The sequence below is a fragment of the Mesoplodon mirus genome (assembly GCF_964341445.2).
Source record: "Mesoplodon mirus genome assembly, chromosome: 15".
NCBI lineage: Eukaryota > Metazoa > Chordata > Mammalia > Artiodactyla > Ziphiidae > Mesoplodon > Mesoplodon mirus.
This window is the reverse complement of record NC_138991.1, coordinates 15788281-16041044: the sequence shown is the minus strand read 5'-3', so window position 1 is coordinate 16041044 and position 252764 is coordinate 15788281. Positions and strand designations below refer to the sequence as shown.

The window sequence follows — 252764 nt, the reverse complement described above, 5'->3', positions numbered from 1 at the left end:
AGGCGTGCAGGCTTCAGTACTTGTGGCACGCGGGCTCAGTACTTGTAGTGCACGGGCTTAGTTGCTCCGCGGCATGTGGGATCTCCCCGGACCAGGGCTCGAACACATGTCCCCTGCATTGGCAGGCGGATTCTTAACCACTGTGCCACCAGGGAAGCCCCCATCCCTCCCTCCAGGGGTGTTGTCAGGATGGACTTGAATGAGATCATAGCAGCTACGAGAGCTGCTGTGTATATGAGGTGCACAGAGAGTGCCCACCCCAGGGGGCTTTGTGAGTGTGGACTCTTCACCGCCCCCCCGACTAGTGAGAAGCTAACCATTGAGATTTCCAGCCTCAGAGGCACCCATTCGCTGCCTGCCTGATCCCGGGGGCCATTCCCACCATCCCCTGTGCCTTCCCTCCACTCCCGAGCACCAGGAAATAATCTCTATAATATTGCAACAGAAGCCTCGTCCATGCCGCTGCCAGCATGGACATGGGGTGGGGGCCAGAGGAGGCTATTGCAGTCCTAGAGTGTGCTTAATAAATCCATATCAAAACCATAAACCTTGGGCTGCCATAAATTCCTCTGGCCTTGGCTCTCCACCTCATCAGCCTTTTGCCCCAGTTAATCTCAGATCTCTGCGTGGGCGGCCAGAGCTGCAAGTCTGCTTTCCATTTCAGCTGCAGAACAACATCAGCTCAGATGACACACAGCACATCCCATTATCCCTATTTTAGAGACCATGAAACTGAGGTTCAGAGAGGTGAAGAATCTTGTCCAAGGCACAAAGCCAGTGAGCGGCTGAGCCAGGACACAAATACCATGCTTCTTCTACCAACCCATGCGGCCCCCCTGAGAACTGGGAATGCACCTCCCCGCCTACAAAGGTTGCTTCCCCAGCCATGACACTGGAGGCTTTTATCCCTTTATCCCAAATGGAGCCCCCATTGCTCAATAAACGGGAAGGAGAAGTGGGAGGGACTCTGGGTGACAGGCTGTGTGAGGATCCAAAGGAATTTTCATGCAGCGTGAATGAGCTGTCATCACCAATTGGTGGGGTCACTCTACTTCCTCTTTTGTGGAACCCAGATCACTTGTGATCTACATTTCTCGAATCATGTGTCATCTGTAAATTCCAAGGCATGATCTAAGAGACATGAGTCGCAGGATCCCATGCAGCTCTCTGGTGATGGAGGAGCTACAACCACATCCTGTCTCCAAGGCCCACATTTATTGACCTCTTCCTCTCTGCCAGACATTGCTGGACATAATTTAATCCCCACGACAACGCCCTGAGTCAGATATTCTTGTTGTATTTGACAAACGAGGAAGGGACTCGTCCAACGTTCAGAGCTGACCCAAGAGCTGAGGTTCAAACGCCCATTGTATGACCCCAGGGGCCACCATAATGGGACCAGGGAGGATGCTGATGACTCAGTCACTGCGTGGTGAGCTCAGAAGTAGTGCAAACAGTGGAAAGTTCAGTTTGACAAATATTGATGGGCGGAGCCCTGTGCCAGAGCATCCTGGGGGTTATGGAGAAGTGGTGCCACAAGGTGCTTCCCTCTTAGGGTTTACAGTTTTCACTTGTAGAGGGAAAAATTACAGGCAGTTGAATATTAAGAGCCAAAGGAGTAAGAGTGACAGCTGGGAGATGGTAGTTTGAGGGGGAGATGACGGCAGTCTGGGAAAGTCTCACTTGCTGGAGGATTCAGAGGCAATGGTGAGACAGAGAAAAGACAGAAGTGCGTTCAAGGTTGAGAGAGAGATGGAGCAGCAAGTCACGGCAGGCAGCAGGAAGCACAGCCCATGGATGGGAGGGGGAATAGAGACCAGCGTTCCCAGCCAGCGGTCACTGTACATGCCACCTGATCCTCTCTACACCCGCGTACCACTGTGCTTTCCCTTACTTACTATTTTTCTTTAAATCAATTCATAAGCATTCTCCTTCCACCGATCACTGACGTAAATGGAAGACCAGTATCACTTGCCACGTAAATAGAAGGTGATTGCAAAATTAGAGTGAAAAGAAAACAGTATTTTTAAGGTGGAGCCAGATAGGATTGCCCAGGGAAAGTTCTACACTTTCTTCTTCAAACGGGAAATTGACAAGTACTTAGAGGTGAAAGGCATATGTTTCCAATGGAGACTTTCTCCGTAAAGTTTTCGGAAGGAAGGAAGAGACTTGTAAAGAGACAGGCTTTGGCGACAATCTCACTGAATACCATCTCTGTGTGTCCCTAAAATCACTCAGCATGCCACTGAAGTCCTCAACCCACACCTGGAAGCACACCATGGCGGCTGGTCTGGGCCAGGTGGGGAGGGCCTCAAACACTGGGCAACCGGAATTTCTTTGGGGGAAATAGGAAATCACTGGAGATTGGAGATCAGGGGAAGGCTGTGGCCAGATCCGTGTTTTGAAAGGCTCATTCTGGCAGCTTTGTGGAGGATGGATTGGACAGGGTGCAACTGTAAACAGGGAGACCAGTGAAGATGCTCACGTGCTGGACCAGGTGAGAGATGGTGAGGCCTGTGCCCGATGGAGGCAATAGAGATGTAGAGGAGGGACCAGTTCAAGAGACATATGTTCATTCATTCACTCACTCAACAAATGTCTATTGGGCGCCCATTATGTGCTGTGCCCTTGTCTAGGCACCAGGGTACACAGGTGAGCAAGACAGATAGAGTCCCTGACTTCCTGAGGTTTACCTCCTAGAGAAAGCACTCAGACAACGTTTGAGGGAATAAATTTAAAAAGGTAATGTGGGGCTTCCCTGGTGGCGCAGTGGTTGAGAGTCCGCCTGCCGATGCAGGGGACACGGGTTCGTGCCCCGGACTGGGAAGATCCCACATGCTGCGGGAGAGGCCACAACAGTGAGAGGCCCGCATACCACACACAAAAAAAAAGTAATGTGAAACAGTCAAGTGCTCTCAGACTGTAAACGGTCAAGTTCTTTGAAAGTAAAACAAGGGGACTTCCCTGGTGGCGCAGTGGTTAAGAATCCACCTGCCGATGCAGGGGACACGGGTTCAAGCCCTGCTCTGGGAAGATCCCACATGCTGCGGAGCAACTAAGCCCGTGCACCACAACTACTGAGCCTGCACTCTAAAGCCCGCGAGCCACAACTACCGAAGCCCGTGCACCTACAGCCCGTGCTCCAGAACAAGAGAAGTCACTGCAATGAGAAGCCCCACACCGCAATGAAGAGTAGCCCCTGCTCACCACAACTAGAGAAAGCCCACGTGCAGCAAAGAAGACCCAACACAGCCAAAGATAAATAAATAAAAATTTTTTTAAAAAAGAAAGAAAGCCAGTAAAGCAAGGTATGGTGACTGTGAATATGAAATAAAAACAACAAATAGATTAATTTGAAAGTGTTGAGGTTGGAATAACATCAGATCGTGGGGTCAGGGAGGGCCTCCCCGAGGATGCAAGTCTGGGCTGAGCTCCGGAGGTTGAGAAGGGGTCAGCCCCGCAGAGCTCTGGGGGAAAGGCAGGAACCACAAGTGTAAAAGCCCTGTGGTGGGAGCCAGCTGAGCCTCTTGGAGGCTGAACACAGTGGTCCGTGTGGCTGGAGCAATGTGGGAGGAGATGGAGTCTGGCAGGTGGACAGGGCCAGGACGGTGGCGGGGGCGGGGGGGACGGGCCTTCTAGGTGATGAGAAAGGTCGTAGATTTCATTTTTGGTGCAATGGGAAACTCTTGGAGGTTTTTCAACAGGGAAATGATGTGATCTGATTCATATTCTAAAAAGGTCACTCTCTGCTGTGTAGAGAAGGGACTCCATGGAACAGAGTGAAAGCAGAAAAGCCCAGAGGTGGTCTGTGCAGCAGTTCAGAGGAGAGACAATGGCAGCTTAGACTAGAGTGGTGTGGTAGGCAGAATTTTAAGGTGACCCCAAGACTCCTGCCCCCTGGTCTAGACACATCTTCTCTATATTATTCAATGAGACACAAATCTAGATGTGAAGGGATTCTGCAGATATAATGAAGGTCTCAAACCAGTGATTTTGTGATATAGAGATTATCACTGACGGGCCTTCCCTAATCAGTTGAGTCCTTGGGGTGGGGGGCTGGGCTCTTTCTGGCATATAAAAGTAGAAGCAGGAGAGGGATTTGACGTGAGGGAGGCTCTCTGTGGCTGGCTTTGAAGATGGAGGTGGCCACGTGGCAAGGAATGTGGGTGGTCTCTAGAAGTTGAGAGTAACCCTCCCCAGTGGACAGCCAGCTGGGAAATGGTGACCTCAATCCCGCAACAATGAGGAACTGAATTCAGGCAACAACCTAAATGAGCCTGGAGGTGGCTCTTTCCCCAGAGCCGTCTGGTAGGAATACAGCCCTTGACTTCAGCTGTAAGACCCTGGGCAGAGAACCCCATTATGCCATGCCTGGACATCTGACCAGACACTGTGAGATAACAAATGGGCATCTTTTTAAGCCACTGAGTTTGAGGTAATTTGTTACACAGCATTGAAAACTAACACAGGTGGTGGTGGGGAATGGTGGTGAGGTTGAGATGTTTTGGAAGCCACACCGCCAAGACCATGCTAATGGATTGGATGTGTGAAGGAAAGAGAAGTAACCATGGGGCTGGTGGCGCTGATTACTGAAATGAGGAAGGCTAGAGCAGCTCTAGATTTGGGTTAGGAAGCAGAGTTCTGTTGGGGATGCCAATTCGAGATGCCAATTAAGCATCCAAGGAATTACTGGATATACAAGCCTAGAGCTCAGGGAAAAGTTGGGCTGCAGAGGAAAAGTCCAAGCCACAAGTACAGATCTGATTTAAAAGCCAAATGAAAATACTGCTCAGCAAGAGAAAGCAGTGGACTACTGATCAAGCAAGATGGGTCTCAAATGCATCATTCTGAGTGCAAGAGGTCGGACCCCCGGGACTTCCCTGGTGGTCCAGTGGCTAAGACTCCTTGCTCCCAATGCAGGGAGCACAGGTTCAATCCCTGGTCAGGGAACTAGATCCCACATGCCGCAACTAAGAGTTTGCATGCCACAACTAAAAGATCCAGCATGTGGCAACGAAGATCCCTCTTGCCACAAGTAAGACCTGGCACAGCCAACTAAATACATATTTTAAAAAAGAAAAGAAAAGAAGTCAGAGCCCCAAAGCTACATGCGATATGACTTCCTCTATAGGATATTCTGGAAAAGGCAACACTCTAGGGACACAGGCTGTGGTTGCCAGGGGCTAAGGATGGGGTAGAGTGTTTGAACACAAAGGGGCATAGAGGGGTCTTGGGGAGATGGCAATGTTCTGTATCTTGACTGTGGTAGGGGTTACATCACCATATACATTTGCCAAAACTTGCAGAGCCATAACATCAAAAAGGGTGAGTTTTAGGGCTTCCCTGGTGGCGCAGTGGTTGAGAGTCCGCCTGCCGATGCAGGGGACACGGGTTCGTGCCCCGGTCCGGGAAGATCCCACATGCCGTGGAGCGGCTGGGCCAGTGAGCCATGGCCGCAGAGCCTGTGTGTCCGGAGCCTGTGCTCCGCAACAGGAGAGGCCACAACACTGAGGGGCCCGCGTATGGCAAAAAAAAAAAAAAAAAAAAGGGTGAGTTTTAGAATATGGAAATTATACCTTAACTTTTTTTTAAATGAAAGAAAAAAAGCCAAATAGCTGCTTGAGCTCATTTCAAAAAGGGAGTGTAAGCAGCGGAGAGCTGTAGGGGAAGACTTCACTTGGGGTTCCTCCACCATCCTGGTCGGAAAGAGGAAAAGGGACCAAGAACAGGAGAGATGGATGTCAAAGGTGAGGGAAGGGGATTCAGGCAACGTTGGTTGCGGGCCTACTATGTGCTAAGGGCGCTGCCACACTCCTTGTCTTGTGTAGCTCGCTCAGTGAGCTGGGAGGCAGGTTAAATGAACTGTCCTTGTTTCACAGACGAGAGGAAGTGACTTGCCCTTGGTCCGCACAGACCATCACAGTGGTGTGCCCTGCACTCTATTTGTTTGTTGAATGAGTGAATGAACAAATGAATGACCGAATGAATGAATGTCACTGTGCTCCAGGTGCTGAGGTGTCGCCAGCAGGTTCAAACTGAGGATACGAGAACATGGTCTTCTTTGAGAAGTCGGGGCCATAAAACCTGTTCTGTTTCCTGACTTGTGCAATGCCAGCCCCTCCTCCTGCGGCTCTGAAATTGCTCCCTGGCCTTGAGAAGGGCTCCCCGAGCTTATCTCAGGGGGAGAGTGAAACTGTAAAAACCTTTATGGCTTTGAGATCATGTCTGGCAGTGGCAGCGATTGTCGCCATAAACCTGAGCAGCCCTGCGAGGGAGGGCGATGCCTGGGGCCAGGAGAGTCAGGGGACAGTTGAGCACTGCCCAGGGGCGGCCCCATGCAGAGCCCATCGCACACTTCCCATACTTCACCCCTGCATAAACCCTAAGAGGCAGCAGTGGCTGTGATATTTTTTAAAAATTCTTCAACTCACCTTTCTTTCCCATTACATTTCTGACGTTAGGATGTGTCTTTAAATCAATCGCAGCCGACAATCACTGTTGGTTAAATTGGGTGGTGGTCAGACCTCGTTGGTTCTGGTCATTATTTCCGGGGCCCTAACTGGTCAACTGCGCCCCCTGTGTATTTCCTCACAAATGATTGATTTAAGGACCATCTGAGGGAGGGACACGGGTCCTGGTTGCTTCCTGAAAACCTTCCGTTGACACCTGGTAAGAGCAAGAAAGCGCCAGGGTCAAACCTGCAGAATCAGAGTAAGCAGGTAGGAAGAAAGTCCTGGAGACTGTAGTGGAACATTCTTTCAAGAAATGGTGGGTGGCCAAATATTTTAACAGTAATGGAGGACAATACTGCGTGAAAAAAATATGGACAAGGAAGGTCCTGCGTGGAAAAGTTATCTAGATGATCTGGATGCTGACTAGGAAGAAGTTTTAGGAGTTCCTTAACTAACTTATTTCACTTATATTTTCCTTTATATCTATGTGCAAGGGTATTGTATGATTTTAAAGACAAGGTCTAAATACGTCTCAGAGTTCTTTAATAAAAATAAAATAAAAATTCTAAGTAACAAGAAAGCATTATGTCATAACTTAATTGTCAGTGTGTTTTCTTTCTTAATGGTACACAAAATGTTAGTGCCTCTTACAATTGAAACATCTTAGGTTGGATTCTACCCATTTCATAGATGAGAAAACTAAGGACACAAGAGGGCACGGGGCTAATAAACAATAGGGTCGGGGTTCTCTCTGATAACAGATCCTGTGGTCTTTCTAATACCCAAAGCTGACTTGTACACAGACACTGATTTCCCATCTCCCTCAAAGATCTTGCCCCCAGGCAAAGTCTGCCATCCCAAGGGTCTCTGGGAGGCAGCAAGCTTCCCTGTTGTTCAAAATTTAAGCAGGAGAGGGCTTTCAGGAAGCCTTTTGCCCCATGAACCTACGGCCCCTATTACCCCTCACCAAGTCAGCAACCCCAGCCTGGCCAAGCCCACCCCAGTCTGTACCATCACACGTCCTTTGGGCTCTTCCTAAGACTGTGGTGCATGTGTCCAACACAACCCCACCCTTAATCACCTGTCTTGCCCTGAGCAGACCCGACTCTCACCTTATTTTACAGATGAGGAAACTGAGGCCCAGAGTGGTTGCCTGGTTCTCTCACGGTCACAGGTGCGTCAGTGTCAGGGAAGACTGGAATCCAGGGCTCAAAATCCAATGCCCTTTCCAACTTCACAGATTTCCTAGATCCAGAAGAGACAGGCTGGGATGAGTGCAGGGACTCCAAGTGGGTCAAAAGAAAGGACTTTCTGGCCAGAGGGATTGCTGAGTCCTGAACATGTAGTCAGGCAGTAATGCCAAAGTCTTTACCTGCGTCTTCTAAGACCAACAAGTTCTGGGACAGCTGTGCTTACAGGGGAAGCAGAGGCACTGTCTTATCCAGAGGATGGGGCCAAACTACACTTGTCATCTTTCCCATCCACGTCGGATCCTACCTCTCTCTCTTAAAACCCTCTAATGGCTTCCCATCATTTCTAGAACAAAATTCAATCCCCTCACCAGGGCCCCAAGAGCCTATATAAAGTGACTCCTGACCACTGCTCCGAGGTCCTCTCCTACCACTCTGCCCGTTGTTCACTCCATTCCAGCCCCTTGGCCTCCCCTCTGTTCCTCAACACACCAAAGCTGTTCTCATGTCACAGCTTCACAGCCTTCACCCTGATGTTCCCTTTTTCTGGAACATTCTTTTCCTGGCTCTTCCCATGGCCACTTCCTTTTAACCATTCAGGTCTCTGCTCAAATGTTGCCTCTTAGAGTGGCCTTCCCTGACCAACTTAGCTAAATAGATGAGGCTTTGCAGGCTATATAGTTTCTGTTGCAACTACTTAAATGTGCCGTTAGAGCGCGAAGGCAGCTATGAACAATATGTAAGTGAATGGCATGGCTGAGTTCCAATAAAACTTTATTTATAAAAGCAGGCAGGAGGCCAGATTTGGCCAATGACCATAGTTTGCTGACCCTTGCTCTAAATTATAGTCTTGTTTGATTTTCATCATTGTACTTACAACTATCTGAGACTTTTTTTTTAAATATCGATTTATTGTCTTCCCCTACCCTTCCCCCCTAGACTGTCAACTCTAGCCTGCTGGCTGTCAGTCTTGTTCCACACTGTTGTAGTAGCCAGGCTCCAAGAAGGCCCCCAGTGAGCCCCACTTCCTGGTATTCACACCATTGTGTCATCCTCTCCCAAACTGGATAAGACTGTCCTGTGTGATCACTAGGATATTGTGGAAATTTAAAAGTGTGACTTTCAAGGCTAGGTTATAAAAGACTTTGTGGTTTTCATTTTGTTGTGTTGGATCATTTGCTCTGAGGAAGGCAGCAGCCATGTTGTAAGGACACTCAAGGAGCCTTGTGGTGGGGTCCACATGTAGAGGAGCTGAGGTCTCCTGTCAACCGCTAGCCATGTGAATGAGCCATCTTGGAAGTGGACCTTCCAGCCACAGTCAAGTCCTGGCCGACACTTTAATTGCAACCTCATGGGAGACCCTAAGCCAGACCATCCAGCTAAGCCACTCCTGAAGTCCTATCACACAAAAACCGTGACGTAAGAAATGTTTGCTGTTTCCCATTAGGATAATTTGTTATGCAGCCATAGATAAAATACAGTTGCCCAGCACAATGTCTGGCACATAGTACGTGCTCAATAAATATTGGTTAATAAATATGTTAGGTGCTCAATAAATATTATAGAAGGGCACACATTATAGAAATAAATATTTGAAAGGTATAAATGTAATGCTACATAAATATATGTAAAAATATAAACTGAATAATATGGAAGGGCACAATTGAGACTTTCTTAATCCACTAACAGTCCTTGGACAAGGTACCTATGCAAGAATTCTTCCATACTCTCTAAGTTGATGATTATATGACTCTGAGATTTTAGGTTTCTGTTTCACCAAGTCCATGATTCTATGACTTTGTGACTCTGTGATTCTGACGTATTGTGATTCATTTATCAATACATATCTTTGTCCAGAAACTCTTCTCTGCCAGGCACAATGTCAGGAGCTAGGGGCTCAGTAGAGAAAAGACAAGCTCTGTTTCTGCCCTCCCGTGGCTCATGAGCTGAGGGGGACACAGGCAAGCACATGGGCATATATGACCCACAGTGAGTGTCATGCAGGTAGGCACAGGCACTGTGAGTGGGAGGTCGGGGTGGGGAAGGAGGCACCAACCCAGCCTCCTGGGGACGGGTGTGAGCAGAAATGGCTTCCCAGAGGAGCCAGGAAGAGAGAGAGAGAGAGTATTCCAACCACAGGAAGGGAGCACTGGTGTACACTGTGTTCCAAATGAGGGAAACAACAAGTGCAAAGGTCCAGGGTTTAGGGAGAGAGAGACTACGAGGCATATCCAGTAAATTAAACCGAGGTTCGTCTGAGTTGGTGTAGAGTTAGGGGCCGGGGGCGTGCCGGAGAGAGGTAAAGTGGCAAGAGACTAGGGCCAGATGACAGAGGACCTAGTAAACCATGTGAAGGAGTTTGAATTTTATCCTGAGGGCAAAGGGGAGCCAATGAAGCATTTTAAGAGGAAGAGTGACACAGTCTGCTTAGAGAAAAATGCCTCTGGCTGCTGTTGCAGGTTTGGAAAGAGGAGAGACCAAGGAGGAGGCCGAACAAGACCCCAGGTGAGAGAAGAAGAGGCCTGAATGCATGGGAGATGGGCCCAAGAGAGGCATTTCATCTGCGGTGTGGTGAACAGGTGGGGCGTGTGGATTATACTGGTAACCTGTGAATCCAGGACTCCTGGACTCCATGATTCTGAGATTCTCTGAGTCTGTGCTCAAAACTCCATAATTCTTCAACACAAAATGCCTGTTGATATCAGTATATGTTTACAGTCCCCAACCTCACACTGCCCTGCATCTCTCCTTTCTGAGCCTCAGTTTTCCTTGTTTGAAAAGTGAGGATCATCAATACCTTCCTTGCAGAGTAGCCAGGAGGTGAGAGCTGCCGTGTGGTCAGCACCGAAAGCAAGGTGGGTGGTCCATCCATGGTAGGCATCTTTGCCCTAAGTGCTGGACATTCAGACATTGTCAGGAAAGAACTGAGTCTTAAGATGACAAGAGAGATCAGAATGGAAGAGCAGACGTAAGGAATAGCCCTGTTCTCATCTGCTTCTGGTGACCTGGGTTGCTTTGGTTTCTGGGCTTCTAGCTGGGCATCTGGTGCCAGATTTGCTTGTTTGCTTCCAGGTACCAGCAGGTTTACCAGCTGGCCATCGGGCTCCCTTTATCTGTAGCTTGATGGCCCTCTCAGCTCTTCCTTCTGGTCTTAAGCTCCCCCAAGGGCTGCAGACACCAGCTGGGGGGAGCCAGGCAGGGCCTGGTATTTCTTGGGCAAGTCTGAGCCACATCAAGTATCACCCAGTTGGTTGGAGCCGACCAGCTTCCAAGCCAGTCCACTCTCAAGGTTAGAGTATAGGCACTCTCTTCTTAGACAATGATTCTGTTGGCTCAGACCAGAACACGTCTTTGGAGACAGAAACCTCACTCATCTCCCCCAGATGACAATACACGGGCCCGAGAGGGACCCAAGGCTTATGTGTCCTCCTTTTTTACAATTTGCTTCTTGCCAGTGGTTCAGCTTTAATTCCATTTAATCCTCAAAACATCAGTTGAACAACACAACTGTGGGCAAACCCCACAGAATGGGCAGGCCACTTAGAGACTCACTCCTTTCTTGGACGAGGAAATGGGAAGCTGAGAGAGATGTGCCTAAAACTACCCGGTGTTTAGTGAAGGGTTGGGCTTAGAGTTCAAGGCCAGAGCTCTCCACCCATTTCTCTGCACACAGTAGGGGCTCCACAACTTCAGTGAAATTAAGTCAAATTAGGAGTTTAAGTGACACACATCATATACATTACCTGCTAGCATTTGCACTGGCTATTTCTAGAGGTGAGAGGAGACTGGAGAGAAAGGTGGCTTCTGGGAGGTGAGTTGGGCAGCTGGGGTCAGGGGTGGGAGGAAGACCTACTTTTAATTTTATGCCCTTTTGTACCTTTTGAATGTTTTAGAACAGAGTCAATCAATCAAACAAACAATCATGATTAAATAAACAATTAAGTGAGCCAGGCTCTTTTGTAACTCCATTCCTATGTACATGCTGTTCCCTCTGGATGAAATACCCTTTCCCAGTTTGTTCTACCTGGAAAACTCCTACGCAAGTTACAAGACTGAACTCAAATGTCCAGTGTCTGAGGGCTGTTGCTGCCTCCCTGTGATGGTTACTCTCTGTTCGTTCACCACCTCCACACACCATCATCTGCCCTGCTCTGTGTCCCAGGAGGCACCCAGGCCTCCTGACTTCTCATTGGATTCCGCCAAAGAGAGGCATCAGCTGGAGATTCAAAGGCAGGATGAGGGAGAAGTGGGGGTGTTTATCCCATTCGCCTCCTGCCTGTTTTGCTTTATTCTTGGCAGAGGCTGCATTTCTCCATGGCCTCACTTCCACGGTTCCAGCTATTTCCAGGAGCAGTAACACCGTTCCCTCTCTCACCCCTTTAGGTCTGGGGGTGATAATGGCTCCCCACATTTCTAGTCCCTGGGTACCTCACTATTCCTTGAAGATTCCCTTAGCCTGCCCACAGCTCTGTAAATACTCCATCCATTAAATTTGCTTCAATGAAGCCGATGGTTCTCTACCTGGAGATTTTGCTTCTCAGGGGACATTTGGCAATGTCTGAAGACATTTTTTGTTGTCATAACTGGTACGGGAGTGCTACTGGCACCTAGTGGGTGGAGGCCAGGGATGCTGCTCAACAACCTACAATGCACAAGGCACCTCCCCTCTCCAACAGAGAATTATTCAGCCCCAAATGTTAATGGTGCTGAAATGGAGAAACCCTGATTTTTTTTTTCTTTTTTTGGCCGTGCCACACAGCTTGCGGGATCTTAGGACCAGGGATGGAACCTGTGCCCCCAGCAGTGGAAGCACAGAGTCCTAACACTGGACCGCCAGGGAAGTCCTAGAGAAACCCTTATTTAAACATTTGAGATGCCAGCTGTTCCCTGCCTGGATGCTGGCAGTTCATGGCTGGGGGTTCTGGACACCTGCTGCCTTCTCTGTACTGTGGTATGATCTACTCCTTTACATGCTTGTTGCTGGCTTCATCTTAATGGCAAAATGATGGAAATTCCCAGTCTTTGCACTCACATCATCCACAGTACAGTAGGGAGGGACCCTGGTGAGCTGGGTGCCCCACCAGACTTGAGTCTTTGAGGGCAGGGTCTCTGTGTCATTCACCACATAGCTCCAGGAGGAGGAGGTCAGCAGACATTTGCTGACTGAGCCAAGAAATCCTTCAACAATGTTTTAAAACAGGCTGCAGACAACACAGGACTAGACTCAGTGGCTAAACAGGACCCAGAGAACCTGGGTGATTTTCCCTGTGACATAAATTCCAAGGAAACCACCGTTAGGCAAATATATACAGAATGAATGAATAATGAATGAGTGATAGTCCTGGGATAGGAGTGGGTGGGCAGGATAGAAGGCAAGAAGGGGCTTCCCTGGTGGCGCAGTGGTTGAGAGTCCGCCTGCCGATGCAGGGGACACGGGTTCGTGCCCCGGTCCGGGAAGATCCCACATGCTGCAGAGCGGCTGGGCCCGTGAGCCATGGCCACTGAGCCTGCGCATCCGGAGCCTGTGCTCCGCAACGGGAGAGGCCACAACAGTGAGAGGCCCGCGTACCACACACAAAAAAAAAAGGCAAGAAGAAGGTGTCTCATCTTTCAAATGGGTATCATAGTAGAACCCATCTCCTAAGATTATTACTTTTTAAAATAAATTTATTTATTTATTTATTTTTGGCTGTGTTGGGCCTTTGTACGGTGCGTGGGCTCCTCACTGCAGTGGCTTCTCTTGTTGCACGGGCTCTAGGCGCACAGGCTTCAGTAGTTGCAGCACGTGGGCTCAGTAGTTGTGCCTTGTGGGCTCTAGAGCGCAGGCTCAGGAGTTGTGACGCACTGACTTACTTGCTCCGTGGCATGTGGGATCTTCGCGGACCAGGGCTTGAACCCGTGTCCCCTGCATTGGGAGGGGGATTCTTAACCACTGCACCACCACGGAAGTTCCACCCACCTCCTAAGATTACTGTGAGAATAAAATTAGTGGAAAGCACAGTGTGTTACCTAGTACCTGGTTATCACAAAAGAAACAGTATCCATCTGCTACCTGGAGGAAGTGATGGAGGAGAACCATAAAAGTGGGGGCTGGGGAACAGCTCTGCCATGAACAGGGGCTGCTTTTCATCCCTGGGCCTCAGTTTCCCCATCTACAAAATGGGCAAAATGTAGGCAAGATTAGTGCTTTGCAGAAACTATATCATAAAGGATACTTTTAGGGGTTCCACAACATGTGATTCAAATACTGCTTTCAAAATCAAATCTATAATTTAATAAAAGTAAGCAGCCCAGTGTGTTAAGTTACTGACAGTGAGGATCACTCTCAGGCAAACCGAGGGTGACCAGCTCATCCCATTTTGCCCAGGACTTTTCCAGTTTTAGCAGTGAAAGTCCCATGTCCTAAAAACCCCCTCAGTTTTGGGCAAACTGAGATGATTGGTCACCCTAGCAGGTCAGATGATCAGCCTGCCCACAAAATTTAAAAAACAATAAATAGCTAACATTATGTTGAATATACAGTAATAATGATAATAACTTTTTTTGCGGGGGGGGCCGTGCTGCGTGGCATGCGGGATCTTAGCTCCCGGACCAGGGATCGAACCCACGCCCCCTGCAACGGAAACACAGAGTCTTAACCACTGGACTGCCAGGGAAGTCCCAATAATAAATTTTTTGAGCATTCAAATATGCACTCGAAAATCTAAACCAGTGGAGACAACTTATATTCTAACTTGAGCTGCCAGATCTATCTGTTGTGGTGTAGACCACAGAATAAAGCATTTTGGGGCCACCTCTGCTGAATTAAAGCTGGAGTGGAAGATGTAAATGTTTATAGGGCCAAACAACTAGGTTCTACTGTATAGCATAGGGAACTATATTCAGTATCTTGTGATAAACCATAATGGAAAAGAATATGAAAAAGAATATATATACATATATATGTGTATATATATATATATATATATATATATATATATATATATATAAATCACTTTGCTGTATAGTAGAAATTACCACAACATTGTAAACCAACTATACTTCAACCAAATAAATTTAAAAAATAAATAAAGGCCATGTGTAACTAGTAAAAAAAAAAAAAATGTTGGGGCTTCCCTGGTGGCGCAGTGGTTGAGAGTCTGCCTGCCGATGCAGGGGATGCGGGTTCGTGCCCCGGTCCGGGAAGATCCCACATGCCGCGGAGCGGCTGGGCCCGTGAGCCATGGCCGCTGAGCCTGCGCGTCCGGAGCCTGTGCTCCGCAACGGGAGAGGCCACAACAGTGAGAGGCCCGCGTACCGGGAAAAAAAAAAAAAAAAGTTAACAGGGCCAAGTGGGCGATATTGGTGAGTGAGGTGGGCCTGTGCAACAGGGGGTGGTGGCAACAGTGGCAAAATGGGAATGGAACACATTGCTGAGCAGAGGCAGCCAGCACTCAGCTCCAGGCACCTGAGACCAGGGGCCCAGCAATGGCAGATCTTCCAAGAGAAGCCAGCTGTTTAACAGCAACCAATTCAGTGAAAACAAAACAAAACAAAATACTACGTGTGTGAAACAAAACCTATCTGTGAGTCAAACCCAGTCCCTGCCTGCTAACCCCCCAGTGAGCTGCTTTTAAAAAATCACTATTTAAAATTGTGATATATTCATACAATGGAACGCTATATGGCAAAGAGAATGAATCAACTCTAGCTATAAAAAATATGGATGAATCTCACAGAAGTAAGCCAGACACAAACAAATACAGACTATATTCCATGTCTATAAAGTTCAACCACAGACCAAAATAATCTAGGGTGTTAGGAGGCAAGATCATGGTTACTCTTTTTTTTTTTTTTTGCAGTATGCGGGCGTCTCACTGTTGTGGCCTCTCCTGTTGCGGAGCACAGGCTCTGGACGCGCAGGCTCAGCGGCCATGACTCACGGACCCAGCCACTCCGCGGCATGTGGGATCTTCCTGGACCGGGGCACGAACCCGTGTCCCCTGCATTGGCAGGCGGACTCTCAACCACTACGCCACCAGGGACGCCCCCTGGTTACTCTTGAGAGGGGTGTGACTGGAAGAGGCACAAGGAAGGCTTCTATGGACTGGCCGGGATCCCTGTCTTCTTCTGGGTAGGGACATGGTGGTGTGCTCTTTGTGATGATTACTGAGCTGTCCACTTAGGCTTGGTGCATTTTTTAAAATGTATGTTGTATATTTTTAATTATATAAAAAATTTGAAACATACATACACACAGAGTTTTACTCTTTGGAAATATTTCTCTGGATGAAGCAGGACTGTGTTTGGATACAAACGAAATCAAATGTTGGAATAATTGGCTCCGGAGGCTGGTTTTCCTGCAAGAAGCATCTGATGGCTCTTTGTTGGATAAATGAAAAGAACACATTTGTCAGGAATGCCCTGATTTAACATTGTGTCATTTAATAAAACAGCCTCGTTTTTCTCATTGATCATTTTGTGTGCTAATATCTATGTTGAGAATCCTGTCTGTTTTGTTCATTTCTTTTACCCAAGTTCTTGGGTGCTTGAAATTATAAAATAACTTTCTATACCTTTTATATCAGGCTTTCATGGGAAAAGGGTTTCACGGCTAAGAAAATACGAGAACTTTAAGGGTGAGGTTCTAAAATTCTGCCTATCAGAAGTCTCCAAAGGGCAGGATGGCTATGGGGGTGATTCATGGGCAGGGATGGTGGGAGGAGAGTGCCCATGCAAGGAGTTGGGTGGGGGTGGGGGGGAGAGGGAAGGCTGCAGCCATTTCTCAAAGGGCGTGTTTCCATTTACAAAGGGCCTTTTTATCCGTTAGTCATCTCTTCAGCAAACACATCCCAAGCGCCCACTCCGTGCCAGGTTACAAGGTTGCAAATTAATCCAATAATCACAAAGACCGGACTACTAACGGTGGCAAAGTATCATCAGAGCCTATGGCTGGGACCCTCGCTGGTCTCCGCCCACTTCCCAAACAACCCAAATCGACGCCCCCCCCCCCCCTTCACCGACGCCGCTCCTCCAACCTGGTACTGATCCTTACCATCCCGACTCCATAGTCGCCACCTCACTGAACTCCCTGCCCCTCTCAGGCCTCTAAATCAATTCTCCCCGGAGTGTTTTTATAAAATACAAGTCAGAAGATGGCCACTCCTACCCTACGTCAACTCAAAAGTTATACCCGGGGGCTTCCCTGGTGGCGCAGTGGTTGAGAGTCCGCCTGCCGATGCAGGGGAAACGGGTTCGTGCCCCGGTCCGGGAAGATCCCACGTGCCGCGGAGCAGCTGGGCCCGTGAGCCATGGCCGCTGAGCCTGCGCGTCCGGAGCCTGTGCTCCGCAACGGGAGGGGCCACAACAGTGAGAGGCCCGCATACAGCCAAAAAAAAAAAAAAAAAGTTATACCCGGGCCACAGAGAGTAACATCCGAATTCCACATTGATCACCTCTGCTCTCCTCTCTCCAGTAACGCTGGTCCAGCTCAGGGCCTTTGCTCTTGCCCTTCCCTCTGCCTGGACTCCCCTTCTCTCATCTCTTCAATTGGCTGCTGATGTCACCACAAATGTCACCCACTCTCAAGAAACTGCCAACACAGGGGCCTCTCTGGGGGAGGACTGCAAAACTGGGGATGGGAAGATGGCAGGGAGAAGCGCTTTGGGCTGGGTGACGTTGTGTACTGCTTGAATTTTGTACCATGTGCATATTCAAATAGATTATTAATTTAAACGGAAGTGTCTCCTTGGAGAGGCCTCTCTGGAAAGTGACCTTTCCCAGTTACTTCCTCTTACGGTGCTCTAATCCTCCTTTATGAAGTGTTTAATATAGTTTGTCATTGCCTTGGTTTTTGTTTTGGTTTGGTTTGATTCTCTTTTTAGTTTATTGTCTATCTTCCCTTCATGAAGACAGGGACTTTGCCTGTCTTCTAGCACAGTCCTGGCACATAGTAGGTGCTCAATAAATATTTATTGAATAAGTAAAGAAAAGAAGGGAGGGAGGGAAGGAAGGATGTCTGGGATGTTAATGGAGAGTTACCCAAGCAAAGCTGGGGCTGGGAGGGTTGGGCTCAGTTCCAAGCAGAGGGAACGGTTGGCTGTTTGAGGACCTGAGGAAGGCCAGGCTGATGGGACTGGAGATGCGAGAGCCAAGGTGTGAGGCAAGCAAGATAATGTCCATTTTACAGACGAGGAATCTGAGGCTCCGAGAGGACAAGGGACTTGCCCAAGTCAACCAGGAAGCCAGGGTCTCAATTTAAAATCTAGGTCCCAACTCAGGATCAAATAGAATCTCACAGTGTTTGAGCACTTAAATGTATTAACTTAGGAGTTGGGTATTTTTATTATTTCCTCATTTGACTGATGAAGAAACTGAGGCACAGGGAAGTTGAGTGACTTGCCCTGGTCACACAGCCAAGAAGTAGCCAAGCCTGAAGCCTTTCCCTGGCTCCCGATGGGTCCCAGTTTCCACCTCCCAATTCTCCCAAACTTCTGGCCTCACACAAAGCCCCAGCTCAGCCCCTGAGTGGGTGAGTTCAAACCCTGACCCACTCTAGAGTTTTGGGCAAAGCCAGGAAATTCCCTGACACCCTCCGGGGGCTGTGTTTCCCCCAACTCCAAACCGAAAGAGAGCAAAACTAGCCCTGCTTGCAAGTCTGCTGTGAGAAAAAAGTGATAAAAAATAAGTATAGGACTCGTAAGTGATAAAAATAATTGTAGGGCTCCTGGCAAACAGCCTGAGCTGTAGAGATACTGTCTAATGATAGCAGGAATTTATGGCTCTGTGGGCCCACCCTTTTTGAGGCTGGGGTGATAGGAGTTGGGGTCATGAGTGAGGTCACGGGCAGAAAACTCCCAACAACCCCTTCCTGGGGTGAGGCTTGAGCCCTTCCCCTACCAGCCTGGGCAGTGATTTCTGGGGCTCTTGGATGGCCACGCCCCCCAGCCCATGGGCCCCTGTTAGTCATCCATCTGGCTGTGGCTTGTGTCTCTTGCCACTTGCGTTTTAAAAAACCTATAAACTATTAGCACTTTATAGTGACGTGGTTCATTCACTAATTCTCGGGGCCCTGGGGGAAGGCAGGGAGCGGATTTGGGAGGTGGAAGGAGATCCAGAGGGTACAGTGACCGGCTCCTCCTGTAGCAGGGGACACTTACTCTGTGTCCCTACTCTGTGCTACAAGCCTTGTCGGAGGAACGTGGTGACTAGACATCGTGACTTGCCCAGGGTCACAGAGTGCCCTGGAGTGGGGGGACATCAGGGCTGGGCTGTGAGTCCCCAACTCCAAGGACTGCAGTCTCCCCATCACAAAAAAGACTGGGAGTGGCTTGTCCCTACAAGCATTCACAGCTAATTCTTAAAGACAGCAAAAACCCACTTTAGAACCCTAGTGTATTGTTTTGTTTCATAAAAAACAAAATCTACATAGCGTAAAAGCTCAAATAATGCAGAGAAGAACAAAGAAGAAAGTTCAAAACACTGAAGTTTTACTACCCAGAGAAAAAACCACCAGTAGCAGAGTTAGCAGAGCTAAGGTTTCAAGGGCACAGCCTTCGAGGCCAAAGTGTCATGGCCTGGGTGGCAGCTCCAAGCTACCCAGGCAGCCTTGAGAGTGTTAACTCTCCCCTGCCTCAGTTTCTCCACCTGCACAACTGTCTAAGACAGCACCTGCCACACAGGGCTGTTAGGAGCGCTAAAGGAAGAAACTACTTCCAGAGCACCTAGGACAGAACCCACACAGAATAAGTGCTGCTACCTAAGTGATTGTTCAGTGAATCCTCCATACATAGGAGTTACACCAGCTTGTGGTTTTCAAACCGGATTTTAAAATATACTCAATAAGATATTCTAGGCATCTTTCCATGTGTTTAAGCTCATTTATGTAAGGAAGGTTTCTGGTTTTTGTTTTTGTTTTTTTACAGTAATCAGAAGTTTATTTATTTATTGGCTGCACCACGTGGCATGTGGATCTTAGTTCCCCGACCAGGGGTCAAACCCGTGCTCTCTGCAGTGGAAGCACAGAGTCCTAACCACTGGACTGCCAGGGAATTCCCTGTAAGGAAGGTTTTTGATTTAAGGGTTGAGCAGCTTACTCATTCAAAAGCCCCCTCCTGACGCTAGATCTCCCCTAGCGTGTTTGTTCTCTGCCTGTACCTGCCCCAAGAGCTTTCTGTAGATCCCCAAGGCAATCCTGTGTAGAGGTGTGGAAACTAGGGCTCACAGACAGCAAATAACTTGCCTGGAGTCACAAAGCTGGGACTTGAACCTCTAACATCTGCACTCCAGAGCAGAGCTCAAGACAGAAAAACAAGCATTGAGAACCAAGGAGGGTTTGGGAGTCAGGTGGAAATGATGTTGAATTCCTGTTCTGCCAGTACTAGCTGTGTCACCTCAAGCCAGTCCCATAGCCTCCCCAAGCATCAGTTTTCTCATCTGTAAAATGGGGCTGCTGAGCCCATCACACACTGTTGCCATAGAGATTGCTACTATCTGGCTAATAGCTGTTGTTTCTGGAACAGTAATGCCTGTGGGGCTCCATGCTAAGTGCCTTTCAGACATTATTTCAAGTAACTAATGAGAAGCCCAGGTAAAGCGCATAGCAGGGAAACAGCAACGTGAGCACCCAGAGAATGTATATTTTATAATGGCAGGGGCGTTGGCTGTTTTGCTCGCTGTGTCACTTCAAGGCTTTAAACAGTGCCCGGTGCATAGCAGGTGCTCAAAAAAAAAAAAAATGTTGAGTGAATGACTTTAATTTAGCCAATATTGATGACAAAAGGGCTCCATGACTTACCAGATATGTGACTTTCAGCAAGTCTCTTAATGCCTCTGAACTTCAATTTTGTCCTAGGTCTAATGGGTACGATGACACTGGCAACATTCATCAGGTGCTGACTCTGTACCGAGCCCTATTCTAAGAGACATATATGTAATATCTCCTTTAAACCTTACAACAACCTTCAAGGTACTATTATTAGCCCACATTAAAGTCAGACCAGCTGAAGCACAGGGAGATTAAGTCACTTGGCTAAGGTCTCACAAGTAGGAAGAGGTGGAGCTAGGATTCAAGTCCCTCAGGCACCTGATGCCAGTGTGCACTGCTTAGCACTATCTAGGCTGCCTTTCTAAGAGTAACCCTCCCTTCCCCTCAACAGTACAAAGAATAAATATATCGCGATATAGTCATGGAATGGAATACTACACAGCAGCGAAAAAGAGTAAGTTACCAATAACCAAACAACGTGGGTGAATCTCACAACGATGTTAAAAGGAACCAGGCACAAAAGACTACTAGAGTAGCCTGATAAAATATAGGATGTTCAGTTAAATTTGAATTTCAGATAAAGAATTTTTTTAGCATAAATATGTCCCACAGGAAATTCAAATTTAACTGATGTCCTGGATTTTTATGTGTTAGACCTGGCAACTCAAAACATTGCATATATATGATTTGATTTACACGACATTCAAAAACAAGGAAAATGAATAAATGGTGATAGAAGTCAGGATAGCGGTTGCCTTGGGTGAGAGTGGGGGTGAATGGAAAGGGTGTTAGAAAGGTTTTATATCTTGATGTGTGTGTGGGTCACCTGTGTGTGTACGCTTTCAACAATTTATCAAGCTGTACACTTAGTGTTTGTGCAGTTTATAAAAGTTGTGAATTGTGACTCCATAAAAATATTTTTTAAATTCTAAAGAGCAATACACCCTAACTTTAAAATCTTTGGTAATAGTATCTAACTGATAGGGTGCTTGGAAGGATAAAATGAGATAAAGTTTGTGAGTCTCTTAGCACATTTTAAGAGCTCGTAGTAAGAACTCAGTAAACAGAAGCTACTGTTAAATGTAACAGCTGCATTATTATCACCCCCTTCTGTAATTTTCTCTTTTGTAGATTGGTTGGAGCGCCCTCAAGTGTCTATACATTGTCATAGCACCTCAGTTCCTGCACAGAACAACCTTTATCCAAGCTTGGAGTCTCAATTCCAAAGGGCAATGCTTTGCTTTTCTTTTGCTCCAGGACCACATAAGGAAGTACCAGAATCCACAGGAGACCAATGTGTCTCAAGTCCAACTCCAGCTCTGCCCACGATAGCCCCCTGAACTGCATCAGAAGGAGGGCAGAAGGGAATGCACAGGCTTGTCTCTCTGACTCATTGTCAAAGCGCAATGACAAACATCATCTTGTTTTACAGGAACTCACGTGATAATATTTGAAAGTAGTACTGGACAAGCTACAGAAATGCTTTCACATTAATAATCACAGCTAGCTAGGAGCAAGATGGAGGGGATATGGGCATATGGGTATACATATAGCTGATTCACTTTGTTATACAGCAGAAACTAACACAACTTTTTTTTTTTTTTTTTTTTTTTTTTGCTTTGGGTCTTTGTTGCTGCGCGAGGGCTTTCTCTAGTTATGAGCGGGGGCTACTCTTTGTTGCGGCGCGCGGGCTTCTCATCACGGTAGCTTCTCTTGTTGTGGAGCACGGGCTCTAGGCACATGGGGTTCAGTAGTTGTGGCTCATGGGCTCTAGAGCGCAGGCTCAGGAGTTGTGGCACACAGGCTTAGTCGCTCTGCGGCATGTGGGATCTTCCCAGACCAGAGCTCGAACCAGTGTCCCCTGCATTGGCAGGAGGATTCTTAACCACTGCACCAACAGGAAAGCCCAGAAATTAACACAACATTGTAAAGCAATTATACTCCAATAAAGATGTTAAATAATAATAATAATAATCACAGCTAGCTTTCAGTGGGCCCTTCACATGTGCAGGCACTGTGCTAAGAGATGTATGTCCATTTTTTCCCTTTAATCTTTAAAATGACCTGTGAGGCATATATTGTTGTATAGCCTGCTTTTTTCCTCTCAAAAGTATGCTTCGGGCATCTTTCCATGTCGATAAATATAGCTGAGGCGGTAAGTACTTGATTCAAAGCCTGAGAAACTTAAACAGTCAGCAGCCACTGCCCAGGTGAAGATCAATAATAGTTAACATTTATTGAGTGCTTTATTACACACCAGGCCCTACAATAATTGTTTAACATGAACTATCTCTCATTTGATCCTTGAGGCACTCTTGAAGTAGCTTCTATTATTATTCAGATGAGGAAGCTGAAGGTCAAAGAGGTAAGGAACTATCCAAGGTCAGACAGTGGGTGTAAATGGCTGAGCTGGGATTCAAACCCCGGTCCATCTGATTCTGGCGCAGGGCTCTCAACCAGGAGGCTGATATGGGGTAGGACACAAGGGAAGGTTCCCACGTGGAGAAACGAGCCCCTGACAAATCCTGAAGGCAGGTAAGAGGGCAGTGTGGGCTGAGGCCACAGGGGATGTGGTTTCCAAAAGGCCACAGTTCTCCTTAGAGGGGACAGGAAGGCTTCCTGGAGGTGGTACCATTTGGACTGGTTCTATGTCTCCAGCCCAGAAAGGAGGACTTTTACTGGCTTATCAGCTCAAGTGATTTCACATCAGACACACAAGTCCTAATTGTGTCACTCTCTAGATTTTTTTTAAAACAGCATTATTGAAGTATAATTGATATACAATAAATGACACCTATTTAAATTGTATAATTTGATGAATTTTGATATCTGTACATACCCATGAACTCATCCACCACAATCAAGATGATGAATGTTTCCATCACCCCAAAATTTTCTCCAAAGGCCCCTTTATAAGCCATCCCCTCCTCATCGCATCCCCATTCACCGGCAACCATGGTCACCATAGATTACTTTCTTTCACTATAGATTACTTTAAATTTTCTGGAATTTTCTAGAAATGACATCATACAATTCGTACTTTTTTTGTCTGGCTTTTTTCATTCTATTTTGAGATTCGTCCATATTGCTCACATAACAATAGTTTGTTCTTTTTTTATTGCTAAATTATATATATACGTATATATTCTGTGAGATATATATATATATATATATATATATATATATATATAGTAATACATATATCACAGTTTGTTTATCTCATTCCCCTGTGGATGGACATTTTTTCCCCAGTATTTTGGGCTACTATAAAAGAAGCTGCTAAGAACATTCAGGTACATGTCTTTGAGTACACAAATATTTTCATTACTCTTGGGTAAATACCTAGGAGTATGATTGCTGGGTCATATAAGTGTATGTTTAACTTTTTAAGAAACTGCTGCAAACTATTTTCCAAAGTAGTGCAAGATAGTACAACAAAGTAGTTGTACTATCTTGTATTTCCACCAGCAGTGTATGAGAGTTCTAGTTGCTACAGTTAGTCTTTTCAGTTTTAGCCATTCTAGATGCATTAGTTTTTATTTTTAATCTGTGGACCCCATAAACAGTTTCTTAGACTTCCTGAGCCTCTGTTTTCTCATGTATAAAATGGAGATAATCATGTCAGCTTTGAAAGGTAGTGAAGATACAGTGAACTAGGACATATGGAGACTAGGACACAGTAAGTGCTTCATTAAAGGTGGCTATTTTATTATAACTGAACCCCAGCCATCCCATGGTCTGGCAACTTATCCCAGGACACAGCATCCTCAACTAGATGGTAAAGGCTGCCTCCTTTGCATGGGGTCAGTGCTGCTAGCCTGGAGGAATAATAATAGAGACATTGATGGTGCCAGGCACTATGCTTGGTGCTTGTGTATGTTTGATCCTTATAAAGCTGTGTGAGGTGGTGCTTGTTTTTTTCCATTTTACAGATGAGGAAAACTAAGGTGTAGTAACCAGACATTGGCCAAGGTCACACAGCAGTTAAGTGATTGCGCTGGGTTTTGAACCTAGGTCAGTCCAATCTGGGGTCCAGAAGTCTTGCTAATGGAGGACCTGGCTCAGAACTAGTAAGATGGCCCTATCACAAAAGCATGTCCTGGACTTCCCTGGTGGTCCAGTGGTTAAGATTCCATGCTTCCACTTCTGGGGGCACGGGTTGATCCCTGGTTGGGGAACTAAGATCCTGCATGCCGCAGCGAGGCAAAAAAGGGCATGTCCTGAGGCTCTGGCTGTCTTCAGGCAGGTTCCCTGGAAGTGGAGCCTGAGGCAGGGTTGGGTACTTGTGGTGTATTAAGGAAGGAACCTGTAAGGGAGGGAGGGAAGCGGATAGGGAGGGAAGGGAGCAAGGATGTGGTCTCAGGTGAAGTCTTGTGAGGGGGCTGGTCTTTCGTTCCTGTCCCTCGGTACCAGCTGGTCATTGGTTGTGAGTTACTCTGTGGGTGAGGTGACCCCTGACACAGTTCTCAGGAGAAGAAGAAACAGTAGGCCATTAGAAGCCAACAACTGAAGCATCTGGGGGGGATGGGCACGCTGACCCCATAAAGGACCCAAGAGGCTCCCAGAAGCACTCACACTTCTTGCCTGCCTAACGAACCAAGCTCTAGGGCATTCTGTAACATTCACTTCTCAGGCTTGTTTTGGATAATTCTCCATCTTGCTGCGACCACTATGTTGAACAAACCTTACCTGTGGCATGATCAAAACACACTTTTATTTTTGCCTTCCAGTGTCCCTTTTAAAATGTATTCAGTGGAGAGACTTTTCCCCACCACTAGGTGAAAACCCATCCCCATTACTTTTCTGCTCATTCTCTAGAAACAGACGGTGCTATGGTCACTTTAGGTCACAAACACAATATGAATTTAGCAATCAGAATGTCCAGTCAGGGCTTCCCTGGTGGCGCAGTGATTGAGAGTCCGCCTGCCGATGCAGGGGACACGGGTTCGGGCCCCAGTCCGGGAAGGTCCCACATGCCGCGGAGCGGCTGGGCCCGTGAGCCATGGCCGCTGAGCCTGCGCATCTGGAGCCTGTGCTCCGCAACGGGGGAGGCCACAACAGTGAGAGGCCCACTATCGCAAAAAAAAAAAAAAAAAAAAAGTTGCATACTTAAAAAGAAATTATTGTTTGTATGAAATTCAAATTTAACTGAGTCTTCTGTACTTTATCCTAGAAGTGATAGAGGCAGAGCTGGAGTGAAACCCAGGATCCTCCACCACCACCCCCAGCCCATCTAACATCTGGCAGAAACTGCCATGTTCTTCTGGCCCACCTATGTCAGTTCCCATCTCCCTGCAACTCCTCTTGCCCCAAGGGTAGGGAAAGGAACAGATTGTTTAGGGTCATCTCCTGGATACTCCTTTGGGCTGTTGAGTCCTCCTGGACCACACAATTTCTCTCTAGAAATGGTTTGGTGTCTTTACCAAGACATTAGTATTACTCTGCTTGAAAGAGGGGCCTCAAGATCGTCTCAAAGTTGTAGCTGCACAAAATATATGGGCGGGGCGGGACAGGGGTTGTGCTGGGGATTTTAATGGACTGGAGGCGGGCGCTAGTAAAGCCTTTTTCAAACTACCACTTTCTGAAAAGGACTTCATGAACCTCAAAGCAGGAAACAATTATTGAATCAATATTCCAGAGCAAGAATCATGTTACAGATGAGGAAACTGAGGCCCAAGGAGGAATGGGGACTTGCTCAAAGTCACTTAGCTAAAGACAGACAGACAGACGTCCACTGAATTGGAATCTTACCCTTTGGAACAGCCAGTCCTGGTGGCAGCTCTGGTGGGGAGAATCCTGGAATGCTAATCCCAAGGTCTAGGTTTGAAACTCTATACTTCATTGATTGCGTTTCCCTTTCATTAAATAGTAGGATTCCATTTGAGGATTTAATGAGATGATGGATGTAAAACACCAGGTACATAGTTAATATGTTCTCGGAAAACGGCAGTTTCTTCCTTTCCTTCTCTGGGCCTCAGCTTCCTCATCTTTACCAGCTCAACCTGGTCGTGCTCCCTATGCCTCCCAGCCACCCTCTTCCCAGGCTCAGGTCCCACCGCTCCATCCTGGCCGCCAGGTGGGGACCGAAGGCCGGCACTTCGAGGAGATGTCGCACATGCGCACTCGCGGGCGGCGCCCCGCCTTCCCACGCTCTGTGTACGTCACTTCCGGCGCGAGCGGCCGGGCCGGCCGGGTGGGAGTGCGGGTCGGTTCTGTGCGCGCTGCCGGACGAGGCTCCCGCCGCCGATTGACCCGCGCTCCGCCCCGTAGCCGGGCCGGTGAGTGCCCGCGAGCCGGTGTGCCCCGGGGGTCAGAGAAAGGGACCCTTGAGAGGGAGGGACGACCGGAAGTGGGGCATCCGAGTAAAGAGAGACCCCAGGAAATGGGGACACCTGGGGAAGGGGTGGCAGCCGGAAGTGGGGGCCTCGGAAGGCTGTCGACAGGACGTGGGGTCTCTGGGGCTTCAGGAATGGTGATTCCTGACCTCTTCTTGGGGTAGGAGGGGAAGGAAGGTGATGCTCGAAAAATGATAGGCTCCGGGGGTGGGGGAAGATTCCCGGCTTGACCCTAACAAATGGTGTTTGCACCCATCTGTATGCCCACCCATCAATTCATTTACCAGACTGTGACTGGGTCCTGCTCTGTGCTTGATACTGCCAAGGCCCTGGAGATTAAACAGGAAGCTCTAGGTGCAGCGTAGAGCCCAGTGTGGGGCTAGATACATCCTTGTTCTGCCTCACTAGGTGTGTACCCTTGGGCCCTTAACCTCACATCATCCGCTAGTATTTACAGAGTACCATCATGGGCCAGGCACTGGGGATAGCAGGGAACGCGGCAGGCAAGTTGTCTGCCCCCATGGAATTTACATTCTAGTGGGCAGTTTCCCCCTTTGTAAAATAGGAACAGTATTAGTGCTCTCACCAAATATTGTGAAGATTAAACAAGAGATGGATGTAAAGTGCTTATCACAGTACTTGATACATGGTAAAATGCTCAAGTACATATTATCTCTTTTCATCATTCCACTATGAGTTAAATTTCATAAGGCAAAGAATTATATTGTTCGTTGTTGTGTGCCCAGCACCTGTAAGCACAGTGCCTGCCACAGGTGACCAGTAATTCTTTGATAAATGAATGGATGGGTAAAACTGGCTTGGAGGAGTTTCAGGTAAACACACAAGACACTGGCCTGCATTTTCTGAAAGAGAAGTAGAAACCCAGTGCTGTGGAAAACGGGAGAGAGTCACCCGGGGGGAGTCAAGGAGGGCTTCATAGAGGAGGTGACATTGAAGCTGGGCCTGGAAGGTGATGAGTTGTCTGGTTGAGAACAAATGAGGCAAGGAAATTCCAGGCAGAGGTATCAGAAATGCATGAGGTGTTCCAAGAATGGTGGATCGTTAGTTTGCTTTGGCTGACATTTAATGTGCATTGAGAGGGGGAAAGGTGGGAGACAGGCTGGAGAGGGACTTGGAGGCTAGGCCTGTAGTCCGTGGATGCTACAGTCTGTCTTCTGGCTAATTACTCGACTGGGATTACAGACATCTGTTGGTGACTGCCAGGAAAACAGAGCCCAGGGTGGGTCCTGTGAACCATGACTGCTGATCTATTCCTCACTCAGCATACCTCCGCCAAGCAGATTAAACTCATTCAACAAATATTTGTGGAGCACAGACTATGTGTCTGACACCCTGTTGAGTGCTGGGTGGGTATAGGTGATGAACAAGACAGATGTGGATGTTGTGCACAAATTGCCTACAGTTGCAACAGTGAGAGAAGCGCTGTGCGGAAGAGCTCCTGCAGGGGTGAGGGGAGCTCCTAACCTGGCCCGGAGTCAGAGAAGGCTTCCCGCTTTAAGCACCATCATCCCTCACCTGGATTATTGCAGTAGCCTCTAAATGGTCTCTTTGCCTCTGTTCTCATCCTCTTACAGTCCATTCTCAAGATAGCCCAGTGATCTTTTTGAAATCTAAATCCGATCATGTCAGTCTACTCAAAACCCTCCTTGGCTCCCACTGAAGTCAGAGTAACTATGCTCTTACTGGCCTACAAAGCCCAGTACCAACTGGGTCCCCAGTTCCTCTCTAAATTCATCTGCCAATATTCTCCACCTTGCGCATTTGGCTCTTGCCATACTGGCCTCCTCCCTGTTCCTTGAAAAAGCCAGGCATGGTCCTGCCTCAGGCTCTGCACTTTTTCTTCCCCCAGAATGGCTTGCTCCCTCACCTTCATCTTCTCACACATGTCACTTGGGTGAGGACTTCCCTGATCACCCTACTTAAAATTGCAAGTCCTATCCCCAGGTACATGCAACCCCCTTGCCTCTTTTGTTTCTCTCCATAGCATTTATTATCTTCTAGTAGTTGCCCCCAGTGCCTGGATGAGGGCCTGGTACCTACCAAGTGCTCAATATTTGTTGAATAAATGAAGTAGCATCTAATGGGGACCGAAGGGTGAATTGATATTGGTCATGAGCATGCTAGTCAGAGGAAACAGGATGTGCAGAGGATAAGAAAAGCACCTCTGGGAGGAAGTGAAAGAAGCTGGGTGAGGCTGGAGGTTAGAACACAAGGAACAGAGTGTGCAGACCTAAGATTTAGAGGGGGTGACCTGGTCACTGTGGCTGCCGTGGCCTGGGGGGAGACCTGCTATGTTCAGAGACCCCAAGATGGTTCCTGCCTTCCTTGTTGAGTTCCGTGTGGGAGACCAGTGACAGCGCATGGACAAGAGCTTGGGCTTTGGAACTGGGCAGCCCTACTGCAACCTTATTCCTGAAATATCTAAGGCAGCTGTGTTATTTTGTTTTGTTTGTTTTGTTTTTCCCTTTAATAGGCGTGTTAGTTCAGATCTTCCAAGAAGCAGACACTAGGATGAGATTAGACATGCAAGAAATTTAATGGCAGCAACACATAAAAGGGAGGGGAACTGGAGAAATCAGAGAGAGCTTCCGATAGCGATTTGAGGCCAGTCCCTGTGCAGGAGGTTTGAGCAGGAAGTCTTGGACTGCATTGTGGTTCCACAAAAGATTCGGCCAGGCTGATAGGGAGTACTTGAGATGAAGTTGCCTGTTCAAGGAGTCCTACGTTTCACTCAGTCATTGGCCAGGGACAATCTGTGGAAAGTGTGCATCCACTGGATGGTGGATCCGGAGGGACAGCAACTGGGGACACCCATCAGTTATGCTCCACCCCGACAGGAGATCTGATCAGTTTCACAGCCGCCATGCTAAGTCACTTGTGGATATGGTAAAAAATTTAACAGTACAGTAGAGTCTCTTTCTCCTTAAATGTCCAGTGTCTAGTTCTGTTCCCTAGAGGGAGCCATGGTTAACAGTTTTCTTGTACTTCTTCCAGAAATTTTAGGTGCATTCACAAGTATATATGCATATATTTTAAAAATGTAAATGCAAGTGTTTTTCTTTTAATTGGGGTATAGTTGCTTTACAATGTTGTGTTAGTTTCTGCTGTACAGTGAAGTGAATCAGCTATATGTATACATATATCCCCTCTTTTTTGGATTTCCTTCCCATTTAGGTCACCACAGAGCATTGAGTAGAGTTCCCTGTGCTATACAGCAAGTTGTCATTAGTTATCTGTTTTATGCATATTAGTATATATATGTCAATCCCAATATTCCAATTCATCCCACCCCCCCTTTCCCCCCTTGGTGTCCATATGTTTGTTCTCTATGTCTGTGTCGCTATTTCTGCCTTGTAAACAGGTTCATCTGTGCCATTTTTCTAGATTCCACATATATGCATTAAGAAACGATATTTGATTTTCTCTTTCTGACTTCTTTCTGTATGACAGTCTCTAGGTCCATCCACGTCTCTACAAACGACCCAATTTCGTTCCTTTTTATGGCTGAGTAATATTCCATTGTATATATTTACCACATCTCCTTTATCCATTCATTTGTCGATGGGCATTTAGGTTGCTTCCATGACCTGGCTATTGTAAATAGTGCTGCAATGAACATTGGGGTGCATGCGTCTTTTTGAATTATGGTTTTCTCAGGGTATGTACCCAACAGTGGGATTGCTGGGTCATATGGTAATTCTATTTTTAGGTCTTTTAAGGAACCTCCATACTGTTCTCCATAGTGGCTGTATCAATTTACATTCCCACCAACAGTGCAAGAGGGTTCCCTTTTCTCCACACCCTCTCCAGCATTTATTGTTTTTTGTAGATTTTTTGATGATGGCCATTCTGACTGGTATGAGGTGATACTTCATTGTAGTTTTGATTTGCATTTCTCTAATAATTAGTGATGTTGAGCATCTTCTCATGTGCCTCTTCGCCATCTGTGTGTCATCTTTGGAGAAATGTCTATTTCTGCCCATTTTTTGATTGGGTTGTTTGTTCTTTTGATATTGAGCTGCATGAGCTGTTTGTATATTTTGGAGATTAATCCCTTGTCCATTGCTTCATTTGCAAATAGTTTCTCCCATTTTGAGGGTTGTCTTTTCGTCTTGTTTATGGTTTCTTTTAAATGCAGGTCTTTTTTTCACACTTTTCTGCAACTGCTTTCTTTTTCCTTAATGTGTCAATTCATAAAGATCTGCCTAATTCCTTTTCACCACTGAATAGTATTCCACTTGTATGGTAATATTGTTTAACCAGTCTCCAACTGGGTGATGTAGGTAGTATTTCCAGTCTTTTGCCATTATAATCAATACTTGTAACAATCATCCTGGTGTGCATATTTTGCACACACATACAGGTACGTGTCCTAGAAATGGAATGCTGGGCCAAAGGGTATGTGTTGTTTTTTGTGTTTTTTTTAACTGAAGTATAGTTGATTTACAATGTTTCAGGTTTACAGCAAAGTGATTCAGTTATACATATATATCTATTCTTTTTCAGATTCTTTTCCATTAACAGAGTATTATAAGATACTGAATATAGTTCCCTGTGTAGGTCCTTGTTGTTTATCTATATTATAAACAGTAGCGTGTATCTGTTAATCCCAAATTCCTAATTTATCCCTCCCCCTCTTCCCCCTTTGGTAACCATAAGTTTGTTTTCTGTCTGTGAGTCTATTTCTGTTTTGTAAATAAGTTCATCTGTATCACTTTTTTAGATTCCACATACAAGTGATATCTTATGATACTTGTAAGGGTATGTGGTTTGAAATCTTTGTAGATATTGACAAACTGCCCTAAAGAGGCTATGTCAATTTATTCTCCCACCAACAGCAAGCATATCAGAGTGCCTGTTTTGCATTTTTGCTAATCTGAATTTCAAAGGTGTTGTAGTTTGCATTTCTTTAATTACAAGTAAGGTTGACCACCCGTTCATACCTCTGTGCGCAAGGCCAGTGTGTTTGATGAGGGGTGTGTGCATCCTGCTCTAGCTGCCTGGGTGCCTCTGCAGAGATTCTTCCTTCATGCCGTCTGGGTTTGGGCTTGGGCACGTGGTTCAGATACTCCTCCAGTCGAGAACCACTGCTCTGAGGTTCTTGGCTTGACAAAAAACGTCTCTGCCCCCCTCCCTCGTGCTGCTCTCTGATTTGGAATGAGCGGTGCTGGGCTTTCTTCACATCATGCAGGGCTTCTGTTTTTGCAGGGATCCTGGGATCTAATGTCAGAAGAAAGTGACTCTCTGAGAACCAGCCCTTCCGCGGCCTCACTTTCGGAAAGTGAGCTGCCGCCGCCCCCCGCACCCACTGGCTATGTGTGCTCGCTGACCGAGGACCTGGTGGCCAAGGCCAGGGAGGAACTGCAGGAGAAGCCAGAATGGAGGCTCCGCGATGTCCAGGCCCTCCGGGACATGGTGCACAAGGAGTACCCGAACCTGAGCACCTCCCTCGAGGACGCCTTCCTTCTGCGCTTCCTCCGAGCCCGCAAGTTTGACTACGACCGGGCCCTCCAGCTCCTGATCAACTACCACAGCTGCCGGAGAAGCTGGCCTGAAGTCTTCAACAACCTGCGGCCCTCGGCCTTGAAAGAGGTCCTGGCTTCCGGATTCCTCACTGTACTGCCCCACACCGACCCCAGGGGCTGCCACATCCTCTGCCTCCGTCCAGGTACCACCCTCACCGTCTCTGGGGGCGGGGCGTGGGTACAGCTTGGGATGCGTCTGCTCAGCACCCTCTCTCTCTTTCTTATTCCCTTTTGTCCCCTCCTTGCCTTAGTCAGGGCTCTTGTATATATAGATAGATAGATAGATACACACGTATATATATTTATTAGGTTGCGCCAGGTCTTAGTTGCAGTGCAGGCTCCTTAGTTGTGGCATGCAAACTCTTATTTGCGTCATGCATGTGGGATCTAGTTCCCTGACCAGGGATCGAACCCAGGCCCCCTGCATCGGGAGCATGGAGTCTTATCCACTGAGCCACCAGGGCAGTCCCAGTCAAGGCTCTTTTGATCGCAAGAGAACAAAACCCTGCTCTACTGGCTTAAGACAAAAGGGAGGATTTAGTCTAAGGAGATGGAAGCACAGCACCGGAGATCTGAAGGAACACGGCCCAGGAGCCAAGACCCAGAATCCAGTTCATTCCCCCATCAGGAACTAAGCCCGCCATTCTCCCTGTCTCTGCTTCTGACTGTCTGTCAGTCTGTGTGTCTCTCTGGGCCACATCTCTGCTGCCCTTTGCACATCTTCTTCACACTTCTGTCCGTGGACTGGCTTCTGCTCCCTTGGCACACTCCTCATCTCCCAGGTTTACCTGGCCACCCAACTAAGTTCTTTCAATGCAAATTCCAGATTTCTAGGGCTGGGAATCTGGTGGGCTGAGAAAGCGACCCTGGTCATTGCGTACAAGCGGGGCTGCCAGGACACCCCCCTCCCCCAGCTCCCACCCTTTCACTCCTTAGTGAGCATGTGAGATACAGATATCAGTGAAAGGGCCTGGGCCGGGCAGATGCCTGGAAAGGTATCTGCCTACCATGTGCCTCCTCTGTCCTCTCTCCCCTCCCTCTGCTTTGTTAAGCCCTTGGAAGTATTCACTTTAGATTCACTTTCAGATCTCAGGGACACCTGACATTTCTCTGGCACAGTAGTTTTCAATGGAGGCACCTCCCCCTGCCCAAAAGCATTTAGAAATGTGTGGGAACATTTTTTTGGTTGACACGACGACCGAGGGGTCCTGGAACTCAGGCCTTCTGATTCTTCCTCCTCTTCTCTTCCCTGACACCAAATGCATTGTAAACTCTGGAGAGTTGTCCACTCCGCCCCCAACCTCAACATTTTCCATCAGAGCAGAACTGAAAAAAAAAAAAAAGTGAAAGTAAGATTGCTGTGTTCTGCTTCCCAAGCACGCTGGGAACATGAGAACCTGCTGACTGCCCTTTCTGCTCATGCATACAAATGCCTCTTGAAACTGATGCGGAGTGGAAGTGGCAGGGCACCTCCCTCTGCCTGCAGGCCCCACGTTACCATTTCCTTTAGTCCTTTACCAAACCCTCTCGGTAGACTAAACCACATTCTCTTGAGCCTTTACTGTGTACCAGGCACAGTGTTAACTGCTTTACCTGCCGTTTTAGGTGCTTTCCAAAATGAGGGGCGTTCATTGTAAAATAAGCAATGCGGTGGAGATGTCAGGGCACCAAGAAACCTAGAAACCAGTCAACGAGAGTTTCTGCTCCTCCTCTGTGCTCACCTCCTACGAATATACGAAAACAGTCAGATATTACCACACTGGTTTCACCCCTTTGCTTGTGTGGTTTGAACTCTTTACTCGTGTTATGGCTTTTTTTCCCCACATGACTGCAGCAGATCTGGATCCTTCCCCACTGACTCAACATTTTAGCAGGAGGCAGATACAGATTTTATTCTAAACTAGGTATTGGCTTTGCCTTTTTATAAGCTCTTTTGAGACATATGTGATTGAAAAGGATGATAGCCAGTTATGTAGAGGCAGGTTCAATTGGCAGCAACATCAGACAACAAGCTGGCATAATTTTTGGACAAAGGTTTTTTCATAGGAATTTTGCACATATCACAAATCCCATTGGTGGCAATCCTGTGGAGTTTTTTTCTTCTTTCAATATTTATTTATTTGGTTGCACTGGGTCTTAGTTGTGGCATGTGAACTCTTAGTTGCGGCATGCATGTGGGATCTAGTTCCCTGACAAAGGATCGAACCTGGGCCCCCTGCACTGGGAGCGCAGAGTCTTAACCACTGCGCCACCAGGGAAGTCCCCCTGTGGAGTTTCACCTTTGTAAGAAAGAGACACCGAGATGTTAGTGGGATTTTCTTGAGAATAGTGGTTAACACTCAATAGTGGTCATTTTCATCTTTTCCCCAAAGAGAGAAAGACTCCTCGATCATATGGAGAACATTAAAGGAGCATCCAGCCTGGAAAGGGGGATTTGCTCAGACTACCGCATTGGAGGGCCATCTCCACCTCTGCTGTCCTCAGTCTGGGCTTCATTCTCAGACCAGCTCTTGCCTCATGGGGTCCCTGAGTCTCAGGCTCCCAGTCTCACCACTACAAGAAAGAAGAGAGATCTTCTCTTTCCAAAGGGCCAAGGTCCCAGAACTGAGTCCCCATGGTTCTGTTTGACCTGGCTTGGATCACATGCTTGTGGCCAGGAGGTTATAATACCCGTATTGGCCAAGCCCACCTCAGGACCCAGGAGTGAAATCCGTTTACCCAAACTGTATGGCTAGCATGGGAAGGGGTAGTTCCCCAGGGAAAACCAGGGTGGTCTCATGAGGATAAGGGGACTTGTGATGGCAGAAAGTGCAGATGTCCATGAAGCCAGTATTGTTATCCTATTCTATGTATGGGATAATATGTAGGCCCATGGTGAGAAGGTAACTTGCCCAAGGTCACACAACTAGTAAGATTCAAACCCCCACATGTGTCTGACTTCAGAACTCACTATTTCATCTTCACCACTTAATTGCATTTCCATTTCAGAATGTGCTGCTATGTTTGGAGTTGAGAAACATCAGCTACAACTTAGGGATCTAAGTAGCCATGCCAGTAGAATTCTGTCTTTTCCATTTTTAAACAATAGTTTTAGGAAGGAGATAAATCATAGCCTGTGTGATTACTTGTTTGTGTTCATTTCTGTAACATATTGTCCATCTCTTATGACCTTAGACAGATGGATCCCGAGCAACTATCCAATTACCGAAAACATCCGAGCCATATACCTGACATTAGAAAAACTCATTCAGTCTGAAGAAACCCAGGTGAATGGAATTGTAATTCTTGCAGACTACAAAGGAGTGAGCTTATCAAAGGCATCTCATTTTGGCCCTTTTATAGCCAAAAAGGTGATTGGCATCCTTCAGGTATGGCCCCTGTGTGTCGTGTGCCTGTTCTGTGGCTGTTTGGTTTCCCCAGGGCCCTGTCCACTTACCTCTAATTCCACCTGAGACACAAACCCCACCTCCTCTCCACAGTCAGAACAATAGAAAAGCATTATGGGAAGAAATGTAAAAGTCCAATTCACCACTCATTCTCATCAGGGTCTCCAGTAGTTTCTGGGCAAGATCAGTTTTAGGGCAAGAGTCCAAAAAACAGATAAATGCTTTCTGCTTTTTTTTTTTTTTTTGGTACAGAAGGCAGAGAAATTCTCAACAAACGAAACTGAGAAGGTTTCTGCTGAAGTGATGGAACCTCTCCTCCTTTCTGTGGGACCTGGGCATTGGAAGCCCTGTTGGGCTGTTTTGGTCAGATGCTTTCACACCTCATGTTCTGTGTTTCAGAACTCAAGTCTCTGGGAACCATAAAGTTCCTTACACACCAGTAGTGCATGAAATGGTTTGCACATGCAAAGCACTTTTTTTAAAATTGAAGTATAGTTGATTTACAATATTATGTTAGTTTAAGGTGTACAGCATAATGATTCAGTAGTTTTATAGATTACACTCCATTAAAAGTTATTACAAAATAATGGCTGTAATTCTCTGTGCTGTGCAGTATATCCTCGTTGCTGCAAAGCACACTTACAGTCTTTATAACCCATTCAGTCCTTCAAGGAATCCTCTGAGATAGACAAGGCAAGAATTATCTTTCCTTGTTGAAAGGAAACCGAGACCTTCAGGATGTAGCCTGGCCCGCGCCTCCCAGCTCTGGCAGGTTGGAGCTTTGTTCTGACCCGGCCCGTGGGGTGCCGTCTCCCATGAGCTCTGCAACACCACAATTCTCCTCAGTGGTGTGTTTGAGCCACTACTGCACACCAGGCTGATTATTTAAGCATTTAAATGTCACCTCTGGTCATTATCAGAAATGTGAATCCTGGCTTTGAGACAATACTTTGGCTTTCCTTAGCTTCCACTCTTCTTTGCAGATTCAGGTGTAAGGATAATGCATTTGGATCAGTGGTTTTCTAGTCCTGTATGATGATCTGGGGGACAAAAAAAAGTTCCCAGGCTGTGGTAATGGACAGTTTCCAGATGCTCCACAGGTTCTAACACCCCCTTCCCTTCCCCCACAGGATGGTTTCCCCATTCGGATAAAAGCAGTCCATGTAGTGAACGAACCTCGAATATTTAAAGGCATTTTTGCCATCATAAAACCGTTTCTGAAGGAGAAAATAGCAAACAGAGTAAGTGATGATCCTATCGACTTAAGATACTTCAATTGTTTTTTTAATGCTGCCTTTTTTGTGACATCTAAAATTTATTGTGATGACAGTAAACTTAGCATATTATTCTGCCCTGGGACTACTAATTTGGAAAGTGCAAGGTTACAGATAAAATAAATGAACACTCCTTTTTGTGAGGGGGAGATGAAATTAATGAGAATATAATATTTGCCAGTGGAGAGAGCAGAACCAGGATTGTTATCATGGGAACGTCCCTGCTCTGCGGTCATTTAGACTTTTTAATATCCTGGCCTGGGCATTGTGAACCAACATTGTGTTTTATGTGTAAGAGGACATGGCGAAGGGTAGTTACTGGGCAGGTAGTTAAAAGAGTCATGGCAATTTCTTTCTTTTTTAAAAAAATAAATTCATTTATTTATTTTTGGCTGCGTTGGGTCTTCGTTGCTGTGCGCGGGCTCCTCATTGTGGTGGCTTCTCTTGTTGCGGAGCACGGGCTTCAGTAGTTGTGGCATGCGGGCTCAGTAGTTGTGGCACACAGGCTTAGTTGCTCCACGCCATGTGGGATCTTCCCGGACCAGGGCTCGAACCCACGTCTCCTGCATTGGCAGGCGGATTCTTAACCACTGCACCACCAGGGAAGCCCGGCAATTTCTTACTACAACTCCTTGGGCTTTAAAAATGCTATTTAAGCCTTTCCACTTACCTAATTTGTGGTCTTGCTTGTAGTGTGTGGAGTAATTCAAGGTTTATGAGATCTGTGAGTTTTTAGTTTAATTCTTATTTAAGAAAGGATAGATGTCACTTTCAAAGACAGTCTTCCTCTCTGACCCTGAAGAGCCACTTCTCTTTTAACTTTTCCCAGGATCACAATTGAAATGTGGTGGGTGGTGTTTTTCTCCTTCTTTCCTAGGCCTGGGAAAGTGGTTCTGGTCACTCAAATATTCTTGAATTTTGTTCTCTTTTTCAAAGAGGAAACAGAGAGAATCTCAAGTGTGTAAGCGAGGGAACTTAAAATCCAGATCGATTCTCAGGCCCTTTCCCTGAAGATTTTAACTCATCAGTTCGGGGGTGGAGCCCAGGAATCTATGCTTTTAAAATCTCCTTAGGTGATTCTGATACATGGTTAGGTTTGAGAACCTCTGATTTAGTGGCCTCCCTACCTGGGTTTGAACCCATGTTGGTTCCCGGAGCTCCCGTTTGGAACCTGCTTTTACCAAAGCAGCCTTTGGAAGAGGTCTTTTACATCTGTGAAATGACCTTACTGGTGGCCCACAGTATTGTTCACTTGGTCCTTCGTGTGTTCGTTCATTCACTCAAAAATAGGTTTTTTGTTGTTGTTGTTGTTGTTGTTGTTGTTGTTGTTGTACGCGGGCCTCTCACTGCTGTGGCCTCTCCCGTTGCGGAGCACAGGCTCTGGACACACAGGCCCCGCAGCCATGGCTCGCGGGCCCAGCCGCTCCGCGGCATGTGGGATCTTCCGGGATCGGGGCACGAACCCGCGTCCCCTGCATCGGCAGGCGGACTCTCAACCACTGCGCCACCAGGGAAGCCCCAAAAATAGGTTTTGATCAACTACTCTGTGCAAGTATGTTCTCGATGAACAAAACAGACCAAAATCTCTGCCCCCAAAATCCCTCTCATTCTAGAAAGAGACACAGACAATGGATTACATATGGTATCTAGGATAAGGATGTGCTAAGTGCTATGGAGAAAAATAAAGCAGAGAACGGAGACAGCGGGTGCTGGAAGCGGGGAAGGGGTTGTAGTATTCAATGGGGTAGTCGGAAGTGGTGTCACTGAGAAGCTGGCGTTTGAGCAAAGACTTGAAAGCAAATGAGGGAGTGAACCTTACAGTGATCTGGGGGACCCTGAGATAGGAGTGGCCTGGGGGAGCAGCAGGGGCAGGTGGTAGGAGTGGGAGGCAGAGGGGTAACAGGGCCCAGGTCGTGTGGGCCATCGTAGGGAGTCCGGCTTTTAGTCTGCGTGACGTGGGAGCATGGGAAGCTTGTACATATTAGAGGAGTGACTTGATCCGACGCATGTTGAAAAGCGCTTAGATTGTGGTGGGACAAGGGTGTGAACACAGAGACGAGTGAGGAAGCTGTTGTAGGAATCCAGGTCAGAAGGGATGGTGGCCTGGTACCATTACGGTGGCAGGGAAGGGCTAGAATTCCGGATGCATTTCCTTATACTCCTTACCAGCCAACAGGATATGGGGTATAAGGAAAAGAGGATTAAGGATCCTCAAGCTTTTCGAGGAACTGGGTAGACTTGGCATCAACTGTTCCTTTATTCATTCAACAGACATTTGTTTGAGCACCTCCTGAGTTACTGATTAACCTAAGGACGTGTGTGCTTCCCTTTCATCCTCTGTAGTTTTTCCTTCATGGGTCTGACCTGAACTCTCTCCATTCAAACCTTCCAAGAAACATTCTCCCCAGGGAGTACGGGGGCACGGCCGGAGAGCTGGACATCACCGCCTGGAACGCGGCACTGCTGGCCTCGGAGGAGGACTTCGTGAGGGAGTTCTGCCAACCTGGCCCTCCCTGCGACAGCCTCCTGGGCCAGGCCTTGCCGCCCGAGGGGCTGAGCTCAGAGGCGCCGTGTGATGACTCCATGCGGGCTGTGAAATCACAGCTGTACTCCTGCTACTAGCCAGTCCCCTGGGAATGTCACCATCTTTAAAACCTTTTCTTCTTTCTTTGGAGAGGTCCAAGGAGAATTTGAGGTGCCATGGATTGTCTTGCTCCTTGTAACGGAACTGCAGCGTGGAGGAAAAGCCTGTAGGGCTCTGAGGTATGCCGCGGGGTGAGGCTTTGGTTACTTGAATGACTCCTGTGGAAAACATGGAGAAAACTCCCCCAGCGATTCCAAACGTTTGGAATCCCAGTGTGCAGCCCTTCATCTGAAGCCGTATCCGGTTTTGACACAGCTCAAAGCAAGAAAAATCAGGACCAAAGTCACTTTGATCCCACATTCTAAGAGAAAACAACCTGATTGGCCAGTCAGCACACACCTATGAAACAGTTTGATGGAGGCTGCAAAGTGGCCACACGTGAGACAATGGGAGTTTGTGTTCTTCACATGAACCCTAACTGCAGACCTCTGTGCTCATCAAGAAACTTCAAGTGTTAGTCCATCACTGGGTCTGGAAAGCACCTTCACTGAATCATGCAAGCACTCAGACAGAAGCAGCACCTCCTGATCAAATTCGGGAGCCAGGGACCTCACGTACCTCTGGGATTCGTGGGTTGAATCTTGCAATAGAAACTTAAAGTTTTCCCAAACCCATAAAGCCTTAGGCCTGGTTCTCAATGGAATCATACATGATCCTAGATGTACGTGATTTTACTCAACCTAAAAGACTGGATGCCAGGCCTGTGTAGCTAAAAGAATTCTGGGGGCTTCCCTGGTGGCGCAGTGGTTAAGAATCCGCCGGCCAATGCAGGGGACACGGGTTCAAGCCCTGGTCCAGGAAGATCCCACATGCCGCGGAGCAACTAAGCCCGTGCACCACAGGTACTGAGCCTGCGCTCAAGACCCTGCGAGCCACAACTGCTGAGCCCGCGTGCCACAACTACTGAAGCGCACATGCCTAGAGCCTGTGCTCTGCAACAAGAGAAGCCACCGCAATGAGAAGCCCGTGCACCGCAATGAAGAGTAGCCCCTGCTCGCCACAACTAGAGAAAGCCCGCGTGTGGCAACGAAGACCCAACGCAGCAAAAAATAAATAAATAAATAAATAAATTTATTAAAAAATAAAATAAAAGAATTCTGGCCTAAGAATTAAGAGACCTGGGCCTCAGCTTTCTCATCTGTAAAATGAGGCTGAATGAAGTGATCCTGAGGGCCCTTTTGGCTACTACCGAGGTTCTGGGATTTGGTTTAGTGATTCATTGAACGTTAGACGTTGGTTTTCTGCCTAGAAGGAGGACTCTCTAGATACCAGTGGTTGGATCCTGTTTTTCGTAGTACGCCTGGGCCTTTCCAAGAGGGATGCGTCATTTTTTGGCTCTGCCTTTAAAGAAACAATGGACTGAGCAATCCCCATTTTCTTTTCATGGTGAGGGTTAAACTTGAAAAGGATGGCCTTTGTGAGGGCAGGTGAGATGCCCAGAATCTTGGATGAATTCCTTCCATTCCTGAGACTCGGGGTGTATTTTAAACCTGGCAATGGTGAATGGTTAACGTCCTTGGGATTCTTAGATTTTGGCTTCTGGAAATGAACGCAAGGGCAAGTTATTCTGGGACCTCCACCCTCACCCCTGCCACCCCAGCCCACTTGAGTTTCTCTCTCTCATGTTCGGCCAGACTGAATGTTAGTTCTGCATTTCAGCACTTTAGACCCTTTCTGTCAAGAATTTAGCCTTAGCCCACGCATCAAATTAAGTGGTTCATCTGATGGCTTTTGACCTATTTCCCTTCATATCCCTTCATATTCATTCCATGCAAATGGTGGTGTTAAGAAGTGACAAGTGGGACTTCCCCTTCCCCGGCGGTCCAGTGGTTAAGACTCTGCGCTTCCAGTGCAGGGGGCGCTGGTTTGATCCCTAGTTGGGGACCTAAGATCCCATATGCTGCGTGGTGTGACCAAAAAAAAAAAAAAAGTGACAAGTACCACGCGTTGTGTGTGTACCTTCTCCGTGCATTTGTTAGAGCAGCAGGCAAGGTGGATGGCTCAGTTAGGATTAGAACAGTCTTCTGAAATTCAAAGGCCAGTCAGGTGTTCATAAGCTGTTCATCTCTGTAGCACTTTTAAAAATGTTTGGAGGGCCTCCCTGGTGGCGCAGTGGTTGAGAGTCCGCCTGCCGATGCAGGGGATACGGGTTCGTGCCCCGGTCTGGGAGGATCCCATATGCCGCGGAGCGGCTGGGCCCGTGAGCCATGGCCGCTGGGCCTGCGCGTCCGGAGCCTGTGCTCCGCAACGGGAGAGGCCACAACAGTGAGAGGCCCGCATACCGCAAAAAGAAAAAAAAAAAAAAAAAAATGTTTGGAGAAGTTGGTGGTGGAAATGACTTACCTCATTAGTGCCAGTTCTAGGGAGAATTCTTTTCACCATAGATGCTAACCCTGGATGTTCTAGGGACCTGGCTGAGCAGGAAATGTCAAAATGCATACCCCTGGCTGCCTCTAGTCCCATGTGACAATGATATTGTGACCAGCATTGCTGGAAAGGTCTAAATAGGACAAGTGGGATGGCTGTAGTAGAGGGTTCAGAACTCAACTGCCTGGATGGGAGAGTTGGTTAGAGGCTTTCTTAGGTCCCAAAGAGGACAGAGTGATTAAAAAACAAAACAAAAAGGTTAGACATGAATCGTTCAAGTTTCCAAGGTTTAAACTGTGCATTGCATTGCTGGCCAATTGCCTTTGTCTACATGTCTTAACATAGGGGTGACCAAGCTCACCTAGAGAAATTTCTCAAACACCAGGAAGGATGTTGCCCTTTTCCCAGGCCTTCCCAGTTGGATCAGGGAGCTGTTTCATTCAGCTTCTGAAAGGAGTCAGAGCCAAGGGTTATCTACCTTCTGGAGCTGCTGTGTTTTATGTAGGCTCCAGAGAGATCAAATGGTTTTGGCACCTCAGGAGGTTTGAACCAAGCTGTGAAACAAGGACCTCCCTGGGTGGAGAACAGGGCGGTCTCTGGTCTCCGCCTGGCAGGCGTCTGTGTGAAGTTGCCCCAGGCAGGGCAGGGGAATGACCACAGGAGCACACTGGGAGCTTCACTCAGCAGTGAGGGCACAGTGATGGAGCAAGGAGTTGAACACCTGGAGAACTGCGAGTGTTTTCCTTCAGGGAAAAGTTCTGGTCCATTTCACAAACACCTGAAAATGAACTTTTCCCACAATTCCAGGCAGCATGGCGTAGGTAAGGGAAAGGAATAGTAAACCAGTAGTAATAATAGTAAACCCGAGTTCCAGCTTTACTTTGCCACGTGGCCTCAGATAAGCCACCAAACATCCCTGAATCATCACACGATAAAGGGGGTCTACACTCGGAGCTCTGAACCCTCTGTTCCTGGCATAAGAGGCTTTGTTCTTTTTTTCCCTGCATCTGGGTGATTCTTTAGGAAATTTAGGTCTGAATGAACTGACACCTAAAGCTTCCAAATGAATCTGTAAGCTTGAGAAAGGTGGGGGGCGGGGGCGGGCGGGGTGTGTTCTTCCTCTCTTCTACACAGAATTCTGGAAAATTGTACCTCTTCCTGGAATCCTGTTCTACCTTCGCGGCCAGAGACTGGAAGAAATCTACAGAAATAGCCATAAGTGCAACCCTGGCTTCCCCTCTTGAGTTTCTTATTTGCTCTTGGCAAAGGTGGCTTCAGCTCCCTAGTACTTCATCCCGCTTTCACAAGGAGCCGCCTGTCCTTAGAGGTTTACAAACACTTCAGTTCGCAAGATAGTACATTTTTGCCAGAAATAGAGTCAGGTTAATAAGAGAGATTTTCCCGGAATTCCTATGAGATATTGAGCCTTTCAGAATTCTTCCTGGGTGGGCAGCTGCTTTAAATGCCATCTGATTCTCAGATCAGTCATGGGATTGCTTTTTCATTTGGGTAGACCGCATTTTAAGGTGTTCCTTTGAAACCTCTTCCTTCATTTAGGAAGTAAAATGTTTGCTAAGGTAATGATGTAAGTATGGCTGTCCCATGGCATGAGGTGTGGAGATAGCAAACAGAAATATATCAACTGTTCAGGAAAGATGTCAGTTCTGGTCATCCTTTTCGGTTTGGGGATCTGTGAATTTTGTTAATCTCAAGTAAATTCCCTTCTGCTCTCCTGACTCAGAAATGCTTTGCTTGAAATACAAGTATTAAACAACATCAGAGTCAAATATTCTTCCTTTAAAAGAGCTTGCTCCATGGGAAGGCCCAGGGTGATTTGTGGATGGAGATGCTAGTAACCTTTTATCCTCTTTGCCAATTAGCTGCTTTTCCTTTCATTTCACAGGGTGCCATGTTTAGTTGGGCAGTTAAGTAGCTGCCATTGGGATTCTTGTGGATATGCCTTGGCCTCTTGGTATATCAGGTGGGAACCTGTTACAAGTGAAATACTTGAAAATTCTCTGGGGCCAAGAGCCTCTGACACCACTCTGAAGGGGTGAGAGGTGGACTAATTTTGTGACCAGATTGGGGCACCATTTCGGCCACTGGTCGCATTCCTCGCTTCAAACTGAAATTCAGTTTGGCTTCAAGTATAGGGACACATGGTGGTGGATACATCTACTTCAGTGTTTGTTTTGATCAAAAGTTTATTTTTCTAGTGCATTTTCTAAGTCAAAATGGTGAAAACGTAATTTCAGTATGCATGACTGGGTCTTAAATAAAAATCTCTGTAAGGTTGAGTGTGTGTGGAGTTCTTTTGTGACAATGGCAGTTTGGGTAAAGGTTCTGAGGGTTTATTATTCACGGTACACAGTGGCCTGGGCAGAGCCTCTTTCCTGGGGAGGCCGGCAGGGGCGCTGTGGCAGCATGTGCATTCTCTAGACCGTGGGCTGGCTGCCTCTGAAGATCATGTGCAGTGAGAAGACACCAGTATGAAGAAAGGAGGTGGAGCTAGATGCCCACAGTGATAGATATGCAAACTTTTCGTTTCACAAGGCCCAGGTATGCTTCCCAGACTGGCCTTGAACCCTGACAGCTAACGATTCCCGAGTGTGGGCTGTGTTAAGCGCTTCACATACAAAATCTCATTTAATCTCCAAGCACCCTTAATGAAATAGTATTATTGCCCCTGTGGGGAAAGTGAGGCACAGAAAAGTTAAGCTAGCTTGCCCAAGGACACACAGCTAGTTAAGTAGCGTTGGGATTCAAGGTCAGGCAGTCTGACTGCAGCTCACAATTTCCTCCCGATGGCGGGAGCCAGGCTGTGCAGTTAGTTAGCCCACAGACAGACCACAGAAAGAAGGGAGGTATTTTATAGTGAGAAAGTGTCAGTGTAAAAACTGGCTTGTTTTCTGGCTTCTTAGAAAATATAAAGCAGAAGTTCTTAACCTCTGAGACCCAAGTTGTAACCGAACATTTTATTCTGGAAGCACCTGTAAGTAAACCCAGATTCCTTGAGGGGTGACTAGGCTGTGGCTTCATCATCTCTGGTCCCATGCTGCTTAGCTGTTTCTCTAAGCTAATGGCTTCTCTGCCCCCTATTCATCTCCCCAGAGGAGACAAGCTAGGTCCCCATCTGTGTTGGGTCTGGTGTGTTGATGATGGGTCAGTTGAGAAATACTCAGGATATCCATACACTTACTGTTGGCTTTTGACGAGGCAACAGTAGGTACTTACTTATACTGCAACATACCAGCTCTTCAGGTCAGCGTTCTCTAAGGAACTTAGTCTGTTTCTCACATCTGGAAAAATGGAGCTAATGGCTCCAATCCTTTTTACCTCACAACAGTGTTAAAAGGATCAATTTAGGTACTTTACAAGCCACAGGAGTGGTTTTCCATGTTATGAGTCAGCACTTCTGGTTTCTCTTGTAAAATACCTTAGTTTTCCCAGCACCCACTCCTAACAGTACTGGTTCAGCACTTCTGTATAATCAGTGGCCCCAGATGTTTCATGTTATTGCATTTAAAGCTGGTGAGTAGGGGCTTCCCTGGTGGCGCAGCGGTTGAGAGTCTGCCTGCTAGTGCAGGGGACACGGGTTCGGGCCCTGGTCTGGGAGGATCCCACATGCCGCGGAGCAACTAGGCCCGTGAGCCACAGCTACTGAGCCTGCGCGTCTGGAGCCTGTGCTCCTGCAACGGGAGGGGCCGCAATAGTGAGAGGCCTGCGCACCGCGATGAGGAGTGGCCCCCACTTGCCACAACTAGAGAAAGCCCTCGCACAGAAACGAAGACCCAACACAGCAAAAATAAATAAATAAATTAATAAACTCCTACCAACACCACCTTCAAAAATAAATAAATAAATAAATAAATAAAGCTGGTGAGTAATAAAATCCTTTAGGGCACTACTTTTCTGGAAAAAAAATTTTTTTAACCAAATGTTCACTCTCTAATCTGATAAGGTGCCAGTACCTTGGGATACAGTGACCCAGTAAGATAGCAGTTATTGCCTTCAGGCAGCTACTAACTTTCCTTCATTAGTGATGCGTTTAGAGAGCCAGCTGGCTCCCCTACATGTCTCTAGGCAGTCTCTAGTTTATCTTGTCTTCTACATCCTTATGGGCCAAGGGAAATTGGGGTCTAATTGGAAAAAATCAAGCCCTGGGTTTGCTTCTCTGCTTTGCCTCTTACTAAGTACCTGTGGGCAAGACACTAACTTCTCTAGACCTTGGTTTGATCTATAAAAGGGGGAGAACTGGGCTTCCCTGGTGGCGCAGTGGTTGGGAGTCCACCTGCCGATGCAGGGGACGCGGGTTTGTGCCCCGGTCCGGGAGGATCCCACATGCCGCGGAGCGGCTAGGCCCGTGAGCCATGGCCGCTGAGCCTGCGTGTACAGAGCGTGTGCTCCGCAACGGGAGAGGCCACAACAGTGAGAGGCCCGCGTACTGCAAAAAGAAAAGAAAAAGGGGGAGAACCATCACCACCTTACAGGGCTGTAGATAATGTCTGTTCATTGCTTGGTACATGTTGCTGTTTTGGGGTAGCTCTCATTTTTCTTCACCTGAGGCTACAGGCATCACGTGGCTTGAGTCATTCAGCGGTAATTAGGAGACCACAGTAGGCTGCCTGATTTGGGCTCCTAGGTAACAGGATGGATAGACAAACACACAAGTGTAAAGAGATGAACAGCAGCTCCCATTAATAAGCATAAGCCTGGCACCTGCCATCAATCCACAGAGAACAAATGCATGACTCACATTACTGAATACTCACTTTAGCTTGACTGTGTAAAAAGAAAAATATAATCAAGCAGGGACTTGGAATGGACGAAAAAGCTCTCCTGGTTTAAATTAGGCGTCAGTCGTGGTTTGGTCCAGAACATCAAAAAGCACTGAAAACCAGGTCTATGGCCATTTTTTGGGAGTATCTTTGGTTGTCAAGAGTTTTATTTCCCATCCAACTGAGTACCTAGCAAGAGCAACCCAGACAGGGAAATCCAACAAGGGCTTACCTTATAAGCTTTCTCCCAGCTCTAAGCATGTAATTGGCAGCCACGGATGTTGCCTTTGATGAGTTCCTAGAGCACACTGCTGACCTCAAAGCCAGGGACCCCAATCTGCAATAGTGGGGGACAGAGAGGACTGTTCATGGTGATAAGACACCAGGTGACTCTTCTGGAATGGGATAACACCATGAGGTCTGAGGACTCAATACTCCCTTGCTTTATAGTATAATCCTGGGCTTACCGAAAATACTGACATTTTTTATGCATGTGTATAATTCAGCACTCAACGTGTGTAAAATTCACTTGAGTCTTGAGTAAACTACTGGGTGTCCTATCAACAGGCCAACTTTAACTTATTCTTAGGGTGTAACCAAGCAAAGCAGGGACACTGCCCTCTCGTTTTTAAAGAGAATTTGTTATTTCAAATTAATATCAAAGTTATCGTCATGAGAAAAAAATAAAACCTTTATTGGACTTTGTTACATTTACTTTACAGTTTAGTATTGCTTTTACCTTAAAGGACATAAGGTGGGGGATGGTACACGGTAATGTTCTGGAAGTTCAGGACCTTTAAAAGTCTTAATCTGGCTGGCCCTGCTTTAAGGAAAATGAGGTGATTGCTTTTCAATGGCAAAGTAAGGGGCTACACCTCCCCGAACTGCCCCCCAAATCCCTGGCAACTTTATCTCTGAACCACGGCATAAGGTACTGGTTTAAATGGTGGCGGTTCCAACACTTCATATCAAGCCCTGTTTCCTGACCCCTCACCTACAGCTCAACTGAGACTGTCCCCTCTACATCCCATCTGTTTAATTCTGTAAGAACACCTCAAATCTAACCTCCACCAGATTATGGCTGAATATCTCTGACCTTTGACTATTGTCCAGTCTCATATTAGCCCACATGGAGATTAGCAGCTACCACCAGATGGTGCTTAAAATGGGTTAAGCACTCTGCAAAGTAGTTTTACTCCCTAAACAATCTTGTACTAAGATAAACTTTCAAACAAAGGAAACACTGAGGCTCAGACAGCTTGTCATTTGCCCAAGGTCATAAAGCATAGTATATACTCAGTAAGTATTAACTGACCAGTCTGACTGGTAGAAAATGACAAAGCTTGTTTGCAAACCTGAACAGTCTGACTCTTAGCCATCTTGAGGGACCACCTCCCATCTTTCTTCTAGCGCAAATTGTTCCTCCCCTTCCGGTTTTTCTCACCATACAAACAGAACCACCATACACTCAGGTGATTAAACCAGCATCACTCAGGAATCTACCTCTCCCCCATAGCTAATCAATTGCCGAGTTAAAATTTTTAATTACTCAGTAGCTCTCAGCTGTCAGTTTCTCTCCATCCTCACTTTGACTTCTTTGTTTCAGATCTTATTATATGGACTGCCCCTGGCCTCATGTCCCTAAATCCATTCTCCATATATCAGCCACAGTGACTGAAGACATCATTCGTCCACGTCACTCGGAATATGTGAATATGTTCCCAGTTGCCCTCGCATGAGGTCCAAACTCTTCAGTGTGGTTTACAAAGCCCTTCGTGACCTAGTCCCTGCCCACTTCTCCCCTTTACAGCTTCACTGAACTTTTTTTTTTTTATCTCCCTACCCTTAACATACCGTTTAGGCTACGCTTCAGCAATGCCATTCCCCTTCCCCATTTCTCTTTTATTAGCTAACTCCTAACATTTCTTGGCTTAGACAACACTTTTTCCAAGAAGCCTACCATGACAGACACCCCAACCTAGCACCTCTACTTTGAGTTCTCTGCAATTCCTAAATCACAACACTAATCACAACACGTTGTACTACCTGTCAGCTCATTATACCCTACTCGAAACTCTAAGTCCAAGATGGCAGAGCCGCTGTCTGTCACGTTTCAAGGTGCATCCCAGAACCTGACGGGGCCTGGTACAGAACGCTCAGTAAATCTTCCCTGAGTGAACTGTCCTGTTCTACCGCCCTGTGTGCTACCTCTCCCGAAGAAGTTTCCCGACAGCGCTTACCTTCTCTCTCGTCTACCCAAGTGTCTTGCCCAGAAAAGATATTTAGTACCATTTCCAGATGAGTCCAAGACTTTACTCACCAGCCAGACCTTAAGTTTTAGAAGGAACAGGAGCATTCTGCAAGATGATTTATAAACCTGACTGTCCATATGTCCAAAAAAAATGAAAAACATAGAATGGCTGCTAACTGATAAAAGCTGTTAAAGAAAGGGCCTTAAAAGCTTGTCTTTCTATTTTAATCAAATACCTTTATAGTGCAAATATAATAAATTCACATGCATTATACTTTTACATACTCATAGCAAGATAATTACATAGACTAAAGTTGCACGGTTTTCCCAAGTGAATCTTCAGTTTAACCAAACCTACAAAGCATTTAATTGAAATTAACATTTCTGGCAAAGCCACAGGCTTAAATCAAGCAGCATCAAGGCTGTAGTATAAAACAAAGTAAATGAAAAAACTCAAGATACAGAAACAGTAGCCATACCAGCAACCCCTCTTCTGGGGCAAGACCCATGTACTCCTCTCCCCAAGCACTATGAGTTTAAGCACTGAACAAAGGGCTTGTTTCACACAAGACTTTCATAGAAGAAAACTGTCATAGAAATGCATTGTTATAATTATTACAATTACTATGCTTTTTAAAGATTTTGCAATAGAAATATATTAACGACGGCCTCAAATATCCAACATTTTTCTGTCTTACACGTTAAATCAAAGTTGTAGGAACCTACAAGTCTTAATAAAGAACTCTCTTCACAGCACAGCTGTAGTTCACTTTAAAAGGCCAAACGTTCCCTTTACTCTATATCCTTACAAATAAACATAATATAAACTAAAAGTTCTGATCCTGCATCAAGCATCATTCACTCTTGCCCTCTGATATAAACCTGGATATAGTCTTATTTGCAGAGAGTTTGCTTAATATATTAGTTGAAGCAAAAGTAAAAGGGATGTGAGCTTTCAGCAAAGGAGACCTTTATGAATTTCAGTGGTGTCCTTGGCACTCAAAGCTTCAGCTGAAGTCTCGACCAGTGAGGACGAGCGGAGCCACAAGGGTCCAGACGTAGAGGAGGAGGCAGACCCAGCTGGAACTGATCTTGACCCACACAGCTGGCCACTTGCTGGTCATGGTCTGGAAGTTTGCATCAGGGCTAAGAAAACAGCAGAGAGGTAGGTAAAGGAGCCTAATATCAGCATTCAGCAGCCCCTCAGCAAAAGCTAAGAAATGCTCCAGTGAAATTCGACTGACACGACTCCCTAGTAAGTTTCTAGAAGAGACTTGAGAAAGCTGTGATTTTTAGTTTTTATGAACAGGGGACTCTGCCTCTCAAAACAGCTTTTATCTTCTTGCTTCTTCATGAAGAACCGTGACTATTCCTTGCAAAAAGTTCTTCAGGAACATCTGGCTCTTCTACATATTGGTCAAAGTCTAGATTGAAATGACCTCCCTGAAACTCTCCTTCCTTACCACATGATTACTTTGATCAGAATACTCTATACGGACATCTCTAGACAGAGAAAAATCAGGGAACAAAGACAAGTCAGCTCACTTAATGTCATGATTTTCTCTCTCAAGTAACTCAAGTTTGGAAGGGCTTCCCATGATTTTCACTGTAAGAATTCCAACTGGATTTCAAATGCAAGAGGAGAAAAAGTCAAAAGTATTTCAGAAAAGAGCACTGAACACAACTTCATTATAAGGGTAAAGAAAGGGGATTCTGAAGTCAGGGCAATGGATAGAGACTCTATAGGCAACCCCAAGGGGCTAAGTGTTTTTCCCTCGATTCTCTCTCTCTCTGCCTCCTACCTGTACCAGTTGGTCAGGGTCATCATGATGTACAAGGAAGCCGAGCAGAGCATGAGGTGGAATATGGAGTAGTTGTACTGCACGCCCTCTCGCTCGTTGTCCACAGCCCGCCGAGGCCGTCCATCGTCCTCATCGCTGGCGCCGTTGGCAGTCGTATCACGGAGGATCACGCTGTCACTTCCTGACAGGGTCAGCTTACTTACTTGGCTATTGCTGGCATTGCGGATGCTGGAGAGTGACCCCAAGAAGGTAAGTCAGAAAGGGGCCATTGGGCTTCCCTGGTGGCGCAGTGGTTGAGAATCCGCCTGCCGATGCAGGGGACACGGGTTCATGCCCCGGTCCGGGAAGATCCCACATGCCACGGAGCGGCTGGGTCCGTGAGCCATGGCCGCTGAGCCTGCGCGTCCGGAGCCTGTGCTCCGCAACGGGAGGGGCCACAGCAGTGAGAGGCCCGCGTACCGCAAAAAAAAAAAAAAAAAGAAAGGGGCCATGAAGACGAAATGCTGTCACTGGCCTACACACATGAAGGTTATTTCTGAACTGCTCCTGCTTTGGGGACCGAAGGGCTTCTGAAGGGTTTGCTTAAAGTTGTGAACTGCTGCCTGTCATCACAAGACAGAGACAGTACTCTCATCAGTTACAATTTGAGGGTTTAACTGCCTAGGAGTTTCCCCAAACATACTATGCTCTCAATGTCTGTTTCCAGGACTTCACAAGTACCTCTCTCCTTTGCTTGGAATGCACTGCCCACCTTCCCCCAGCTAACTTAATCACCCTTTAAATTCTCTGATCATGCTGTGCCCTCTAGGAGGTCTTCCCTGGCATCGCCCTATCACTAGGCTGGATTAAATTCCCACAGCTCCTTACTCGTCACTTACTGTTCCTGTCTTCCTTGCTATTCATAGAACTTTTTGACAACAATGACCTTAGTCATCTATGCATTTCTAGTACACAGCAGATACTCACTAAAAGTTTGTTAAATGACTGAATAAAAAAGTACATACAAATAAAGGTCAAAACCCACATGAACATCTCAACAGACATTGAAAAAGCATTTGACAAAAATCTAGATATTTTTTTCATGATAAAAACTCCAAACAGAAATAGAGAAAAACTTCCTCAAACTGATAAAGGGCATCTATCAAAAAGTCAGGGTTAACATCATACTTAATAGTGAAAGACTAAAAGCTTTGTCCCCAAGATCAAGAATCAAAGGAAAACAAAAACAGTCACAGACAGTATGAAAACAAATGAACATAGCTGTATGCCAATAAAACTTTATTTACAAAAACAGGAAGCCAGCCTAGGGGCTTCCCTGGTGGCGCAGTGGTTGAAAGTCCGCCTGCCGATGCAGGGGACACGGGTTTGTGCCCCGGTCCGGGAGGATCCCACATGCCACGGAGCGGCTGGGCCCGTGAGCCATGGCCGCTGGGCCTGCGCGTCCGGAGCCTGTGCTCCGCAACGGGAGAGACCACAACAGTGAAAGGCCCGCGTACCGCAAAAAAAAAAGAGGAAGCCAGCCCAAAGGGCTGTTATTTGCCAACCCATATTTTAAGCAATCATTAAAAAAAGAAAAAAGAGGCTTCCCTGGTGGCGCACTGGTTGAGAGTCCACCTGCCGATGCAGAGGACACGGGTTCGTGCCCCGGTCCGGGAAGATCCCACATGCCGCGGAGTGGCTGGGCCCGTGAGCCATGGCTGCTGAGCCTGCGCGTCCGGAGCCTGTGCTCCACAACGGGAGAGGCCACAACAGTGAGAGGCCCATGTACCACAAAAAAAAAAAAAAAAAAAAAAAGAGAAAAAAGGATAAATCTACACATTATGTACAAAGCTATCCAAATTATGACAAATTCATAGGTATTTCAGAACAGTATATATACTGTTCTATAGAATGCTCCCAATTTATTTATTTATTTTTGCGGTACGCGGGCCTCTCACCATTGTGGCCTCTCCCGTTGCGGAGCACAGGCTCCGGACGTGCAGGCTCAGCGGCCATGGCTCATGGGCCCAGCCGCTCCGTGGCATGTGGGATCTTCCCGAACCGGGGCACGAACCCGTGTCCCTTGCATCAGCAGGCGGACTCTCAACCACTGTGCCACCAGGGAAGCCTGCTCCCAATTTATTTTTTAAAAATTAGATATCAAGTGATATAAATAAAATTATGTATGTAACTATTTATAAAAATATGCATAATTACATACATACAGATAGGTCAATAGACAGTAAGTATAAGCAAAGGAAAAAAGCCTGAAATAATATGTAGCAAAATGTTAATCATAGAAGAGGTAAATTTAGAGGAAGGACCATTTTATTTCCTACTGTTCTCACTTAAGCTATTAATTTATATAAATATATCCTTGCCCATTTTTATTATTTCATATTTTAAAATTATTAAAGTAACATACACTTACACAGACAATATCAATAAAAATGGGTGGGAGAATGAGTGAACGCTGCTAACATAGGTTATATCTGGTGTCCTGGATTAACTACAGACTAACATTTCATGTATAAAATTCTGTAGTTGTTTAAATGTTATTTACAGTGATCAGAAAATAAAGATTGTTTTAAGAAAAAATAAGCCAACCAATTTTCAGAGCCACTATTCTAGCTAATCTAGGGTCAGGTAAGGGCTTTATCCTCCTATACAAAGGAGAACTGTATCTCTTAGTAAGCCTGGGAGGAATTATTTGATGAGAGGATTTACTGAACTCAAAGAATGTACACAGCAGGGTAACTGAAGCAAGTCAATGACTTTAATAAGAAAGAGTTAAATTTTTGTAATTCTTCTCACTGTTTTTTGAAAGCAAAATAGCTTCTTCACTCTATTACTAACGTTCATAAGAATCTTGTCCTAAGTACTTTTTAACTTACCTAGAATACAAAAGGGAGAGAACAAAGACGACCAGCCCAATAAAGTTCTCTTTATTCAGAGAAGGCCCACTCTGCGATGGTGCAGCCGGAGTAGGGACAAGAGCAGTTGCTTTTGCAGGAGCCAAGGTTGGTGAGGTCATGTGCATAATGATGCTCAATAGGCCAGGGTTGCAGGAATGATCTGAAAATGAGAAATTGTTTATATCTTTCGGTATAAGTCATCTTGGTCCAAAAGGATTTGAGGGGTGTGCTAGACATCACTCATTTGTGATTTAAAACATGGGAATGCTACACTTCAAAGAACCTGCAGCTGGGCAGTCAGTAACGCATCTGTGTTGCAACCAGAGACTTAGTTTTAGAAAAAAAGAAATGAAACTACAACAACAAAGTATTGTCAAATATCATAAATGTCAATCTTGATTTCACTGGGTTTGAAATTTAACTGGCAAGTCTTTTTGGCTCTATAGTTGTGCTTAAAGCACAAGGAGTTTACACAGACTTAGAGAACAAACTTATGGTTACCAGGGGGGAGGGGTGGGGGGAAGGGATAGTTAGGGAGGTTGGGACTGACATGTACATACTGCTATATTTAAAATGGATAACCAACAATGACCTACTGTACGGCACAGGACACTCTGCTCAATATTATATAACAACCTAAATGGGAAAATGTATAACTGAATCACTTTGCTATACACCTGAAACTATCACAACCCTGTTAATCAACTATACTCCAATATAAAATAAAAAGTTAAAAAAAAGACTAATTTGTTTGCAAAATAAGGTTAGATTCAATAAACTTGGCCTGGTTAGCCAAAAAAAAAAAAAAAAAAAAGCACAAGGAGTTTATCCCTAGTTTTGTTTCTACATAGTTACACAGGAATACAATAAAAATAAGTTGAGTCATCACTGAATGGTCTGAAATAATGGTTTTCCTTGAAAAGGAGTCCATAAAATACCCCCACTGAGAAACAATCCCATAAGATCAACAAAAGGAGATTTCCTGCAGCTGTTTCTTCTAGAGCCTGTACCACCAAAGTAACACTCAATTAAAGTAATTCTACAAAGGGCCAAAACAATGTTGCCTTGTTCAGCTCTTAACTAGTTTGACTTAGTCCAGGGAAAAGCCTGGACTATATAAAGGACTGTGGTCCTTTAGGCTGTCAGCTCTGAATAGCTATGAATAGACATGGAGAATAAAACCTGAAAGGTAAATACTGTGGACACTGTACATTTAAGTGAAGTTTTTTGTCTGTTCATTTGTTTGTCTGACATTTGCTCCAGCTCTAGTTTCTGCGCCCACCAAAGGAGTAATTTCTTACTTTCTTTTTTCTTTTTCTTTTTTTTCGGTCTGCGTGGCGCGCCTTGTGGGATCTTAGCTTGCCGACCAGGGATCAAACCCAGACCCACAGAAGTGAAAGCATGGAGTCCTAACCACTGGACTTCCAGGGAAATTCTCATTTCTTACTTTCTTTTCATCAAATGAATGCGTTATTAAAACTCCCTTACCAGGTTCATTGGACATGGCTGACCATGTGAGGTACATGGTGTAGAGGGTGATGACAGAGGACTGCAGGAGGCCAGAACGAGGCTGGTGTTCCTACAGAATCAAAAAGAAAACAATGCCATAGGAATTGCAAGGGCTGAATTTCTAAAACCCAGCATACTTCCTGGGACCCACTGAATTGTTATTAACTGAGAACCTTTCAATTCTGCTTGACAGTTGAGAGATGACAAGTAACCTTTCAGTTTTGAGTTAGCTTGAAAAAGAACCAAGAAAGAGGAGGCATGTACTACTGGTTCTCAGGCATTTCATAATCCTGGAAATTCCTGTATATCATACAAAGGCTTAGATTTACTACTAGTTCCTTGGTATAGTGAAATCTAAGCTAAGCTTTGCCACTGGCTAGCTTGGTGACCCATCACCTCTCTGGAACTTCGGTTTTCTCACTCTTAAAAGGAGAGGTGGGCTTCCCTGGTGGCGCAGTGGTTAAGAATCTGCCTGCCAATGCAGGGGACACGGGTTCGAGCCCTGGTCCGGGAAGATCCCACATGCCGCGGAGCAACTAAGCCCGTGCGCCACAACTACTGAGCCTGCACTCTAGAGCCCGCGAGCCACAACGACTGAAGCCCACATGCCTAGAGCCGGTGCTCCGCAACAAGAGAAGCCACCGCAATGAGAAGTCTGCGCACCACAACGAAGAGTAGCCCCCTGCTCGCTGCAACTAGAGAAAGCCCGCGCCCAGCGACAAAGACCCAATGCAGCCATAAATAAATAATTTTTTTTTTTTAAAAAAGGAGAGGTGATGTCTAGATGTTCTTTTCATACCTAAATTCACATCTGAATTTTAAAAATATTGTATTTAAATGAGGAAACTCAGGAGCATGAGCTGTGTTTTAAATATTAAAATCAATTATTTTTTCTAGTTGAATTCCCCTAAAATATCTTTGCTAAAGATTCCTAAGAATCATTCTCATGATATAAACAATTTTATAAGAATGATAAATTCTCAAGTTACATAGTTCTTTTCCTTAAATAATAGGGAAATTATTCATTTACTGGCCCTCAATGGCACATTTTAGAGTGATTAAGTTATAATTAAGAAGACTTTATCGTGTTGAAGTAGAAAAATGTTTAAGTAGATAAACTTGGACATAAATTCGTACAATAGGTTACCTAGGTTTCAAGTTTAGCGTTAATTAAAAATCCTTCACAGGAGGAAGAAGCAGAAATCACAACCATACCTGAATTTTTGGATGGATTGACATAATAGAAACCACAATGCAAAGGATCAGATTAAAACTGATGAAGAACTTGTTTTCTGTGCAGCCATCTGGTTTGGTGTAGTATGTGTAGAGCAATACGACAGAGATGATTGACAGGATATAAAACATGCTTGTGACAGACAGTAAAGCTAGAAAAAAGAAAACAAACATGAATGCCCACAATCATAACAAACTCTTATACTAACGAGGACCAATTTTCACCCTATTTAACGTAGCATAATGCAGTATGGCTCTCACAGGGGTTTAGATACCTACCCGCATACCAGCACCTTGGGTTCCCCTCTTCCATTCGATTTACCCATGATTCATTCCAAGAGTGAGCAAAGTCCACCAACAGCACCAGCTGGATGAGGATGAAGAAGGCAGCCCCCACCATGCCAATAAAAAACCAGGCTACAAACCAAAAGCACAGTTACTCTTCACCAAAGGAGCAACATTTCAGAATGTTACTGTCCAACATTCTAAAAAGATTTCAATTCAAGTAATAGAGAGGTAATAAAGACATTGTCTCCAGCAGTACAGCAAGATTATTGCAATTCCAAAGTCAAAGGCATTCTCTGAGAAGTGTTCTGTTGGGTTTCAGACCTTTTAAAACTTGTTCTAGCTTGTGCCAAGGGGAGCCTAGGGCCTGACATTCCAAATGGAAAAGATATAAGCCTTTCCCTTTACTTACAGGGATAAACATCACAGTGGAAATCCATAGATGTCACGATAAGGAAGCAGCTTAAGACAGGAATAGTGGAACACATGGTTACAAGTCCTTACGTTGACAAGCTCTCCCAATTAACTTGGTATTGCCAAGTGAGAAGAGAAACTATTGGCAAACGAACATATGGTTCCAGAACAGCTGAGAAGTGGGCTGAATGCCTCCCAGCTTTAATCAATCAATTAATATCTTAATATTAGTACCAAGTCATGGTAATTGGACACCATCTCATTTAATTACCAGTTCTTCAAAAATCAGTAATGAAAATGTAGCTTTAACACAATCATTTGTAGAGTTTGTATATATTATAATTGACCCCCCTAATAGTGAACCATACCTGTGGTGAAGTGGCCCCCAGGGATATAGAAAGATCCAACCATGATACCAACAATGGCAGCAATTTTGAAGAACCAAAACCTATTAAAATATAAAAGCGCATTTATGAAATGCTAATTTTTGCCCTTACACTGAGAAAAATGAATTTCTAACATGCAAAAATAAAGCACTAGCCACTTCCAACATGATTAGGCTTATTTCTTCATTTGACATGAAACTACTTCATACAATTTAAGGACAAACGTTAGCACAAAGACCAAATCATGCACATTCACAAGAAAGAAACATGTTATTTAGTATTTCCCTACTTTTAGCACTTAAAGATAGGAAGTTTTCTAGAATTCTGGAGCATAAACTAACAATGTTAGCTAAATATAAAGCAATCAACTTAGATCTGGGGGAAAGTGAATCACCGAATCCTTCTTTTACAACATGGTAAAACCATGCCCCATAGTGTTAAAAAACTCATCCTGAAACCGTGCCCCATAGTTAACAGACACTGGTGCCTAACAGAAATTCTTGAGCTTGCCTTACAGAACGGTGCTAAGGGAACAGCTGGTTAAAGAACCGCCCCCGCTTGCAGCCTTGCCTTCAAAAGGCTCATCGTAATTTTTTTTTTCAAATTTCATACTCTCCAACCTTCATATAGCCTAGATAATATACCACAAGACTCTTTTTTAACTACCCCTATAGATAACGTGCCTCTGACTTATGGGTCACTATAGTAACGGGGGCTTAAGCTGTTTTTCAGAAACTGGGAGTTAGTTTTTGTCCAGTTCAAGCTGCCTAAGACTGGTTGGGACCACTGACCCTAAAACAGGGCCTGCACAGATGTGCAATGAATAACGCTTTTGATGTCAGTGCCAAAAATGAATGATCCTTTTGATGTCCTTGGTCCTTGTCCAATTCCCTTTCCCCAAACCTAAGACTACTCTGCTCCTCTATCCCATAAATATCTAAAGCCTCTCGCCTTCGGGGAGGCGGATCTGAGGTCTGTCTTCCCGTCTCTGCTGCAAACCTCAGCATCTCAGGTTGGCTTGCTGCACGTCAGGCGATTGGACATAAATGCCTTGCCCACAATCACACAGTTCGTCACTGGGAAAGCCAGGAGCAAACCTGACTTTCAGTCAATCTTTAAAGACTGCCTTGTATGGCAGAGTGTAAAGAAAGCAGCTTTGGAGCTGGACAGACTTGAGTTTCAATCCTAGCTCCAACCCTCACTAGCTGAGACATCTCAGGCAATTTATTTAACCTCTCTGTAAAGGGGAACCGGGGATCAGGAATGGGAAGCGACAGAATACGTGAATCAGTGGCCCAAATATATTCACTATTTATCTTTCTGTATACTGTTTAAATATATCAGGTAAATGTTTCTCTTTTAACAATAGAAAGAAAAAATGTGTGTGTGTGTGTAGTGCTTAGTACAATGCTTGAACTGTTTCATAGGTGTTCCATAAAAATCTAGGCACTTTAAGCAAAGGTATTTTTTAAAAATACAGGAAAAAGACAAGATTCTCCTTGTCCACTGTACCTCTTCCATGCTGCAGGGCTCTAACTGAAAATGACGTTGAAACAACTTCCCATGTATGGTAGGTCGGAAATACATCTGGGCCACTGATTTACATACTCTACTGCTTTCATCAAAATGGCAACATTAACTGCTGAGGATGCACATCATAACATAACAAGTTAATAATAAATAATTCCTACAAACCCATTGTGTATCGCTGCTCTGGGATCTTTACTCGTTTTCACTTTTAACATGAGCAGAAAGAAGGCAAAGAAAAAGATGGCCAAGGCAAAGTTGATACGATATACGGCTTTATAACGAACCAGCACATCACAATCTTTATCCATGATTGTATCAGCCACCTTGGTTTTAAGTCCTTCATCACAGAATCCAGGAATCTGGAAAAAGCAATTTTAATGTTATGGGAATATCCACATTTAAAGAGAGATTCTATTCCACAATAGGAAAGGAAAGCCTGGATTTTTAAAACTGACCACTTAAACAACTGCAAGACTCTCCTGCGGGACTTTTCTCTTTGCCTTCCAATTCACTTACAATCTTATCACCAAATAGTATAAACAAGTTGCATTTTGAAAATAAAAGGCAAGTGCTCTCTTTCTCTTTTGTTTTCAATATTTTATTTATTGGCTGCGCTGGCTCTTAGTTGCAGCACACGGGATCTTTCATTGCAGCGTGCGGGCTCTTTGTTGCAGCCCGCGGGCTTAGTTGCTCCACTGGCATGTGGGATCTTACTTCCCCGACCAGGGATCAAACCCGCGTCCCCTGCATTGGAAGGCGGATTCTTAACCACTGGACCACCAGGGAAGTCCTGAGTGCTCTCTTTTTGGCCCTTATCTGTGGATGAGGTTATCTCCCATTTTCCTATGAGTTTTCATGCTACAACCCACTCCTTCCGAAGGTGAAGGGCTAGTCTAGTTTAAATGTTTAAAACTAAACATACAAGAAAAGATAAAGTTTTAGGGCCACTCTTTTAATAGCTTTTCCAAAGCTATTAGACTAAAGATGTTCATTCTGACTACCTTTACTCTGGGAAAAGACTGATACCTTTATATTCTGTGTCTTGACTATAACCAAAATTTAAAATCCCAACAAATCCAACAAACTTGACTTTCACAACAGTGAAGAAATAAATACTAATTACAACTAAAACTCTGCAAAATATAAAAATAATAAAAACCACTACGTTAAATAAGGTTACGGTTACTTCTACTTACCTTCTTCAGCTGAGTTTCCATCCCTTCGTGAAACATGATACAACATACAATAGTGCCCAGGAAGAGGATGAAAGCATAGATGAGGCGAGTCACAGTGGAATTCTTACTGTTGGGACAGCAACTACACAGCAAACATGACGCACCACCGCAAAGGCATGGAACCTGTAATAAGCACATCATCACCACTTGAGACCTCCTTCAGTGGACTCCTTTGTGACATCCAGAACAGAAGATGAGGCAAACCAGGCTTTGAGAGTTTTAACTGAGAACTACAGCTGGGAGGAAGTGGTTAAAAGCATGGGCTCTGGATCTGATATTATTTCTGCCACTTTACCTCAACAAGTTACATAATGTCAGCTTATTTCTCCATCTGTAAATTAAACTCAATAACAGAATCTTCCTCCCTCAGACATTGCTATATTAAATGAGCACTCAACACAGTGCCTAAAACATAGTAAAAGCCCAATAAATGTTGGTTATGTTCTCACAGACAGCATATTTTATTTAAAAACAATATATCTTAATACTAAGAAAAATAGAAACTAACTCCACTTGCTGTTTTCTGGGAATCCTAGCTACCAAATCTGATATTACAGCATAAGGCAACATTACATGGAAACCCTTATAAATAATGAAAGCAAGAGGCACTCAACTCCATTCAAGAGTAACCTGGAGTTCAAGCCTTGGTCTGGGAAGATCCCACATGCTGCGGAGCAACTAAGCCCATGCGCCACAACTGCTGAGCCTGCGCTCTAGAGCCCACAAGCCACAACTACTGAGCCCACCTGCCACAACTACTGAAGCCCATGTGCCTAGAGCCCATGCTCTACATGAGCCACAATGAGCCACAACTACTGAGCCTGCACGTCTGGAGCCTGTGCCCTGCAACAAGAGAGGCCACGACAGATGAAGAGTGGCCCCCGCTTGCCACAACTAGAGAAAGCCCTTGCACAGAAACGAAAACCCAACACAGCCAAAAATAAATAAATTAATAAAAATAGGCCAACTTAAAAAAAAAAGAGTAGCCACAACTACTGAGCCCACGTGCCACAGTTACTGAAGCCCATGTGCCTAGAGCCCGTGCTCTACACCAAGAGAAGCCACTGCAATGAGAAGCCCGCGCACAACGAAGAGTAGCCCTGCTCACCGCAACTAAAGAAAGCCCACGCACAGCAACGAAGACCCAACACAGCCAAAAATAAATAAATTAAAAAAAAAAAAAAAAAAAAGAGTAACCTGGAGATTCCTCAAAGTCAAACATAGAATTATCATATGGCCCAGTAACTCCACTCTTACATATACACCCAAAAAAACTCAAACAGGTATTCAAACAAAAACTTGTATATGAATGTTCAAAGCAGCACCATCTACAATTGTCAAAAGGCAGAAACAACCCAAATGTCCATCAACTGATGAATGGATAAGTAAAATGTGGTATACCCACAAAATGGAATGTTATTTGGCCATAAAAATGAAGTACCGATAGCTGGTACAACATAGGTGAACCTAGAAAACATCATGCTAAGTGAAAGAAGCCAGACACAAAAGGTCACATATTGTATGATTTCATTCATATGAAATATCCAGAATAGGTAAATCCAGAGATAGAAAGCAGATTAGTGGTTTCCAGAGGCTGGAGGGAGTAGAGAGAAGAGAGTAGACTGCTAAACAGAAATCGAGTTTGTCTTTGGGGTGATGAAAATGTTCTGGAATCAGACAGGTGTGATGATAGCCCAACACTGTGAATATACTAAATGTCACTGAATGTCACTTTAAAATAGTTAATTTTATGTAATGTGAATTTTACCTCAATTAAAAAAAAAAACGTAACCTCGATCTTTGGTCGGCTAAATTCTCCTAATGAGCATTCCAGATGAGAGGACATACTTTGAGTCATTCTTCTATATGCTTGATTAGGAAACCACCTGAATTGCTTTGATAGGTGACGTTATGAAGTCACATTACAAGGATAGGCTAGTTCAGAATCATCAGCAGAAGCAGCAAATGCAACGCTGGGGGATTCTGGTTTTACAGTATGGTCCCAGTAATAATCTTTTATGAGATAATGTCAGGAATACATAGCACCTAGCACAATGCCTTTCATAGCAGGGGCTCCGTATATCAAGGTAACCGTTAATATCCATAATCAAAACAGCCATGGGGAATTGACCACCCAGCCTCATCCCCAATTCTTAACTACAATCTGGGTCAAAAGACTGTAATAGAAGTCTGTATCTGGTCGCAGACAGAAATACAGACATTTTACACCTGAAAACAATGACACTAATTGCTTTGGGTTTATTTTGTCTGTACTCTCACACTCCTGACTCCCTTTAGCTATTTTTCCCCCCAGCCAATTAAATAAACTAATGATAGTTGCCTACTGTTTGCTATAGGTTGAATTGTGTCCTCCAAAATTCGTATGTTTAAGTCCTAATCCCCAGTACCTCAGCATGTGACCTTGTTTGGAAACAGGGTTGCTGCAGATGTAATTAGGTAAAATGATGTTATACTGGAGAAGAATGGGCCCCTAATCAAACATGGCTGATGTCATAAAAAGGAGAAATCTGGACACAGACATGCATCACAGGGAGAACACCATGTGAAGATGAAGGCAGAGACTGATAAAGCAAGGAACACCAAATATTGCTACCAAACCCCCAGGAACTAGGGAAGAGGCCTGGAACAGAGTCTACCTCACCACCCTCAGAGGGAACCAACCCTGCTGACACCTTAATCTCAGACTTCTAGCCTCTAAAACCATGAGACAATAAATTTCTGTAATTTAAGTCACCCATTCTGTGGTACTTTGTTATGAGGCCCTGGCAAACCAATACACCTACTTACTTGTTTATATCTTGTACCTTGAGGGGGGCCCACCTAGTGTTATATCTCTTGCACCTTTACACAGTAGGTACTCAATCTGTGGAATAAGCTTGTCCTACTATATGTTATGTCACTTCCCCCTCTCAGTAAACAACTCTATTTGAGATAGGCTGGAACCTGGGACCCTTTACCTGAGTGCTTGCACCTGGACTAACCCTTGAGCAACAGAACACAAAGAAACTATAAGGGACTCAAAATAACTGCACACATGAACGATAAGATACAAAAAAGCCACAAACCAACTGCCACTTCTGAGGTGCGCAGAGCAATAGCAGGGTACTGTGCATCATCCCTGCACAGAGCCCCACCAAGGGGGAGAGCAGATTACCTAAGCCACACCTCTTGCTCAACCCACTGATTCGCCCCTACCCATATCCCATTTAAGGAACCAGTTCCCCCATCTGTTACTTGTTTTTTCTCCCCCTTGCTTGGCTGAAATTCTCCTCTGGCCTCTCATCAATTTCAATTGATTAAAGAGTCCAAGGACCCAGGTGAGTCACATACTCTTCCTGTTGCCAAAGGGAGAGTATGTGACTGTTGCCTGTTGCCATGCTCTGTTGCCATACTCTTCCTCCAAGGCCAAAAACCTTGGAGTCATCCTCCATGCCTTCTCTTTTTCCAAAACCGTCATTCCATTTGTCAGCACATCAGCTCTTTCCTCAAAATGTATCCAGAATCTGGCCACTTTCATAGCATCCTCAGCTATCACACTGGTCCAAGCCACTACTATCATCCCTCACCTGGATTAAATGCAATAGCTCCTGTCTCGCTGCTACAGCAACCCATTCAGAACCCTTAGTATAAAAATTATTTTCAGATGAAGACATGTGAGACTCAAAAGAAGCAGAAAAAAATGCCTTCTCAGAGCTTCTCTCATCTGACCGAAAGCAGCAACTGCCATAAATTCTCTCTCTCCAAGGAAGCTTTATGGCCATGAAGAAGATAAAAAGACCTCTGCACCCACAGAAACAAGTACTATCACAAATTTTCTTATCTCCTGTTTGTTCTCCTAAAAACCCATTTGTCTTTCCTAAAGAAACCTATTTGTTATTCCCATGGAAGCCCTTTTCTGCCCCACCCAATCCTAACCCTAACCCCAATTAAGTTAGGCATATAATAAGCCCTATATTCTAACCACCCCTTTGAGTTATTCATCACTAAGAACCCCTGCATGTATGTGGGTTGCACAAGTACATGAACTCTTTTTTTCTCTTGCTGATTTGTCTTTTCTCAGTTTAATTCACAGGCCCCAACCACTAACCCATTGAGAATGGAAGTTTTTCCTCCCCTACACTGCTTTACCCTTTCTTTTCTAACATCTGTTCTCCACACAGCAACCTTGTTAAAACACTGGTCAGATCACATCATTCCTCTTTTCTGTAATGGATCCCCATAATCACATAAGAGTAAAAGCCAACGTCCTTAAATTGGCCAATGGGTATCTACGTGATTTGGCTCCCTTTACTTTTCTGACTTCATTTTCTATTATTCTTCCCCTCACTCATTCTATTCTCTGGTACACCGAATCCCTTGCTGTTCCTCTTGAACAAAAGGAATCAATAAAATATAGAAGTGATTTATAGGTAGAAATGCTTTGATGGCATCAATTCAAATCTCAGCTTTACATTAAAGCCAAAATGTGTTTCCAGTTTCAAGCTACCAATTCACGCCCTAATTAATTTCCTTCTTAACTATTTTTTTTCTAAATTTATTTTGTAAACAGTGAGTTTGACCCACTAGTAAAGTGTAAAAAAAAAAAAAGAAAAGAAAGAAAATCAACTGACCAGGATTTTTTTTTAATGTGATAGAAAAGAAAAATTGTACAGCAGAGGGCAAAGGTAAGAATTATTTCACGAAACGTGTGTCTAAATGGGTGTATTAAATCAAGCACGTAAAATTTATTTCTTACTTTGGGTCAAGGTTGAAAAACTGGAAAGCCACTACAATCTAGGCCCTTAAAAGACCAACTGCCCTTTTCATTTAAGATCAACAACCTTAAAGGATGGAAAATACATTCTGTCCCTAAGAAAAAGTAGTGGCATTAGCTGAGATAGAGTCCTTGGTCATTTAAGTCAGCTGGGGAATTAGGAAACAAGGAAATAATGTTAAGGAATCAGGCTCCTCGGAAGCGAGTGTATGAGTGAACTCATCATATTCTCTTCCATAGATCCCAAAATTCCTTTTTTAAAATACGGCGTTTACAATCTACAAAGTGATTCAACCTATTTATTCACTTCATCCTCACAACAGCTCTTGAGGCGAGGAATGCTGGGGTGATTGTCCTCATCTTAAGGTAAGCCAGAAAGAAATGACTTGTACAGGGTCCCAAAATGTTCAGGCCATGACTTCCAATTCTGAATAATAATCCACAAGGCCGTCTTTCCATTGCGCCAGAACCGCAGACAGGCCTCGGTTAAAATCTCACCTCTGCCACAGACTCTAGCTTTGGCAAATCCTGTGCTAGCGGATAAAAATATTATTCAAGCCCCACCCACCCCCGCTCAAATAAATGACGCCACCTTAAGAAGGTGCTTGGAAATGAACCAGAGAGCCCGGGCCCCGGGAGCCGAGCTCAGTCCCCTTTCCCATTCCAGCTCCGGAGGAACCCAGAGGCCGGACGGCTCGCGGGGGCGGGGCAATCAAAATTGTAAACAATAGAGGGCTGGCCTCTTACGTTCCTCCACTATCACAGAAGGCGAACCGCCTGATCCTCATTGCAGGGCATCGCGGATTTTATCCTGGACCCCCGGATACCCTCTGCAGCCCAGGGCAGGACCCCCAAACCCCGGGCCCCGGGCGCCAGGCCCGTCGGGGTCTGCGCTTGGGGAGCCCTTATCGCCCTCCCCCAAACCATAGGACCGACGCAGACACCAGACCCCGAACTCACCCAGCTGGCGAGGGAGAAGACGCCCAGCACAGCTCCCATGGTGATGCCGGTGATGGAGGTGGCCGATGCGGAAGCTCCTAGCGCGGTAGTAACTGCTGGTTGAGGCGTCTCCTCAGAAACGCGATGGTTTCTCACGCCAGAAACGTGCGGCCTGCGTCATGCGTGGCCCCGCCCACCGCCCTCGGCGGGCCTGGGGTGAGGAGGCGGGGCTAAACCGGCTGCAGGAACAGAGCCGGGTTTATTCCTTCATCTCGTTTGCATTCCCTGGGAGTCCACTGTGTCAAGATGTGGGGTACAGAAGTGCACAAGAATTTACGGCCAAGTTAAGAAGAGACTGACAATGGACAGAAACGCACCATGGCATATTGTGATGATTACTATGAAAAAGTATTACGAGGAAATATTCTTTCAGTAAAAGTGTATTTAATGCCTACTATGTAAGGAGAAGGTAATCAGTTAGGGAGTAGTCCTGGAAGGACTTTATATTTAATCTGAGGTATTTATATTAAGTCTAAGAACTGAAGGATGAGCTCAAGTTAAGCAGAAAAGATGGGCACTGTTTCCTAAAACTGTGGGATATATAAACCATTTGGGGTGACCGAAAGGATCTAAGGATGCACGTATATATAGGACATTAAGTAACACTGAAAGGCAGAGTGAGAAAGTCTTGTTTCAAACTAAAGAGAAAGTGTGTTTGCGACTGGTATGTATTTAACATTTTTCTAACATTTGCTTATCTCCCTTTTTAGCAGAGCAAAGGCTTCTAAATCTCATCAGAAGGTAACAACATCTACAGTTAAATAACATTATTTTAGGGTTTGTGTATATGTGTGTTTGTAGAAATTCTTCCACTTCTACCAAGCAATACTTGATTTCCCTTTAAGTAGTGGTGTAAATTTTCCTTTGTAAATTTAAGTAAAAACTGAGTCCATTTAAAGAAAAAATTTTGAAAAATTATTTACTTACATAACAGAACAGGTGGTATGTAGATATGGCAACAATGATGACAGTGTTCTACAAATAACTGGTGTAGGGGAACATTTACCTGGGAGTGTGAGAACCTGTAGAGTTTGGATCCTAGAATAGGTAGGTTGGGGCTTCCCTGTTGGCACAGTGGTTAAGAATCCGCCTGCCAATGCAGGGGACACGGGTTTGAGCCCTGGTCCGGGAAGATCCCACATGCCGCGGAGCAACTGAGCCCGTGCGCCACAACTACTGAGCCCGCGGGCCACAACTACTGAAGCCTGTGCACCTAGAGCCTGTGCTCCGCAACAAGAGAAGCCACCACAGTGAGAAGCCCATGCACCGCAACAAAGAGTAGCCCCCGCTCGCCGCAACTAGAAGAAAGCCCGTGCACAGAAATGAAGACCCAACTCAGCCAAAAATAAAAAAAAAATAAAAAAATAAAAAGTTAGGTTGGAAGACGCCTTAGAAATAGATTCAAATCTTTTCTTGTACAGAAATGGAAAAAGACCCAAAGTGAGATGGTTTGCCTAAAGCCACAGAAAGGGTTGATGGCTAAGGAAGAAGAATTATTCAAGCTTTCCTAATTCCCTTCTCTCTTCTGCCCCCCAAACTACTTGCCCAAGTCAGGTTGTTTCAGGACCACTGAACCTTCCAGGTAGCCCTTAAAATCCTTGCTTCTCCCTGTCTGGGTATTGTTGGACTGGGCAGAATAAAGCTAAGACTGTGATAAAGCCCAAGATCAAATTCTACCAGGAACATGCCCACAGTCAAAATGAATTAGAGTTATTTAGCTTGTTTGTTAAGGGAGAATGCATTAAGAGAAACCATGAGGTATCTTGGTAAGAGGGAGTCGGGAAGAGCTTATTGTAGGATCTGGGTCTGTGCTGGGTACCTCGAAGAGGGGTTTGAAGAAGTGGGGAACAGTTTTGAATTGGACACAGTCAAGAAGCAGAGACAATTCAATAACTATCTTAATTTTTATCCAGAAGGTAGGAGAATTAAAGCAGGGCCAGAGTTGTCACTGAAAAAGAACCAGGACCCACTCATGTTAGCCAGAAGAGGAGGATGTTGAGTCATATCTTGGTTCCTGAGTGGCCTTGTCTATTTCTTGTTCCAAATACAGGGTGACCTTGTTTGATATTTGTTTATATTCTGTGAGCACTTGTTTATGTTCCGTGAGGAACAGTGGGTCTAGCCGGCGGCTGAAGGGTTTTTCGCTTTCTGACCTGCAAGCATGAGTCCTCCCAGACGTGGGACCCTGCGCTTCTCTCAGTGTTTCTGACCCTAAGTGGTTAAGTGTGCCTTGTCTAGGTGGCAGAGGTGGGGGAGAGCGGATCTTTGAGATCCTCTTTTCCAATTTCCCACCTCCTCCTGTAAGAATCCCTCAGCAACATCTGTTCTGGGAGCACGGGGGGCCGGGAGGGCGGAGCTCACTGTCACACAGAGCAGCCCCGCCCATATTCATACCGTCAAAACTAGGTTGTTTTCCCCCCTGGAGGGAAGGAAAAATTTCCCCCGCACCTCTTAGGTTTAGTGATTGGGCCAGCTAGGCATGGAGGCTTTTATACCATTCTGACAAAGAGTGATACAATTTAAATTTGTAGAGAAGTGATAAGACAAAGGAAAGGGGTTTATGGCTCTTAGGGGGCAGCCTGTAGGAAGGTAGATATATGGGAGAAACTAATGGAAGATAAGGGTTGTTTTAGGAAGGTTTGTTTTGTAGATTCCTCTCACCGATGAGAGTCTATCTAGAGTTGTCTCCTGTGATTCACTTTTGCCCCTCCTGGTAGAGAGGAGATGGGGGACACCGTCACAGAGGGAAATTTATAGGCGAAGGGCAGAGACCTTTTCTGTGTCTACTTCTCAGGTGTCTTCAGCTGGAGGTAATCCTTATGCCAAAGTGGCATATTTGGGGGTGGAATGATCTGATCACTTACACTCCTATATATTGTTTCAAAAGGTAACCCATGTACTTGATTTTGTTTTTAAGTTACTGTGTTAATTTCTATTTCGGTTTTATTGAGGTATAATTGACATATAAATCTTAAGATATTTAAAATATACATCATGATGATTTGATGTCTATATATTGTGAAAGGATTCCTCCGATCTAGTTAATTAACAGATATCTCAACTCACATTTATCTTTTTTGTTGTTGTTGTTCAGAACATTTAAGCTCTGTTCTCGTAGCAATTTTCAATTACACAATACAGTGTGATAGACTATAGTCACCATGTTTTCATTAGATACTCAGACTTTTTCTTCTTATAGCTGAAAGTGTGTATGCATTAACCAACCACTCCCTAATTCCTTCATCCTCCAGCCCACATCTGACTCTGTTTCTATTTGTTTGACCTTTTTTTTTTTTAGATGCCACATAGAAATGATACCATTCATTATTTGTCTATCTTTGTCTGGCTTATTTCACTTAGCATAGTATCCTCAAGGTCCATCCAAGTTGTTGAAAGTGGCAAGATTTCCTTCTTTCTTATAGCTGAACAGTATTTCATTATATGTATGTATGCCACATCTTCTTTATCCATTCATCCCTTCAGAGAAACTTAGGTTGTTTTCATAATTTGGCTACTGTGAATAATGCTGCAATGAACTTGGGAATGAAGATATATCTTCAATACCCTATTTTTATTTCCTTAGGATATGTATCCATAGTGGGGTTGCTGGAACATATGATAGCTTTATTTCCTTTTCTCCACATCCTTGCCAGCGCTTGTTATCACTTGTCTGCATGATAGCCACTCTGAAAGGTGAGGTGAGATCTCATTTTGGTTTTGATTTGTGTTCTCCTGATGATTGAGCACTTTTTAATGTAACTGTTAATTATTTTTCTGTCTACTTTGGAAAACTGTTCAGTTTCTCTGCCCATTTTAAACTGGATTCTCAGGGAAGGGATGTGGGAACAGATGTATATGTATGACTGATTCACTTTGTTATAAAGCAGAAACTAATAAAAAAAAAAAAAGAAAAGACTAGCTACAACAAAAGAAAAAAAAACTGGATTCTCTATTTCTTTTTCAACTTCTTTATTGGAGTATAATTGCTTTACAATGTTGTGTTAGTTTCTGCTGTATAACAAAGTAAATCAGCTGTGTGCATATGTATATCCCCATATCCCCTCCCTCTTGTGTCTCCTTCCCACCCTCCCTATCCCACCCCTCTAGGTGGTCGCAAAGCACTGAGCTGATCTCCCTGCGCTATGCTGCTGCTTCCCACTAGCTATCTATTTTACATTTGGTAGTGTGCATATGTCAGTGCCACTCTCTCACTTCGTCCCAGCTTACCCTTCCCCTCCCTGTGTCCTCGAGTCCATTTAGAGGTGATCTTTTAAAATTTAATTTTCTATTTGTAGCTGGTATATAGAAATATAATTGAGTTTGTATATTGACTTAGTATTCAGCAAACTTGCAAAGCTTACATTAACTTTAATAACGTGTATATAGAATTTTTTGTAATTTCTATATAAACAATCTTGTCATCTATAAACAATAAGTTATTCTTTTTTCTAATACTTAAACATTTCATTTTTCTTGTCTCATTGCAATTACTAGAACTTGATTTTTTAAAATACTGCATAAAAGAATGTCGACTGAAAAAATAATTACACAACCTAAAAGTTGAGAGTTATGTTTTATTCGGCAGACATTCTCAGGACTTAAAGCCCAGGAGACAGCATCTCAGATAAAGGCGGAGAAAACTGTTCCAAAGAGGAAAGGGGGAAGCCAGGACAGATAGGAGTTTTTGCAACACCACCAAGGCTACTCTTAGTAAGAGAAAACTAGATATCTCAAGTTAAGGAATTTAGCACTTTCTATGTATGGGAAGATGCAAAAGTCTGGGCTCACTGAAATCATTCCTTTGATATGCACCTCAGCTATCTGGGTGCATATCCTGTGTTTTCTCATCCTGAGATTCCTCAAGCTGCACCGCTGGGAGTGGCTGCAGTCTGATGACTACTAGATGGCAGGCATTCCTTGTTTCCTTCCTGAGTTCCCTCAGGGTTCACTGTCATACGGGAGGCTGTAATGTAGTAGCTAGATCCTTTGTTTACTGATATGGCAGGCAGTATTTTATTTCTCAAGTACATACAGTGGAAATGTATTAGCTTACTCCCCCCGCCCCCCCGCCATCTCCCAAATCTCTTTCCAGAGTTCTTGTATGCATATGCCAGCTGTGTAGGTATTACCTACCACTCCCCTTTTACCTGTTGTAGCGTTCCAACCACGTGGTGTTGTACATTGCTTATATCACGTAACTTATTCATTCACTCAAGAAATATTTACCAAGCTCTTACTATGTGCCAGGCACTGTTTCCAGTGATGAGAGAACAGCAGGGAACAGCGAAATGCTTGCCCTTAAAAGAGTTTATGCTGTAGTGAAAATGTTAGAGCAGGCAGGTAGCTAGGTATGAGCAAAGAAATAGGGGCAGGGGCCAGGTGGGAGGAAGTCACGCATCTTGTAAACAGCAGGAGTCCATGGTCAGACAGAGAAAAGCAGGAACCTCCAGACTAACAGGAAACCACACATTTTGGGTGATAAGTGTCCTGGAAGCAGACAAAGAAAGGTGAGGAAAGGCAGGAATCTCCTGCGTCCGAATGTAACCTGTTGCTCATTATGCTCTCATTACAATAACAATTAGCCTTATTAAATTAGCAGATTAGAAGTACCCATGATGCACCAACGCCATGACACTTCTGATCTAAACTAAATAAGGACAAAAATCCCTCCTCCCCTCGGGAAGATGGAGTTGGGATGAAAATCAGGGAATATGACCCCCAAACTCCTCTTACCCCAGTGACTATTTCGCCCCCTCATTTGTATGCCATAACCGGCTTGCCAAAGAAGCCCAGGGCAGCAGCTCCTCACCTGTCTGCCCTCTCCCTCTGAGAGTGGATTCTTGCTTAAATAAATTCTCACTTTACTTTCTTAACCTCCCTGCTTTGTCTCCAAATTCTTTCACGACGAGCGAGGCAAGAACCTTAAACTCACTGGGAACAAAAAGAGACAGGCAACAGATAAATGTATAAAATTACATCAGATACTGACAGGAGATGCAAAGAAAAATAAACCAGGAGAAGAGAAGACAGAGTTGGTGGGGTCTGCTATTTTAAATAGTCAGGGCAGGTCTTTTTGAAGACCTGACATTTGAGCAGAGATTTGAAGGAAGTGAGGAAGTCATGGGGCTATCTGGAGGAAGAGTGGTCCCAATGTGGAACAGCAAGAGGAAAGGCCCTGAGATAGAAGTATGCTTAACTTAAAAACCACAAAGCCAGGGTGGCTGGAGCCTGGACAAGAGGGAAAATGGTGAGAGATGGGATTGGACAGCTATCCAGGGAGGTAGTTCACTTGGAGGCGGGCGGGGTCTGTTGATCATGGTAACTCTAGATTTTGTTCAGCACACTTAAAGGTTTTGAGCAGGGGAAGGATGTGATCATGTTCACATTTTAAAAGGATCGTTTTGGTTGCGGGGTGGAGAAGAGACTGGGGCAGGGTTGGAAGTTAGAGTAGAAGCAAAGACAGGGCTACTTAGGAGACTATCGCTGTGTGAAGTGAAAATGTTGCCTGCTATATGTCGACTGAAAAAAAATGCACAATGTGAGAGTTGTGAGTTAAGTTTTATTTGGGGCAAAATGAGGACTATAGCCCGGGAGACAGCATTTCAGATAGCTCTGAGAAACAGCTCCAAAGAGGTAGGGAGGAAGGTCACTGTATATGTGATTTTGGTGAAGGGGGAGTACATGCAATCAAGCACACATTTTTGCAGAAGGTTGCTGCTAGTCACGAGAAGCAGACATCACCGTGAAAGATTTTAGTGCTTTTCTAGATAAGAGGAAATGTAAGAATTGGGCTCATAAAATCTTCTCTTAAAAATATCTTGGGGGCTTCCCTGGTGGCGCAGTGGTTGAGAGTCCACCTGCCGATGCGGGGGATACGGGTTAGTGCCCCGGTCCGGGAAGATCCCACATGCCGCGGAGCGGCTGAGCCTGCGTGTCCAGAGCCTGTGCTCCGCAACGGGAGAGGCCACAACAGTGAGAGGCCCGCGTACCGGAAAAAAAAAAAAAAATCTAACCATCTCTAGACCTGTTCTGCCAGTTTTTCCTAGAGCACAGAGTGCCTCCTTCCTGATCTCCACCCTGAACTTTCACTGGGTGTTGAAGGTCAGCAGCTGCAGCAACTCATAACTTAATCCTTGTAGAGGCAGGTGGCAAGTGCCAATTTGTAGGTAACACATAACAGTGAACAAAGGATGCTGCAGCCATCAAACCACTACAGACACCCCAGATAGCGAGGCCTGAAGGAACTCAGGATGGAGACCAACGGGCTGCCAAACCTCAGCCACTGCAGTCACCCCCAGCTGTGCACCCTGGGGGATTCAGGATGGAGAGAAGCAGGATACTGGCCCTAGATAGTTAAGGTGCATATCAAAGGAATGATTTCAGTGAGCCCAGACTCTTGCATCTTCCCATACACAGAAAAGTGCTAAATCCCTCAACTTGAGATATGTTTTTCTTTAATTAACAGTAATCTTTGTTGCAAAAACTCAAATATATTCTGACTCCTCCCTCGTTTCTTTGGAGCAGTCTCTCAGAGCTGTCTGAGCGGCTGTGTCCAGCCAAATAAAACATAATTCTCAACTTTTAGGTTGTGCTTTTTTTCTTTTTCCAGTCAACAGCTATATGCATAGCTTGAAGCTAGGTCTATATGGAAACTGTATCTGTATCTACCTCAGTCCCTCTTAATTCTTTCTCTGGTAATCCATTTTACGGATGTACCATAATTAATCCGTTACTGATGGACGTTTAGACTGGTCTCAGCCCTTTTGCTGTTACAAACAATGGAGCAATGAATATTCTTTATGCTCATGTTCCAAGATTATCTGCAGGATTATTCCAGGAAGTATAACTGCTAGTCACAAGTTAAAGTACATTATTTCTCATATTGAAATTAAATCTGGTGATTGCATTCTCACCATGAGCCCAAAGAAACAAGTTTTTTTGTTTCTTGTTCTGGTTTTTTTTAAAAAAATTCTTTGTCCCACCACCGTTTTGGAAATTAAAGAGGGAGAGGCATGTGCCACCCTTCCCACATCAGTTTTCACGTCTTTAAATATTCCCAGTCTAGCAAGCTTCCGCCTGCGGCTCCGTCATCTCCCGGAATACTCTCCATCTCAGGTGACAGAGAGAGAAACTGAGGCACAGGCAGGATATGAAGCCCAAGTTCTCCCCCGGCCTGGCTGTCCCCCTTTTCCCCAAAGGTTCCTTCCTTCTCCCGTTCCTTCGGGCCAACTTTGAGGCTGCAAACCCCTACCCTAGTCCCCCTCCGCTCCGGACCCGGACTTCCGCCCGCTTTCCCCTCCTCCGCCCGCTTTTCCCTCCTCCGCCCGCTTTTCCCTCCTCCGCCCGCTAGGGGGCTGCAGAAGGGGCCGCAAGGCCTCCTGGTCCCTTCCGAGCCGCCGTAGCGCGAGCCGCGGGAGTTCGGCAGCTCCTGTCACCAAGGCAACAGGCTTCGCTGCGCTCGGCGGGCGCCAGGCAGCCCGGGGGAGGCGCTGCGGGCCAGCGGCCCGTGCTCGGCTGGCGGCGGGACGGCAGGTGAGCAGGGGCCGGGCGGGCAGTCGCGGTCCTTATGCGCGGTTCCCGGCGTCGACTCGTCTCAGCGGGCGAGGGGCTGGGCCGCTGGGGACTCCCGGGAAGGAGACGGGGCCTGACCTTTATCCGCTCCCCCCACCCTTGGCGCCGGGGCTGCGCCCCCTCTTGCCCTTTAACCCCGTCCTGCGCTTTGGTCTGTTTCTTATATTTGGGGGCCATTGGCGTGATACGAAAGTTTTTTTTTTAAAGCTCTTCTTATTTGGGGCCGAGGAATAACTCAGAATTGCAGAAAATGTGCGTCTGTGCGACTCTTCTGGGGCCAGAGAGGATTCACTTCTTTGTCCATCAGTTTTCCCATCTGCAGAATGGGGATAATGATAGCACCTATCTTAGAAGCTTATTACAAAGCATATAATATATTTCAAATCCTTGCAGGTAAGCCTTGGGAGCTTTCGTTGTTACTACTACTCCAAGGAGGTCCATCATTGAGCATGTGTTGTGTATCAGGGCCTGGGCTAATTGCCAGGGGTAAAAAAGTGAATGAGACATCTTGTCCTCGGGGAACTCCACAGGTTTAAGGTATAAATAGGAACTCATTGTGATTCCAGCTATGATTTTGGACATACAGGGGACTGTGAATGCACAGAGAAGGCAGTTAACCCAGATTTCCGGAGATGAGGTTGGGGAGGATGGTCAAAGAGAGTTTCCAAAAGAAGATGACTTCCAAAATGAGACATGAAGGCTGCCTCTGTATTGGCCGGAAGATGAAGCTGGTGGAGTGCATAGTGTTCTAGGCAGAGAGAACGGCCAGTGCAAGGTCTTGGGGAGAGAGTGCAGGCTTCTTGGGCATCTGCAGGGATTTCATAGCTGTTTGGAGACAGATTCCGGGAAGTGGAAGTGATCTGGCTCGGTGTGTTTGAGAGATAAGCAGGTGCTCTTCATATAGGAGAAAGACTTTACTTGTATCTCCTCCTGAGTTTGGACTTTGTCATGGGCGTTAGTGGGGAGCACCAAAGGATTTAAGTCAGGCAGTGAGTGTGTGTTGTGTGATCAGAGGTATGGTTTTCAAAAGGTCAGGACTTTTTTTGTTCTTTCTTGGTCTCATCACTTCTCCAGTCTGTTTTTCACATTGCAGTTATTCATTTATGGGGATTCAAAAAAATATTAACTGAGCACCTGTTATGAGCCAGGCACTGTGTAAGTAGTAAGGAATCAGGTTCTTGCCCCCATGGCATGTATTCCAGACATTAAAGGTACATTCATGGAGACAAAAGCAGTCCCGTACAACTGGAACTGAATCAGTATTGGAAGAGACCCATTCAGAGAGTTTTTTCTTTTTTCTTTTGAAGGCCCAGGTCATTCAGGGCCACTATCTTGTACACTCTAGGCAGAACCATTCACTTAGAACTACACCAAGAAGAAATGGCCAGAGAAGTGGGAGGAAAACTAGGAGAGTGTAGTAACGAAAGCCCAAGGAAGAGGTCCACTTTGCTGGATGCTGCTGAGATTTCAAGTAAAAGAAGTTAAACGTTAAAAATGTGCCTTTTGCATAAGTAAATATAGAGGTCACTGAAGACCCAGTTGAGCAGATTTGGTGAAATGATGGGGGTGGAATCTATAATATCGGCAGGTTCCAAAGGTTCAATGTAATATGTCAGTGGGATGAGGAGAGAGTGGGATGTGAGAAAGTAAAGGCAAAGTGTAGGCAGCTCCAAGAAGTTTGGCTGTGAAGAGAAGCAAGAAGGCTGGAGAGCAATTGGGGAATCAGGTGAAGTCGTTTTAAGCAGGAGAGAGACAACAAGCAGATTTAAATGCTGATGGCAAACAGCCAGTAGTGAGGGAGAGACTGAGAAAATACAGGAGATGAAGGGGACAATCAATGGCACAGCTTTCCAGCGAATGTGAGAGTGGATGCGGTCCACAGCGCAGATCCTTTACAAAGAGTCTGATGACGGCGTTTTTGTTTTGTTTTGTTTAGTTTTGGAGACGTGGGAAGCAAGGTAATTGCCGAAAAGGAGCACACCTGTGTAATGCAACCAGAAGAAATAAATAAAAGATGTAAGCATGGAGAGAAAGTTCTATTTTCTTTCTCAACAGATAGGAGACATTTATTGAACTAACATTGTGTTAAGCACTCTCCATGAAGTCTCAGTTGAAAACGTGATCTTTACATCAACCCTGGGAGATAGCCTCTAGTGTAATTCCCAGCTGATGGATGAGGAAATGGAGGTAAAAAAATGCTTAGCCAAGGTCACACAGGATTTGAATCCGGGCCTGCCTGAGCCAGAGCTTTTGCTCTTAATCGCTACCTAAGTGATACAATTGTCTGCCTATGATATGATTATCTGCTGAGAAAATTCAAGAGAATTGAGTTAAAAATAAGCAAGCTACAAGAGAGACAAAAAGCAATAGTAAGAAAATGGAATTGTAGGTGAAATGACAATAGCAACATGAAAAATAAATACCTAGAAATAAACTTTAAAATAAATGTGCCTAGCTAGTCAGATAGAATAAGAATTGGCTGGAGGTTTGGAGGTATGGGTCAGGATGGGTGCTTGTGTGAAGAGGAGGTATTTTTGCCTTGGGAAAATCAGGGTATGGATACCAGAAAAAAAGGCATGTAAAAAAACCAGATGTCTGTTATGGACATGATGAGAAAATATGCAAAGGTGTTGACTGTGATGTTTTTATAATACTGAAAAACTGAAAACCGACTGGTTAAATCATGATGCAGTTATATGATGGGTACTATCAGCTGTTAAAAAAGGAGGTGGGAGCCATATATATGAGAAGATGTTTACCATATGGTTAGGTGTGAAGAACAAATTACAGTATGTTTCTATTTTTGTTTTCTTTAAGTGTATACATACATATTTATAGGAAAAATGTCTAGAAAGATGAGTTGTTTAAAACAATTTTTTATTTTTAATTGTGGTCAAATACCCATAAATTTATCATAACCGTTTTTAAGTGTTAAGGATATTCACAGCGTTGTGCAGTCAACCTCCAGAACTTTTTCATTTGCGGAACTGAAACTTTATACCCATTAAAACAACTCCACGTTTCCCCCTCCCCCTAGCTCCTGGCAACCGCCATTCTACTTTCTGTTTCTATGGATTTGGCTACTCTGGATACTTCATATAAATGGAATCATACAATATTTGTCTTTTTGCGATTGGCTTTTTTCACTTAACATCATGTCCTCAGGGTTTGTGTATGTTGTAGCATGTGTCAGAATTTCCTTCCTTTTTAAGGCTAAATAATATTCCATGTGTGGATATACACATTTTGTACCTACATTGTATTTATGAACACATTTTGTTTATCCATTCCATAGATGGACATTTGGGTTGCTTCCCCCTTTTGGCTATTTTGAATAATGCTGCTACATGAACATGAATGTGCCAGAAAGATAAGTTCTTTATGTCTGTGTCGTGAGATCATGGGGAGACTTTTATTCCTTTCTTTATTGCCTTATTTTTCTTTTTTATGAGCATGAATGGCTTTCATAATTGGAAAAAGCAATAAGGATATATCCTATTTGGGGAGATGGGGGAGTAAACGTTAAAAAAAAAAAAAGGGCCTGGTCTAGGGCAGTGGCAGCAGGAATGCAATGGAGTGGGCAGATTTGAGAGACGTTTCAGGAGAATCAATAGGACTTGACAACTAAGAGGTAAGGGAGAAAGGAGTGGAGGATGAAGCCTTGGGGGCCTGTGGGGAGAAGGGGCTTAGACTAGGGGAGGAGGGAGGAAATAAGGCTGGAGAGCCACCTGAGCCTTTTTGTTCAGGAGTTTGGACTCTTGCCTAAAAGCAGAGGGAAACCATTGAAAGGAAGGGAAATGGCTTAATCAGATTCGCATTATAGAAAGATCACCCTGGCTCCCACCAACCCATTCTGCAAGCTGAAGCCAGATAGTGACAGATTTCTCTTTGTGTTACTTAGACTTGAACTTTTGTTAATTTCCTTTTATTTGAGATGAAGCATTAATGCTGGAAGATGCAAATCTATTCTTCTCAAAGCACCTGGAATATTTTAAACAAAGTCCTATTTAGATTACCTTTATTCCTAATTGCATTCAGTTTTATCTTAACACAGTCTGCTGAAAATTACTTTCTACCTTTAGCAGGGGAAATATAATTGGGAAAGTAAACAAGAAATATAAACAACTGAAGTTAGAGACTTTCAGTTTCTTTTAATAGATTTTATTTATTTATTTTTGGCTGCGTTGGGTCTTCGGTGCTGTGTGTAGCCTTTCTCTAGTTGCGGCGAGCGGGGGCTAGTCTTCATTGCAGTGCGAGGGCTTCTCATTGCAATGGCTTCTCTTGTTGCAGAGCACAGGCTCTAGGCGCACAAGCTTCAGTAGTTGCGGCAGGTGGGCTTCAGTACTTGTGGCTCGCGGGCTCTAGAGCGCAGGCTCGGTAGTTGTGGCACCCGGGCTTAGTTACTCCGCGGCATGTGGGGTCTTCCCGGACCAGGGCTCGAACCCATGTCTCCTACGTTGGCAGGTGGATTCTTAACCACTGTGCCACCAGGGAAGCCGCAAGACCTGCAATTGATTGCAATATCTTTGACACTCTCCTTTGGGGAGAAAGGGGCCAGTGAAGTAAACAGTGTCTTATTAAAGGGTTACTACAAAACAAAAATTGTTGAGAGTTCAGATGGATTCAGCTTATTACCTATCTCTATTTCCACAAACCTGTAATGTGTCTCTGCTTCCAGAGCATTGCAGAGAGGGAATTAACTATCATGCTGATGTTCTTAAGCGTTTTGCAGTTTGAGAGCTGCATGTCCAAAAGATGTGAACCCATGATCTCATTTCATTCCTCCCAGTAACTCTTAAATAGGGATTATCATTTCTGTTTTCAGATGAGGAAATTGAAGATCAAAGGGTTTAAGAAACCTCCCAGCTCCTACATCTAATGAATTCTGGAGTTTGGATCCAGGTTTTCTGATTTTCTTTTTATATTATAGCTTCTTATTATGGAAAGTTTTAAACATATACAAAAGTACAAAAGATGGTATAATACCTTATACCCCAGCTTCAACAGATACCAACATATGGTCAGTTTTATTTGATCTATAGCCCCCACTCCCTCCCCACCTTAGGTTATATTAAAGCAAATCTTAAACATCATATCATTTCATCTATAAATACTTTAATACACATCTAAGAGGTAAGGATTTTTTTCACCCCCTTTTTCCCCCTATAATCACACCTAAGAAAATGAACATAGTAATTCCTAAATATTACCTAGTATCCGTTTGGTATTCAGTTTCCTCAGTTATCTCATAAATGTCTTTTTACAGTTGGTTTGTTTGAATTGGGATCCAAACAAGGACCACCTATTACATCTGGGTGATAGTCTCGTAAATCTTTGAATCTCTAGCAATTTCGTCTGTTCTTCCCCCCCGCCCTTGCCTTTTATTTGTTGAAAAATCAGGTCATTTGTCCTGTACAACCACTCTGGATTTGGTTGGTTATATCCCTTTAATGTGTTCCTCCATTTCCTTTATTTTTTTGTCCATTGCTTTATGGGTGGTGCTGTGTATCATATCAGCAGGCAGTAAAGGCTGGCTCTCACCTTGTGTGATATTAAGATTGATCATTGGGTTCTGGTGTTTGTTGGCACGACCCCTTCATTGTAAGTTTCTCATTAGCCTTTCACAGAATGGTTTTAGCAGCTGTTAATTATCATTGCCAAGATCTATTTCATTAGGGGTTGCAAAATGAATACAGGTTTTCTGATGCCAAGTCATGTGCTCTGTTAAATCCCACTGTCTCCTGATTAAAGGAAACCTTTGCACAGCTGTCATGTATTTTCCCCTCTGGTAGGTGGGGAAAATTCCCTCAATTAATAATTCAGCTTAATATATATTTTTTCAGAAAACAGAGCCTGTATGTTCTGTCCAATACTGGTTACTTGCAACATTGCTTTCCTGGGTTGGTCTTATGTGCTGGCAAAACCACACTGTGAAGGGCTGCTTGTACCAGTGCTTTTCAAACCGTAGGGTGTTACCTACAGTAGGTTGGGAATTAGTAGGTAGAGGAATTATTTGGGAGAGGAGTTCCAGCATTTTTTTTTTTTAAGTGGGAAAAAAACCCCAATAGAACAGAAAAAAGATTATATCTCATATATTAAGAATAAGCTTTCTTTTGTAAAACTTTTTTTCAGCCCTTTTTATGTATGTGTAAGCCAGTGGTATAAAGTGTATTCCACATTGCAGTCATGCTCAAAACATATTGTTCCAGTGTTCAGATGACCACCCTGAGATGTAGCAAATTTCTCAGCCAAGGATTCAATTATGTTCAAATCTACTACTTACAAAATAGTGCAGTACATTGATCCATTTTAGAATGTCATTTAAAAGACTTTTTGGGTGACCGCCAGTTAACCAAAATTACATTACCCCCAATAACCTAATCCTCTGCTATTCCAGTTGGATTGAATACATGGAGAAATGTGAACTCTCCAGGGATTTTCATATGTAGATACTTTCGATTCTCTGTTACCCTTGAGGTGGGGTAGATGATTTCAGCCAGCACTGACATCATTGACAGCATGCTGGAGTCTCATCAGTTGAGTCTCAACTCAGTGAGTTGGTTGGGAAGAGGAGAGAAGTCAGGACTGGGCGGGTGGAGAAACTGACTCAGCCTCTTGGCTGGCTTCTGGGGCATGGGAGTGGGGTGAGGGCAGCCATTCCTCCCAGGCTCACAGTGGTAACAGAAGAAGTCCTAATATTGTTCCTGCCCTGATTCGGATTGGCTAGGACATGAGTGGGTGGGGTATTTAGTGACACCAGCCACAAAGGCCTAGGAAATGCAGATGTTGCACTATGGCATGCAGTTAACATTTTAAAGCTATGGAGACTGGAATCAGAGAGTGTCTGTTGCTCAGAATCAACCAGTAAATGCGGGAGCAAAGGTTCAAGGCTTTACCATATTCTGAATATTGTAACATTCTGAATAAATGTATGGCGTTGAGTAAGTTCTTTAATAATAGTACCTACTGCATACAGTTGTTCTAAGGATTGACTATGTAGTTAAAGCACTTGAACATAGTGCCCGTTCATGGGAACCCTTCAGTAAATATTAGCTGCTATTATTATTTTTCTTCTTTTTTGATAATGAACTTAATTTATGTATATTTTTAACCTCTTATTGATTAAATGATTAAAACAGTATTAGAAGGATTTTTTAAATATGAGATATAATTGACATATAACATTGTATCAGTTTTAGGTGTGCAACATAATGATTTGATATATGTATGTATTATGAAACGATTAACCACAAGTTTAGTTAACAAGCATCACCGGACATAGTTACAATTTTTTTTGTTTTTCTTGTAATGAAAACTTTTAAGATTTACTCTCTTAGCAAATTTCAAATATACAAATACATTATTTTTACTAGTCACCGTGCTATACATTATATCCCCAGGACTTACTAGTCTTATAACTGGAAGTTTGTACCTTTTGATTACCTTCACCCATTTCACCTATCTACTCCTGCCCCGACCCCTGCCACCTGTCTCTGGCAACTGGCAACCACCAGTCTGTTCTCTGTATCTATGAGTTTGGTTTCCTTTTTGGATTCCACATATAAGTGAGATCATACAGTATTTGTCTTCTGTCTGACTTATTTCACTTAGCATAATGCCCTCAAGATTCATCCATGTTTTTTGTTTTGTTTTGTTTTTGTTTTTAGTTTCTGCTTTATAACAAAGTGAATCGGCTATACATATACATATATCCCCATATCTCCTCCCTCTTGCATCTCCCTCCCACCCTCCCTATCCCACCCCTGTAGGTGGTCACAAAGCACCGAGCTGATGAGTTGATCTCCCTGTGTTATGCAGCTGCTTCCCACTAGCTATCTATTTTACATTTGGTAGTGTATATATGTCCATGCCACAGTCTCACTTCTTCCCAGCTTACCCTTCCCCCTCCCGGTGTCTTCAAGTCCATTTTCTACATCTGCATCTTTATTCCTGTCCTGCTCTAGGCTCTTCAGAACCATTTTCTTTTTTTTTTTTTAGATTCCATATATATGTGTTAGCATACGGTATTTGTTTTTCTCTTTCTGACTTACTTCACTCTGTAATCCATGTTGTTTTAAATGACAGTATTTCCTTTTTATGGCTGACTAGTATTTCATTGTGTGTGTGTATATATATACACACACCATATTTTCTTTATCCGTTCATCTGTCGATGGACACTTAGGTTGTTTCCATGTCTTGGCTATTGTAAATAATGCTGCCGTGAACGTGGGGATGCAGATCATTTTCCAAGATAGAGACTTCATTTCCTTTGGGCAAATACCCAGAAGTGGAATTGCTGGGTCATATGGTAGTTCTGTTTTTAATTTTTTGAGAAACTTCCACGCTTCTTTCCATAGTGGCTACACCAATTTACATTCCCACCAACAGTGCCCAAGGGTTCCCATTTTTCCACGTCCTTGTCAGCACTTGTAATTCGTTGTCTTTTTGAGAAAAACCATCTTAACGAGTGTGAGGTGATATCACTGTGGTTTTGATTTGCATTTCCCTGATGATTAGTGATGTTGAGCACCTTTTCAGGTACCTATTGGCCATTTGTATGTCTTCTTTGGAAAAATGTCTATTCAAGTCCTCTGACCGTTTTTTAAGTCAGATTGTTTGTTTTTCTTTGCATTGCATGAGTTCTTTATATATCTTGGAAATTAACCCCTTATCAGGTATGTGATTTGCAAATATTTTCTCCCATTCTGTAGGTTGCCTTTTCATTTTTTTTGATGGTTTCCGTTGCTGTACAGAAGCTTTTCAGTGTGATGTAGTCCCACATGTTTATTTTTGCTTTTGTTGCCTTTGCATTTGGTGTCAGATCCAGTCTTTGCCAAGACTGATGTCAAGGAGGTTACCCACCCCCTTGTTTTCTTCTAGGAATTTTATGCTTTCAGGTCTTACGTTCAAGTCTTTAATCCATTTTGAGTTGATTTTCGTATATGGTGTAAGAAGTGGTCAAGGTTTATTCTTCTGCATGTGGCTGCCCAGTTTTCCCAACACTATGGAAGTCATGATCTTTTTCCTATTGTATATTCTTGACTCCTTTGAATAAAATTAATTGACCATATATGTGTGGGTTTATTTCTGGGCAGTTCAACTCAATTCTCTTCCGTTGATCTATGTGTCTATTATTTCTGAACTATGTTTCACAGTGTTGATTGGTTAAGCTTCCTGCTACCCCCTGCTCAGTTTCATTTTTCAGCTGCTGCCTTTGCTTCCATATGGACTGGTGGCACACCCCTCTTACTGAAAAAACGATTCCTTTGGTTTGAGACAGCTAATAGCTGCCAGTATTAGAGAGATTAGCACCTAGTTGAGTGGCTCTGAAAATGGTAGGATTTGGGGGAGATATATAGGCAGATGATACCTTGTAAACAAAGAAACAGAGCAAAATGTTTCCTTTTTGTTTTTAATTTAATTTTTACTTGTATCAGAGTAATTCTATGCTGTAACATTCTCTATTTGGGCATCTCAACTGCCTGGAGAATGAAGGTTTCATATACAAATGTCATTTAAAAATATAACTTCTAAGTTTTCATAAACAATTTATTATGAGACTGTTTAGTCGTATATGAGGCAGATTGGGGTGATTTTTTTTAAAAGTGATTCTCTGTAGCCAGTGTACTTCTAGGACTAGACTGTGTTTCTGTTTGAACTCTTGTACCAAAGCCTAGCATTCTACTGCTTACTGATTGTATTTTGCTGACTAAGAAAATAAATACTATATATATTATAAGTTAGTTTATCTGCAACATAATACCTGTTTCCTTGTGGGTTTTTTTTTTTTTTTTTTTGCGGTACGCGGGCCTCTCACTGTTGTGGCCTCTCCCGCTGCGGAGCACAGGCTCCGGACGCGCAGGCTCAGCGGCCATGGCTCACGGGCCCAGCCGCTCCGCGGCATGTGGGACCTTCCCGGACCGGGGCACGAACCCGTGTCCCCTGCATCGGCAGGCGGACTCTCAACCACTGCGCCACCAGGGAAGCCCTCCTTGTGGTTTTTTAAGTTAAAATCTGAGGCATTAGATCTTTTCAATTTAGGTTCTTTTCTTATGGATAATCTATTCAAGCTGAAGGCACTATGATTGAAAGTGCCTTCTGAAACTTAATTAAAATGATATTTCCAGAGAGGCTCCTAAAAATGGTGTAGCTTTCCTATGGCCTCAGAGCCATTGGTCTCTTTCAGGCATTATTTTGAAAATGCTAGAACTTGTAGGAATGCAGAGTTGTATAGCAGGAAGAACAAGACCTTGGATTTCAGGCAGATCAGGGTGACCTCGGTCAAGGTCTTGTAGTCTTGGTTTCCTCATCTGTGAAATATCTTATGAGGTCCTTTGAGAGTTAACCATTATAAAATGAGACCACTACAAGGGGCTTATTAAATGTGAGTTATCTTCTTTTCTCCCATTCCCAATTCCACAAGCCTACCTGCTATGTGCTTCTACTTACCACCAACAGGAAACTTGAAAAAGAAGAGTTGGTTATCTAATCCGAATTTGCAACATAAATTAAACATATGTAATTATATTGCTTTCTTGTGTGCATAGGGTTTAACATTCAATGGTTCTTGATAATCTCTGCTTGTTGTATGTGGTATGTATGGCGATCTTTTCCAAACCAAAAAGTTGGGACTTGTGTTCTGATGAGTATAGTATACTTAGAGGGTCAAGAGAACAGAATATTTTAAAAATAGTGCAGTCTCACGGAAATCATAGATGTGTTCTTATGTGTCCAAAGGAAGCAGTACAAAGGCATGGTTAGGAGGCATTGGAGTCCTTTGGACATGAGTTCAAATCTTGGCCCTTTCTACTTTCTTCTACAAGTTACTTAACCTTTCTTTCTTTTTTTAATGTTTGAAAAATGTTTTATTTTGCTTGATAACTGTAGAAGAGCCCTTATTGTGATTAGCATGTGAATAGGAGGATCATCTTTTTTTTAAATTTTAACTTTTAATTTTTTTATTGAATGAGTTTCTAAAAATTCTATAATGCTTTATAATTTTCAAAAGTTTCACAAACATTATTTTATATAATTTCATAATAAGCCTTTTCCCCCTACCCCTGTATTGCGCCTCCCCCTTCCCTCTCCCCACTGGTAACCACTAGTTTGTTCTCTGTATCTGTGAGTTTGCTTCGTTTTTTACTTAACCTTTCTTTCTAAGCTTCAGCATTTCCTCACTTGTAATATGGATGTAATGAGAGTTCCTCATCTCTTGTGAGGATTGCATGAGATAAAGGGCTCAGCACAGGGTCTGGCAGGTAGTAAGTACTTGACATTATCTGCCAACTGTTAGGATTATTATAAGACCTTTGAAACATGTGCACTTATTTAGTAACCTTCTTTGGAAAAGCCTGTAGAAGAACAAAAAGTTCTAAATAACTCAGTATTTGGTAACTTACTGTATAATAACTTCTTTATCAGGCCTGTATGGAAAAGGCACAGAAATATTAAAGACCCAGTGCCCAACTTTGCATGCCCCTTGGGAAGACCCCACTTATTTGCCTTTCTCACAACATTTGAATAACACTTAGCACCTAGTCGATTGCCTCTAAGATGATCTTTCTAGAGTGTGGATATTTTTTGGCTCACATAACTTGTACTTGCCCCAGAAGTAGGACAGAATTCAGCATTAACGTAATCCACTGTCTCAGGCTGCTTGCCCTGTGGATCTCTTGGTTGTGTCCTCCCTGGGGTGTTGGCTTCATCCTCAGGCCAGCAGCAAAATATGGGCAGCAGTTCTGGGCCCCAGATCCATGTACGGCACCTACCAAAGCAGTAGAAAGATTCTTACTTCCTCTGTTCTCCTAAGAATGAGAATTTTCTCAGAACCCCCCACCCCCCATACTAATCCTACAATGTCATTGGCCTGAATTGGGTCATGTGCCCATTCCTGAACCACTTCCTGTCACCAAGGCAACGCAGTGCCTTATTGGCTTCGGCCTGGTTCTTAAACAAGTTATTTACAAGGGGGATGAAATTATCTTTAGGCCAATCAGGAACAGAATTGCGTGTCTGTTAGGAAGAAAGTTTTTCTGTGACTAGGAGGAATGGACACTGAGTAGATTGGTCAGCTAGGATTTGCATTGGCTGCTGATAACAAGGCTTTAAGTAAGACGAGTTATTTATTTTTCTTTCAAAAAACATTAAGTCCGAAATAGGCAATCTGTTGCTGGCATGGCAGTGCCACAGTCTAGCCTTTTCTCTCTTTCTGCTTCACCATCCTTACCACGTGGCTGGCACTATCATGGTCACCTTGTGGTCACAAGTGGGCTTCTGGCTCTCTAACCAAACAGTCCTTCCTTGAAGCAGGAAGAAGTAGGAGAAGGGAGGGCAAAGGACACCCTTTCAAGTACCAGAAGTCCCAGCCAGCACATACAGTTTACATCTCATTATCCATTTATATCTGTGAAGGAGGCTGGTGAATGTAGTTTCTTCGCTGGACAAGTCGCTGTTCCCAGCAGCAGAGGAATTCTCTTGCTGTGGAAGAAAGAGAAAATGGCTATAGATCTGGCAACGTACAGTGCCCACCACGCAGCCAACCGTGTCTTCCATACCCTCCATTTGGAGGAAACCACAGTTTTGTATGTGTTTACTGTCTTTCGTTCATGGTTTTTTAATCCAATAATGAGACATACTTGATATAATGTTCTATAATTCATATTTTCCATTTAACCACATCGTGATATATATATATACATATATATATATATATATATCATGATGTGGCCAATATAATTGCAACTAGCCACATGTTACTGTTTAAATTTTAGTTAATTAAAGTTGAATTAAAAATCCAGTTTCTCAATCTCAGTAGCCACATGTGACTGGTGATTACTGACTTAAGCAGCCCAGGTATAAAACATTTCCATCATTGCAGAAAGTTCTGTTGGATGGCACTGCTCTAGAGCACCAGCGCACCGCAGCTCTCTTCCATTTGGTTTTAGGGAGTTTTAGTGGTCCGAGTCGCTAACTGAGAACCAGGCTGCCTGGGTTTGAATTCTCAGTCTGCCATTTACTAGTTGTAAGATCTCCAGCAAGTTACTTAACTTCCCTGTGCCTCAGTTTCCTTATTTGTAAAGTGATGGTCACAGTAGTACTTAGACTGTTATTGCGTAGTAAAGGACTTAATGTACGTAGAGTACTTAGAACAGTGGCTGGCACACACTAGACACATTATAAGTATTTGCCATGATGATGATGATGAGAATCAACAAGAGTCAGTTGGCTTTGCCCCCAAGCCTGTTTATCCCAGTTTTACTTGTTAGTGTAATTACAAAATAATTGTGAGGTAAACTAATGAGAAAAAATGAGGACAAAAAAAAAAGACATTGCTTTTGTGAAAAATAAGTTGAATGTTTAAAAGACCTGGTAAAAGTGAATGAGCATAAAAAAGTTTTTGTCAGTTTAGAGGTGGAAGAGACCTCTGAAAAGACTGAGAGAAAAAATTCATCAAAATGTAGGATTTTTGGGCCTCCCTGGTGGCGCAGTGGTTGAGAGTCCGCCTGCCGATGCAGGGGATACGGGTTCGTGCCCCGGTCTGGGAGGATCCCATATGCCGCGGAGCGGCTGGGCCCGTGAGCCATGGCCGCTGGGCCTGCGCGTCCGGAGCCTGTGCTCCGCAACGGGAGAGGCCACAACAGTGAGAGGCCCGCATACCGCAAAAAGAAAAAAAAAAAAAAAAAAAAAAAAAAAAAAAATGTAGGATTTTTGCCTTTGGACTACTTCACAAGTGGCTTTCCAGTAAAAACTGGAAATCATTTCCTGGGTGCGGTAATGCAGGAACTTTAATGGCTAGAACTTATTCTCAAAGAAAAAGCCTTGGTCCCTTATCAAGTATTTGGCAAGTGAACATACAGTTTCAGTGATTCCTCTGTTTGGCTGTTTTTGTTTTTAATGGATTCTACCATTATTAATCCTGATCCCATCAGGGTGAGAGCTTCTATTTTATTTCTTTTTAAATTGTTATGTAGGGATTACTGTGCATCAGTTGAAATGAATGATATCACCAAACCCTGTTGGTGGACATTTATATTATTTCTCAGTTTTTTTTGTGTTAGAGATGGTGCGCCGTTGAGCTTCTTTACAGCAAAACCTTCTCCAATCAGTATGTTTTAATCTAAGGACTTGGGAGGAATGCTAGCCCCTTTTTACTGAGAGGCCTGGATTTTGGTCTAGAAATCATTATAATCCCATAAAAGAGGGCATGTGGACATTCCAGTCCTAATTTTGCTTTTGGATTTAGCTCCATTTCTTTTTGTGGGCCACTCGCAGATTTTAGATAATGCTTAGTGTTTAATACACCAAAATGTTTGGACCGTCCTAGAAAAATCAGTGTAATGCAGTTTGTCCTGATGCGACTTCTTTTTCCAATTCACATAGCACTTCGTTTGAACTTTTCTTTTTATTACATTTATCACAAATAGTCCTCCCTTGTAATTACTTTTGCATTCGTTTTGTATCTGCTACTAAACCCTTAGCTTGTTGAGCACAGCAGTCCTTCATTGGACCTTTACATGTCCTAACATACAGGCCCTCAGTTTATGTTCATGGAATGAGTGAATGACTCTGTCACTTTCTATGATTACATAGCCATCTTTCATAATATTTCCTTTGAATTCATTGTTGGTAGATAGTGTTCTATCCTCGTCGATAGCTTAGATTCCATGTGAGAGCAAAAAAATGGTAAATGTTTATAAGGTGACTTTCAAACATAAAGGTAGAGAGAATGGTGTAAAGAAACCCCCATCACATGTCATCTAGCTTCAACAATTAACATTTTAGAGCTAATTTTTTGATTTGGGTAGAGAGAACATGTAGACTTTGTGGTGCCCATTTTGATTTTGTGGGGAAGGAAGCAGGGCATGTATGACGGGCAGCGTGGAGAAAGAGGAGGCTGGTGGCCCAGAGACAAACCTGCCTGCCTCCCTCACAGGGTTGTTGTGAGGGTTTCATGAGCTGACACATGAGCAGTGTCAAGAGCAATGCCCAGCACATGGTGAGTGCAACTCAGGTGCTGCCCCTGCTGCCGCCATGACTGCCATTGCCATTACTGTCACTGCTGTGTAGCTTGAGGGGGCTGAGTTTGGCGGCTGTGGCACTTAGTAACCTTGGACATCAGACTTTCTGAACTGAAGTTTCTTCATCTGAAAACTAGGAATGCTAATAGCATCCTACCACACAGGGCAGTGGAATCATGCATGTAAATGTGTTCTGGATTAATGAACATGAATGACAATTTTCTGGAGTGGTGTTCTGATCTGGAGGAACTGTGCTCTTTGGAGCTTTTTGGGAGTCAAGCCTGTCCCTCGTATGGACACTTGTTTGGAGACTTCCTGATATCAGTGGGCCCCAGAGTCATTTGTCAGCCTAGCAAATAAACATTATAGCACAATAAGCTTCATTTCCATTTGCAAAATGTTTGTTTCTAAAGCATGAAAACAATTTCGCTTTATATAGCTTGTCCGTATTTGCACTGGAAATGAAATACTTAACAACCAAGTTGATAAAGGGACAAAAATAGTTTTCCTAAGGAACGGTTTGCTGGGGATTAATGTTGGAAAAATTTTGTAGCAGAATCTGTTTCACCATCTTTGAAGTATAAACAGTATCTTCATTTGTCTATATTTTTCTTATAAAACTTTGCTCAACTCTTAATTTAAAATAGCTTTCCCAAAGCCAGAATTCCTCTAAAAAAATCAGTTTTCTTTTAAATGAAGACTATGTTTTAAACACTCTGCTCTCTCCTCAGTACTGCAAAGAATTCTAATTATGCAGAACATTCATCCAAACACCACACACACACACACACACACACACACACACACACACACACACACACACACACACACACACACACACACACACACACACACACACACATATCTGTCTGAGATAAGAATTAGTAGATACTGTGGGAAGAGAAATGGAATATCCCTGATGGTTATAATAAATTTCTGCAGTGTTTCGACAGGACAATTAACTGTCATGTCTCCTGGGTATGAGGGTTATATAAGTCCAGGTCAGAAAGTCAGTGCCCTAAACTTAAATTCTCAGGAAGACATTCCCTTTTCAAACTACCACTTGCCCTTAGGTTTAACTTTTAAAAAGTTTGATTTTTGTTCTTTCAATTAGTAAAAATTGGGCCTTCTTACCATTTGTAGTTTATAGCGTCTTGAACTTTTATAAACATCTTCATTCAAAGAAACTAACACCCCATTCTGTATCTCCAAATAACAGAAACAAATAAATACAAAATGCAGTTTTAGCTCAAAAAGAGCCAGACCTTAATTCCACTATTTGGCCCCAATGACATATGATCTCTTAGCTTTGTTTCCCATAGCCTGTTCTATTTAAATGTTTTATTACACAGGCTCTTTACTCGATTCTTTTTTCCTGGAATTCCAGTGTATTTTGGTGATACTTCTTTTCAAAAGATCCTGCACAAATCACCTCTGGTAGTCATCTAGCCAGTGTTGTATTAGAAGATATGTCACTTCTAATTTAAATTTTAATTTAAATCTAATTGAAACTTCTAGATTGAGAGGGTTGACAGTAAAAATTTAGGATTTTTATAATTGTGGGAATCCTTTACTTCACTGTGATACATGTTTATATGTTTCTTTGATTGAAAAGGACGTTAGAAAGGGGTCTAAATATACTGCTTGGTCCTCCTTGTTAATCATTGAAAAATGAAGTCGGGAGCTAGTTTTAACTTCTGAAGGAACTGGGAGATTTTATCCAGTATCTGAAATGTACCTTAGTTCTTTATGTACTGAAACTTTAGGATTGAATTTTTTTCTTTCATTTTTGACATATATTGAGCACCTACTGTGTGCTTAGCATTGTGTTGGGTGTCTTACACATATTAGCTCTTTTAATCTTACAGCAGCACTGGTAGGTAGATAGGACTCAAATACCCAGTTGCTTAGGCTGCAGACCTTCTTCCTTGATCTCTTCCACTGTCCTGGCCACACCAGATCCATTTGGTTACATTGCCGTAACAGCAAGTCACACACTGCTACGGCTGCAAACTGAACTGTGACAGTGGTGGCCTGCTTGCTGGTGTCTCTGATTCCCTTCTTGTCCCACTACAAGAGTTATGGTTGGACACGTAAAACTAATACAGTGTTATATGTCAGTTACATCTCAATAAAACTGGAGGGTGAGGAGCAAGTACAGAGAGAAAGGAGGGGGGAAGTTCAATGCTCATAATCAAAGACCTTCCATAGAACTCTGTAGTTGTGCCGTCTGATATGGTAGCTGTTAGCCATACGTGGCTATTCACCTGAAATGTGGCTGGTCCGACCTGAGATGTACGTAATGGACTTCAAAGACTTAGTACAAAGATCAAGAATATGTCATTAATGATTTTTATGTTGATTACGTGTTGAAATGATGATACTTTAAGAAATGCTGGGTTAAATAAAACAGATTATTAAAGTTATTGAAAAAGTTTCATGTATGTATACATATTATGTAGGTAAGTACACAGGAACTACATAGTAGCCAGGGTGATTTTTTTTCAGCTTTTTGAGATACTTGTAGATTCATACGCTGTTGTAAGAAATAATAGAGAGATCCCACGTACCCTTTACCCAATTTCCCTTAATAATAGATCTCAGCTCAAATGTCACCTCCTCAAGGCAGTCTTCCCCAATCCCTCGAATCTAGCCCACTGTATCCACTTTCATTCACCTGTCCTATTGCTCTGTTTAATTTTTTTCATAGAATTTGCTTCTGTTTGAAATTATTTTTTAATTTAATTGCCTTTGGTCCAGTAGAAGGTGAGCTAAAGAGAGTGGGAACCTTGTCTGTTCTATTCATTGCTTTATCTCCTGTGCCTAGAATAAGACACAAACGTAGTAGGCACTTGATAAATACTTCCTGGATGAGGAGGCAGAATTTCAAAGTAATTGAGTAGGTTGTCTGTGGTCACACAGTAGTAAGTAGTAGAACTGTGACTTGAAGCCACGGGAACAAAGGACCTAAAATAGAGTTGAGTTTGTCCTGTTCAGAGAACAGATAGGACCATGATGCTGGAGGATAGGCAATGAGAGGGAGAGTGGTACGGTTTCAGTAGTCAGGGCCCGGGTCACCTCAGGCTTTGCAGACCAAGATGAGTGTGGATCTCATTCTAAGTACAGTGGGAGGTACTGGAAGGTTCTAAGCAAGGGATACATATGAACAACATGGTCCAGCTTAGCTCACTGGAATTCTGCTCTGGTGCTGGGACCAAAGTCCTGGTCTGCAGTGATGCTTTTTTTCTCCCTTGCTTTGCCACCATGTGTGTGGTCTCTTGGAGACCACAGCAGGAAAAGGACTCTGGTCCTGTCACCTTCAGAGCATCACCTATTAATCACATTAGTCCTCCCAGTAGAGAATTCAGGCAGAATGATGGGTTTGCTGGGAGGAAAAAGAAGACACAGCTCATGCTAGGCTTTGGATATGTTCTGGGCGGGTACCAAGTGACACCCAATCAGTACTTCCGTGTGCCCTGGCGTCCGAATGCACAGACATGCAGCTTGGAAGTTTGGGGACCACCCTCTGCTTTATGTGAGCACGAAAGATATTGTCAAGTGAAGTGTTTTGTATGGGGCAAAGCCTTCGGATCATGTTTATATCTGAGGCTGCCTTAAAAGCAAGGGCAGGTTCTTCAGAGAGCAGATGCAGCAGCCTGGGTCGAAGAAAGATTTCATGGTGCATCCACTGCAAGGGGCTGTGAGAAGCCTAAGAAAATATATAGCAAAGAAAGGTGTAGCCCTTGTTCTCAAGGAGTTTAAAGTCTGTTTAGATTTACAAATTGAAAGGTAGTTGACACTTCAAGGCAGTCTTATGCTAAGTGTCTGGAAGAAGGACCCCAGAGGAGGACAGCCAAGTGATGGCTGAGCCTGGCAAAGCTCACAAAGGAGCTGGTGCCTGGCCTTAAATGTACACTATTTACTGTATGTTTGCAGATATTTACCTTTCAAGTTTTATTCTCCATGTCTATTCATAGCTGTTCAGAGCTAACTGCATAAAGGACCACAGTCCTGAAGGATGAGTAGGAATTAGGAGAGAGGAAGAAGAAAAGGCATTCAGGTGGGTTGGGGAGAGAATAAGGTCAAGAGATGTCAGAAGAAAAATGCACTGAGTGTCAGAGGCTAAGTAGTACCTATCTGGCTGGAGCTGATACAGAAATGGGGAGAGAGAGAAAGGATCTGATTGGAAGGAAATAGTGTGAAAATCACTCCTGGTCAAGAATTCCCAACCTTTCTGCTTGTACAAATAATCGGGATGGAGCGATCAGCAGGTGTGTGGGTGGGTGACTGTTCACTGTAGTAATAGCTGTAACTTCAGTAGTGCCTGCTCTGTTCCAGGCTCTGGTCGAAGCAGCTTCCATTTAACTTATTTAATCCTTTTTAACACCTCTGTGGGTAGGCACTATTATTATCGTCATGTTACAGATGGGGAAACTGAGGCACGAGTGGGAAAGCTCTAGAATCTGTGCTCCTTGCCTCTATTATGACCTCTGACTTAATGGGGGCTAGACAGATTTTCCCCAGCTTTTTATTAAGAAAAATTTCAAACATACAGAAAAAAATTTGAGTACAATGAACATCTGTATCAAATAACTAGATCAAACAGCGTTAACATTTTGCTGCATATGCTTTATCTGCATATGTGTGTGTTTTTCAATTTTTGCCGAACTATTTGAAAATATGGTACAGACATGGTAATTCACCCCTGAATACAAAGCAGAGCATCATCTTTTCACATGGTATTTACATCCTTCCTTCCTTGTGCATTCTTGGAAAATACATTGCCTCCATGTAAAATTACTTTGTTCCATGTGAAATGCAATTGAGTTCTAGGCTCAGATAACTATAAACAGTTTTTCCACTTACATGAATATCTTGGTATTTGAAAGGTAGGCAGGGTAAGGGCAATTTGTGTTCCTATAAGACTGTCTGCCAATTTGCTGGACTTTTAACTTCCTGGTCCTCACCTATTAAAATACCCATTTGAGTGAGGAAGCAATCAAATATTGTGACAGCCAAACATGCCCTCCCCTCCTCCCCCATTTCCAGAAGGCCCTGCAGTGATTGTGCCTGTTGAGAGTCATTGACCTAACTAATCCCCTCAGGAAAGAGCTGTAGGTCAAATGAAAAGAAAATGTGCACTTACAGAGCCCGTCCTGTGATAATTCAGTGTGGAGGGGATGGAGGTGGTCGAACGTATCTGTAGTGCTCTTTTTGTTATACAAGCACGTGTGTTCTAGATTTGTGTACCTGTATTCATTTATTCAGTTCTACCCCCATTACCCCACCACCACTTTCTTCCAGAAAGGCTGTATGATAATTCTTGATTTATTTAACTGTTAGGTATGTCTTCTCATGTATTGATCTGAATCAACTAGGAAGTATTTGTAATTCTTGTGCTTTTCCATAGAAAGGGACTTGAAGCAGACCCAGGGCCCTCTCAGTTCACCTTATTTCTCTCTGTTTTGCTGGTGCTGGAGGATATATCCCAACACTGCTGCTCCCCGTACTCCACTGATCTCTTTACTTTTCAGTGTTGCCTGTCAAACTCCATTTGTCAAACTTATCTCAAATGCCATGTTGTTTGTGGATCTTCCTTGGAGCCCTGCATCAAGATATACCCTAAACCCCCGTAACACATTCTTTCTCGTGACACTAGCCACAGACTGCCTCGTGTTATGTTTGATTTTGTGTTTCCCTTATCTCCCACATATATTTCAGTCATAATTACCTGGGCAACTCCTGTGTGATAGGCCTTGTTCAAGATTCTGGAAATAGAGATGAATCTTTCCTAGGCAGTCCCATTTTCTTCTTATTTTGCTTTCCTGATAATTGGAGTGACCTCTTGTTTCTTTGTACCCCCTGTGGTACCTGGTACAGTGCCTTTCATACGGTGCTTTGCATATATTTCTGAGTTGGGTCTGCGATCCAGGGAAATAAGCACTTCCAAATGAGATCTGCCACTATGCAACCCTGGGTAAATCACTTAACTTCTGCAAGCTCCAGGTTCCTTATCTAGAAAACATTGATAATAATACCCATCTTACAGGATTGTTGTAAGTTTAAAGATGAATTTTATGAAGTGCCAGGCACCATTTTCAGCACAGAGTAAGTGCTCGTTCAGTGGTAGTTATTATACGGGAAGCTCAGTCCTTCCTTTAGGTCATTTGAGCGAGCAGTAGGAGAATTTAGGATCTTAACTGTCTTAAGGAAAACACTTACTTTGTCTTGGGGCCTCTGCAAGAAGAAACAGGGCCTGGGGAAGGTCTGGCCCATCACTGATTAACTGTTCCTTTTTCAGAGTCAATGATCTGAGTCTCTGTTTTCGAACTACTTATATAATATATACCACCTGTTATTTGTGTATTTTTAGCAGTGGGAGCCGGGTAATCCTAATCCTGTCTGTAAAAGAGCAAACTGTTTACCAGAAGCAGAGTTTTTTTCTTAACACTGACTCACACTGACTCATCCTTCTCATTTTCCTTCCCACCTCTCATAACAACCTTGCAAGGGAGAGAATTTTTAGGGGATTTAGTCGGCTTACTTTTTTTTTCTTTACTTCCCAAAGTGGAAAGCTTAAAGCTGTCACATCCTTAATAGCATCTCAGGAAAGGCTAAAGTCACTGCTGCCCTGGAGTGGCCAGAATGACCAGTGCCATGTAGCCAGACATCTCGAGTAAAACCTTGTCTAGACAGACCAATTCTGTTGGCTGAGAGATTGGAGAAGTGCCTGAAATGTACACATTAATCTACTAAACACATGTTGTCAACTTAACTTCAGTTCTATTGAACGTAGAAAATGTCTTCTTCTGAGGTAGGAAACCTGAGCAGAATTAGAGCCAGAGCTATGATGCCTTAACAGTCAGATTTGAGATGACGGACACAGAACTCAGGCAGCACGTTAGAGTCAGTAAAATGGGGAAGGAAGGTTCTAGATCAGAATGACTAATACCTTATCCCTTCATTTGACATTCATTACGTGAATATTGACTGATCATTTCTGATCATTTGTGAGTGCCAGGTGCTAGGGCTACAACAGTGAATAATAAAAACACAGTGCCTGCTGTCATAGACCTTTCTTTCTTTCTTTCTTTTTTTAATACGTATTTTATTTATTTATTTATTTATTTATTTATTTATTTGGTTGTGCCGGGTCTTAATTTTGGCAGGCGGGCTCCTCAGTTGCAGCTCACTGGCTCCTTAGTTGCGGCATGTATGAAGGATCTAGTTCCCTGACCAGGGATCGAACCCAGGCCCCCTGCCTTGGGAGTGTGGAGTCCCAACCACTGCGCCACCAAGGAAGTCCCCATGGACCTTTCTTTCTGATGTGTGTTTGTAATAAATGCTGTGGTGGTGGAGGTAGAGGATGCTAAGGGAGCAGAGAAGTGCCTTGGCCTGCACATGTGAGCACGTACTAGTACCTGAAGATGAAGGGAGCAAGGAAGACTTCTTGGGGCAAAAAGGCACCCAAGCTGAGACTGGCTGGATGAGGAGGACTTAACTGGAAGAAAGGTGATAGGACGGGGCAGGATGGCTGCAGAGATTCCAGACAGACAGAGCCACGTCTGTGAAGGCCTTGAGGTGGGAAAGAGTTTGCTCATGGAGGAATTAAAATAAGTGTGACCAAAGGACAGTTGAGCGAGGGGGTAGTTTGGCACGAGCTAAATTTGGATAAGCCGGCAGAGCCAGATCGTGCAGAGCATTGTGGATCAATTTATTAATTAAAAACAATTTTTATTAACTGGGGCAAAATTTACATACAGTGAAATGTACATGACAAGTACATACACCATTGTAACCAACACCTCATTTTGTTTGTTTGTTTGTTTTTTTTTGGTACGCGGGCCTCTCACTGCTGTGGCCTCTCCCGTTGCGGAGCACAGGCTCCCGACGCGCAGGCTCAGCGGCCATGGCTCACGGGCCCAGCTGCTCCGCGGCATGTGGGATCTTCCCGGACCGGGGCACGAACCCGTGTCCCCTGCATCGGCAGGCGGACACTCAACCACTGCGCCACCAGGGAAGCCCCAACACCCCATTTTGAATAAGGACTTTTGATAACTAAGAGCAATGGGAGGGATGGGTGTTGGGCAGGGCCCAGACTTGATGCTAACTGCTTGCTAGTTTAGAACACCCTGAAGGTGGGGAGGGGCACCAGCAGGACAGGACTGGAATAGGTGGTGGTTTGCAGGTGGGCGGGGAACCCAGCTTGGGAATGGTCCAGGATCTCCGTTTTCCTAACATGATTTTAGCAGAGGACAAATCCCTACATGCTTCGTAGGATCTGAAGTGTCTACACAGAGTGCAGAAGACTGGTGTTTCAGGGTCTTCCTGGAAAGACTCTCAGGCCACCTACATTTTGAAGAAAACTTCCTGAAAGCATGCCTGGCTACCGAGGCATTGTTTCTCCCACCTTCACTGACGAAACACAGGAAAATATTCACCTTATTGATTTTTGTTGTTATCTACAGTACACGTGACATTTTCCTTTTCCTTTTCTAAGAGTAGGGTATTAAAAATATTGTTACAGTTTTGGGTTTTAGGGATTTACTGAGGCTTATATCATTTAAGTGTTCTATTTCAATATCTGGGTTTTTGACATGGTGCCAGAAACCATTGAATGTGTTACTATCCTCTGGCTGGGATTTCCAGTACTATGTGAAATAGACATGGCAAGAGTGCGGCACCCTCGTCTTGTTCCTGATCTTAGAGGAAAAGCTTTCAAGTTTTCACTGTTGAGTATGATGTTAGCTGTGGGCTTGTCATATACGACTTTATTATGTTGAGGTACATTTCTTTTATATCTAATTTGTTCAGAGTTTTTATCAGGAAAGGATGTTGATTTTTGTCAAATGCCTTTTCTGCATCTATTAAGACGATCATATGATTTTTATCCTTCATTTCTGTTAATGTGTATTGCATTTATTGATTTGCATATTGTGAACCATTCTTGCATCCCAGGGATAAATTCAACTTGATCACAGTGTATGATCTTTCAATGTGCTTTTTTTTTTTTTTTTTTTTTTTTTTTTTTTTTTGCTGTACGCGGGCCTCTCACTGCTGTGGCCTCTCCCGTTGCGGAGCACAGGCTCCGGACACACAGGCTCCGCGGCCATGGCTCGCGGGCCCAGCCGCTCCGCGGCATGTGGGATCTTCCGGGATCGGGGCACGAACCCGTGTCCCCTGCATCGGCAGGCGGACTCTCAACCACTGCGCCACCAGGGAAGCCCTCAATGTGCTTTTGAATTCAGTTTGCTAGTGTTTTGTTGAAGATTTTTGCATCTGTATTCAGCAGGAATATTGGCGTGTAATTTTTCTTTTCTTGTAGTGTTCTTGTCTGGCTTTGGTGTGACAGTACTGCTGACCTGGTAAATGATTTGGAAAATTTCCCTTCCCTTTAGTTTGTTTTCTTTTTTAAACAGTTTGAGAAAGACTGGTGTTAATTCTTCTTTAAATGTTTGTGGTGGAATTCACCAGTAAAGCCATCAAGTCCTGGGCTTTTCTTTGTTGAGAGGTTTTTGATTACTGATTTAATGTCCTTACTCAGTGTTGGTCTGTTCAGGTTTTCTATTTTTTCATGATTCAGTTGTGGTAAATTGGATATTTCTAGGAATCTATCCATTTCTTCTAGGTTATCCAAATTGTTGGCGTACTGTTGTTCAGAGTAGTCTTTTGTATTTCTATGATATCAGTTGTAATGACTCCTCTTTCGTTTCTGATTTTATTTATTTGGATCTTTCCTCTTTTTTCTTGATTAGTCTAGCTAAAGGTTTGTTAATTTTGTTTTTCTGGTCTCTATTTCATTTATTTATGCTCTGATCTTTGTTATTTCCCTCCTTCTGCTAACTTTGGGCTTAGTTGTTTGTTTGTTTGTTTTCTGGTTCCTTGAGGTGTAAAAATAGGTAATTTGAGATTTTTCTTTTTTCTTAATGTAGGCATTTATCACTTTGACTACATCATCCTGCTCTTTCCTGACCTGTAAGGTTTCTTCTGAGAAATCCACTGATAGCCTTATGGGGATTCCCTTGTATGTGAAGAATTTTTTTTCTCTTGCTGCTTTTAAAGTTCTTTGTCTCTGATTTTACAATTTTATCATAATGTAGCTTCAAGAAGATCTTTTTGTGTTAAATCTTTTTGGGGGCCTATGAGCTTCATGAACTTGGATGTCCAACATCTCTCCCCAGATTTGAGAAGTTCTCAGCCATTATTTCTTCAACTAAGCTTTCTGCTACTTTCTCCTTCTCATCTCCTTCTGGGACTTCAGTAATATGTAGATTTTTTTCTTGTTGGCATCCCATAATTCACATAGGTTTTCTTCATCCTTTTTCATTCTTTTTATCTTTCGTTTTCCTCTGAATGGATAGTTGCAAGTGATCTGTCTTTTAATAGATTGTTCTTTTGCTGTATCAAGTCTGCTGTAGATGCTTTCTGTATTAACTGCATTTTGCATGTCACTCATTGTATTTTTCAGCTCCAGAATTTTTGTTGGGTTCTTTTCATGCTTTCTCTCTCTTTATTGAACTTCTCATTTGGTTCATGTATTGTTTTCCTAATTTCATTGAATTGTCTTTCTGTGTTTTGTTTTCCCTTTCCCCCCTCTTTTATTAAATTGTGGTAAAATACACATAATATGAAATGTACCATTTTACCCATTTTCAGGTGTACAGTTCAGTGATATTAAGTACGTCCATATTGTTGTGCAGCCATCACCACCATGCATCTCTAGAACTCTTTTTTCATCTGGCAAACTGAAACTCTATACCTATTAAACAATAACTCCTCATTTCTCACTTCCTCTAACCTGTGGCAACCACCTTTCTACTTTCTGTCTCTATGAGTTTGACTAAGAACCACATATTAGTGGAATCAAACAATATTTGTCTTTTTGTGACTAGCTTTTTTTACCCACCATAATGTTCTCAAGGTTCATCTATATTGTAGGACATGTCAGAATTTCCTCCCTTTTTAAGGCCGAGTAGTATTTCTTTTCTCTCTTTTTTTAAAAAAATCAATGAATTAATTAATTTTTGGCTGCATTGGGTCTTCATTGCTGTGCGTGGGCTTTCTCTAGTTGTGAGCGGGGGCTACTTTTCGTTGCGGTGCCGACATGCGGGCTTCTCATTGTGGTGGCTTCTCTTGTTGCTGAGCACGGTCTCTAGGTGTGTGGGCTTCAGTAGTTGTGGCGTGAGGGCTCAGTAGCTGTGGCTCGCGGGCTCTAGAGCACAGGCTGAGAGTAGTTGTGGCGCACGGGCTTAGTTGCTCCCCGGCGTGTGGGATCTTCCCAGACCAGGGCTCAAACCTGTGTCCCCTGCATTGGCAGGTGGATTCTTAACCACTGTGCCATCAGGGAAGTCTTTGTATTTATCCACCACCCTTTGTTTATCTGTTCATTTGTTGTTGGATATATGGGTTGCTTCTGTCTCATGACTGTTGTGAATACTGCTGCTATGAACATGGATGTCTAAGTATCTCTTAAAGATGTTGTTTTAATTCTTTTGTACATATACCCAGAAGTGAAATTGCTGGATCATAAAGTGACTCTTTAATATTTTGAGGACGCTCCATACTGTTTTCCATAGCAGTTACAGTATTTACAGTTTCACTAACAGTGTGCAAGTGTTCCAATTTCTCTGCATCCTCTCCAACACTTTTTATTTTCTTTCTTTTTTTGTTTTTTGATATTAGCCATCCTGATTGATATGAGGTAGTATCTCACTGTAGTTTTGCTTTGCATTTCTCTGATGAGTAATGATTTTGAGCATTTTTTCATATGCTTATTGGCCATTTGTATGTCATATTTAAAGAAGTGTCTATTGAAGTCCCTTGCCCGTTTTTCAATTAACTTACTTGATTTTCTGTTGTTGTTGAGTTGTAGAAGTTCTTTATATATTCTGGATATTAACTGCTTGTTAGATACATTATTTGTAAATATATTCTCCCATTCTGTAGGTTGCCTTTATACTCTGTTAATTGTCTCCTTTGATGCACAGTTTTTAAGTTTGATGTAGCACATTTGTCTATTTTTGCTTTTTTTTCCCCCTGTTCTTTTAGTGCCAGAAATTATTGCCTAGTTCAGTGTCATGAAGATTTCTCCATGTTTTTTCCTAAGAGTTTTATAGTTTTAAGTCTTATGTTTAGAGCTTTAATCCATTTTGAGTTATTTTTTTGTGTATGATGTGAGATAAGCGTCCAACTTCATTGTTTTGGACCTGGATATCCATTTTTCCCAGCATCATTTGTTGAAGAAAATGTCCTTCTCCATTGAGTGGTCCTGGCACCCTTGTCTAAGATCATTTGATTATGTATTCAAGGGTTTATTTCTAGGCTCTCTGTATTTTTCCATTGGTTTATATGTCAAATTATGCCAGCACCATACCATTTTGATTACTGTACCTTTGTAATGTTTTGAAATCAAGAAGTGTGAGTCCTCCAATTTTGTTCTTCTTTTTCAAAAGTATTTTGGCTATTTGTGGTCCCTTGAGATTCCATATGAATTTTTGGATGAATTTTTCTACTTCTCCAAAAAATGCCATTGGGATTTTGATAGGGATTGGACTAAATGATCTTCGAGGTTCCTTGAGATATTAAAATAATTGAAATATAGTAATATGTGTGTCACTGAAGTAGAAGTTTAGCTGTGGGACTATTATTTGATGTTTTACCTACAGAAGAGGAAAATACACAATTATTCTGCACCTACCACATGCCAGACGTTATTGCAGCAATCCTGGGAGAGACACCTTAGTGTTCTTGTTAGGTTGACTTCTCCTGTTCTGCATGGAAAAGCCAGGATTCCAGCAGGGATGTGAGCCCACGTCTGTGTCCTTACAAAGCCTGTGCTTTCCTCACACTATCCAGGTTCCTCTTCCTCCATCTCCCAGTAGCTTCCTAAGAGTAGACAGAGTTTGTACCCATAACTGATGGATGTTTATCTTTTCATTGGCACCACAACATTTGTGGGGGTACCACCTCCTATTGTGTTTAGGGGGTTGTCACAGAATTTTTTTAAACTTAATTAATTAATTTGGCTGTGTTGGGTCTTTGTTGCTGCATGCGGGCTTTCTCTAGTTGCAGCGAGCAGTGGCTGCTCTTTGTTGCGGTGCACTGGCTCTAGGCACACGGGGGTCAGTAGCTGTGGCATGCGGGCTTCAGTAGCTGTGGCATGCGGGCTTCAGTAGTTGTGGCTTGCGGGCTCTAGAGTGTAGGCTCAGTAGTTGCGGCACACAGGCTTAGTTGCTCCGCAGCATGTGGGATCTTCCCGGATCGGGGCACGAACCCGTGTCTCCTGCATCGGCAGGTGGACTCTCAACCACTGTGCCACCGGGGAAGCCTGGCAGGCGGATTCTTAACCACTGTGCCACCAGGGAAGCCCTGTCACAGAATTTTAAATGAGCTGCTGTATATTTTAATATTTACAGTGTTGAATGAATGAACATACCTAAGGGAATCATGATGTTTGAGTTTAATTTTATTTTTTAATTGCATAAAGTCCCACCTGGTACTTCTTTCTTATTCCTTTGCACATGATCAGTTTTTTTTCTTCCAGTTTTATTGAGGTATAATTGACATATAGCACTGTGTAAGTTTAAGGTGTACAGCATAATGATTTGACTTACATACATCATAAAATGATGACCACAGTAAGTTTAGTGAACATTCATCATCTCATGTAGATAGTACATTAACAAAATAGAAAACAATATTTTTTCACGGTCGTGAGAACTCTTAGAATTTACTCTCAACAATTTTCATATATAACATACAGCAGTGTTGATTATAGTTATACATAGTTGTACATTACACCCCTACTACTAATTTATCTAATTTTTTATTGAGGTATAGTTGATTTATGGTATTATATTAGTTTCAGATGTACAACATAGTGATTCAAAATTTTTATAGATTATGCTCCATTTATAGTTATTAACAAATATTGACTATATTCCCTGTGCTGTACAACATATCTTTGTAGCTTATTTATTTTATACATAATAGTTTGCACCTCTTAAATCCCTACCCCTATCTTGCCCCTCCCCTCTTCTTTTTCCCCCTGGTAAGCATTAGTTCTCTATGAATCTGTTTCTTTTTTGTTATATTCACTCATTTGTTTTACTTTTTAGATTCCACATATAATTGATAATATATAGTATTTGTCTCTCTCTATCTGACTTATTTCACTAAGCATAATACCCTTCAGGTCTATCTATGTTGTTACCAATGGCAAAATTTTTTTCCTTTTTATGGCTGAGTAGTAGTCCTGTGTGTGTGTGTGTATCTCACATCTTCTTTATCCATTCAACTGTTTATGGACACTTAGGTTGCTTCCATATCTTGGCTGTTTTAAATAAAGCTGCTATGAACATTGAGTGCATGTATCTTTTCATTGGTGTTTTCATTTTCTTTGGATATATACCTGGGAGTGGAATTGTTGGATCATATGATAGTTCTGTTTTTAGTTGAGGAACCTCCATACTGTTTCCCACAGTGGCTGGACCAATTTACATTCCCACCAACAGTGTACAAGGGTTTCCTTTTCTCCACATCCTTGCCAACCTTTGTTATTTGTGGTCTTTTTGGTGATAACCATACTGAGAGTTGTGAGGTGATATTTCATTGTGGTTTTGATTTGCATTTCTCTAGTGATTAGCCATGTTGAGCATCTATTCATGTGCCTGATGGCCATCTGTGTGTCTTCTTTGGAAAAATGTCTATTCAGGCCTTCTGCCCATTTTTAAATTAGGTTGTTTGGTTTTTTGATATTGAGTTGCATGAGCTGTTTTATATGTCTTGGCTATTAACCCCTTATTGGTCATATCATTTACAAATATTTTCTCCAGTAGAAAATTCAGTAGGTTGTCTTTTTATTTTGTCGGTGGTTTCCTTTGTTGTGCAATAGCTTTTAAGTTTAATTAGGTCCCATTTGTTTATTTTTGCTTTTGTCTCTTTTGCCTTAGGAGATAGATCTTTAAAACTACTGCTATGACTTATGTCACAAAGAGTGTGCTGCCTATGTTTTCTTCTAGGAGTTTTTTGGTTTCCGGTCTTACATTTAGGTCTTTAATCCATTTTGTGTTTATTTTTGTATATATATGGTGGGAGAAAATGTTCTTATTTCATTCTTTTATATGTAGCTGTCCAGTTTTCCTTTCCCAGCACGACTTACTGAAGAGACTGTCTTTTCTCGATCATATATTCTTGTCTCCTTTGTCAGAGATTAATTGACCATAAGTGTGTGGGTTTATTTCTGGGCTCTGTATTCTGTTCCATTGATCTATGTATTTATTTTTGTGCGAGTATCATACTGTTTTGTTTTTTAATTTAATTAATTTATTTATTTTTGGCTGCATTGGGTCTTTGTTGCTGTGTGCAGGCTTTCTCTAGTTGCAGCAAATGGGGGCTACTCTTTGTTGCAGTGTGCAGGCTTCTCATTGCAGTGGCTTCTCTTGTTGTGGAGCACAGACTCTAGGCACATGGGCTCAGTAGTTGTGGCTCATGGGCTCTAGAGCACAGGCTCAGTAGTTGTGGTGCACGGGCTTAGTTGCTCCATGGCATGTGAGATCTTCCCGGACCAGGGCTCGAACCCGTGTCCCCTGCATTGGCAGGCGTATTCTTTTTTTTTTGCGGTACATGGGACTCTCACTGTTGTAGCCTCTCCTGCTGCAGAGCACAGGCTCCGGATGCGCAGGCTCAGTGGTCATGGCTCATGGGCCCAGCCGCTCTGCGGCATGTGGGATCTTCCCGGACTGGGGCACGAACCCGTGTCCCCTACATCGGCAGGTGGACTCTCAACCACTGAGCCACCAGGGAAGCCCTGGCAGGTGTATTCTTAACCACTGTGCCACCAGGGAAGGCCTATCATACTGTTTTGATTACTAAAGCTTTTAGTATAGCCTGAAGTCAGGAAGCATGATGCTTCCACCTGTGTTCTTCTTTCTCAACATTGTTTTGGCTATTCGGGGTCTTTCATGTTTTCATACAAATTTAAAAATTTTTTGTTTTAGTTATGTGAAAAATGCCTGTGGTATTTTGCTAGGGATTGCATTGAATCTGTAGATTGCCTTGGGTAGTACAGTCATTTTAACAATATTCTTCCATTCCATGAACATGGTATATATTGGGTTGGCCAAAACGTTCCTTTTGTTTTTAAGTAAAAATAAAAGGCACATATTTCATTTTCACCAAGAACTTTATTTTTTTTTATTTTTTATTTTTTTTGTGTGGTACGCGGGCCTCTCACTGTTGTGGCCTCTCCCATTGCGGAGCACAGGCTCCGGACGCACAGGCTCAGCGGCCATGGCTCACGGGCCCAGCCGCTCTGAGGCATGTGGGGTCCTCCCGGACTGGGGCACAAACCCACGTCCCCTGCATCGGCAGGCAGACTCTCAACCATTGTGCCACCAGGGAAGCCCACCAAGAACTTTATAGAACAATGTATTCACTGCTTTCTTCCACTACCTTCTGCCATTTTTCAGGCAACTTCCTAATTGCATCTTCCCAAAACTTTTAATCTTTTTGAGCAAAGAACTGTTCCAGGTGCCTTTTACAGTCTTCCAGGACATTGAAATTGTTTCCATTAAGATAATTTTGTAAAGACCAAAATAAATTCTGAAGGTGCAATGTCTGGTGAATACAGTGGATGAATCAGAACTTCCCAGCCAAGCTGTAACAGTTTTTGCCTGGTCATCAAAGAAACAGACAGTCTTGCATTATTCTGATGGAAGATTATGCGTTTTTTGTTGATAATCCCTGACGCTTTTCTTTGAATACTGCTTTCAGTTGGTCTAATTGGGAGCCGTATTCGTTGGAATTAATCGTTTGGTTTTCCAAAAAGAGCTCATAATAGAGGATTCCCTTCCAATCCCACCATATACTTATAACCTTCTTTGGATGAAGACTGGCCTTTGGTGTGATTGGTGCTGGTTAATTTCACTTGCCCCACGATCTCTTCCATTCCACATTATTGTACAGTATCCACTTTTCATCACCTGTCACAATTTGTTTTCAAAACGACCATTTTCATTACTTTTCAGTAGAGAATCGCATGTGGAAATAGGGTCAAGAAGGTTTTTTTTGCTCAACTTATGTGGAACCCAAACATCAAAGCAATGAACTTAACCAACCTGGTGCAAATGATTTTCAGTGCTTGGATATTGGATATTTTGAGTATGTTGGCCATCTCCTGCATGGTATAACGTTGATTGTTTTCAATTAATTTCTCAATTTGATTGCTGTCAACTTCAACTGGTCTACCTGACCATGGAGCATCATCCAGAGAGAAATCTCCAGCATGAAACTTTGCAAACCACTTTTGACACATTCGATCAGTCACAGCACCTTCTCCATACACTGCACACATCGTTTTTTTTTTCTGCGTTTCAGTTGCATTTTTACCTTTCTTGAAATAATAAAGCATAATATGCCGAAAATGTTGCTTTTTTTCTTCCATCTTCAATATTAAAATGGCGACACAAAAATTCACCAGTTTTGATTTTTTTTTTTAATGCATGCTGATATGACAGCTGTCAGAATACAATCTAACAAAATTGTTTCAAATGAAGTTAAAGACAACTAAGCACTACTAGAGACATCTTATGGAAAGAAATGAACAAATGTTTTGGCCAACCCAGTATATCCATCTGTTTGTGTCATCTTCAGTTCCTTTCTTCAGTGTCTTGTAGTTTTCCAAGTACAGTTCTTTTACCTCTTTAGGTTGGTTTATTTCTAGGTATTTTATTATTTTTGATATGATTGTAAATGGGGTTGTTTCCTTAATTTCTCTTTGTGATGGTTTGTTGTTAGTGTATAGAAATGCAACAGATTTATCTATATTAATTTTATATCCTGCAACTTTACTGAATTTATTGATGAGCTCTAGTAGTTTTTTGGTGGCATCTTTAGGATTTTCTATGTATAGTGTTATGTCATCTGCAACAGTGACAGTTTTACTTCTTCCTTTCCAGTTTGGATTCTTTTCATTTCTTTCTTGTCTAATTCCTGTGGTTAGAACTTCCAATACTATGTTGAATAAAAGTGGTGAGAGTGGGCACCCGTGTCTTGTTCCTGATCTTAGAGGAAATGCTTTCAGCTTTTCACCGTTGAGTATGATGCTTATCATATATGGTTCTCATTATGTTGAGGTATGTTCAATCTATATCCACTTTCTTAGAGTTTTTTTCTTCTTACCATAAATGGGTGTTGAATTTTATCAAAAGTTTTCTCTGCGTCTATTGAAATGATCACATGGTTTTTATTCTTCAGTTTGTTAATGTGGCATATCATATTGAGTGATTTGTGGATATTGAACCATCATTGTATCCATAGGATAAATGCCACTGGATCATGGTGTGTGATCCTTCTTATGTATTGTTGGATTTGGTTTGGTAATATTTTGTTGAGGAGTTTTGCGTCTATGTTCATCAGTGATATTGGCTGTAATTTTCTTTTTTTGTGAAAGCTTTGTCTGGTTTTGGTATCAGGGTAATGCTGGCCTCACAGAGTGAGTTTGGTAACCTTCCCCCCCTCAGCAATTTTTTGGAATAGTTTGAGAAGTATGGGTGTTAACTCTTCTCTAAATGTTTGGTAGAATTCACCTGTGAAGTCATCTGGTCCTGGACTTGTTGGGAATTTTTTTTATTACTGATTTCAATTTCATTATTGGTAATTGGTCTGTTCATATTTTCTGTTTATTCCTGGTTCAGTTGGGAGAGTGTACATTTCTAGAATTTGTCCATTTCTTCTAGATTGTCAGTTTTATTGGCATATAGTTCATAGTAATCTCTTATGAGTTTGTGATTTTGAGGTGTCAGTTGTAACTTCTCCTTTTCATTTCTGATTTTTTTTTTTTTTTTTTTTTGTGGTACGTGGGCCTCTCCCATTGCGGAGCACAGGCTCCGGACGTGCAGGCTCAGCGGCCATGGCTCACGGGCCTAGCCGCTCCGCGGCATGTGGGATCTTCCCAGACCGGAGCATGAACCCGTGTCCCCTGCATCGGCAGGCAGACTCTCAACCACTGCGCCACCAGGGAAGCCCTTCATTTCTGATTTTATTGATTTCGGTCTTCTCTTTTTCTTGTTGAGTCTGACTAAAATTTTATCAATTTTGTTTATCTTCAAAGAATCAGCTCTTCATTTCATTGATCTTTTCTATTTTTGTGTGTCTATTTAATTTACTTTTGCTCTGATCTTTATGATTTCTTTTCTTCTACTAACTTTGGGTTTTATTTGTTCTTATTTTTCTAGTTCTTTTATGTATAATGTTAGGTTGTTTATTTGAGACTTTTCTTTTTTCCTGAGGTAAACTTTTATCACTATAAATTTCCCACTTAGAACTGCTTTTGCTGCATCCCATAGATTTTGGAGAGTCATTGTGTTTTTATTTTCATTTGTTTGTGATCCATTGGTTGTTTAGTAGCATATTTTGTAGCCTCCATGTGTTTCTGTTTTTTGCAGTTTTTTTTTTCTTGTGGTTGATTTCTAGTCTCATAGCATTGTGGTCAGAAAAGATGCTTGATATGAATTCAATTTTCTTAAATTTACTGAAGTTTATTTGGTGTCCTAGCATGTGATCTATCCTGGAAAAATGTTCCATGTACACTTGAAAAGAATGTGTCTTGTGCCCCTCTTGGATGGGATGTTCTATATATAACTTTTAAGTTCATCTGGTCTGATGTGTCACTTAAGGCCAGTGTTTCCTTATTGATTTTCTGTCTGGATGATCTATTGATGTAAGCTAGGTGTTATTGTGTTCATGTCAATTTCTCCTTTTCTGTGTTTCCTTGTAGTTCACTGAGCTTCCTTAAAACTACTATTTTGAATTCTTCATTGGGTAAATTGCAGATCTCCATTTTTGGGGGGTCACTTACCAGAAAGTTACTTTGTTTTTTTAAGTGATGTTATGTTTCCTTGATTTCCCATGTTCCTTGAAGTATTGCATTGCCATCTTCACATTTCAGGAGGACATCTTTCCTGACTGGCTTTGGGAGAGAAATACCTTCTCCTCACCCTTCTGGGGATTCTGAGGCTTTCTCAGATCTTTTCTATGAATACACCTACTCCACACTTTTTGTTCCCCTTGAGAAGGAATTCTTAAGATTGAATGCCTTCTGTTGATCCTGCAAAGCCAGACTGGGTGCTCACAGCCTCCCATTTGCTCTCCCTTGGGTGGTCTGAATGCTAAAGTTTGTGTGCTTTCTCCCAGTCCTGCAAAGTTGAGCCAACTTTTTCCATGTGCTCCCTAGCTTTCTGCAAAGGCTTGCGCTCACTGCCTTCAGGGCGCACACATGGAGTCAGCTCTGGAATGGGGTTTGTGTGGGTGAGGCACATGGATCCTTGTAGGTGCCCCTGGGCCAGTTGGGGGATGATCTTCAGGCAAGGTGTCCCCAGTGGCTTGTGTGTGGCTTCTTGATGGAGTCTACAAAGGGATTATAGCAGAATCTGTTTCCCTTTGATGCCTTTCAAGAGCCCTGACTGCTGTTCTCCTTGCCTTCTCCCCCACTTCACTAGTCAGTACTTCAGTATTGGATAGGGTGAGAAAGAAGTGGGCCTCTTTGGCAGCATCTTGCATGGCTAGGGCAGCCAGGCTCTCACTTGTATGTTCTCACTTTTCCCTGTGGGAGAAATCACGGGCTAAGAAGATCTTTCTTGGCTCTGAGCTGTGCCACCTTGGGGGAGGGGTGATTTGGATAAAGTGAAACTGTTCTTCTTACTCTCTTTGAGTCCAGTCTCAGATTTTTTTTTCTTTTTTCTTTTTTTGCTCCAGCCATGTGCTGAAAATTCTTTGCTGGATTCCTGGCTTTCCACAGCGGTACTCTTGCCCATGGGTGATTGTCAAAATTGGTGTTTTGGGGGGAGGAGACAGTAGAACACTCTTTTTCTGCCATTTTGCTTATGTTACTCATATATACATATTTTTTTCAGACAAGAAAATACTTTTTGCATGATGAAACCCAACTCATAGAACACAAGAGTTGGAAAGAATTTTGGAGACCTCCTCCAATTATAAAATTTATCGCTGATTGATTACTGTTAACAGCTAAATCATTTATTGTCTCAAATAACCTTTTTATTCTTTTATCCTCATTTAGTTGAATTTCCAAGTTTTAAAAATATATGTTTGGCACATATATTTCAATTGATAGGTACCTCACTCCCCATATATGACAACCAAAAGTTAATGCTAGCCATAATTATACCTTTTGGCTAATAATAGTAGTAAGTTTATGAAGATCTGTACTAAGTTTGGATTCTGAGTATAACATTTTCTTTTTTATTTATGGTAGAGTATAGATTTGAGAGATACTTAGTTATATTTTTCTAATTTTCTCTAAGTTGGTGTGTGAAGTCAAACTAGAAGTGTAGGGTTAAGTCTCTCCTGCACATGGTTTCCTTTCTGCCAAGTCTTTTGAATAAGCCACATTTTTCAAAAGCCCTCACTCATTATTTTTATGATAGTGGAAAGAAGTCTAGTTTGGCCAAGCTCAGTTTTCTTCAAGCCGTCCAGGATTGTTGCAGTCTCATAATAAGCTGCTGGTGTTGCATGTATCTTGCAGTGTGGGTGCATCATTAAAATTAAGAAGGGAGCCATGAATCCTACCTATCTACAGTCAGATATAAATAAATAGTTTTATTGGGATTCTCAGTATGTTTAGAGTAATCTATACTTACTGACTTGCCCTTTTCATTTCTTTATACTATTTCACCAGTCAATTCTCCAATATTTCCTGAACAGTAAATGTTTAAAAGAAGCTATACCTTTATACCTTGGTCTTAAAGAACTGCGGTGGGGTGTATAGTGCAAACATGATATTTGGTGCTACTTTGGATTCCCAAGACTTTTCCGTGTCTGAGACTGAGAGGGAACTTGGGAGGGAGACTTTATGGAGCAGAGGGGTGAGGAAATTCTCTATTTTTTCAATGTTGATCAGCTTTCTGCAAGGGACCCCTATAAAGCCACAAGTCATTAGGAATAAAACTTTCAGTCTTTAAATGACCACAGTATTTTAATACAGCAGAATGAATCTGTGACACCCCATTCCATAATGTGGGTGTGTTTCTGAAAGATAGGCTACTTGGGTATTATTTTTGCTATTTAAATTGTCATTCTTTTTTTTTTTTTTTTTTTTTTGCGGTACACGGGCCTCTCACTGTTGTGGCCTCTCCCGCTGCGGAACACAGGCTCCGGACACGCAGGCTCAGCGGCCATGGCTCACGGGCCCAGCCGCTCCACGGCATGTGGGATCTTCCCGGACCGGGGCACGAACCCGTGTCCCCTGCATCGGCAGGCGGACTCTCAACCACTGCGCCACCAGGGAAGCCCTAAATTGTCATTCTTAAAAAAAAAAAATTGTCATTCTTATCATTGAAGTACCAGTAATAATAATAGTACTAGTAATAGTTAACATTTATGGAAGGTTTAGTATGTCTTACATGTTTCCTTTAACCTTTATAGCAGTCCTATGAATTGGGTATTTTGTTCTTTACATTTTACAAGGAAGAAAACTGGGACTTAAGTAGACCATGTGATTTGTTTATTTGGTTGGTTGATTTGGGTAAAGTTCATATACCTTTTGCCCTGTGGCAGTCCATAGTAGACATTCAGTAAGTATTTGAGCAGTAAACAATTGTATGAGATATGATAATCTTGTCTTTTGCAATATTCCCTTCTATTCCTTTTCTACTGCCAACTCTCCAGTCCAAGCTCATATTTCTTCAAGTCTAATCAGTGTATCTTTTTCTGCCATGTATGTACTTAGCCCATCCTCCTTGTAGGGCTCCTTGTGCCTAAGTTATATCTAAGTCCTACTTTGCACATGTCACCTGCCACTTAAAATATTTCAATGATTTCTTATCACCTGTCACCTAAAGGATGATAATGATGGGCTATGGCTTTGAATGGCCCTCAGTAAGAATAAGTGCCTAGAGATTTCATGTATCTCAGCTTCAGAACAGTCCATCTCATGTGGCTTTTGTTTTCCTTTTTAAAATAAGCTTTTTAACAATAAAAATAATTTTTTTTTAAGTACAGAATGTTATAAGTAAAGTGTCTTCTCCCTCTTCCCCCAAGTGCCCATTCTCATTTCATAGAAGTAACCATTATAAAAAAACATTCCTGGATAATTTTTTTCAGGAATTGTGCATATCTAAGCAGAAATATTAGATCTATTGGTTGCTTTAAAATTATATGAATGAGATCATATTGTACATATTGTTCTGCCACTAGCTTTCACATAGATCGATTTTATTCTTTTAAATGACTTCATAATTGCATCAGTTACAAACCTTTTTTTTTTTTTTTTTTGCGGTATGTGGGCCTCTCACTGTTGTGGCCTCTCTCGTTGCGGAGCACAGGCTCCAGACGCACAGGCTCAACAGCCATGGCTCACGGGCCCAGCCGCTCCACGGCATGTGGGGTCTTCCCGGACCGGGGCACGAACCCGTGTCCCCTGCATCAGCAGGCGGACTCTCAACCACTGTGCCACCAGGGAAGCCCGGTTACAAACCTTTTTGCTTTGAGTAATAGAAGCAGGGAATGACTGGAGGGATGTAGGACAGAAGTTTGAAAATGGTCAGGACCAAGGCGGGCCTAGAGGACCACGAAGTAGTAGGCTTAGTGAGCCTCTCTTAGCTAAAGTAGCCAGGCCAGTATGTTGCCATCACTGCCTTAGGACACTGCCAGAAAAAATTCCAGCTGTCCCTTTATCTTTGTGTCACTTGCTTAAGATTCAAGTGAGGGAGTACCTCCAAATAGGAGGAGGCAGTTGGATGAGGGACAGCTTTTAAAAAATGTTGAATTTCCATTGCAGTGGTACTCTGCTGTATAAATATGTCATAATTTATTTAACTTACTTTCTCTTGGTGAATATTCAAGTTGTCATATTCAGTTTTTCATTGGCAAAAACTGTTGGAAAGAAAATTTTATGTGAATTTTTGTAAGTAGATCTGCAGCATCAATTACTAGTAGAAGACTGTGTTGTAACAAGGGTATGTACGCTTTAAATTTTGTTGAATATTTCCAGTTTCATCCTTAGAGGTTTGCACTGGATTACACTCTAATCTGCAGAGTGAGCTGGCTTTCTTTTAACTTACAAGATACAGAGTTACTTATAAGCAGATATTGCATGAAACCCACAAAGTGTCAAACCAGGTGGAAAAGCAAGTTCAAATGGCTGGAGTATAGAATTTCAACATTTACCAAGGAATAAGTGTATTAAGACATTTTGATTAGCTAATTATATTTTTCCATTAAAACGCTAACATGTTCATCAACACCCATGATATTCCTGTAGATATTATATGAAATTCTGAAAGGTAAATCAACTTCCTTTTTCTTTTCTCCTTTCCATGTATACGTTTTCCTCAATATTGGATGCTTTCATCACTCTACTTCTTATCTTTTCAAAAATTCATTGTATTTAGTTATTTGAATAGACAATACCATTTTATGGTGCAAAATTCTCAAGTTACTCAAAGATATATGGTTGGAATTCTACTTCCAGTCGTGGTAGTCTAGGTCATTTTGATCAGCCCTGCTGATGAGTTAGAAAGCTGGACAAAATATAAAGACATTTTCTTGAAAGCTTCACAAAGTTTACATGATATTGAAGGATTACCATACCAACATCTGGAAGAATGCAAAAATTAAGACAGGTAAGCCTAGCTGCCAAAATCATTTTTGCCCTGAAGGCATTTGCTTATCCTGAGAAAGCATCTGTGAGGTTAAGCTGTGCTTTTGGTAGCCTCATCCATGAGGGCAGAATTCATAGCTTATTGACTGTCAGACACAAATAAACTACCCATCCAGTTTGAATGGAACCCCTAAGGACATAACAGGGATCTTGAACTAAATCAGCCCTCACATAGTCTTGCAACCAAGCTTTCAGGTCCAGGGAAGCTTTATCTTGATTGTCCTAAGCTAATAGCATCATTGGGCAACTGACAGAAGCAAGTGAAAATCCTCTCTAGAGGAAGATGTTATCATCCTGAGCATCAGAATCATCCTCTCAATAAGTTTTTAATATAATGAGCAGCACATAAGAAGAAAACAGATTTATAAGGAAACAGGACACCGATGAAAAGAACTAGAACATGAAAACCACAAAAATATCCTCAGGGACTTCCTGGTAGAACAGTGGTTAAGAATTTGCCTTCCAATTCAGAGAGCATGGGTTTGATCCCTGGTCTGGGAAGATCCCACATGCTGCAGAGCAACTAAGCCCATGTGCCACAAGCTGAGCCCGTGTGCTGAAACTACTGAAGCCAGTGCACCTAGAGCCCATGCTCCTCAACAAGAGAAGCCCGTGCACTGCAGTGAGGAGTAGCCCCCACTTGCCGCAACTAGAGAAAGCCTGTGTGCAGCAACGAAGACCCAATGCAGCCAAAAATAAGTTAAAAAAATTTTTAAAGTATATAGCCTTAAATGCATATATTAGGTAAGAAGAAGGGCTAAAAACTGAGCAGACAGTTATATAAAGAAGTCAGAAAAAGCCCAGCAAAACAAAATAAAGGGAAAGAAAGAATGAGAAGAAGAGAAATGAATGAAGTATAAAGCAAATGTATAATACAGAATACCAATGAAGGCAAGGCTTGGTTCTTGGAAAAGATTAATGAAAATGACATAATGTAGTGAGGTTGATCAAGAAAAGGAAGGAGGTACTTCCCCGGTGGTCCAGTGGGTAAGACTCCGTGCTCCCAATGCAGGGTGCCTGGGTTTGATCCCTGGTCAGGGAACTAGATCCCACATGCATGCCACAACTAAGAGTTAACATGCCGCAACTAAGAGCCTGCATGCCGCAACCAGGAAGTCCACGTGCTGCAACTAAGAAGTCCACGTGTCGCAACTAAGAAGCCTGCATGTTGCAACTAAAGAGCCCGCATGCCGTAACAAAGATCCCATGTGCCGCAAGTAAGACCCAGTGCAGGCTAATGAATGAATGAATGAAAAATAAAATGTAAAAAAAAAATAAAAAAGAAAAGGAAGGAAAGGTACAGATAACCACTGTCAAGAGTGAAAAGGGGATCTTATAGTTATTAACAAGATAATAAGATATAATGAACAACTTTATGCCCCAAATTTTAGAAATTTAGGTGAATGGATACATTTGTTAATAATATAACTATTATTAAGTCAGCAATTAAAAACCTTCCCACAAGGAAAACTCCAGCCCTATATGCCTTCACTAGGAAGTTATATCAAACAATTAAGGATGAAAGAATTAATATTATACAAACGTGTCCTGAGAATAGAAAAAGGGGTTAGCAAAACAAAGAAACCTGTCAATAACATTATAAGAAAAGAAAATTCACAGCCCCTTTTACTTATGGATATGAAAAATCCTAAACTAATATTAGCAAAGCAAGTCCAATATTTCATTTACTATAGTGGTGTAAGAAACTAACTAAAATGCTGTGGCTTAAAACAGCCATTTTATTATTATAGGGATTCTGTGAGTCAGGAATTTGGACAGGGCAAAATGGTGACAGCTTGTCTCTGCTCCACGTTTTCTGGGCCCCCTGATTGGAAGACTCAAAGAAAATCTTGGAATCATCTTGAGGCATTTTCATTTGCATGTCCTACAGTTGATGCTTGCTATTGTAAAGACCCTCAGTTGGCTGTTGTGTAGAACCTCAGCTCATCTCAACTGGAACGCCTGCATATGATCTCTCCTTGTGATCTGTCTGAATGGACTAGTTCAAGCTTCCTCACAGCATGGCAGCTGGGTTTCAAGTGCAGAGTCCTAAGAGAGCAAATTGGAAGTGCTCAGCATTTTTATAATCTAGTTTTGAAATTCACATACCACCATATCCATAGTACTCTCTTGGCTGAGACAAAGGTCCATCCAGATTCCAGGGAAAGGATCATAGACCCCACCACTCAATGGGAGGAGTGTCAAGGTCACATTGTAAGGAAAACATGTGGTGCCGCGGAGCAAATAAGCCCATGCGCCACAACTACTGAGCCTGTGCTGTAGAGCCCACAAGCCATAACTGCTGAAGCCCGCGCATTCTATGGGCCCGCGTGCTGCAGCTACTGAAGCCCGCGTGCCTAGAGCCCGTGCTCCGCAACAAGAGAAGCCACTGCAATGAGAAGCCCGTGCACCACAAAGAAGAGTAGCCCCCGCTCGCTACAACTAGAGAAAGCCCGCGCTCAGCAGCAAGGACGCAATGCAGCCACAAAAAAAAAAGGAAAAACGGAAAGCATGTGGGATGGGGTAATATCGTTGAGGCTATCTTTGGAAAATACATTTGCTCTAATAGTATATGAAAAGGATAATACATCATGACCAAGTTGGGTTTATACCAGAAATGCAAGATTGGTTTAATACCAAAGACTCAATTAGGATAGTTTGCTAACAGATTAAAAGGGAAAAATCGTGATTGTATGATAAAATTCAACATCCATTCCTGATTAAAACAACAACAACAACTTTTTTTTTTTTTTTTTTTTTTGCGGTACGCGGGCCTCTCACTGCTGTGGCCTCTCCCGTTGTGGAGCCCAGGCTCCGGACGCGCAGGCTCAGCAGCCATGGCTCACGGGCCTAGCCGCTCCGCGGCACGTGGGATCATCCCAGACCGGGGCACGAACCCGTGTCCCCTGCATCGGCAGGCGGACTCTCCACCACTGCGCCACCAGAGAAGCCCAACAACAACTTTTAGCTGCCTAGGAATAGAAGGGAGCTTTCTTAATCTGGTAAAGAAGTAACTATAAAACATGTACAGCAAACATAATACTTAATGGTAAATTTTCACTTTGAGGAAATTTCCACTTTGAGGCCAGGAACCAGAGTTGCCCATTTTCATCTTGTCTATTCAACATTTGTTGGAAGTTCTAGTAATTGCAATGAGACAAGAAAAATGAAATGTTTGAATATTAGAAAGAATTAATAACTTATTGTTTATAGATGACATGATTGTTTATATAGAAATTACAAAAAATTCTATATATGCATTATTAAAGTTAATAAAATTTTGCAAGTTTGTTGAATACTAAATCAATATACAAAATCAATTATATTTCTATATACCAGCTACAAATAGAATTTTTTTTTTTTTTTTTTTTTTTTTTTTTTGCGGTACACGGGCCTCTCACTGTTGTGGCCTCTCCCGTTGTGGAGCACAGGCTCCGGACGTGCAGGCTCAGCGGCCATGGCTCACGGGCCCAGCCGCTCCACGGCATGTGGGATCTTCCCGGACCGGGGCACAAACCTGTGTCCCCTGCATCGGCAGGCGGGCTCTCAACCACTGCGCCACCAGGGAAGCCCTAGAATATTAAATTTTAAAAGATAATCTCTAAATAGACTTGAGGACACGGGGAGGGGGAAGGGTAAGGTGGGAGGAGGTGAGAGAGTAACATTGACATATATACACTACCAAATGTAAGATAGATAGCTAGTGGGAAGCAGGTGCATAGCACAGGGAGATCAACTCAGTGCTTTGCGACCACCTAGAGGGGTGGGATAAGGAGGGTGGGAGGGAGACCCAAGAGGGAATGGATATGGGGATATATGTATGCATATAGCTGATTCACTTTGTTATACAGCAGAAACTAACACAATATTGTAAAGCAATTATACTCCAATAAAGATGTTAAAAATGAAAAAGATAATCTCTATCACAACATCAAAAATAGCAGGTCCCTATGGAGAAAATCATAAAACTATTGAGAGACATTAAAAAACCCAAATAAAAGTTGCGATAGATCATGTTGCAAATATTAGAATACTCACTACTGTAAGGATATCAGTTCTTTACAAGACATGGGGGCGCTATTTTAGAACAGAAGAGATTCAAGAAATAAAACAATCAATTTCAAAGTGTTGTTCTTGATTGGATCGTGTATCTCTAAGAGAAAAAAGAAAAATCTTCGTTTCGTTCTTACTCTTTAGCTAACCTGGGGAGACCTACCACTGTTTCCAGTTTCTCATGTATTTTTCTAGAGATATTTGATGCATATAAAAGTAAATATGTATATTTTTATCTTTCCTTAACTACAACTTTAATAGTATACTGTTAATATTGTTCCACATCAGGCTTTTAAAAACATACATATTTTGGAAATATTTTTGTACCACTAAATAACTATCATTGTCTTTCTAAATTATTATGGTTGCATAGGCTTCTTTTGCTTGAAAGTACCTTACTTTATTTAACCTATCCCTTATTGATGGGTATTTAGATTATTTCTAATCTTTTGCTGCAGTGAATACATATTTCACACTTGTGAAAGTATGCTTTTGTGATAAATCCCTAAAAGTGATTTGCCAAGGCAGATATGTGAATTTTTTATATTGATTTCCTAAATGGTGCTACACCAATGTATGACTGCATCAGCAATGGATGAGAATTCCTGTTTTCTAACACCAAACAGTGTGTTGTCAGACTTTCTGATATTCTCCAATGGTAAGTGAAAAATAGAATAAGGTTGAGTTCTTTTCATATATTCAGAGCCATATGTATTTCCTTTACTGTAAATTCCCTGTTCATATTCTGAGCATATTTTCCCCTTGGGTTGTTGGTCTTTGTCTTATCAATTCCTAGAAACTCTTTACAGGGTAAAGAGGCTATTCATGATATGAAATACAGTTTTTCCTGGTTTGACATTTGATTTTTACTTTGCTGATTATGATTTTTGCCATGCAGAATATTTTTATTTATATTCATAGTCACATTTATCAGTATTTTCTTTAATGACTTCTGGGTTTTATATCATACTTAGAAAAACCTCCCCCATTGTGAGGTCATAAAATGCTGTGCTGTGTATTTTTCTAGTACTTATATGGTTTGATATTTTTGCATTTAAATCTGTAGATCCACCAGGAGCTATTTTTGGTGTGAGGTATAAGACTCTACTTATGAACCTCACCTTTCTCAGACAGACGGAGAGATTAATTTTGACTGTGAGGTAGACTTGTAAAAAGAATCGTGATCATATTTTAGGGGATGGAATTCCTTTCACTCAAAGGAATTGGAATGAGCTGAGCATTTGAAGTCAAAGCTCCCTCTTCCCCATAGCAGGTAGGAAAAAAAGTCAGTTTTAAAATGAGTCCTTTTTCAATATTTCTGTTCATTTCCCAAAACTTCCTATTATTGCAGTACCATAGGTCTCATGATGTGTTATGATTTTGATCTCATTTTTATTCCATTTTGAAGTAACTGTTTCCTGATGTTATGAAGGGATGCAGCTTCATTTCATTTATAAGCAGTCTCTAAATTGTGATGTAGCATGAGTTACAGTGAATTCTAGCCATTATTTTTATGATATCAGTTTCAGAGGGCTCTCTTTTCTGATTTTGTTTGCCTGATCCCAAGTCCATCTCATCCAGTGATCTTTCCTTAACTTTCTGTTTCCATTAATTACATTATAAGACACTTTGTGAGCACAGGAGGGAACACGTCTTCCTGATCATAATTTCACATTCGTGTCATTGTTCTGGATACAAATGTCAAAACCTTTCAACTGTATAGCATGGGGAACTATATTCAATATCCTGGGATAAACCATAATGTAAAAGAATATAAAAAAGAATGTATATATGTATATAACTGAGTCACTTTGCTGTATAGCAGAAATTAAGACAACATTGTAAATCAACTATACTTAAAAAAAAAACCGTTCAAACCTTTGAAACTCAGTTCAGACTTACCAATGGAAATAAAGAGAATTAGCAATCATTTTCCTTCATTAGGATTTGTGGTCCCTAATATGAATACTACTGTGCTACTTGGTCTTGAATGAATGACCTAGTCACTAAAGAAAATATATTAAAACATCATTTTAAAATTGCTTATCTCACCACTCTAACTAAAGCAGTAGTTTTCATGCGTTTGTGTTTTTTCTAATCTGTCTATTCATCTATACTAATTTATTAGGTGTCTTCTGTTTGCCAGGCATCGTGCTGGGTGCTGGGGCTACAGTGTTGAGTAAAACACATTCTCCATCTACTAAGGGAGACAGAAATATAACAAATAATCATAATGTACTATGCCGGGAACTCCAGTCGAGGTGCTTATTGGGGGCATGTATTGGTCAGGATTCTTAGTGGCAAATCACAAAATCTACTGTAGCTGGTTTAAGCAGAAGTAGTTTACAGTCTCCAAGAAGTTGATAGACCTGGGCTTGAATGTTACACAGATGGAAATAAAGCAGTCAGGGACAGTGTTTCCATAGAAATGCCCAGCCGCACTAAGGAGGACTGTTTTAGAGAAAACACCACTGCTGCCTTGACTCACTTCTTCAGCAGAAATGGCATTAGATGCTGGGCATCAGAAACTCTGCCCCAGAACAGCCCTATAACCTGAGTTTATAATTTTCTTTAAGGTCTTCAGTGCAGTTAGATGCACTTAGCCCAGTTCATGACCTTTATATTCCTCATGCCTTTCATTGGTGTACAGCAGCGACGACTGAGTTTGAGATAGCTCTGCTTTCAGTATGGACTTCACTTGAGATGACTGTAGGTGATGACTTTTAAAACTCTTTCAACATTGCGTGCCATTGACTACCAGTATCCCGTCCTCTAATGAGGAATCAGCAAATTCTGGCCTGCAGGTCAAATCTGGCCTGCCATTGGTTTTGGTAAATAAAGTCTTATCGTAATACAGCCACGCTCATTTGTTTACACATTCTCAGTGGCTGCTTTTGCACTACGGAGATTTGAGTAGTTGCAACAGGAGTTACTTGCTGTGCAAGTTCTTTAAGATTATTGGTTACGGGCTTCCCTGGTGGCGCAGTGGTTGAGAATCTGCCTGCCAATGCAGGGGACACGGGTTCGAGCCCTGGGCTGGGAGGATCCCACATGCCGCGGAGCAACTAGGCCCGTGAGCCACAACTGCTGAGCCTGCGTGTCCGGACCCTGTGCTCCGCAGCAAGAGAGGCCGCGATAGTGAGAGGCCCGCGCACCGCGATGAAGAGTGGCCCCCACTTGCCGCAACTAGAGAAAGCCCTCGCACAGAAAAGAAGACCCAACACAGCCATAAATAAATAAAAATTAAAAAAAAAAAAAAGCTTATTGGTTACTTGTTCAGGGAGATACTGTCTGTGCAGGAGGGTCCTAAGGGACTGAGACAGGCAGTCAGTGCTGCAGCATTCATTCTGGGCCTCCTGGAGCTCTCTAAGTAGTATGATGTCCTCAACACGGTTCCCTTGGGACATCAGCCCCTTCGGCCAACACCCTCACCTGGAGTGTCAGCGTTGCTTAGTGCATTCAGTGTTGCGAGCCTGTCTTGATTGCTAGAGTCCAAAGGAACTATTGGTTCTATTTCTGTAATTAAAATGTGTTTTATTTTATTTTTGCCTTTCGCTCTGTTAAGTGTCCCTTTTAGCTCTCAGCTTCAGATAAAACAGTGTCTTCAGTTCATAGAGGATTCTATTGTTAGAAGTCCAAGAAACATATGGATAATCTTGGGATATGGCCAGAAACTGATGGATGCTGAAGAGTCCTTAGAAGATCTGTCTTTCCTATCACTTAAGTCAGTTAAATCAGAATCATTCTTGCTGATTTTTTTTTTTTTGTGGTACGCGGGCCTCTCACTGTTGTGGCCTCTCCCTTTGCGGAGCACGGGCTCCGGACGCGCAGGCTCAGCGGCCATGGCTCACGGGCCCAGCCGCTCCGTGGCATGTGGGATCTTCCCGGACCGGGGCACGAACCCGTGTTCCCGGCATCGGCAGGCAGACTCTCAACCACTGCGCCACCAGGGAAGCCCCCCTTGCTGATATTTGTAAACATGGAGTTAGTAGTTGGTGCATAAGAATTGTAGGGACCGTGAACTTTGTTCTTCTCTTCTTTGACCACGTGTAACATATTCCGTCCACACTGAAGTCTTCTGTTTTTTTCCCCCATCTTACAAGGCAGTATCCTGGTTCTCCTATCATGGGGATCCATGGGATGGAGAAGCCTCAGTGTTATTGTCCCATCTAATTTTTCCAAATTGACTGTTAATGAGCTTTTTGGTCAGCTTCCTCTAGTTTCTCCCACAGAAGCAGCCTGTCTGCTTTTTGTTCCCTTTCTAATTTGTTGCCTTTAAATTTATCTTCAAGTGTATCTTTCTTTTTCTTTTCCTTATGGGGACTTTAAAAAATTCCAACCTAAGCATCTACAGAGTCTTCTTATCTCTCAGCCAACAGCCTTTGTCCTCCCCAAGGAGGAGAGGGGGATCCCTTTGATCTTTTGCAAGTCTGCTCTCTTTTAAAGACTGTACTGCTTCAGGCCTGGAATTTTTTCCTGGCTAAGAATTTTCATCTGTGGACACAGTAGCCTCTTTGCAGCTCTTAAATAAACAGTCTCTGTTATAAATCATGGCAGTGGTGCACATTAGTTTGAAGTTACCTTTAGTTCTAAGGACAGATAGCCTTGTCCTTGATCAAATCTTTCATTGTATTAAAATCCACTGGATGTCTGAGTATCATCGAGCTGCCAGGAGCTATACGATCAGTCATGGGAAATGGGAAGAAAGCTCCGGGGTCCTTTCTCTGTGGTTGTCTCATCAAAGCTTTCAAATCAGGGCTCTGCCTAAGGATCTCAGAGGCCACTCAGGGCACTTCCCGTCTTACAGGTCCTGCCTCATACTCTGCCATATGTCTCACTTTTCTAAAAATCCTTTTTCTTCACCTATTTTATTTTCCTTTCCCAGGACCCGCTTCCCTCCAGTCTTCTCCTTTTTCTTTCTCTGTCCTTATGCTCGCCATGATCATTCCTGTCATCAATGATCCTGATCATTCCTGGGTCATGGCTGAGGAACCTGGAAGGAGCTTGGAGACTGTCCCCCCACCTTCTGGTACAGCTTCAGTGCTCCTCTCTCTTCTACTCCTACAGGTCTTGGTCTGGCTTGCATTTCTCGTGCATCTTCCACATGTGGGAGCGACCCCAGTGCCCGCCCCCTGTGCCAGGCCCAGGTTGGCAACTCACCTTCTGGTCCAGGCCAGGGGGGTAGAGGGCAGGAGAAGGGCCCTGAAAGAGCGTACCTCATGTCTGTCTCCATTATTTTTAGTGGCCAGTGTGTTTGATATTTTGACTGTTGCCATTTTTTCACTCTTATAAATAACTATAAATCTCTCACTCACAGTCACAGTGTGTGCATATTTGTAGCAGTTGGTATGTATTGTCTAAGGAACTTAAAAATAACTTTTTACATTTTTTCTTTTTATAGAAATAATACTATGTTTGTATTACAAAAGTAATGCATGGCAGAAAAAATTTTAAATGCCAATAAACTGAAAGAAGAAAATAAAAATTACCTGCAGTGTTACTAATAGTTTCATCCATCCATTTTTTTTTTTTAATTTTTTGCCTTATAACAAATTTAATCAGTTATACATATACATATGTTTCCATATCCCCTCCCTTTTGCGTCTCCCTCCCACCCTCCCTATCCCACCCCTCCAGGCGGTCACAAAGCACCAAGCTGATCTCCCTGTGCTATGCGGCTGCTTCCCACTAGCTATCTACCTTACGTTTGGTAGTGTATATATGTCCATGCTGCTCTTTCACTTTGTCACAGCTTACCCTTCCCCCTCCCCATATCCTCAAGTCCATTCTCTAGTAGGTCTGTGTCTTTATTCCTGTCTTACCCCTATGTTCTTCATGACTTTTTTTTCTTAAATTCCATATATATGTGTCAGCATACAGTATTTGTCTTTCTCTTTCTGACTTACTTCACTCTGTATGACAGACTCTAGGTCTGTCCACCTCATTACAAATAGCTCAATTTCATTTCTTTTTATGGCTGAGTAATATTCCATTGTATATATGTGCCACATCTTCTTTATCCATTCATCCGATGATGGACACTTAGGTTGTTTCCATCTCCGGGCTATTGTAAATAGGGCTGCTATGAACATTTTGGTACATGTCTCTTTTTGAATTATGGTTTTCTCAGGGTATATGCCCAGTAGTGGGATTGCTGGGTCATATGGTAGTTCTATTTGTAGATTTTTAAGGAACCTCCATACCGTTCTCCATAGCGGCTGTACCAATTCACATTCCCACCAGCAGTGCAAGAGTGTTCCCTTTTTTCCACACCCTCTCCAGCATTTATTGTTTCTAGATTTTTTGATGATGGCCATTCTGACTGGTGTGAGATGATATCTCATTGTAGTTTTGATTTGCATTTCTCTAATGAGTAAAGATGTTGAGCATCCTTTCATGTGTTTGTTGGCAGTCTGTATATCTTCTGTGGAGAAATGTCTGTTTAGGTCTTCTGCCCATTTTTGGATTGGGTTTTTTGTTTTTTTGTTATTGAGCTGCATGAGCTGCTTATAAATTTTGGAGATTAATCCTTTGTCAGTTGCTTCATTTGCAAATATTTTCTCCCATTCTGAGGGTTGTCTTTTGGTCTTGTTTATGATTTCCTTTGCTGTGCAAAAGCTTTTAAGTTTCATTAGGTCCCATGTGTTTATTTTTGTCTTTATTTCCATTTCTCTAGGAGGTGGGTCCAAAAGGATCTTGCTGTGATTTATGTCATAGAGTGTTCTGCCTATGTTTTCCTCTAAGAGTTTGATAGTGTCTGGCCTTACATTTAGGTCTTTAATCCATTTTGAGCTTATTTTTGTGTATGGTGTTAGGGAGTGATCTAATCTCATACTTTTACATGTCCCTATCCAGTTTTCCCAGCACCACTTATTGAAGAGACTGTCCTTTCTCCACTGTACATTCCTGCCTCCTTTATCAAAGATAAGGTGACCATATGTCTGTGGGTTTAACTCTGGGCTTTCTATCCTGTTCCATTGATCTATCTTTCTGTTTTTGTGCCAGTACCATACTGTCTTGATTACTGTAGCTTTGTAGTATAGTCTGAAGTCAGGGAGCCTGATTCCTCCAGCTCCATTTTTCGTTCTCAAGATTGCTTTGGCTATTCGGGGTCTTTTGTGTTTCCATACAAATTGTGAAATTTTTTGTTCTAGTTCTGTGAAAAATGCCAGTGGTAGTTTGATAGGGATTGCATTGAATCTGTAGATTGCTTTGGGTAGTAGAGTCATTTTCACAATGTTGATTCTTCCAATCCAAGAACATGGTACATCTCTCCATCTATTTGTATCATCTTTAATTTCTTTCATCAGTGTCTTATAATTTTCTGCATACAGGTCTTTTGTCTCCTTAGGTAGGTTTATTCCTAGATATTTTATTCTTTTTGTTGCAATGGTAAATGGGAGTGTTTCCTTGATTTCACTTTCAGATTTTTCATCATTAGTATATAGGAATGCCAGAGATTTCTGTGCATTAATTTTGTATCCTGCAACTTGACCAAATTCATTGATTAACTCTAGTAGTTTTCTGGTAGCATCTTTAGGATTCTCTATGTATAGTATCATGTCATCTGCAAACAGTGACAGCTTTACTTCTTCTTTTCCGATTTGGATTCCTTTTATTTCCTTTTCTTCTCTGATTGCTGTGGCTAAAACTTCCAAAACTAGGTTGAATAAGAGTGGTGAGAGTGGGCAACCTTGTCTTGTTCCTGATCTTAGTGGAAATGGTTTCAGTTTTTCACCATTGAGGACGATGCTGGCTGTGGGTTTGTCATATATGGCCTTTATTATGTTGAGGAAAGTTCCCTCTATGCCTACTTCTGCAGGGTTTTTATCATAAATGGGTGTTGAATTTTGTCGAAAGCTTTCTCTGCATCTATTGAGATGATCATATGGTTTTTCTCCTTCAATTTGTTAATATGGTGTATCACGTTGATTGATTTGCGTATATTGAAGAATCCTTGCATTCCTGGAATAAACCCCACTTGATCATGGTGTATGATCCTTTTAATGTGCTGTTGGATTCTGTTTGCTACTATTTTGTTGAGGATTTTTGCATCTATGTTCATCAGTGATATTGGCCTGTAGTTTTCTTTCTTTGTGACATCCTTGTCTGGTTTTGGTATCAAGGTGATGGTGGCCTCGTAGAATGAGTTTGGGAGTGTTCCTCCCTCTGCTATATTTTGGAAGAGTTTCAGAAGGATAGGTGTTAGCTCTTCTCTAAATGCTTGATAGAATTCGCCTGTGAAGCCATCTGGTCCTGGGCTTTTGTTTGTTGGAAGATTTTTTATCACAGTTTCAATTTCAGTGCTTGTGATTGGTCTGTTCATATTTTCTATTTCTTCCTGATTCAGTCTTGGCAGGTTGTGCATTTCTAAGAATTTGTCCATTTCTTCCAGGTTGTCCATTTTATTGGCATAGAGTTGCTTATAGTAATCTCTCATGATCTTTTGTATTTCTGCAGTGTCAGTTGTTACTTCTCCTTTTTCATTTCTAATTCTATTGATTTGAGTCTTCTCCCTTCTTTTCTTGATGAGTCTGGCTAATGGTTTATCAATTTTGTTTATCTTCTCAAAGAACCAGCTTTTAGTTTTATTGATCTTTGCTATCGTTTCCTTCATTTCTTTTTCATTTATTTCTGATCTGATTTTTATGATTTCTTTCCTTCTGCTAACTTTGGGATGTTTTTGTTCTTCTTTCTCTAATTGCTTTAGGTGCAAGGTTAGGTTGTTTATTCGAGATGTTTCCTGTTTCTTAAGGTGGGATTGTATTGCTATAAACTTCCCTCTTAGAACTGCTTTTGCTGCATCCCATAGGTTTTGGGTCGTCGTGTCTCCATTGTCATTTGTTTCTAGGTATTTTTTAATTTCCTCTTTGATTTCTTCAGTGATCACTTCGTTATTAAGTAGTGTATTGTTTAGCCTCCATGTGTTTGTATTTTTTACAGATCTTTTCCTGTAATTGATATCTAGTCTCATAGCATTGTGGTCGGAAAAGATACTTGATACAATTTCAATTTTCTTAAATTTACCAAGGCTTGATTTGTGACCCAAGATATGATCTATCCTGGAGAATGTTCCATGAGCACTTGAGAAAAATGTGTATTCTGTTGTTTTTGGATGGAATGTCCTATAAATATCAATTAAGTCCATCTTGTTTAATGTATCATTTAAAGCTTGTGTTTCCTTATTTATTTTCATTTTGGATGATCTGTCCATTGGTGAAAGTGGGGTGTTAAAGTCCCCTACTATGAGTGTGTTACTGTCGATTTCTCCTTTTATGGCTGTTAGTATTTGCCTTATGTATTGAGGTGCTCCTATGTTGGGTGCATAAATATTTACAATTGTTATATCTTCTTCTTGGATCGATCCCTTGATCATTATGTAGTGTCCTTCTTTGTCTCTTCTAGTAGTCTTTATTTTAAAGTCTATTTTGTCTGATATGAGAATTGCTACTCCAGCTTTCTTTTGGTTTCCATTTGCATGGAATATCTTTTTCCATCCCCTTACTTTCAGTCTGTATGTGTCTCTAGGTCTGAAGTGGGTCTCTTGTAGACAGCATATATATGGGTCTTGTTTTTGTATCCATTCAGCCAATCTGTGTCTTTTGGTGGGAGCATTTAGTCCATTTACATTTAAGGTAATTATTGATATGTATGTTCCTGTTCCCATTTTCTTAATTGTTTTGGGTTCGTTATTGTAGGTCTTTTACTTCTGTTGTGTTTCTTGCCTAAAGAAGTTCCTTTAGCATTTGTTGTAAAGCTGGTTTGGTGGTGCTGAACTCTCTCAGCTTTTGCTTGTCTGTAAACGTTTTAATTTCTCCATCAAATCTGAATGAGATCCTTGCTGGGTAGAGTAATCTTGGTTGCAGGTTTTTCTCCTTCATCACTTTAATTATGTCCTGTCACTCCCTTCTGGCTTGTAGAGTTTCTGCTGAGAGATCAGCTGTTATCCTGATGGGGATTCCCTTGTGTGTTATTTGTTGTTTTTGCCTTGCTGCTTTTAATATGATTTCTTTGTGTTTAATTTTTGACAGTTTGATTAATATGTGTCTTGGCGTATTTCTCCTTGGATTTACTCTGTATGGGACTCTCTGTGCCTCCTGGACTTGATTAACTATTTCTTTTCCCATATTAGGGAAGTTTTCAACTATAATCTCTTCAAATATTTTCTCAGTCCCTTTCTTTTTCTCTTCTTCTTCTGGAACCCCTATAATTCGAATGTTGGTGCGTTTAATGTTGTCCCAGAGGTCTCTGAGACTGTCCTCTGTTCTTTTCATTCTTTTTTCTTTATTTTGCTCTGCAGCAGTTATTTCCACTATTTTATCTTCCACCTCACTTATCCGTTCTTCTGCCTCAGTTATTCTGCTATTGATCCCATCTAGAGTATTTTTTATTTCATGTATTGTGTTTTTAATCGATGCTTGATTCATCTTTAGTTCTTCTAGGTCCTTGTTAACTGTTTCTTGCATTTTGTCTATTCTATTTCCAAGATTTTGGATCTGGGAAATAGAATCTTGGATCATCTTTACCATCATTATTCTGAATTCTTTTTCAGGTAGACTGCCTATTACCTCTTCATTTGTTAGATCTGGTGGGTTTTTATCTTGCTCCTTCTCCTGCTGTGTGTTTTTCTGTCTTCTCATTTTGCTTATGTTACTGTGTTTGGGGTCTCCTTTTTGCAGGCTGCAGGTTCGTAGTTCCCGTTGTTTTTGGTGTCTGTCCCCAGTGGCTAAGGTTGGTTTAGTGGGTTGTGTAGGCTTCCTGGTGGAGGGGACTAGTGCCTGTGTTCTGGTGGATGAGGCTGGATCTTGTCTTTCTGGTGGGCAGGTCCACGTCTGGTGGTGTGTTTTGGGGTGTCTGCAGACTTTTTATGAGTTTAGGCCACCTCTCTGCTAATGGGTGGCGTTGTGTTCCTGTCTTGCTAGTTGTTTGGCATAGGGTGTCCAGCACTGTAGCTTGCTGGTCGTTGAGTGAAGCTGGGTGCTGGTGTTGAGATGGAGATCTCTGGAAGATTTTTGCCGTTTGATATTATGTGGAGCTGGGAGGTCTCTTGTGGACCAGTGTCCTGAAGTTGGCTCTCCCACCTCAGAGGCACAGCACTGACTCCGGGCTCCTCAATTTGGGATGATGTGTTGTCTATTCATGTATTCCACAGATGCAGGGTACAGCAAGTTGATTGTGGAGCTTTAATCCGCTGCTTCTGAGGCTGCTGGGAGAGGTTTCCCTTTCTCTTCTTTGTTCTCACAGCTCCTGGGTCTCAGCTTTGGATTTGGTCCCGCCTCTGCGTGTAGGTCGCCGGAGGGCGTCTGTTCTTCGCTCAGGCAGGACAGGGTTAAAGGAGCAGCCTCTTCGGGGACTCTGGCTCACTCAGGCCGGGCGGGAGGGAGGGGCAAGGAGTGCGGGGCGAGCCTTTTGGGAGGTCTGGGGTCTTCTGCCAGCGTTCAGTAGGTGTTCTGTAGGAGTTGTTCAACGTGTAGCTGTATTTCTGGTGTATCCGTGGGGAGGAAGGTGATCTCCGCGTCTTACTCTTCCGCCATCTTACCCGGAAGTCTCTCATCCATTCTTTATGCAAAATACTGTTTTCCCTTTTACAAACATGAGGCCCTACTATATATACACCTTAACATTAAAATGAGACTTCTTTTCATGTTTTGTTAGATATGCTTCTATAGCATCACTTATCACTGCATAATATTCCATTCTATAGAATATTCTATACAACATTCTATAGATGTACCAAAGTTTATTTAGCTACTCCCTAATTGTGGACTTTTAGGGTTGTTTTCAGTTTTTCACTGTACTAAGAAGCAGTGCTGAAGTGAACAACCTTGAGTCAAGTCTTTGCACACATCCATAATGCCTTCTCAAAGATAAATTCTCTTTTTTTAAAATTAATTTATTTTTAAAATTATTTTTGGCTGCGTTGGGTCTTTGTTGCTGCGCGCGGGCTTTCTTTAGTTGCAGCGAACAGGAGCTACTCTTCATTACGGTGCGTGGGGTTCTCATTGCAGTGGCTTCTCTTGTTGCAGAACAGGGGCTCTAGGCATGCAGGCTTCAGTAGTCGCAGCATACGGGCTCAGTAGTTGTGGCTCGCAGGCTCTAGAGCTCAAGCTCAGTAGCTGTGATGCAAGGGCTTAGTTGCTCCACAGCATGTGGGATCTTCCCGGACCAGGGCTTGAACCTGTGTCCCCTGCATTGGCAGGCGAATTCTTAACCACTACGCCACCAGGGAGGTCCTCGAAGATAAATTCTTAGAAACGAAAGGACCACCAGGTCAAAGGGCATGTACATTTTTTTTTAATTAGTAAACTTTATTTTTTAGACCAGCTCAGTCTAAAAATAAATAATACCCAGTGTTGTGTTCCCATAGCTCCACAACACTGGGTATTATCATTAAAAAGAAATCTTTGGTAAGGCACATTTAAAGCAGAATACCTACTCCTGTCATCATAAGATACAATTTTTTTTCTTCTGAAATTTATGTTTATGTTATTTATAACATTATTTATTACGGTTGGTAATGGCAGAATTCCACCAACCTTCCTTCCTTTGCCAATTTAACAAAAATATAAAAGTAATACATGTACACAAAAATAAATACCCAGAAAGGGCAGAAAGATACAAAGAAAACAGTTCAAAAACCTCCCTCCCCACTTAACCCAGGCTTTCTCCTGAAAGCCACTTGCTTTTTACTCTAATGGTTTTCAGTAATTGCGGGGTTACCTCTAAAATTCTCAGTAAGATATATACAGATACATCTGTATTTTTCTTCATTTGTCTTTTTAGACAGCTAACTTTGATAAGTAGCACTGTATTATTTGAATTGCAGATGTCTTTAAGGCTCTGGTGCTTGCTTGTCTCACTGGATTTATGCTTCTTATTTGGCCTCAGAAGAATTCCCATGCTCACTTTTAAGCTCAGCCATGCATTTGACATATTTGCTAGGGTGATGGCACCCATGATTTGAGGTGTTTGGGAGGAAGGTTTCAGGATATTTGGTCCATCTTATTGGCTGAAATGGCCAGTGTCCTAATCCACTCATTCTGTATCCTTTAATTTCCTTCTGTGAAAGATGAAGAAATGATCACGCCTCCACATCACTCTACCTCCTGTTCTTCCTTTCACCTCCCTATATTCAGATGAGATAGACACTATTATTTTCTTCGTTTTACAAATGAGATACCAGAATTCAGAGAGGTTAAGTGATTTGCCTGAGGTCACACAGCTAGTAAGTAGGTGAGGGAGCCAGGATTTTCCCTCAAGTCCATCTGACTTCAACACCCATACTTAAAAGGTGCCACAGTAACATATTCTCTCTACTCTCTATCCCTCAAGGCTTCTGCCTCTCCTGACCTTCCTGTTTCTGTCATTACTGTCATTTTCCCTGAGTTTAGGAAAAGGTAGGTAGGTCTGTATTCTGATTTTGGCTGCAGAACTTAAAAACTATAAATGACCGTAGGCAAGTCACTCTGCCCTTCTTTGCCTCCATTTCTTCTTCTATTAAGTGGGAATAACCTGTGACAAGATGTTTTGTAGAAAAAATGAGACAGTCTGTGTGAAAGTACCCATGTAATGCAAATATCAAGCATTATTATTATTATTTCAGAACCCAAGAAATATTTCCTGATCTAACAAAGCAAACCAGCAATGTGGGCCTAGGCTTCTCTTAGCATAGATGACTTTTTCAGAAGAATCTTTGAATTTGTTCATTCCTTTTTCTTAAACATTGAAAAAAAATCCACGGTTACTGTTTATTAAGGAAAAGAGCTCTGATTTTGGGGGGCAGGTATTTTTATACAGACACAGAGGGAAATCCCAAGTCCACAGAGGAGCCTGCTGGCCATTTAAATGGCCCCAGTGTCCTGGCCCTGTGCTGCTTTCCTCTGCTTGTCCTCAGTGTTCATGTCAGTCATTCTCACCTGTTGTTTCATTTGTAATTAGTAAATCCTGGAGCCAAAAAGGAAGTTGAGGGGGCGAGGTTAGTCTGAAATGTACCTACTGTCTGCCTCACCACCCCCATTGTAGTGGTCTGTTTTCTTGTTTCCTCCCCTCAGTTGACGATAATTCAGTGAGTAGAGGGATCACATTGCATTTATCTTTATACCGTCAGGACCTGGGGTATTAGGTCTCCAACAAATGTTTATAAATGAATGAATGTTGGCAGTGTTCTTATGCCTCCTGCAAACTGCAAGGTGGCTTGTGATCCCCATTGTCAACAACAGGCAATGTCCATCAACATTGTTGTGGTTTCCCTAAAGCAAGAATTCTTGAACTTGGTCTGTGGACCTGTTGTGGATCCAGAGAGGGCCTTCAGGGGTTCCCAAAACCCCTTGAAATCAGATTCATTTGAAGACAGCCATTTTCTTTTTTTTTTTAATGTATTTTATTTTTGGCTGTGTTGGGTCTTCGTTGCTGCGCGTGGGCTTTTCTCTAGTTGCGGCAAGCGGGGGCTACTCTTTGTTGCAGTGTGTGGGCTTCTCATTGCAGAGGCTTCTCTTGTTGCAGAGCACAGGCTCTAGGCACGCGGGCTTCAGTAGTTGTGGCACTTGGGCTCTAGAGCACAGTCTCAGTAGTTGTGGCGCACGGGCTTAGCTGCTCTGTGGCACGTGGGATCTTCCCGGACCAGGGCTCGAACCCGTGTCCCCTGCATTGGCAGGCGGATTATTATTATTATTATTATTATTTTTTTTCCGGTACGCGGGCCTCTCACTGTTGTGGCCTCTCCCATTGCGGAGCACAGGCTCCGGACACGTAGGCTCAGCGGCCATGGCTCACGGGCCCAGCCGCTCCACGGCATGTGGGATCCTCCCGGACCGGGGCACAAACCCGTGTCCCCTGCATCGGCAGGCAGACTCTCAACCACTGTGCTACCAGGGAAGCCCGACAGGTGGATTCTTAACCACTGCACCACCAGGGAAGCCCTGACAGGCATTTTCTGAAGAGCAGAATCTTAGCTTTCATCGCATTCTCAAAGCAGTATGTGACCAAAAATAAGTAGGAAACTGTGGAAAGCTTTTCAACTCTGTGGCATACTCTACCCTACTTACTTTCCCGCGTGCACACACACACACATATCAATTTGTACATTGATCTCACTTGATAAATAAACCCTGTATTACCTGAGTGTGTTAGCACTTTAAGATCTAGATCAGATTAGCGTGACCCCTTGTTTCATGCCCTGTAGAGGTCCAAAGTTTCACCAAGATTGTGTAGATGCCTTAGGCGTGAAGGTGTGGCTTATGTTCTCCTGGTTATCCTGCCTCCTCTTTCTGTTTCGCAGCCTGTCAGCTCATAACTGAAACTCAGTCCTTTCCTGGATGCCATCAAGAGCAAAGAATACACCCACAAAGAGCATTTGTAAGTGTTACCATCTTTGCTAATGACTTGAGAGTCCCGGAAAGGGCTCACATGGCAGAAAATCCAGACCTCCGCCATCTTCCTGGCCCGTTCTTCTTCTGTTCCTCACAGACTTCCCTTAGAATTCCAGTTCACCTTTCGTTACTGTGCAGAGCTACTTGGCAGCCTTCAGCTTTTACTTCTGTTATTTTTTTGCATGGCTGAACCCAGAAAGATGATCAGCAGCCAAAGGGCCTTCCATTTGAAAGGAGTCTTTCTCTTTAGAAGGCAGGTGTGGTTATAAAGACTTTTTTTCTTTTTATATATATATTTCAACATCTTCTCAGATTTCCTGAGGCCATCTGAATCAATTCTGTAGGTCTGTACTCTTATTAAGGATCTCTTTCACATCACTGTGAACGTAGGCCCTTTCAATGAGACAGGACCTATAAGCACATTGAAGATCTTGTTCTTACATAGAACAAAAGAGCAGGAACATTTTTATTTTCAAATCTACTAAATTAGTTTCCCTTTCTGTCCCATAAACTGAGTTTCTTCCTCTGTTTAAGTTCCTCCAACTTTATTTTCTCCATCTTCTTTTTATTTTTTTAATAAATTTATTTTTTGGCTGCGCTGGGTCTTCATTGCTGCGCACGGGCTTTCTCTAATTGTGGCGAGTGGGGGCTTCTCATTGTGGCGGCTTCTCTTGTTGCCGAGCACAGGCTCTAGGCGCGTGGGCTTAGTAGTTGTGGTGCATGGGCTTAGTAGTTGTGGCACACGGGCTTAGTTGCTCCGCAGCATGTGGGATCTTCCCGGACCAGGGCTCGAACCCGTGTCTCCTGCATTGGCAGGCAGATTCCTAACCACTGTGCCACCAGGGAAGTCCCATCTCCATCTTTTTTTTTTTTTTTTTTGCGGTATGCGGGCCTCTCACTGTTGTGGCCTCTCCCGTTGCGGAGCACAGGCTCCGGATGCGCAGGCTCAGTGGCCATGGCTTACGGGCCCAGCCGCTCCGCAGCATGTGGGATCTTCCCGGACCGGGGCACGAACCCGTGTCCCCTGCATCGGCAGGCGGACTCTCAACCACTGCGCCACCAGGGAAGCCCCTCCATCCTTTAAGAAGATAGTAATGTATTTATTTTTGAAGAGTATAACACTAATATGCATTTTATAAAAATTAGAACAATGCGGAAGTATACCATTTAGTTAATGAAATCTGTAATCCTGCTGTCCAGAGACAGCCTCTATTATAATATACACTTTGGTATATTGTATATCCTTTTAGAGATTTAAATGCATGTAATAACAACAACAAGACAGTGATTAGGAGCCAGGTACTGTGCATTGTCTCATTAAATCCTCACAGTGTCTCTGAGATGGGGCCCGTTTACCAAAAAGCAAACTTGAGGCTTATAGCTAACTGGTGACTTGCCTAAACTTATTTCCAATTTTTGCTACCATAAGCAATCTGTAATAAACAAAGATACATCTAACTGTGTGTTCTTGTATTTTTATCTCCACATGATAAATTTCCAAACTGGAATCGCTTGGTCAAAAATTATGCACATTGAAACTTTGGTTCATTTGGAGAAAGATAGTTTAGAGCTTTGCAGTCAGGCACACCAGTGTTCACATTCCCACAGTGACTTGCTGGCCACTCATTAGACTTAACCTCTGCCTCAGTTCTTTTTTTTTTTTTTTTTATATCTGGCTGTGTCAGGTCTTAGTTGCAGCACACGGGATCTTTTGTTGTGGCACACTGGCTCTTCATTGTGGCTCACGGGCTTCTCTAGTTGTGGTGTGCAGGCTTCTCTCTAGTTGTGGTGCGTGGGCTCCAGAGTGCATGGGCTCAGTAGTTGCGTCGTGCTGGCTTAGTTGCCCTGGGGCATGTAGGATCTTAGTTCCCCGACCAGGGGTCAAACCCACGTCCCCTGCATTGGCAGGCGGATTCTTAACCACTGGACCACTGGACCGCTGAGAAAGTCCCTCAATTTGTTCTTATGTTAAGTGAGGCTGATAACAGAAGCCTCTGGCTGTGAGGATTGAATGAGATGATGCATGGAATGTCCCTGGCTAGTATCCAACACATAGGAAGAACAGTATATTAGACAGACTGGTCCCTGCTCTTACAAACCTGGCATTTTAATGTGGGAGTAGGGGAGGGAAGAATGAAAGGCTGGTAGTAAACAAATTAATGAACAGGAAAAAGAACAGTGCTGTGCAGACAGTTAAAAGAAAGTGATATGATAGGTAGGTGGGCGTTTCCTTAGGTTTGTTGGGTTGGGGAAGTCCTCAAGAAGTGACATTTTAGATAAGGTCTGAATGAGGAGGATAGTCTTTAAATTCATAGGAGTAGAATCTTGGGACCAAAATTACATGCATTAAAATTTGGGGTCATACAAATGAACCTATCTATGAAACAGACACAGAGTCATAGACATAGAGAACAGACTGGTGGTTTGCCAACGGGGAGGGGGTCAGGGGAGGAGCGATGGAGTGGGAGGTTGGGGTGAGCAGATGTAAGCTTTTATATATAGGATGGATAAACAAGGCCCTGTTACATGGCACAGAGAACTACATTCACTATCCTATGATAAACCATAATGGAAAAGAATATTTTTAAAAAAGAATGTATTAATATATATATGTGTGTGTAACTGAATCACTTTGCTGTACAGCAGTAATTAACACAACATTGTAAATCAACTATACTTTAATTAAAAAAATTTTTTTTAAATTGTGGGTCATATATTGACCAAATACTGACAAATTGGCCTGCAAAAAAATTGTAAAATAATTTACATTCCCTCTGTGTATGGACATGTTTCATTCCTCCACCCTCACCAGTACTTTTCTCCTGATCTTAAAAAGCGGCGTTAATCAAAAGATTATCCTAGAGACCTTTCTGTCTGTCTTCTAATGAGCTTCGTAGGCAGGGGGAAAAGATAAGAAAACAAGTTAGTCCCTTTGAGGAATCCCTTCTGTTCCCTCTCCCTAAATTAATTGTCCAGCATCACCCCTTATCCTGTGAAGCTCTCTTCTCACTTCCTGCCCTTTTTCTCTGTGCTACTTCCTGCCTGCATTGTATGATAGGACTGGAAGCCACCAATGTTTTAGCCAATATATTTTACATGTTGATTAACCGCCACTTTTCCCCTTCGGAATTAGGCAATGCCTGGCTCAGAGGAGATGGCTGATCAAGCATTGCTTTTGCTATAAAAACAAGGCAGCTTTTAGAGATAAGCTGGTTTTTCCAGATGAATTTGTTGGCAAGGGCATAATCCCTTCTGTGAGTTAAAGCTGTGCAGAGGGCTCTGCACATCTTTCTGTTATAGTCAAACCCTCTCCTCTATGGCATGTGGTCAGGGGAGGGGGCCTTGAGCTCTGGACCCTACAGCTGCTTCTGCCCCAGAATCGGTGGGTAATAAGACCTCTTTTGTTTGTTTGGAATGCCTATATGATTACATATTGTTTGTGGATCTGTTCTGTGAAGCCTTTTATCATGCTACGTAACCTGTGTTACAAGAAGCATTCTCTTTGTAGGTCTTGAGCTTAGTGCAGCAACAGTAAGGGATATAGCACATGTTAAATTACAGACCTCATTCAGGTACTGTTTTTATTTCAGTTGTATTTGTTTATAGCATACACATGTATTAGAATTTAATGCCTGATTCAAGCCTTAAAGAAAATAATATTGTGTAGCTTAAACTCATAGACAAATGGATTAAAAGTCACTAGTTCTTAAAATGTAATTTCTTTTTATAATCTTTTTAAACTCAGCAACTTAAATAAAACATCCTGAGGGCAACATGTGTTAGCGAGGGGGGTCTGGGGGTGGCGTGGGGAGGGAATGTGTTTGGTGAAATTGTCCAGGAGCAAAGCACCGCTCACTTGAAGCCCAGAAATTTGTCATCCAAATATGTGCAGATTGCTGGTGCTATAAATAGTTTGAACTCAAGTAAACAGCTTCTTCCCCCTTGGAAGCTTGGCCATTGTTCAGATGCCAGAGCAGCCCGGGGAGCAGCCTCTCACACCACATGCTTGCACCCTACTCTTAGGTTGCTGTCAGCGACCCCGGTCCGCAGGGCTTCAGATGACTGTGGGCCACATCCTCAGGCCCTTCGGTTCCCCACCTTTGGCTCCCACCCCGACCCAGCCCATCCAACAGCTTTACAGACCTGCCTCTGCTCTAGAGGAGCCCAGACCTAAGATCCCTGGCAGCTCTAAAAAGCCATGGGGCCACCTGGCCATTGACTGAAGTCGATTTAGGAGACACAGACATTCTCTTTTTTTTTTTTTTTTGTGGTACGCGGGCCTCTCACTGTTGTGGCCTCTCCCGTTGCGGAGCACAGGCTCCGGACGCGCAGGCTCAGCGGCCATGGCTCACGGGCCCAGCCGCTCCGCAGCATGTGGGATCCTCCCGGACCGGGCATGAAACCATGTCCCCTGCATCGGCAAGCGGACTCTCAACCACTGAGCCACCAGGGAAGCCCCAGACATTCTCTTTTTAGAGCAGAAGCACACACGACTCATTCCTTTCTTTTGGAGCCAAGAAGAGCAGCATGGTGATCGGAAAAGCCATGCTAGCAGCTGCCCTGTGCCAGCAGCTGCCCTGCCGTATGCCAGGCAGGCAGGCCACTGACATTTCAAAAGCCCCGTTGAGGACTTGAGCAAAATGCTGACATTACAGAAACTGAGGACATTCCACAGTTTATTACTATATTTCCCTTGGAAAAAATAAGTCTCTTTCTCTGAAAATTCCTGCTTCAGCTGCATTCATCATGTCAAATGCCCGTGTGGAGGCTATGAAGATCTTGACATTTAGCTATTGAGAGGACAGAGGACAGGGATGGTAGCAAGTAAAGGATTAGGATCAGGAAACCTGGATTCTTGGGCAAGTTACCCAACTTTTCCTACCTTTAGTTTCTTCATCTGTCAAGTGAGGATAATCCTGTTTCGTAGAGTTGAAGAGGAAATGGATGTAACAGTACTTTCTGGATTGTACCGAACAGTAGACTGTAAAGGAGAGGTGGGAAAGTGGAAAGGGTCTCCCAAGCCTGGCCTTCTGTACTCTGTGGCCTCAAGCCGATGAGCCAATGCCTCTCAGCCTTAGTCTTTTTATCTGTAAAATGGAAATGTCAATACCCGCCTTGCAGGAGTGTTGTGAAGATTAGAAATAACATATGTAAAGCTCTGGCAGATGGTAGATAATATATAAATGGCAATAATAATTATTGTTACATTTCATGTGGAGATATTCACTCTGGGCGGTTTAGGATTCTTCACCTGGAGAAACAGCTTCATTTTGTAGATGTCAGGATGACCAAAAGGCCCTGCTAAAGGCTCATGGCAATAACTGATAAAAACAGATAACATTTTAAAAAATCAAAGTAATCATGAAATCATTAAAAAAAAAAAACAAAAAAACAAAACTACGAGTCCAGAAAGGCATCAATCTGCTGCTTACCCCCTTACCTGAGGCAACCATTTAATTTTTCTGCTTTTAGCTCTTCTGTTGGTTACCTCCATTTCTCTAAGTAATATTACCTCTATTACTTTTTTAAAATTAAACTTGTTTTTGTCATAACGGCACATGCACATAGGTTTGCTTTGTTCTTTTAAGGTCAAATATGATAAACGGACGCTAGAAAACAGCTGTCCCCTGCCTCTACCCCTTTTTTCCCTTCCCTCCTGTCCTGCTCCCAAGAGCATACACTTTTTTTTTTTTTTTTGCGGTATGCGGGCCTCTCACTGTTGTGGCCTCTCCCGTTGCGGAGCACAGGCTCCGGATGCGCAGGCTCAGCGGCCATGGCTCACGGGCCCATCTGCCCCGCGGCACGTGGGATCCTCCCGGACCGGGGCACGAACCCGTATCCCCTGCATCGGCAGGCGGACTCTCAACCCCTGCACCACCAGGGAGGCTCGAGCATACACTTTTGATCCTGTTAGTTTTTTGTTCTAGTGTTTCTCTCTCCATATATCTAAGTAATATGCTTGTGCAGCTGTCTCTGTCTTTAAAAAAATTTTTATTATGGAAAATTTCAAACATACAGTACTAGAGAGAAAAGTATAACAGATCGTCATGTACCACCCATTACCCAGCTTCAAGAATCGTGACCAAACTTGTTTCATCTGTGCTTGTGGCCATTTTCGCCCTGCTCATAGATAATTTGGGGATAAATTCTAGACCACATTTCATCAATAATTACTTCAGCATGTATCTCTAAGAGAGTAACTCCTTTTTTTAAAAAAACATAACTACACTCCCATTATTACACAGTAAAATAATTAATAATCCCTTATTACTAGCAAAGGTCTCCAATTAACTCAAAATATTTATTTTTCAAATGAGATCCAAACAAGGACCACACAGAACCGTACCGCTCTTTCTTTATTCATCAGTTTTAGACACTGCCTGTTGACCTCCTAGGATGGCACACGAGGCCTTAGCCTTGTTATAAACACCACAGCCCCGCTCACTCTTTTCTCCCTTACCCTTTTCTCCCAGCACCACAGTTTTTTGGTTAAATTCGTATTCACTGTTTTTCAGTGTTACGGCACTGTAAATATTATTTACCGCTGAGCCAGTAACGTTCTAATTATTTTTCCTTTCTGACGGTTTTCCTGGACTTAACAATAGCTTCTGCTTTAACATGTTTAGTTTTCCTTGTTCCGTCGTGCTGAATCTTTCCCATAGACTTTCAGTACAGTTTTTGGCAGGCTTGTTAGAGTCCCATCCTATTTTCCTGGAGCTTCCACCCTCTTGCTTGAATCAGACTGATGCCCCCTAGGCTCTCTGAGTTAGCCAGGTCCCAAAGCTACCTGCTTCTTCTCCCCCTCCCCTTCCTCCCCACCCCTCCCCTCCCCCTCCTCCCTCCCCTCCCCCTCCTCCCCACCCCTCCTCCCCTCCCCCTCCCCCTCCCCCTCCCCTCCCCCTCCTCCCCACCCCTCCTCCCCTCCCCCCCTCCCCTCCCCCTCCTCCCCACCCCTCCTCCCCTCCCCCTCCCCCTCCTCCCCTCCCCCTCCCCCTCCTCCCCCCCTCCTCCCTGCCCCCTCCCCTTCCTCCCCACCCCTCCCCTCCCCCTCCTCCCTCCCCTCCCCCTCCTCCCCACCCCTCCTCCCCTCCCCTCCCCCTCCCCCTCCCCTCCCCTCCTCCTCCTCCCCTCCCCCTCCCCCTCCCTCCCCTCCCCCTCCCCCTCCTCCCCTCCCCCCTCCTCCCCGCCCCTCCTCCCCGCCCCCTCCCCCTCCTCCCCTCCCCCTCCCCTCCTCCCTCCCCTCCCCCTCCTCCCTCCCCTCCTCCCCTCCCCTCCTCCCCCTCCCCCTCCTCCCCCTCCTCCCCCTGTGCCTTTCACTTCTGTTATTAGATCCTTGCTTTTCAAAATCTTACTTTTTGGGACTTCCCTGGTGGCGCAGTGGTTAAGAATCTGCCTGCCAATGCAGGGGGCATGGGTTCGAGCTCTGGTCCAGGAAGATCCCGCATGCCACGGAGCAACTAAGCCCGTGCGCCACAACTACTGAGCCTGCTCTCTAGAGCCCGCAAGCCACAACTCCTGAAGCCCATGTGCCACAACTACTGAAGCCCATGCACCTAGAGCCCGTGCTCTGCAACAAGAGAAGCCATTGCAATGAGAAGCCCATGCACCGCAATGAAGAGTAGCCCCCGCTCACCACAGCTAGAGAAAGCCCACAGGCAGCACCGAAGATCCAATGCAGCCAAAAATAAATTAATAATAAAAATAAGTTAATTACAAAAATAAATTTTTTTTAAATCTTACTTTTTAGTTTAAACCCTTGTTTAGGTAATCTCCAGAAGTTTACTGAGAAAACAGTACATGAATGATAAATTGTTCTAAGTCCTTGCAGTTCTGAAAATGTCTTTATATTGCCTTTCTGAGTATAAATTCTAGGTCCCAAATCATTTTCTTTTAGAACTTTTCCCTTGGAAAGCATTGCTCCTTTTCTTCTGGCACTCAGCATTGCTGGCAAGAGGTCTGATACAAGTCTGATTTTTTTTTTTCTTGGAAATTACTGGAATTTTATTTGCCTCAGGCTTATGACTTGCAACCAAAGACATTGTGCAAAGAAAGCAAAGATTAAGTACACTTTAGGGAGAAGGAGACAATACACATTGGTAACACAGGAGATCAGGTTGACAAAACAAGCCATCCATTACACTATATAGACTGATTCTTTTCTCTTGAAATAATCTGTCTCTCTAGAAACTTGTAGCATTTTTTCCTTATGAATTCTGAAAGGTCAGGACACTATGTCTGGGTATGGTCTTTTCTCATACTCTGTGCATTTTAAGCTTTGCAGTTCGAAGATGCAGTCTTCCTTCGGCTCTGGGAAATTTTCCTCTTGATTTCTTAGATAACTTCCTGTTGTACTTTCTTTTCCTTTCTATTCTGTTCTTTTTATGGAATTCCTATTTAGTCTGACATTGAACTTCCTGGATTGTTGTTCTAGATCAAGATACTTTTGTATCCTGTGAATATTTTTTCCCTATATTTTGAAAGATTTCCTTTTCATATTTTCCAGCCCTTCTCCTGAATTGTTCATTTCAGTATTCATATTGTTAATTTCTAAGAGCCCAGTTTTGTCAGCTTATTTTATGCTTCAGGGACATAGTATCTCCAGAATCTCTCTGAAGGTGTAAGAATTTTTCTGTAAAGCTTTTCATTTGCCTGAATCTTTTTTCCCATGATGGAGTCTATTTTCTCTTTATTTCAGTCTCTGTCATGCTGTTGGTTTTCCCCAGATGCCCTATGATAGTTTTTTCTTTTTGCCATTTGTAATCAATAATAAAAGCCTCCTTTTAGGAGCGAGGCCTGGGGTTTGCCTGGGGTTCTGCAGAGCTTCCTGGCCCTCTGTGTGCTGCGAGTGTGTTGTGGGCAGCTGACTGGCACAGGACTTCCAGTGGGTCCCCTAATTTTCAGCCCTCTTCCAAATCCTCTTGATGTTTGCCATCCCCAGGCCCAGAGCCTCCCTGGGCTTCCACATTTCCAGTGGTGCTTTCCTGCCCCTATGCTCTAGACTTCATCTTCTCTCTGTCATCATGCTTCTATGAACTGTTTCTGTCTTTTAGAAATTATTTGGAATGAAATCTTTTGTTCTCTAATGATCCTACCCAACAAGAGGGAAATCCCAATTTGAAGTTTAGAAGACATGATACTTTTTTTTAAAGCATAAAACAGTTGCTTTAACCCAAGCCTGGACTATCTGGGGTATGTGTGTGTGTTTAGAAAATATTTGTTGAATTTCCTATTCTGTATCAGTGAACGAGGGAGACATGTTGTCGACGTTGTGGAGCCTACAGGACATATAACGTACTTACAATAACATATGTTAAGGGTTATGAGAGGCGAGATGGAGGGTGCCGTGGGACCCATACACCTGGGGGAGCTCACTTGGCTCAGAGGGAAGGCCTCCAGAAGGCAGTGACGTTTCATCTGGGATCTGATGGCTGAGGAGGAGTTAACCAAAACAAGAGGGTGGGGCCAATCAGATGTGTGTTTCAAGTGCAGGGTCAGAGAGAGCCTCAAACCAACAGAAGGGCTTCCTACTGTTGGAGCACCAGGCTGTGCAGCCGCAGGAAATCCCCTGCCTTCTGGGGCCTGGCATTCCCCATCTCAAAAATGAGGAGACCACATGCTCTTTTCAGCTGTAAAAATCAACAAGTTTAAGATTGTTTAAAATTAACTCAAGCATGGAGATCCATCTCTCCCATAACTGCCCCAATCTGAAACCTATCTCTTGCTCGTGGGAAGCAGGTATTAAGAAGGCTGAAAAAGGCAGGGGAGGGGCAGTGTGGTACCCTGCAAACCTCCCCATTTTCAAGGTGCATTCTCACAGAGACCAGGCTTCCCTTTCCCTGCCAGCTCTGCAGCCAGCACACAGCATCAGCAGCAGCCGGGGGGACCAGGAGGTGGAGCCTCAGAACATCAAACCCTGTAGACAAGGCAGCCAGATGTGCTCCAAAACCAAAAAAATGTATCAAACATTTGTCGTCTTTTGTGGGGTTGACTCCCCCCCACCCCCAAATGACTTAAGTTTCTGAATTCAAACATTGTTTTGAGTGTAGGTGCGGTTCTTTCTGGGTCCATACCCCAGGAGGTTAACAGGCTGTTTCTGATGGTAGAATGATGGATGACCTTCCTCCCTTTTTTTCTGCTCTTTTCTATTTTCCTATTTTTTACAATAAGCAAGTATGATTCTAATTGGAAAGAAAACAAAATCTACTTTGATTTATTAAGTCTCAGTCCATATGTTTCTCAATTAGTTTCGTCTGGAAAAAATGGGGACCTTCCAGCTGTGTGGCATGAGGAATAAGTGCATTTGAAATGGCATGACAGCCGAAACTCGACTTTGGTGGGGTGAGAAGTTAACTGTATTTTACAGCAGTTGTTTGGACTAGAGGGTGGGTATTGGTGGCCAGAATTTATTCATTCACATACTGCTTTCAACAGATAGCCATCAGTTACCAGCTGAACAAGTTACTCAGGTGATCTGTGTCTGGAATTTCCTCTTGTGTCAAGTGGAAAAAATAAATATACCTACCTCATAGGATCCTTGTCAAGATTAAATGAGGTAATTTATATAGAGCAGTTAGAACATTATCTGGCATGTGATAAACATTCAGTACAAGTTTTTGTTCCTTTTGGATTTCCTTATTTTAATAAATGTCTCATAATATGTACAGAATGCTCATAAATTAGACACGGAGCTTTTGCTTAAGAAGCTCAAATTCTAGAAGCAGAATAAGATCCGTCCAGAAATAAATATGCCTCAAAGGAGAAAAGGTACGTTTCTTAAGAGAAACAGATAAAGTACTAAGGAAATTCAGAGGGAGAGACCCCCTCCGGACTGGGAATTAGGGGGTGGGAATTAAAGGCAGCTTTGGGGCAAAGGGGCTGTCTGAGCCCTTCAGACCAGCCCTGCTCGCTGAAGCTGCCAGAGTTTCCATTATCCTCAAATGGAGCCAATCTTGCTGGCTGTGAAGATCTGCCAAGTTTCCTGCAGGGAAACATTTAAAAGGCAGTAGAGTAAGGGACTTAAGGGGACAGGCCTGGCCCCAGGCAGCCTGGCTTGGAGCACAGACTCCGTCACTTACTCCAGGGACCCTCTGAGAAGGCCAGTCAGCCTCTGCACACATCGGTTTTCACAACTGTAGGATGAGACCATGAATAACACTTGCTGTAGCTGCTTCGGGTAAGGATGCCATCCGGTGGGGTTTACAGCACAGAGCGTGGCCCCAGTCCATAGAGTGTATCATCTGCCGTGGTCAGTAGTGGAGAAAGTGAGTGTGCGGTGGTGTCACAGTTCTCTCTTCGTGGCTTCTGTCACAGATGGACAGTTGTTCAGTCTGCAGGGCAAGTGTTACAAAATACATGTTGTCGAGGAAAACGCTATCTTTGTTTTTATGAATGGGCTCCTTACTAGTATTTTTGTTCAAGTAACAGAACGTGCTTCAGAGCACTGACGGTGATGTCAGTAGGCTGACCTGTCAGGAAACGGGCTTCATGTCCTCACGCCCACTCAGACTTCTGGAATAAAGGCCCAGCCAAGCAATGCCTCACCTCCGGGCCCCCCACGCTGAGCGTCACTGCGAGCACACAAGAACACGCCTGACGGCGCTCTGAGGCTTCGTTCCCTACTCATCCTGACGTTCTAGAGAAACACGGGGCCCTTCTCTGGCTTCCCGACATTCTTGACCTTATTCATTGTCACGTCATCCTCCGGGCAGAGGGTGGTGACGATGAGTCAGAATTAGAAAATAATGCCTTTTCTCTAGGATGTGCCAGCTGATTTTTACAAGTATTTTTGAACTCGTAGTCTGTGCCAGGCACTTAAGCCACACAAGAACCTTGAAGAGTGAATGCGGTAGTTACTCTCATTTTACATTGGGAAACCAAGGCACAAAGAAGTTAACTTGCCCAAGGTCCTACACAGGTAGAAGGTCCAGGGGCAGGCCTCTTCAGGCCGTTGACTGCTGCTCTCCGCGGGTGACCAGACTGGTGTTCTTTTTATTCCACTACAGTCTCCGACCAACTTGTGGGAAAGCCTTCAGGATGGCACACTCCCTCCTAATATGTAGCCTATTTGCTTGGACCTTTTCTGATTAACATCCGAGTTTTCTGAGAACTAGTTAAAATTCTTGTTAAGTTACAAACTACCACAACCTTCCTCCCACCTATAAATAGCTTCTTTCCCAATGGAGCTCTAGTCCCAAGTAGCTTTAAAGCAAATCAGATCTGCACCATTGGGGGGAGGGGCGATTGAAACCCAGACTTGTTTCAGGCCACACAGTATTTTGGTAGAAAAGCAGGTAAGCACCCCTCTCACCTAGTAGCCAGAAGTGTTTCCTATTAGCTAACAGATTGACTACCCTTCCCCATCTAAGGCCTGGTTGAACCCAGGAAAACTCTCCTTCCCACTCCTTCCCCACTGGTGTTAAGAAGTTTACCCTGTTTTTCGAAGTGGAGATGATCCCGTTTAGAACTAAGGGCCAGGCTCGGTGGAGTAACCATTTTGGGAAGTAGCACTGGCAGTTGTGGGCACGTGTGCTGGCCTCAGTAGGAGTTAAAAGACTCAGTTTCCAAGTCTGGCCTTTTCGTCTTGAGCTGTGTGACCTCGGGCATGCCACTTAACTTCTCTGTGTTTTGTTTTCCTATTCAGGAAAAGGAGATTAATAATGCAGTTCCCTGGGGACCTGATTCTCCTCAAATGAGAATCAAAGGAGATTAGGTACAACAGTAAGAGCCACCATCTATCATCACTCACGTGCCAGATACTTTCAGTTCCCTTACATGTGTTATTTCATTCTCACTGTCCTAAAATGGAGGCCCTGGTATCCCATTTTGTAATTTAAAAAGAAAGAAAAAGTTCAGAGGAGTTCAGTCACACAGGATTCAGATCTACATCCCTGGCTCCCAAATTGATGCTCATAATCACTATACATGTCACATTGCTTCCCACTATACACCAAAGCAGAGAGGCTTTGTCTTTCCTATCAAGTACTCCACAAATGCAAGAGATTAATTATTATCTCTAGTAACCACTGCTGTTCCATGTTAGTCCCTTAGGACAGTTAAATTCTCTTGCTGCTTTATCTTACCTAGTAGTTTATGCTGCCTCTTTCCATGTCCCCAGGACTTGTTCAGTGAATTCTTGGGGGGTTTCTCCCAGAGAAACAGTTCAGCTGTACCAGAAAGGGGGTTGAAGGAGGCTGAGTGGAGCCAGGCATCTTGAGCAGAGGCCTTGGACCCCTCCAGGGTTCCTCCCTCCCTCAAGCGTGTGGTCAGCCAGCTTGTAGTAAACTTCCTTATGTTGCATTTGTTGATAAGCTCGTCTCTCACTGAATTTTAGAAGTGGAAGACACCAAAGCCCTCATTTCACTGATGGGGAAGCTGAGGTCCAGAGAGAGAGATGACTTGCTTGAGGTCGTTCATTCAGTTAGGAGTGTGACCAGGACCAGAACCCAGTTCCCCAGGCAACAAACTAGTGCTCTTTCTGAGCCTTTGGAGTGGGCACGTGGCATCTCCCCCAGTGAAGGACAGACTCATGCACTCTGTCCAGCATGCACCTAGGACACTTTAGGGAGAAATTCGACAACTTGGAAAATAGAGAAGGAAGAAGGAGATGGGGGGAGGGACGGAGTTGGGGTGCAGCTCCCCACCCTAACTAGTGGCTTATACACCAAAGAAGTGAATTAGACCACAGCACGGCAAACTAGGTAAGCCCACGGTCAGCAGTGACTAAGAGGCAAAGGGATTTATGCCGGGAGCCCTGGCCCAGGGAGTGGATAGGAAGCCTTTTGTCACTAAGGCTGCAGTGTTGAAAATGGAAGGAAGGATGTTAGGCACATGTGCCGGCCCGGGATGCAGTTACAGCCCCCGCAGCTCATTGTCCAAAGGAAATGGATCTCTCCTGTGGACGGAGAGGTGGAAACTGAGCAAGGGAGCTGAGTGGTTGACATCATCAGGCTGAGCATTGGGTTACAACAAATGGGGACTTACTTGGCCCGAGACGTGGGAAACACCCACTAAAACCTTGAAGTGCATTTCATTTAGGAGACGCGGAGAGAGGGAGAGAGAGAGGGCACGAGAGATCCTGCCTGCACCCCTGGCCCGCTCTGCTAATCTTGCTTACCCTCGGAAGGGAGGCGTTCTGAAAGCTGGCTTCTTAAATTCGACCTTCCCTTCTGACTGAGGACCACTGGACTTTGAAGGAACTCTGTGCTCTTGTAAGTAGAACTTTCTTCTCTGTCGCCACCCCCAGGGAGAAGCAGACTGGGAGGTAGGGCTCTCTGGAGAGCTTGCTTTCCAGCCTGTTAGTCACAGTGTCTATTTTTTATATTATGATTTATTGCTCTGAAAATTATGGCTTTGTCTGAAACTGCCTAGGGCTAGAGTCTGAGCCTCAAGGCTCGCAGATGGGCTCCAGTCAAATGCTGTTTTACTTTGTTACCCAAAGAACTTTGACAGAGTACCTAGAACTTCGAAAGCAGCTCCTTGCCCCAAATATAGGTGAGGAAATAAATCCTCCCTTAGAAATTGGTGTTTGGAAAATCTTTATTAATTTGTTTTGCTGATTACCAAGGTGGTACAAAAAAATCTTAAACACTGTAGAGAGAAATATCTCTTCAAATGAAAATTCCCTATAATCTTCCCCTCTTAAATGTAACATCGGTATTTTAAATTTAAGATACAGATACAATTAGATTTCATGAAGTTACCTCAGCACTTGTGCCCTGATGTCTCAGTGGCTGCATAGGAAACTCCAAGATCGAAATCTTTAACTTTGGCTTTGTGATCTTTTTATTGCTTCCTTTAAAAAATGTGCTGTTTATTCCTAGAAAATAAACAGAACATGTAAGTCTTTGTGCATTTTATTTGTTGGGTTCTGTCTTCAGGATTTTTTTTTAATTAATTAATTAATTAATTTTTGGCTGTATTGGGTCTTCGTTTCTGTGCGAGGGCTTTCTCTAGTTGTGGCAAGCGGGGGCCACTCTTCATTGCGGTGCGCAGACCTCTCACTGTCGCGGCCTCTCCTGTCGCGGAGCACAGGCTCCAGACACGCGGGCTCAGTAGTTGTGGCTCACGGGCCCAGTTGCTCCGCGGCATGTGGGATCCTCCCAGGCCAGGGCTCGAACCCGTATCCCTTGCATTGGCAGGCAGATTCTCAACCACTGTGCCACCAGGGAAGCCCTGTCTTCAGGATTTTAAACCGAGGGAGCCACTCTGTGCAGAGAGGAAGGGAGGGGGTGGTACCAGTGGGTGCCCGGCTGAGGGTTCTCAGGTGGCTTGAGATACAAGGCTTGCAGGTACTGTGTGTGCTCCATCTAGCCTCCTAGCCGGTAAAAATCGTTTTAAAAAATCACAGTTAAAGAAGAAAGCCTTCAGCTTTAAAAAAAACAAGAGCCACCACATAATAGAAGGGCCACCCAAGGAAACCGTGGAAGCCTGGGCAAGTGTTTCACTCTCCGGGCCTCAGTTTCCTCGTTTGTACCTAAATGAGGGGTAAAACTAGATGATCGCTTTACAGTTGACCCTTGAACAACATGGCTTTAACCTGCGAGGGTCTACTGTTCTGCGGATGTTTTCCAATAAATACGTTCTACAGAACTACGTGATCTGTGGTTGGTTAAATCCATGGATGCAGACCCATGATCTTGGTGGCCGACCGTAAAGGTTATACTCGGATTTTCGATTGCACGGAGGATTGGTGCCCCTCACCCCTGTGTTGTTCAAGGGTCAACTCTCTTCCCAAGTTCAGTTTGAAGTGAACCACTGAAATCTCCTTCCCCTTTGAGGAGACCCCTTAGGGTCTTGAGGAGCAAAATGCCCTTAGTTTTCAGGATCCTGGAGTGGGTGAATACTGGTGCCTGTAGGAGAATTAAAAGAGGTCATAAAACAGGCAATATTAAGTTACTTCTGAGTTGAAAGTGTTGTCAGGTTTTGTGTTTCTGAAGGAGAAAATCTCAGTGTGGTGTGCGCGCACACTGGGGAGGGAGGAGAAAAAGGAATGAACCGTGCCGAGCACCTGCTAAGGGCCAGGCCCCGTGTTACGCTCATCCTTTCACATGACACCAGGTGGTCAGTATCCTCATTCCCTAACTCCACCAACAGGGTAAATCTCCACTGTACGTTCTCGTATTATTGCGAACTCCTTCCTAGTGTTCACCTGAGCTGTGCGAGCACCGAATCCTGACCACTAGGCCACCAGGGAGTGTCATACCTGAGCTATGCTCACATGGTTATTGGTGTGACGTCACTTCACTGCTTCCACTAGACCACATGCACCATCTCCTCTGTCACTATACCTCCTGGCCTAACAGAGGACTTGGCACATAGGTACAGAGAAGACACGTCATAGTCAATTTTAACTTAAAGCCCACTGTCCTTCTCCCTAGCTTGGCAAAAGAGAGGCAGAAGAGGAGAGGAAATCTCCTTTTTTGCCTCCCTCCCTCCCTCCTCCATCTCACCAAGACACAGCCTGCACTGCTTCAGGGAAAGGGTGCCAGAGCCAAAGTACAAAGAAAAGCAAAAGAAGTCAAATCTTGGACTCTTGAGTTTCTAAGTTTCCAGATCTTGGCAATTTAAGGGATTTTTTTTTCTCTTTAAGGCCATCAGAGACCCTAACCCTCAGGAAGATGCAGTATTTAAAACTATTTGTTTGGATTAAGATCGTGGTTAACTGGAGGGTCCGTGAAGCCCCTTAGCATGCATATCTGAGAGCTGAAGCATAACTTCCCCAGCAGCTAAGTCCTTTGAAAGTGGGCTGTTGATGCCAGGGCAGCACCCCTGGGCGTGGGCAGCAGGAGGGCCTGGGCCTCCGTCCCGGCCTCACCCAGGATCTTGAGCCCCCAGGATCTCAAGACTTTGGCTGATTAAACAAGTCGTCCCTTGGGCTTCCCTGGTGGCGCAGTGGTTGAGAGTCCGCCTGCCAGTGCAGGGGACACAGGTTCGTGCCCCGGTCCGGGAGGATCCCACATGCCGCGGAGCGGCTGGGCCCGTGAGCCATGGCCGCTGAGCCTGCGCGTCCGGAGCCTGTGCTCCGCAACGGGAGACACCACAGTAGTGAGAAAAAATAAAATAAAAATAAAGGCGTCCCTCTTCCTAAGGTGATGGTGAGGAGGTGATATTCTGGAAGGAAGGTGCCTGGTTTGGGTTTTTATTTATGTTTAAATTCGAATGCTTATCCAGTCTGTCGCGCTCTCTAGTTTCCTGCCTGGCCTTTGGCCCCTGTGGGCACTTGCATTTGTGGCCCCCGGGCTGGTTGGTGTCCCCAGTCCCTGTCACTCTAGACAGTCTAGGGTTCGAGGAGAAGTTGAGCCATCTCAGACAGATTACCCCCCTCACACAGCGTGCTTCTCTTCTGAAAAGTGGGAGGTCGCAGTTATACCTACCTCAGACAGGTGCCGTGAGGACAAAGCAGGATAAAGCTCGTAATGCACTTGGTTGGTCCAAAAATACATGCTCAGGATTAGCTGCGTTATGGTTTCCAGAAAGAGAAAGTTAGCTGACGTCACAGGCACCTGCCCCCTCAGTCACAGGGTGGCGTTTGCGTGAGGAGCCTGAAGTTATCTCTGAACTCCTCAGTCTCGACCGCCCATCCCCTCCTGGGCCCTGGAGCTGCTATGCTGGCTCTTTAATCCAAGCCTCAGCAGTGTTTCCCGTCACCCACTTAAGTGATGAGGCCAAAAGCTGAAGTGGGCGCTGTTCTCTTGAGACCCAAGGTCCCTGGCCCAGCCACTGAAGGAAAAAGCTGGTGGCAGGTGTTACTTTCTGAGTGTGACAAGCGGCTGAGCTCACCCAGTTCACTCTGCTGAGTGCTTTCACGAGGGGCCAGAATTGATTCCTAAGTGGAGACAGACGTGGAAAATCTAAGGTTCTTGAAAACAAGTCATTAATCACGACCCAAGGCTGAGCTCACTACCTCCTGGAAATCTCTCAGAAATGCCTCATGAAAACTGCCCCTTCAAAGAGTGGTTTCTTTGGAAGTTGCAGTCAGCTGCCGTGCTGAGCCATTCCGAATCACACATGAAAACACATCCGCTCTGACCGGAGGAGGCCAGCATTTCCTAACTTTAAAAGAAGTCTCTAATCTTCCAAGAAATTGCTGGTCTTCAACCTGGCTTTTCCGAACTGAATAATGGACCTTCAAGGCACTAAAGAAATGAAGTATTTGGTTGCTAATGCGTTCTTATTATGTCCCAGGGAGCTAGGTCAGTAATTATGTTTAGTACTTTATGGCTATGGTCTCTGACGTTCAGTAAACCTGCTGAGGGCTGATGGGTACTGGGCCCAAGGCTAGAGGAACAGGCTGATTAAGAGACAGCCTCTGGTCTGGTGCAGTTCTCAGGGCATCGCGAGGACAGGTGGGTAAGTGAATAATTACAGTGGATCAGCAGCAGGTGGACGGAGGTCATGATCTTGAGCTGGGTTGATTACCCCCACGCTCCCCTCCATTTCCTGATGCCCAGAGCTTTGCCAGCACTCGCGTGAGGGGAAAATGAGAGCCGCTCCTGCCGAAGCATTCACCCCCAGCACCTTCCTATCCCCCTCGGCTTCAGAGGAAAGAAAGGAGCTCATCACAAAATGCAGCAGCCCCACCTTAGAGGACCCGGAATCTGCTCTCCCATGTTCAGTAAGGAATTCTAGGGATGGGTGATTCTGTCGTCTAAAATCACCACTCAGTTTTCTGTTGGTTTGTTTTTATAACATTTATATTGTGGCTTTTTTTTTTTAGTTTACAAAATTGGAACATGTTCATGGAAGGAAAAGCGAGCCAGTACAGAAAAACATACTTAAATCATCACCCAGTGATTTCACTTCTCTGATTTTCAAATAAGGCATGGCGAGGTCAAAGGGCTTGACTGTTTTTTTTGTTTGTTTGTTTTTGGGTTTTGTTTTTGTTTTTTTTTGGCAGTACGCGGGCCTCTCACTGTTGTGGCCTCTCCCGTTGTGGAGCGCAGGCTCAGCGGCCATGGCTCACGGGCCCAGCCGCTCCATGGCATGTGGGATCTTCCCGGACCGGGGCACGAACCTGCGCCCCCTGCATCGGCAGGCGGACTCTCAACCGCTGCGCCACCAGGGAAGCCCCGGCATGACCGTTTTTAGATCTCTGATACACATTCCCGGTTTGCCACTGGAAAGTGTCAGCCTGTATAAGCTCCCATCAGCAGTCCATGCTTATGCCCGCATCCCCTCACCTGCACACTGGCTGCATCTGGAGTTTAGCTCGTTTTAATTTCTCCCTAGGCAGAGTCCCTGTTTGCGTATCTCAGAGGTGCTCATGTTCTGTGTTGTGGTCCCTGTGGGGGAAGAAACCACTATCTGCGCTTGGTTAGGGGCCCTGGCTTTCCTTTGTACTCTCCTGTACGTATGTGTGAATTCACCCATTGTAAAGAGCCCTTTGTGTTTTCGGTATTATGCGAGGTGCTATGGGCAATACCAAGGTAAGTAAGACTTATAAGTAGCTCACAGCCCGATAGGAAAAAAAGACTCGGTGACTCTTAACACGTGTGATTATGTGCCCCAAGAGAGGGACAGTGCTGGGGAAGGCCTGAGAGAGTAGTGATTAAGCCGAGACTTCGGTTCACTTCAGTAAATATTTTGTGTATTCAGCTAGTGTTTATTGAGCACCTCATATCTGCTAGGCACTGGGCAAGGTGGTAGGTGGACAGTGCTACATAGAACAGGCATGGTCCTTCCTCACATGAAGCTTACATGGGCTGATGGTGGTGTTATGAAATAAACAGCATGAGTGATGGATGCGGAGGAGAGTGTAGTTGGGGCAGGTTTGCCTGAAGAGGTGGTGTTTAAACCGAGATAAGGAGTCAGTTATGCCTAGGAGTTGGGGCAGAGGGTGCCGGGGGTGGGAAAGAATACTCCAGGTAGGGAGAGGTACACAGGTGAAAGGCCCAAGGCGGGGAAGCCTGTGGAATGTTGGGGAAAGTGAAAGGAGGCAGCATGGCTAAAGCCTAGAGGGGAAAGGAAGAGAAAAGAGGGTGAAGGTTAGGATCGGGGGAAGGTTAGGAAAATGACGGAGGGGCCTGGTGATGCAGGGGATTTTCCTTCCCTTATCCAGCAGCTGTATACCAGTATATGAGCAAAATTTCTCTCTGAGTTGGCATAGAATAGTCCACCTAGTCTGTAATTTTTTCGTAAGGGGCAGGAAAAATCTGTTACTCCCAAGGGCCAGTGTCTTTATTCATTGGCTTGCCTATAGTTCCCCTTTCTGATTTCAAATGTGAGCTCCCTACTGGACTTGGGTTTGGAGACCTGAGTTTGTACTGCTGCTCTGTTACCAACTTGCTGTGTGACCTTAAAAGATCCTTAGCTTCTCTGGGCCTCATTTTCATCTGTCAATGGGAATGATGCTCATCTGATCCCAGGGTCATTGTGAAGATCGAATAAGTATCTTAAACTGCTTTGTAAAATATGAAGTGCTGTAGACATATGAGCTATCATTATTATTTCAATGAAAGATTTCTTATCAGTGAAATAAAATAAGAGTTGAAAGTGAAGCCTGCCACCAGGAAAGGGCAGAGTGTACCTTCCAGGCAACCCCGAAATGGCAGATTCAGCACAGGTGGCTCTCCTTCAAGAGCTTGTTGTGAATGCTGTTCCTCTTTTCTCTTTCATTTCATCCACTGGGATAAAGCATTTCCTTCCTTTCTCCTTCCAACAGAATGGCTTACAAAATAGTCCATTTCACTTCTCTGGATTCCAGGACCCATTTGATATAGAAGCCAGAACATCTGCTTGGAGGCCAAGAGAGCCTTGTGAGCAGAGATGCTGCGGTTTACTGGGCTTTGGTTCCCAGCAAACATCGATGCCCGAGTGTATATTTAATTGGGTTTGGGGAGAAAGGCAATTACGGGCACAGAGCCATGAAAAACAGTCAACAGTGCAGAAGCAGCCCACACACCACCTAAGCAGGGCAGTTTCAAGCCAGAGCTTTAGGCTTTCTTTTGGATTTTTAAAGGGGAGCATTTTTATTTAAGTAAAAGAAAATTTTTTTTTCCCTTAAAAAGTGACATAAATTCTTAGGAAATAAAGTGCACTTTTTTTCCCTTTCATGAAGCTTTTTAAAAAATGTGTCTTCCGGCTATTAAAATGATAGGTTGGAAGACCTGTTCTATTTGACCAAAAGAGAAAGTGACAGTAAGTGCAGTTAACTATCCCATGTAGATAAATGGGTAGCGTGCGACACAGTTTACCAGCATTCTTTCTCTGCTCTCATTAGTTTGTTGTTGTTTTTGTTTTCTTTATTAGTTTTCCCTAAAGTGATGCATATGCTTGTTGTAGCTAGACAATTTGAAGATGTATAAAGAAAAAGTTTGTAATCTCTCCCCTCTCCCTGCTCCCCATTTCCATCCCTCTGAGATAACCCCTGTAATCAATTTGGTGTATATCTTTCCATACCTTTCTCCAGGCTCCTACGTGAATGGATACTTTGTGTATGTATGTGGTTACTGTGTTTTGTCACAAGTGCGATTGTACTTTATTATTTTGAAGTTTATTTTTCCCACTAAATAATACATCATGGGTAGGTACAGATTTGATTCACTCTTAAATAACTTCAGGGCTGTAGATCTAGAGGTACCACAGTATATTCAACCATTTCTCCTTTGGCAGATACTCGAGTTATTACCATTTTTTTTACGAAAACTATTGCGTTAAATATCTATATGTACATATCTTTCTTCACTGGTCCTTTTGTTTTTATAGATTATATTTTCAAAAATAGTATTGCTGGGTTAAAGGGTATACGTACTTGACTTTTTTTTTTTAACATCTTTATTGGAGTATAATTGCTTTACAATGGTGTGTTAGTTTCTGCTTTATAACAAAGTGAATCAGTTACACATATACGTATGTTCCTATATCTCCTCCCTCTTGCGTCTCCCTCCCTCCCACCCTCCCTATCCCACCCATCCAGGTGGTCACAAAGCACCGAGCTGATCTCCCTGTGCGCTGATCTCCCTGTGCGTACTTGACATTTTAATAGATAAAACTGTCCTACTTTACAAAGAGTTCTTATAATTTACATTCTCTCCAGCAATATGTGAGTACTTCCATTTCCCTAAGTCTTTACCAGTATTAGATATTCTCTCTTCTTTTCTCCATCTCTCTCTCCCTCCTTCCATCTCTATTGTTTTATTTCTGACCAAGCTGATGGGAAAATGGTGTTTTATTTTTGTATATTCTTTACTACTAGTGAAACTCAACATTGTTTCACGTTAATTGACCATTTCATTTTCCTCTTCTGTGAATTTCCTTTGCGCATTTTTCTTATGAATTATTTGCCTTTTTCTCAACAAGTAGTAGGAGCTCTTTGTGTTTATGTATTAAGGATTCCATACGTGTTACAAATATTTTTCCTAATCTATTATATGTTTATTAATTTGTTTCTGTATTTTTCTTCATAGTGTCTGGATTTCTTGCCTTGTTTAGGAATAATTTCCCCACCTCAAAGTTACATAAATATTTTCCTAAATGTTTTTCTAATACTTTCATGGTTTTAATTAATTTAGTCCTGAATGTTTAATCCCTTTGGAATTTATGTTTATACATAAGCAAGAGGTAGTGATCAAGATTTTTTCTAGATGGCCAGCACCATTTATTAAATTAGCCACCTTTTCTATTTTGTGTTGAAACCCATCTTTGTCATAAATAATTTCCTTTATTGTATCTGTTTCTGAACTTGCTATTCTAGTCCACAGCTTATTTGTCTATTCTTATGTTAATACTGTATCTTTTTATTATAATGTCTTTATAGTAAGTTTTTCTTGTAAGACAGATCCCCTATTTTTTAATATAATTATCTTTACTATTTCTTGGCTAATTTTCTTGAATACTTATTATTCCATATGAACTCTAAAGTAATTTTTTTTATTCACCCATCCAAAACTATTGGTATTCTTATTGGAATTTAATTAAAATTATGTAGTCACTTGAGAAGGATGGCATTTTTGGATAATTAGGCTTTTCTACCCAGGAGCATGCTAACTGGTTTGCAACTTATGCGTTCTATTTCTATATTTTGTTGCTTTTACCTTTAGAATTTCTATATGCATCATGGATGTATTATCTAAAATTAAACAGTATTTCTGTGTTTGCCCTGAATAATCAAAAACCTTACAACATTTAACTCTGATTTCTCTTCCATCTTCAATGTTATTATTGTCAAACATGTAATATTGTCAATATTATCAAATACGTTTTTACCTCCTCATTTAGCTTTGTTTCACTCAATCAGTACTTCTTTAAATTTACCAATATACTTACTATTTTGCTCGCTGTTGATTCTAAAATCTCACTTATTTTCTGTGTTCAATTTCTCTTCTGTTGGAGAATGTTTTTGGAGTTTGTCAGTGGTAAACTTGCTCAGTCAGTTTTTGTCTGAAAATGTCTTTTGCCCCCACTCTTTTTTTTTGGCTGTGTTGGTTGGGTCTTCGTTGCTGTGCGCGGGCTTTCTCTAGTTGCGCCGAGCAGGGGCTCCTCTTCGTTGAGTTGTGCGGGCTTCTCACTGCAGTGGCTTCTCTTGTTGCGGAGCACGGGCTCTAGGCGCGCGGGCTTCAGTAGTTGTGGCTTGCGGGCTCTAGAGCGCAGGCTCAGTAGTTGTGGCGCATGGGCTTAGTTGCTCCGTGGCATGTGGGGTCTTCCTGGACCAGGGCTCAAACCTGTGTCCCCTGCACTGGCAGGAGGATTCTTGACCACTGCACCACCAGGAAAGCCCTGCCCCCACTCTTGATATTTTAGAATTTTAGATAGCATGTATAATGATTATATGGAAGTTATGGAAGTTATGCCTCTGTAAAAGTTTTCAACTAAAACAGAAATAGTTAATGTAAAAAGTGAAAGTCTTTCATTCCTTTTTCTGAGTCCCAAAGAGAGCCGCTGTTCATAGTTTGCTGTTTGCCTTTTTCTATGTAGATACAAAAATTTTGTATATACACAAATGGTGTACATTTTTCTAAGCATAAACAATCATGGTCTTTTTTTTTTTTAAAGCAATAATATATACAATTTTACACTACTTTTTTACCAACAGAGCATATACATTTTCCCATGTCAGTACGACAAAATCTCCCTCATTCTTTGTAACAGCTGTGTAATTTCTCATCATATTGATACACCATAATTTAACTCTTTTCCTATTAACAGACATTTCAGTTGTTTCCTCTCTATTTTTTTTTTTTACTTTTACACAATATGTTTTACTGAACATTCTTTTACTTATGTGAGCGTATTTATAGTATAAATTCCTAGATATCTGACTGATCCAAAGGATGTGTGCAGTTAATATGTTAATAGATGTTGTTAACTTGTATTCCTAAAAGACCGTTGCAGTTTACAACCCTAGAGTATGTCTAGCTCTAATTTTTGTTTTTCTTCTGGTTCCTTAGAATTTCCATATTGATTAGTCAACAGTGGAAAATCTGAAGAGATGCGAGCTGGAAAAAGAAACTAAACCAGGTGGGTAGTCACATTGTTCATACCACTACTGTAGCATCACGAATGTTTACCGAAATACCTTTACTTCCGTTTGAAGAGGGAAAAGAAATAGATTCCAAGTGAAAGTAGAGAGGAATGTGGGCCCCATGAAGAAGAGGCAGGATGGCCCTTTTCAGAAGTTACATAGCATCACTCTGCAATTTCAGTCATGATTCCATGTACATAGTTTCTCTATAGCAAAAGAAAGACAATTTACTTCTGGTGGCTTAAAAGAGAATGGGTTTCTTCAGCCATCTACTTAAGCAGATGGAGTCATTCACAGGAGTTATTAGCAAACCTAGGCATGATGCCAGCTTTCCTGTCCACCAATCGTTTGTTATAAAGGTATTTTCATAAAGACTAGGGCACATTTTGGGAATTTTAATACTGTGATACAGGAGCAAAAGCAGGCAAAACCCAGCCCAAAGAAACAAGTACAGCCCAGTGATCTGATGGGGAGAGATGGTGCAGGTCCGTTCCAGTTGTAAGAAAAATGCAGTTCATACAACATAGAATGGCCTGCCTGGAAGTATGGCCACCTTGGGTTAGTGTTCATATTTTTATGGTATCCAAACATTTTCTAACAGCTTCTGACCCGTGGTGCACCCACCTCCCTTGTCCACAACTCGCCTACCCCTTTCCAGCTCCATCCTCTTGCATTAGGGCAGAATCTCCAGCCTTTAATACTCTGTCCAAGTCCTAGTAGTCCTGGGAATTTGGGGGGTTTCCAGCTCCTTTGAATTCCCTCTCATGGCCTGCCTGGCCTGGCCTGGCCTGGCCTGGCCTGGCCTGCCTCTAGCACCTCTCCTAAGATTCCTCTTCTCTGTTGGCAGAGCAAGAATCTTATCTGGAAGGCAGCTGCCCTGGGTCTGGAACTCCCCAGCTGCTTATCAGCAAGGCTTTTGGGCCTTGCCCTACAGTAGCTTCCTGAGCCACCAGGTTTGTGTCCTGTTCTGACTCAGTGCCACTGGGAATCCCCTGGATGCATGTATTTGCAGTGATTAGGATGCGGCAGTCAGCTCCCAGGACTGTTTATCTGGCCAAGATCAGAGGACCTTCTATTCCAATTGCTGTGGGAGCACTGGGTCCCAGCCACTGAACCTTGAGGGTGCTGGGGTTATATGAAGTTTAGAGCCTGGGTTTTTAAACAGGCTTCTGGGGTTCAAGATTTCCCTGTAAACATGGGTACAGTTTTGTATGCATACACACACACATACTTTTCTAGGCAAAACGTCTGTAGCTTTCCTCAGATTCTCAAGTGTGTCTGTGACCTCTGAATTGGAAGAATCATTGGTCTTGAGAGAGCCTCAAGTGGTGTGGGGCACTGCGTCCCCTTGGGCAGCAGCCTTCCACGTGCCAGGATATCTTGGGCGACCTCACCAAGCCTCTAGGTTTTTCTGTTTAGGGGTGAACTGGGACAAATTAGCTAATATCACTGAAGCTCAGAGCCATCTGATAGGATGTCCCAAAGTCCAGACATGGAATTGTACCCCCAGCCCCTGTTTCATCTCACTGAGCACACTGTGTGGGTTTTCTGGTTTCTGAGTCTGCAGCTCGGAAGGGCTGCTCCGGCAGCTACACTGACGGCAGTGGGAATAGTGTTGATAGCTAAATTTCAGTCTGGCTTACCACTGCCAAGAACAGTGTCAGATACTTTGTACACCTAATCTTATTTGATCCTCACAACTTTCCACGGAGGTTGGCACTGTTATTTTACATATGGAGAAACTGAGGCACAGAGAGACCTTGTAACTCACCAGAGACCACACAGCCAATAAGTCAGTAAGTAATACATGACCCAAGCACATGAGCTTAACCACCAAGCTTTATGGTGAAAGTAAAGGGCATTTTTAGAAAAATAAACCAGAAAAAATATGGGGCTGTTTAGTGTAGGGCCGACTGCCCAGTATCTTATAATAATACTAAGAACATTGCCATGTTATACCAGATATGAAAAACTATGCACACAGCACTGATCTTAAATCATTAAGAAAAGGTTAGTGGGTAATATACTAATGCATTAGTGCAATACCTGAGAAGAATTTCTCTCCATTGTAATTCAGATAAGCATTTTTGTTTGTTTGTTTTTTACAGCTTTATTGAGATATAATCCACATACCACACAATTCACCCATTTAAAGTCTACAATTCATTGGCCTTCAGTATATTCACAGAGTTGTGAATCTATCACCATAATCAGTTCTAGAACATTTTCATTCCCCCCAAAAGAAACCCCACACCCTTAACTCGTCACCCTCCCAAGCCCCCAACCCTCCCCAGTCCTAGGCAACCACTAATCTGCTTTCTGTCTCCACATAAGGTTTTGATACTTAAAAGAGTAACAGTGTGGGAATCTTGGTGATCTGGTGTGAGTCATCCCCTGAGGAATCATTAGACAAATGAAATTTGAGTCTAATGTATTTTATAAATGGCTTTATTAGCTAAGAAGCTACAAGCATGCCTTTGATATGCCCAAATTTAGGGTTGACATAGGCAAGAGACAAGTTTGTTTCTGAGTAATTTCCACTTGTCAACGTCACCTGTCAAACCGGCTCTCGTCAGCGAGTGGCTGTAAAACAATGATGGTTTCGTGGGGCCGCATTTCTCCATTGGTGGCAGAACCAGCGGTGGTTCAGCATGGGATCTTTTTTCTGTCATTGGAATCCCTGGCTTGCTTCTGTGTCTGCCTGGCTCTAGCTGTCAAAGCGAAGGGCACTCATGTAGTCTCCCGTCACTCTGAAGTTCAGGACAGGACCCCCTCAGGCACTCAGAGGATGTACAACCACATGCTCTCTTGAACTCTTGTCACTTTAGCAGATCCACTGTGTATCTCTCCTGACTCATTCATTCATTCGTTCTTTTTGAAAACATTTATTAGGCGCTCTGCACCTGGCACTGTGGTGGGTGCTCAGTCAGTCACTCTGACAGCTCCTTCTCCCTTTTAGTGCAGTGCGTGGCCTTATTTGGCCCAGGTGGGCAGAACCACTGGCACTGAGACAAGCCAGAGGGGCGGGGAGTTTGGTAACAGAACAGTTCTCTGATGGGGATGAGACAGATGCAGTATCGTCCACATCGAGACAGAGCCGTCCCCAGAATGCACCCATCCCGAAGAATGCGAGGAGTCGGGGATGAGGAAACCCAGGTTCAAGGCCTGACTTGGTCACTAACTGCTTGGAGGCCCTCGGGTGATCCACGCAACTTCTCTGAGCCACGGGCTGTCCACTAGGAGGGTTAGATAATGCAGTGCCTCCCAAAGTACCTTCAGTGCCAGTGCTGGGAAGAGTCTGTTCTTAGTAAGTGTTGAATGAATGACTGAAGGACTGAAGGAACATTCTGTGATTCTCAGAGCTGGAGCAGAACCCCAGCAGGACAGGCGACCAGGTGGAGACCGAGGAGAACCTCCCTTTCTTCTCCCGGTCAGCCCCTCCTGCCACTTGCGCCCCTTGAAGCTTGCCTTGTCCTCGGCTCCCACATCCTCTGCTTTCCTGAGCCAAAGAGAGGCTCCGCCTTTGAGGCCTTGGGCCTAGGAGCCAGCCAGGCCTGGGTGTGAATCGGGGACTCTAGGACGTCTTCGCTGTGTGTAAAAGGGATCTAATTGTGCAGGGCTACAGGGAAGCGAAAATAGGATGATGTGGAAAGCATTTCTTACCATATCTGATGCGTAGCATATACACCCATAATTGGTAGCCATTTTTATTTTATTATTATCATTGTTGTTTGTTTGGTCAGGAGCCAGCGCTCGTGTGGTGGTTTTCATCACTGGCTTGAGAGTGCAAATGTTCTTCAGTTCTTATTTTGTTTGTTCATTAACGCATTCATATGGATATATTTGTTGTGCATCTTCCACGCGTCATGAACTGTGCTGTTTGCTGGGGATACGGTGACGAGAGAGTCAGTGTGCCTGTCCTTCTAGAACCAGTTGGGAAGGCAGATATGGGACAAGTGTATCAGCACCTGTATGGTGGCAAAGCAGGGAGCCCTTTCTTTTCTGCTGGGTCAGGGAAGAGGACACGGGGCCCGGGGGCTGGCCGTCCTCTGAAGACCCAGTGCCTGGAGGTAGGGGGCAGAGGGCTGGAATACTAAACCGAGGGGCTGGAATCCAGTGCAGACTGTGGTTACGTGGGCCGAAGGCACAGGGGATACACTCTGCTCCAGTCGGATGGTTCCCGGCTTGCAGACATGTTGTGCTTCCCGGTTCCAAGGGAGGCTCTTACTTCATTAGTAATCTTCTGTGTTGTGTTGTGTGGACTGTGGGTCTGCTTCTGTCCGGCGGCAGGAGGAATGGCAGGCGAACTTTGTTTCTCCTTTGGTTTAAGACGGGACGGCGGGCCCCAACTAGAGACGCCCTTACTGCCCCCAGGCCTAACTCCCCCTGCACTAGAGGGAGGCTCTGAGAACCGGCGCGGAAGGAAAGCGTCACAGCATCCGTTTGGAAATGCCACAGAAAGGGTAAAGTCAAATCAGCAAAACTCCGGGTCAACGCTTGTCCTCCAGGACCCTGGAAGGTCCCGGCCACCGTCAGCCTTCTCTCCCCACGACTTGCTGCACCCCAGCCCTGTGGCCTCCTTGTCCTCTTCCTGGACACCAGGCAGGCCTCACCTCTTGCACGCTGTCCCCTCTGCCTGGCCCGCTTTCCCAGGTATCTGCCTGCTCTCCTCCCTTCAGGTCCCTGCACCCGTGTCCCTCTTGTTCGTTAGTATGGGTCGCTCCAATAGAATTCGAGCTTCATGAGGGCAGAGAGTCTGTTTATTCGTTGCTGAATCCCCGGTGCCCAGTGAGCAATAAATATGAAGGAGGGGAGGGAGTCATTTCCTTAAAGTTAGTGACTGGACCCCTGAGCCCTGCTCTGCCTTGTACATCTTATTGTTACAGCCCTTAATGACCAAGATTTTTAAAGACCTTTAAAGTTTTAAAAGATTCGTGTACAGAAGTGGTCCCTAAACTCTTGGCGCTCTCATCACACATGTGGGCCATGACAATCTTCCATCGATAATAGAGGCTGACAAGCGCAGTGATGTTGGCTAGTAAGCACACACCGCATTCCCCGCCTGGCATTATTAGGATCCCTGACGGAGGCAAGGGGTATAGTTTGAAGCTGTTCCCCAGTGATTCCAGAATTCTGATATGTGCGCCCCTGCCCCCAGTGCTTGGTTAAGAATTACGCGTGTTTGGATCAACCTCCCTAACTAGACCTTGAATGTCCCTCAAGGACCCCTGCTGGTCTCACTGTTTTTGTATCTGTAGCATCTAGTCCCAAGCCTGGTACACACTGAGTGATCAGGAAAAGTTCATTGCATGAATGGATGAATGAATTGATCTTATAGAGATAACATCTGGCTGCTTTTCATTCTCCCCAGCGGCTTTGGGGCACGCTTTCTCTAGACTTCTAGAGGAACTGTAGAGGGACCCCGAGCTGGAAGTAACATGAGAGATCACTCTGTTTACCCACTGCCGTGTAACACGTCACCCCCAATACTTAGTGGTTTAAAACGACAGCAGTAATGTATTATCTTTTGTGCTTTTTCCTGTGGGTCAGGAATTTGGGGACAGCCCAATTGGACAATTCTGGCTTGGATCTCCCACGCAATTGCAGATAGTGGCATGTGCTGGAACAGCTAGGGACCAGCGCAGCTAGGGGCTGCCTGCCACATCTCCCTCCATGCCGTCTCAGGACCTTTCCATGTGGTCACTTCACGGGCCTGGTTTGGACTTTCTTGAAGAATGGCAGCCTCAGGTATCCTACATGCAGCTCACAGTTCCAAAGACAAGTGTTCCGAGGGAGAGCCAGGTAGAAGCTGTGACACCTTTTCTAACTCCATCTTGGAAGTCATGTCTGTTGCAGTCTGTTAGTTAGAAGCAAGTCGCTATGGCCAGCTCATTCAAGAGGGTACAAATTACACTTCACCTCTTGATAGGAGGAGTGTCAAAGACTTTGCAAACATGTTTCAAAAACACCACAGAGATGCCCAGCTTACCTCTTCATTCTACACTTGAGACCCCCGAGGTCTGAGGGGGAAGGACCTTGACCAGAGCCACCTGGCCTGGCATCAGCAGAGCTGGAGCTCAGTCCAGACCCTGGACCTTTGGCCAGCCTGCTTGGAAGTGATCTCACTTTCCCTTCCAGCCCTCCTTCCACATTATGACAGGGACTGCCATTCTCTGGGAACCTTGCCTTTTAGCTGAGCCCTCACAAAGTTTAGGTAATATGTAAACAACAGAAGACCTGGGGAGACTCAGTAAGCCTGGTCCTCAAGCAGTAATTCTGTTGGAGTATTCTGCCTCTTTGCAGAGACCTCCATAGAAGCACAGACTTTCACGGATTGAAGAGTTTGTATCACTGTCCCAAATGCCCAGCCCTCAGCCCTACGTGAAGTGCTAACACTGCCCAGCTAGGGGGAGATAGAGCGGCTGAGTGGGTGAGGGTTTTAAAATGCCTACCCCCAAATACTTGTTTTTTCAAAGTTAAATAAGAAAAATTAGAATTTGGTGGCAGAGTTCAGAGAATCAACCCAACATGACTGAAGAGATTCTTAAGATTTTAAAATAATAGCTGGAAATTCTAAACAGGATTTTTAAGCTTGGGTAAAATGCATCTGGGTATATGCTTTAGCCAGCATTGTAGAGTATTTTCTTAGGACTTTATTGCTTTCTTGTCCTTCCTTCAGAAATGCCTTATTACGAGGTTGGGGATAGAGGAGAAAAAAGGGGAGAAAAGGGAGTGGACAGTTTTTTGTTGCTGTTGTTGTTTTTTATAAATTTATTTATTTTTGTCTGTGTTGGGTCTTTGTTGCTGTGTGCCAGCTTCCTCTACTTCTGGTGAGCGAGGGCTACTCTTCGTTGCGGTGCGCGGGCTTCTCATTGCGGTGGCTTCTCTTGTTGCGGAGCACGGGCTCTAGGCGCACGGGCTTCCGTAGTTGTGGCATGCGGGCTCAGTAGTTGTGGCTTGCAAGCTCTAGAGCGCAGGCTCAGTAGTTGTAGCGCATGGGCTTATTTGCTCCACGGCATGTGGGATCTTCCTGGACCAGGGCTCGAACCCATGTCCCCTGCATTGGCAGGTGGATTCTTAACCCCTGTGCCACCAGGGAAGCCCGAGTGGACAGTTTTTAACAAACCCTTTCTGCCTGCTAGGCATGATGGTAATTCATTTTTACGCTTCCTGGCCTAATAATACAGGCTCACTCCTGCCCCATACTCATGGATAATATGACCTTGGGCAAGTACTTAGCCTCTCTATACCTCAGCTTCCTCCTCTGTAGGACAGAAATGATTAATGCTTTCTACCTCAGGGACTTGCTGTAAAATTAAATGAGATAAAGCCTGAAAGATGCTTAGCAGTGGGACTTCCCTGGTGGCACAGTGGTTAAGAATCCACCTACCGATACAGGGGACACGGGTTCAATCCCTCGTCTGGGAAGATCCCACATGCTGCAGAGCAGCTAAACCCGTGAGCCACAACTACTGACCCCACATGCTGCAACTACTGAAGCCCGCGCAGCCTAGAGCCTATGCTCCACAGCAAGAGAAGCCACCGCAATGAGAAGCCCGAACACTGCAACGAAAAGTAGGCCCCACTCGCCACAACTAGACAAAGCCCTCGCGCAGCAATGAAGACCCAACGCAGCCAAAAAATTATTAAAAAAATAGAGATGCTTAGTGTGGCATGCAGTCAGGACTCTGTAAATACTGGCTCTGATTATTCCCCCAAACCACCTTTCCAGGCAGTTGTCACACCCCCATTTTATAGACGAGGACTCTGTGGCTAGTGAGGTGCCCAGCTCTACGGACAGAAGCTGAGACGACCTCAAGCCCTTGCTGTGTCACCGCACCATGCAAGACTCCAGTTGCTCAGTCAACATGCAGTAGTGGTGGGCACAGGGGCTCTGGAGGCCTCGCGACCTGTAGGGCCCCCGTGTCAGTGTCCCAGAGCAGGGCCATTTGAAAAGGCAGGGCCAGGAATCCACTTAAGAGGCTCTATAAAGAGCAGAGTGACAGAGAATGTTCCAGGCAGAATAAACAGTCTCTTGAAGGCCCCGAGGTCAAGAATAGCTGGGTTGAGGAATTAAAGACCAAAATGGGCCGAGAAGAAAATGGAAATGAGACAGAAGGTCGTAGAAGGAGGCAGGGCCAGATCAGTGCAGGATGTCAGGGGCTGGTGTAGAGTTTGGATCTTGCCAGATGTGGAATGGAAAAGCATCAAAGGTTGAATGAAGCAGCGGAACCACATGACCCAGTGTCTGATGTGCAAACATCACCCTGGCCCTTGTGGAGAACACAGACTTGGGTCGAGGGCAAGAGGGGAGCAGGGAGGTGGTGAGGAGACACTACCAGGGGTGCAGCTGAGAAATGATGGCGACCAGGTGGTGCACGTGGAGGGGAGAGGGGGCAAGTTCAGGCTCTCTTCTGCAAGTAGAAACGACAGGACCCGGTGACGGATTGGACATGAGTGACGGCCCCGGGTTTCCAGCTTGAGCAGCCTGTACAGCGGGTGCCGGCCCTGAGCTCAGGGAGGCTGGCGGGGGCGGGCTTGTGACTGGACGCGTGAAGTTGGAAACGCTGGGGAGATGTCCAAGGGAAAGGCAAAGTAGGCAGTTAGGCTGCACATCTGGAGCTCTTAAGAGAGGCTTGGGGCTCTGCGGGAATCATCAACACAGACTATTAAGGCAAAGGGTGAGAACCCCCGAGGGGGCAGATAGAGAAGAGGATGCAGGCCTGGTCCCGGTGGGGGCGGTGAGGGAGGGGTCACCAGGGCCCCTGACAGAGGAGGCGCCCACGTGCAGGAGGTTAGGAAGTGGCCCGACAGGCTGGAGGAGGCGCAGCAGGGGTGGGGCCTGCAGGCCCCAGAGGAGAGTGCTCTGAGAAGAAGGGTGTCCATGGGGACCCTGCCCTTTCCTCCCACCTGGCGGCCTCCCAAAGCAGGACTCCCCACCGCCTGCCCCCGGGGCTGCGTGTCTCTGGCCCCGTGGGTGCAGAGGCCAAGGCCCTGCCTAACAGCCTCCAAAGGGAGCCTCACTGGGAGGCCCCTCTCGGGCATCAGGTCCTGCCCTGGCAGGAGACGGGTTCCTCTCTGGCGACTTTGCTCTGGGGGTGTCCCTAAGGGACTAGATAGAGCTTGGGCCGGTCCCCAGCAGGCCGCACGTAGCCAGGACCAGCTGTCCTGCCCTTTCCCAGCTTCTGGGAATGTGCTCAGTCCGGGGCCCTGACTTCTTTACCCACCTCAGTGCCTCTGTGGGTCTGGCTGCCCATCACAGAGAAAAGCCTCTTTCCTCTGAGTTTGAGGAATGCCAGCTCAGGAGGCCCTGGTATTTCCATCAGGTTTCCATGGCCCTTTCTTCCCTCGGAGAAGCCTTAGAAAGCATATTCCCCACCCCTCAGGAGGCCTGTCCCAGGGCACCAAGTCCCACTCTGTGCTCTGTGTCCATTGCAAAATGGTCTGCTTTCTTATTTGTATGGTCTCTGCAAATATTTAATTTTTTAAAAAGGAAAAAAAAAAACCAAACAGGAAATGACCTTTCTGGTATATTTGGAAAACAATTTGGTGCTGTCATGGAATCTGCCTGAGCGATGAGGACTAATAGCTGCAGACTTGGAACAGACCATGTAGCTCTTGGCAGAGGTTGGGACCTCTTCAGTTTACAGAGCTGGGGGGAGAATAAAAACAGAAGGGAGAAGACCGAGTCCCATGGGGAAACCCGATAGCGCCCAGGGCAAGCACCTGCGAGAGTGCAGCCTCTGATCCTGGGCCACTGAGGGTCTGGGAAGCTGAACATAAGGGCTCTTCTTTTTCCTCCCAGGCATTCAGGGTCAAATACCTCACCCTGGGAAGGCCCCCAAACCTCCCGAAGATGAGGAAGAGTAAAAGAGCATCACTCTTGAGCATTGCATAGGGCTCAGACTGAGATAGGAGTTGTTAGATCACTTAGACCCACATTGGCTGTTGACTCTGCCTGGATCACCCTCTATCCAGCTTTTCTGTAGATCTCAGCCCTAGGTCACATCCTTAAGGAGGCCTTCCCTGACCATACAGCCTTAACTGAACCGTCCACACACAGAGAAACCTGTTCTCTTCTTCCACAGCACTCACCACAATCCACGATGATAGATTCGTTTACCTGTTCAATGCCTCTCTCTCTCTCTCTTTTTTTTTAATTGAAGTATAGTTGAATTACAGTATTGCAGGTGTACAGCAAAGTGATTCAGTCATATATATATATGTTCCTTTTCAGATTCTTTTCCATTATAGTATTTTACAGGATACTGAATATAGTTCCCTGTGCTATACAGTAGGTCCTAGTTGGTTATCTATTTTATGTATAGTAGTGTATACCTATTAATCCCAAATTCCAAATTTATTCCTCCCCCGCTTTTCCCTTTGGAAACCATAAGTTTGTTTTCTATGTCTGTGCGTCTATTTCTGTTTCGTAAATAAGTTCATTTGTATCATTATTTTAGATTCCACATATAAGTGATATCATATGGTATTTTTCTCTGTCTGACTTATTTCTCTTAGTATGATAATCTCTGGGTTCATCCATGTTGCAGCCAATGGCATTATTTCATTCTTTTTATGGATGCGTAGTATTCCATTGTATATATGTACCACATCTTGTTTATCCATTCACCTGTCAGTGGACATCTAGGTTGTTTCCATGTCTTGGCTATTGTGAATAGTGCTTCTATGAACATAAGGGTGCATATATCTTTTTGAATTATAGTTTTATCTGGATATATGCCCAGGAGTGGGATTGCTGGATCATATGATAGTTCTGTTTTTAGTTTTCTGAGGAACCTCCATACTGTTTTCCACAGTGGCTGTACCAACTTACATTCCTAGCAACAGTGTAGGAGGGTTCCCTTTTCTCCACACCCTCTCCATCATTTATTATTTGTGGGCTTTTTGATGATGGCCATGCTGACTGGTGTGAGGTGACACCTCATTGTAGTTTTGATCTCCAGTGCCTTTTTCTGTTATCACATTGTAAATGTCTTTTTAGTCTCCAATGTATACCCCATACCTGGCATAGTGCCTGCCATATAAAAAGTGCTCAGTAAACAGCGAGTGAATGAATGAATGAATGAATGAATGAAATGTCTGGACTGGAAGAGATTTAGAAATCATATTTCAACCTTATTATTCAGATGGGGAAAAGGAAGCTGTGGGCTCACCCTGCTGCATGGAGATTGAGCCAGACCTCTTGGCCACTGTTATAATGCAGGGCTGCACAGCCTTTGCTCTCCCCTGGAATCTAGACCATCTTCTATTATTTAGTCATTCATTAAATATTCATTGGGCTTCAACTCTGTGCTTAGGCCTTTCGGATATAGCAGTACACATGTCAGCCAGGGCGCCACTTTTGTGGAACTTATATTCACTCAGCACCGTAAAGCACAAAAGAAAGAAGTGTAAGTTTTGGCCTTCTATGCACCACTAAACAGTAAAAACAAAGAAGTTGAAAGAAAGTGTCAGTAGGACAGTTTAACTGATAAGTCACCCAGTGAGAATGAACCATAGTAATGACTTATTAATCGCGCGCCTCTTCCCTTCCACACGTCTTGTCAGACTCTTTCTGAGCACATTGTCCCATTGCCTTCACAAGAGCCCCCTGAGCAGGAGGTGTTATTGTGACCCCCACGTTGCTGAGGGGAAACTGGGATCCAGAAAAATGAAGGCAGTTGTCCAAGGTCTCCAAGCTAGTAAACAGGGACGCGGGGCTGCACGCCGGCACTAGATGCCTCCTTCCAACCTCACGCCCCCTGAGAGATTTGTCCTGTTGTTGGGGACTCCCGGGGGTGCAGTAAGGTGTGGGGGGAAAAGCTCTGGACCAGGAGGTCGGACTCCTGGATCAAGAACTTTGGGCAAGTCCCTCTCCCTTTCTGAACCTCACTTTCCCGAGCTATTAATGAGAGGCTTGTCTCCATGAGCTCGGGGAGCCCTTTCGGTTTGATGATTCCACAAATGGTTTTGAGATAAGTGGAAAAAATTAATTAAGGTCGATCTCTAACTCATGCCTCATAGCAAATAAATCTCAGATCAGTCAAAGTTTTACATATGAAAAATAAAGCCATGAAAGTACAAGAAATAAGCAAGGGAGGATTCTTTACTAATCTCAGAATGGGGAAGACATTTCCAAGTATGATCCAGAACCAGGAAACCGAAAAGTAAAACATGGATCAGTTTGACTACATGAACAGAAAAAATGTGCATGCGGAGAAATGTCAGAAATAAAGTCAGAGAATAAATAACAAGTAAAAAATACTTGTAACGCCTTTTAAGGCAAAAGACGAATTGTCTTAATATTTGTATATAAATAGCTCCTACAAATCAATAAGAAAAAGGGCTAGAATCTAATAGAAAAATGGGCAAAAGGATTTGAATAAACAATGCACAGAAAAGGAAATACATGTGGAAAGATGCTCAGTTGCACACACAGGAGCAGTACAAGCTGAAACAGTAGGGGACTGTTCTCACCTTTCAGACTGGGGGGGAAAAGACCGTTGATGAGAATGTGGTGCCGCAAAGTGCTCCTCACATATGTCCAATGGGAGTTAACCGCTGTGGAGGAAAATTTGGCTCTATTCAATTTTTTAAATTTACATATCCTTTAATGTGGCAATTCTACTTTTATGGAAACAACCCCAAAGGTTATCACTCAAGAAATCATGAAATCGGTCTACAGCAGTGAGACAGCAGACAGCATGCAACCAATGAAAAAAAAACGTTATCTTGTAGCATAAGGACTTGGGGTTTGTTTCTAGAGTTTGTATATAATCAGCGCTGCAGTGGCTTCAGGATGATCTGGAATCGTTTCCAGGAAGTATTTTTGAATGAAAAAAGCGAGATGGAAAACAACTTTTTGTTTTAAATAAAAGAAGGAAGGAAGGGAGGGCAGGAGGGAATATGTTCGTTGCCTGGATTATCTTGGGAGGACACAAGAAAGTGCTTGCCTGGTGGGGGGAAGGTGTCTGAGTCCAAGGAGGCCACTGAGCTCTTACTCTTTTTCCTTTCTTTTTTTTTTTTTTTTTTTTTTGCCTGCGTTGGGTCTCCGTTGCTGTGCGCGGGCTTTCTCTAGTTGTGGTGAGCGGGGGCTACTCTTCGTTGCGGTGCGCAGGCTTCTCATTGCGGTGGCTTCTCTTGTTGCGGAGCACAGGCTCTAGGCGCGCGGGCTTAGCAGTTGTGGCATGCGGGCTCAGTCATTGTGGCTCGCGGGCTCTAGAGCGCAGCCTCAGTAGTTGTGGTGCACGGGCTTAGTTGCTCCGCGGCCTGTGGGATCTTCCCGGACCAGGGCTTGAACCCGTGTCGCCTGCATTGGCAGGCAGATTCTTAACCACTGTGCCACCAGGGAAGTCCCTCCTTTCGTACTTTTTGAGTTTCATACCATACACACACATATACAAAAATGAAATAATTTAAAAATAAAGTGAATGCTTTCACTGAAAAAAAAATACAGAAAATTTAAAAATCATTCATAATTTAATTAAATAATATTGATATGTGATCATATCATTGAGATTCTTCATTTAACAATCTATGTGAACAATCTGTGTGAACAATCTATTTCCCCCGTCTCTTAAAAAATTCACAAACATTTTAATACCCGAATGGTATTTCATTTGGATACAAATGAGTTAAATATGTATATATTTCTCCATTGTCCATTTAGGACATGTGACATGCCTACTTAGGAGCTCATTTTGGTGTCTTTAGTTTTTGACTATTACAAGTAATACTGTGATGAACATCTTTGAACATTTATCCTCACGCACAACATGGATTACGTTCTTAGAAAAAAGTATTATAAGCTGACTTAGTGGCTCAAGGATATGAAAAAAGGTGAGGTTTCTTGATGTATCATGTTAAGTCACTCCTCAGAGAGGTCCTGGCGTTTATACTCTCCTTAACAGAGTCTGAGAATCACCATTTTCTGATGCAGTTTCCAACTCTGAGGATTCTTTCTTGTATTTCCCCATTGGCTGTTGACTTTAAGAGCAGAGAGTGAGGAAAGAATACAAATGTTGAAGAAAAACGAAATTGTGTGCTTGTGCTGTGTGTCAGAGAGCTCCCCAGACACACCCCACCCCCAGACCTCTCTTTGGAATTGGTCTTCCCTGTGGGGATGGGGATGGCAGCCGGAGCACACTGGCCATGGTTGGTGTTTTGCAGCATTGGCCTTTGAGCTTGGTACACTTCCCTCTCTGAGCCAGGAAAGTCAGCTTCCTACCCTGGGCAGTCTGTAAGGTCAGCCAGGCAAGGGCAGGAGCCAAAGCCCCAGGGTGCCAGTTCGAGCAGGAAGCTGGCCTTTTAGATGGAGCCTGTGACTCCATCCATCCCCAGTGTCAGATGCTAGAGATCGTGGACCAGAACGTCAGCACAGCCATCTACAGTGGGCAGAGGCCTTTCCCACTGGCCAAAGGAGTGAGTCACTTTATGGTTTCCACAGATAGGGAAAGAGGGATGGAGGGAAGATAGACAGATAGGTAGAGAGATTCAGATTTAATTTGGCAAGTAATTATTTAGTACCTGCTCTTTGCCAGGCCCTGGTTGAGAATCTGAGGATGGAGCAGCCAGAAGCATATGGTTAGCTGCCAGGATTAGGCCTTTCAGTCTGGCCTGGTGAAAATCCAGACAGGAATACCAGTTCTCATGGAACCAACGGTCTAGTTGGAGGAAGAGGACTGAGGAGAAGGGGCCCAGGAGCTGGCGTGGCCTGCCCAGTGTCTCCTTCCCACTGGCGGGTATGGGTCCGTCTGAGACCTTCCCAAGTCATGGTTATAAACTCACCTCGCAGACCTCAGAGGCTGTTGTGGCAATTTAGTAAGCGAGGTGTGGAAAACATGATGACTTGATGAGCGTTACCTTTACGATTATTGTTAGAACCGTCGTCATAATGTTTATTCTGTTACTGGTGTTACTGCAACAGGCCACTGCCCTGTTCTCAAGCTTTGAACAGTTTCCCCAGAGGGAGAGTGTAGAAGTGAAACTTCTGTGACCTACAGAAGAACCACTCTGGGACTTCAGAGAGTTCAGAGTTTTTTTTGCTGAGAAAGAGCCGGAAACACGACTAGGGCAACTTCTTTCTCTCAGGGCAGCTTAGAAAAATAGGCTGGGTGCGCCCCCTGCTGGAGCTGGGGGGCTGCCTTAAACAGAATTCTGGCCCCGCCTTTATTCTATTTTACAGATCTGGTAACGGAGGCCCAGAGAGGGGCAGTCTTGCTCAGGGTCTGGTGGCAGAGCCAGGTTCATAGCACAAGGTCATGTCTCTTGTTCTTTTCTGTCTACTACAGGACGCCTCCCTGTCTCCCCTGTCTGATCTTTGAGTGCCCGTAGTTTATTCTTTAGGTGTCTCTTCTGAGCTAGGTGTTGTGGGGAGATGTGGTCCAGCCCTCCATAGTGGCCAGCCCCTCTTTTCACACAGTGCATGTGTGCACACACACACACGTGCACACACACACACGCGCACACACACACACACACACTCGTTACTGAGCCCCACCCTGGCTGCTTTCCAGCTGCTTCCTGCCAATGTCAGTTACTTTCTGAAAGCGTTGCACAATAACTTGGGCTTATAAAAACTCCTACCATTATAAAAATTTAGTCTTAGAAGTGAAAGTTCCCCTTAGACACAAAGTACCACACTTGGCAAGGTTTTTTTTTTGTATCTGCTATCTTTCCCCGTAGAAACTGGGTTTTCTTTCTTTCTTTTTTTTAATTGAAGTATAGACTTACAATGTTGTATTAATTTCTGCTGTACAGCAAAGTGATTCAGTTATACATGTATACATTCTTTTTTCATATTCTTTTCCATTATGGTTTATCATAGGATAATGAATATAGTTCCCTGTGCTATACAGTAGGACCTTGTTGTTTATCCATTCTGTATATAATAGCTTACATGTGCTAACCCCAGCCTCCCACTCCATCCCTCCCCCAGTCCCCTCCCCCTTGGCAACCACCAGGCTGTTCTCTATGCTTCTGTTTCATAGATAGGTTCATTTGTGTCATATTTTAGATTCTGCATATAAGTGATATTGTATAGTATTTGTCCTTCTGACTTATTTCACTTAGTATGATAATCTCTAGTTGCATCCATGTTTCTGCAAATGGCATTATTTCATTCTTTTTTATGGATGAGGAGTATTCCATTGTATAAATGTATCACATCTTCTTTATCCATTCATCTGTCAATGGACATTTAGGTTGTTTCCATGTCTTGGCTATTGTGAATAGTGTTGCTATGAACATAAGGGTGCATGCATCTTTTTGAATTATAGTTTTGTCTGGATATATGCACAGGAGAGGAATTGCTGTATCATATGGATCATATTAGTTTTCTGAGGAACCTCCATACTGTTTTCCATAGTGGCTGCTCCAACTTACATTCCCACCAACAGCATAAGAGGGTTCCCTTTCTCTACACCCTCTCCAGCATTTGTTATTTGTTGACTTTTTAATGATGGCCATTCTGACCGGTGTGAGGTGGTACCTCGTTGTAGTTTTGATTTCCATTTCTCTAATAGCAACGTTGAGCATCTTTTCACGTGCCTATTGGCCATCTGTATGTCTTCTTCGTAGAAATGTCTATTTAGGTCTTCTGCCCATTTTTTGATTGGGTTGTTTTTTGTTGTTGAGTTGTATGAGTTGAAACTGGGTTTTCTTTAAGGTGTTGTTTTTCAGCCTGCATTTTGCAATTAACAGTTTATCTCAGACACTTTGCCATCAGTACAGGTCCATCTGGTGCCGGGTATTTTTTTGTGAATACTTTATAATTCGTTTAATGCCTAGCCTTTTGAGGGACATTTGGGAGCTTCCCTATCACTGACCTAGGATGTGCAGTAAACATCCTCATACTATAAAGAGCATTGGCATTTGCCTACGTGTGTCTAAAACTGGAATTGGCTGGGCCTATCTCACCTAGAGGACTGTGAGCTCCTGGTCAAGCCAGTGGCTTAGACGCCCCCATCCCTCGCTAACTCAGGGTGTGCCAAGTGGCCAGAGTCCATGGTCTGACTTGTGTGATTTGATTGCCTTCAGGAAATCATAGGTGCTCAAAGAGAGATACTTGTATTCCCCTAGCAGATTAGCCTTTTTTAAAAAATGTATAATAGCAATACCCATTGTTTGACAAGGGTGCAGATAAACGGGCAATCTTACAGGCTGCTGGTGGGAATATAAATAGGAACAGAACTGAATTTGTTTTATTTCCTCATCTTTTTCTGTTATTATAAATACCATTACGTCATTCAGGAAAGCAACTTGGAAATGTATCAAAATAATGTGTCTTAAATATTATTTCACCCTTCCCTTTAGCTTAGCAATTCTACTTCTAGCAATACACTCTAAGGAAATAATTAGACATAGGCACAAATATTTACATAAAGACCTAGTGCTGTCCATAGTGATGGAAAATGGGAAAGTGCCTCCATGTTCATTTCTAGGGGACTCATCAAATATATCATGGTGCATATACAAAAATCATCTAGAGGGAAACTTCATGACATGTTTTATGGAGTTTCAAACAGTAAGCTATAAAATACAGTGTACTATAGTATGATCTCACAAATCCTTTTTTACATGTATATGGCTCTTCTTTATATATGTGGTTCTCTTCTTTTCTCTCTCAGCTGTAAAATCAACCAGCAGGGCTATTAACCACCACCTCTGTAGCAGTAACTCCTAATTTCCTGTCTTTCCCCCCAACCCATCCCCCATCTCATGAACCATCCTCCATCCACCTACTTATTCATGTCAGAAAGCTCACTTCCCCATCAGCCAAACACCAAATCCTGGTGATTCACCCTCCAGATTACATCTAGAATGTGTCCATCACCACCCTCCTTCCTTCACCCACCATCTTTGGCTTTTTTTTAAACTTTTTATTTTATATTGGAGTATAGTTGATTAACAATGTCGTGTTAGTTTTAGGTATACAACAAAGTGATTCAGTTAGACATATATATGTATCTGGTTTTATTCAGATTCTTTTCCCCGTTAGGTTGTTAGAGAATATTGAGCAGAGTTCCCTGTGCTGTACAGTAGGTCCTTGTTTGTTATCCATTTTCAGCACAATTCTTTTTTTTTTTAAGTAAGGTTTTATTTATTTATTTATTTATTTATTTATTTTGGCTGCGTTGGGTCTTCGTTGCTGCGCGCGGGCTTTCTCTAGTTGCAGCAAGCCAGGGCTACTCTTCGTTGCAGTGTGCGGCCTTCTTATTGTGGTGGCTTCTCTTGTTGTGGAGCATGGGCTCTAGATGCGCGTGCTTCAGTAGTTGTGGCATGCGGGCTCAGTAGTTGTGGCTTGCAGGCTCTAGAACACAGGCTCAGTAGTTGTGGCACACGGGCTTAGTTGCTCCGTGGCATGTGGGATCTTCCCGGACCAGGGCTCAAACCCTTGTCCCCTGCATTGGCAGGTGGATTCTTAACCACTGCACCACCAGGGAAGTTCTGTCCATTTTAAATATAGCAGTGTGTACACATCAATCTCAAACACCCTAACTATTCCTCTTCCCCACCCTTCCCCCCTGGTAACCATAAGCTCGTTCTCTAAATCTGTGAGTCTGTTTCTGTTTTGTAAATAAGTTCATTTGTATCTTTTTTGATTCGCATATAAGTGATATCATATGGTATTTCTATTTCTCTTTCTCTTTCTGACTTACTTCACTCAGTAGGACAATCTCTAGGTCCATCCAAGTTGCTGCAAATGGCATTATTTCATTCTTTTTAAAGGCTTAGTAATATTCCATTGTATATATGTACCATATCTTCTTTATCCATTCTTCTGTCAAGGGGCATTTAGGTTGCTTCCATGTCTTGGCTATTGTCAACAGTGCTGCAGTGAATACCGGGGTGCATGTATCCTTTCGGACCATGTCTTTCTCCGGGTATATGCCCAGGAGTGGGATTGCAGGATCATATGGTAGTTGTTTTTAGTTTCTTAAGGAACCTCCATACTGTTTTCCATAGTGACTGCACTAATTTACATTCCCACCAACAGTGTAGGAGGGTTCCCTTCTCTCCACACCCTCTCCAGCATTTGTTGTTTGTAGATTTTTTGATGATAGCCATTCTGACTGGTGTGAGGTGATATCTCATTATAGTTTTGACTTGCATTCCTCTAATAATTAGTGACATTGAACATCTTTTCATGTGCCTCTTCATCTGTATGTCTTCTTTGGAGAAATGTCTACTTAGGTCTTCTGCCCAGTTTTTGATGGGGTTGTTTGTTTTGATGATATTAAGCCGCATGAGCTGTTTGTAAATTTTGGAAACTAACCCCTTGTCGGTGACATCATTTGCAACTATTTTCTCCCATTCTGTGGGTTGTCTTTTCATTTTGTTTATGGTTTCCTTTGCTGTGCAAAAACTTTTGAGTTTAATTAGGTCCCATTTATTTTTGTTTTTATTTCCATTACTCTGGGAGATGGATCAAAAAGGATATTGCTGCGATTTATGCCAGAGAGTGTTCTGCCTATGTTTTCCTCTAAGAGTTTTACAGCATCTGGTCTCAAATTTAGATCTTTAATCCATTTTGAGTTTATGTTTGTGTACAGTGTTATAGAGTGTTCTAATTTCATGTGTTTATATGTAGCTGTCCAGTTTTCCCAGCACCATTTATTGAAGAGATTGTCTTTCCTCCATTGTATAGTCTTGCCTCCTTTGTTGTAGATTAATTGACCACAGGTGTGTGGGTTTATTTCTGGGCTTTCTATCCTGTTCCATTGATCTATATTTCTATTTCTGTGCCAGTACCATACTGTTTTGATGCCTATAGCTTTGTTGTATAGTCTGAAGTCAGGGAGCCTGATTTTTCTTTCTCAAGATTGCCTTGGCTATTCGGGGTCTTTTGTGTCTCCATACAAATTTTAAGATTTTTTGTTCTAGTTCTGTGAAAAATGCCATTGGTGATTTGATAGGGATTTCATTGAATCTGTAGATTGCCTTGGGTAGTATAGTCATTTTGATAGTATTGATTCTTCCAATCCAAGAACACAGTATATCTTTCCATCTGTTTGTGTTGTCTTTGATTTCTTTCATCAGCATCTTATAGTTTTTGGAGTACAGGTCTTTTGTCTCCATAGGTAGGTTTATTCCTAGGTATTTTATTCTTTTTGATGCAGTGGTAAATGGGATTATTTCTTGAATTTCTCTTCCTGATCTTTCATTGTTAGTGTATAGAAATGCAACAGATTTCTGTGTATTAATTTTGTAACCTGCAACTTTACCAAATTCATTGATGAGCTCTAGTAGTTTTCTGGTAGTGTCTTTAGGATTTTCTATGTATAGTATCATGTCGCCTGCAAACAGTGACAGTTTTACCTCCTCTTTTCCAATTTGGATCCTTTTATTTCTTTTTCTTCTCTGATTGCTGTAGCTTGGACTTCCAAAACTGTGTTGAATAAAAGTGGCAAGAGTGGACATCCTTTCTTGTTCCTGGTCTTAGAGCAAATGCTTTTAGCTTTTCATTGTTGAGTATGATGTTAGCTGTAGGTTTGTCGTATATGGTTTTATTATGTTGAGGTATGTTCCCTCTAAGCCCACTTTCTGGAGAGTTTTTATCATAAATGGCTGTTGATTTTCGTTAAAAGCTTTTTCTGCATCTACTGAGATGATCATATGGTTTTTATTCTTCAGTTTGTTGATGTGGTGTATCACATTGATCGGTTTGCTGATATTGAAAAATCCTTGCATCCCTGGGATAAATCCCACTTGATCATGGTGTATGATCCTTTTAATGTATTATTGGATTCAGATTGCTAGTATTTCGTTAAGGTGGTTTTTTTTTTTCTTTTGCTGCACTGGGTCTTCGTTGCTGCATGCGAGCTTTCTCTAGTTGCGGCAAGCAGTGGCTTCTCTTTGTTGTGGAGCATGGGCTGTAGGCTCGTGGGCTTCAGTATTTGTGGCTCGTGGGCTCCAGAGTGCAGGCTCAGTAGTTGTGGCACATGGACTTAGTTGCTCCGCAGCATGTGGGATCTCCCCGGACCAGGGCTCAAACCCATGTCCCTTGCGTTGGCAGGTGGATTCTTAGCCACTGTGCCACCATGGGAGTCTCTGTTGAGGATTTTTGTCTGTGTTCATCAATGATACTGGCCTGTAATTTTCTTTTTGTGTGTGTGGTATCTTTGTCTGGTTTTGGTATCAGGGTGATAGTGGCCTCACAGAATGAATTTGGGAGTTTTCCTTCCTCTGCAGTTTTGTGGAACAGTTTCAGAAGGACGGGTGTTAGCTCTTCTCTAAATGTTTGATAGAATTTATCTGTGAAGCCATTGGGTCCTGGACTTTTGTTTGTTGGGAGTTCTTTAATCACAGTTTCAATTTCAGTACTTGTGATGGGTCTGTTTGTATTTTCTATTTCTTCCTGGTTCAGTCTTGGGAGATTGTATCTTTCTACGAATTTGTACATTTCTTCCAGGTTGTCTGTTTTATTGGCATACAGTTGCTTGTAGTAGTCCTTTTCTTTCATTTTTAGGCTGCACTGGGTCTTAGTTGCAGCATGCAGGATCTTCGTTGTGGTATGTTTATTTGCGTCATGCGGGCTTCTCTGTTGCAACATGCATGTGGGATCTAGTTCCCTCACCAGGGATCGAACCCGGGCTCCCTGCATTGGGAACATGGAGTCTTACTGGACCACCAGGGAAGTCCCTGTTAGTAGTCTCTTAAGATCCTTTGTATTTCTGTGGTGTCAGTTGTAACTTCTCCTTTTTCATTTCTAATTTTATTGATTTGAGTCCTCTCCCTTTTCTTCTTGATGAGTCTGGCTTAAGGTTTATCAATTTTGTTTATCATTTCAAAGGACCAGCTTTTAGTTTCATATTGTTTTCTTCGTCTCAGTTTAATTTATTTCTGCTCTGATCTTTATTTCTTTCCTTCTACTAACTGTAGGTTTTATTTGTTCTTTTTCTAGTTGCTTTAGGTGTAAGGTTAGGTTGAGATTTTTCTTGTTTCTTGAGGTAGGATTGTATTGCTATAAACTTCCCTCTTAGAACTGCTTTTGCTGCATCCCATAGGTTTTGGATCATTGTGCTTTTTTGTTTTCATTTTTCTCTAGGTATTTTTTGATTCCCTGTTTGATTTCTTCAGTGATCCATTGGTCGTTTAGTAGCATATTGTGTAGCCTCCATGTGTTTGTGTTTTTCAGTTTTTTTCATGTAGTTTATTTCTGATCTCATAGCATTGTGGTCGGAAAAGATGCTTGATATGATTTCACTTTTCTTAAATTTACTGAGGCTCACTTTGTGGCTCAGCATGTGGTCAGTCCTGGAGAATGTTCCATGTGCACTTGAGAAGAATGTATATTCTGCTGCTTTTGGATGGAATGCTCTATATCAATTAAGTCCATCTGGTCTAATGTGTCATTTAAGGCCTGTGTTTCTTTATTGATTTTCTGTGCATGATCTGTCCATTGATGAAAGTGGGGTGTTAAAGTCCCCCACTGTCGTGTTACTGTTGATTTCTCCCTTTATGATTGTTAGTATTTGCCTTATATATTGAGGTGCTCCTATGTTGGGTGCATATATATTTACAATTGTTATATCTTCTTCTTGGACTGACCCCTTGATCATTATGTAGTGTCCTTCCTTGTTTGTCTCTTATAACAGCCTTTATTTTAAAGTCTATTTCGTCTCATATGAGTACTGCTACTCCCGCTTTCTTTTGATTTCTATTTGCATGCAATACCTTCTTCCATCCCTGCTTCACCCACCATCTTCTCACACCTGAATTTTTGCAGGAGCCCCCTAGCTGGCCCCCATTCAGGTCTGCTCACCTTAGGTGCCAGAGTCATCTTTGAAAATGCTAATCTGAACATTCACGAGCCTCAGCCCCTCAGGGACCAAATTGAATATGTGATCGGGCTCCTGCCCAACTCAGCAGCATCCTTGGTATCTTGGCCCCTCTCCCACAGTTCCCCAGCCCACGGCACTTACGTTTCTTCCATCCCACTGTGCCTTTGCTCCACAGAGCCTTCATATGTGCTCTTCCCCTCACTCCTTGTCTAGACTCCTTGTCTATCTATTCTTCCTAGGTTCTTGGCTAAAATGTCACTTCCTGACCCCCAAGCCTTGGTCAGGCCCTGGTAGTCACTCTGGTACCCTGCCTTCTCCCTGGAAGTCTGGAGCACTGTGGTAATTACTTAGGTATTAGGTAATTATGCTAAATGACCCAGTAGACTGTAAGCTCCCTGAGGGCAAGGACCACGGCTGACTTGTTTGTTGCTGCATCTGTGGCCCCTAGCCAGTGCCTGGTACATGGTGTTGATAAATGTGTAGATAGTTATCATGAACTTTACTTAGAGAAAACACAAAAGATGTTCTTTAAAACGTTGGTGGTGGCTTTTGGGGTATAAAATTATGCATGACTTATTTTGTTCTTTCTACTTTTCTGTGCTTTCTGTTTTGTTGTCAGCGAGCAAGGCAATAACTGTCAGTTTGTCAAAAGACATCAGTGCCAGGCCCCGAGCTGAGTCCTCTGTGCAGGATGCACCAGGGTTCACCTCTGCCCTCCTGCCCTTGTCCCCACAGGCCTGAAGAGCGATGCGACAGGCATGATGGAGGTCGAGTCCTCCTACTCGGACTTCATCTCCTGTGACCGGACGGGCCGCCGGAACGCAGTCCCTGACATCCAGGGAGACTCCGAGGCCGTAAGCGTACAGAAGCTGGCTGGTGACATGGGCGAGCTAGCCCTCGAGGGCACAGGTCAGGACCCACGGGTACTCTCGGGTTCAAGCAATCCGGGTGGGAGACCCTCTTCTGGGCTCCGGGACTGGCCTCTTAAGTCCTAGTCTGCCTCCTCTTTCTCAGAGAAGAAACTACGTTTAAATCAGGCCCATGGTCAGTGGCAGAGGGCAGCCACTCCCTAGGCTAGAGGGTGCCAGCGTCTCAGGCCGTGAGGACCCTCTGGCCAGGCATCCTGGTGCTTCCCTTTCCCCTCAGCCTCCCCGTCCATCTACAGGTCCTGTCAGTTCTCCTCCAAGGTCCCTCCGCTTCTCTCTGTCCCCACAGCCACCACCTGGCTCAGGCCACTCCCAGCACCGCAGCGGCCTCTGCCCAGGCCTCCCTGATCCATCCCCGCCCCACCCCTCCTGCTGGACAGCTGCCAGCAGGGTTCATTTAAATCCCCTGTCCCATCGTGCCTCTGCCCCTGCGTCCGCCCCCCTTCATCTCACGGTTTCCTCTGCTAGAATGGCCCTCACCAGTCCTGGCTCCCCGAGAAACCCCACCCCCCCTCCCCGTGCCGTCCCGTCAGCCCCTCCCTTGTCCTGCGGCCCGAACTCCTTACCAGGCATGGGAGCCTCCCCGGGTCTCACCCTGCTCCCCTCCAGCCTCTGCTCCCATCTTTCTCCCCTGCACCTCTGGTCCAGTCTGAAACTTTCTGTTTCCTGAAAGTCCCTGATGGGCCTTGCCGCACTCTCCCTCTGTCTGGTCCTGCCCGCCCTCCCCTTGCCGGGCTGGCTTTTCCTCTTTCTTAGAGGCCCAGACCGCTCTGCTGAGAAGCCGTCTCTGACCGCATTCCCCTCTCTGGCAGGGGAGGCGCCTCTTCTCTTGGCTGCCTCCACAGCCCCCTGAGCACAGGGCTTCTCCTCTGGGATCCGCATCCTGGGCCCTCCGTGCCTGGTGGCATTTGGCACCCAGCAGAGGTGCCTAGTCAATGGCTGTTCACTGACCAGCACGCCCAGCTGCCATGCCAGGGCATCTGCGTCTGCTCTGGTGAACGGTTTTCTCTCTCCTTCAACTCAGTGTAGCCACTCATCCACCTACCCAGGCTCTCTAACGCCTGCTCCCACCCCCATCCGATTCGAGATCCCTGAGGTAGCTGGTGTCCTGGCAGCTGTCCGCCAGGGTGACAGTTAAAAGGGGGCCCTGAGGAAGTAGTGCTCACCGCAAGGCAGTGGAGTGCTCCTGGTGCAGTGCAGGCCAGAGTGACTGGCCGAGGAGCCTTCCAGTAGGCCCTACAATGAGCAGCTTTCACTGGCACGTCTGCGAGCCGTGCTCAGTCCAGCGGACTCACCGAGGGAGTGGGAGTACAGGGAATACAGGTTCTGATCCTGCAGGCCCTGGAACGTCTATTTGCCTAAAGCTGCCGGGAAACTGAGGCGGAGCCCGGGCAGGGGAGGAGGAGCCACAGCCTTGGCCTGTCCTGAGGCCTGGCCGCCAGGCCTCCCCAAGTCATGTGTGTTAACGCTCCCCAAGCCCTTTGTGTGCGAACCTTTGTCTTCTCTGATGTTTCCTTACGTGGGGAGCAGAAACGTTTCCTTACTTGGCCGAATAATGAAACAAACCACCAGCAGGGCAGGAAGGAATACGAACGCACTGCTTGGCAGCATGTGACCGGGAAACTTCCCGAATCATGCTCCGAAACTGCCCTGAGGGAGTCCCAGGGGTGCTGGCTGGAGGGGACCTCTCTGTGGGCCAGAAGAGAGCTGGGACCTGCACAGAGGAAGCCTTGCCCCTGGCTGAGGTGTCCCATGTGCCAGGTGACCACAGAAGGGCAGGGATGTCATCATCCTCACTTCATAGATCAGGAAGCAGAGGCCTGGAGAGATTAAATAAATTGCCTGAGGTCCCACAGCAAGGACATGGCAGAGCGGCAGTTACTGCGGAATTTAACGAAAACATTCTTGCTCGCCAGGGCGGGAGGCTTCGGACCAAATACGGCATCACAGACTGGGAAACCTGCCTGAAGTGCAGTCTAATTTGTCAGGCTCCCAGTGGGCCAGAAGGACCCTCTGGGACCCGGCCTTTGCTACAGGCCCTGCCCCATGATAGGACGTGACCTGAGGCACAGGTGTCCAGGTATCCGAGTTCTCCCTGCACCCCTCACCGCCACTAACCCCACCTCTGAAGCCAGCTGCCAGGGCAGAAAGAGGCGGTGTCAGTGATGGGTCTTTACAAACCCTGGAGAGCGCTGCTTTAGGCGGTAGCCGTCCAGTTAGTGGGAGGGACACTGCCCCCTCCGCTGTTTGGCCCTCAGGCAACTCGGTTCACCTCCCTGAGCCTTGTTTTCCTCATCCGCGTATCATGACCCTCATCACACCTCCAGGCTGCTGTATGACTGCATGGAAAGTACTTGCCAGGCTGCAGACTCAGGATCTGGGTGCAGGGTAGCTTCTCCCTAGTCACGTGAAGGGCTTAGCCTAAGGCTGCAAAGACACAGGCCAGAGAGGGAGGTGGGGGTGGTGTGGTGGGGACACAGCACGGTGAAACAGTGACGGGCTCCACCCCAGCCCCTGCTGCAGGCCACCCCTGGTGCTCCCCTGGGCTGGCATCTTCTGATGCCCTTCTCTGTCTTACAAGCACTACCGTTTGCTGAGCACATGCTGGGACTCTAGACACCCCACACAAATATCCTGACCCTCACCAGCTACCAGCATCCATCCAGGATCCTGGCCTTTTCTTCACTTTAATTATACTAGTAACAGCACATGCACATTTTCTTAGTAGAAATTAAAATGTTACAGACTAGGCTGAAGTTCCCTTTAGCTACTACCCCCACCCCCCACCCCCGCAATCCAGCTCCTGTCCTGCTCCCCAGGGCTTATCCACTGTTACTGCTGTGGCTGGGCCCCTCTGGACCTCCTTCTATGCATTACGTTTGTGTATATGCTCCTTTCTCTCTCCTCTGCAGAAGGACAGGCGGAGGTGGGCACCCCAGACAAGGAAGGTAGCAACCAGCCCAAGAGCAGCGATGGGACCACCTCATCTTGAACATGACCTTGCCCGAGGAGGCTGGAAGAGAGACGCGCCGTGGACGGAAAGCCCTGGCACTGGCCCAGCAGCCTTTCCTCTGAGCAAAGTGTTCCAGGCAAGCCAGGCCAGACTGAAAGGCAGCCCCAGAGGCTCCCGTGGCCCCTACCCTGGGAAGGTCCTCTGCCCACACCCCCACCACCTCCTCACTCGCCCGGGTACACTTTCAAGACGCTGTAACCACAGGATGTTATTTATTCAGCAGGTACTGGGACTCGGGGGCTGGGTCCTGCCACCTGGGTGAACAGCCTGGGCAGGGACCGCGTTCTAGCTCTGCCCCGGCTTCTCCAACCCCGCCAGCCGTCTGTGTCAGGACCTTCTTACCCCTTTTTTAAGAAGCACTTTTAAACTTTTTAGAAACTTTACACCTTTTCTCAGCAGAGAGGGAGGGAGCTGACAATTTACCTTTTATTTTGGAAGCCACTGTAAGTTAAACTCTTGGACCATCTATGCAGCTCTGAGGTTCCCTCACGGAGCTTCACAGATCCATGTTTAGCGAAGGGATCTTGTGCTCAAAACTCTGATTAACTCTTTGCCCTTTCTACCAAGATAAGTGACACCTAGGACCCAGGAAATAAACGCTGATGATTTGTGTGATAGGTTTAAGATGATTATTTCTCCTTTAAACAGCAAAAGCAGGGGCTGGGCCTTGTTTCCCCAAGGCCATGATGAGCTGGGACCCATCGCTGCCCCCGGCTTCCATGGAATAAGTACCTGAGAAGATGCCGGGGTACCGCAGAGGCCGCCACCACGCCTCAGGCCAGTATCTGAAGAATCGTCTTCCATCTCACCCTCTCTCACCGCTTTGGGAACCCAAAAGGAAGGTTTCCCCCCTTAGGACCTAGAGTAGGAGGGGGTTAAGAGTTAGGGAGCATTTAAGCAGAGAAGCCTGGTTTCTTCTGGACGGAGAGCAGGCTTTGGGCCCCGCTTTGCCCCGCTTCCCATTCACAGACCCCACCGGGCTCTCGGGACCCTGCTGCTGGGCAGGCTGCCTGCGTCTGGGGGCCCCAGGGGCTCCCTCCCTTCTCCACAAACCCAAGTTGGCCCGCTGCGACCGCAGCGCCATACACCCCATGATGCACAACCCCAGCCGTTGGTTTCTTTATTAAGCACCAGATTTTCAGCACGGGTCACCAGAGGAGGGAGGGATTCAGATTCAACCAGCCACAGGCCCTGATCCTGGCCCGGGCACACAATCAGAGGAGAGACACGGCCAGGCGGAGGTATATGTGTGTACAGAAACAGGCATGTGGGCTTCACGAGCATCAGTAGCTGACTCTGGAAATCACAGTCTCCCTGGAAGGAGTAAAGGGAGTTGTGAAGACTCCATCCACAGGCTGAGGACTCTGAGAGGTGGCCACGATGTCTTCAGGGACGCTGCTCTGCTTGCCAAGTAAGAGAAGCAGAAAGATGAGGCAACTTTTAGTACCCAGGACATTAAGGAAAAAAAAAAAAAAAACACAGAACATCAGAGCCAGAGAGGAACCCCTTTCTACAGATGGGGAGACTGAGGCTTGGAGCAAGGAAAGGCTCTGTCAAGGCCACACAGGAAGGAAGGAAGCAGAACCTAGCTGCACCCTGGGCTCAACTCCCTGCCCTTGGCTTTGGGCAGCCCTGGAGATGCCCCAAGTTGCCAAGACCTTGGGAGTGGGCTTGAGAAAGGCTCCTCCCTCAGACCAGCCTCAAGACAGCATTATGCAGAAAGTGAGCCTGTCCAGTGAGGGAGGACCACCAGCTAGGGAGTCATCACGCATCCCTGGTGCTGCCCAGGAGAGGAAGGGAGGGCATCTTGCTAGAAGTCCCCAGAAAGACAGCTGGGAGCCAGGGCAGGGCACCAGCCCAGCAGCTCAGTCAGAAACATACCTGCAGAGGCCAAAGGTGGCATCCCATAGGCTTTATAGAGCAGCTCAAGAAGCTCCCTCTTCTCATCTTCTGGGAGGAAACTGGACTTTGCCGCATTGATGTTCTGGAAGGGCCAGCACGGCAGACAGTGTGAAACCAGAGAGCACAGAAGGGAGTCCTTAGCAATCTAGTGACAGTCCATCCTCTTCATAAACATGGGCAATTCATTAAGCTCAGAGTGGGGAGGCCTTGTCCAAGGTCACGCGGCAGCAACTGCCAGAGCAGAGACTGTGAGGTTCTGTGTTCTTAAAGTGGCAGGACGTGATACACAGATGTGGGAAGGAGGTTGGAGAAACCTTTGAGAGACAGACAGGGTGGGATGTGTGGCGCCAGAGAGACAGTCCTGCAGGGACAGACTTGGGATATCAGAACCACTGAAATCAAGGGCTCATCCTGGGGTCTCTGAGTGGCCTGAGAAGTGTGTGCAAAATATATAGCTGAGCACACCTTTCTGGGGAGATGGTTGACAGCTTTCAGAGTCTTTCAAGGCACTTGACCAAAGCAGAGGATAAAAAACCCAGTCCTAGGTCAGGATCTCAGCCGAAGATGTCTTCTCCGTGGAAGACATTGAACTCCAGGTCTGCCTTGGCCTGGCCTGTTGCAGCAGACTCACCCCTCATTCTCCAGGGCTTCCGGGCCCTGGACAGGACCTGCAGGCCTCACACACTCCCAGGGCCCAGAGTCAAGGCACACACCCACTCACCAGTCTCTTAAACTCCTCTTCAGTGAAGCCCATGTCCTGTTTGGTCATCTGGTAATCAGTGTCCAGGGTGGACTTGAAGATGAGTGGGTCGTCCGTGTTGAGGGAGTAATTAGCCTGGTCGTTTTTGAACCTGGACAGTGCAGGGGGGCGGGGGAGAGGGGGAGAAGCGCCTCCCGTTACTGCTGTGTAAACAGTCTCTGCACGTGGACATCCACCCTCCTTTGAACCGCGCGGCACCCTTGGACAGGCCTGGAAGTTCTCCTCCTTGTACAGAGGAAAACACAAATTCAGGGAACTCGGGTGACTTGTCCAAGGCCACATTACTAGCAACTCAAGACTTAAAGTCATCCAGCCAGGCCAGAGCCAGGCAAAGGCAGGAGAGGGGCCGGCTTGGCGAGGCCAGAAAAGCAACAGCCCGCTCTAGCTACCCCCCTCTCTGGCCCTCCCGTCCACAGCTGCACTCTGAGAGAGCTGTCTGCCCGCTTCACCAACCGTCCTCAGCCCCGCTGGGATCTGACTCTTCAGATATGCCACGGGGACTGTTCTTAGCATAATCCCTGACCACCATCTTATTAAATCCAATGGACTTTTCCTAGCTCTAACCTCACCTGACTTGTGGAGCAGAATTTTATACTGTTGACCTTTTCCCTGGATTTCTTGGACACCGACCGCACTTTTGGCTTTCCTCCTGCCTGTGCCTTCACTGTCACTGTCCTGCATTCTCTCCTAGGCCCTCTTTTTTTTTTATTATTCAAACAGAAAAATCACAAAAATTATAATCCTCCTCATCAGTTCACTCAGTCCCATGTAATTCATTTTTTTTACCTTGATCTTTTGTTAGCACTTTTATGAATTCAGCAGTTTTCCATTAGAGTTCTGAAAATGCTTATTCATTCACTTCAGCAGTACAGTCAGTTACCAGAATCCTAGGCCCTCGTGCTCCACCGTCTGCTGAGGCCATCACTTCTCCTTCAACCACCGTATCTCTAGGTGACTCTGAGTCTTTCTCCAGCCCACAGGCTGTATGCCCACATGCCTCCAAGAGCCTCCACTTGGGTGTCCTGTAGGTACTGCACACTCCAATTTCCTAAAGCAGCTCAGGCCCGCCTTGTAATCAGAGTGTGAGTGAGCCCAAGCTCCTCTTCTCGTAAGCTTGGCGGACAGCCCATCAGTGCTGGCCTGAATATGGTCACCCCGAGTTCTCAGTGAACTTCTGGGTCAGCTTTTCCCTCCTGAGGCCTCGCCCAGGACTCAGTCCCAGGGCAGCCTGAAGAAGGGCCAAAGCTGCTTAGTTAAGCCTATGGGGCAGCATCGGGGTGGGGTGGGGTGGGACGGGACAGGCTCTCCTGGGGAAAGCTTCAGGATGTGCTGGGGGAACGCCCAGAGGGGCCAGGAGCAGAGACCACGCGAGCAAGAGAGACTCATCTTCCTAAGTCCTAGGAGGTGGAATCTGGAGTGTGGAAGTTTCCCTTGGGGTAGCAGAGCATTCTGCTATAGCTGGACGAGCTACAGGGCCCCCCGCTGCGCTATCGAATAGCTGGGTGACCTCATAATCAAGTTACACCACATCCAGGCTTTGGATTCCTCACCTGTAAGATGGGGACAATAGCGCCTGCTTCCCAAGCATTTGAAGAGCTTTCACACCCAGGAGACCCCGCAGGGACCAGTGCCCAGTCCCTGCATCCCCTTCCCACCCTTGGCTTTCCTAGTACAAAACTGAACGGAGCCCAGGGGACCTGGCCTCACCGAACGACTGCATGCTCTGTGCCTAGCTTCCAGGCGCCGGTGAGGTAGCTGGACCAGGGGCAGACCTGGAAGAGCAGGCGGGTGGCTGGCATGAAGCCCCCAGGGCCACGCTGACCCCCGTCCCCAGGCCAGCTGGCGCCACCTCCTCCAGCGCCGTTCTCGCCCCCGTCACAGCGGCCCCCTCGCAGCCAAGTCCCAGAAGCTGTCGGTCCTGCCTTTCTCCCCCCACCCAGCAGCTCCAAGGCCCGCGGCCCACGCTCCCTGTGGCTGCTGGACCCTCCGCGCTCTCCACTGGCCCCCTGACCTCCCCCTCCCCGGCCCCTCACCTCAAAGTGCATGTTTTCCTGCCGCAGCCTGTTGTAGAGGGCTGGGTCCTCCAGGGTGTGGTAGCCATGCCCCAGCCTCTCCGTCTTGAGCACATCCACGGCCTGTTGACAAGCAGCATGGAGCCCAGCGCGGGCCACGGGGCGAGCGGGGAGAAGGGCCCCACCGCCTGCCCAGCCACTCACCTCTCTCACCACCTCGGCCGAGCCCACTTCCCCGGCGTGGACCGTGCGGTGGACGCCACTCTTCACGGCCTCCTGTAAGGGCAAGGGCTTGGTCAGGGGCGGCCTGGGGCTCGACCCCGCAGGCCTTGCCTTCACTACACTCTGGGGCTGAGTCAGCCTGGCTGGCTCCCAGACAGGGAGGTTGGGTGGGTTTCGTTTTCGTAATCATTTAAGTGGTAGCCCTCCTTTATTAGATAGTTATTACGAGTCAGACACTGTAGGAAATGGTTTGAATACCTTACGTCATATTCACAACTGCTCTAATACCTGTCTTACAGGGAGCAGGGAGGGACTGAAACTCAGGAGAATTAGGTATCACGACCAAGGTCAGACCGCTAGGAAGAGATTCCAGAGCCCCTACTCTCGACCCCATGCTTCACCCCTTCCACGGGAAGCACAGCATGAGGCTTTGAGACGTCTGCTCCAACCCAGTCATCGTAGCAGATGAAACAGGCCCAGAGAAGAGACAGTCTCGCCCAAGGTCACACAGCGAATCATTAGGCCGAAAGGCTCCAACACAGGACCCTCCAGCACCAAGTGGGTTTTTTTCTTTCATACCAGATACCCAATTCTAGAGCCCCTAGGCCCAGTCACACACACTTGGGAGCCCAGGAGACCTCGTGATCCCCCGTCAGTGTGCCTTCCCACTACTGGTATAGAGACCAGCTCTAGACGCAGTTCCCCCAGAGCCAGCCTCTCCTCTGCCTCCGTCCCCCAGGACCCACCGCATAGGCCTCCACGTGTTCAGGGAAGAGACTGCTGCCTTGGATGGTCTCATCTCCAGCCAGGTCAATGGCCACCACGGTCCGCTGCCGGTACTTCTTACACAGCTCCACCACCTCGGGGGACCAGCCTGTGGGCGAGATGCCCGCCGGGCCTCTGGCAGCAGCACGGAGGAGAAAGACCCTCCCAGCCCTCCCACCCAAGGCCAGCACAAGGCAGAGGGCCCAGTGTCCCATCTTCAAGGTCTGACCCTGTGGCCTTCGGGGCCTCAGCGTCCTCTCCTCGCAGAGGGGGACCGTGTGCTGTGGCCCCGTGTGTGAGACACCAAGGTCAGGGCCTGGGCTCAGTAAAAGACTAATGGCAATTCTCTCTCTCGATCCCCACACCCACCCTCAACTTAGCAGAGATGGAGGTCCGCACAGTTTAACATTTAAACCTAAAACAACTCCCACTAGTGTTACTAAACACATTGCTAACGTTGGTCATTGTAAAGTGTTTTAAAAAGAATGACCAACTGGGCTTCCCTGGTGGCGCAGTGGTTGGGAGTCCGCCTGCCGATGCAGGGGACACAGGTTTGTGCCCCGGTCTGGGAGGATCCCACATGCCACGGAGCGGCTGGGCCCGTGAGCCATGGCCGCTGAGCCTGCGTGTGCGGAGCCTGTGCTCCGCAACGGGAGAGGCCGCAGCGGTGAGAGGCCCACATACCGCAAAAAAAAAAAAAAAAAAAGAATGACCAACCACAGGCTTTGGAACCAGATGGCCCTGGGTTCTGCTCCGGGCTTTGTGCCTTCCTGATTGAGCCTCTCTCTACCTCAGTTTCCTCATCTGTCAAACTGGGATAAACGATGGTGGTCCTGTCTCCTAGACCCCCGTGAGGATTAGAAAAAACACCCCAAGCCACTCTGCACAGGGAGGCCCTGCAGGTTGACACTAGCCCCTCGCTGTGGGCTCACTACTCCTTAGAGCAGTGAATGGGGTAACTACGATCACCTCCTGTGACAAGGCACGTCTGAGATCCAGAGAGGTGATGTGACCCAGAGAGAGTCACACAGCGGGGCTCTGCCTTGGAAGCACACGCCCTGGAGATGTGACCAGTGTCAGTCACAGGGAGACCCCTCAGGCCCTGGTGCTCAGACCTAGTCCCAGGTTCCATGGCCCTGACAGGAGGGGGCCTGGCCCACAGGGTCTCGAGGGAGGACCGCGGCCTGACAGGAACCAGGCTTAGGCTTTTCTCTGTCGTTCAGCCTCCCTTGATTTTAAGCCTCCTGCAGGTCACATAGCTCCCAGGCTCAGCCTCCCTGGGGAGAAAACTCTGTTGCAGGAAGTTCTGAGCTTGGCCAGGAGGAAGCCCCAAGGTCCAACTGATGGGCTCAAGAGAGACCATGGGGACCGGTATGGCCCATCTGCCCGGCCAGGAGGTTGTGGTGGCATCAGACGGGGCCAAGGTCACACTCACTGGGCTGGTGGCGCATGCAGCACAGGATGGACCGCACCTTCACCCCGAAGTCTCGCTCTCCCTCTTGCAGGCCCTGGTCCACTAGATACACCACCTCATCCGGGGTGAGGTCCCCTCTGTGTGCAGAGAAGAGTAGGGGTGGGCCTGAGACAAAGGCAGACCTGAAGGACAGCCCTGGGACTGAGACAGAGGAGGGAGGGGAGGCGGGGAGGCGGGCAGGAGGGGGAGTAAAGAGGGGAAGGAAAGGAGGAGAGAAAGAGCAGGAAGAGGGGTCCTTCCAGGAGAAGCCCTCACCCCCACTAACCCACTGCCTCTGAGGAAAGGACGAGGGCGATAGCCCCAAGCCCTAGCGCACCCCCTCCAGCTTCCTAGGAACTGCCTGGATGCTTCCAGACCTGCGAAGACTGTCCCAATTCGGGGGGCTGTCAGACACAGCCCTCCTCCCACCCAAGATGGAGAGCACTGCTAAGCTAAGCTCACCTGTTGTGATTCCCACTTGTCCACAAGTATCAGAGTCATGGCTAGAAGGGAGCAAGGTGGTCGAGTGGTACCACTTAGACATCCCTGGGGTCCCAGCAGAGGGGCAGGAGTGGGCCAAACTCACTTTGGTTACAGGGTTAGGATAGGACCCCTAAAGGTCACTGGATAAGCTGTGGGCCAGTTCAGGGAGCAAGATCAAAGTCTTGCTTGGGCCAGGGTCTCCCAGTCTGCCCCTCGCGGTCTTGGGTCAGGCCACCCTGCCACAGCACTGGCACAGCCCTCCAGACGGTCACTCACTCAGCCTGGTTCCAGGGAATCGGCTCCACTTTGGAGTTGGCCAGCAGGTGCGGGCTGTAGCGCACCTCCACGTACACCACACCCTCCTTGGCCTTCGTCTCCACAAACTCGTAGGCAGTCCTTTTGATGGCCTCCCGGCAGCCCCTGGGAAGGGAAGAGAGTGGCTGGGGACAAACTGCCCCAAGTCCCTTGGGAGCTCCAGGAATAACAAAGCTGTCCCCTGCCCATAACAGATCAAACCCATGTGTGGCCCCCCAATCTCTCATCACCGAGCCCAAAGCTCCAGGCATCTGCTGGAGAAAATCCTAGAAGCACAGCACGTCCTATCAGCTCTGCTTCCAAACTCGATGCCAGTTCTCGCCCCCTCCGCCCTGGTTCTAACCACCTCACCTCTCTACCTGGCCTCCCGGTCTCCACGCTTGCCCCTGTAGAACAGCTAGCTCAATGTTTTAAAAATGGAAATCAAAGAGGGAATTCCCTGGCAGTCCAGTGGTTAGGACTTCACGCTCTCACTGCTCAGGGCCCGGGTTCAATCCCTGGTCAGGGCACTAAAATCCCACAAGCTGTGCAGCGTGGGCAAAAAAAAAAAAGGAAATCAACATCACTCCTCCACTCTGAACCCTAATGGCCTCCCACCTCCTACGTAGAGTAAGTCTCAACCCCACCTCCCAACCCCCACAAGGCCTGCGTAATCCGGGCCCCTGCCAGCCTCCCGCTCCTTCCATGACTCCTCCAGGGTCTTCTTTCTGTCCAGCAAACAACCAAGCTTGTTCCCAGGTCAGGGCCTTCGTGTTTGCAGCACCCCAGCCTGCAGGCTCTTCACCCAGATCACCCTATGCTCCCTCCTCCCTGCATTCAGAGCCCCGCTCCAGCCTCACCTCCTCAGGGAAGCCTTCCCTGACCACCTTATTTCATTTTATTTATTTTTTTTTTTTGCGGTACGCAGGCCTCTCACTGTGGTGGCCTCTCCCGTTGTGGGGCACAGGCTCCGGACACGCAGGCTCAGCTGCCATGGCTCACAGGCCCAGCTGCTCCGCGGCATGTGGGATCTTCCCAGACCGGGGCACGAACCCGTGTCCCCTGCATCGGCAGGCGGACTCTCAACCACTGCGCCACCAGGGAAGCCCTGACCACCTTATTTTAAAACATCTCCTCACCCTTTTTCACCTCTTCCCCTGGGCTTCAGTTTTCGCCATGGCCCTTATCACCACTGGACATCACAGATCACGTGGTTTCTTTATTAGCTGGTTTTCACCTCCCCAACTAGAATGTAGTCTCCATGAGACAAGGACCCCTCCATCTGTCTCGTCACGGCTACGATCCCTCAGCCAAGGACAGAGCCTAAGACATTGCAGCCACTGAAATATTTGTTGAGTGATAGGTGTAGGCCAGCAGGGAGGAGAAACAGGAGAAAAGGACACACACAGGCAACAAAAAGCAAAAATAGACAAGGGGGACTGCACCGAACACAAGAGCTTCTACACAGCAAAGGAAACCATCTACAGAGTGACAGGCAACCTACCGAATGGGAGAAAATATTTTCAAACCACACATCTGATAAGGGGCTAACACCCAAAATGTGGAAGGAACTCCTATGATTCAGTAGCAAAACAAACAACAAAAACTGACAAAAAATAGGCAAAGGACCTGAATAGACATTTCTCAAAAGACATACAAATGGCCAACAGGCCCATGAAATGGTGCCTGACATCACTAATCACCAAGGAAATGCAAATCAAAAGTGGCTTAAATGCAAATCAAAAGCGGCATGGACATATATACGCTACCAAACGTAAGGTAGATAGCTAGTGGAAAGCAGCTGCATAGCACAGGGAGATCAGATTGGTGCTTTGTGACCGCCTGGAGGGGTGGGATAGGGAGGGTGGGAGGGAGGGAGACGCAAGAGGGAAGAGATATGGGGATATATGTATATGTATAGCTGATTTACTTTGTTATAAAGCAGAAACTAACCATTGTGAAGCAATTATACTCCAATAAAGTTATTTAAAAAAAAAAAAGCGGCTTAAGCCTTCAGGAAGCTGGTCCTCTTCTGTATTGTGGCCGAGAGACAGGAGCCGCCTGGGCAGTGGCGTGGGAGACGCTCCTCACCCGGGGGAGAGGCAGCATGTATGCCAGAGCATCTGCTGACCCAGGCCAAGGATGGGGGCAGTCGATGCCTTCCAGGCAGAGCCCAGAAGCTTCCAGAAAGCAGCCAGCAGCCTTGGCATACATCTTCCTTCCCCAGGACTCCTCATTCCTGTCCTGCCACCTACCCAGCCAAAGGCCTGCACCAGCCTCGCACACCTTCCTCACTGGTCCTCCAACAACCCATCCTCCAGACCGTTCCTCAGGTCCAGCCCTCTGGACAATATCACAGCCTTTCTCTCCCAAGGCCCAGTGCACACTTCCTCCTCCAGGCAGCCTTCCCTGACTCCCCCAGCCCCCTCTACGTCTTTTCCCTCCTGAGCTCCGGCAGCACTGACTGCCAAGGCCCCATTCTCGCCTCCCTTGGGAAACTGCCTCGTGCCAGGAAGCTCAAGGCGACATCAGGACGAGAATCTGGGCTTCACCACTTGCCAACTGTGTGGTCCTGGGCCAGTTCCTTCACCTTCCTGAGCCTTCATTTCCTCCTCTGCAAATGAGGAGTGTGTCTAGCTCACAGGACTGTGGACAGCTACAAAGAGAATAGTTCTGTGAACTGTACACCCATTATATTCTTCTATATCTAAGATATTCTATCAAAAAATGGAAGGAATGAAAAGTAACATAAAAACAGCAGTGCCTAGTTATCGATAAAGGTAGCAATTGTCCTCCTAGTAAGAGGGGGCTTGCTGAGGACAGTGCTGTGTCCATTCCAAACCCCAGCCCTAGGAGGTAGAGAGGGTCATAAGCCCCATTGTCTAGATAAGGGAACTGAGGCCCAGAGAGGGCAAATTTGCCCAGCGTTGAAGTTATTTCTTGAAAGAATCTGATACTAGGATCTATGTTCTTAACCCCCACATTCTGTCACTTTCCTATAGAAGTTGAAGGAGTTTCAGCCCGTCATACCCATTTTCCAGAAGGGAAAACCGAGGCCCAAAAGCATGGAGCGATTCGCAGGAATGCATACAATCGTGAGAGGCAGAGCAGGGTTATACAGCGCCTTCTCCCACGCCACAGACTGACGTGTGCAGGCAGCCCGACGTGGGCACAGGGACCGACGCTGCCCAGGGTTCGGGGCGGGTGGGAAGACTTACGCAATGGCGGGCATGTAGTAGTCGAACTTGGCCAGGAAGCCTGGGAGGCTGAGCGGCTTGTCCATGCCGATGATGTCCTGCAGCTCCTCTGGTGTGTTGGCTGGGAAGGCGATGCCCCGCTTCCTGGGGACAAAACAATGAGGGTGATGGACAACCCTGGGCAGGACCTTACCAACTCCTTGCGGGGAGTGGGGGCGGGCATCTGACCCCTCTCATTGGACAGATGGGAAAACTGAGGCCCAGGGCATATAGAACCGGGACCTGAATCCTTCTAGGATCTTCTATCCCCAAGGCCATGACCAGCCAGCAAATCTCAAGGGGGACAACTGTGGTTAAAGTCCATTTAAATTGCACATGAACACAAACACCCCCCCTAGTGCCTGGGAATAGGGAAGGAGCCAGGGCAAGCCCTTGGTAGAGCCCACTGGTCGTGTGCCAGGTCAGGGGTTATCAGGGCAAGAACTGCAGCACACAGTGCCCGGGACAGGAGCAGGTGCCAGACTTCCCTCCGACACCCTCCCTCTGGCCGGCACACCAGGGAGGCTGGCCTGGCCCACTGTGCTGGGAGAGGGAAGCCAGCCCAGCCATCCACCCTGCCAGCACTCTCCCCTCCCTGACCACAGCCTCCCACACACGGCTGGGCCACGGCAACCACTCGGTAAGGGCGGTAAGGGCTGGCAGAGAACAGCCCTTCTGGTCTGGGGCCTCCTCCTCTCCACTGGCATCTCCGCCTCCCCCCAGCCAGGACCAGCAGGGTGCAGGGCTGGGCTGCCTTCCCCGCTTCTCATGCTCCAGCCTCCTCTGCTGCTCCTGGCTCCTCATGGGTCACCCCTGGCCTCAGTTTTCCCACTTTTAAGATAAAAGGGACAGGCCAAGGACACCAGACAGTCAAGAAATGCTTCTACCATGAGGGACAAAAGACCAAAGGCACTCTACAGAAACAGAGAAATGCAGAGAACAGAAAACTTAAAAACCCAAAATGATGGGGCTTCCCTGGTGGCGCAGTGGTTGAGAGTCCGCCTGCCGATGCAGGGGACACGGGTTCGTGCCCCGGTCCAGGAAGATCCCACATGCCGTGGAGTGGCTGGGCCTGTGAGCCATGGCCGCTGAGCCTGTGTGTCCGGAGCCTGTTCTCCACAACGGGAGAGGCCACAACAGTGAGAGGCCCGCGTACCACACACACACACACAAAAAACCAAAATGAATAGCTTCAAAGAGAGGAGACGATGTTACATCCTTGAAACAAGAGCATCCCTTTTTAAAAAGAGGACATTCAGAAAGTAAGGAAGAGCTCTTGGAGATTTGGAAGAATATGGCAGCATCCATCAGGCTGTAATAAAAAGAATGGAAACTAAAGTTGAGAAAATCCTCCAGCAGGTAGAACAAAAGACAAGATAAAAAATAGGAGCAAATGATTAAGAAAATTAGGTGATTAAACCAGGAGGTTCGGCCTCCAGTTATCCACAAAGCAAGAACAGAAGAAAGAAGGGAGGACACTGCCAAAGAAATGGAAATTCGACCCAAGTGTTGAAGTCCTTTAATAGCTTCTGTTCTTAAAATATTAAAATGTTTCCCTACATGAATACCTGTGCCCTAAACCTCCTAAATATGCCCCCTTCCCCTTCTGCATGACCCCAGGACCTATGAGTGACCAGTGGGTATCACAAGGGGGTCACCCTGTTGCCCAGTTTGCCAGTCAGACTCCCATCCCTACGAGACATCCCCAGGGAAGATGAAGCCCTGGGTGCAGTCCTAGCACCGAGGTCAGGTGCTCAGCACCCTTGGGCCTTCTCCTCCTGGTCAGTCTGCCCCAAGGTCACCCTCCTGAGGCCATCCCCAGTCACCGTAGCCTCTGCAGAGCCCATACCAGTTGTTAGATGCTATATTTTGGATATCTTTCTGGGAGCTGGTGGGTGGAAGGCAGAGGAGGTGAGGCTAAGGCTCCGACCCCCATATTCCTAAACACAATGGCCACATTTGCCCCAGGCCCCCTGGACCGATCCAGAGATCCAGAGCTTTCAGTCCTCTCCCTCTGCACATCAGCATCTGAGGGCCCACAATGTGCTGGGCACCCCATGGATAGCCGTGACCAAGGCAGACCTGTGTGTCTGATCGTCCCCTTTCCCCTCCCCCCCAAACCCCTCCCCCTCCCAGGCTCCACATTTCCTAATACGGCTCCTCCATCCATCCAGCTGCCTGAACCAGAGACAGGGGGCTCCCCCTGACTCCATCTCCATTACCCATCAATAGCCGGTCCCCAAGTCCTAATTATTTCTTCTTAAATATTTCTCCAACTAGTCTCTTCTCCAGCCTCTCTCAACAGCTACCCAAGAGAGATCTTTTTACCCCGCAGATAGAGTGGCCTGGGAAGGCCTTTCGGAGGAGGTGACATTTAAGCAGAAGAGTGAGACTGTCCTTTTCCCCTGAGGGAGCAGGCGGAGAGATCCAGGCAGGCAGGGTCAGAGCCCTGCTGAGAGCCCCAGGCAGAAGCACCGAGGGAATTCCAGGGCAGGGAGGCTACAGTTCAGAGCAGGGTCAGTGGTAGATGAGCCAACTGCCAAATGGGGGCTTCGTAGGAGCCGGGACCTTACCCTGAAAGCACCGGGAAGCCACTGAAGGATTCTAAGCAGGGGAGTGACATGAAAAGACGTACTTTTTAAAGAGCTCCTCCTGGCTGTGGTGTGGGGAACAGACAGAGGGAAACCAAGGCAGAAGCCAGAGCTGCCACAGCGGTCCCCTAGGAGACGATCCAGCACCTCACAGGGGACTGGGCCTCCGGAAGCTACTCAGACTGAGCTGTAAAGATCCTGTCTGGGACCCAAGGTTGAGGCAGGAAGGAGTTGTTCCTAGGTCCCCTGCCACCCACAGCCACTAACCACAGCCACGGCTCCCTCCACCCAGGGCTAAGCTCAGCTCTTAGATGGCCGTGCTTCCCCAGTCAGCCATGGCCACGCCCCGGGTGCTGCTCAGTCCTCTGCCCTCCACGCTGGGTGATACACTGAGAGCCCAGTAAGAAGGATGAACATGGACTTTGGAGTTCAAAGTCCATCCTCCTCTTGTAGGTACCAGATCACCCTGGGCAGGAGCTGTCCCCTTGAGGACCACCATATCCTTGTCAGTAAAACACAGATGGTACTTTGTTTTCAAGGTACAGGGAGGAACAAATGAGACTATTTGTGTGTCCAGGGAAAGATGACAGACTTTGAAGCCCAATGGCCTGGGTTTAAATCCCAGCTCTTATTTAAAGGCTGTGTGGGACACTCCCCTAGTGGTGCAATGGTTGAGAATCCACCTGCCGATGCAGGGGACACGGGTTTGATCCCTGGTCTGGGAAGATCCCACATGCCGTGGAGCAACTAAGCCCGTGCGCCACAACTACTGAGCCTGTGCGCCACAACTACTGAGTCCACGTGTCACAACTACTGAGCCCACATGCCTCGCGCCCATGCTCCACAACAAGAGAAGCCACCGAAATAAGAAGCCCATGCACCGCAACAAAGAGTTGCCCCAGCTAGACGCAACTAAAGAAAGCCCGTGCACAGCAACAAAGACCCAAGGCAGCCAAAAATAAATAAAATTTAAAATTAAAAAAAATAATAAAGGCTGTGTGACCTTGAGCAAATTACCCAAACTCTCTGTTTATGAGATCTGGCATGTTTGAGAAGAGAGGTTAACACAGGCTTTGTAGGACTTCAAGGAACGTGTGTAGGCTTTAGCTCTGACCCTGAGCATGGCAGGAGGGTTTGAGAAAGGAAGTGATCTGATCACTCTGTTTTAAGATGACTGTTCTCACTACAGTACTGTGGGGACAGTAGATGGGGGAGGCCAGGGTGGACACCTGGAGACTGGTCAGGAGGCCACTGCAATAGTCCAATGGCTCAGACCAGGATGGTGACAGGGAGGAGACAGTGGCCAGATTCAGAATGTGCTTTGGAGAAGAGCTGGCAGGGTCAGGAAGGAGATTGAGAAATAAGTTAAGCCCCCAGAGAGAAGATGGAATAAGAAGAAACAGGTGAGGGAATTCCCTGGTGGTCCAGTGGTTAGGACTCTGTGCTCTCATTGCTTAGGGCCGGGGTTTGATCCCTGGTCAGGGAACTAGGGTCCCACAAGCTGTGCGGTGCAGCCAAAAAAAAGAAGAAGAAAAAGAAACAGGTGAGGGCTTCCCTGGTGGCGCAGTGGTTAAGAATCCGCCTGACAATGCAGGGGACATGGGTTCAAGCCCTGGTCCAGGAAGATCCCACATGCTGCGGAGCAACTAAGCCCGTGCGCCACAACTACTAAGCCTGCACTCTAGAGTCCGAGAGACACAACTAATGAGCCCACGTGCCACTACTGAAGCCCGCACACCTAGAGCCCGTGCTCCGCAATAAGAGAAGCCACCACAATGAGAAGCCTGTGCACCGCAACCAAGAGTAGCCCCCGCTCGCCGCAACTAGAGAAAGCCCGCGCGCAGCAATGAAGACCCAACACAGCCAAAAATAAATGGATAAATAAATAAATTTTTTAAAAAAAGGAACAGGTGAGAACACAGTCAACTGAGGCCCAAGTCACAGAGGCAGGAAAGAGGCTACTGGATTTGGCCAGGGTGAGGGAGGGGCCCCAGGCCAGATGCTGCTCTCCTTCCCCGCCTCAGCCCCAGCTCGCTCACAGCTGGGAGTCCTCCAGCGTGTTCTGTCCATATCCCAGTCTGACCAACTCCCCGGTCCCCCTGCCTGCTGACCTCAAGATCAAACTCCAGCTGGATCAAACCTGCACCCACCTCTCTAGGGCCCATGAAGGTGCCTAGACAGTTCCTGAGATGCCAAGTGGATGTGGGAAACAAAATCCGACCAGTTGCCCCACGAGAGCTGTTGCTTTTCCTCCTCCCTCTACCCGGCCCTGGACACTCTCACCTTCTTGCTCCGCTAATGAGCACTATGTGACCCTTTAATGAGCACCCGCGATTAGATCCCATCTTGGTGCCCGGTTAACCCACCCTAATGGCCTCATTAAGGTCCCTGCATCAATAACTGGCACTTGACATGGGCAAAGGACAGGCAGAGATAATCCAAGGGGCTTAACCCCAGTCAGAGCCATAGGTTCCAATTAATATTATTAAGTGACATTTATGGAGCATTTAGCCTGCTCGCCCTCAGCTAAGTGTTTTTTGTGCAATACTTTACCCAAACCTCCAGCTGGCAGGGGCATAGACCTAGGGTCACACCTGTGTTTATGAGACAACTTACTTCCCCAATCCTGGCTCAGTTCCCTCGTCGGTAAGACAGGGTCAATAATATACCTATCTCACAAGTTGTCACCAGATTCCAGTAAGTCAATCCAGGTGCAACATTTAAAGCAGTGCTTGCCATGCAGTAAAGGCTAATATACTTACATGATAAGTTAAATAAAAATTAAATCAACAACAGCTTCCTAGGGCAGAAAAAAGTGCAACAAGATGGAGAAGCGTGTTCTTGCCAGAACCCTCTCAGGGAATTGGAAGAGACACTTTTTTTTTTTTTTTTTTGCGGTATGTGGGCCTCTCACTGTTGTGGCCTCTCCCATTGCGGAGCACAGGCTCCGGACGCGCAGGCTCAGCGGCCACGGCTCACGGGCCCAGCCGCTCCGCGGCATGTGGGATCCTCCCGGACCGGGGCACGAACCCGTGTCCCCTGCATCGGCAGGCGGACTCTCAACCACTGCACCACCAGGGAAGCCCAGAAGAGACACTTTAAGTGTCGGGGCAAACGCCCAAGGATCATCAGTTCTCTCCTAAGGAGTGGGTGTCTGGATAAGTGAGGGGGTTCTGGCTTATGAAACAGAGGGTTCAAATTTGGATCCCGAGCTGAACTGCTCAAAGCAGTGAGGAGAGGTAGAGTCCTCCCAGCTCCAAACAAAATGAGCATAGAACAAACCCATGAGGAACAGGGAGAGGTAGGTGGTGGGAGGGACCCCATCTCCCAGGTCAGCTCTGGAGGAAGGTCCTGTTCTTACTTTCAACCTACAGAGGCTGAGGCCACAGCAAGGAAATAGTGTGTCCAGATTTGAATCCAGATCCACTGGCCCTTGAAGTCCTTGCTTTTAAGTGCTAGACCCCAGAGAGGGGATATCATGAGCCCTTGAAATGTGGGGAGGGAGGGCGGACCTCCCTCACTGGGGTGCTGGGGACCCTTCGGCCCGCCAGCATCCACGAGAGCAGAGGCAAGAGGTACGTTCTCCTTTGGAAGATGAAGAGATTTGGGCCCAGAGAGGGGGCACCACTTCCCCACGGCTCCCAACAGGTTACCATTGTGAGCAGGAAAATCTTGGAGGGTCAGATGGCCCAGGGTCAACCCTTGACTCTACTTGTTCTGTGGCCTTGGGCAACTGCCTTCACTTCTCTGAGCCTGCTCTCTTCTCAGTGACATGGGGATGGCAATGCTCTCCTCCTCCAAGTGTGGAGGGATTAAATTCGCTGACTCAGGAGAGGGCTCAGCCCAGCCCACCCCTGGGAGATGCTCAGCAAATGGTAGCAGCATCGTATGCGGGTGCATCACCTGCCACAGGCTCTCGGCTGAGTCAAAAAAAAAAAACAGTGACTGGTTCAGCCCTGGGAAGAGTGAGTGAGTGAGTGAGTGAGTGAGTGAGTGAGTGAGTGAGTGAGTGTGTGTGTGTGTGTGTGTGTGTGTGTGTGTGAAGCAGCAACCCTGGAATTCTCCAGAGGCGTCTGGGTCAAACTTCCTAGGGAAGAAGGCCTCTTATCTGTGGACTTACCTGCCATAATATAAGATGGTTTCAGGCTTGATGGCTCCATCCAGATGGACGTGCAGTTCTACCTGCAAGGGCGTAGAGGAAAAGGAGAGAAAAACAAACACCCATGAATGCCTGAAGGACCTTACAGAGGGTCATTGTTAACAATAATGTGATAACCATCAGTCACCACACACACTTCACTAAACTGTTTACACGCATTATCCTGTTTCATCCTTGTCTGTGGGGTGGGTTTAATTATCATCTCTGCCTCTTCCACAGTGGAGAACACTGAGGTTCAGAGAGGTTAAGTAACTTGTCCAAGACCACACAGCTCTAAGCGATGGAAACAGGAACCCAACCCAGTGCCTTTGTTCTTAACCACAGCTGCTAAGTGGCAGAACCGGAACTCTAACCCAAGCCCAATTCTGAAGCTGGTGCTCTTTAACACGAGGCCAGCCGTGGGCCCGGAGGAGCAACAGAGCCTCAGCCACCATGCAGGCAAATCCCACTCTCAGCCAACTCACCAAACAAGATCCAACTCTAACAAAAAGGACTGGCCACAGACCTTCCAGACTAGTGAATACCTACAACATATTTCAAAAATCAGTCTCCATTTTCAAAAGCGTGTGTTACTGAAAATGAAACATAGCTTATCAGGAATCAATATTTGACAATAAGATCCTTCCAGGACTCTAGAAAGGGCACCAGACACTTGGCCATCTTGGTGATCCTCTCCCACATGCTCAGCCCCATGGACAATACTCCATACACAAGGCCAAGAGTTTAAGGACAAGGACTTTAGGGAGAGCTCATCAGGCTGGACTCCCAGCTCTGCCTCTTCTCTGGCTGTGTGATCTTAGACAAGACACTTGATCTCCCTGAGCCTCAGTTTTCTCAACTGAAAACAGCTGCAAAGATTGCCTCGCTGTCCAAGAAGAGTTTAAGGATTTAAAAAGACAGTGTATAATGATGAAAAATCTGAAAGAGAAATTAAGGAAACACTCTCATTTACCATTACAACAAAAAGAATAAAATAACTAGGAATAGACTTACCTAAGGAGGCAAAAGACCTGTATGCAGAAAACTATAAGACACTGATGAAACAAATTAAAGATGATACAAACAGATGGAGAGATATACCAGGTTCTTGGATTGGAAGAATCAACATTGTGAAAATGACTCTACTACCCAAAGCAATCTACAGATTCAGTGCAATCCCTATTAAACTACCAATGGCATTTTTCACAGAACTAGAACAAAAAATTTCACAATTTGTATGGAAACACAAAAGACCCCAAATAGCCAAAGCAATCTTGAGAAAGAAAAACGGAGCTGGAGGAATCAGGCTCCCTGACTTCAGACTATACTACAATGCTACAGTAATCAAGACAGTATGGTACTGGCACAAAAACAGAAATATAGATCAATGGAACAGGATAGAAAGCCCAGAGATAAACCCACGCTCATATGGTCACCTTATCTTTGATAAAGGAGGCAAGAATATATAGTGGAGAAAAGACAGTCTCTTCAATAAGTGGTGCTGGGAAAACTGGACAGCTACATGTAAAAGAATCAAATTAGAACACTCCCCAACACCATACACAAAAATAAACTCAAAATGGATTAAAGACCTAAATGTAAGGCCAGACATTATGAAACTCTTAGAGGAAAACATAGGCAGAACACTCTATGACATAAATCACAGCAAGATCCTTTTTGACCCACCTCCTAGAGAAATGGAAACAAAAATAAACAAATGGGACCTAATGAGTCTTAAAATCTTTTGCATAGCAAAGGAAACCATAAACAAGACCAAAAGACAACCCTCAGAATGGGAGAAAATATTTGCAAATGAAGCAACTGACAAAGCATTAATCTCCAAAAGATACAAACAGCTCATGCAGCTCAATATCAAGAAACAACCCAATCCAAAAATGGGCAGAAGACCTAGACAGACATTTCTCCAAAGAAGACATACAGATGGTCAACAAACACATGAAAGGATGCTCAACATCACTAATCATTAGAGAAATGCAAATCAAAACTACAATGAGATATCATCTCACACCAGTCAGAATGGCCATCATCAAAAAGTCTACGAACAATAAATGCTGGAGAGGGTGTGGAGAAAATGGAACCCTCTTGCACTGTTGGTAGGAATGTAAATTGATACAGCCACTATGGAGAACGGTATGGAGGTTCCTTAAAAACTAAAAATAGAACTACCATACGATCCCACTACTGAGCAATCCCACTACTGGGCATATACCCTGAGAATACCATAATTCAAAGAGTCATGTACCACAACGTTCATTGCAGCTCTATTTACAATAGCCAGGACATGGAAGCAACCTAAGTGTCCATTGACAGATGAATGGATAAAGAAGATGTGGCACATATATACAATGGAATATTACTCAGCCATAAATAGGAACAAAATTAAGTTATTTGTAGTGAGGTGGGTGGATCTAGAGTCTGTCATACAGAGTGAAATAAGTCAGAAAGAGAAAAACAAATACCATATTCTGCTTTGGAAACACGGAAGCTTCCAGTGCAGGGAACTGCCAACCAGCTGTCTGACCTTGGACAGGTGACCTCACCTCTCTGAGCCTGTTTTCTTGTCTTTAACCTTCACAGGGCTGCGGCGAGGATCCAGCCAGAGAGATGGGGTAGTGCTGTGGTTAGAGCTGCAATCCCAGCTCCTCCACTCACCTCCTGGGTGACCTGGAGAAAGTTACTTCGCTTTCAGTGTCTCGGTGCTCTCATCTGTCCAGCGGGGAGGATGACGTGCCTTCCTCCCAGGGCTTCGTGAGACTTAACCACGTGATGCACCTAGCGTGCTTAGATCAGGACTCAGCAGGTAGCAACAGCATTTAGCATAATAAGCATAACTAAGAATCCCTCATTCACCAAATAGTTGAGGCCCTGCTGGGTGCACTAGGGATGGAGAGAGAAACTAAAGTGACAGAGTCCTGCTCCCGTGAGGCTTACAGTCCAGCAAGGGAGAGAGACACTAAGTAAATGTCACGTTGGTAAATGTACAATCACAAGCCAAGACAACTCCTGGGAGGCACAAACAGAGACCTACCAAAGAGGTAACAAACAAAAGAACTCGCCCAGCTAGAGGGCCAACGATGGCTTCCCAGAGAAAGCAGCACTTAAGCTAATAGCTGAAGGAGGAAGTAGGCAAAGGCAGGGGTGAGCAGGAAGGCTGGAAGAGCATCTAGGCAGAGGGAACAGCATGTGCGAAGGCCATGCAGTGGGAGAGGATGTGGTGGACGAGAGGAACTGAAATGGGCTCAGAGAGGCGAGCGGTTGTGGAGCTGGAGAGGCTGCAGGGGCACAAGGAGGACTGGGTTCCAACCTGAGAGCAACAGAGACGCCATGACAGGGTTTGAAGCTGAAAAGGACAAAGCATAGCAAGACCGGTTAGAAGTGGTCTTATGAAGTTTATGAGCAATAATGGTGCCTTGGACCAGGGTGGCAAGGCAGATACGGCAAAGCAGGTGGACAGGAAGCCATGTCAAGGATGATGCTTCAGGTTGGGCCTGGGTGGGTAGCGATTCCCACGCTCTGAGACAGAGAACCCAGGAAGAGGACCAAGTGCTGAGGGGGAGAGCACAGGGAGAGAAGTACGGTTAGTGTGATCTTACTTATGTGAAGTCGGGACACCTCTGAGACCTCTAGATGCACATGGACGGACCCAGTGGCTGTGCAGGTCTGGAGCTCCAGGGATCCAGGCTGGAAATATGAGTAGGAATATAGATGACTGAGGCTGTGATTTTGAAGAGCTCACCCATGAAGGGAACGTCGAGGAAAGAGCAGGGGACAAAGCCTGGACAAGCGCCAGCACCCAGTGGCTTATACAAGAGGGTGAGCCTGGAGAAGAGCTGCCAGAGAGATGGAAGGGAAACCAGGAGTGTGTGGTGTGCAGAAGGCAAAAGGCGATCAGACTTCAAGAGGGAGGAGTCACCCCCTCACCAGGGTCAGTGCAGAGGGCTGAACGGTAGTCCCCCAAAAGATGTCCACATCCTAATCCCCAGAACATATACTTCCACAGAGGGCAAAAGATGGGATTACAAATCTTGAGAGGAGGAGTTCTTCCTGGATTTATCTGGATGGGCCCTACACCCAGTCCTCTTTCTCCTTATAAGGGAGGCAGAGAGTTTTGAGAGACACACACAAGAGGAAGCAGCCCTAGGACCACAGCAGCAGATGAGAGTGACGCGGCCACAAGCCACCAGAAGCTGGAAGAGGCAACAAATGGTTACTGAGAAGGTAGGAGTGGGGAGTCCCTCTGAGAAGAAAATAGAGGAGCAATCAGCCAGGGGGAAGGAACAGGAAGGAGAGCGAACAGGCAGAGGGACATGCAGGCGCTAAGTGTCGGAATCAGGTGGTGAGAGACGAGGCCAGAGAGAAAGTTAGGGGGGTGGAGGGCAGGGAGATCTCACAGGTCACAGTAAAGTGCGATCCCCTGAAGGGTTTTGCACGGGGGAGTCACCTTCCAAAAGCTTTCTCTGGCTGCTGTGTGGAAAGCAGGCTGAAGAGAAGTCAGAACAGAGGACAGAGAGCTGACACAGTGGCCCAGGTGGGAGATGAGCCACCACTGGGAAGACTTGCTGCAGCACCAGACACAGCACATGCTCAGGGAGCCTGAGCCGAGCAGTGTGAGGGAAGGAGGCCTCAGAGAGCCCACGGGCTGCGGGGGACTGGAGTGCCCCGGGCGGGGGGGGAAAGCAGAGCCTGCCACTTGCCCACCGTGCCCTACAGGTCCCAGCCCTCCTCAGGGCCTCCTGGGAAGCTGCCCAGACACGTTTCAGGGGAGGAACAGAGGCCAGGAGCTGCCTCCACAGGTGGTCCAAGCTCAGGCAGGCCTCCCACTGAACTTTCTGGAAAACTGAGACTACCCATGGAGAAATCTGCCAGCTCAGAGATGGATGGGGACCCTGCTCTGTTGGACCCATTCAGAGAAAAGAAATAGCAGCAGTGGCCTCCAACTGACTGAATATCTCCTATGTCCTGGACCATCTACATGCATCATCTTACTTCATTCTTTTTTTTTTTTTTTTTGCGGTATGCGGGCCCCTCACTGTTGTGGCCTCTCCCGTTGCGGAGCACAGGCTCCGGACGCGCAGGCCCAGCGGCCATGGCTCACGGGCCCAGCCGCTCCGCGGCATATGGGATCCTCCCAGACCGGGGCACGAACCCGCATCCCCTGCATCGGCAGGCGGACTCTCAACCACTGCGCCACCAGGGAGGCCCCATCTTACTTCATTCTTACAACCAGTGAGGTGGGGACTTCACTCCCATTTTACACATGAGGAAACTGAGGCTCAGAAAAGTATCCAAGGACACAGAGGCAGTGATGGAGTTAGGATTTGTACCCAGGTTTGAATCTTGAGCTCCTGCTCTACTTTCTCGGCAGGCCTAGCCTCAGATGTAAATAATCCAGCAATAATAACAGCTGTTTACTGTTATCAGACCCTTTATTTCATCTGGTCTCCACCCCTAGGCAAGGGACACACTAGTTCCATGTTGCAGATGGGGAACTGGACTTGCCAAGCTGAGCTCAGAGGAATTCCGTGACCTGCCCAGGGTTACCCAGACCTGCAGTGGCAGATCCGGGTTAGAAGCCAAGCCCCTGCACCTCTAACCCAAGTCCTGCGCGCTGCCACACGACCTCCCTGGCGCTTGCACCAGACCTACACCCGGCCTCCTGACCACTCAGGAGGAGAATCTCAGCACCCCCCTCCCCTACATTCGCTCTCCACGGGCCTGACTCACAGCGAACGTCTGACAGAAGTGCAGGAAATCCTCCAGGTCTAAACAGGAAGCATCCCCAGTCGCCAAAAAATATTTACTAAGCCCCCTTCAGGTGCCAGGCTCTGTGGGGACGTGGAGAAACATGCCGAGTCCTTGCTCTCAGGAAATGCCAGGCAGGCAGGTAAGGCCCAGGGAGGTATATGCACTCGCCAAGGTCACCCAAGGTATCAGTGGCAGAGCCAGGACGGGGACCCAGGGTCTTGGACTCCAGGACCAGACACTCCCACATCTGACTCCCGCTCACAGCTGGAGGGGCTGTCTACCTTCCAGGCACACCTGAATCACACTACTTCTCCCCAGACCCCCTGCAAACACACCCATTTTGTATTCATCCCACTGACTTCTTCAGTTTACTTACCATGCCCCTGTCCCCAACTCTTAGGTTCTTTAAAGCGGGGACTTTGTGCTATCATGCTGTGCCCTCGGGGCCTAGGACAGTGCCCCGCCTAGCAGGAAGTGCTCAGCAGGTGTTGAAAAACTAAGTGATTGTTTTCTCCTCCCCCTGTCCCATGTCAGCAGTGCCGTGTCCTCTCCCTGCAGCAAAGGAGGGCTGACCTACCCCCTTGGGCCTGGCAGAGAACTCAGATGGGGCAGAGTAGCCAGGGTTGCTTGACCAGCGCCCAGAAGCCGGGCACTGCGGTCAGAACCTGGATGAGCCACAGGCGCCCACTTCCCTGCTTAGCCCTGCTCTTGGCATGGAGCTGGGCATAACCAGAGGTCAGTGCCCTCATGCCACCACAGCCTCTCAGCTGACTTTTGGGGTGAAGCCAGCAGACAGAGCAGCTCCAGGTCTGACATTGTCTCAGTCACACGTCCTCCAGGCAAGTCCTCTGGGCTCAGCCGCATCCGGGCTCCTATAGCTCCGAGGCACAGAGCAGAAGGGGCCTAGCAGTCCCTCAGTGCCTCCTGCTGACTCAGGGCCAACCAAGCTCTCTGCTGCCTCTGTGAGCCTCCCCAGGGGCTTCACAGAAGGCAAGGTGTATCCTCAGCCAGGGGGACAGCCTGTTGAGCAGCAGCCTAGGAACTTAGCACAGTTACCCCCATTTTATAAGTGAGAGGTCCGAGGCTCAGAGAGATTAAGGAACTTGCCCTAGGGCACAGTGTAATGACTGCCACAGCAGGAAGCTGTTTGACTCTAAAGCGGGAGGTCATAACCACCACGGCACACTCTGTTCATCCTGCATATGGGTGCTGAGTCAGCACTGGTAAAATCTAAACATGATTAATAACCATGACAAGGCTAATCAGTAGCAGCTGGCATTGGCCTGCCCCCTGCCCCAGGCCTGCACTTGGCATTGCATGTAGGGTGGATACAAATATGATTCCCGTTTCACAGATGGGGAAACTGAGGCACAGAGAAGCAACTCACTCAAGACCCCCAGAGACCGTCTCTTCCCCCACCTTGCCGCTCTGGAGCCTCAGAACCCTAAGGAGTGTGGGTGAGCCTGGTCCCAACACTCTGGGTAAATGTAGGCTTGGACCTCACCTTGGCCGCCCTGGCTTACTCTTCTCCCCTGTCCAAAACCAGGCCACAGTCCTACCCTTCCCTGGCCCAGGGGGCACCCCCTAGGACAACAGGGCAGCCGGACAAGCTTCTTCCAGCTCACAGGGCCCCTTCCCACCCAGGCCAAGCCCACCCTGAGGTCGGATGTAGCCTGTCCTGCCTGTGTGTGACCACACACACCGCACTTCCCTTCTCTGGTCCTTGCTTCTTCCTCTGTCCAACAAAAGGCTTCAATGAAACCCAATCTCACTCCTCCCCTCCCTCCCAACTGCCCGGGGGCGGGCGTTGTAACAAGCAAGGCCGGCAGGCTCTTCCCAGCCAGGGGCATTTTTCTTTTAACAGGTGGCTCTGGTAACAGAAAAGCACAAAAAGCCCAAAAGCCAAAGCAGTGCTAACACAGTGGGCTTTGTGGCTGGAAGGCGAGAGAGACAGAGAGAGAGAGACAGAGACAGGGTTGCAGGTGGAGAGAGGCCACCACAGGCCCCCACCGGGGGCCCCAGGGAGGAAATGCACACCCGAGGGCCTGCTGCGCCAGCCAGGTGCTCCACAAGCGCTAACCAGCATCCATTTCCCCCAAGAACACTGTGACCTTGGCTTTGTCAGCCCACTTTACAGAGAAGGAAGCTGGGGCTCAGGGAATTGTCCACCTGAGCCCTTGTAGCTGCTGAGTGGTGAGGCAAGGATCCAAGATCAGTCTATCTGAATCCCACAGCCACCCCGATTTACAAAGTGGGGTGTAAATCAGCAAAGCAGCATCTGCTTCAGTCTTAGGTAGGTCTCGGTTCAAGTCTAACCCTGCTGCTTTCTGGCTGTGTGACTTTGACAAGTTCCTTCCCCTCTCTGAGCCTCAGTTTCCTTATATGTATATGAAGATAATAGTAGGACTTTAAAGGGCTATTGTGAGCATTAAATGAGTTACTATATGCAAAGCAGTTAGAACAGTGCCTGAAACGGAGTAAACATTCAAATATGAGAAAGAAAAGTATGTTGGACCTTGAGCCTCAATTCTCTGCATTAGGAAGGGACCGGGCTGTTCCAACCTGGACCAGCTCACTCTCCAGCCTACAGCTTCAAGGCTGTCAGATTTTGTGTAGCCTTGGACAAGCCACTTCACCTTTCAGGCCTTAATTTCATCATCTGTAAATGGGGACGAAAACAGCCGCCTTGTTGAGCTGTCCAGAGGATTCTGTGAGATAAATCACTGAAGGTGCCTGGTACCCACGAACACTCAAATGGCAGCATTGTTACTGTTATTATAATGACAGGCATGTGATCAGCGTTGCTCTCTGAACAACACTGAACTCCTGAGGGCCATGGGATTTTCCAGCCTTGCCTCATGTGGAAAGAGACTGATAAGGGCCACCTCTCCACACCCCGTTGTGTTCAGGAAGCTACTTGTTGAAATAACATAATCAGAGCAGGTAGGCAGCCGCCTAGGATTTTGCTACTCAAAGTGTGGTCCACGGCCCAGCAGAATTAGCATCTCCTGGGAGCTTGTTAGGAGCACAGCATCTCAGGCCCCCTCCCAGATCTCCTGATTCAGAGTCTGAACAAGCATTGACAAGCGTCAGGTGATGTGACTATACATTAAAGTTTGGAAAACACTGCCTTGCTCTGCCTTCTCAAAGTTGGCCAGTCCTGAGCCTCACCTGGTGGTAGGTATGAGACGCCAAAGAGCCCAGCAGAGGCTCCTGTCCCAGACAGGCCCACACCTGGGGCACTGGAACTACCACCCCCAAAGGCTTCTGCAGAGGCAGTTCAGGAAAGCTGGCTAGGGCATGGGATTTTTTGAAGCCAGCCCACCCTGGCCTCAAACCCCAGCTTGGCCACATCCTAGCTGTGTGATCGTAGGCCTAGTTAATCTGTGCCTCTCTGACCATCTATAAAATGCGATGACACCAGCTACCTCCCAGACTCATTGCTAGGATCCAATGAATTAATGAAGGTTAATGTATTCAGAATGGTGCCTGGCACAGAGCAATAATTCAACTCAATAAGCTCTAGCTGTTAATACTACTGGTTCTCATTACTAGCTACTCCACAGGGAAGGCAGGGAACTGGCTCTGGTCACAGGGGCTCTGAGATTCACACTCCTGGCTTTGCTGGCCAGCTCAGGCACGTTTGCTCCTCACAGTAATATAAAATGTATGACATCTCATGTACATAGTGGCTGACACTCTACCTTCCCTCCCAAGCATTGCCTTTTAACCTTTGGACACCCCCATGGCAGGTGGAGCCCATTTCCCAGGTGTAGAAACTGAAGCCCAGAGAGGGGAAATGACCTGCCAGCTTGAAGCAGAGAGGATAGGGAGAGGCCTAAAAAATGGGCATGATAATAATAGTCCCTCCCTCATAGGCCTGTTGTAAAAGTGTTGCAAAGACTGAGTTGGTGCATATAGCAAGTTCTACAGAAGGGTTGCCTATTATTTCTCTCCATAACCCCTATTTCACTCCCAGTCAAGGAGTGTCTACTGCCTTGGGATTCATATCAGGGTAAGGTGATCCCCCAGCCCAAGGGCAGAGGGAATCCCAAAGCATTAAAAAAAAAAAAAAAAGGAAAAAAGGGGATTCCCTGGCCATCCAGTCGTTTGGTCTCCCGCAAGCTTTCACTAAGATCCCGCAAGCCGCGTGGTGTGGCCAGAGAAAGAAAAAAAAAAGCCTTCAAAGGAAAGAAGAACTAATGATGGGGCCTGGGGCATCCAGACGAGCTGTGAAGGAGGCATGGGGGATGCAGGAGCTCAGCCCCAGGGCCTGCGGCATCTGGCAGGGAGTAGCGAGCATTTGCCCTCTGGTAGGGGCATCAGAAGTGGGGGCCAGGCCTCACCTCCTCAGAGCCCCCCCTCACCTTCCCCACCTCCCCACGGATTCTCACCAATGCTTTTCCGGTGATACCTGCCGTCATCACTCACACCTGTTTCTCAGAGAGGTAAATTGAAGCTGATTGCAGCTCACCCCTTCCCCTAACCCACCCCGAGCAGTCTCAACCCTACTAGCTGATTCACCCTGATGAACAGACTCCTGGGCCCCTGCCTTCCTTGGACTGAATCTCAGGGCTCCAAAGCCCACCAAGTGGGCCCAGACCCTCCCTGAACCCACTATTCCCTCCCACCCAAGCTGGTGGGAGGAGGGACAAGGGGTTTATCCCTTGGGGCTAGTGGCCGTGGCTTGGCCCCAAGTGAACCCTACCGGGGCCCAAGGCCTAAGGCCCACCCAGCCCCTCTAGTGTGTAGAGAGGGGTGCCCTGCTCCCCTCCCTCCTGTCTCTGGCATGGCCCAGTGCTCTCACGGGCACATCCACAAACCTAGGCTCCTTGGCACTCAAAAACCATCATAGTGTTGGAGTATAAAGCTGTTTCCATTCACCCAGCACTCAGTATGTATTGTCCACAACACTAGGTGCCTATGGGTGTAGAAACCGGGCCCCATTTTACAGCTGAGGTTCAGAGAGCTTAAGCCACCTACCTAGGCTGCTCAGCGCCGGCGGTGCTAGGACGCCCATCTGACAGATAGTGAAACTGAGACCCAGATGGGTCAAATCAAAGGCAGAAGCAGAACTTGGAAGACAGCCAGGGGCGCCTCCGAATTCAGGACTCTTCCTGTCTCTTTGCCTCTCATTAAACGGCCTGGAGGCGGGCGAGGGCCTGAGCTGAGGGAAGAAAGCGCCTGCAGGGGCCCCGTTTGCTCCCCGGCCGTGGATGCCCCTAAGCCCTCCAGCCAGACAAGGACCCGGACGCCGAACCCCGGACCCCGAGCCCCCGCCCGCGCTCACTTTGGGCTTGTCGAAAGCTGGCGCCTGGGCCATGCTGCCAAGCGTGCACCCCGGCGCTGCTCCCTCCGCCGAAAATCGGTGGTCCCGCTGGGTCGGAGGCCGGTCTGCTTTCCCGGGGGCCTGCAGTGATCGCGGCCCGCCACGCTCTTCTTAATGGGTCCCGGCTCCACCCACCCCCCCACGCCGCCCCGGGCCCCGCCCCCGCCCCCGCCCCTTTGCCGGCGCCCCCGCTCCGGCCATCAGACCCGCGCAGCGCATTTCCTGGAACTCCTGCAGGGTGGTGGGGACGTACCCGAGCCACCTCGGGGCCGCGGCCCGCCCCCAATCGCTAGCCCGGGACGCCGGGTTGGAGTCACCTGTGGGCTCAGGCTGCAGCCGCCTGGCCGGGCTCTGCCTCCTGCCCGGTCACGCTACTGCCTGGGCGCCTGCAGTGTGCCAGGCCCGAGCTGGAAGCTGGGAACCGGTGCGCTTCACAAACCTCGTGGGTCTCGCACTCTACGGGGCGAGACTCACGCTCATCGCAGAATCACACAACGTAAATGCATAATCAGGAAGCTTTAATGGGGGCCAGCTGTGGCCTGCAGGTGGTGGAAGGCTTCTCTGAGGACACGGAGTTTACCAGGTGAAGTGGGTCGAGGTGGGTGCAGGTGGAGTGGAGGAGGGCAGCCGAGGTGGAGAGACTTCGTGAGAGACCCCAGGGAGCTGGGGAATGAAAAGAGGGGAGGGGGCACACAGCGAATCCCCTCCTAGGCATTTACCCTTGAAAAACCGGCCCACGGTGCAGCCGGAGAAAGCCTACAAGAATGTTCCACCAGCGCTGTTCCTAATAGCAAAAACATTGGAAACACCCAGATGCCCATCCACAGGCGGGTGGTCAAATAAACTGGAATATTCACACCATGGAATATTATACTGCAGTAAAACTGAATGAACTTCAGCAGACAACAACACAGATCTATCTCACAAACAATGTTGAAGAAAAGAATAAGTTGCAGAAAACTACATACTCTATGATGCAACTTTTAGAATGTATAATAAAAGCGAAACCAAACATGCATGTTTAGACAAACATGCATCAGCAGAAAAAAAATTTAAAGCAAAGGAAAGATAAACACAAATTTGAGAACAATGGTTATCTCGGGAATGGGGGAGGAGGAGGGGGCGGGGAGCAGCATACAGGTACATTCAGGTTATTGGTGGTGTTCCAGTACTTGGGTGGGATGGTGCTGCTATTTCATTTCATTATAGAAGAAATACATTAACAATGAATAAGGGGGAAAGAGGGAGTGGGAGGGTGGAGGGCAAGGGACCAGAGAGTCAGGCAAGAAACCAGGTCACGTGGGGCCTGTGGGATGCGGTGAGGATTTGGTCTTTCCCCTGAGAGCACTGGAAAGTCAATGGAGGGTTTTAAGTGGAGGCGAGATGAGGTTAAACTTTTATTTGGGAAAAACAGCCTCCAGCAGCTACTCCAAGTGTGGTCCTGAAATCATCGGCATCATTATCATCTAGGAGCAGATTAGAACCACAGACTCTCAGACCCCATCCCAGCCCTTTTGAACTGGAGTCTGTACTTGAACACCATCCCCCATGTGGTTCGTGTGCAGCTGGAGATGAAGCCTGGGCTCGCTGCTCTGAGGGGAAGGCATTGCAGAGGGGCTAGAGGATGCGTGGGAGAGCAGGGAGGAGGCCACTGCAGGGTCTGGGTGGAGATGCCCGTGACAGTGGGGGAGACGGGGAAAATCAGGTGCAAGCTACATTTAGGGTGTAAAATCAGCTGGGCTTGTGTCGGGTTGTGTGAGAGTAAGGGCGAGAACGGGTCAAAAATGATCCTTCGGATACACTGTTGAAGCCAGAGGGGTTTTCTGTAAGATCCTTTCCTGGTTCCCCATGTCACTCAGGGTACATGATAATGGCTCCTGTTTACTGAGACATACTTGGAGCCAGGTTCTCAGGGAAGCACTTCGTAAGCACCGTCCCATTTAATCTCTACAGCATCCTGTGAAGTAGGAATGGGTCCCACTTGACAGATGAGAACTCTGAGGCTCAGAGAAAGGACAGCCTGCTTGGCACATGTGTTATACATGGCAGAGCTGGGACTTGAATTAGAATCTGACTCCAGAACCTTCACTCTCCACCTTATTACTGTCTCCCCAGCCCCTGTCATGACATTCCAGTCCCCCTCCAACATCAGTCCCATCACTTCCCAGCACATTCCCCAAACACGAGTCAACCTGGATGACTTGCTGTTTGGTGAAAAGTGACACGGTTCTTTGCTAGTCCTCCCACTGCCCGATGGAGTCTAATTTTCCTCCTTTTGTACCTGGGCTGGACTGAGTGACTTGTTTGATAGAATGTGGTGGAGGTGGCATTCCTGGACTTTGAGCCTAGGTCATAAGAAGTCTTGCAGCTGCCACTGGGACCTCTTGAACATTCTTTCTGGGAACCCTGAGTCACTGTGTAAAAAATTCAAGTACCTTGAGATCATCACACTAAGAGAACCCATGTATAGTCATTTCAGTCCACCAGCCTTTCCAGCATCTCCACCAAGAAACCAAACACACTAGTGGAGCCACGTTGGATCCTCCAGACCAGAACAGCTGCCAGCTGAATATGTGACTACAGTTGTGCCATGTGGAACAGAAGAATTACCCAGCTGACCCCAGCCCAAAGTCCAGACCTACACAATTGCATATATAATAACTGGCTGTTATTTGGAGCCACTAAGTCTTGGGGTGGATTGTTAGGCAGCCGTAGATAACAAATGCTGGCTCCAACACACCTCAGCCCCTCCAGTCTCTGCCCCTTAGTTTACTCCATCCTGACACCTGGAAAAGCCTTCTCCCAGATCCTGGACTATTGCGATTATGCTTTCCAAGCAAGTCAAATGCAAAGGAAAAAAATCAGGCTGTGTGCTGCACATCTTCTGTTTGACCCTCCAGATGCCCTTTCTGCCCTTCTCGCTACTGCTGTGCCAGGCAGCCTGACCACTATGGAAACGCCAATAGGCTCTCTTGCTCTCTGACTTCTGGTTGGGTTTGGTTGTTAGGGGGCGCCAGCAGGAGATCAGAAGGTGGGAGGAGGGAGAAGTCAGGATGATTATGCCCTCTCTCCCCCTGGCACAGTCACGGGGTCAACTGTGTCTCTCTACCAAGGTCAAGGCTCCCAACAGGTGGCCCTCTCCACACCATTCCCTCTCCAGGTTCCCTCCTGCCCCTCGGGCTACTGCACTAGCCTTTGTTGCTTTCCCTAAACTCTGCTCTCTGGGTGAGGGTCACCCCAAAAGTAGAGCTTGAGATGAAGATTTGAGCACAAGTAGTTTATTTGGGAAGAGATCCCAGGAAGCATGGGAAGGGGAGGGCAGAAGTGAGAGAGGACGTGAGAGAAGCTAATACATCCAGACGGCTTACCAGCCAGGACAACTGGAGCTCAGTCCCTCAGCGGAACTCGGAGACGACGAAGAATGTGTCCCAGAGCTAATCCAACTGAGGAGCGAGGAGGCTGCCAGGTTTATCCACCCGCTGCCCACTGCCATTGTTGGAGGGCTGCTCCAGGATGTTACGTTCCTGGAGTTTTTAGGTTGCTCAACACGGTGGCTAAGCTTACTTGCACAGTTAGAAAACACCTGCAGGAGAGGGAGAGAGAGAGACAGAGAGACAGAGAGACAGAGATGCTGACTCAGGTATTAGTAGGGAGCAGCTGTTGCCACGTAGAGGTCATTGCTGAGGACATAGGGGCAGTGCACTGACAGCTACACCTACCTACTTCTTTGTAAATAAATAATTTGTAAATTATACAAATTTAATATTTTTTCAGCTTTACCAAGGTATAATTGACAAATAAAATAGTAAGATTAAAGTGTACGATGGGATGATTTGATATACGTATCTATTTTGAAAGGATTTTTCCCCATTAAGTTAATGAATGCATCCATCACCTCACACTTTTACCTCTTTTTGCATGTGAGACCATTTAAGTTCTATTAGCAAGCGTCAGTTATACAATAATGGTATCAACTATAGCCACCATATTATACATTAGATCCTCAGACTTTATTCATTTTATAACTGAATGTAAATAATCCCTTTACTAAACTCTCCTCAATTACTCAGTTTGAATGTGTCGCCTGGTTCCTGCTGGGACCCTCAGTGATACAGGCTGGCCTTGAACTTCTCCATGTCAGTACACAGTGGACCAATGTCTACAGAGTTGGAGGAGAGATGGAGAGAGATACCCTCCCCCAGATTCATTATCCACAAAGTACATCATTCCTGTATGAAGAGAAGCAAGATCTATTTTCAAACACGCAGGAATTGTAACCCTCACATACCCTTCCTGAAAAATCTAGTTTAAGATCTAATTCCAGTCAACAACAACAACCAACAAAAAACAAACAAAAAGGACCCCACAGAACTAATGAATAAGAATGTCCCAATCTGAAACAATCCTGGTCAGGAGTATTATCTCCAGTTAAAGAATTAAGTTGTGACAATAACATTGGTAACTTAGTACTACAGCACTAAATATAATTGTTAAAGTTGTGAAGGGGAAAAGTTACATAATGAAAAAAATCTGACTTTCAAGGCAGATATATTAGGTTAACGGTAGTTACTGTAACAGACTGTTACAAATACCTGGCAAATTCACTAGAAGTAGAGTTCTTGTTCATGTAACAGTTGTGGGTGGGCAGAAACTCTCCACTCAGTCCTTCTGAATCTACAACACGTGGGTCTCAAGGTTACCCTGTGGGTCATCTTTATTCCAGCCATTCAGAGCGGGGAGTATTAAGGAGTGTTGGGGCTTTTGAGGGGCCAGGCTCAGAAGTAGCACACAACTCTTCAGTCCACATTCAATCACCACAACTGGGTCATGTGGCCACACTGAATTGCAGGGGAGACTGGGAAATGTAGTAGTCCAGGCTGGGAAGGAGCGGAGAGCCCGGATGTGGATGAGCATCTAGCAGTCTCTGCTGGAGTGGGAATGCATCTTCCTGAAGGTAGCCCTTTTGCTCCCCTTCCCATAAGACTTGTCATCATCTTCCATGTATCAGAATCATGGGACCTTGTCTAACCTCACCAGCCAGGTGGATAGTCTTCAAAGGCAGGACACGTTCAACTTCTCCTACATCTCCAGCCCTGACCCAGGGCCTGCTGGAGAGTAGGAGCTCGTTATATGTTGGTGGAATGATGGAAGGTGAGTAGACAATTCAGATCATTGTTCACAAGCTCCTGAGATATATGGGAAGCCCTCGCCTGAGCGTGACCTTGTGTCCAGTCCTATGAAGGGCTCAGGCTGCCTTGGGTTAAGGGAGGGCAAGTCAAAGCATAAGGGAAAGGATTTCAAGACATAGGCAACTTAATCCCTCTTAACCCCACACACTCATACAAAATATGTATCACAGTAATAGCTCCTATTTATTGAGTATCTATTAGGTGCTGGTTATCGCAGGAAGGTATGTGTGTGATCTCATCAAATTCTCGCAGCGGCCCTTTGAGGTAAGTGATTAGCCCCGTTCACTGGTGCAGAAACCGAGGCTCAAAGTGGTGAGAGGTGGAGCTGGAGTTTGAGTGTAAATATGCTAGACCTCAACCCGTGCTCTTGACCTCTCTCAGCATCCGAAGAAAACAGGATAGGTTGGGCGGCAACCAGGTCTGGAAGAGCCCTGGGCGGGCAGGCAGGAGCCCTGGGTTTGCATCCCAGCTCTGCATCTGGCTCTGTGGACTGAGAGTGGGTTACCTCATTTGTTCAGCCCATAGCTCCCCAGCTGGCTCTGTACCAGTCACAGGACATGGAGAGAAAAACCCCATTCCCAAGTTGGTTTGCTCACAGCGCAGCAGGGGAGCCAGTGCCATTGGTTTGATACAATATGACAAGGGTCATTAAGCATTTCTTCCTCTTTGGCTCTGTTATCTTCCTCTGAGAAACTCTGAGCAAGGGATTGGGACGTCAAGGGTTGCAAACTCAAAGGCTGACAGAGCCAGAATGGAATGCAGACTGGAGTCTCGGCTCCACTGCTTCCTGCTTTGTGACCTGTGACCTAGGCAAGTCTTCTCTGAGCCTCAAATTCCTCATCTGTTGAGTGGAGACACATTCACATACCGAGCTCATAGGGTAGTGCGTATATATATAACATACCGAGCTCATAGGGTAACCCATATACATATCTAGCATATAGGATAACGTGTGTGTGTGCGTGTGTGTAAATATATATATATAAATAAAACTAGCTCATAGGATTATATATATATGATTATATATGATTTATATATAATATAGGATTGTGTATCTATAAAATATTATATATGTAATATATGTAATATATATATGCCTTATAGATATTTTATATTATATATATACCTTATAGATATTATAGAAATTATATATATATATATTAGCAATAGAAGTGGGGATTGCTCAATGAGGGAGCAGATGCTCCAACTAAATCCTGCCGTGCTGAACGAATTCAGTGTTGCCAGATCCTCCAATTATTCAAGAAAAGCCAAATATTGCCATATTAATGTTCAAAATGTGTTCAAATAGCTCCTGATTTTAAAAACTTTGTATGAGCTAAAGAAAACATCTGTGGGCCAGATTTTGCCCCTGGCCCTGTGGACTCCATAACAGCTAAGGTCTCTGCTGATTCTCATCTTCTAGGATCTCTGAATAGGAAAGAGGACAACAAGGGAGGGGTTGCCCCCGACTTAACTTTACAGGATTAGAATCAGATGCACACAACAGAAAGTCCTAAAGTAATAGTAGCCAAAACAAGAAAGAAGTCTATTTCTCTGTCATGTGAAAGAAGTCCAAAGGTGGGCAATGCAGGCTGGTATGGCAACTCCATGAAGATGGTTCCTTCCATCTCTCTTTCTGCCATCCCTAGCAAGTGGCCCCTTTCCTCATTGTGCAGTATGGCTGCTGGAGTACTGGCCATCACATCTGCAGCCCAGAGAGCAGAGTGGAGGAAGACCATTTCTCTTACAAAGATACTTCCTGACTTGCTCACAACACTACTATTTACATAGTCACATGGCCACACCTAATTGCAAAAGAGACTGGAAAATGCCTTGAAGCTAGGGGGCAAGGTAGCTATCTAAAAAGGGAGATTCTGTTACTAAAGAAAAAGAAGGTAGTATGTATTAGAAGGCAAATAGCCTAGTGTGTGAGGAGGGCATGTGGCTAGCTGGAGAGGGTGTTACCAGGCAGCTAGCCTCTGCCGCCTACTTCACCTCTTCTGCCTCATGTCTTTGAGTCTCTTTCTGACCAAAAGAAAATTAGAGAACAAGACAAAAAGAGGCCAGCTGAATAGAATAATGACAGCAGCAACTTACCAAGGACCTGCTAGATTCCCGGCCCTGTGCTGAGCCTTGCATGAACATTCTCTCAGAGCATCATGGTCCAGCCTCTCCCGAGAGGGAGCCTCCTGCTCCGGTGGGGAGGGGTCATGCCCTGCCTGTGCCAGCTGGGGTAGAAGAAATCCAGTTGTCCCACAGATGGTTACCCACCAGGCTTTCTGGTTTTAATTCTGCTCTGCACTCGGCCTTTGGAGATTCCTGGTCCCTCCAACCCCTGAGACTTTCTGAAGATCTTAAATTGTCTTGTGTCCTGATGGCTCCCCCTACATTGTCAGGTTTCAAACTCTCGGGTTTCTTAAGTCAGTCCCCACTCACCATCTGCTTTCCAGCTTCCAGAATGTGGCTGACTCCTCTTACCTGCTGTCATCTTCTCACACGGTCTCTTTGTTCCAGCGGACAGGTGTGCTTTTTTTTTTTTAATGCCTTTATGTCCTCATACTGGAACTCCAGAGAACAGTGAAGGTAAATCTATCCGTTCAGTCTGCCATGTTTAACTGGCAGCCTCCAGCCTGCATCCTTCACTCGGGCAGCCCTCAGCAGTAGAAGGATTGTATAACATTCCCATCCCACACGCCTTCTTCCTCACCAGCTCCAGGAGCCCGCGGGACCCTCAGCACATGGGGCTCTCTTTCTCCCCCTCTGAGTCGGGGTATGCTTATCTCCTGCCTCTACAGCCCCAGACCTGCTTCTCAAGGGCAGGGGTCTTGCTTCTTTCTTCTTTGCACTTAGACAGGACTGGGCAAGCCCGTGGCAGGTGGCTATGAGTCTCTGGTGTGGCTCATTCCTGAGAAGTCAGGGGTGGGCTTCAATGAGTTAAAATTCAAAGCTAGGGATGTGAGCCAGTCATTTCTAAATTGGAACATCAGAGTAAATCTCCTCCCAAGGGTATATCCCCACTGACTCCCCTTGAGTCAGCGCTCAAGGGGAAAACCTGATAGAGTGCCCTCGTTCCTGTAAACCCCTTAGGAAGGTGCTGAGGTGGAGACAGACACACTGCCGCTGGGTGAATCTGACGCAGCTGGCACCTCCTCCAGGGTTTCCTCCCCATGTCGTGCTTAAGTGCCCACAGGAGATCCTTGTTTGGGTTCAGAAGCCATGTTGTATGAACAATACGCATCCCCAGACCCCAGCATCCCCCTCAGTGGGTCCTGATGCTCACAATACTCATAAGAGAAGAGGCACATGGTCCCCAAGAACTAGGGTGAGCATCCATCCCAGCTGGATGGGCCTGATGAGTTTTCTAGGATGCAGGAGTTCCAGTGCTGAATCCAGGACAGTACCAGGGCAACCTGGATGGCTGGGTTACCATCAAGAACACCTGTGGCAGCAGGTTTGCTCCTTGTATGCCCTCCTGGGTGTGTACTTGTTGCACATGAGGCTTAAAATGGTTATTTTCTGTTTCCCACCCAGCCCACCCCCACCTTGCCTAGCAAGGCAGATGGTGGAGTGGTTCAGAGAGTGGATTCTAGAACTGGGATGCCTGGGCCCAAACACCAGCTCCAACACCAGCTGTGAAGCAAGTCACTTCACCTCTCTCTGCCTCGGTTTCCTCATCTATAAAATGGGAAGAAGAATCTTAAGTTCTACCCCATAGGGTTATTGCAAGGATTAAGTGGGTTAATGGATGTAAAGCACTTAGAATGTATAAGTGCCCCAATTCCTTATCTAAAACACCGATGTCTCAGGGCCCTCATGCATTTTGGGATTTGGGGAGTTTGGGGTTTTCGAAAGCACATGCCATATGTTATATTAAGACGCTAGTGGTGGTGGGATTAAATTAGGAGTTTGGGATTAATATATACACACTACTATATATAAAATTGATAACCAACAAGGACCTACTGTATAGCACAGGGATCTCTACTCCGTATTCTGTAATAACCTATATGGGAAAAGAATCTGAAAAAGAATGGACATGTGTATATGTATAACTGAACAATTTTGCTGTATACCTGAAACTAACACAACATTGTAAATCAACTATACCCCAATATAAAATAAAAAACTTAAAAAAAAGATATTAGTGGGGGGTCTGGGTTAGCATGCCATAATTAAACACATTAATATTTCTGCAGAGAACAATGTATGCATATTCATACAACTGATCAGGTTGGGTTTCTGCCACCAAATGAGTTTGGGTGCTAAACTTAAATTATTTTGCTCAGACTTTCTGGCTCCCACCAGAAAGTTGAGTCAGGAATTGTAGGCCTCTGTAAGGGTTTGTGTTATTAGTGTTTAATGCACATCCGGTGTAACTGCTGTGTAATCACTTCTTGAGAGCAACTCAGAGCTTTTGTGCCCAAGGCTCTTTTGGGTTCATGGAGTTTTCAGGCAAAGCCTTTCTGCATCAACAGCTCTGAACACACTTCAAAGACAGAGGGGACTCTCTTTTCTTCTTTCTCTACCCAGGCCCTCAACTTAGTGATTTCTCTCTGTTCCTTTTAATATGGCGGTGGCGGAGGGGGAGTGTTGGATGCAAATTCAAGTCTCCAAGAGCCTTTCCCAGGCTGAGCTGGGGAAGACAGCTGGCCCTCAGTGGAGGAGGGGAGGATAAGCCTTGGAGAAGGTATGAGCAAACGATGCTTCTGGCAAAGCTGCCGTGGGATCCAGGCGGGAGTCTGGCCTGGGTAGGCGAGATCATGGAGCCCAAGAAGGATCTGTGGCTTCTCAGCCGCCCCTGGGCATCCACAATCAGCTCCATGGCAGAAGCTGCCTCCCTTGCAGGAAAGCGTGGGAAGGGATGCCGGCAAGTTTCCTCAGGTGAGGTGCGTTTTCTCCAAGCCCTCCAGAAAATGTATGTTTGACAGGTGCTCAAGGTATTAGGGAATTAGAGTGACTGAGGGGGAGGCGAAGCCCCAGCCCAGCCACTAAGAGACGGCTCACCGGCCATGGCCACTGAGCCTGCGCCTCCGGAGCCTGTGCTCCGCAACGGGAGAGGCCACAACAGTGAGAGGCCCGCGTACCGCAAAAAAAAAAAAAAAAAAAAAAAAAAAAGAGAGAAAGGGCTCACCGGGATGGCTCTGTCCACACCTCACAGGGTTCCCTCCCAGCCCTCACCACTCGGACATTCCTGGCACAGCTACCTCAACAGGGGATGTTAATTTGCAGAATCATTTCTTTCGGGATTTGACTGTCTGGGAGGGAGAATTCGTTCCTGCTTCTTGTCAGTGGAGCTTAGGCAATCAAGGACATGGGCCCTTTCCCTAGAGGGAGAGGGACGGGGACGATTAGAATCAGGCTTCTGAACCAGACCTGCAGGCCCAGCTCCTCACTGCCCGTCGGGCATTTCTAAGCCTTACGCTAACTGGAGTCACAGGGGAGTCAGGGTTTCCCTTCCTCTTTTCACCCCTTCCACCATCTGGGGTGCCCCCTCTCCCTCTTGGCCACCTAACTCCCCCTCCACCCCAAAAGGGCCCTAGACTTGGAACAGCTCCCTCTTTTGTCACTTCCTAAGAAAGATCCCAAGGAAGAAGACTGGAGTAGGAATTAGGAGACTTCAGTCCAAGTTTCAGCTCTATCCCCAACATACTGTGACCTGAAGCTGGCCCCTTGTCCCCCTCTGTGCCTCAATTTCCCCATATGTTTGAGGGAGAGATTGAATTTGAGCAGGAGCTGCAAAATCAAATAGCTCTAGAAGCCAGGCAGACTGAGAGCAGGGATCAGGTGAGCTAGAAAACGCCATCTAGGCTGAAGGGCACAACAGCTACAAAAGTCCAGCTCATCATTGTCACGTAGAACAGTAAGCCCTGTGTTGCCAGATTTCGGATTTTTCAAGAGAAGATGTATTAGTCAGGATAGGCTGCTGTAACAAAAAATCCCAAAGCACATGGCCTTAATATTGTAAAGATGTGTTTCCTGTTCCCACCATAGTCCAATGTGGAGGCTCCACACAGCCACGGATGAGCCCCGTTCCTTTCATCTTTGGCTCTGCCATCTCCTAAGGCCTAGGAGTCTCCCCTGGATCTTCTGCACCTGCCCCACAGACCCAGAAAAGAGTGTGGAGGATTGGGAGAGAGGTTTTAGGAACTGGGCAGGAAGTGCTACATATTACTTCTGCCCACATTCCACTGGCTAGAATGTAATCACATGATCATCGTAACCGCAAGGGAGGCTGGGAAACAGAGTCTTGCTCTGTGCAGGGAAGAACAGGGTATGGGTTTGGAGAAAGGTAGACTTCTGGTGAAAGTCCCTGCCACAAGGTGAAAATCTAGATTTTATGTGAAACCTAATTTTTAAATATTGACAAGTAATTTAAAAAAATTTAAAGATATTATGTGGATTAAACAAAGCCTTCTTATGAACTATATAGCCCACATGCTACGTCTGTGACCACTAGGTTAGAGGGTCTCATCTTGCCCAAATGAGCTATGATTCTACAGGGATGGGCCACTGATTGGTGAGATGGCTGTTTTCATTTACTCACTCCCACGTTCACACAGTCATTCAACAAACGTCTGTTGAAATCCTACTCCATGCCAGACCTTGTGATAGGCAGTGAGGATACAAGAATAACAACAACAACAACAAAAAAACCCATTCCTTCCCTTGAGGAGTTCACAGTTGTTTTTACCCCTGGGTAGAAAATAGTGTTCAATTTTTAAAATGTAATTTTAGACTCATTTGCCGTAGTGCTACATTTTAACAGAGGAGCATTCCTTAACAGGAAAAAATGACTTCCTGGGGGGAATTCTAGGTTAAGGACTAATAGGGAGAGCAGTAAGCAGAGCCAGGAGCCCTGATTGGAATATCCCCTCCAAGCTTTACCATTCAGCATATGGGTGGGCTCAAGTAAGTGGTTTGTCCTGGCTGAGCCTCAGTCTCCACCTCCGTGAAATGGGGATGGTAGTATCTATTTTTCAGGGCATCGGGGAAACAAGAGAAGCAGGTAGCAAAGCTGAGCTTGGTGCATGGCACACAGTAGATACATTACCCCTTGTTCCCCAGTGGCCACTGTGGTGAGCCAGGGGTGACTGCTTTGGGACAGTCAGTGTCCCAGCATCTCCCTTAATTCCCAGCCAGCGTTTACTGGGTGTGACCCTGGGCCAGGCCGTGTGCTGGGTGCTGGGGACACTTGGTGAGAAAGGGATGGCCCACCGAGAGGAATTCATAATCCAGAGGCAGCCACCTTCTGACCTCTGTGGGTGTGAGGCTCACCCATGACAGAGGTGTGCCCTTTATCCTCTCAAATCAAGAGGCAGGTGGGAGGGCAGAAAATATGCTCAGTCCAGAGTTACTTTACCATAACAAGCAGGCTGGTCATCTTGGTTGACATCAGCCAAGAAGAAGCATCAGCAGAAGCCTTGGAAGGACCCTCAAGGGACTGGGGTGGGGATGGGGGCTTGAGACAGGCTCAGGCTGGAGAGAGAAAGAAAGGGTTCTGCTTAGACCCTGGTTCACAAAGAGAGCCCTGCACAGACTTTGAAAACAAACCTATGCTTACCAAAGGGGAAACATGGAGGGAGGGATAAATCAGGAGTTTGGGATTAACATACACATACTACTATATATAAAATAGATAATCAACAAGGACCTACTGTATAGCATAGGGAACTCTACTCAATATTCTCTAATAATCTATATGAAAAAGAATCTGAAAAAGAATGGATATATGTATAACTGAATCACTTAGCTGTACCCCTGAAACTAACACAACACTGTAAATCAACTATACTCCAATATAAAATAAAAATTAAATTCAAACAAGCAAAAACCAAAGAGAGCCCTGCAACTTGGTGCTGTCTCCAGAGCCAGAAAACTTCCTCTAATCTCACGCTGTCTAAGGTCCTCCAGCCAGCCCTGTGTGGGGGAGGGGAGGCCATAAGGCTCATTTTAGAAATGAGAATACGGAACGAAGCATAGAGAGATGATTCCAACTTGCCCAAAGCTACACGGCTGCTAAGAAGTGGCTGGGAGATTCAAACCCAGGTTCACACTCTTTTCTATGCTTCACAACCACGGTGCTGGGGAGAGAGATTTCTGCTCTAGGACTCATATGACCCCCTCTGGGGGTTCCTGATCAGCCACCCAGGATGGAGGAAGGGAAGCCGGCCAGCTCGGGCTCTGAAGGGGTCTGGCAGGAAACACAATTCTATGTCCGAGGCCTGCAAGCTGTCTGGGAAGCTGGAGTTCCTCCCTCCCTCTCTCCCTTCCTTCCTTCCTTCCTGGTTGACTCCCAGCTCTGGCAGTTACTGTCTGGGTGAACTTGGCAGGTCACTTCAGCCTTTGGAGTCTATGGTTGTACTATGTACCTGGCTCTGCTCCAAGTATACGGAGGGGACAGGGTGTGCTAGACAGACAGACGTGGCCTCCAGCCTCATGGGGCAGCTAACCTATTTTGGAGGCCTCCTGGATGAAGTGATGCTTGAACAGAGATTGACAAGATGAAAAGCTGTAACCCACATGCAACAGCGGTAGGCGGAGCACAGGCTCCGTTCTGGGAAGAGGCAGAAATGGATTTACCAGGCTTACCATGAAGCTACAAAGCTTAAGCTCCAGAGCCCCTCACTTACCAGACACCTTCCAGTGACCTGGGAGGGGCCCAAGCAAGGCACACTCAGGATCACATGGTGTTGTAGAGTTTGCCAAAGTAAGCTAAGTTAACTGCAGCTGAATAAGAATGCTGCCTCTTTGACTTCCCCCTCGGTCGTACTTCCCCTCGTTTGGGGTATTGCTGGCACGGCGGTGGCATTTTTGAGGAGCTAGCGGCTAAGGGGAAGTTGTCATGGAATACCGCATCGATGAAAATAACAAAACTCAAAATACATCATTGCTAAGAGGACACTGGCAACAAACTGATTAATAGGTGGCACCTTATTCAAAGGATTTTTAAGATTCATGATCAAGGAAACATGAAAAGTCCTGAAATCTTACACCTCCTCTATGAAAGATTCTCAATTTGACAACAATCCTAAAATTTTATGACCTCACCCATAATGAGTTGTCAAGTTGAAAGAAACTTTTCTAAACTCTCAACAATTAAAACAAACAACCAAACAAACAAAAACAACCAAACAAACAAAAACTGTGCTAGAGAAAAGGCTAAATTATCTTCTTATTTTCTCTAAAGAAAATGATATTGGGACTTCCCTGGTGGCACAGTGGTTAAGAATCCGCCTGCCAAGGCAGGGGACACGGGTTCGAGCCCTGGTCCGGGAAGATCCCACATGCCGCGCAGCAACTAAGCCCCTGCGCCACAACTACTGAGCCTGCGCTCTGGAGCCCGTGAGCCACAACTACTGAGCCCACATGCCGCAACTACTGAAGCCCGCATACCTAGAGTCCGTGCTCCACAATGAGGGAAGCCACTGCAATGAGAAGCAGCCCACGCACTGCAACGAAGAGTAGCCCCCACTAGCCGCAACTAGAGAAAGCCCGCGTGCAACAACGAAGGCCCAACACAGCCAAAAATAAATAAATAAATAAATAAAATTAAACAAACAAAAAGATTCAGCCATGTTGTAGCATGTGTCAGCCCTTCTAAGGGCTGCATGGTATTAATCCCTTGTACGTTCTGTTGCATAGTAACCAGTCCCCCAGTGTCGACCATTTAGATTCTTTCTAGTTTTCCCCTATTATAAACAATGCTGTGATGAACATCTTTGTCCATACATCTTAGTGCACATGTATTATTATCTCCATATAGTAAAGATGGAAGTTGTGGGAGCTGCCCAGGACCCAGGCTTGAATGCTGCCTTGGAGAGGCCTGAGCCACATTTATTTGCCAAGCCAGTTCTGGGGCCTCTTGGGCAGCCCTTTGTTGGGTGTCTGCTTAAGGGGCCATAAACAGGGAGATGCTGGGAGAAGGCTTCAGGGAGTGATAAAAAACCCTGACTCTCTGGCTGCCCAGGCTAGATAAAGACTAGGGAGGAGACCCAGATCCTGGGCCCTACATGTCCTGTAAGCTGCATGTTTGTCCAGCCGGCTGGGTTCACCAGCTCCCGGCCCCTTCCAAGAAGACAACAAAAGTACTTAAACTCTGAAAAGTTGGGGTGCTATATGTGGGGTTCAAACCCTTCACTCCTCAGGGAGAAGATCAGGGTTTTGAGTTCCTTTCCACTTGTGGGACATCGTGCCAGGGGTGGGGTTTATGGCGAGATTGTGTCTCAGCCTTGCCTACCTGCTTCCATGTGAGTTTTTTCTCATTCTCTCGATGCGTAGGGGTCACTCAGCTAGTTTTGGAGTTTTTTTTTTTCAGAGGAAACTCTTCCATATGTATCTGGAGATTCCATGAGTCCGTGGGAGGAGGTGAGTTCAGCAGCCTCCTGCGTTGGCATCTTGAACGGGAACTACAACAAAAGTACTTCAGACTGAGCATGGACCTTCCAGATGAGCCTGGGTTCAAATCACAGCTCCACCACAAAAGAGCTGAGGGACTCTGGGCCACTTACTCAAAAACTCTGAACCTCATCCTCATCTGTACAATGGGGAAAATAACCTACCAAGGGTGTTGTGAAAGTTAAATGACATTACCAAGTACTTGGTCCATAGCCCATGTTCTTAATAAATGATGGTGTATATTTTCATTGTCATCTTGGGTTTCCATCCTTTAAAAAAATATATTATAACAGCTTTATTGAGATAAAATTCACATGCTATACAATTTACCCATTTAAATTATAAATTTATATAATTTAGAAATTTAAATTATAGAATTCAATGGCTTTTACTATATTCATCACAAACAATTTTGGAACTTTCTCATCATTCCCCTCAAAACCCCTGTACCCATTAGTAGTCATTCCCTAGCACCCCCCTCCCCCTGCTAATTTCCTGCCCCTCCTGGCCCAAGGCAACCACCAATTTAGTTTCTGTCACTATGGATTTGCCTATTCTGGACAGTTCATATAAATGGAACCATACCAAATGGAAATCACACAACATCTTTTGTGGCTGGCCTATTTCACTGAGCATAATGATTTCAAGGTCCATCCACAGTGGAGCATACATCAGAACTTCATTCCTTTTTATTGCCAGATAAGAGTCCACTGTGTGAATAGACCATATGTAATATGTCCATGCATCAGCTGATGTGCATCTAGGTTGTTTCCACCTTTTGGCTCTTGTGAATAATGCTGCTATGAACATTTGTGAGTGGACATATGTTTTCATTTCTCTTGGGTACAGACCTAGAAGTGGAATTGCTGGGTCATATAGTAACTCTATTTTTAATATTTTGAGGAACTGCCAGACTGGTTTACAAAGCAGCTGCACCATTTTACTTTCCCACCAGCAGTGTACAAGTGTTCTCATTTCTCCACACCCTGACTAACACTTGTTATTGTCTGTCTTGTTGATTATAGCCACCCTAGTGGGTGTGTAGAAGTATCTCACTTTAGTTTTGATCTGCATTTTCTGGCTGGCTATAGTCTCATTTTTTTCAATGGCATCCCCTACATGTCCAGGGAGAGAGAAATCCTGGGACACCCCTTTCCTAATATGGAAACACTAACTTGTCCCAAAGAAAGAAAAGAATCTTATATGTCTGTTATTAACCCACAGCGTTTCTTAAAGTGACTCTTCCATAACTCAACTGACTATTTCCCAGTTTGGGGGCATTGGGAAGTTTCTAATTTTCTTCTATTATCTCTAATAATTATAAATTACTGGCTGTCACACAGAAAATGCCCATGATAAGGGAACAAAAGCAGGATAGAAAATACTCAGTTTAATTATCTAAGCTGAAAAAAAATGTTTGTTAATCCATCCAAATGTGCTTAAAGCACCATCCTAGTGCTAAGCCTTGTGCTAGCTTACTTATGAACAAAGTCTGGAAAGAAAGAGCAGAAATAAAAATACTAAATAGGGGTAGGGGATTAAGAGGTACAAACTATCAGGTATAAAATAAGCTACACGGATATCTTGTACAATATGGGGAATATAGCCAATATTTTACAGTAACTATAAATGGAGTATAACCTTCAAAAATTCTGAATCACTATATTGTGCACTTGTAACATAAAATATTGTACAGCAACTATTAATTTAAAAAAACTATTGGGCTTCCCTGGTGGCACAGTGGTTAGGAGTCCACCTGCCAATGCAGGGGACACAGGTTCGAGCCCTGGTCCGGGAAGATCCCACGTGCTGAGGAGCGGTTGAGCCCGCGAGCCACAACTACTGAGCCTGCACTCCAGAGCCCTAGAGCTATAACTCCTGAGGCCCAGGCGCCTAGATCCTGTGCTCTGCAACAAAAGAAGCCACTGCAACGAGAAGCCCATGCACCGCAACGAAGAGTAGCCCCCGCTCACCGCAACTAGAGAAAGCCCGTGCACAGCAACAAAGACCCAACACAGCCAAAAAAACAAAAAACAAAACAAAAAAACCCCTCAATTAAAAAGAAAGAAAATACTACTTGTGTTGGGGGTGATGGGGTTCTAGGTGACAGGTGCCCCACCCTTCCCCACCTCTATTTCCCAAACTAGACCATTGTTATATTACCTTTGCGATGATAAAACCAAGGGAAAGAAGAAAAAGACAACTGATCTAAGGATGATGGAAGAAACATTTCTTGAGCCAGACCCTCAAAGCTATTATTTCGTGGAATCTCCATACAACCCCTGAGAGGTTATTAATAATAATAATAACGATGGCCAATATTATGGTACTTTCTGTGTGTCTGGCACTGTTCCACCAGTATGGGACCATTACTCTCCCCATTTTACAGATGAGGAAACTGAGACTAGGCAAGGAGCTGCCCTTCCACTTTGGTGCTCTGTCTTTCCACATCACATACATGTGCAAAGCTGCACATAAACTCGGGCTCACACTCAAGTCTACATCTGCACCCTCGGATAGGAGCATGCATACCACAGCCAGATACGCATATGCACTCACACACAGGACTGCTTATATCCACAGGCATGTGCACAGGAATGCACTGTACACCTGGGCTCACGTGCGTGTATATATATATATATATATATATATATATATATATGCCCATGTGCACACAGGCCATACATTTCTGGACATACATCTCTCTAAGAGTGGGGAAAAGAGTGCAGATAAAGGGGCCAAAGTCCAACTCTTGTCTCCTTCCCCCATCCTCAAAGTGCCATCTGCTGCTGGCAGGTGTGTACAGGAGCGGGTGGGACATGCACAGGTGGCTCTAGGCTCAAAGGGTAGAGATGACCTTGCACTAGAAACCCAGGGCCACCAACTAACTTCTAAATGGGGCAACAACAGCTAAGGGGCCTCCCCTGATGGACAAACCCCCCAGCCAGAGGGCCTGAACTGAGGGCCTGCAGCATGCCCAACACTGTGCCAGGGGCTCCAGGGGCTGTACAAAAGACGGCATGATCCAGGTCCTCCAGGGCTCCCCAGGGCATCGAGAAGATAAGATTCACACCCAGCAGCCCCTCCAAGAGGTAGCATGGCAGAGTGGTCACCTGCAAGTGTTTCAGTGACAGGATGCCTTGCTTAGAATCCTGGTTCTACCATTTACTGGCTGTGTGATCTGGGCAAGTTGGTTAACGGACCAGTGCCTCACTTTTCCTATCTGTAAAATGGGGGAAATTCTAACACCTACTTCTTAGGATTGTTGCTTGACCGCTACTACATAAATATGTATTTGTAAGATAAGCTGTTTTGGACAAAGGGGTGTGAGGATGGAGGGATGAAGAACAGGCACTGAGCAGAAGGAACTTCCTCAGGATCCTGGCCCTGCATCCCATTAGCTGTGTAACCGCAGACAAGTCACACAGCCTCTCTGAACCTCAGCGCCTCCTTTGTAAACTCTGCACAAGTCATTCTTGATCATTAAACACGTTATCTATTGAGACCTTACTATGTACCAGGCATCGTGCTAGGCATGGAGAATACAGCGGTGAGCAAGCCAGGTGGTTCCTGTCTGCATGGAGCCTGCTGTCTTAGAGGAAGGATGACGTGGAAACATCTGGTACACAGTAGGTGCCCAGTCAGTGTCCCTCCCTTTCTTCCTTTTCCATCATGGTAAAAGCAATGCATCAACATTGTAGAGAGTTTGGAGGATAGAGGGGGGCTGAGGTGATAGAAATCTATCACCCAGAATCCCACTACCCCTAACAAAAACCCCTAGCTTCATTTTTGTCAATCTCATTAACCAGTACAGGGCTAGGTTCATGGTAAGGCGCTCAATACAACACTTGGATTCATCAACACATTACATTTGTCATCAGCAGGAAACAGCAAATTACACTGTAGCATATTTACTGGGGGAAAGCGACACAAACAATCATGGCCATACCCTCTCCACAGAGAGGCTTTTCCCTTTTTTGGGACCAGAAACATTTCCATTTTATAGAAAAGGACACTGGAGGGCTTCCCTGGTGGCGCAGTGGTTGAGGGTCCGCCTGCCGATGCAGGGGACACGGGTTCGTGCCCCAGTCTGGGAGGATCCCACATGCCGTGGAGCGGCTGGGCCCGTGAGCCATGGCCGCTGGGCCTGCGGGTCCGGAGCCTGTGCTCCGCAACGGGAGAGGCCACAACAGTGAGAGGCCTGCGTACCGCAAAAAAAAAAAAAAAAAAAGGACACTGAAACTCAGAGAGGTCAAGTCACTTGCCCAAGGTCAAGAGACAGAAACGTGAAGAGCCAGCTCCAGAAACTAGAGCTCTTTTACCCACACTGTCTTGGGCTGTGGGATGTAGCAAGGGATGGACATGAGGGCTTTGGGCATGAGGACCTTTGTGGGCCAGATGCAGCCTGCCTCCACCACTGGCAGCCAGACCTAGGAACACAGGAAACTGTCAGGCTCTTGGCTGGCCTTGGGGGTCTCCTTTGAGCCCGGAACCCCCTCACTCTTACCCCTTAGGGAGCTCCGGGACACCTGCTTAGTCAGGGTGCAGTGACCGGATGTCGTTTGTGATTTCTGGTGCCCTCTAGTGGGCAAAGAGAGCAAACCTCTGGATCCCTCAAGTTGCTGGGCGCCAGCCTTGCCGAAGTCAGCGGCTCCTGCGGCTGCTAATGATAGTTGCCACACAACGCAGACTTACCGCGTGCAGGCACTTTTACACCTAATCTAACGCAATTCCTGCAACAACTCTCTCCAGGTAGGAGTCGTTATTACCACTTGATATAAATAATCTGAGACTTGGGAAAATGACTTTCCAAGGGCACATAGCTAATTGGTGACGGAGCCAGGAGTCAAGACCTTGGAGCTCAGAGGAGGAAGAGAGCATCGTCAAGGAAGGCTTCCTGCACCAGGAGACGGCCCCACGTGGCTGGACACAGAGGTGGATTTACATCCCCCTCCAAGACCTTTGAAGGGGCTCTGCAACGCATTTCCATGGTCACATGTTTGAGAAAATTGGCAAAATTAAGACATTTTAGTTACAATTGGTTAAGACCACAGTCTCTTTCTACTCCAGGCCTAGAATCATGTCTTCACCTAGTAGGTGACAAAGATGTAACAATAAATAAATTATGTGTTTAATAAATTGTGTTGAATGAATGAATGCATGATAGAGGAATAAATGAATGAAGTGGCATTTACTTCAATCTTTTTTAAAAAATTTTTTTTGTGGTACGCGGGCCTCTCACTGCTGTAGCCTCTCCCATTGCGGAGCACAGGCCCCAGATGCGCAGGCTCAGCGGCCATGGCTCACGGGCCCAGCCGCTCCGCGGCATGTGGGATCTTCCCGGACCGGGGCACGAACCCGTGTCCCCTGCATCGGCAGGTGGACTCTCAACCACCACGCCACCAGGGAAGCCCTTACTTCAATCTTAAAGGAAGGGCAGGATATTAATGAGAGCTTCTCATGCAACCTAGGCATGCCCTCCACAGACAGATCGACTTAAGCCATGCGTGGCCTTGAATGTCAGGGCGAGGAATCAGGCAATGGAGAGCCATGGGAGGTTTCAGAGCAGAGGAAGGACTTGAGTGTAACTGTCAATTAGGCAAGAGTTGAACAGCAGATACGAAGACAGGGCCCTGTGGCAGGAGGACAACAGATTGGCTCATATAAAATGGTCCTCACCCAGCACCACCAAAGAGCTGGTGCTCAGGTGATGTGCTCATAGGGGTACCCTCCACGGGGGTGCTTTTGGGGAGAAAATGTCTCCAGAAGGCCCCTACAGGTCCCTGGGAGGGAGAATCCAGGCCAGGAGATTCCAAATGCCCTGGTGGGTGTTAAGCCTAGATTTGATCAACACTCTGTGTGCCCGGCCCAATGTGGAGGGAAGCTGGGGCCCTGCCCAGGCCAGGAATGGGGTCACATGTGTATGAGGGTCCCAGGTATTGCTGCATGTCACGTCCTTGCTGTGAAGTGCGGTGGCCATTCCACAGAAGAGGAGACTGAGGTCTGGAAGCTGGCGAGGCAGTGGTGGACCCATGAATGTCCAGCTCCACCTGCTACCTCCTTTGCTAAGCTCCAGGCCCTCCTTTCTCTCCCCATCTCTGGACTTTCTAAATGTCAAGAATTCTAGCTACCAAACAAACAAAACAAAACAAAAGAACCCAGGGACTTCCCTGGTGGTCCAGCGGTTAAGACTCCACACTCCCAATACAGGGGGCCCAGGTTCGATCCCTGGTCAGGAAACTAGATCCCGCATGCCGCAACTAAGAGTCCACATGCTACAACTAAAAAGATCCTGTGTGCCGCAACTAAGACCTGGTGCGGCCAAATAAATAAAATAAATTCAAACAAACAAAACCCTCCAAAACCCAGCTATTATATACTTAGCCTTGTTTTGTGCCACACCCTCTTTTAAGCTCCTTCATGTCCCATCACCTGATTACTCCTCCAGCAAGCCTGTGAGTGAGAGGAACGGTTATTATTTCCATTTTGCAGATAAACAGTTGGAGAGCCCAGAGAGGTGAAGTTACTTACCCAAAGCCACACAGCAGAAGTGCAATCAAACCCAGGCTCCAGACGCAGCCCCTGGTTCCCCCCAGAGCTGCCCAGCCTCCTCTTCTGGTCCAAGTTGAGGCCGAGAAACTCAGCTTTGCCAACAGAGGGCGGTGTGCCCTCAAAGATTAAACCCTGCTTCCCAGACTCTGGCCAATAGAATCCTCCTTGCTGGGAACAACCCTGCTACCTCTGTTTATGATTCAGAAATACTTGACCCTGAGCGCTCACTTAGTCCCAGGTTCTGGTGGGGTCTGGGGAGCATGGAGAAATGTGCAGAGAAATAGAAAACACAGGCTTCAAAGGAGGTGAACCAATGGGTCACAGAAAAGGAAACATAATGGTTTTAACATATAACAAGGTGCTGATCTTAACCCTTAATAAGAGAAACCTGTGTTAAACCCACAAGGAGCAGGCACTTTTTATCTATCAAACTGGCAGTTATACAAGTGAGGGTGTGGAGAAACACACTCATACATTGCTGGTGGGATTAAAACCTGGTTTAACACCTATGCAAGGGAATCTGGTAACATCTATCAAAATTAAGAACACAGATGCATCCAACAGAAACACAAAATGCATTCATTGAAACACTTGTACCAGGCCTGCATGATCGAATATGGTAGCCGCTAGCCACATGTGGCTACTGAGCACCTGGAATGTGGCTAGTCCGAACTGAGATGTGTAAAATAGACACCAGATTTTGTTAATATGAAAAACAAAGTAAAATAACTCCCTAATAACTTTTTTATATTGATGATGTGTTAAAGTGATATTTTTGATAGGTGGGTTAAATAATTTTTTTAAAATCCCACCTGTTTCTTTTTACTTTTTAAAATAGGTCTGCAAGAAAATTTTAAATTCCGTACATGATTTGCAATTGTGGCTCATATTTTTACTGTTGTAAAATGTACACAATATCAAATTTATTCTTTTTCTTGAATTTTAGAATTTTATTTATTTTTTTATACAGCAGGTTCCTATTAGTCATCCACTTTATACACATCAGTGTATACATGTCAATCCCAATCACCCAATTCATCACACCACCACCCCCAGCCCCCCACGGCTTTCCCCCCTTGGTGTCCATACATTTGTTCTCTACATCTGTGTCTCTATTTCTGCTCTGCAAACCTGTTCATCTGTACCATTTTTCTAGGTTCCACATATATGTGTTAATATATGATATTTGTTTTTCTCTTTCTGCCTTACTTCACTCTGTATGACAGTCTCTAGATCCATCCACATCTCTACAAATGACCCAATTTCATTCCTTTTTATGGCTGAGTAATATTCCATTGTATATATGTGCCACATCTTCTTTATCCATTCATCTGTCGATGGGCATTTAGCTTGCTTCCATGACCTGGCTATTGTAAATAGTGCTGCAATGAACATTGGGGTGCCTGTGTCTTTTTGAATTATGGTTTTCTCTGGGCGTATGCCCAGTAGTGAGATTGCTGGGTCATATGGCAATTCTATTTTTAGTTTTTCAAGGAACCTCCATACTGTTCTCCATAGTGGCTGCATCAGTTTACATTCCCACCAACAGTGCGAGAGGGTTCCCTTTTCTCCACACCCTCTCCAGCATTTGTTGTTTGTAGATTTTCTGGTGATGCCCATTCTAACTGGTGTGAGGTAATAACCTCATTGTAGTTTTGATTTGCATTTCTCTAATAATTAGTGATGTTGAGCAGCTTTTCATGTGCTTCTTGGCCATCTGTATGTCTTCTTTAGAGAAATGTCTACTTAGGTCTTCTGCCTATTGTTTGATTGGGTTGTTTGTTTTTTTAAATATTGAGCCACATGAGCTGTTTATATATTTTGGAGATTAATCCTTTGTCTGTTGATTCGTTTGCAAATATTTTCTCCCATTCTGAGGGTTGTCTTTTTGTCTTGTTTGTAGTTTCCTTTGCTGTGCAAAAGCTTTTAAATTTCATTAGGTCCCATTTGTTTATTTTTGTTTTTATTTCCGTTACTCTAGGAGGTGGATCAAAAAAGATCTTGCTGTGATTTATGTCAAAGAGTGTTCTTCCTATGTTTTCCTCTAAGAGTTTTATAGTGTCCAGTCTTACATTTAGGTCTCCAATCCATTTTGAGTTTATTTTTGTGTATGGTGTTAGGGAGTGTTCTAATTTCATTCTTTTATGTGTAGCTGTCCAGTTTTCCCAGCACCACTTATTGAAGAGACTGTCTTTTCTCCATTGTATATCCTTGCCTCCTTTGTCACAGATTAGGTGACCATAGGTATGTGGGTTTATCTCTGGGCTTTCTATCCTGTTCCATTGATCTATGTTTGTTTTTGTGCCAGTACCATATTGTCTTGGTTACTGTAGCTTTGTAGTATAGTCTGAAGTCAGGGAGTCTGATTCCTCCAGCTCCGTTTTTTTCCCTCAAGACTGCTTTGGCTATTTGGGGTCTTTTGTGTCTCCGTACAAAATTTAAGATTTTTTGTTCTAGTTCTGTAAAAAATGCTATTGGTAATTTGATAGGGATTGGTTAGTAGAGTCATTTTCAAAATATTGATTCTTCCAATCCAAGAACATGGTATATCTCTCCATCTGTTTGTATCATCTTTAATTTCTTTCATCAGTGTCTTACAGTTTTCTGCATACAGGCCTTTTGTCTCACTAGGTAGGTTTATTCCTAGGGATTTTATTCTTTTTGTTGCAGTGGTAAGTGGGAGTGTTTCCTTAATTTCTCTTTCAGATTTTTCATCATTAGTGTACAAGAATGCAAGAGATTTCTGTGCATTAATTTTGTATCTTGCAACTTTACCAAATTCATTGATTAGCTCTAGTAGTTTTCTGGTGGCATGTTTAGGATTCTCTATGTATAGTATCATGTCATCTGCAAACAGTGACAGTTTTACTTCTTCTTTTCCAATTTGTATTCCTTTTATTTCTTTTTCTTCTCTGATTGCCATGGCTAGGACTTCCAAAACTATGTTGAATAATAGTGGTAACAGTGGACATCCTTGTCTTGTTCCTGATCTTAGAGGAAATGCTTTCAGTTTTTCACCATTGAGAATGATGTTTGCTATGGGTTTGTCATATATGGCCTTTATTATGTTGAGGTAGGTTCCCTCTATGCCTACTTTCTGGAGAGTTTTTATCATAAATTCGTGTTGAATTTTGTCAAAAGCTTTTTCTGCATCTATTGAGATGATCATATGGTTTTTATTCTTCAATTTGTTAATATGGTGTATGACACTGATTGATTTGCGTATATTGAAGAATCCTTGCATCCCTGAGATAAATCCCACTTGATCATGGTTTATGATCCTTTTAATGTGTTGTTGGATTCTGTTTGCTAGTATTTTGTTTAGGATTTTTGCATCTATTTTCATGAGTGATATTGGTCTGTAATTTTCTTTTTTATAGTATCTTTGTCTGGTTTTGGTATCAGGGTGATGGTGACCTCATAGAACGAGTTTGGGAGTGTTCTTTCCTCTGCAATTTTTTGGAAGAGTTTGAAAAAGATGGGTGTTAGCTCTTCTCTAAATGTTTGATAGAATTCACCTGTGAAGCCATCTGGTCCTGGCTTTTGTTTGTTGGAAGATTTTTAATCACAGTTTCAATTTCATTACTTGTGATTGGTCTGTTCACATTTTCTGTTTCTTCCTGGTTCAGTCTTGGAAGGTTATACCTTTCTAAGAGTTTGTCCATTTCTTCCAGGTTGTCATTTTATTGGCATAGAGTTGCTTGTAGTAGTCTCTTAGGATGCTTTGTATTTCTGCGGTGTCTGTTGTAACTTCTCCTTTTTCATTTCTAATTTTATTGATTAGAGTCCTCTCCCTCTTTTACTTGATGAGTCTGGCTAATGGCTTATCGATTTTGTTTATCTTCTCAAAGAACCAGCTTTTAGTTTTATTGATCTTTGCTATTATTTTCTTTGTTTCTATTTCATTTATTTCTGCTCTAATCTTTATGATTTCTTTCCTTCTGCTAACTTTGGGTTTTGTTTGTTCTTCTTTCTCTAGTTCCTTTAGGTGTAAGGTTAGATTGTTTATTTGAGATATTTTGTTTCTTGAGGTAGGTTTTTATTGCTATAAACTTCCCTCTTAAAACTTCTTTTGCTGCATCACATAGGTTTTGGATCATCGTGTTTTCATTGTCATTTGTCTCTAGGAATTTTTTGATTTTCTCTTTGATTTCTTCAGTGATCTCTTGGTTATTTAGTAACGTATTGTTTAGCCTCCATGTGCTTGTGTTTTTTACGTTTTTTTCCCTGTAATTGATTTCTAATCTCATAACGTCGTGGTCAGAAAGGATGCTTGATATGATTTCAATTTTCTTAAATTTACTGAGGCTTGATTTGTGACCCAAGATGTGATCTATCCTGGAGAATGTTCCGTGCACACTTAAGAAGAAAGTGTAACCTGCTGTTTTTGGGTGGAATGTCCTATAAATATCAATTAAATCTATCTGGTCTACTGTGTCATTTAAAGCTTGTGTTTCCTTATTAATTTTCTGTCTGGATGATCTGTCCATGGGTGTAAGTGAGGTGTTAAAGTCCCCCACTATTACTGTGTTACTGTCGATTTCCTCTCTTATAGCTGTTAGCAGTTGCCTTGTGTATTGAGGTGCTCCTATGTTGGGTGCATATATATTTATAATTATTATATCTTCTTCTTGGATTGATCCCTTGATCATTATGTAGTGTCCTTCCTTGTCTCTAGTAACGTTCTTTATTTTAAAGTCTATTTTATCTGATATGAGTATTGCTACTCCAGCTTTCTTTTGATTTCCATTTGCATGGAATATCTTTTTCCATCCCCTCACTTTCAGTCTGTATGTGTCCCTAGGTCTGAGGTGGGTCTCTTGTAGACAGCATATATATGGGTCTTGTTTTTGTATCCATTCAGCGAGCCTGCGTCTTTTGGTTGGAGCATTTAATCCATTCACCTTTAAGGTAATTATCGATATGTATGTTCCTATTACTATTTTCTTAATTGTTATGGGTTTGTTTTTGTAGGTCCTTTTCTTCTCTTGTGTTTCCCACTTAGAGAAATTCCTTTAGCATTTGTTGTAGAGCTGGTTTGGTGGTGCTGAATTCTCTTAGCTTTTGCTTGTCTGTAAAGCTTTTGATTTCTCTGTGGAATCTGAATGAGATCCTTGCTGGGTAGAGTAATCTTGGTTGTAGGTTCTTCCCTTTCATCATTTTAAATATGTCATGCCACTCCCTTCTGGCTTGTAGAGTTTCTGCTGAGAGATCAGTTGTTAAGCTTATGTGAGTTCCCTTGTATGTTATTTGTCATTTTTCTCTTGTTGCTTTCAGTAATTTTTCTTTGTCTTTAATTTTTGTCAATTTGATTACGATGTGTCTCGGCATGTTTCTCCTTGGGTTTATCCTGTATGGGACTCTCTGCACTTCCTGGACTTGGGTGGCTATTTCCTTTCCCATGTTAGGGAAGTTTTCCACTATAATCTCTTCAAATATTTTCTTGGGTCCTTCCTCTCTCTCTTCTCCTTCTGGGACCCCTATATGTGAATGTTGCTGTCTTTAATGTTGCCCCAGAGGTCTCTTAGGCTGTCTTCATTTCTTTTCATTCTTTTTTCTTTATTCTGTTCTGTGGCAGTGAATGCCACCATTCTGTCTTCCAGGTCGCTTATCCGTTCTTCTGCCTCAGTTATTCTGCTATTGATTCCTTCTAGTGTAGTTTTCATTTCGGTTATTGTATTGTTCATCTCTGTTTGTTTGTTCTTTAATTTTTCTAGGTCTTTGTTAAATATTTCTCGCATCTTCTCCAGCTTTGCCTCCATTCTTTTTCCAAGGTCCTGGATCATCTTCACTATCATTATTCTGAATCCTTTTTCTGGAGGGTTTCCTATCTCCACTTCATTTAGTTGTTTTTCTGGGGTTTTATCTTGTTCCTTCATCTGATACATAGCCCTCTGCCTTTTCATCTTGTCTATCTTTCTGTGAATGTCTCATATTTATTCTTTTAACCATTTTTAACTGTAGAGTTCAGTGGCATTAAGTACATTCACATTGTTGTGCAACCACCACCACCATCCATCTCGAGAAATTTTTCATCATCCCAAATGGAAACTCTGCACCCATTAATCAATAACTCCCCATTCCTGCCTCCTCCCAGACCTGGTAACCCCCATTCTATCGATACTTTCTATCTCTATGAATTTGACTACTCTAGGTATCTCATATAAGCAGGATCATATAATATTTGCCCTTTCGTGACTGGCTAACTTCACTCAACATAATGGCTTCAAGTTTTATCCATGTTGTAGCCCGTGTCAGAATTTCATTCCTTTTTAAGGCTGAATGATATACCATTGTATTTATGTGCCATGTTTTGTTTGGATAAACAAACATCAGGTGATGGACACTGGGGTTGTTTCCACCTTTTTGCTGTTATAATGCTGCTATAAACATTTGTGTACAAAAATCTCTTGCTTGAAAGTTCCTGCTTTCAATTGTTTTGTGTGATAAAATATATCACAGTATATTTTAGTGGACAGCATTGTACTAGTAATTTCCATAGCAGCACTATTTGAAATATCCCCAAACTAGGAACTACCCAAATGCCCATCAATGGTAGAATGGATAAATAAATTGTGGTATATTCACAAGGAGCACTAAAATGAGAAGGAATGAACAGCTACATGCAGCAGCATGGATGAAGCTCAGAAAGAAGCCACACACAAAAAATAGTATATATGGTATGATTCCATTTATACAAAGTTCAAAAGAGGCAAAACCAATCTGTGATGTTGGAAGTCAGATGATGGCTACTTTCTGTGGGCTACTCTTCGGTTGGTCTGGCACTGGTTTCAAGAGTGTGATCACTCTACGAAAATTCACCAAGCTAAACACTTAGGATTTGTGCTCAGCTTTGTATAGATGTTAAACCATAAGAAGTTCCCCTGAAATGCATACACCCTTTAATCCAGCAATTCCACTTCTGGGTAAATACCCCAAAGAATTGAAAGCAGGGTCTTGAACAGATATTTGTACACCCACATTCATAGCAGCATTATTCACAGTAGCCAAAAGATGGAAACAAACCAAGTGTCCAAGGATGTATGAATAGATACACAAAATGTTGTATATACATAGAACGGAATATTATTCAGCCCTAAAAAGGAAGGAAATTCTGACACATGCTATGACATGGATAAAATTTGAGGACATTATGTTAAGTGAAGTAAGCCAGTCACAAAAGGACAAATACTCTATGATTCACTTAAAAGAGGTACCTAGAGGAGTCAAATTCATAGAGACAGAAAGCGGAAGGGTGGTTGCCAGGGGCTGGGAGGAGGCGGGGATGGAGAGTTGCTGATTAATGGGGACAGGTTTCAGTTCTGGAAGATGGAAAGCATTCGGAGATGGATGGTGGTGATGTTTGTACAACCACGTGGATGTACTTAATACCACTGAACCGTACACTTAAAAATGGTTAAAAAGGTAAAGTTGATGTTATGTACATTTTACCACGACTTAAAAATTTAAAAATATTCTTTCTCACCTTTCCTTATAGACACCTTGAAATGCTAAGCAGCAGACACAGAGATAGGAAAGAAGTGACATGTACAAAGGACTTACAAAGGAAGTGGACCAGGACCCATCCCCGGCCTCGCGTCTTCAGCCACTATGGACTCAGAGAAGATGAAGGGAGCAGGGGTGGAGGTGGTGCTTGCTGAGTTGCTGTGTAGGAGGGGCTGCAGCTCCCAGCCCAGGGGCTCTGACCTGAGACAGTGAAACAGAGGTGGCACTTCTGGTGAGGGGACCTGGGAGGGTTTCTAGATCAAATGGGGGCTCTGTGTATGTATGGGGTAGGGCAGGGTTGGCTGGCAGGGGGTCGTCTTGGGTCCTGTCCTCTAGGGCTTCCCAGAGGGGCAAGAGGCTGGCATTGAATGCTGGATTCCCAGGGCTGAGCAAGGAGCGACAGGGACCCTCAGGAGGAGGGGCAGCCCCACAGAGATGACTGTCTCCATGGAGCCCCCAACAGTGCTGCCATCTCCACCGAGCCCCCTGGCCCCTCCTGTGGGGGAGGGGAGGAGAAAGGGAGAAAGACCCACACCCCTACCCCGCCTCACCTTCCTTTCCCCACTGTTGGGAAAAACGAGGGGAGAAGGTCTAAACCCAAATCAAGTTAGCAGTTGCCTTGAGTATCTTGACTGGACATTTAAAATTTGAGTGGAGAGCATGTTTGTGACTTAAAGCAGTAGATGACAGACAGTAGACCTGTCTGTCATCTAAAAGCTGGCTGAGACAACGTGGCTCCACTCCACGTGCCCTCCCATTCTCCTGAGGCTGGCAGAGGAAGCAGAGAGAAACAGAGACAGGGATGGAGAGAAGCTGCAGGGCTTCTAGAAGTCTCACCCAGAACTAGCACCAGGTTGCTTCCACCACATTCTATTGACTAGAGAGAGACCCAAGGCCAATCCTTATTTGAGGGAAACAGAATCCACCTCTTGAACGGGGGAGCCAGGACAAAGTCCCATTGCAAATGTAACAGAGAAGAGGTAAATCAGACTCCATGTTGGATCTGTTTCTTTGACTTTATGACCTTTGTTTTTCATTGCTTTTGTTATTATAATCATACATAATGGCCTGCTTCAGGGAACCCTGTGCACCTGTGAATGGCTGCAAGAAAAAAGAAACTAACACATCCCCTCACCGCGGCTGGTCATTTCGAGGGAAGTTTTGCTAGACTGATGGCCCTTTTACTTCCTCACCGCCTCTCCCTCTCTGATTCTGTAAAAGAAACTGGCCTCCAGACCCAGATAAGATGGTTTATCAGAGACACTAGTCTGCCACCTTCTTGGTCTGCTGGCTTTCCGAATAAAAGTCGTATTCCCTGACTCAACACCTTGTCTCTGATTCATTGGCCTGCTGTGAGGCGAGCAGAGTGAGCTTGGACTCGGTAACACAAAGAGGCATGGAAAGTCTACCAAAAAGGCCTTACTTCCCTTGCAAGGGAGGCTGGGAGATGTAGACCAGCTCTGTGTCCAGGAAGAGGAGGAAACAGTTCAGAGAAGAGTTTGCAGGCCACTGCCACACTCGCCCACTCCCTGCTGATGCATGTTAAGCCTCCAGCAGGGAGGCTTAGTGAAGGTGGGGACCTCGGGGAGAGGGGTCCCAACTCCCCAGTGGTGTGACCACTCACCTTTGCTCTCAGAACCTCCATTTTCTCATCTGTAAAATGGGGATAATAATCATCATCATCTCCCACTGATATGGTGGTCATGAAGGCTCTCTGATTCATGAAAGCCTCAGACTTGGCAGGGAAGTGGATGACACTGTCCCTGCCCTCAAAGAGGGTAAATAAGAAGAGGAGACAAGAATTCAAAATGTGTCCAGACCTGGGGAAATTGTAGGGGTCCTGTGAACACGGCAGAGACAGAGAGCAGAGGGGCTGCTGCAGGAGAGGGCCCTGTGGCCGAGCCTTGAGAGACGATGAACAGGCTCGGAATAGATCCAGGGCATAGGGTACCTAGTGGCAGGGAGGAGAACCAGGCTGTGCAAAGGTGTGGAGGTTGAAACGCATGTGGTTTATTGAAGGGTCCCACACCCCTGCATTTAAAGCAGAAATTCCCAAAGGGTGGGATGTTGACTGGGCTGGGAGCTGACGCACACTTACATGCTTGTTTTTTGGCAGGATGAGTTTTAAAAAGGAAAAAAAGGAAATGAGAGATTGAAAACACATTATTGGGGAGAAAAGTATTTCAGGCTCGAGACAACTGTCTCTACAGCCTCTGGCTCCCATCCCACCCATTCCCTACCCCTGACTCAAGGCTGGCAGGAAGAAGGTGTTTCTCATGAGATTGTTGAACTTGAGGGTCAAACTCTGCCTGAGGCTTAAATATCCCCACAGGCTGACAGCATGCCTGAGGCCATGGTAAATGCTTTCCATGCTCCTTGAATTCTCCCCTTGAGGTTCTGTTATTGCCCCATTTCCCAGATGAGTAAATTGAGGCTCAGAGAGGTTAGCTGGCTTGCCCACAGCCACACAGCCAGTCAAGGGTGAATCTGACTGATTCCATTGCCTTATCCTGGGCCTGTGGTACAGACAGAGGAGGGAGAGGTTTACGACAGCAAGGAAGAAGGTTCCAGGGGCTACAGGGTTTGGTGTGAGAGGCAGTGTGGAGCAGTGGTAAAGTGCTTGACTCAGTAGTCAGATTTGAGGGTTCTTTGTTACAGCAGCATGAACTAGACTATCTGATACAAATCATGGTAAACTAAGTGACATGTCCTTCAAAATGTTAGGACTTACCATCTTCCTCTTAGAAGCAGCAAATTTTTTTTATTTTAAAATTTCGGCACAATATGTATAACATAAATTTGCCATCTTGACCATTTTTAAGCGTACAGTTTAGTGGCATTAAGTACATTCACATTGTTGTGCTACAGTCACCACCATCCATCTCTATAAATTTCATCTTGTGAAATTGAAACTCTGTACCCATTAAACACTAACTCCCCATTCCCCTGGCCCCTGGCAACCACCTTTCTACCTTCTGTCTCTATGAATTTGACTGCTCTAGGGACCTCAGATGAGTGGAATCATACAATATTGGTCCTTCTGTGACTGGCTTATTTTGCTCAGCATAGTGTCCTGTAATCTTTTCCTTGCTGTAGCCTGTGTTAGAATGTTCTTTTTAAAGGCTGAATGATATTCTATTGCATGTATAAACCACATTTTGCTGATCCATTCATCTGTCGATAGATGCTTAAGTTTGCTCACACCTTTTGGCTGTCGTGAATGGTTCTGCTGTGAACATGGCTGCACAAATGTCAGGGGCAGCATTTTTAAAGACAGTTGTTGAAAGGGAAACAGCACTGACGAAGAAGCCAGGAGACAGGATGCCAGACTCGACCACTAACTTGCTGTGTAGCTTTGGGCGCCTCGCTTTCCGCCCCTGATCCTTTCACTGCCTACATCACAGCTGCGCGCTGAGACACACTGAGACCCAGGAGCATCAGCAAAGAAAAGCCATGAGGGACTGTTATTGTTATTACACAGCGGGTTGAGGTCACTGATTTCCCAAAGGCATGAGTCATGAATGGTGGAATTCCAGGCATCAGGAGAGGCAGTTCTGGACGGCAGAGCCCAGATTCCACACAGAGCAGTGACCCTGACCCTGAACCCTAGAGGGAGCCACACCCTCCCTCCTTGGCCACTGGCTGTAGTGAGGAAGGAGTCAGTGAATGTCACAGGCCGATGGGTCCTTAGGGTAGAGCCTGCCTGCATTTGCCTAGGGTCACACAGCCAGAGAGCAGTGGAAGCTGAACTGGAACTCAAAATTCCAGACTCCCAGCCCCTCACCATGCTGCCTCCCTCGTGGCTCCAATTCTCAGAAGAGGGTAGCAGAAGTGAGCTCTGGAAGAGCCATCTGAGGCAGGGGGAATCGGGGGACTCAGAGGGCCTCAAGGTGAGGGTGGAACTTTCCTCTTATGTATCTCACGGAGACTGAGCTAAGAACCTTTCAATTTATAGCCCTCTCTGTACTTTCCAAAATCTTGAGACCAGTGGCGATGATAATAATTGCTATTTTTAACTGAGCCCTTCCAAGTCCCTGGCATAGAGCTGAGCACTTTATATCCTTGGTCCCATTTTATCCCTCCTCTGAGGTAGGAGCCGGTGTTAACCCATCCGAATGCCCCCAAGCCTTAGATCAGTGACATTTTCAAGGTCACAGAATGAGAGGAGGTCAGAGCTAGGATTCGAACACAGGGCTGGGCGCCTGTGGAGTCTGTCTACTGAAGCCCAACGATCGACTGCCTCAGTTGAGTTCTGTTACAATCTGTGATGGAGGCAGGGGAGCAGATTGTGCTCGTTGTCCAGGTGAAGAAACTGAAGCTTGGCAAACTGAGATTGGTGACATCCTGGCAAGAGGACGAGTCAGGGCTAGGACTAACCCTGCTGGGGCTGCTTCCATCCAGTACTTCTGCTCCGGGGAACAGAAAGCTCTTCTGGGAGTGCTGTGGCCCCTGTCACCCCTAGCCTTGGAGATGCAGGCTGGGGAGGGGGGGGAGGGGGCGGTGACAGAATCTGCAGGTGGACACCTCCCTCCAGCGAAGATGAGGGCAGCCGGTACTTAAGGAGCCCTGACTGGGTTCAAGGTCTTTGGCTTAACACTTTATATCGGTGATTTCATTTCCTCTTCACCCATGTGGAAGGAGTTAATTTCATTCCCCCATTCTGCAGATGCAAACACTTAGGTTCAGAGAGGTGGGCTCACTTGTCCAGGGGACCAGCCTAGGAAGTTGTGGAATCGAGATGCCCAAGTCTGGTCTCTTACAACCATGCAAATTCCCCTCCCCAGGGAGAGGAGGGAGAAGCAGCCTGAACAACTCCACCCAGCCCGCCAGGCCCAGCCCACCAGGCTCCTTCGTGCCTGAGACTCTGTATGCTAAGAGTCCCCGAGCAAGGGGTTCTAAGAAACTCCAATTCCTCAGGCAGAGCCACCATATGTTATGAAGCTACAGTTGCCCCATTCTCTGCCTGCCATCTACAGGATGATCCATGGGGTGTGGTCCAGAGAGCTAAGCCAACAAGGGCCCTGGGGTGGCCAGAGGAGCTGGTGACCCCACTGAGAGCAGGTCTGACAGGCCAGCTCTGGCTATTTGCAGAAGCCCTCCCTTCCTTGTACGCAGTCCTCTTAGCACTGGGGCATGAGGAAGGCGGCTCTCCCCCAAGCCCCATCTTCCTTCGACCTTAGATCCAGCTCAAGTCTAGACCCCATTGCTCACTCCCCGTCCTGCTTCTATCTTTCTCTCTAGAGCCTTGCCTTTGTTCAGAAGTGGGCAGTGTGCTCTAGAAGAAATCTCTTTCCCAGCCCCAGGAGCTAAGCCTTCAAGGTTCCGCAGTCCCCAGGTTTTAGGAATGGGTATGTGTATTGTCTGGTTAAGTCACGCTCGCTGTTGTAACAAATAACCCAAGCTTTCAGTGGCTTTACATCGCCAATCTTTGTTTATTTCTCACATCACTACACAAGAAGTCTTGGCAGGAGGGCTCTGCTCTGGGTAGCCATTTAAGGACTGAGACTCTTCCTGTCTTGTGACTCTGCTTTCTTTGTCCTCAGAGTCCTTTTCAAAGCAGAAAGATGAGGAAGGAAAGCAAAGATTGTGGGTAGGAGGTTTTTATAGGCCAGACCTGAAAATGGTGCAGTTATTTTTACTCACATTCCATTGGCTAGAACTCAGTCACATGACCACCTCTAACCACACAGGGGCTGCGAGATGTGGTCCAACTGTGTGCCCAGAAAGAATATGGTGATTGGTGAGCACTAGCAGACTTCCACAAGAATGTAACCCAGTTTTGGCCAAGGAGAAATAAAATCTGCTGGGGGCGCTTCTGAGAAGGGATTGCTTCAATTATAAAAAGGTGTAGGGAGAAGGTCCCCTATTCTTCCCCCATAAGTAGCTGTGTGAGGATATGATGCCTAAAACCTTGGCAGCCATGTTGAGACCATGCAGGGCCAAGGCTGAGGGCTGAAGCCACCACACTGAGGATGCTGGAGCTATAATATGGGTCCTGGCTGACATCATTGAGCCTCTGCATTAACCAGTCGGGAACCACCCCACCTCCAGGTGTCTTGAGCACAGAAGTCCATCTTTTTTTTTTTTTTTTTTTTTTGCGGTACGCGGGCGTCTCACTGTTGTGGCCTCTCCCGTTGCTGAGCACAGGCTCCGGACGCGCAGGCTCAGCGGCCATGGCTCACGGGCCCAGCCGCTCCGCGGCATGTGGGATCCTCCCGGACCGGGGCACGAACCCGTGTCCCCTGCATCGGCAGGCGGACTCTCAACCACTGTGCCACCAGGGAAGCCCCAAAAGTCCATCTTAAGACGGGAATATCAAGGTGTTCTGTTACTTGCAGCCTGAAACCTCCTAAGTGACTGGTACCAGCACCATGACCTTGGGCAAGTCACTCAACCTCCCTGTACCACAGTTTCTCCATTACTAACATTGGGAGCTTGTAAATATTCTACCTAATAAGTAGAGGATTAAATGTGCAACCCAGATAAAGAGCTTAGCACATTATCAGTAAATATGAACTTAAAAATTCCTGGTCAGACCCTGTGGGGTGTGAATAATATTAACTCCACCTGACAGATGGGGAATCTGAGGTTCAAGGAAGTGAAGCCCCAGGACGTACAAATAATAAGAGGCCTGGATGTGAACCCAGGTCAAGTTGAGTTCCTACTGTGTACCACACCTTGTGCCAGGTGTTTAGATACCTTATCCCATTGGATGCACAAAGCCGTCCAGCGTTACTGTTGTTATTATCCCTATGGGAGAGATGGGAAAGCCATGGCTCAGAGAGGTGATGAGACTTGCCTACAGGCAGCATCAAAATGTCAGCATTTGAACCTAGGTCTGAGTCCAAGCCTTTATTCTTTCTACTATTTGTAAGCCTCCTTAATGGAGAGCCACAGACCATTATGGTAGTGTTTCAGGCATCAGAGGAATCACTGATTGGGCTCTCAGGGCTGTTCAGGGTTTCATGAAGTATTCAGTGACTTCAGGCTGGCTGCTAGTTCAGCCTGTCTCCAAGGCTGTGCTGGTGATGGCCTCACCCTTACTCTCCCAGTAAAATAACAGGGACTTGGACTGGAAGGTCTCGAGAGAAAGTTTGGCTCCCTTTATAAAGCAGAACGTTTGAATGTTTTGAGCTGATCCATAAGGGAGTAGGTTGCCTTGGAATATGATGAGCTCCCTGGTCCTGAGAGGGTACAAGCAAAGGCTGGCAGCTACCTGTGAGGGTGATAGAGGCAACTCCCGCATGAAAAGTGATATTGGATTCAAAGACCTCTCAATTTTGAAAGTCTGTGATTGTAAGATTCTCAGATCCCATTTTCTTAGATTGCAATCTAAGACTGCACGATACTCAAAATCTAGGAATTTAAGACTGCATGCATTTCTCCCTTTTGTGTTTTCTAGTCCCTACTCAGGCAGGTAGACCATGGAGTGTCCACTGACTCAGGGGATGGACATTTCAGTAAAAGCAGAGAACAAGTTTTTAGGTTTCAAAAGTACCCCTTTCTCCCCCAAAAGACCATTCCTGAAGGGACCTGAGGCACAGTGAAACCTCATGAATCAGAGAAAGGTGGGATCTGATGCCTTTCTGTCCCTCTGCTATACAATATTTGGGGGTGGTGGCTATTCCATCAGCCTAGATTTTGGAGTGAGGAGGCACAGAATGGGGCTGTAGCAGACATGCAGCATGAGTGGCTAAGGAGCAAGATTGGAGGTGGTTGTTACTGCACCCTAACCCAGATGACCCTGACTGATGCACAGCCCTCCCCTCCCCTCTCTCCTTTTTTTCAAATAAGAAATCAAGAAGAGAGCCAGAAAAAAAGCTATGAGTGAGCATGTTTTGAATCTTGTGGGTCAGCGTGACCCCAGAGAGCTTTGAAGAGTCCAAAAGTAGAGAGTGGGGAGGGCTTGAATGGTGAAATGGTCATGTGGTGTGTGGAAGCCAAAAGGGCCTGAAACAACCTCTCAGGGAGATGCAATCACAGGGAAAGTGTGTGTGTGTGTGTGTGCACACAAATGATGGAGTGGGCAGAGTAAACCAAATTGATTAAGATTAATTTTCTGTCCACATAGGAAGTAGGGTATGGTCATAAAAATTTAGATTAACTTTCTTGCTCATTGGAATTTTGAATTGAGACAGATAATTCTAAAATTTCACCATCCCAAGAGTCTTGGATTCTGGGCTTTTACCATGATTCTTTCACTGGGTAGAAGCTGGACGTGGACACTGGGAGGACCCAGGTCTGGAAACCAGGAGAACTGAGCTCTACTCTCAGATGTCACCTTCCCAGGGAGGCCTTCCCTGACCACGTGGTTTAAAATGGAACCCCCGGCCCCTGCGAATGCCTGATCCCTCTTCCTTCTTCTTCTCCAAAGTACTAACTGATGCAGCCTATTATACTTATTTATTTATTGTCTATTTCCCCCACTTGATTTTAAGTTTCAAAAGGGCAATGATTTCTCCCTCCCTCCTCCCTCTCTTGTTTCTTTCTACCTTTCATTCTATCTTCTTTTTCTTTTTTCCTTTCTTTCCTTGTATTTATAAAAAAAACTGCAAACATTCAGAAAAGCACAGAAAACAGATGATGAACACCCATTTGCCATTTGCCCATCACCTAGATTTAACAACTGTTAGCATTTTATCATACTTGCTTTATTTTTTTGCTGCCAGCATTTTCTAAAGAAAATAATATTCGTCATGCTACTTCCTCTTTAAAAACTTGAAGGTAGGGAGTTTTGTCTCTTTTACTTGTTGCCATATTACTCACTGCCCGGAAGCTGGTAGATCTCCAATAAACAGTTGTTGAATGAATGAATCTCATTTAATCCTCATAGCAACCCTATGCAGTAGGTATTATTATTATCCCTGTTTTACAGCAGAGGAAACTGAGGCACAGAGAGGTAAAGTAACTTGCCTAAGGCCACACAGCTAGGAGGTAGTGAAAGGAAATTTGAGCTCAGACAGGCTGAGTCCAGAGTCCACACATTCTTATCTCTCTAGGGGCTGCTTCAAATGGGATGTTCATTCATCCTCTCTGTCCACCTGTCCCATCCAGACACCATCCACAGATGAGACCCAGAGGGGTTCACAGGCCAGCCAGAAGCCGGGCATCCCCACTGGGAACCCAGGTGGTCTCCATAAAGGCTGGGGCCCTCTCTCCCTCCCTGGGGAGGAGATAGAAGGCTCCTTCCCAGACAAATGACCTTTGGGGTTTGTTATGAATAGAGATTCCTTCTGGGGAACGTGATGGCTGATGCCGGGAGCCTGGGT

General features: G+C 45.4%; 4 protein-coding genes across 14 annotated transcripts; 2 read left to right on the top strand and 2 right to left on the bottom strand.

Annotated features, from left to right (window-relative positions):
• Nucleotides 1–26567: 26567 nt before the first annotated feature.
• Nucleotides 26568–44236, top strand: TTPAL (alpha tocopherol transfer protein like). Of its 3 annotated transcripts, none has more exons than XM_082644159.1 (5): nt 26568–26665; nt 31952–32411; nt 35443–35534; nt 36785–36895; nt 39272–44236. In XM_082644159.1, exons 2-5 carry the CDS (start codon nt 31967–31969, stop codon nt 39548–39550), a joined length of 927 nt encoding a protein of 308 aa, XP_082500285.1. In that variant the 5' UTR covers nt 26568–26665; nt 31952–31966; the 3' UTR covers nt 39551–44236. The 3 variants fall into 3 exon arrangements, with proteins under 3 accessions (XP_082500285.1, XP_082500284.1, XP_082500283.1); XM_082644158.1 differs by having other exon boundaries at nt 35443–35636; XM_082644157.1 differs by lacking the exon at nt 26568–26665 and having other exon boundaries at nt 31933–32411; nt 35443–35636.
• A 3151-nt stretch (nt 44237–47387) lies between these two features.
• On the bottom strand, nt 47388–66148 carry SERINC3 (serine incorporator 3). The gene is made up of 10 exons (XM_082644807.1): nt 65991–66148; nt 60218–60379; nt 59187–59380; nt 57474–57553; nt 56686–56823; nt 56389–56558; nt 55153–55243; nt 53644–53824; nt 50771–50998; nt 47388–50114 (listed from the first exon to the last, which is right to left on the bottom strand). The coding sequence occupies exons 1-10, from the start codon at nt 66027–66029 to the stop codon at nt 49976–49978; spliced, it is 1422 nt and encodes a 473-aa protein (XP_082500933.1). The 5' UTR covers nt 66030–66148; the 3' UTR covers nt 47388–49975.
• An 8310-nt stretch (nt 66149–74458) lies between these two features.
• On the top strand, nt 74459–185517 carry PKIG (cAMP-dependent protein kinase inhibitor gamma). 3 transcript variants are annotated; one of them, XM_082600623.1, is made up of 5 exons: nt 74459–74561; nt 147754–147926; nt 158103–158172; nt 181699–181872; nt 184802–185517. In XM_082600623.1, the coding sequence occupies exons 4-5, from the start codon at nt 181722–181724 to the stop codon at nt 184879–184881; spliced, it is 231 nt and encodes a 76-aa protein (XP_082456749.1). In that variant the 5' UTR covers nt 74459–74561; nt 147754–147926; nt 158103–158172; nt 181699–181721; the 3' UTR covers nt 184882–185517. The 3 variants fall into 3 exon arrangements, with proteins under 3 accessions (XP_082456749.1, XP_082456750.1, XP_082456751.1); XM_082600624.1 differs by lacking the exon at nt 147754–147926 and having other exon boundaries at nt 74465–74561; XM_082600625.1 differs by lacking the exons at nt 74459–74561; nt 147754–147926; nt 158103–158172 and adding an exon at nt 159062–159129.
• Nucleotides 185518–186008: 491 nt separating this feature from the next.
• Nucleotides 186009–229298, bottom strand: ADA (adenosine deaminase). 7 transcript variants are annotated; one of them, XM_082600616.1, is made up of 12 exons: nt 229280–229298; nt 202741–202802; nt 196012–196134; nt 192776–192919; nt 191999–192114; nt 190545–190672; nt 189781–189852; nt 189598–189699; nt 189272–189336; nt 187526–187655; nt 186784–186886; nt 186009–186302 (listed from the first exon to the last, which is right to left on the bottom strand). In XM_082600616.1, exons 3-12 carry the CDS (start codon nt 196074–196076, stop codon nt 186289–186291), a joined length of 939 nt encoding a protein of 312 aa, XP_082456742.1. In that variant the 5' UTR covers nt 196077–196134; nt 202741–202802; nt 229280–229298; the 3' UTR covers nt 186009–186288. The 7 variants fall into 7 exon arrangements, with proteins under 7 accessions (XP_082456742.1, XP_082456743.1, XP_082456738.1 ...); XM_082600617.1 differs by lacking the exon at nt 229280–229298 and adding an exon at nt 217222–217240; XM_082600612.1 differs by lacking the exon at nt 229280–229298 and adding an exon at nt 213815–213970.
• Between the last annotated feature and the right edge of the window lie 23466 nt (nt 229299–252764).

Bases quoted from the DNA above. Each gene is read 5' to 3' on its own strand.
- TTPAL (XM_082644158.1), top strand. From the start codon at position 31,967: ATGTCAGAAGAAAGTGACTCTCTGAGAACCAGCCCTTCCGCGGCCTCA. The intron at 35,637-36,784 runs GTATGGCCCCTG...CTTCCCCCACAG, and splicing joins AGGTGATTGGCATCCTTCAG to GATGGTTTCCCCATTCGGAT. The intron at 36,896-39,271 runs GTAAGTGATGAT...CATCCTCTGTAG, and splicing joins AGGAGAAAATAGCAAACAGA to TTTTTCCTTCATGGGTCTGA.
- SERINC3 (XM_082644807.1), bottom strand. From the start codon at position 66,029: ATGGGAGCTGTGCTGGGCGTCTTCTCCCTCGCCAGCTGG. The intron at 59,381-60,217 runs GTAAGTAGAAGT...TGCTTTTTCCAG, and splicing joins TGGAAACTCAGCTGAAGAAG to ATTCCTGGATTCTGTGATGA. The intron at 56,824-57,473 runs GTATGGTTCACT...TTTGGTTTGTAG, and splicing joins TGGGGGCCACTTCACCACAG to CCTGGTTTTTTATTGGCATG.
- PKIG (XM_082600623.1), top strand. From the start codon at position 181,722: ATGATGGAGGTCGAGTCCTCCTACTCGGACTTCATCTCCTGTGACCGG. The intron at 181,873-184,801 runs GTCAGGACCCAC...TCTCCTCTGCAG, and splicing joins GCTAGCCCTCGAGGGCACAG to AAGGACAGGCGGAGGTGGGC.
- ADA (XM_082600611.1), bottom strand. From the start codon at position 213,847: ATGGCCCAGGCGCCAGCTTTCGACAAGCCCAAA. The intron at 189,337-189,597 runs GTGAGGGGCCGG...CTGCTCTTCCAG, and splicing joins AGGAAAACATGCACTTTGAG to GTCTGCCCCTGGTCCAGCTA. The intron at 186,887-187,525 runs GTGAGTGGGTGT...TGGCCCTTCCAG, and splicing joins AAGAGGAGTTTAAGAGACTG to AACATCAATGCGGCAAAGTC.